The 222280-nt window shown below is 40.1% G+C and overlaps 2 protein-coding genes and 1 long non-coding RNA gene across 20 annotated transcripts in view; 2 read left to right on the forward strand and 1 right to left on the reverse strand.

Annotated features, from left to right (window-relative positions):
* Nucleotides 1–4898: 4898 nt before the first annotated feature.
* CHRNA9 (cholinergic receptor nicotinic alpha 9 subunit) lies at nucleotides 4899–20897 on the forward strand. Its single transcript, XM_019751892.2, has 5 exons — nucleotides 4899–5868; nucleotides 6129–6274; nucleotides 7182–7336; nucleotides 13420–13952; nucleotides 17807–20897. The coding sequence occupies exons 1-5, from the start codon at nucleotides 5805–5807 to the stop codon at nucleotides 18346–18348; spliced, it is 1440 nt and encodes a 479-aa protein (XP_019607451.2). The 5' UTR covers nucleotides 4899–5804; the 3' UTR covers nucleotides 18349–20897.
* A 43132-nt stretch (nucleotides 20898–64029) lies between these two features.
* RBM47 (RNA binding motif protein 47) lies at nucleotides 64030–213662 on the reverse strand. Of its 18 annotated transcripts, none has more exons than XM_019751976.2 (10): nucleotides 213524–213662; nucleotides 213206–213357; nucleotides 155238–155323; nucleotides 152271–152302; nucleotides 151583–151672; nucleotides 97236–97359; nucleotides 75135–76294; nucleotides 74057–74260; nucleotides 71267–71466; nucleotides 64030–66744 (listed from the first exon to the last, which is right to left on the reverse strand). In XM_019751976.2, the coding sequence occupies exons 7-10, from the start codon at nucleotides 76261–76263 to the stop codon at nucleotides 66505–66507; spliced, it is 1773 nt and encodes a 590-aa protein (XP_019607535.2). In that variant the 5' UTR covers nucleotides 76264–76294; nucleotides 97236–97359; nucleotides 151583–151672; nucleotides 152271–152302; nucleotides 155238–155323; nucleotides 213206–213357; nucleotides 213524–213662; the 3' UTR covers nucleotides 64030–66504. The 18 variants fall into 18 exon arrangements, with proteins under 18 accessions (XP_019607535.2, XP_019607523.2, XP_019607524.2 ...); XM_019751964.2 differs by having other exon boundaries at nucleotides 74057–74263; XM_019751965.2 differs by having other exon boundaries at nucleotides 74057–74263; nucleotides 213206–213340; nucleotides 213524–213656.
* A 7697-nt stretch (nucleotides 213663–221359) lies between these two features.
* Nucleotides 221360–222280, forward strand: part of LOC141569976 (uncharacterized) — an 8525-nt gene continuing 7604 nt past the window's right edge. Inside the window, exon 1 of the long non-coding RNA XR_012493731.1 lies at nucleotides 221360–221554. This is a non-coding gene — a long non-coding RNA (uncharacterized LOC141569976). The remainder of the gene's footprint in view (nucleotides 221555–222280) is intronic.

The following is a 222280-nucleotide window of genomic DNA, read 5'->3' on the forward strand; positions in this document are numbered from 1 at the left end:
GCATGACATACAGTCAGTGTGTCAAGTGCTGTAATGAATAAATACATTTTCAGTGTGCACTGCCTTGTTAAACAACAACTGCATCTAGCCCAAGAGATTGGAAAAATATAATTATGATGACACCGAGGAGAAACGTCTACCTGGGAACCTCTTAGGAATGTGCAGATGCCAGTATTCCCAACAATCCTTCATAGAAGGGCTCTAATTTGTTGGAGAGGTGTTGACAGATGACTTAGTGGAAGGAAACTGTTCAACAAAACAGGAAATTATCATAGAGAGTTAGTTGAGTTTTAGGTTTTGTGGGGACAGAGTCCCAGACAGCAGTTTCCAGGCTCTCGGCCTCGCGTGGAGGAAGGGTGCTGGCTCGGGTAGTAGATGGCCATCAGCTGTGACTAGGTGGCCATCTGCTGTGACTAGTTGGCCATCAGCTGTTACCAGTTAGCCATTAGCCACTGATATAACTACCGTGGCTGCGTTGGTTGGTTAGTTGGTGGGCAGGCAGAGAAGTGAACAGCGGATTACAGATCGTGTGGCTCCTGCTTCCTGTGTCTCCAATTCAGCCGCCAGCGAGAATATAGTGGTATGACTCCCCTATCTATGGCTCCGTGGGTGTTCCTTTTTGGACTCACCATATCCCACGTCCTTGTGTGGGGAGCGGGACCAGAGACCCCGCATGATACTCCACATGACAAACACACAGTTTGAATTTAACCGGCTGAGCTACACTCAGGGTCAGTCCCTTCCTCACTGCACGTCTGCCCACATCAAGCTTGTGATCATGACTCTTTTCCCTTCAGGCTGTGCTCCGTCTTCATTTGGGACACTGGCCCCTACTGCAGTTTTCTTGAGCCTAGTGAAGTGGATTTAAGGATGTGATGACCTATATCAAGGGTCAGCAAACTATGGCTGGCCACCCATTTTTATAAAGAGAGTTTTATTGAACACAGCACACTCACTCACTTACACATTGCCCATGGCTGCTTTCCCAGAACCATGGCACAGAAGAATAGCTGCTGCAGAGACCATATGGCCTGCAAAGCTGAAAATATTTACTATCTGGCCCTTTATAAAATGAGCTTGCCAACCCGTGTGCTAGACTTAGATTGGTTGGCTCTCACAAAGGGGATAAGAGGATTTAAAAACTACTATGAGGGGAGAGGGGCACCGCACTGAGGGGATGGGGCGGGGGCGGGGGCGGGGTGGGTGGATGGTAGTTCTCTGGCTCCCCCTGGGCCATGCACCTCAGTCTGCCCCTCTGGTCGCCATCCCTCTGCTGGAGCCCGGGTGTGAAGGCCCAGGACCAGGTCATTATAACTTGAAAATACTTTCAGCAAGGTCTGTTACTTCTTGTTTCCGGTCCAAAGTACCTTGATTCCTGCCTGCCTGTTTCAAAAACCCGGGGCCCAGGAGCTTGCATAGCTTCACAATTGCCAAAGCAGCCCCGGACCACCGTTCAAATTGGGAGAAAACATAGCCTTTTCTTCAATAACACAATTGGCTTTTAAAATAAAACTGTCTTGGCCTTAAGCTACTTTGAGTTTAAGCAAGTTCTTATGTTTAGAAAACTCTGTTTTGTCTCCTCTTAGGAGGGTTTGAGCACAGAGCCTAATAGATTGTCCAGGGTGAACATCCAGCCTGCTGCTCTGGAATTGTCCCAGCATAATTTCCAGTTCACTCTCAAAAATATCCTGATTTGAACAATAAATTATATGCTCAATCTGAAAAAAAAAAAAAAGAAAAAAAAACTACTACAAAACTAAGTAAATAATTAAATCTACTGTGGATTGACAATAATACTAATATTGCAATTAAAAATGACAACAAGAAAATGTCAGGACTGATATTCTCCCACCCATAGTACAAACTGCGTGTCAGATAAAATGATTATCCTCTAGTCAGGTCTTTCAAGAAGTTGGTGAAAGAGAGAAGGGAGAGGGAGAGAGAGAGATAGAAACAGAGAGAGAATGACAGTGGATGGGGTTGGAAGAGAGAGAAATGGATAGATAGATAGATAGATAGATAGATAGATAGATAGATAGATAGATGGATTTGTGGCTACAGGTTACATGCTCAATTTTTAAAAAAATACTGGGGTGCATTCCCCCCTCTAAATATCAGTTATTTAACACTTCTTTATGGCCAAGTGCTGTTCCTAGAGTTTCACATGTATTAGGTTGGTGCCCAAGTAATAAAAGGTTGAAAATAATTGCAAAGGCCACAGTTACTTTTGCACCAACCTAATATTTACTCATTTGGTTCTCAAAACAACCCTAAGAGGCATGCACTACTATAATTGTCCCCATTTTATAGATGAAGAAACCGAGGCAGAGAGAGGTTAAGTAATCGGCCCAAAGTTACACAGCTGGTAAGTGATAGGTGGTCAGTCTTGAATCCAAGCAGTTCGACTCCAGAATTTATGCTATTAAACTTGGCATTATATTGCTTTTCTTTATTATAAAAATAAAGACAGAAAGAACCCAGAAAATGTTCAGAGAGCTCTGCCTTAGTGGGTAGACTGTTGGGCATGACTTGGCACCCTGGCTACCAGAACTTACCCCAGACTCTGGTGCGTGGTGAAAGAATTGGGAGACTATTCCTTTAAAGGAATTTGAGTTTTTTAACTTCGAGGCACATGCCCAGGATGAACCCAGCAAATTTAGAAAGTAGCAGTAATATAGGTGCTCCCTCAGGCATGGAGGCCCCTGGAGCATCTCCTGAGGTTTCACTGAGTCGGGGAGCAGTGTTTAGCAGGTGTCACAGCTCTGAGCACCCAAGATGGCTCTCCTCTGCCTAGAGCTCATGCTCCTAAGAGAGGCTGCGGGCCTCTGGCTTGGCTCTCAGTGGAGAGTCAGCATCCTTTCCTGTCTACCCCCTCTCTGGGCCTCAGTTTTCCATCTGTAAAATGAGGGAGCTCGGCTAGATGGTCTCTAAGAGCTCTTCGTGGGTTAAAAATATTCTGATTGTAGATTTCATGAAATGGAGAAAATATTCATGCCACATTAATTTGTGGGGAGTAAGACCCTTTTTACGACATTATGTTTGACTTTTGCAATTTTTGTTAAGAAAAATACATGTAGCAGGTATTTGTCCTCTTTACCCCTTTGTCCTCTTCCATTCCCTCTCTTCTATCGGGAGAGGGTCTTCTAGCAAAAAAATTCACTGGGACTCTTTGTCAGGCAGGGGCTCTATTCTAAGAGACTGGAACACTGCCATCAGCCTCCAGGAATGGAGCGAGGGGTGCTCCAGGAGACCTGACCCCGGTGGGCAAAGAGTTCTCAGCAGCTTCAACCAAAAAGGGTTGAGCAGGGACCCTGAGGGAAGGAGAGAGGGGCATGAAAGGATGGTACACCATTCAAGGCAGATTGTGTGTGAACTACAATGCAACCCCAGGAGAGCAGGAAGACTATTTAGAAGCATCCTCACTTCTATGTAACTCAGGATCTGTTTGGAGCAAGACAAAGTTGTGCTAATGGCCTGTATCCTTCCAGATATCAAGGACATGAGCATTTAAGAAAGATGGCTGCTGTGGGAACCCTGTCTATCTCTGCCTGGTTGGATTCCTCTGGGTGACCTTTCTTTTCCTGATTTTCTATACTTTCTACAGTAGACATGTATTGCTTATATGATACAAATTGTGTTTAAAAAAATATGAAGATCTTGTGGAATGTCTCTAATACCCTAATATCATATTTGGCAATAGATAAATGCCTCAGCATTGGTATATAGGGGAGGATTTGGCTCCCAGAAACTCTGAAATGGCTGGAATGTTTTACTGTGGTTTGGGACTCCTGCTTCTCAAAAGGTGCAGATGTTGAAAGGATTATTGTGCTCTAGAAATATTTTGAATTGTGGGTCCCTTTTCTCTGGCCAGAGTATACTCCCTCAGGGGATGATTTTGCAAAAACTGTGGTGAGATGCTGTCAGAATTTCTACCCATGAGCCTGGGAAAGGTAGCTGCTGGCATGAGAATCATGAACTTCCAAACTGAAATAGTTTAGAGCTCTGTGAACCTTAATTAACATGCCAATAAATAGGACCAATCCTAAATTAATGGGTGCTCAGGAAATGGAGTACACTTGGAAGGTTCCAAATTTCTGTATGGCTGAAGTTTATTCAGATTATTTTCATTGTCTGAGCCCATATTTTAGAAAACCAGTCTAAAGCCTATCCAGCTGTTTTCAGCCTTACTGAACTCTAAATAGAGAATTTAATGGATTTCTTCTCCCATTGGTGTCCTGCAAGCTATAGGACCACTATATTATGGCTCCCTCTCTGTCTTTATGTCTATCTGTCGGTCTCTGTCTGTCTGTCTCTCTTTTTTGTATGGTGTTGAACTAAGGAAGAGCTAGAGACTGGGCATCGCTGGGCCTTAGTTTCCTCACATGAAAGAAGATGTCAATTCAACTTCAAAAGAACCTTCAGCCTCGGAGATTTCAGAGTGTATGATTTGTTGAAGGAGGCCTGAGTGTGGGCACTAGGAATTGTGTCATTTGATGGGTGAGTCAGACTAGGGCGTCAGGAAAATAATGTCTTCACAATCAACAGAAGGGCATAGGCAATTAAGAAACACATTTAGCTGACAGCTTGAGTGTCTGTTCCACTTGGAGGATATATTCCTGAAGAAGGACAGGGTGACTCATCAGCCAGCTGTAACCTGACCAACTAGAGCTATCCAATTTCCTTTCTCTGATTCCAGGCGACCGAAAGATCTTCATTTGGTTTTCCAAGGCAATTTCCCCAGGCGAGAGGAGGGCAGGCTATCTATGACAACTGAAAATTGACATTCTTTTATGGGAACAAAATTAGATCACATATGAGAAATTGTATGAGGTAGCAAAGGGATAGCATCCTTGGTAATACCATCTCTACTTATGAGTCATTCTCCTGCTGATTTAGTTAGTAGCCTTTGAACCTTTGAACCTGGTAAATATGGACTTGGTAAATATGGAAATTCTGGATCTGCAGAGCCAATCAGAGGTGAAAATCACTAACATTTACATAGTGCTTTACAATTTTCAAAGTGCTTTTGCATACAGTATCCCAGTAACTCTGGGAGAGAGGGCATATTATTTTCCCAGTGTCTAATCAGGAGGCTCAGTATTATAGAGCTAGGAAGGGTTTGGGCTGGCAGTCCAACCTGGGTCCAAATCACTGCTTCCACAGGGGGTGAAATGCTCTTCTCCCCTCCAACACACCCCACACACAGGCGCACACATACTACGCAGGATCTGTATCTAGTGGGACAACTGAAGGCAGAGAAGAAACCCAAAGGCCCATGTGTTCTTCTTCTCTTTCCTTCTTCAAATGCTGCTCAAAGTGCGTATAGGCTTTCCAGAGGGCTGCCCCATGGCTGGGTCTGCTCAGCTTCCTTTAGCCCCTGGACTCAGGCTGAATCTGCTTGCTGCAGATGTAAAAAAGTACCCATTCTATTAAGGTGGAATCTTAGGGGTATTGAGCACCTACCTCTCTCCCCATCAAAAGTTTGGACTGGATGTTCCTGCTGAGGGTGACTAGAGACCCTCAACTGGGACGGTCCCCCCCAAAGCAGCACTGCCTGACCTAACCCACTTGGGGCTCCTGGCATCTCAGCTGCTGGAGCTGCCAGTCTCGGATTACCAGAGGGGAGGGAGGGCAGGTCTGGATCTCAGGACCTGGGGCTCTCTGTGCGGTGCAAGCCTGAGTGCTCCATCAGCTACTGGAGTCTGCAGCAGAGCGGGATCTTTGTACCTAGACCCTTCCCACTCACAGAAGAAATTGGAAGACTGTGCTGCCTGGCTGGGAATTTATAGAGGTTCAGGAAAAAGATGAACTGGCCCCATTATTACATCTCCTTTTACTGGATTTACTTTGCTGCCTCGAGACTGAGGGGTAAGAGGCTGGTGGGTGCACTTTTCGGTGGGAGGCGGGGTGGACCAGGAAACACACCAATAATCTAACTGCAAGGAAGTGTTCCATACTTCTTACTGATTGGTGCTGATCACGGTTGGGCATGCCAGAAAAATAATTCTCATCGACCCAAAGGTTGTCCTTAGCTAATGCTGGATCCTCCCAACTCTAGTCCTCAGTCTGTTGTTATTTTCCTTGAAATACACGACACTGAATGTTGATCTAAGTCTCTTTTTGAGCAGCTGTTGAAACAGCAGATGGAAAATATGCTCAGAAGTTGTTTAATGACCTTTTTGAAGATTATTCCAATGCTCTTCGTCCAGTAGAAGATACAGATAAAGTCCTGAATGTCACGCTGCAGATTACACTTTCTCAGATTAAGGATATGGTGAGTGTCATACAGTGGTGACTCACTGGCATGTTGCTTAGAAGGAAACTAATAATGCTTTCCAAAGGGATGCTTTATCTGTGAATTTGAGAGGGGATGAGAACAGATAGCCCTGGGTGCAAGCTGGTGGAAGAAGGAGACACCAGGGAAAAGAAGCTTTCTACAAAGTTAATTTCACTAAATGTTACCTAATCTTGCCCATTAACAGTAATAGTCTTAGATCATCTAAAGAAAGGTGGTGTTACATAGTATATGACTCCAATTCTATGAAATATCCAAAATAGGCAAAACCATAGAGACAGAAAGGAGAGTAGTGGTTGCTGGGGGCAGTGAGAAAGACAAAGAAATGCTTTATGGTCATAGGGTTTCTTTTTTGGGGTAATGAAAATGTTCTGGAATTAGATAGTGGTGAGGGTTGTACAACGATGTGAATATTCTAGAAACCATTGAATCGTATACTTTACAGTGGTTAAAATGGTGAGTTTCATGTTATGTGAATTTTATATGAATTAGAAACAAAGAAAAGTGGTGTTTTAAGATGCCATACATTATTTAGTGCTTACAGGTGTTTAATTACACAAAATTATGAAACTGGAAAAACTTTTCTTCTGTCCATTGGAAATATTTCCTCACTTTTTCATTCAAGTGAATCACCAGTTGATCAATTTTGGGGGCAATTTGGGCAGTTGGTCCATGCCAAGATCTGACGACTTAAATATTTGTTCACTTTACATTCCAAACACTAAGGCAGTCAAGCAAGGGGATGGACTGAAAAAGCTCCTACTTATGTACTGAAAATAGATTAGTGCTCTTGGAAATCCTGTTGTGAAGAACACGTGTTCTAGAGATGGAGGGCATTCTGTTGAGGTGTCTGCTGGACAAAGTTGTATCTGGATTCATTGTGCAGGATGAAAGAAACCAAATTCTGACTGTCTATTTGTGGATCCGCCAAATCTGGAATGATGCATATCTCACGTGGGATCGAGACCAGTATGACGGGCTGGACTCCATCAGGATCCCCAGCGACCTGGTGTGGAGGCCAGATATTGTCCTATATAACAAGTAAGTGCAAGGCAGTAGTTTCTCAGGAAGGAACCTATTGATTTAACAGAATTTTAACATGATGAAAAAGGAATATTTAAAGCATGCATAAATTCAGTACCAATTCATGTTGTTAGGCCTTAAAATTATGGTACTAAAATCGTAGATGATAAAATAACAGCACATGAAAGCTTAGAGATAACATTCCCCTTTCAGGGAACAAACTGTTGTAGAGGCTGTATTAGTGTTCTAGGGCTGCTGTAACAAGGTACCACAAACCGGAGGCACTTAAACAACAGGAATGTGTTGGCTGGCGCACAGTTCTGGAGGCTAGAAGCGCAAGATCAAGTATTGGGCAAGGTTGGTTCCTTCTGAAGGCCGTGAGAAAGAATCTGTTCCAGGCCTCTCCTCCGGCTTCGGGTGGTTGCTGGCAATCTTTGTTGCTCCTTGACTTGTAGAAGTGTCACCCCAGGCTCTGCCTTCATTTTCACATGGTGTTCTCTCTATGTATTGCCTATGTCCACATTTTCCCTTTTATAAGGTGTTGGATTAAGTGCCCACCGCCCACCTACACTAGTGTGACTTCATCTTAACTAATTATATCTGTAATGACTCTATTCCGAGTAGATCACATTCTGAGGTGCTGGGGGCTAGGATTTCAACGTATGAATTTGGGGGAGACACAATTCAACCCATAGTAGTGGTGATCCCTTGTCCAAAATCATGTATCAATAACAGTGATACTACTAAGATTAAATCAGAATGGGTCAGCTAGAAGCTGGCCTATGGATTTTGAACTTTGTTTGGAGTGGAGGATGAACTAGATTCTAAAATCACCAGTGGCGTTTTCCTGGTTCTAGAGCAAGGAGGCTTGAGTAAACGGGTAAGTAAGGTTTATGTTTCTCAAACTATAAAGTGCACATAAATCACCTGAGGAGGTTGTTAAAATATAGATTCTGATTCAGTAGGTCTGGGTTAGAGTTTGACATTTTGCATTTCAGTAAGCTCCAGGAGTTAGTGCAGCTGGTTCATGGACCACACTTTGAGAAGGAACTAGAGGGCTTGGCCACAATTCAGGCTCGGTTGCTTCATCTGTTTTCAAAAGGGGCTTCTCTCTCTTTTTATTCTGGAACTCAAGTTTCTGTGGGTTGGGAAATGTTCCTCTGACTCAGAATGAGGTGAATGAGGGGCAGCTCACAGGGGCTCTTGTGAGAGCTCAGCCTTCTAGTGGGAATGAGTTTTCCTTCGGGAAGCAACACTGGTATCCTGGCGCCTGGATTTTAGTCTTACTTCTTACCCAAAGAGCTCCTCCAGGGATTACGACCTCTTGAATCATAAAACTGATCCTGCTAACCAATCCCCACTCTGAGTGGCCAGAAGACTCTTCCATATCTTTTCTCTAGCAAGATAACATCCAAGTGGTAGTGCTTTATTACTCCAGCTCACCACCTCTCTCTCTCTCTCTCTCTCTCTTTCTCTCGCTCTCGCGCTCTCTCTGTCTGTCTGTCTATCTCACATACACATACAACACATACACACACACACATACACACAAACACACACATGGCGAGAAGGAAACATATCCATTACCTCATCTCACCCACAGGGTGCAGGAAAGTAACCGGAGAATACAGTTTACATAGATCAGCAACAGCATTCTACTGTGTTTCCCCGAAAATAAGACCTAACCGGAAAATAAGCCCTAGCATGGTTTTTCAGGATGACATCCCCTGAATATAAGCCCTCATGCGTCTTTTGGAGCAAACCTTAATATAATATCCAGTCTTATTTTCGGGGACACACGGTATAAGTTCTAACAATTCTTTCTGGAAAACAAAAGAATGTTGGTTTTCCTCTCCTTCCCACTTGAATTGGCTGAAGCAATGACCAGCTCCTGCAGAAATGCTTCTTTGCAAGCGTGCATGGTAACCTAAGTTAAGCCTGCCCCAGGCCCCACTTATCAGAGAAGCCAGTTATGTGCTCATGAGTTCACATAAACCTTCTGTGGCTTTGATAAATTCTGTCCCCATTCTCTCTCCCTCCCCCCCAGATCATTGGCCTTGAAATGTGTGGGTTCTGTCCCCCATCCTTTCACACACAAAGCCTTTAATACACTGATTAATCAACATTTTTCTGTTCCTCTGGTTTGACTCTTGAGTCTTCCCTCCCCTCTTGTCACCGATAGTTCTGTTTCAGATCCTCTCTTCTCCTTTGCATTCTCCTACTCAGAAATGTCAGAATTTTACTATTCAGACAAAACTCTAAATGTAATTATGGTCAGACGTCATTTGCCTTTTTTTAGCCAACTGAAAACAGAACTGAAGAGAGTTAAAAGATTGGGCAAAGGAGGGACCCCAGTCCTATCCATTTCCCTGACCCTGGTCCTTCTAGCTGAATCTCTGGACCCACAGAATCTTCTGATCCCAAATATAATATAACTGCTTCTCAGAAGATGGCACAGAACATCGTAGACCACAAAATGGGCTTCCTGAGTGGTAATGGGGAGAGAAAGAGGGGTGATCCAGGCGGTGATCCAGTCAGGTGTGATAAAGATAGTTTAGGCAGGAAGATGCTTAATATTTAGGTTCATCATTGGTGCCTGAATCCAGGTGTTAGGCTTGTTAGGGAGTGATCAGGATGGTGATGGGCCTGGAAGCTGCTTCAAATGAGGAGAAGTTGTATTTGTTGATTCTTAGTTTGGAAGAGAGAAGTTCCTAGGAAGACTTGATGGCCATCCTAGGCAATCATAGAGAAAATAAGGTAGAAAAAAGAGTGAAAAATGCTCCAGAGGGCAAAACCCAAGACAATGAGTAGAAGTTCAAGAGAAGATAAGCAATTTAAAAAAATAATAATTAATAACTTAAGCAATTAATTTTCCCAAGAGGTAGTGAACTCTTCATGAATATAATGGTTTAAGCAGATACTGGCTTTATTACCAAATCCGTAAAGGAATAAATAAATTGGGACTCAAAGTTCTGGTAAGGTTGTTTAGTATAAGTATATGGCCAATACAATGGTTAGTATAAGAAGTTGCAAGGATTCCTGACATTTGTAGAAAAGGTAAAGAGTGGATTACAGAAATTCCAAATGTGCATTTATTATAAGAGAGTTCTAATGGTTAGGTTTTAATGGGAAGTTTTAATACTTGGATTTTAGACCTAGTGAAGAATTGGGTGCCCTATTGTATTCAGAAAGATTTATCTAGAATTTAGCTTTAAGTTTCATTTAAGTAGCCTAGATGATTGAGAGGACAGAGATGGGATCTTTTGATTTGCCTATTTGCAAGTTATGAATGACCTTTGAAAGAGCACACGTTGATAAGAAGTCAAATGGCAAGAATAAAACCAAGATGTAAAAATAACAGCAACAGATATTGATTACTCTTGAGAGCAGGGTGCAGAAAGAGATAAGAAGGGTGGGAAGGGAAGTTGGCAAGAGAGACTTGGGAACAGAGTTGGGCAGGGACTAGAGGAGCCAGAGAGACCAAGAGAGGTGACATCCTGAAGGAGACTTGGGAGGAAAGAAATCACAATGCAGGAAGGAAAGTTACCCTTGGAAGGAAAGAGGGTAACTTTCAACATGGGAGAGAAGGAAGGGGATACTTGAGAGATGGAGACCTTGGGGATAGAAAAAGAAATGGATTGTGGGACTAGTAAATAGACAGGCTATGCTGAGGTTCCAGGCACTCTCTGGGGACTAAAAAAAACTCGCTGACTCTCACGGTTCTCTCCACTCTCACTGTTCTCTGGTGTCAGCCCACTCCTCCAGTTTCAGGGAATGGGATTTTAATAGCCTGCACTGGAAAAGGCTGGACTCAAGTGCAAAACAACTAAAGTCAGTACAGTCTTTGATCAGATATAGAAAGGGAGGAGGGACTGCCTGAAAGTAAAACAATTTAAATATTCTCTTAGGGTCATATTATTGAATACTGCTCTCTTGACCTCCATTTTGAAATTTTGTTCTTCTAATGTTTTCATACTCTAGTTGAGAACATGGGACCGAGTTAGAAACAGAAAGAGGGGGAAGAGGAGAAAATAATATATTTCGGACAGTTGTTGTGTGTCAGGCAGAGGTGGGCTTTACATAGTGTGGTAGACGGAATAATGGCGCCCAAAGTGTCCACACCCTAATCCCTGAAACCTGTGACTATGTTACTTTACATGGCAAAAGGGACTTTGCAGATGTGATTAAATTAAGGATTTGAGATGAGATTATCCTGGATTATCCTGGTGGGCCCCATATAAACACAAGAGTTTTTATAAAAGGGGCAGAAGGGTCAGAGTAGGAGATGCCACAAAGGAAGCAGAGGTCAGAGTGAAGGAAAGAAGGAAGCCTGTTCCAAGGAAGGCAGGCAGCCTCTAAAGTCTGGAAAAGGCAAGGGAACAGATTCTCCTTTTTAGAGCCTCCGGAAGGAACACAACTTTGCCTACATCATTTTTGACGTCTAGAACTATAAAAATGTTAAATTTGTAGTTTTAAGACACTAGGTTTATGTAAATTTGTTACAATAGTAGAAAGAAATTAATATACATAGTTATTTACTTAATATAAAAATTAAAAAGAAACCTTGAAGTATGACATCTCTACTCTTACAGGTAAGTGATAAAGATATACTTTGCTTGAGGTTACAAAACCTGAATCAGGTTTTGAACCAAAATCTCTGATATTTCTATGTTATCATGTCACTTTCTAAAGGAGAATGAGCCTTATTTATTCAACCAACCCACTTACCTACCTACCTACCCTTCTTTGTTAAATCTCTCTTCTGTGCAAGGCATTCTGTAGTGTGTTGGGGGGTAAATTAGGATTTAAAAACTCAGTCTCTGACCTCAAGGAATAGTCTAATAAGAAATGGACATAAAATCATCTAATACTGCATAAAAATGTAAATCTCTTATTATATAGAAATAGAGTGCCAGGGCTCTTCAAAGACAGAAAGTTCATCTGACTGGAAAGGCAGGGAAGGCTGCTCAGAGGATGTGGGTCTTGAAGGATGTATTAGATTTGTACATGCAGAATATTTTAGCTAGAAGAAAGAGTTTGAGTAAGAGAGAAACTCACAAGATGTGTTAGGGTTTCCGCCTTGATTGGTGGAGTGTGAGTGAAGGAGACAAATGGAAGACATCAGGGTCAAAAGTTGAATGGAAGTAGATTATGGAACACCTAGAACACTAAACTAAGGAACTTTGGAAGTATTTGGCGGACAATAGGAAAGAAATCATTGCAAATTTTGGGCTGTAAAATGATGTGATCAGAGAAACCAGAGAGAGCGAATAAATAGTCATGTTTTTAAACTACTTCTGAGTAGCTGGGGTGATGTTTTCAGACAGTGGGCTCCCTTACCTCTGGATTCTGGTTGGGTTTGGCCAATGGGAAGCAACAGTGGACAATTGGAGGGAGAAAAGAAAGTGAGGTCAGGGTATACATTCCCTAACTCCCTTCCTATAGAGTCTATCTTTGGCTGTGCCGCTTGACAGAAAGTCATAACTCCTATCCTGGCTTGGTCAACAGTCCATCTGCCTTGCAATGGCAGTGGTGACAGAGTTATTCCCTAAAGGAAAATAGAAGTTCTGCACCCAAAAATGCTTGGCATAAATGTTGACAGAGCAAAAAGAAAATTTATCCAGAGTAAATGATTATCTCGTAGATTATGGTGAATAATTTTTTTTCTGTTTTCCAAATGTTCTACAATAAACATGTACAACTCTTCCAACAGAAACAAAAAGCAGTGTTAATGGTTTTGTGCCCAAAGTTAATAAAATCAGGTAAGCAGAGCCTCCCTGTCAGATTTTAGTTTTGACAGCTTTACCTTTTGTCATCATACCTGTATGGAGAGAGTGGCATTGGGAACGGAGAGGAAAGGACATAGAGCAGAGATGCTTTAAAGGAAGAATCCAAGAGAACTTGGCCCTGATTAGTGACAGGAGATGGACGAGAAGGGAAAATTAGGGTTGATACCAGATTTTCAAGCCAAGGTGATAGGGAGAATGGTGATCCATTGCCAAAGACACTAGAGTGATGGGCACAGGTTGGTGAGCTGTCTGGAGTAATAAGCTGGTGAGCTCTTCTAGCAAGCTGCTTCATTTTCCTCCTCTAACCTCCAGGGCTGATGATGAATCTTCTGGGCCTGTGAACACAAATGTGGTCCTGCGTTATGATGGGTTGATCACCTGGGATGCACCAGCTATCACCAAAAGCTCCTGTGTGGTTGATGTCACCTACTTCCCCTTTGATAACCAGCAGTGTAACTTGACCTTTGGTTCCTGGACCTACAATGGCAATCAGGTGGACATATTCAATGCCCTGGACAGTGGTGACCTCTCCGACTTCATTGAAGATGTGGAGTGGGAGGTCCATGGAATGCCTGCTGTGAAGAACGTGATCTCCTATGGCTGCTGCTCTGAGCCTTACCCAGATGTGACATTCACTCTGCTTCTGAAGAGGAGGTCCTCATTCTATATCGTCAATCTCCTTATTCCATGCGTCCTTATATCTTTTCTGGCTCCCTTGAGTTTTTATCTACCAGCAGCCTCTGGGGAAAAGGTCTCCTTGGGAGTAACCATCCTATTGGCCATGACTGTATTTCAGCTCATGGTGGCAGAGATCATGCCGGCCTCCGAAAATGTGCCTCTGATAGGTGAGTTAAAGGGTCTTATTCTTTAAGCCTAACTTTGTAGTGACTGAGGTTATGTCTATGCCTTTAAACTCATAACAATTAGGTCAGCTTCACACTCAACACAGGCTGTCACATACTTCAGTTGGTGTCTTCTGTATCTTTGAATACAGATGTGGTTTTGGGAAATAAAACTGGTCTTTTGGTCTCCAGGTTGACACAAAAGAAGAGTGAGAGGCAATATAGTTTAGAGCCAGTGGTTTTCAAAGTGTGGTTCCCAGACCCACAGCATTTTAGAAATACAAAGTCTCAGGGCCCACCCTAGACCTACTGAATTAGAAACTCTGGGTGTGAGGGCTGGCATCTGTTTTAACAAGTCTTCTGGGTGATTTTGGTGCACTTTCTGTTCAAATCTAAAAAACACTGGCTTATAGGTGAAGGCCTTGGTTTTGAAGTTGAAGCAATTTGTATTTGAACTCTTGAGTTCACCATTCATTCCTTGATCCACCTTAGACAAGTTATATAGTCTTTGAGTCTCTGCTGCATCATCTGTAAAATGTGTAACTGATACCTCATGGGTCATGGCTTAACACAGAACCTGGCATATATGGTACGTACCAAGTAAACAGTGACTATTTTTATCTTTTCACATCAAAAGGGGTCTCTTCTTGGGAAAAATAACAGACATGATAGAAATGATGAGCTGGATTTTTCGGTCTACCATCTATCTTTAATAGAATAATTCTCAACCTTTACTTGGTATAATAGGTGTGGGAGGGCTTGTTCAAATGCAGGTTCCTACACACAAAAAGTTTGATTTAGCAATCTTGGGCAAGATTTGGAAATCTGAAGTGATTATAAAGTAGAACACATTTTCAGAAATCTGCCATAATGAAATTGTCACCCCAATAAACTTTAATTAAAGAAAAAATGCAATAATGAAATGTCTCTTTAAGAGTAGGAATATAGATTGAGACTACCATTCCTACCTTCCGTTTTCTTTACCTTCCTTGTTCTGAAATCCCTCCTAACACCTTCAATACCTACTTTCTGCCACGTCTCTATCTCAGTGATGTGCTGTTGTAATAGATGCTTACCCAAATCAGAAGCTAGACCTAATTTGTAGTTTCTTAAAATAAGCAATGAGGAGAAATTTCACAACACTAAGACTTAGAGACCACTATCAAAGGGATATTGTAGTACCGTTTTACCCTCTACTGAATCCAGTATTCACTGCTGTTCAGATGTTATACATTGGTTTCTTTGTTTGGAAATTTCTTTCTTGTTATGTCTCTCCAAGGAAAACACACACACACACACACACACACACACGCACACACGCACACACCTTTTAAAGAAATAGATACAGAAAGTTCTCTACATCCCCCAACCCACCACCACCACCACTAATAAAGAGGAAGAGATGTATCAGCATTTTTATTACTTTTCCTGTGGCAGAAATGACTGACAGTGAGGACATCCAATCATAAACCTATTTGAGGCAGGATCAATTGGCAAATCCCCCTCTCTTCTTTAATAGTGACATTCAATAGCAAGCTGGATCAATTTCTGAAGAGAGATGTCTTAGGTCATGTCTCAGGAATTTTGCCAGCATTACTTGTCCTGTTTCTGTGATAATATCAAACATATTTTTTTAAGGAAGGGTACACACAGATCTTGAGAATATTTATTAACGATCACAATTTGTTATTTGTAGCACCTATGAAATGTACTTCCAGTTTTAGAGAAATGTGCTGACGTTTTCTTCATAATGTAGCATTTAATCTAGGCTTCTGGCCCATAGCTTTTACCGTATTAAAAAACGTCCCATTTATTTTTAGTTTACTTAGAGCTTTTAACAAGTAATAAGCAGATGATGAATATTATCAAATACATTGTCTTCATCTGTTAAGATAATCATGTAAGTTTTGTCTTTTACCCCATAAATATAGTCAATTAGGTTTTCTTCTTTTTTAAATTAATTAATTAATTTATTATTTTCCTTCTTAATTTTTTTTAAAATTAAAGTTTATTGGAGTGACAACTGTTAGTAGTTACATAGGTTTCAGGTGTACAATTCTGTATTACATCAGCTATATATCACATTGCATGTTCACCATCCAGAGTCAGTTCTCCTTCTATCACCATATATTTGATCCCCTTTACCCTCATCTACCACCCCCCTCCACCCTTACCCTCTGGTAACCACTAAACTATTGTCTGTGTCTATCAGTTTTTGTTTCTATGTTTGTTCGTCTTGTTCCTTTGTTGCTTTCAGTTTTATATCCCACATATCAGTGAAATCATATGGTTCTCGACTTTTTCTGTCTGACTTATTTCACTTAGCATATTAATCTCAAGATCCATCCATGTTGTTCCAAATGACTATCATCGATAAATAAAACAAATAATAAGTGTTGGAAAGGCTGTGGAGAAAAAGGAACCCTCATACACTGTTAGTGGAACTGCAGGTTGTTGCAGCAATAATGGAAGGCAGTATGGAGGTTCCTCAAAAACTTAAGACTAGAATTACCATATGACCCAACCATCCCTCTTCTGGGTATCTACCCAAAAATCTGAGAATATTTATCCGTAAAGATATATGTGCTCCGATGCTCATTGCAGCTTTATTTATGGTGGCCAAGACATAGAAATAACTGTCTGTCCTTCGATAGATGATTGGATAAAGAAGATCTGGTATATATACACAATGGAATACTAATCTGCCATAAAAAAAGATGAATTAGGTTTTCTGATGTTGAACTAAACTCTCCTTTATCATGATAGGTTATAATTTTAAAACTCCATTGGATTTAGTTGGCTTAATAATTTTTTAGAATTTTCTCAAATATGTCTGTAACTGCAATGGGCTTTCTTGTTACTTTTGGAATCAAGGATAAAATGACTTTATAAAATTAGTGAGACAGTTTTCCCTCTTTTTCTATTTCTGGAACAACTTGCATAAAATATGATTTATCTGTTCTTTAAAAGTTTGGTAAAACACACCTATAAAATCTTTTGGCCCTAGAGCATTTTTGGAGGGTATGCAGTAGAGGTATTTTATTAATTCCCATTTCTATTCAAGTGTTCTTTGTTTTCACACAAATTTGTGTTCATAAATTTGACATATATTTCTAGAAATTTTATCTAGGGTTTTTCAAGTGTATTGTCATTCAGCTATTTATATTATTGTATTGTTTTCTAAATTTTTGTTTTGTTATTTTTTTAATATCCTCTTTCTCTTTCCCCACCACCCTACTTCTGTTCCACGAGTAGCCTTATTAAAGGTTTATTAATTTTATTACTCTTTTCAAATAGCTTGCCTTTGGTTTTGTTCATCTTCTTAGTTTTTTGTTCTATATTTCATAAATTTGTGCCCTTATCTTCATTGTTTTCTTCTTCAGTTTTTCTTATTCATGGATGTTTGCTTCATGCAATCACATGTTAAAGACTGATAGTGTCACAGTGTCTCCTTTTTGAGCATTCACGTTAATGAGGTCCAAAGACAATTGTGAGAGCTGGCCCAGGTCGTTAATTGTTTGTTTTCAGAAAGTGGGAGTTTTTCACATCATGTTCTCAGCAAACCTAAATAAACCTTTTAACTCAGTGCAAGGGACAGTGCTCACAACTTCACATGTATCAATTAAGCCTCACTCTATTCCTATGAGTTAAAGAAGCTGAGGCTTCGCAGGATTTTATAACTTATTTCAGGACACAAGTCTAGTAAGTGGCAAAGTCAGGACTTGAACCCAGGAAGTTTGATTCGACAGTCTATACTAGTAACTGTTAGTGTGTACAGTTTCTTTAGAATAAGCGTTTGTTTCTTGAGCCACACATGAGGCCACTTTTAAGCTAACTTGGTTGTTCTTCTTTTCCAGGCAAATACTACATAGCCACGATGGCCTTGATCACAGCCTCCACTGCCTTGACCATTATGGTGATGAATATCCACTTCTGCGGAGCTGAGGCCCGGCCAGTGCCACACTGGGCCCGCGTGGTCATCCTGAAATACATGTCCAGGATCTTGTTTGTCTACGATGTGGGGGAGAGCTGCCTTAGCCCCCGCCACGACACGGAACGGGACCTCCTCACCAAGGTTTATGGCAAACTTCCAGAGACCAATCTGAAAACAGCCAGGAACAAAGACCGTCCCAGAAAGAAGGAAATGAACAAACTCTTAAAGAATGACTTGGGGTGCCAGGGTGAGAACTCACGGGATGCTGACAGTTACTGTGCACGCTACAAAGTGTTGACAAGGAATATCGAATACATTGCCAAATGCCTCAAAGACCATAAGGCCACCAATTCCAAGGGGAGCGAATGGAAGAAGGTTGCAAAAGTCATAGACCGATTCTTCATGTGGATTTTTTTCATTATGGTGTTTGTGATGACTATTTTGATCATAGCAAGGGCAGATTAGTGGGCATTTGTTATGTGGGGATAAATTAATAGAATTCCCTGTAATCTATTCTGATAGTCTTCCACGTCAGATATCTATATCTATATCTATATATATATAAATATAGATATATATAGATATAGATAGATAGATATAGATAGACATAGATAGATATAGGTAGGTATAGATATATGTACACTATATATATATAAAATTGATAATTTAGGTGTTTATATTGTCTTTTTATTTTTAACTTCAAAACAATATTATTAAGCGGGAGGTCCAAAATTTCATGGGTAGAAAGATGGAGGACATAGCAGGACGCTTTTATAGCCTACCTGAGCGGTAAGTGGCTAGCTTCTAGATCACACATTATTCTCCCTTGTAGCAGTGCAGATAACAAAGTACACTATATTACTCTTTAAAATGTAAAACCAATCAAATTTTCCCCTTAGTCCTTATTAAAACATGCTTTTAAAAAAGGAAAACAGTCATGTACTCCTTAATGTCATTCAAGTCTCGATGTTATCTTTCTCAGGCATGGTGCATTTCAAGCCGTATCACAAATGATGGAATAAAAAATTCTGTCCTGATGAAGAAAGTCTAAGGATGAGCAGCTTAGTGGGGAAAAGAGCTTTCTTCGTAATGATGATGTCATATGTGTTGCTGAGGTTTTATATAAACTCTAAAGATGAAGTCGTTCCTGTATTTAGTCTTTGATTTACATAAGATAATTAGCAGACGGGGCTCATTCATTCATTCATTCATTCATTCAATTATTCACTAAACATTGATGGAGTTTCTCCTACACACAATAAAGCTACACGATTCAGTTTTATGTTGGGTGTTATAGCAAATCTTACGCATAGGCTGATCCCCTTTGAGCGCCGCAACATTCTAAGCGTTGGGCAGGCAGGTATTCCTAGTCCTCTTTCTCAGAGGAAGAAGCTGTTTCTATCCAACTAGGTGGCTAAGTGGAGCTGGGATTCAAACTCTCAACACTGTGGCTGAGTTAGGGCAAGGTCTGCTGAAGCCACATTGCTTTTGACCATGAGAGATTCTGATTCAAGATAGGAGGGACTGAGGGATTCTCATTCTTAATTCTCAATTTCTGCCCTAAATTACTTACTATGCTTCTCAACATTTTCCCTACTTTCAATCAAACATGACTTCAAATTCTCCCCACTCCCATCTTGATTAAAATGATCCAAGTACTAAGACCCATACCCTAACTTCTAACTCCTCAACTATTCTTTTACCGATTAAAAACAAATGAAAGAACAGAAGTGGAGAGAAGACAGGGATTAACTTAGGAAAGAGAGGATGATATTTAGCAACATTTTCCATCAGCTCATTGCTCAAACAAACACTTGCCAACACAACCATGGGCAAGCCTGGCAAATGGACTGACGGTCAAACTAGAAACACAAATTCTAGAATGCCTTGAGCAATAGTGGTGAGGCTACTTATAATGTCATCGACTCCAGAGGCTAGCAACATATGGATATTGTTTTTCAGTCTCGTGTTTACTTATTAGAAAAACATTTATTATGCACGTACTATATACTAAGTGTCATGTCAGCTTTGAAGGAAACAAATGCAAAACATGGCTTTGACCCTCCAGTTGCTCACATGTTCCTCACAGTTCAATAGAGGAGACAGTCAAGAAAACAGACAAATACAATGTAGTGTACAAAGTGCTATCATAGAAGCATAGACAAAATGACATGGGAACTATGATGATAAATCTGTTTGAGGGAAAGCTTGGGAAAGAATTGTGAGGGTGTAATATTTGAACAGGGCTTTGAAGGATGAGTAGGAGTTTGCTAGAGAAAGAAGTAAGGAGGCATTAGGGAAAAGAGTGTGAACAGAGCTTAGAAGAACAGAGACTTTGGTGTATTTATGGAATGGACGACAAAGAGTTGGGGAACTGTAACTTAGAATCAGAAAAGTTTTCCTCTTTATTTTAATTATAGAAATGCTTTGGGGTGGCCGGTTGGCTTAGTTGGTTAGAGCACAGTGCTCTTAACAACAAGGTTGCCAGTTTGATCCCCACATGGGCCACTGTGAGCTGCACCCTCCACAACTAGATTGAAACAACTACTTGACTTGGAACTGATGGGTCCTGGAAAAACACACTTACATAAATAAAAGTTTTAAAAAAAAGTGCTTTTATCAGTTATAATTGCAGTTGTCTTCAAATTACAGAAAACCCATTGGATCATGACGTAAGCAGATAGAGGTTATTCATCTACACAAAAATAAAACCAGAGCTACAAAGTCTAGGGATCTTTCTACCTTTCCTCTGTGTTGTTTGAAGCCATAAATTTGTAATAATTTGTTACAATAGCAATAGAAACCTAATATAGTACTCACTGAGCAACTCTGTATGTAAGTTTTTCTATATTTTAGATGATCTGTGTGGGATAGATTTGTCTACAGCCACATTGAAATGATCCTATTGAGCCAAGCTAAAATAATTTGAACTTTATCCTAAAACCATTGGAGAGCCATTAAAGGACTGTAAGCAAGGGAGTGATAGTGTTAGATTTGTGTTTCAGAAATAAGACTGGTGGTGACTACCAGATTGTAGAGAAAAAAGAGAAGAGGCAGAGAGATCTGTTGGAATGTTTTTGACCAATTCAGGGAAGAGATAATAAAGGTTTGACCCAAGGAATAAGAAAAAAGAGTCACAAACTATTTATGATCTAGGATAGACAAAACTTGGTGACTACTTGGATGTGGGGTTAGGGAGAGGGTGGCATGGAGAATAATTCTTGAGCTTCCGATCTCAGACAACAGACATGCAGAATAAAGGAAGACTAGGTTTCAGAGGGAAGAATTCTATTTAGGACATTTTCAGTTGGAAATGCTCATAGGACATCTCGGTGGAAATATCTAGTAAGTAGTTGAAATGCGTTTGGCCCTTAGGAGAAAAGTGAAAGCTTACAAAAGAAAGATTTTACACTCAGGTTAATTGTTAAAGTATTTATTGATTTTTAGGAGGGGTAAGACAGAGTGCTATAAACTGTGAGAGACTCAAAAGGATGGAAACACATTCTTTGCCAGAACTACAGACGCTTATAGCCATCATGCGTCATCAAGCAGTTACCTTGTTAAACTGTCATTTCTCCATTCACATGTCTGCTTCCCTAAGTATATTTAGTTCTTCTCCAGGCCTCGGACCCAGAAGCTCTGTCATTATTCTCTTATCCTTTGTGATAAGGATATTCTCTTTTTATTCTTTGTGTGCAGTAAGGGGCCTAGTAAAAGGTCATGAGTCATTAAACAACTGTTGAATGGATGCGTGAGTGAGAGGAAGAGTTGTAGGAAGTTCCAACAAAGTGCTATAGAGGTACAGACTGTGAAATGGTGCCTATCCTCTACAATATATAAAAATAAATACCAGATGGATTAAAGACTTAGATGTGAAAACAAACAAAAAGCTTATAAGAAAATCTCGGAGACTCTCTAAATAAAATTCTCCATGTCGATAAATTTTAAGATGTGACTGCTATGAAAGAGGAGTCCAGAACTCTCTGAAGGAGAGTAACAAAGGGAGATTGGTTTGGATTGGGTAGCTGGCCTGCTGAGGAAGTGGTGGTTAAGATAAGATCTGAGGGGGGAAGAAGTTGCCAGGATAAGAGTCGGGCAAGTGCCAGGTTGCAGGCAGTGGAAAGGACAGAATTCAAGCTTAAGAGCAGAGCAGGGCTTATATTATGTGAGACAGAGAAAGGAGGCCCCAGAGACAGAGAAATGCGGTGGAATCAGTGAACTGGAGAAAGGTAATAGAGGAGATTGGCAATGTGGGTAAAGTCGGGTCAGGCAGAGCATTGCAAAATTTAATAAAATACCAACGGCTTTGTTTACTGTCTGAGTGTCTTGGTGCATTGCAGTGTGCCTGGGTTTGCTGAGATCCTGACCTTTGTTCTTTCTCCTTCTTTAGACTCTGTGTCTACTTTTCCATCAGCTCATTGCTCAAACCAACACTTGCCAACACAGCCATGGGCAAAGCTGGCAAAAGCACTGTCTTGGTCAAACTGGAAACACAGGTTCTAGAATAGCTTGAGCAACAGTGGTGAGGCTACTTGTAATGTCATCAACTCCAGTGACTAGCAAAGAGCTCTCTGCCCATTTCTTCTTTCCTCTCAGGTCACACCTTTGAAAGAGGCACTGGCTGTTAAAACTTCATGAGCTTGTCAATATATCCAAGACTCTCTAACCCTTAAAAACCAAACCCTGTGAATAAACCTCCCCTGTCCTTGCGTATTTCTATCTCTCTTCGCAGCTCACATCATTCAGGTTTCCAGCAGGTTTCACCCCAGCAGGACACGGATGGTGTACTCAAAGTAGGATAATTCAAGGAAGGCTTAATAAAGAACTCTGTATAAAGATGTGGTCAGGATGTAGAGAAACACAAACAGTGGTAGAGAAGCCTCAGACTAGTAAAGCAGAGCTATTACCATTCTGAGGCCTGAGAAGAGGCAGGAGAGAGCAGATACCTGAACCCAGCTGGAGAAAATCGTGACCTTTGGCTGAGTGAATGCAGCAGACTCTGTAAGGAGGGAATTGGGGGACTACATATCCCACCTCACTCTCCTTTTTCCCTCTAATCTCCCAGGGCTCATTGTTGACCAAACTCAATGGAGTCACAGGAATCTGTTGATGTTGCCTTATATCTGGGACAGAGAGCAGAGTAGTGAAGGGTAGAATGTGGATCTGAAGGGACAGAGGGAGACATCTGGCATAGTCCCTCACTCTTCGACTTCACTCTACATTTAAAACCTGACTTCTTTTTACCCCACTCAATTGAAATGGCTCTTGCCAACTTTACCATTTGGTAATTGCCAAATCTACTGGATACTTCTGAGGCCCCACTGTTGCCTTCAACAGAACTGACCATTTCCTTCTTCTTGAAGCACTTCTCTCTTGTCTTTTGTGTTACCACTTTCTGCTTCTTAAACGGCTTGTTCTCAGAACACCTGGCTGGCTCCAATTCCTCCTTTTCTGGTAAAGGTTGACATCCCTTAGTGTTCTATCCTCAGCTCTCTTCCCTCGTGGTTTTTACTGCCACATATACCCTGAAGGTTCTCAAAACCACTTGTCCAGGCTTGCTCTCCCCTTAGCTCCAAACCCAATATAATCTTCATGTCAACTGAGTATCAACTGAGTATCACCACATGAATATGTCACAGACCTTCAAATTCATCATGTCCCAAACAGCTCATTACTTACATTGCCACCCAAGTCTACTCCTCCTCCTGTGTGTGTGTCTGTGTCATTTAGCTGTACTACCATCGACTCTACCACCCAGGCCAGAAAGCAGATAGCTGTTCTGGATTCTTATCTAACCCAACATCAAACCCATCACTGATCCTGTCAATTCTACCTGCTAAGTGGTTTTCAAATGCTCTTCTCTCTATACCGCTGGCAATTGCCTTATTTCAGTTCCTTGTCATTTTTGCCTGGACTTGTGTACTCGTAGCTTAACTGTGCCTCCTGCCTCCAGTTTCTTCCCCTTCTATTCATCTTCTTCACTGCTGTCAAACTGATCTTGTGACTCTTCCACCTAAAGCTTTTAAATTGCTAACTAAATACCTACAAGTTGGATAATAGGATATATCAGAGATTAAAAATGCGTATATGTACATTTTCTTTTCTGCTGCTCTAGTAAGAGGTGATCCTTTGTTTACTCCAGGAGTATAAGTCAACTTTTTGGAAGAAAAAGTAACCACCCTGTCATCTCGTGCAAGAGAAGTTATCAGACCTTTTCTGTTGTAAGAGTCTGAAATCTCTGGGAGCAATTAGGATCTTCATCATGAGAGGAGGTATAGAAATAAGACGTTTGGTGGTTAAAAAAGGAGCAAAACTGGCTTCCCACTGTGGACGTGTCACTCAGGCTGAGCTAGACACATACTCTTACCCGAGACCTTGAATCTTAAAGTTTATATGGAAGAATGAATACTAAATACCAGCAGCCAGGAAAAATATGCAAAAGAAGACTGTGAGGGGTACTTGCCTAAGAAGATATTGGAGGCCATGATAAGCAAATCAAATTAGGATTGGCCTAAGAATAGACAAGAGCAAACGAACAAAATCAGTAAAATTGAGAATTCAGAAATGGATCTCAGTGTTTGTGAGAATTTAATACATGACAAAGAGGGTAGTTCAAATCAGTGAGGAAAGACTATCCATTAAAAAACAATAAATTGGACCTCTATGTTAAATAAGATACAAATATTATTCAAGAGGAATTAAAGACTTAAACATAGAAAAACAAAATTAAATGATATAGACCTTGTAAGAAAAACTAGGAGGACATGAGCAAGATGGTGGAAGGTCCCCTACTTGAGGAAGGTCCCCCGAGCAACAATAATTTGGCATCTATTCACAGACAAAAGTACCTTTGTGGGAGCGTTGAGGGGTGCAGACAGAGTGTAAAACCCTGGTGGAGCCCAAGGCTTAGGAGAGACATTTTGATAAGGCAGGCACATAGCCAGGTGGCAAACTCATGAACTGTGGTCCTAGCTACAGACCTGGAAACAGCTTCTGTGGACTTGGCTGCAGCCCCATCAGCAGCATCTACCAAGGGACCGAGCAGACTCTCCCATTCATGTCCCCAGAGATAGACCTGTCAATCTCAGTCTGACTGAAGATCATGAAATGGCTCCAGCCTCTCTCAGCCATGGGCCCAAAATACTCCTGTCTGCCTAGGGATCGACCAGGAGACTTGCCTACCCGTGTCCCTGGAGGTAGGCCCTCTTTACTCAGTCTAACTAAAATCCTGACACGGGCCTATGACTCAGTTCCAGGCCCTTTCAACTGCAGTCCAGGAGCAGTCCTGCCTGCCCAGGAACCCAGTAGGAGACACACCTCCATGTCCCCAAAGGCAGGCCTGCCAGCCTTGATCTGAATGCAGATTCTAAAGAAGCCCTGTGACTTGGTTCCAGTTTCTTCTCAGCCATGGTCTAGGGCCGCTCCTGTCTGCTCAGGGCCTTTACACCTCAAGAAACTAGAAAAAGAAGAACAAACTAAACCCAAAGTTAGCAGAAGGAAGGAAATAACAAAGATTAGAGCAAAAATAAATGAAACAGAGACTAGAAAGGCAATAGAAAAGTCAACAAAACTAAGAATTGGTATTTTGAAAAGACTGATAGAACTTTAGCTAGATTAACCAAGAAAAAAAAGGGAGAACTCAAATAAATAAAATTATAAATGAAAGAGGAGACATTACAACTGATACTACAGAAATACAAAGTCTCATAAAAGACTACTATGAACAATTATACACGAATATATTGGACAATCTATAAGAAATGGGTAAATTTCTAGAAACATACGACCTGCCAAGAATGAATCGTGAAGAAATAAATAATCTGAAATGACCAATAACAAGAAAGGGGATTGCATCACTAATCAAAACCTCTCAACATAGAAAGCCCAAAAACAGATGGCTTCACTAGTTAATTCTACTAAACATTTAAAGACGAATTAATACCAGTCTTTCTCAAACTCTTTCCAAAAATTGAAGAGGAGAGAGCAATTCCAAACTCATTTTATAAGGTCAGCATTACCTTCATACCAAAGCCAGATAAGGATAATGCAAGAAAAGAAAATTATAGGCTAATGTCCTTAATGAACACAGATACAAAAATCTTTAACAAAATACTAGCAAACTGTATTCAGCAGCACATTAAAAGAATTATACATCATGATCAAGTGGGATTTATCCCTGGGATGTAAATCAATAAACATGATAGGACACATTAACAGAATGAAGAATTAAAATCTTCATATTAAGTGTTCTCAACACACACACACACACATACACACACACACACACACACACACACAGTAGCTATGCGTGGGGATGGATGTGTTAATTAACTTGATTCTGGTAATCATTTCATTTCATAAGGTGTGCATATATTAAATCATCACCTGGTACACCTTAAAAAATCATGTTTTACTGCCTAAATCTATATAATTTTTACTTGTTAATCATACCTCAATAAAGCTGGGGAAAAAAGAAAATTTAGGAGCCTACATGTAAGTAGCAGAGGAGATTTTTTTATTTTAATTGAGGTATAATTGACATACAACATTATATTGGTTTCAGGTGTACAACATAATAATTCTATATTTTGTGAAATGATCACCACAATAAGTCTAGTTAATATCTGTCAGCATAGGTACAACATTTTTCCCTTGTGATGAGAACTTCTAAGATCTACTCTCTTAGCAACTTCCAAATATGCAATACAGTATTATTAACTATAGTCACCATGACTTATTTATTGAGGTCTTCTTAACATAACCTAGAAATCAGAAGCTATAAAAGAAAAGACAGACATATTTGATTACAAAAACTAAAAATTTTACATGACAAAAGTATAATAAATATAATAAATAAAAAGTCAAATGATAAATGATAGACTTGGATATACCATTAATACTACTAATATTCAAACACTGCTCTTATAAACTGATCAAAAAGTATAAACAACTCAATCAAATCAATGAACAAACAATATGAAAAAGCAATTCACAGAAAAACAAACTGATATGGCTAAAAAACATATAAAAAGTTGCTAAAATACAAGAATAGCCCAGGAAATTAAAGGAATGCTATGTCATTTTTTTTTTTTACCCAGCTGGCTGGCAAATATTTAAAAAAATCTTGACATCTATAGCTGGTGGGACTGGGTGTGGGAAGGGAGGGCTACTCTTATATACCACAAGTGGAAATGTGAAGTGTTATAATATTTTTGAAAAACATCCAGGCAGCATTTAAAAATATTAAAAGTATGTCCTTTGCCACAAAATCCCACTCCTGGGAATCTAGCCCACAGAAATAGATGCAACAGCAAGTAGAAATGTATGTCCAAAGATGTCAGTTACAACATGCTTATCATACTCATCAACAGGGGAATGGTTGGATAAAATATGGTATACTTACAGGATGCAATGTTATACAATCAATAAAAAGAATGATTTAGAGCCATATTGACTGAAATGGAAGGGTTTCTACAAGGTTTTGTTGAGACAAGAAAAATACATAAAATATCTACAATATGATCACATTTTTGTAAAATGAACAATGACATCACATATATGTATATGAGTATGATTGATTACCTAAGTTTGGAGAAAAATATGAAAAAATAAATACTAGAGTATTAACAAGATTAAGTAGGGTAGGAGAGTGCTCACTGATGTGGGTTGTAAAGGATGGAGAGAAGGAAGGGAGCCAAACAAAAAAGAGAGAAAAGATTCACTAAAAAAGGCCAGTGGTTCTATACACAATAGCCAAGACATGGAAACAACTGAAATGCCCATCGGTAGATGACTGTATTAAGAAACTATGGTACAATTAGAGAAATGCAAATAAAAACCACAATGAGATACCACCTCACCCCAGTCAGGATGGCTATCATCAATAAATCAACAAACAACAAGTGCTGGCGTGGATGCGGAGAAAAGGGAACGCTGGTGCACTGTTGGTGGGAATGCAGATTGGTGCAGCCACTATGGAAAACAGTTTGGAGATATCTCAAAAATCTGAAAATGGAACTACCTTATGATCCAGCAATCCCACTCCTAGGTATCTATCCGGAGAAATCCAAAACTCCAATTCAAAAATCTTTATGCACTCCTATGTTTATTGCAGCACTATATACAATAGCCAAGACCTGGAAACAACCGAAATGCCCATCAGTAGATGACTGGATTAAGAAACTGTGGTACATTTATACAATGGAGTATTACGCAGCCATAAAGAAGAAAGAAATCTTACCATTTGCAACAACATGGATGGACCTAGAGAACATTATGTTAAGTGAAATAAGTCAGAAAGAGAAAGACAAATACCATATGATCTCACTTATATGCGGAATCTAAAGAAAAGAATAAGTGAATGAACTAATCAGAGACAGTTTTGGAAACATGGAGGAAAAACAGAGGGTTGCTAGAGGGGAGGGGGGGTGGGGATAAGGGGAAGGTGAGAGGTTTGGGGAACGTACAGAGGGATAGTGGATGGGGGGAGGGGGGTTCACACAGTGTGAGGGATATAAATGATAAACGTCTAAGTTTTGCTTTGTCTTGTGCACCTGAAACTAAAAAAAAAAAAAAAAAAAGAAACTATGGTACATTTATACACTGGAGTATTACGCAGCCATAAAGAAGAATGAAACCTTACCATCTGTAACCATACGGATGGACCTAAAGAACATTATGCTAAGTGAAATAAGTCAGACAGAGAAAGACATACCATATGATCTCACTTATATGTGCAATCTAAAGAAAAGAATAAATGAACAAATTAATCAGGACCAGTCTCAGAGATATAGAGGAAAAACTGAGGGTTGCTCGATGGGATGGGAGGTAGGAAAGAGGGAGAAGGTGAGGGGATTAGAAAGCACAATTGGTAACCACAAGATTGCCACGGGGATATGAAAGTCAGTTTGGGGAATATAATCAATAATGTTGCAAAGATTTTGTAGGGTATCCGATGAACACTTGTTTTATTAGGGAGACCACCTCAGGGATGATGTAGATGCCTGATCACTGCACTGTACACCTGAAGCTGAAGCTGAACAATAATGAATGTCAACTATAATTTAATATATATATATATATATATATATGGTCACAAGAAGTGGTAGAGCATTAGGAATAGAGACAGTGGAAATATAACGGCTGTATGCGATGTCAGAGGGGTAGTAGATTGGGGGAGGAGGGTTATCACTTTGTGAGGGGTATAAATGATAAATGTCTAACTATTACATTGTTTTGTACACCTGAAATAAAAAATTTTTTTAAATAAATAAATAAGGCCAGTGCTTTTGTATATAAAGAAAAATTTTAAGAATTTTTAAATTCACTTTTTTTTGCAAAGCTTCTCCTATATTCCCAGTTTAATTTCTCCCTTTTTTGTGTTGTCTCTATGAGCATGTACCAATTTCTATATTTACATTTATGACACACTAAAAATTTGTAATTTAAAAATGTCCACATTTTTCTCTCTTAGATTGTGAGGATCTTGGTAACAAGAATTGTATCTTATGTGTCTTTATATCTCGTCATCAAATTGGGTGTTGTATTAGTGTCCAAGGGCTGCCATAACAAAGTACCACAAAATGGATGGCTTAAAACAACTGAAATTTATTGTCCTACAGTTCTGGAAGATAGAAGTAAAAAATCAAGGTGGCTGCAGGACCATGCTCTGTCTGAAGTTTCTAGGCGAGAACTTTTCCTTGCCTCTTCCAGTTTCTGGTGGTTGCCCACAATCCTTGGCGTTCCTTGATTTGGAGCTGTAACTCTCCAGTCTCTTCCTCTGTCTTTACATGGTGTTCTCTCTGCATGTCTCTGACTCTGTATACAAACTTCTCTCTTTTCATAAGGACACCAATCACTGAACCTAGGGCCTGCCCTGATCCAGTATGACTTCATCTTATCTTGACCATACCTGGAGACCCTATTTCCAAATAAGGTCACACTCACAGGTTATGGGCGTTATGACTTCACCATATCTTTTCGGGGGAACAATTTAACTGATAATAGGCATGTAGTGGATACTTGATAAAATAATTTTTAAATTTAATTGAAGTCATAGAATCTTCATATTAAAAGAAAAATTTATAGAACAAACAATAAAGTTTTAGTGATCTAAGGAAAAGTGTAATAAAAGCAAAATGTATACTGATTTGTAGCCAATAATTCATGTCAATTGGGGGGAGTAAAGTAATAATAATAAAATAGGTAACCATGAGAAAAGTAAAGATGGGGATGGGGATTGGGAGATGTACTAAAAATTCTCTTTCTTTAGGACATGTTTCCTTATCTAGGTCAGAGAAACCCAAATATAATAAAGTTTCTACCTTACACAATATGTACCTTAATCACGTTTAGAAATGAATGACTCACCATAGTTTGAAAGTACAAGGGTTAGAATTCTTTAAGGCTAAAGCTCACATTCTCACATTGGGGAAGGGATCTTACCTCCCAGAAATGCAGCAGAATGGAGAAATGTCTTTGGTTCAAAAAAGATTATTCCATATAGCTATTGTTTTCATTAACTCAGCTATAGGAAGTAAACCTGATTACACCTTGGCTGATAGGGATATTAAAAATTCAATGTGAAAAACTTTTGGAGAGGACTTGCGTGGAAAAAAAAAAGGAGAGAAACACTAGGTAAGAAGAAGAGAGAAAAAATTCAGAATCACAAATTATAAAATAACTCAGTGTTTTCATGGAGACAATGGAAGTCTGGTTCTTTAAGTTTTGGGGGAACAGCATTTTGACAAACTCTGGCTGTGAGGTCCCCTTTCTGGCTATAAGCCAAGGAATGGTTTTCTTTGCCCTGTCTCTGGGCTGAAGACTGTGGTTGGAGCCTGCTGACTTCAGTCATTTATAGACCAACAACTCCACTTGCAGGTCCCAAGTTTAGAAGATTGATATATAAACCCAAAGCAAGTGAATTGCCTTGTTTCAAGATCTTGGAGATCTGAAGCAGGGTCTCCCTCTCCACCCCACCCTTGAGAGTCTTGGGCTAGGTTGAAATAAAATCCAGCCCAAAGTTGATGCGGTATTCCTTGCTTTCTTAATTAACTCAACTAATAAGTGGTACATGCCTATGGTAGTGATTAAACTGTTGCAAGTGCCTACATGTAGCCCACAGGTGTCCTTGTAATCCAGAGAACCTATCTATAGATAGCAATTTGTCTTGTTCTGCACCAGCTACATTGAGTTCTTAATAGCTGGGTTTGTGGGAAGTTATTTAAGCTGTAAGACTCTCTGAGGCTTCATATGTAAATTAGCTGTACAGCATATAGCAATTGAGATTCCCACATAAGATACCTGGGCCAAGGTCCAGAAACCAGCTACTGAGCAGAGAAATGGCATACACCCAGGTGTTCTTTGTCCCTAAGAGTGGACTCTGAGCATTCCAATTCCTGTCCCATCTTGGGGGGATGTAGGGTGAAAGCCACAGAACTCCAGGCATCTATCTTTTTATGGGGACCTGTTCTAACATTTGGTTCAACTAAGATAATTAAGTAGTAAATTATACTATTTTAAAACGTGTTCTGCAAATAGAACAAGTGCTATCAAAAAGATGTGCAATGAGAAAGAATTAGTAGAATGCATTCCCTACTTTTATCAGGGAGCAAATTCTTTCCCAAAAGCCCCAGCAGTGTTCTTTCTCTATCTCATTGGCCAGAACTTGGTCACATGTACATCCCTAGCCCAATCACTGACAGAGGTTGGTCTATGTTATTGCATGACTGGTTTTACAACAATCAGATGTATTCCCTGGGGCTGGGGAAGGGGTGCACTTTTCCCTCAACACATTGCTGCACCCCTAATACCTGAACAACAGTAAGGCTCTGTTGGCAAGGAAGATTTTGGTTGGATAGCCAACAGTGTGGACCACAACAACACTGGAAAAAAATAGAAAATAGGGCACCAGTTAATCCAGGTATCTACTTAGTAGACAGCAACCTTGAATCAGGAGAGAAAATTCTTCCATATATGTTATGAGTAGTCCAATTGCAGACCCACCCACTCGGAGACCAAGCAGCTGATAATAATATAAAGTTGCTTCCTAGAACCAACTGAAAGTCAGACAGACATTAAACCCTTTCCTAGTCTGTCTCAGAATTTGTCTACTTTGTTAAATTGTATAAGAACACAGATGGGAGAAAAAGAACTTTAGAAACAAAGGAGATAAGAGTATTATGCCAACATGAAAAATCAAAAAAGAAAAAAGAAGCAAACTTAACAAATGTTGAAAAAGATTTTGAAACTACATTCGTTAAGTCATTCTTAATGACTGAAAGTGACCAACTACTACCCAGTTATGAGTGACAGAAATAGTATAAAATGAAAGACACTGTCACTGAGGTTAAAATGTAAAATGTTAGGCTATGTTAAGTGCAGGAGATTAATTCTCTTTTTGAACATAAAAACATTATATACATACATATATATAGTGTGTGTGTGTGTGTGTGTGTGTGTGTGTGTATAGTTAGTAATAGAAAATCCATTTCTCCTGCCTTCACTAAAATGAACAAATACTTACTGAACACTGCTTCGATGAGGTGCCCGGCTATAAGCCTGCGTAGAACACCCAGTCTGACTCTGCCAGTGAGGCAGAGGGGTGTAAAAGACAAGGGCTTTGGCATTCAGAAAGCTGGTCTTGAACATGGGCTGCAGCACTTATGCTTCTGTGAACCTGAGGAGGTCTTTGGAATCTTGGAATTAAGGAATCTTGTTGATTCTCAAATACTCAGTTGTAAAATGGGAATAAGCGCTCAATGTTCTTGTAAAGTGCCTGATTCGTAGTTGATGCTCATGACATAGACATTACCTTGACCCCTTGTTAGAGCAGGACTTTGCAATGTGTGGTCCCCAGACCAGCGGCATAGCAATCTTAGGAATGTGTCAGAAATGCAAATTCTGGGGTTCCACCTAAGAACGACTGAATCTGAAACTCTGGGGCAGCCTAGTGATGAGTGTTGTGACAGGCCCTCCTGGGCTTCTGGCGTGCATGCACGTCTGAGAACCACTGGTGAAGAGCAAGGGCCTACGTTTGAAGCCAGCTCAACTTCCTACTATCTGTGTGATCTTGAACAAGTTACTCAACTTCCCTGTGCCTCAATTTCCTCATCTGCAAGTGAGGATAATATTTATATCTGTCTCATGGAGCTGCTGTGAGGCTTGAATGAGTTAATACATTTAAAGTGTTTAAAATGGGACCTAGCCCACAGTTAGTGTTTAACAGATAACAGCTGGTATGATTAATTATGAATAGCCCTACTGTAGATCTTGTTCTGCTATGAGCATTTCCAGGTCAAGGGTCATTGAGGGTGAGGTGGCAGATACACTCTAATGATGTTTCTGCGTCCCTAAGCCTTTCTCCTGTTCTGTAGCTTCTGCTCCACTCCCACCCAATGTGGTTTGAGGAAAGTTGAGAATGGTAGTCATATACCAAAAACACCTCTTTGCCAAGGAACTGCTAAAGTCCTGTCATGTTGAGACATTTGGTGAGCTGATGAAATCATGTTTGAACTGATTATTGCTGTGAATCATGGGATTTCAGCCAAGTTGAACTGATTCTTATGAGTTCAGTTTTATTTTGTAAATGCTAATAGTCTTTTTAATTTAAGAAGTAATTCATAAAAGGACAAATACTGTGTACCACTATACGAGGTACATAGAGGTACAAATTCATAGAGACAGAAATGAGAATGGGGGTCGCCAAGGGCTGAGGGAAGGGGAAAGGGGAAGTTAGTTAGTATTTAATGGTTTCAGAGCTTCAGTGTGGGAAGATGGAAAAGGTCCTGGAGATGGATGATGGTGACGGTTGCACAATTCTACTGAATGGTGCACTTACAAATGGTAAATTTTATGGTAATAAAATATACTATAATAAAAAATGAAAAAAAGAATTGATAGAAAGAGTAATAGATGATTTTGGAGGTAATATGCAGAAAAAATGGTTTTAAAAAGAATCTCACGATTCTGGGGTGTAGGCATTATTCTATTCTTTCACCTAGTTACATAGGTGCTGATTTTGTAATTTTCCATCAAGCAGTTCATTTACGTAATTTTGTGTCTTTGTGTTGTATTTCACAATGAAAAGATGGGAATGATAAATATTTAATCACTGTCATCTCTTGTCTGGGTTGTTGTAATAAACTTCTAACTGGTCTCTTGGTTTCTGCTCTTGGAAACCAACTCTATTCTCAACCCAGCAGTGAAAGTGATGCTGTTAAAATGTAAATCAGTTGCTATGGGCTGAAATGTGTCCCCCCTCCCAAATTCATATGTTGAAGTCCTAACCCCTAGTACACGAGAGTATGACTCTATTTGGAGATAGAGCCTTGAAAGAGCTGTTAAGTTAAAATGAAGCATTAGGGTGGGCTCTAATCCAGTCTGACTGGTGTCCTTACAAGAAGAGGAAGACACACGAGGGAGGGAGGGATTCATGCTCACAGAGGAAAGATCATGTGAGGACACAGCGAGAAGGCGGCCATCTACAAGCCAAGGAGAGAGGCCTCAGCAGAAAAAAAGCCTGCTGACACTTTGGTCTCTGACTTTCAGCCTACAGAACTGTAAGAAAATAAATTTCTGTTGTGTAAGCCACTCAGTCTGTGGTATTTTGTTATGGCAGCTCCAGCAAACTAATACATCAGATTACATCCTCCTCTACCCCAAACCCTCCTGTGGCTTCCAGTTTTATCCCAACTTAAAGCTGAAGTTCTTACAGTGACCTACAGAGCCCTATATCGTCCGGATTGCATCCTCTTTTTCTAAACTTACTACTGTTGCTCTCTCTCTTGCCCGTTCTGTTCTAGATCTTCAGCCTCCTGGCTGTTCCTTGCACACAGAAGCCACATTTTGCCTCAGACTTTGCACCTTCTGGTGTCTCTACTGAGAAGCCCTTTCCCCAGATACCTGAATGGCTCACTCCCTCCTCTCTTTTGGCTACTTGCTCATCCCTGGCCACCCTATATAAAAGAGCATGTCCCACTCACCATCCTTAAGGCCTTCTCTTCCATGGCTTTACTTTTGAGCACTTATCACTATCTAATATATTATGTCTTTTACATATAAATGTTTTTTTATTGTCTGCCTCCCATACCAGGATGAAATCTCCAAGAGGGTGGGGTTTATGTCTACTTTGTTTACTGCTGAAGTTCCAGGGTCTGAAGTGTCTTGCACATACTATGTGTTCAATATTTATTTGTTGAATGAAAGAATAATTTTTATTGAGGTGTAATTGACAAATGACATTATATTGGTTTCAGGTGTACAACACAATGATTTGATATTTATGTATATTGTGAAATGATCATTACAGTAAGTTTAGTTATCATACATAGTTATAATTTTTTTCTTCTAATGAAAACTTTTAAGATCTACTCTCTTAGCAGCTTTCAAATATGCAATGCATATGGATAAATAATTTGACATGCAAGGAATCTTTTCTCAAAATTAAAATTTGTTCAGTTATCAATGATGTAAAATATTTCTTCCAAAGTTTTTTCATCATTTATATTTCCTCCTTGATGTTTTATCTATTCATGTTTTTTGGCCATTTTAAAAAATTGGAGTCCCAAAGACAGTGTTTTCTCTATATTGCTACTCTCTTCCAAACATAACTAAATGGTATGAGTTATGTAATAAGTTGGTGCAAAAGTAATTGAGATTTTTGCAATTATTTTTAACCTTTTAAACCGCAATTATTTTTGCACCAACCTAATATTAACGTGATTAGACTCTGTTTGCTGTATTTTGTAACATATTTTTAGTTTGTGGTTCATCTTTGAATGATTTTTTTAAACAAAATAATATAGATGTTTTATATACTTAAATCTATTGTGAGTTCTTCCTCTGATGCAAACTTAGTCTTAAAGCAGCAGCTCTTTATAATTCTGTCCATTTCCCAGGAAATCTTCCCTTATCTTATTCCTAGTGACCCCTCTGATACTCATTCATCTGAAGCTCATTGACCTGGGGCAGGTGACAGAAGGCTGTTTTCCTGCAAGGAGTTCTTACACGATAACCACATATGGATTTTGCCCTCATGAAATTGTAATTGTAAGCACACAATCATGTGAACTTAGGACTTTTTCATGGTGCCATCCAGGTCCCACTCTAACCAGACAGGCCTCGAGTTATATGGCTGATGGTTTATTTTAGAACCAATGTACAGAGCTGTCTCATTTCCTCTTATCTACCTTCAGACGCCAGTTACTGTAATAAGTAGCCTCCCCTACTCTAAGCGAAGGGCTTTGTGGCTTCTGGTAAAAGGATGACGAAAATGGAGCACAAAAATGCCTAAGTGACGGGCTAAAAGTTATGCACGGAGTAAGGTATTCAAAATGTTTAATGACTAGCATGATGTTGATAGCAAACATTCACAACTGACCAATCAGGACAGATGCCAGCATGAATTCTAAGGAATCAGAGCAGAGGCCGCTATAAACAACACCAGTAGCCTCATCACAGAGAACATGCATTTTTGTGGGAGGGTCGGGACTTGGGCTCCAGAGCCTGTACTCTTGAATATGCCCTACTATACTGCCTCATGCCAGACTTCACAGCAATGAATTCTGATAATCAATTTCAAACCCTCTTGTTCTGTTCTATAATCAACTCCTGTTCCTCCTAAGCCTGCAGTACAATGATCTATATATATTCAACTCTGGGTGTGGTGGTGTCAGGAAGGGAGAAGTCAGTGTGGAGTTGTGTGTACACTGGGAAAGAGGTCGTGTTTGGGGTGAACCACCGCCCGGAGAAACGTTCTCAGAAGGCATGAGCAATCCACAATGCAGCTCGGAGCTGCAGTCTGCAGTGAGGGTGACAACAATCTCCATTCCCCCAAGATCTTGAGAAACCTTTGGAAGGGAACTAGGTGTCCTGCAAATATATAAGATATGATTTCAAGACATCATTATTATTGTTATGTGATTAAAGGAATGGATGAGTGAAAATGTTGGAAAATCTTGACATAGATACATTGAAACGCAGGGGAAGTTTTAGGAATACTGTTGTTTGGAGTCAGACATTGCTCTAGGCGTGGGTCTGCCATTTACAGGTTAAGTGACCTATATCAAACCTCCTTCCCTAGATTTCCTTAATCTGTAAAATGAATGTAATACTAGTGCCCATCCCACAGGGTGAGGGTTAAGTGAGGGTTAAGACGACAAATGTGACTGTACCTGTGAGGCTTAAGCAGACACATGTATCCAGCTGCTGAGCACAATGAATGGAATGTTCAGTCATCACCCCCGAGAACAGTCGCATCATCACCTTCATTATCACCATCATCTCTGAAATATTTTGAGTCCTTAAACACACACACACACACACACACACACACGAACAATCCAGGGTAGGGATGCTCGCATATTTTCTCCTAATCTCCAAATGACAGAGGAAGAGAAAGCAATTTTGCAGGAATGGGAGAGGCCAAATTTGAGAGCTCTTGAGAAAGCTAAGTGGGCAGGACACTGCTCTCTGAACTCAGTGGATTCCTAAGGAGTTAAAGCAGGGAAATCACAAAAAAGAGAGATCCCTTAGGGAAGAAGAGAAGCCCTAGGGGCAAGGGTTTGACTGGGGAGAGCTGGAGAGGCAGTTAATGGTTATAAAAGACCGAGGTGAGTAATGAGCAGCATTGTATTTTTAGACTAAGAGGGCATCTCAATCTCTCAAATTTTATCTCTTCCCTTTTCATTGCCTCTCCAGGAAGTTTAAGGTGCTCAGAGGGTAATGACAATTGATTTCATCTTTTTACACAATGTCATGATTCAAATATTTTTAAGGTGATTTTGGTCAGCATTGGTGAGGTGAAGTGAGGTGAGGTGAGTGAGGCGAGGTGAAGCCAGGTGAAGTATGTATTCTCATGCTCTGCTAGAGGGAATGTAAATTAGTACAACTGCTTTGGAAAGCAACTAGGCAATGCATTTCAAAATGCCTTAAAAATGATCATCTATTTGGGTACAAATTTTAGAGCAGTAACCTATGGAAATGATAAGAAATTTGGCCAACAAAACGGAGGCTATCATATTGTTTTCATGACTAACAAAAAATACATAGGAAGACAACTGTAAAAAAAACTAAAAATTTGAGGAGTTGCTATACCTGGGTAGTAGGATTGTGAAAAATTGTTATTTGCTTCATTCTACTTTTAGATTTTCCTAAATGACTCCAACATGTTACTTATAAGAAAAATATATTTAAAAATAAGTGCATATAACAAAATCCATTTCCTCCTTTCCATTCCTCCTTTTCCTCCCTCCCTTTGCAAACAGAGGGTCTGGTTATTCTGGTAATGATAGGAGCAGGATGACCCATTGTGGATTCTGTCCTTGAGTCTCCTCTCTTCCTTTGTTAGTTTTGCTGTGGGTTTTAGACTGGAATTGTATGGCTTCCTCAATGTGGATGGAGCTCTGCAGGATATTCTCTCAATGGCACTAGTCCATGAACACCCTTCCCCTTTGCTTCTCACCAAAGCCAAATTAGGCAGAGCACCTCACCAGGGGGAACAGTCAGGCTTAATTCAGCATACTTTGCTTAGAGCTCATCTTGTTTCAGAGATACTGGAGTAGGGCTGGGAAAGTGGGAAGAAGAGGGAGGAGGGGCAAAATTTTTTTCTATCCACTAATATTTCTCTTTAGCAAGTTAAAAGTCACACCTGGTGCGCTCAGTTGGATATATCCTGGTTAATGATAACCTGTTTCATTTTATACATCCCCCCAAAAAATAAAAAATAGTGTGGTTGAACTGACATTTTGCAGAGGAGAAATTCTTTCATTCGTCCATCCGCAGCTATTTATTTATTAAGTTCCGCCTCTGTATCAAACACTGCTAAGCTCTGGGAATATAGCTGTGAACTAACTAGGGAAAATAGCTGCCTAGACAGAGCTTCTATTCTATTGGGGGTGAGAGTGAATAGTGCAATGAGAAAAATTAAGCAAAGTAATGGAGATAGAGAGTGATGGGGTGAAATGTGTGCAAGTGTTTCTTTAGATTGAGTACTTGAAAAAGGCCTCTTAATAAAGAGATATTTGAACAGAGGTCTAAAGGAAATAGGGGAGTGAGGCATGTGGCTATCTTGAGGAAAGGCTCTCTAGACAGAGGGAACAGCAAGCGTAAGGACCCCAAGGAAGAGCTCGTTTGGTGTGTTCAAGGACTAGTGAAGACGACAGCATGGCTGGAGATGAGGTTGGGGAGTTATGAGAGATCTGTTGTGTATTGGTTTAATATGATTCCAAATCCACATGTTTGACTTAAGTGAAATTGTTGTAATCTACTTGTTTATGACAAAGACAAAAGAAAAAAGTTGCTTTGAAGTAGGAAGTAAGCTGTGTCAGGATGTTATTATTCCTCATCTGTTGCCTTTGGTATACACCGCCTCCCAGCAGCTGGGGGCTCATTGACAAGAACACATGGAGAAGCAACTACTATGGCAAGAGGACAGTTAGACTACAAAGACTGAGTCTGTGAGGACAATTTGAGAGTTTTGGTTTGGGTGAGGCAACTCTTTGCTAACCTAAGCCCTGGGGTGTTTAGCTCCTACCATGGAGAAGGAGAATCTTTGGTGGGCAATGGCAAAAACCCAAGCAGTGGCCCCAGGAAGAAAGTGACTCTGTAATTGAGTCCAAGTTTGTACCACTCACCATATCTCAGCCGAGAAGTAGAGTGACAAAGTGTTGGGCCAAGAAAACTGACTTTATTTGGAAAACCAGTGAGCGAAAAAGATGGCAGACTAGCATCCCAAGGAACCATCTTGAGAAAGTACACAGTTCAGGTTTCTTTTATATAAAGGAAGGGGAAACAAGAGGGACAAGGGATGACTGATGCCCATAGACTTCTGGGCGCCAACAAGGGTCCATGGAAGATTGTGGAACTTCTTTGTTCTTAGTCTGTTGACTCTAGTTGATGTAAATCTCATCGTGAGGTTTCTGCAAATCTTTGATTAAACAATCATTTTTTTAAATATATACTTCCCTTATCTCCTCAGGAAAGGCACTTTCTTGTAAGGGGCTGTTTTTGTAAAACTCAAGCTGCAAGCAGAATTCTTCTAATGATGAGCATGCCTATATGCAAGATTAGGCAGAAGCTATTAACCTGAAAGCCATGGGAACAGAGCAGGTTTGAACAAGATGGAATCAGAGAGGCTGAGCATTTCACTCTGTTACAACTCTATGCAGAGACTTGGCCACTTGGGCACCTGGCTTTTACTGGTGTTACACCAGATTTCTACTTATATTCAGGAAATTTCCAATTTATTCACACTTTTGTTTCTGATATTCAAACACCAATATTATTACTACAGACACTTTAAAAAGCTGTTCAGGAGGTTTTAGAGAATGCCGAGAAATCCTTATGTATCTATTTTCAATCATCTAAAGAAGCATTCACTTCCTATACATCCCCTCTTATTTGGCTCTGGAAAAATTTTTCTTTCTTACTAAATTGATTTGTTCTTTTAAAAAAATACATAGGAGGCATTCAGCTGGGCATGGTGAAAAGAACGCCAGTTTTAGTGTGTGTGTGTGTGTGTATGTGTGTGTGTGTGTGTGTGTGTTCTCAAAAAGAAACACTAGAAGCATAAATCAGAAATTAATAGAAATTATTTATAAGGGGGAGAAGGGATGGTAAGAAGGGACAAGGATGGAAGTGAGCATTACAAAACTAAAATAAAATTTAAAAGAAGAGCATCAGATATAGAATCAGACAGACAGGTTCAAATTTCAATTCTGCAGCTAACTACCAATTGACCTTGGAAAAGTTACTTAATCTCTCCAGCTTCAGTCCCATTAATAAAATGCATAGGGTTCTTGGGAATATAATAACACCTGCTGAAACACTTAGCCCAATGCCTGGTAAAAGTCAGCCATACTTAGTATTGTCTTGTTTCAACATGCGAGAACCAGGACTATGGGGACCTTGGAAGATTCTTATGCTGTGTAAATATCCCTTTGTATTTTTGTTGTCCCATTTGTTTGTCCTGAATGCTTAGGAAGAAAATCCTTAGGCGAATAAGGGCTTATATTTGTCTTAGAGGGCACCTGGAATGAGGTGTTCTTATTCTGTAGCCATTTTGGGGTGGGATGGAGCAGTTATAAGAACTTCTGGGGATAGCGTGGGTGGGAGCAGCTTTAGAGAGGAAATGGAAAACAGAAGTGAAAGAAAGGAAATTTGAAGACCTAACTGGCTTTATTGCTAGACGAATCGGGCAGCATTCCATCTAGCAACTAGAAGGGTGCTCCCAGGGTTGTACAAAATGGGAGTTTTTTGAAGAAGAAGAGTAAGGAAGGGGAGTGATTAGCAAAAAATAAAAAAAGACAAAAATAAAAATAGAAAACAACAACAAAAAAAAACAAAGAAAGGAAAAAGAAAGGATTATTTTTAGACTGGGGCGTCTTCTTTTCTGGGGTAAAGGAAATTTAAGGGTTTTAACATGCTGATAGATTCTTCTTCTTATGGGGGATGGAGAAGGCCTACACGAGAGAGTATCTTACTGGTGCTCAACCTAAAAATTCCAGATTGGTGATTAAGATTATATTTCTGGGAAAGGTTGAAACTGCAATTAAATCAGGTATTAAATCTAGGTTTGGTATCATGGGCTTTCAGCATGAGTAATGCCATTCTGGGCCTGTGGGGTTTTTGTTTGTTTGTTTTTTTAACACGGGGTGATTTCCTGGGGCTTGTCACAAAGAACGAAAGGGGAGCACAGGGCCTGGACCTAGAAAATGGTAGCCTAACAGAAGATCAGAGGGTATTTCCTCATATCTACCACAGATACCTCCTGTCTTCCTCTCTTATGATCAGCCTGGAAAAGCAGGGAGACAGTGCAGCTATTACATAACTTCTCAGCAAAGCTTAAAAATCCTAGCGTTGTCTTCTTTGTTCCAATCAGGAAACAGCTCTCACCTCCCTCTCTCTCTCAATCAATGCTTCATTGTTTATGAAGCTGAGGAAGTCGTTGGTACAGATTGTATAATCCAGACCAGACCAGCACCTAATGCTTCTTTTTAAAAGGAACCAAAGCCTCTTTTCTTCCTTACATTTCAAAGTTCAATTGAACCCAACATCTTCCCAGCATTCTACCTCTTGGCTACCAGTGTGACTGTGGGCAATTTTCTGAACCTCCAACTTAAATGTGGGTCTGTCCCTAATGGAGAGCAGCAGTGGCAGGACTGTCTGACCTGGTCTTGCCCCCAGCATCATGTACGTGATTTTAGCAAGTACAACAGATGGTTTTACAAATTTGTTTCCTCAGTGTGTTTTTCACTGTGAAGCTTTTCATCATCTGTCATGCTCTTCCATCTTCTGCCTTTGTAAGATGCACAGGTGAGCTGACCTGTAGCCTTCTCAAACTCCTGTTGCAGGTGAGGAATGGCGCCTGTGTTAGCCAGGTATCTGTAGTTGGATGCTGGCCAACAATGGTGGAAAATGAATTAATGAAAAGCAACCAGGATGCCACCATTATTTCCAACCATGGTCACTGTCCTTTGACATTGATTTTAATGCTAGACCACCGCAGCTGCTGCCATGGATCCCACATCACTGTTTATGACTCTGCCCAGTCCAGAGTCCTTGGTGGTGATGAGCGAGAACCTGTGCTCTTCGGCAGTGGAGGACAAGAAGGGCAAGATTTCTTCCTTTTTGCTTCGGTACTATGCGGGCATTGGCTAACAATCAGAAGATACAACATAGTTACCCTGGGTTCCTATCCTCTGGTTAATTCTTGAGATACTGGTGCCAGAAGAATGCTCTGACTCACATGGGGGATTCCTTAACATTAGGAAGGGGGATTTCGATGCTGGGCAACAAGAAAAAAAAGAAAGAAGAGGAAGAATGTTCACTGACATCCCAGAATCTTGGATAGTGTTGTAAAGTAAGTTTTTCCAACCAAGCCCTTTGCTCTGCCCTCCTGCAGCTTCCCCCCGTTGGGGTTAGGCCTGCCCGGGGCCTGTCGTGCTTCAGTACCTAAACAGGTGCATTTGCTCCCTTCCGGTGCCTGGAGTCCTGCCATCCATTGCTCAACTCCAACCTCTTGTTTCTTTAACATTTGGGCCTCTATTCCAGGGCCTTCTCTTGGCTGCAGTTCTTGGAGTCAAGTTTCTTTTCATGAAGCTGAAAGTTGCCAGCTAACCAATCATAGGTCTTGAGACTTGGATAGAAATGACTTTTTTTTCTTCTTCTTAGCTATTCCCTGTGAGGGTCTTCTCTCTAATCCCTGGATATGAAAAGAGTGCTATAGGGAAGCTGGGAGACCCAGATTTGTTAACTGTGGACTTGGGCAAGTAATCTGACTTTATGAGCCTCAGTTTCCTTATCTGGAAAATCAGGGGAAGTGCTGACTGTAAAGATTTTTTGAACTGCTGAATCACAGTGATTATGGTTCTAACTCCAGTGTCTTTTTTTCCCCCTCAGCTCTAGTTCCTGAGTCCCTGACTTTCCTCATTCTCCTACCCTTAATTCTGGTTTGTATTATGTCTATCTCTCTTGTTCATTTTAAACACACAATTATGAAGCCACAATAAAAATGGGAATTTTCCATTCTTCGCTCGACCCGGAGTCCTCCCACTCAGTATCATGCATATATTGCCCCAAATCACTCAGCCTGAGGGTTCTGACTTTTTTGGGGTCACAAGAGAACGTGAGAGGGGTTGAGCTCTTGGCATGTAATCCTTACCCTACAGCACAGGGTCAAATATCCTTGTCATTTTCTTGGTAAAACCCCTGACGATCCTAGTCACGTTATGTCCTCATTGACAACATGGATTGCAACATTACAATTGTATCTTTGCTCCTTGGTTTACCCAGGAGGAGGGGATAAAAACACCATACAAAGCAATCTTTTGTTTATTTTATATACCAGAGGATCCTCTTGAAGATTTTTCCACTCTGCCTTCCCTGTATTGTTTCTTTCAGGGTTTCACTAAAAATAATGGCAGTTATAAAAACTGCTGTCATTTACTGACAACTTGCTATGTGCCAGGCCCTGTGTTGGGTGCTGGATCTATGTTATCTCATGTAACCTGCTCAATAAACATAGGAGGTAGGCACCAATACCCTCTTTTACGGATGAGGAAACTGAGGCTTGGAGAAGCCAAGGCTGTGACCTTTTTCTCTGGAGCCCTGTCTAGTAACCCCCATAGAGCCACCAAGCAGGGCCTCTGGTGGAGTTGGTTCACTCGCCTCCAAAACCAAGCTTCCCAATCTCCATGCGTGAAAGAATCTCTGCGGCTTCTCTGATTTTCTTCTTCCCAGAAGCCTCTGAGTTTCCTAAGATTTACCGAGTTTCAGTTGCCTTGCTGGGAAGGATTTCACAGACATTCTATAGAACCAAAAACTTCTTGGCCTTATAATGTTTCTGACCACACACATACACTGGACTCTAGAAAAGATGGTTCAACCTCATCTCTGGGCCTTCTCAGTGTGAGGAGAACAGGAGTGTGATCTAGAAGAGATTTGCAGAGGCCATTTAGTTCATCTCTTCGTCTTTGGCATGATTACTCTTCCTTACTCCAATTCCCAAGTATGGTTACACACTCAGTCTCTCTCCAACTGCTCAAAAGTGTTTCCATTTTGATTCAACCCAAATTTTCCTTGTTGTTTCCTATCAAATCAGGAGATAGTTATTATCTTCAAAATATTAATTTCCCTCCTACTTTCCCCTTCTCTTCCCTAAAATAACATTAAACAAGAGCTTCGGGGAAGTACTTTTGCCTTCAAGAAGTAGACACACTACTGTAATGGGAGGGGGGGATGAATGTGCTTTTCTTTTTTTCTTTCTGCAGGAAGTCTTTTTATCTGGAGAAGTAAATAGAATGATATTTGAAGGAATTCAAAGAGAAAAAAAGTTAGTATTCAGTGTCTGACATTCAAAATAGGATTTCACAGCAAGACAATAACTTGAATGTTAGGCTTGGGGTGAGAAAAGGGATTTTTCTAAATAATTTTAGCTCCCAGTTGGTCTGGAGCATAGAGTTTCTCCCATAGGATAGAGAAGATAACTCTGTTTACTATTTAGGTTTAGCCAGGAATCTGTAGGTTATATTTAGGTTAGAGTCAGGAAGCTATAAAGCGTTGGAAGTAAATGAATTCGCTGCTACTACTTGTCCCGGGGCATCGTGGGAAGAAGAGGCCATGGATGGAAGCTGTTATGAGGGCAAGTGGTGAGATATATGCTCTGATACCCCTTTGAAAGGCATGTCCAACAAGCTGAGAAGCACGTAGAAGATAAGTCTCTTCCCTACTCCCTGTTTGTTTAAGACTGTGAGGAGAAGTCTGGTAGCAGTCTCTGCTCTGGACAGGGGCCAAGGTAGAGTGGAGAGTCCAATGTGGTATGAAAGCTAAGCTGCATGTCAGGCAGAGAGCAAGGGCCTAACTCTACAGTCCCCAAGCTCTCTCCATTCCCACTGGAGAGCCAGTGAGCTAGCCCAGAATGGCAGAGGGAGGTGGGGGCAGAGCTCTGAAGTATCTACAGCTTCAGAAGGAGCTGAGGTGAGAAGAGGAGCCAGGGGACAAGTGATAAGACGCCCAGACCAGGAGCTACACAGGTTGCAGACCTTAGTAGTGTGGGCCAACTGAACACCTAGGGGCAAGGACACATTTAAGGGCCTACATAAAACGAGGTGCCTTCTTCCCTCCAACGATGCCATGGGCCAAAGGCTCAGATGTGGCTGAGCCCCTTAGATGGCTCTAACCTCTAAGAATGGGGGAGAAGCCAAGAGAAAGCGAAGACCTTGAGTGGACACACAGGGACTAATTAAGTGATTGATTTAGACTAAGGTTGAAGCTGGATTGGGCATTCAGTTATGTTTCTCCTCTTTACCCAGCAAATAACAACAAATAAGGTGACAACACAAAGAAAATGTTTACCCTGCACGTCCAAGTTGTATGGTGAGCATATTTAAGCCGTTCCCCTATATTTCATTAAAAGAAAATCAGCCTTTTCTATTTCAGGCCCAGTGATCCGAGTTCTTTTAACTTTTCTTCTTATTTTACATTCTTGGTTCTAGTTGCTAACCTCTGGATAGTTCCTGACTGTTTATATTCCTCTGAAATTCTAGAATATGTTCTCCTCTTCTTCTTCCTCAGCAGCAACAAAAAGAGAGCAGAAACTCTCACTGTTATGGGCTGAAATGTGTCCCCTCAAAATTTATATGTTGAAGCCGTAGCCCTCAGTACCTCAGAATGTGACTGTATTTGGAGACAGGGTCTTTAAAGAGGTGATTAAGTTAAAGCGAGACATTAAATTGGGCCTAGAATCCTTATAAGAAGACAAAATTTGGACACACCAAGTAACATCAGGGATGTACAGTGGAAAGGCTGTGTGAGGACACAGCAAGAAGATCACCATCCACAAGCCAAGGAGAGAGCCCTCAGGAGAAACCAAACCAGCCAACACCTTGATCGTGAACTTCTAGCCTCCAGAATTGTGAGAAATAAATTCTGTTGTTTAAGCCACTGAGTCATTGGTATTTTGTTATGGCAGCTTTAGCAAACCAATAACACTCACCTTTCTTTGTTTTTGCCCAGATAACAGAATTATGCAAGTGACAGTCCCATAGTTAAAGAGAGCTCCCCAGGTCCCTGGGAGCTCATTGTGGGCACACTTTTAAAATTAAATTTATTGGGGTAACATTGGTGAACATCATATCATTTTTCAGTTTTGCACACTTTTTTAAGTGGAAGAGCATTCTACAAGGCCGATACTCCTGTTTGAGGGTATGCTGGACATATTGCTGTTATTTAGCCTAAAAGTGTGACTATGACATGATGAATCAGTGGGCAAGCTCGTATTAAATGAGAACATATGATCTCTAAGATCCCTTGCAGCTCCCATTCTTCTGAGTCCAGGCAGGAAACAGAGTGACAGAGTGACAAAGACGGCAGCTGGGTTGTGGCTGGGTGGGGTTGGCCTTTGACCACCCAAACCATTCTTTTTTTTGGTGACATATGCTACTTTGATACTGACAGAGGCATGGAATTAGTGGCACAAAATGAGAGACAGTATAAAAAACAGAAACAGGCCCTTGAAATTTTATCACAGCATAAGATGTGTAGGAAAAAACTTCAGGAAGTTTGTCATCTAGTAGAGACGTTCCAGCTGGGAGGGTGACAGAAACCCTATGAGTTCTCAGCCAAAGGCCTGGGGTCTTGTGAATATTCTTAATGAGCAACACTTTCTGCCAGCTGGAAACCATCTCCTTAACTGACATCTGGAAATCACTAATGGAAATGAGGGGAGGCCCCAAAAGAAATGAGACTCTGGGAAAACACGGATTGTAGAAAATGTTCTGTACACATATTCATAGGTTCCTTTCCTTTTCTTTTCCCTTTCATTCCTTTCCTTTCCTTTCTTTTTTTATGGAGATGGGGTTGATCCAACGTATTTTGGGAATAAGTCAACTTGAACTCCTTAGCATCCTGCATTACGGACCTAGGTCTGTCTGAGGAAAAGATTTTCCTTCTGCTCTGTGTCCAAGGTACTCAATTCTTGTCCCATTATGTACCTGAATTAGGGACATTAGGACAACTTGAAATATTAGGCAGGGCTAAACGCTAAAAGGATTCTACCTGCCTTCAACCTAGCCCTCTGTTTCCTCCAACCCAGAGATAAAAGCTTTGCCTTAAGACACCCATCTCTTTCCTACTTTATTATATAATCATTCACAGGGCCCCATTCAGAAAAAATAAGCCTCTGCCTCATTCAACCAGAGCCCAGAGGGGAATTTTTTTCAAAAAGTGAGAGCTGTCTCATCCCTGCTCCACCACCTCTTTTGGGGGTAGTATCCCAGAAGATGGTGCTAGGTCCCTGAGCAAATGTTGCCATGTCTATCATGACCTCCGCCCAAGATCACATCTGTTCCCCCCGCTCTAGGTAGTCTTTTGAAGACCCTGTTTTCACTACACCCAGGTCTTGCTACCTAGCACCCTGGCCCCTCTTTTAATCCTGTGGTTAGAGAAACACCTTAGTTTGCTCTTTGTCCCAGAGCCTTGGAGCACTATTCAAGGGGAGGAGTGAATAAGCCTTCTTGGCTGTCAAAGGTCTTCGCTATTTGAGCATTGCAACAGACAAAGCATATGGCTTAATCTCTTGCTGTACGTAGGCAGAGCCAGAGCTGAGGCAAAGAATCTTGTTTGTTGTGGAATAATGGAATGCTAGAATCAGAGATGCCCCAGGGTCATCTAGCCCACAATACACAAATGAGGAAACTAAGACCTAGAAAGATGAAATAACCTGCCCAAGTTCACCAAGGCGGTAGTAATACACCAGTTGCTCCGATTTATTGAGCACTTACTACAATATTACTTACCATTGGGCAACGCATTTAACTTGCATCATGTCTCCCCACAGTAACCTTGCAAGGTAGGTCCTATTATCTATGATTTACAAAAAGGATATGGAAGGCTGAAGAAGCCAGGTAACTTGCCCAGGGACCCCCAGTTGAGCACAAAGCCAGGTTTCCCAACATACTGCTGGCCACCACTCTCTGAAGTAAGACATTATTTTGGTGGGATTGTGACAATGCTCGATTTCCCATACCTAAAACATGGTTGACAGGTTGCAACTGCTCTTTCCTACATGACCAGTATTCCAAAAAACAGAAACAAAAAAAAAACCACCACCCAAAGCCAAAAACACCTGGCCTCCCCAGGGGGAAAGGATTATACTTCTCAGCTCATCTCTCCACAGGCCTCTCCAAAGAGGCTGTGAAATGTTGACAAACGAGTTGAAGGTGGATCAGGTGCCAGCCACTGTGCATTTCCTTCCTGAATTAACTATATCCCTGGCACTTGCAGTTGAGGACACAGAAACGCAAAGAGGCTGTCAGCTTTCTCACAGGGCGGTGGAGGCTCCAGCAGCGCTGGGAGGCAGGGCAGAACTGGTTTTGTGTCTCTTCTTGACCCTTTCCTCTCATTGCTGCTTGGTATCTTTACCTTCCTTCACATCCTAACAGCCCCCAGCAAAGCCCCACTCCACGCCAGAATCTTTGCCCCAGTCCTCCCTCCTTTTGTCCCATGACACATACCTGCTCCATGTGACGTTTCTCTGGGGCCCTGCTCTCTGCCCTGCAAGCTGACTGATAAGCCGATCCCCGAGATGAGCTCAGGGCCAACCCCTATTCCCTGTAGGTAACACATTGGACATTTAGAGGGCAGAATTTTCAAGTTTCTGAGCCATCTGTCAGGACTATATTTGTGGAACCAGGAAGGTCTTATAGGGGGTCTTCACATAATCACAGTCTGGTTCCCAATTTTTAGGGTTGCTGTGAGCATGATACTTTGCTTCCCCTCCTCCAAAACTCCTGGAGGCAAGATTTCTAAGGCTCTGCCATGCAAAGTATATATCATGTTTCCCCGAAAATAAGCCCTAGCATGATTTTTCAGGATGACATCCCCTGAACATAAGCCCTAATGTGTCTTTTGGAGCAAAACTTAATATAAGACCCAGTCTTATTTTGGGGGAAACACGGTAATAAGTGAAACTTATTTGCATGTGTGTGTTCACATAAGTGCTATACCCAATGTTGGACTTAGTAATTCCCAATTGTATCCTTGGTGACACTCAAGTGTCTTCTGTGTACAAAGTAAAACTGAAGCTATGCTTAAAGCTATGGAAAAATAAATATTAAACTAACATTTCTGAACACCTCTTGTGGATCAGACTCTATATATTTATCTTTAAGTTTTATAACAATCTTGAGAAATAACTATTATCAGTTTCAGTGAATTGCCCAAATTCTCGTAAGAAGTCAGTCTAAGAGAGGTCTGTCCTCCTTACCCATGCTCTTCTGTTTATGCAAGGACATGTGTCCCTTAGCTCTAAGTGTGCCTCTAGCCCAGGCTGAAGCTGACTTGTGCTAGCTCCTTAGTGCTAATTGTTTAATTTTTAGGGATTTTGTGAACCAGTTATTAAACAGCCATTGTTAAAAGTAAAATTATATAAACCTATAATTAAACAAATTATATTAAAAACAAATGTAAAAATACTAAAAACTTACCATTATTATTTATGCTGTAAGGTTATTTATACTATTTTATCTGAATGGTGGGAATACTAAATAAAGCTGGACCACTGTACTCTCTTCCCCACTCTGCCTTTGGTGACAGCACCTTGGCATCTTGAAATCAGCCATGTGGGAGTACTTATGTCATGGAAATTGGCAAAGGCTACAAATCAGGCTACAAATCAGGGCTTTTTCTTTCTGGAGAGCCAGTTGTTAAACATTTAGTAGCAAACCACTGCCCTAGCCCATTATCTCCTCATCACAGCCACCAAAACTTTAAATCTTCAGACTAAAAGGACACGTCAATCTAATTTAGTGGTCTCCAGATTTATTTTATATTGGGCAAAACTATTTTGTCAAATACCAGGCAGAAATGAGAGAAAGTTGTTTTAAGCCTTTAAGGTTTGTAGTGGAATTTGACATAGCAACAAATAACGAAACACATAGTTTCCTCTCTGACTGTGGCTTCTGAGATCTTTGCATGGTAACTCTTCTTCTAACTGCCCCCATAATCAGTGTTCACTAAAGTTCCATTCTTGACCCTTCCTTTGTCCTTGTGCACACTCTTCCTCTCTGATCTTCATTCCATGTCCTCAGCTACCAAATATATGTATATCAAGTGTTGGTTTCTAAAAGGGTCCTAATAAATAGAACCTCTTTTTCCCTTCTATGTTCTGAATAAACTGAGAAATGAAACAAGGAGTTAAAAATGGATACTAAAAACATACAAAAATCAGATATATTTCTGTACACTAGCAATGAACTATCCCAAAATTAAAGACACGATTCCGTTTACAACAGCATCAAAAAGCACAAACTACTTAGAAATAAATTTAACTAATACTTGTACACTGAAAACAACAAAACATTGCTGAAATAAATTAAAGAAGACCTGAATAAATGGTAAAACAGTCTATGTTCATGAATTGGAAGGCTTGATTTTGTTAAGATGGCAATATTCCATGAAGCGATCTACAGATCCAACACAATACTTATCAAAATCCCAACAGCTTTCTTTTTTTTTTTTTTTTTTGTAGAAATGGAAAAAGCTGATCCTAAAATTCAAGCAGAATTGCAAGGGACCCCAAATAGTCAAAACAATCTTGGAAAGGAAGGACAAAGTTGAAGGACTCACTCTTCCCAATTTCTAAACTTACTACAAACCTGTAGTAATAAAGACAGTGTGGTATTGACATAAGAATACACATATATATCAATGGAATGGAATTGAGAGTTTAGAAACAAACCCATACATCTATGACCAATTGATTTTTGACAAGCGTGCCAAGACCATTCAATAGGGAAGGAAAAGTCTTTGCAAGAAGTTGTGCTTGGACAACTGAATATCCAAAAGAATAAATTTGCGCCCCTACCTCACACTACATGCAAAAATAAACTCAAAATGCATCAAAGACCTAAATGCAAGAACTAAACTAGAAAACTCTTAGGAAAAAAACATAGAAAAAATTCTTCATAAGCTTAGATTTAGCAATGTATTGTTAGATATGACACCAAAACCATAGCAACAAAAGAAAAATCAGATACATTTGACTTCATCAAAATTTAAAACATTTGTCATTAAAAGACACTATCAAAAAAGTGAAGGAGAGATCCAAGATGGCAGACTAGATAAACGCCATGCCTGCATTCTTCCGTGAACACATTAAAATTACGACTAAATTATAGAACAATCAACCTGGAGAACCATCTGAAGTCTAGCTGAACAGAAGTCCCATAACTTATAAAGAAGCCACAACAAGACTGGTAGGAGGAGCAGAGATGCAGAACAGGCCCCAAACCAACCTGTGGCAGTTGAGAATCAGGAGGGCTATCTCAGCCTCAGAGGTTGCCCTCAGAGGAGCGAGGGACCCCAGTCCCCCACAACAGGGTCCCCAGCCCAGAATACTGGTGCATGGAAGAGGAGCCCCCACAACATCTGGCTATGAAAAATAGTGGGGATTCCTACTGATCAGGTGGGACAGAAGGCTGCAGGAAAGCCAGACATCCTCTTAAACGGCCCGCACACAGACTTACTAGCTCACAGGCACTCACCTTAGGCTCCAGCGGAGGGATGGTGATTTGGGGGCCCTCGGAGACATGCGGGGGCAGACTGAAGGGCGAGGACTGGAAGACAATCAGCATTTTACTGGTGAGGAGTCTTTCTCCTGTGCAGGCAGGCGCCATCTTTCCTATGTTGAGCCTGCCCCCACAGGCCAAGTCTGAATTTGATTGGCCTGGTGAGCTCTGCTGCTTCGCCCGTCCTGCTGACTCAGCTGGGACGTAGTCCCACCTAACTCACACAATGCTGGAGGCGCTTTCTCCTTGAGCAGCCAGCCCCTCCCTCATTGCATTCTTTCTTGGAAAACTATCAGAGTCCACGGGCCCCAGGCGGATGGTGACTGGCCTTGGTGTGCTCTGAGACTTTGGCTGAGTCGCTCCAAGCTCAGCACCGGTACCAAACCAGAATCTACATTAACCTGGTGACCACAACTCTTCTCATTCTAGTGACTCCCTGAGACCTGGCCTCAGTAAATTCACATATGGCAAGAAGCTTTATCAGTGGCTGAACCTTAAGGAAGCCAACAGGTGGCAGCAGGCCTCTGAGTGTCCTGGCTTTTTGCAGTTACCCCAGGCCTGGTACCGGTGGCAGTCACCCTCGGATGGCAGTGTGGCCTCTCCCACACGCCTCCAGGGTTAGCACAGGCAGCAAACAACCACAGATCACTTTGTAGCTCCTACCAGGTAGCCCCGGCCAGTCACAGGCAGTGGGTGACCAGTGCCTGCACTGGAGCCCCTCCCAAGAGGCCCCAGAACCAACATACTTGGAGGTTGGCTTCAGACCACAGCACAGCAACGCCCAATTAGCCCCACAAGTAGCACACACAAAGGGTGGTCTCAATAGGCTCCAGAGCCCATTGGGGTAAATGCCACTCAGTGCGGTAAGCCTCCTACAGCAATCCATAAGCTGTAGACACGGCCAAACCCCACAGCCAGTCAGCCTGAGGGTCAATTCCACATGCTGACATGCCAATAGCAGTTAAAGTTCAACTATAACAGGAGAGCACACACAATCCACACAAGGGACACTCCTGGAGCACCTGGCTCAGGTGATCAGGGAGACTGTGCCACTGGACCCCACAGGGCACCTGCTACATAAGGCCACCTTGCCAAGACTGGGAGATATAGCAGATCAATTAATATATAGAAACAAACACAGCAAGGCAGCCAAAATGAGGAAACAAAGAAATGCATCCCAAATGAAAGAACAGGAGAAAAATCAAGAAAAAGAACTAAACAAAATGGAGGAAAGCAACCTACCAGAGACTGAATTCAAAACAATGGTTATAAGAATATTCAAGGAACTTAGTGAGAACTTCAAAAAAGAGATAGTAAGCATAAAAAAGGACACAGAAACCATAAAAAAGAATCAGCCAGAAATGAAGAATATAATAAATGAAATGAAGAACACACTAGAAGGAATCAGCAGCAGATTAGATGGAGCCCAGGATCGAGTAAGTGATTGGGAAGACAAGGTAGCAGAAACACCCAATCAAAATAGCATAAAGAAAAACAAATTAAAAAAACCAAGGATAGCTCAAGAGACCTCTGGGACAACATCAAGTGTAACAACATTCATATCATAGGGGTACCAGAAGGAGAGAGAAAGCAAGGGACTGAGAACCTATTTGAAGAAATAAGGACTGAAAACTACCCTAACCTGGTGAAGGAAACAGACATACAAGTCCAGGAAGTGCAGAGAGTCCCATACAGGAGGAATATAGAGGATGATATGGCAATAACTATATATAGTGCTAGGTAGGTACTAGATTAGTCAGAGGGATCACTTCTTAAATTATATAAATGTCTAACCACTATGTTGTGCACCTAAAATTAATATAAAATATACTGAATGTCAAGTGTAATTGATAAATTTTAAAATGGTGGGGGAAAGGGAAGTGAAATGAGAGGTCCAAATTTCCAGGTATAAAACAAATAAGTCATGGGGATGTAATGTACAGCATGGGGAATATAGTCAATAATATTGTGATAGTGTGGTACGGTGTCAGATGGGTGCTGGACTTATCATGGTGATCACTTCTTTAGGTATATGAATGTTGAATAACTATGGTGCATACCTGAAACTAATATAATATTTTATGTTAGCTGTATTTTAAATTAAAATCTTTAAAAAGAAAAGAAAGTGAAAAGATAACCCATAAAATGGGAGAAAATATTGGCAAGTCACATATCTGACATGGGTTTGGTATCAAGAATATGTAAAGAACTTTTGCAATTCAACAATAAAAAGACAACCCAATTAAAAATGAGCAAAGGAATTGAATAGATAGTTCTCCAAAGAAGATATAAAAATAGTCAATAAGCACATAAAAACATTCTCAACATCATTAGTCATTAGGGAAATGCAAATCAAAACCACAATGACCTACCACTTTATCCCCACTAGGATGGCTATAATAAAATAAGGGGGGAAAAGTATCGACACATGGAGAAATTGGCACCTTCATACACTGCCGGTGAGACATAAAATGGTGCAAAACAGTTTGGTGGTTCCCAAAAATTAAACATAGAATTACTCTATGACCACGCAATTGCACTCCTAGGTAGTACATATTCAAGAGAAATGAAAGCAGGTGTTCAAACAAAAACTTGTACATGAATATTCATACCAGTATTATTCATAATAGCCAAAAATTAGAAAAAATACAAATGTCCATCAACTGTTGGACAAATAAAATGAGGGTATGTCTATACAGTGAAATATTATCCAGGCATAAAAAGAAATGATGAAGTACTAATACATGCAATGGATAAACTTTGAAAACATGCTAAGAGAAAAAAGCCTGTCATACATGGCCACATGTTATCTGATTCCATTTATAGAAAGTGTGGAGAATAAGGAAGTCCGCAGAGACAGAGAGAGATCAGTGGTTGTCAAGAACTGGAGGTAGAGGGTATGGAAACGGACCGCTTAATGGGTATAGGATCAAATCATTCACCTGATGAAAATCGATTATTGACTCCCCACTGTGGTCAGGGTGGAATTTCACACCTGAATGACCGACCACCTCTGCACTTCATGCACCTTCAAAACACACACACACACACACACACACACACACACACACCTATCTCCTCAACCTCATATCACTAGCCCGACTTCCCATTTTAGACTTTAATTCTTTCGTGCTATTTACAAACCCATCACTCCCTTTATCAAAATTCCTTCTACCCCTTCTCAGCCTTCAGAATCCAGCATAGATCTTCTCTCTCCAGGAATAGCAGTCTGAACCCTGAGTCTGGGTTGAGGGCCCCTCTTCTGTCCTCCCCAAACACTGGGATTTATCTCTACCCTACAACTTCTCCCACCATTTTGTAATTCTTCTCTTCACTTTACTGTCTTCCCACTGGACCAGCATTTTCTTAAAAGCAGAACGTTAGCTCTCTATCCTGAATGCCTAGCACAGTGCTTAGCATATATAGTAAGTGCTCAACAAATGTTTGACGAATAAGTGGGAGTTTGTTGGGTGAACACTACTAGAGGGAAGCAAACTTCTTAAAGGAACTGCAGATAGTTTGGCGTAATTGGAAAAAATAGTAACCAGGTGAAAAGAACATAGTCAAAATCTGCAGTAAACAGCACAGGCTCTAGTTGGTCAGAGGACACACCAGTGGTGAATGGCTGGGATGGCTGTGCTGGTGCATACCGTCTGAATATCAGTTCTGCCTGCATGCCACTGGCAGGAGATACTTCTAGAGGGATGCACAGAGGTCCAGTTATAAAGGGCCTTGTGTGTTTTAAGCTAGTGTCTGAATTTTGTACTGTCACTGAATATTTTTGACATTCATATTTAATTTTAGGAAGATCACACTGGCTATAGTGCAGAGAGTGAATGGAAGGGGGGCAAGAATGGAGACAGGAGGGTGTCAGCACCCATGTTCTATGTTGCACCAGGGTACTAGATACTAGGTACCTAGTACTAGGTACTAGGTTCTAGATACATGGGACTAGATACTGTTGGTCCTGGCTTTTTGGTACTAGATACTGTTGGTACATCACAGAGAAAGTGGGGGTGCTGTCTCTTCTCTCTGGACCCCCAAAAAGCAAGGAGCCACACGCTCCTCATGTGATTGCCCCATGGTGGGACTAACTTTGGGGAAAAGGGAGGTACATAAACATTCAGGTTACCAGGGGAAACCTGAAAAGTGGAAGTGAAGTCTTCAATGACCAATCTTTGTTCCATCCCTGGGGTATCCCAGTTTACTGAGAGCAGAATGTTTAAATTAAGGCATCAATTTATTGTGCTTTTTTTTTTTTAATTTCAAATATCAAGGGCTTTATGTCCAGTCCTGTTTGAATGGATATATTTAACATTTGGGTGAAAAAGCTGTTCTGTAAAAGATGCACTGAAAGATCTATTTAACCCAAAAAGTAGGGCTTATGCTAAGTTAACCAAGTCATTTTACAGACTTCCACAGAATCATAGAGCTCTTACCTGCTTTTTGCATCAGAGTCAAAGCTCTAGTGAGTTCCATTTAGGTTCCAGATGAGCCAGTGATATCATCGGTTGTTGAATCTGTAAGGTAATGCTTAAGTTCTCATTTCTGGAGTCAGACCACCAAGGGTCTGAATGTTGGTTCTTCCATCTACACAGCTGGGGCTGTCATGTAATCTCTCTCTGACCCTCAGTTTCTTCATTTGTAAAATGGGAGTTAAAATAATAGTAACCACCTCATAGAATTATGAGGATTTAACAAGATACTACATTAAAGTGTTTGGCAGACGATAAACAGTCAATTTATATAATTATTTTTTCAGAATATCAATGTAACCTCGGGCAAGTTGTTTATACTCTTTGTGCCTCAATTTCTTCCTTGATAAAATGGAGATAAGGCTCATCATTGTATCTTTAGGCCCTACCACAAAGCCTGGCCCACAGTAGATGCTCAGAAGAACATTTGTTGAATAAAATGAGCAAAGAGAAGGAGGAGAAACAGAAGAGGAAAGAGAAGAACATCTTCTATAATTATCTTAAGGATTGTCATGAGGCTCAAGTGAGACAGAGCTGAAGAAAGCTTTCTGTGGACAGTGAAATACCATTCAAAGGTAAGTTGATAATATGATTAGTGTTTTACAATAAAGGAAGTTCCTTGATTGGAGTGTCTTTCCAGGATTTGATTCAATATGTCTCATGTTGGGGTCACTGGTCGTTAACATTGTGCAGTTAACTGTCCAGAGCGTCTCATTATTTGGCCCCTGGCAACTTGGAATTCCTAGGCTGAGCTCCATACACTAAGCTGCCTTTGTGGTGCAAGGTCATGGGCAGTTGGACGACCTCCCAACCCTTGAAGTGATTCTCTTTGACTGGCTATGGCCTTAAGTTCCAAAATTAGAGCTTTCTTCCTGTTTATTGAACAAGGGATTTGCCCTTAGTCAAAAATTCATAACTTACCGTCATGTGAATTAGTTCATTCTTTCCCTTCCTGAGAGCAAAGTTTGATAAAGGGGACGTTAGAGTGCAAGACATTTGGAAGCCACCAGGAAACAAAATATATAGAAAGGTAATCCAACAGGGCCAGGAGACTCTAGGCCCCAAGTTTTGTACCCCATGTTCTGCCATGCATGCTGATTTTTTTTCTTCTCCTTTCCAATGACTCTTTTAGGTCAGTATAATTTCTAGAACAAACAAATGACTTTAAATCCTCACAAAATGGGTGGATTATAATTACCCCTCACCACCATCCCCAGCTCTGGAGTTAGATAATCCAGGTTCAAATCCAGGCTCTTTCACTTACCAGCTATGTGACTTAGGGAAATTATTAAGCCTCCTTCTGCCTCCTTGCTTTTTATCTGTAAAATGGGGATAATAGTAGTAGCTCTCTCAAGTACGAAAAAAATGACTCATGAAAAACAAAGCTATGCTGTTAGAAGTCAGAATGGTGGTTCCCCTTGGTGAGGAGTGAATGGCTGGAAAGGGCCATAGGATAGCTTCTGGAATGCTGGTCCTGTTTTAATCTGGATGCTAGTTACACGGATGTGCTCAATTTGTGAAAATTCATCACGCTGTATGTGATTGGTGCATAATTCTGTATCTATATTATTTCTTAATAAAAAGTTTTTAAAAGTCCATGCAAACTACATGACATATAGTAAGTACTCAATTGCCATATAGTTAAGTTACTGTAGTCATTGCTTTTATCTCCCACCAAGTGATCACCCTCTAAGGCTTTAACATTATCCCCAAATGTAAGGAAAACGAGGAACAAAGAGAAGAAATACTAAGGGAAGGCCTTGACTGGGCGCCCAATGTTTTGGCTATTTGTACGTAAGGACCAAGAAATTGTGCTAAATAGGTTATTTTTGTTATTGTCTCCAATGTTCAGAACGCTTCCTTCTATAAATGCTAGAGCACATTTAGAATCAGTTGCACCTCCAGAATTTTTTTTGGGGGGTGAGCATCTTATTGGGAAAGGGGAGCTTAGGGGCCTCTCAGGAAGCTATTTACATAACACTTTGTATGAAGTCTGCCAATTAAGTTCCGGAACTCATCATAGAAAAAGTGCTACATACCTCGTTGCTGAATATCACTAGGGTCACATTCGAAGTCCTCCCCTTGGGAAGCTATGCACTTATGCCAGCGCCTAGTCCACCCTTCAAAGCAATTTTGCAACTCTTTTTCTGGAATGGCCATCAGAGCTGTTGTTGGATTATACTTGATGTCCTGAATGTCACCAAAATGTCTTCCTTTCAATATTTCCTTTATCTTCAGGTAAAGAAAGAAGTCATTGGGGGCCAGATCAGTGAGTAGGGAGGGTGTTCCAATAGTTATTTGTTTACTGGCTAAAAACTCTCTCACAGACAGTGCCATGTGAGCTGGTGCATTGTTGTGATGCAAGAGCCACGAATTGTTGGTGAAAAGTTCAGGACATCTAGCTTTTTCACTCAGTCATTTAAGCACTTCCAAATAGTAAACTTGGTTAAATGTTTGTCCAGTTGGTACAAATTCATAATGAATAATCCCTCTGATATCAAAAGAGGTCAGCAACATCATTGCAACAAGTTCGCGAACTTAATTGTCTGATCTCGTGTAAGATTGAGAAAGTGTCAAATGACCATATTTGAATTGGGGTGCGGGTGAGGCTACAAGACTGATAGAGACCCCATTCCCTGTTGCCACCACTGTTTGAAATTAAGGTCCTAGAAAAGGAGAGGAAAAATCCAAGCAAAACTCAATTGGCATGCCCCAGTGTTATCATAATACCATAAGCTTAAAATGTCTTGACCCAGCGCCCCCAGCAAGGTCATCTCAGGAACAATTGGACTTCAGCAACTTGTCTTACCTGCCTCAGAATGACTAAGGCCTATTTAAATCTCGTGGTTGGTTAATCATTAATGAAGATTTTTGACAAACAAAGTAAAGCAAGCCAAGAAAGAAGGGTGGCTAAAAATTAGCTCAGGAAAGGTCATATTTCTTGCAAATGCAGGGTTCGGTGTTGCTTTTGATTGTGGGTATAATTGTGTGGAATGGAGTTGGAAGGAAATATAATTCCACTGAGGAAGCCAGTGGACCGCTGAAGATTTCACTTGGGACCCTCCTCTTCCCTCAGTCACCCGCAGGACTATAGGCCTCCATCACCTTTGCTAAGAAGCCTGCCTTCATAGGGCAACCAGACAGGCGAGTGGGACACCCTGGCCCACATGCGTAGCTGCTCTATGATCTGAGAGAAAAGGGTGGACAGTCACAGAGGCTGGATCCTGGATCTGAAGGAAGGAAGGGGTGGGAAACTCTAAGTCTTGGTTGCTGCTGAAAACCTCTCCCTCACAAGATCAGGGTTGGTGGGCATCACCTGGGGTCAGGGTGGCAGAAGGGAAGGAGGTGCCCACTAGGGAGAACACTCAAATGCACCACACTGTTGATTGCTAGGCAATCCCTAAGCTTCTGCAGTTAAAATAAATGCTGGGCTCCACCATTTTCTGAAAGAAACTCGAAGTCCTAAGGAAGAATGATTTAGGATTCTTCCCACTTCCCTGTTATAGGGACCAATTCTCTTCCACAATTAACACAGGTCTATGGACCATGTTTAATGTTGAACAGAACAAAGGTTGGGCTTCTTCACTCCACACCTTTTCTCTTTCTCCTTGGAGGTGGCCATACTTCATCCAGGTACTTGAATAAACCACGAGTTTCCTTCTGGACCTGGTACTTCCTCTTCCTTCTCCCTGCTCATCATTTCTTCATCCTGTAGCTCTTTGCTCAGATGCCACTTGCTCCCCAAATCCCTCTTAACCCCCTGCCCGAGGCTGTGTGGGTGCCCCCTTGCATTTCATGGCACTTGCAACATTGTCTTATCATTCCTGGGAGTTTCTGGAGGGCAGAGAGGTCAATTTTGTTATCATGGTCTCTCCAGCGCCTCATGCTGTGCTGGCACACAATTGGCATTCAACAGATGTTTATTGAATAAATGGAAGCAAAATGAATAAAAAGCCATAAAATGAAAGGCTCAGTGGAGTTAATATAGTGGAACGAAGTCACACTAATTTATAAAGGAGAAGGGAAAGAAGTGTTTCTTGAGTGGCTACAACATACCTGGCTTTTTAGAGATTATTTAACTCATCTGATTTTCATAATAACCGTATTGAGGTCAGGATTATCTATCTCTATTTTACCAATGAAAACACTGGTACTCAGACAGGCAAGGTGTCTTTTCCAAGGTCCTATGGCTGGTAAGAAGCAAAGTTGGGGTTTCACCTCCCAGGCATCCTGACTGCAAACCCAGCCTTGTTCCACTCCGCTGCAATGCTTGCTCGCAGAGTATTTGGGAAATTACATTTTCTCCAGGTTTATTGGTGTAAGGTAGGGTGTCCAAACTGCGGCCCGCGATCCATTTTTTATTGGCCCATAGCAAATCCCAAAAATATATTTAGTTTACTGAAATAAACCAGGTGAGGAAATAGGTACTTCACCTCGAGTGAGTGGCCCGCTGTTTGTGTATTTTACCGCATATGGCCTTTGGTGAAAAACGTTGAAAAAAGTTTGGACACCCCTGGTGTAAGGAGTTAGGAAACAGAGGAATACTGGGTACCTAGACAGGTTAAACTAATGAGGGAAAAGAAGAGAGAAAAGGCTATTCCCAGTCTGACAACTTAGAACTTGAAATTAGCAAAACACTTTGTGATACCTCCTGAGTCTCATCTGTTTTTAAACCTAATCATGCCCTTGACCTTGAGTGGTCAGAGACAGGGAATGTATCAAGGCAGTGGTAGGACAAGGATAAAGCAGGTTTACCTGTATCATCCTACCCAGGGATTTTTAAAAGCTGAAGATTTTTTTTTAAAACTTTTAAATTTATTTTAAGTGTGTTTTTCTAGGACCCATCAGCTCCAAGTCAAATAGTTGTTTCAATCTAGTTGTGGAGGGCGCAGCTCACAGTGGCCCATGCAGGGATCGAACCGGCAACCTTGTTAGGAGCACCAAGCTCAAACAAACTGAGCTAACTGGTTGCCCCCCCCCCCTTTTTTTCTAAAGGGTCATGGTGTCAAATGTTTTTCATCAAAACACCCAGACCACATTTTGTTTAAAAATATATATATATTCTTTTGATATAAAGGCTGAGTACCCAAAGGACTATAATAAAGATACCACATAATACCTGAGGTAATATATTATACATTTCTTTTAAATAATCAAGTACCCTAATGCCCTTAAAATAGGGTCTGGTAAGCTGGGAAAGTCAATTATAGCTAACAAAATACACCTTGCACAGTGTATGCTAACAGCACCTGATGAATGTTGGATTGTCCATAGGATTATCTTTCACTAGAAAAGAAAAAATAGAACTCTGTTTTCTAACTGTTGTGACGTGCAACTAAGTGATTATGTATACGGTCATGACAGATATTTTTGGAATAAAAAAAAATGGGACACCTATTCTAGTTAAGAATCAGAGGGTATAGTTGACTTTCTATGTTAGTACCTTAGCCTCCTCTATTATCTTTGGACAGCCTTGTAGATAGAACTTCTTAAATCTGCGAGTGCATACATTTTTAGCAGCCACACTTAGAGCTGCTGTCTTCCACGCTGAGAGTAGGCATTTTCAGCTAGTCTACCTTCAGTTCCCATCCCCCAAAGAAAGAGGTTGCCTATGAAAACACACTTTTTAGGCAACAGAAAAGAAACTACACTTGTAGAGAAGCTTTTCTTTTTCTGCACTCTGAAGTAGGTCACTGGCATGACTGGTTTTATCCATTTCTAGGGTCAGTGTGCTGTTAGAATCTGGGACTTGGAGTCTGAGCAGAGATTTCAGTCCAGGTTTTACCAGCTGTGTGACCTTGGCTAGTCACAGTATCTGCCCTGCCTATTTCACTGAGTTATTGTGAGGTCCACCTGAGATTATGGGAGCCAAAGAGCCTAATGAATCATATAATCATAGCATTTATCCCCACCTGACATGCTATTTACCTGCTCCTTTTGTCTGTGTTCTCCTACTGGAATGTAAGCTGTACGTGCGCAGGATTTTGTTGGTTTTGTTCATGCTGTAGCCACCACAGCACCTAGAACAAAGCCTGGCACCTAATAGAGTGCAATGTACATTTTTGTATGATTGTTAATTCTTTTTCAATCGAACAGTGCAAGATTCTGCTTTTTGAAGTGCATCTGTACTTTTCTCCTAGAACAAGAAGGAAATCAGCAGATCTGTTGCCCTTTAAAATGCTGCCTAATGATCTGTCATCTTGGAAAGTTTCCCAGCCTCTTCTGCCTCTAAAAAGGACTTTGTCTTTTTAAGAGGAAGCAGGAAGTTAGTATTCCAAGAAATGTAGGTTGGGAGGCCATACCCAGCTGCTCAAGACTAAGAAGGTAAAACCATTCATTTTAATCAATGGCAAAATGGCATGTGGGGCAATTTTTAGAAGTAATTCCATTGACAACCCATCACTTTCCCTTGAATCATTTGATTGGCTTTGCTGATGGATACTGCCTGAAGTCAGTGATGATCTTTAGAGAAAAGGGAAGGAAGTGTTCTGGTTAACCTTGCGGTGTACTGTGAAAATGAGAAACAGAAGGCTTTGGTTCCAGATGAAGTGACCCATATTCAGGTCACCCCAGCACTTTCATAAAAAACACCAAACAACTAACTCAATGTTACATAACTGCCTCAATTTAGAGTTCTGAGTGTAAAGCTCTCGGAATCATACGCAAACTTCAGTACAGAGAAGAATAACAGGCTTTGCCATATCCTATTCCCATCCAGATGATTTTTCTCATTAGAAAAAGAATGAACAGGGCTGGCCCGGTGGCTCAGGCGGTTAGAGCTCCGTGCTCCGAACTCCGAAGGATGCCGGTTCGATTCCCACATGGGCCAGTGGGCTCTCAACCACAAGGTTGACAGTTCAATTCCTCGAGTCCCACAAGGGATGGTGGGCTCTGCCCCCTGCAACTAAGATTGAACACGGCACCTTGAGCTGAACTGCCTCCTGGATGGCTCAGTTGTTGGTTGGAATGCGGGCTCTCAACCACAAGGTTGCCAGTTCAATTCCTCGAGTCCCGCAAGGGATGGTGGGCTCTGCCCCCTGCAACTAAAATTGAACACGGCACCTTGAGCTGAGCTGCCACTGAGCTCCCGGATGGCTCAGTTGGTTCCGGCAAGGGATGGTGGGCTGTGCCCCCTACAACTAGCAACGGCAACTCCACCTGGAGCTGAGCTGCGCCCTCCACAACTAAGACTGAAAGGACAACAACTTGAAGCTGAACGGCACCCTCCACAACTAAGATTGAAAGGACAACAACTTGACTTGGAAAAAAAAAAAAAAAGTCCTGGAAGTACACACTGATCCCCAATAAAGTCCTGTTCCCCTTCCCCAATAAATCTTAAAAAAAAAGAACAAGAATGAACAATCCAGATTCGAGTGTTCAACCTTTAATCACCTGACCTCAAGGTGATATAGTGATAATTCACAATTTTTACTATGTACCCTGTCTTCAGTGGTAATTCCAAACCAAAAAACATGATAGCAACTTGCTGGTTTCTCCAGCTGAAAATACTGAATTAGTCGATTCCTTCTATGCTGTAAGGGTTTTTCTAGTTTTGTTAGGGGGGAAAAATCAGTATAAAAAAAGAAAACACAATTTAAGAGAACGTCTTGAAATTGCTTTAAAGAAAGCTTTATTTACTACGTACATCCTAAGAATGTATTATAAATGGAGCAGGCTCTAAATAAATTTAAAAGCTTTTCAAATACAAGGCAACTAAAGATAACTAAACTTCTAGCATGTTTGAAAACAGAGAACTCTATAGCTTTTTTTTTTGTACATTTATATAGTTTGTTCTTAACCCTAAAAAAAAAAAAAAGTTCACATTTCAAGTTATAAACTTACCTCAGTAGTGTACGTGAAATGGTTTTGAAACAGAAATAGTTAAGAGGCTCACTGATACTTAACTGGCTATGTCACCAACATTTGTCTTTAAGGTAGTTTGGTATTTGCCATGTTAAGATATCATATTTTTCTTTTTATTACCTTTTTTCCCCCCAAATAATTTACAGGCACATGTAAAATACAGTAAGACCGCTGGGTCAGAATCTTATCCAGTGAACCTCTGTGACAATCCTACACTGGACGGAGAGTACTTCTTTCACACAAAGTCAAGGGATGATCTGATCCAAACTGCATTATATTGGACTGCTCATTCCAACAGAATTGAGTTTGGATGAAGCTTGCTGGGTACATCATCGGGAACATTGCACAATTACTTTATGTCATTTAAGAATGATGGAAAGGAATGTTAGGAATATTTAAAGGCCTTTGCAGGCACGCAATAATTTTACACAATAAATAAATATTGCTTATATATAAAAAATTCATCCCACCTTAAGACGAGAAGGGGAAAAAGCCATTTGGGAATCTCTTAATTTAAAATTTAAAACAAAACTAAAATATGTGCTAAGGCATGATCCTATTTATTAATCTAGAAATAAGAATTCAGCCACCAGCAAAAATTCCGTGAGTGGGAAGATTTTATGGATCTCTAATATGACATGAAAACACAACTGTTACTTGCTACCTATTGCACACCTCGCTTCCTTGACAGAGCCTTTCAAAAAATTCCAGGTTGATGTATTTCATAAAGTAGATGACAATCTTAACATTTTACTGTATTTTACATTCACTCTGTTAAACAAAAGCCTTCAAACAGGCACAAAACACTGCAACAATACATTTACTTCCTAATAAAACAACTTTTTAATAACATTGAAATAAAAATGGTTTCATTTTTGCATTAAACAATATACTATGAACTTCAGGAACATAAAACAACTAAAAAGGAGCATTAGGAGATATTTACAAACTATCTTTTAACTCCTGCAGGTCTTCTCTCCTCCTCTTGGATGTGCACGCCCCAATTCAGTTCACCTGCCACGTGCACAGCAACAGAGGAAAGCCCTGTTCAATAAACACAGTATTTCCAACACCCTTGACTACCACAGACATTCCACATGAAACATGATAAGGCAACTAGAAGCATAACTTTCTGCAACAAGAGTCTTTGGGGACCTTGTCTACAATAACATTCATTGTCTCTACAAACTCATACTTCAAAAACAAATAAAATAAAAGCATTAGAAAAGGAATTGAAGTTTTATATGGGACAATTCAATAGCTATGCAAAGATGTCTTATGCAAACTGTTAAAATCTTGTGCTTACACATAGTCTGCTATTGAAAATTCCTCCCCAACCAAAACAAAAAACCCCAACAAAAACCCAGGAAGAAGTATAAAAGTCATCAATGGTTTCTCTATCAGTGACTCATTTGCCCTAGACTTGCCACACAGGGAGGTGGAACTGGGGATAGAAAGAGGGCAAGACTAGGGGAGGAAGGAGGGAACGTGTTTAAGAGCAAAGACACGTAGAGAGCAGGGGCCCAGGGTAATGGTGGCAGGTTTCCAGTGTTTGGACTCAGAAGTGTGACAAGTCTTTTCAATGTTGGCTTAAGGAGAGATCGAGTGTTTAATTTCTTTAAAAAAATAGAACCATCGTGGATAACACACGGTAACACCGTCAACCCTTAATGCCAGCAGAAATTTTAAAATTGCACTTTCCAGTATAATTTTTAAAATAATGTTTTATGTAGTATTTTTAAAGCACTATTGTTTGTTTCTTTAAATATTGAATATATTTTTCAAAATAGTTCCCTAGCTGCTCAAGTGTGCTTTTTAATATATAGTTGATATATTATTGAAGGTACTACAAAATAGAAATCTCTGGAGTGCAGAAGTTAAGAAAATAACCTTCATACTGAAAATATATCCTTAAAAATACAAAAACAAAAACCTCTATACAAACGTACTACAGCATACAAATTTTTAAGAGATGGTATTAAGGTACGAACCTTTGTAAGTCTCTTAGAAATGTATGAACACCGGCCTGCAAAACTGAAAATAGTCTTAAAAAACTAATGGAAACTTCATGTGTATAAAATATTTCAGTATGATATTTGATTACATTCTTCACTTTCAGGTTTCATATATGTGCTAGTCCAACACGTTGTTTCTTCATAAATAGTAAAGTGTTCCTTCAGTAGTAGTTTTGTGGTTTGTCTCCGCTCTGGTCATCAGAATCAGTATGTCTGGTAGACGTCATGAATGGGAACCTGAATAGCAGCAGCAGGGAAGGCCTGAGGTATATAGCCCGCGTATCCTCCATAAACGGCGGCCGCAGCGGCCGCGTTCTTCTGTAGTGTGGTGATCGTGGCTGTGGCTGGAGCAGCAAATGGAACGTAACTGGCCCCGTAGATCCCGGCAGTGGGAATTCTCTGAACGTTTGGAGCCATCGTGTACACTGGAGTTATTGGGCGGCCCTGAGGAAGAGGAAAAGATTCCTTACTGCTTGCTTGTAGGTACCTATCCTGTTTAGTCACCTAATTCATTCAACAACTCCATTCATTTGTTCAGCTCTCAGAGGTAAAAAGGGAGGTGTCCACTCTCAGGGTGGGGAGGTAGAAGGGTAAACAAATAACAATTATTGTTAAGTGCTGTGAGCCATTAAGCTAAGGTGCAGTTGCATCCTCAAGGCTAATTCAAATTCAACTGGTGACAGAGAACTGGAATGCTGAGGGAAAGTTTATTTACTCTAGAATCTCCTACCCACCTTCTACTCAATCAGCACAAACCCCAGAGGGAGCTAGCGAAGGGAGTTGAGAATCTACCCTTTACTCAGTTGATCTCATTGTAACTAAAAATAAGTATTTTTCCTAAAATATGGCCCTAAAATACATGGCAGCTGCCTCACTCATACTTAACTGAAGAAACAGGATGTTTCAAAAACAAAGAGAATAGACTGACAACATTATGGAACAAAGTATATACAGAGGGTGCCAAAAAAATGTATACACATTTTAAGAAAGGAAAACTGTATTGAAATTGTGATATTCAATATATGCTGGTAACAAAAGATGAATACAGGACACATTTGACTTCTGCAATTACAAGAGAGTTACGCCATATTTAGGCCAGGAGCAGAAACCTTATCTTGAAAGCCATCTTGTCCATGATCCTGTCTTGCTTATTCTCCTAGGGGCCTGGGCGACCAGGCCCAGGGTGTGGAGCTGGAGGGCTTAGTCATGCCCTGAAACCCTTTGTCATTGAAGGGGGGACAGCATCATTTACCCCCTCCTATAAAACTCCACACCCCTCTTTGCTGGAAGAGGTTATGATCTTTTCCCTCTGCCACAGCCTGACCTCCCACAGCTCAAACACGCCAAATAAATTCTAATGGACCAATCTTGGTCTCCAGACTCAGTCCTCTAGCCTCCGGCCGTGCCTAACAAAGAGGTACTCAAAGTGATTACGATCAGGGTCCAGACAGACACTTTGGATTATGGCGAACTACTGCTTGAGCAACGTTTACCAGTGTCCACTTGTATCCATTTTTTTGGCATCCCTGGTAGATCTCCAAAGGGGAAGCTTTCTTAAGCTGTGTCTTTTAAAAATTGTGATCATGCACAATTTTCACCAAATAATAATGGTTTCCACCATCTCTCACGTAAGATATAACACCACTGTATATAGAAATTGTTGTAAAAGTTTTGGGAAGGAACCAACTAACTTGAGTAGTTAGAGAAAGCATCTCGGAAGTGGAGACATTTGAGCTGGGTTTTGAAGGATAAAGAGGAGTTTTCACATTAGAAGGAAGTGGGAGACAAGCTACGTAAGGCTGACTCACTGTAGATGGCATCACTGACGATAAAAGTCCGTTACTTCCTTCTCTCTACTGGAAAGTGTAAAATACTACGTTTTCAGAGCAAATAGGCATAGAGAGAGAAGACTGTGGGTTCAGTATTTCCCAAAGTGTTTGCTATGAAAAGGGGATTTTTGGTAAAAGAAAACACATTTAACAAAGTATCTGGTGCACTTTATCTTCCACAGAATGCCCTGTAGCAAATGCTGCTATTGTCGTTATGTCTTAATGCATCTTCAAATAAGCAATTCAGGATATATGGAGAATTAGATTAAAAAAATTATTTCCCCCTGGATTTCTATAAAGGAGTATGTTGTCATTCCTTTACAAAATCTGCAGATCAGAGTCACAAAATTACGTTCAAAGGAATTTCATAATCTAAGAGTCATTTTTTCCAACTGTAACCAAAATAATAATTACACTAATGATAATAATAACTGAGAGATTAGGGTCTACCAGGTACTATTCTAAGTGCCTTATTTGTATGACATTATTGAGTCATCCACCACCGATGAAGCTGGCACTATGAGTATATGGAGGTTCAGAAGTGTTAAAGGACTTGTACAAGGTGACACAGCTTTTAAGCTGTGGGATGTGTGACTCCGGAATCTGCACTTTTAGCCTACATTATCTTGCCTCCTACCACCTATAACAATGAGTAGTATCTCAAGGGCAACACTTTACAACCAGGGAGAGAAGCTTCGGAATTGGGAAGACTGTGGATCACAGCAAGACACAATCTTTTCCAAATGTGTGGACATCTATTTAATGACAAAGGCACAAAGGGAAGAAATCGCAGAGAAGACATCTGAGAGAAACCTTTCCGTATGCTATAATTCAGCCCAACACTGGGGTCAGAGATGGGGTGGGGTTTAGTGGAGGAATTAGGGGAGGGGTAGAGAAAAAGACCTGCTTTCCCTTCTTTTAAACAGCAATGGCTAACTTTGCTCTACTTATACCACAGATTTGTTGTGAAGATTGAGAAAACTTTGAGAAATCAATGTGAAAAAATGACTGCCTCCACCAATAAATAGTTTCTGTATTACTTATAAAGGCTATTTGAAATCTTGGCTATAAAATGGCTAACCAGGAACATCCCTGAGCACCTGTGAGACAGGGGATGACTGAGGGTGTTCCACAGGAAGGTTCTGGAAGCTGTACTGGGAAATGATTTCTAGTGTGGCTCCACTCAGAAAGGTGTTATATTCACCAATCACTAGGGCATAAAATGCTCCTTCTTCTGTTGCAATTTGGCAGAGAATACAGAGGGGGCAGAGGACTGAATATGGCAGAGAACCAAGGTCAGAGAACTCAGAGGCAGGACACAGAGTACTTGGACTGGAGGGGCAGCACCCAAGCCACACACACGCAAAGAAGCCATCCCCAGGTTAAATAAGTAAGCGGCACCGGGCATTCTGTAGAATACGCCGGAGGGAAAAAATCTCCAAAGAAACCAATTGATAAGGATTGTACATTGAAAAATTCATAAACAAAGACTTTGAATAAAGACTATGATGGTGACATCCAGAGCAGAGTGACATAAAATGGAAACAGTCTGCTATTCTGAAGAGGACTGTGAGGCCTGTAATTTGGACCTAATCAGAACTGATGCTACATGCCAACGACAAAAGTTGATGAGTTTCTCAACAAGGAGGAATTAGAAATATTACCGGAATTCCAGCAAGTATTGCACGTAGGTTAACTGTAGATATTTACAGTACACAAGTAATAACTACACTTAGCTGTCATTCTACAGTGAGTTATTTACAACCCATTCCTTTTTTGGCTTCAGGAAGTCCTGAGTTAAAGAACGAACACAGTATGACATATTGATGGATGAATTAACTCTAACTTTTCTGAATAATGCAGTCAAGATTGGTAATCACATGGGCAAATGCAACTAACAGACCTACTGCGGTCGGTGCTCACAAGCCTGGCTCTGTTTCAGCATCACTGAAGAGCTTGTACAAAACACGGATTCCAGAACCCCAGTTCAGTTCTGTGAATTGGAATCTTCTGGGGTTTGAGTCTAAGAATCTGTTTTTTAAACACGTTCCCTGGATAACTTTTATCCAATTAGAAAAGAGGCCCCAGGCCTGAATATTCGTGCTTGTTGATTGATAAAGTATTTGAGATTCACTGCCTCACAAAGAATAGCTTTAACAAGACTTTTTTTCTGTTTGGATGAAGGACTTGTCACTTCTAGGTATTCCCTATGAGCCATGCACTAAAGATACAAAGAAATGTAAGATACAGCTGTTGGTCTGGAAAAGTTTCATTGTAAGTGGGGTGACAGAACGTATTGGTAGTCATGTGCCAAGTAAACATGTAGATAACGAGAAGTGCAGGAGAGACGATGTCTCAGGTTAGGTGGTTGGGAAAAACTCTACAGAAGAGATGAGACAAAAGAAACCCTAGATAAGAGAACACTTGAGCAAAGGTGGGGAAGGAGGCTGGAATAGTGAGATTAGAATGGGAGATGTGGTAATAGTTGGCTATGGTTGGAGGAGGGGATTAAGGGCAGATTTTACAGTTTCCTATATCTGCTTCTCTGCAACTATTTCTCTCCATGTACAAACTTACTTATATATAGAACTATACAAATACTATGTATATATTCACACACATACATACTAAGAGGGAGAAGAAAGAGAGAGAAAGAGAGAGAGAGAGAGAGATAACAAAAAAAATCTTCATTGAACTGCAATTTGAATGGGAAAATGGGAACTATCTCCCTAGACTTTTGTGTGTCCATGCTAAAACAATAAAAAGAAGAGTTACAATTACCCAGTCATAAAACATATAGTACGTACAATATGATGACGCTGAGAAATTACATGTCATTTTTGCACATTGCTTCCCATCTTTAATACAGTGATAATGTTAGTGTATTTATTATTTAAAAATTTTAAAATAAATTTTTAAATATTCTAAATACATTTTTAATAGATTTTAAAAATTTATCTTTATAAACCTTTCTGTCCTGTCATGATTTATATTAGTTTTTTTCTGTCACCCAATCCCAGAGTTTTAACAGAGAGCTCAGCACAGAGTAAATTCTCCTGCTGAATATTAAATGAATCCATGATAGAGAGAGGCCAAGCCTCACACACAAATTACAAGGACCGCACCATGAAGTCTACCTGGAAAGGTGGTGGCGTTGACACAGTGGGAATGACGGCGGCAGCGGCGGCGGCAGCAGCGGCAGCACTGGCCGGGTCTGTCTGCACGGCGATGGGGCTGATCATGTGCTCCATTGCGTGGATTTTGCCGTCTTCTATCATTTTAGGAGCTGGCGCTGCCTGAAACATGGAATACTGGGCCCCAATGGCAGGGATGGCCACTGAAAGAGAAAAGTAACAGGGAAACACAGGTCAGGCATTTTCAGTCACTGAGGAAGGTCCATCACTTTCCCAATGATATTTTTGAAAACCAAGTTGGGCAGTCATGGGCTTCTCCCTGCTAATGTATGCTCTCAGAGCACAGGTAGGAGGTGCTACCCAAGAGGGAGAGAGGGGAGGTGGCGGGTACTCCCTCTGCTTGTCTTTCAAATGGAACCATGTGGGTCGGGCGGAGGCTCCCAATAATCATCACAGAAGGAAAGTCTAGAGTTAGGTTTCGGCACCAACATTTCCCACTGCTTCTAGAGAAAGACCTCATTTTGAATCTTACTCTTGATGTCTTACAGAGCAAGAAAGGGCCTTCGAACAAAGAAAACAGGCTCAGAATAATAAGTGAGATCAGAGGCTTGAGGCTCAACAAGTTGAGAGTAAGCCCACCTGTTCCTTCCTTTTCGCTCACCTCACTTATTACCAGACCTACTGCCCTTTTCACTTTCACCATGTTTTAAGAAACAGGTGACGTGGAAAGTTTCATTCTGAGAACTCAGAGGTCTGTGTACATCTTCCCCACCCTGTGTTTCAGATTTCAACATTATTGATTCACGGAAAAATACAGAATAAAAAGACAGAAAATTCCCTAATTTTCTAATGTCCACTCATACTAGTGAAGCAGTAGTGACTAGTTTTTTGATGTGACCTGCCAATTCAAAGAAGGTGTTTCTGTGAGTCTAGTCCAAAGGGCTCATTTCAACCAGAGATTCAGACAGACAGCAGTTATTGAATGTCAATGTATAATAAAGAGATGTAAAAATGAAAAAAACACTAGCCCTGATTTGGGGGAGTTTGTGTTAGTGCATGGTGTGTGTATGTGTTGAAAGGATAAGCAAGAATATGAAATGCATACACAAAATATTCTTTCATTTATGGTTTTTCCTCCAACTGTAGGTATATTTATTCCAATGAAAGCTGATTTTATTTAAGGGAAAGAGACAGATTTAACTGTAGGCTCAACAATGGCATGGCCATTCAATAAAATATACCTAAAAGCTTAACCAGATCTTTCACCTTTCTTTCCAACCATATGGTCTTGTGCCCAGATACTTCACCACGGTCCTGGTAGTTTTCTTAAAAAAAAACACCTCTAATTTTCTGGATGAATCAGAAATAGAGGCCAAGGGGATGGGGCCCAGAGAAGGTTATGAGGTATAGTTACAGTGGGATTGTACTAAGTAACTGTGGATTGCTCTGGCTATAACCTCACAGGAATTTCTACGTCAGGCCCCAGGACACAACCAGTAGCTTAAAAATGGTTTAAGCTACTGCAACTTGACAATAGGAGTCCCTTTCCCAACAAGCAAAAGTGAGAACTCCTGTCTCCAGGCTCTGTTTTATGGAATTACAGATAGATATGGGATCTTGCTTATAATACCAATGGCATTTATAAGGAAATGTAATCTAAAGAGTTCCTTCCTTCTCACTCACTTAACTGCAGAAATTGCAGAATTTTTTCACAGGCAAAACAAAACAAAAACAAAAACAACTCATTATCCCTAGATTAATTCAAAAGAAAGCTCTATGGGAAAATGCTTTTAAGCCCTTTGTGGCCAACGCAAACCTATGCCTCAAATGCACCGATTCCTTGACTGCTTTAACTAGAAAGAGCATACAAATCTTCAACCAGGAGAAAATCAGAGTAACTGAGCTTCAAAGTGAGGATATTCTCGAAGAGCTCTTCAACCTACCCTCCGTTAAACCAGGAAGAGGTGTGGAGGAGGATCACTCTGATTACCCACAACTGGCTTTTTGTGTGTGTGGAAGCTTGAGTGGGTGTGCTAATCAGGCGTTTGTGCTACACTCACACTGAGGGGTTAAATGAAGTTCCCTGCAGGTTAGGATCAGAAAGAAGACCTTTTTCACCAAAGGGCACTGATAACATTAGCAAACTGGTTTGTGAGGCCTGGAGGTGAAAGTCAAGTTCAAGGTCCCTGGTATGAATTACTTGAGCACCCGTACTCCCAATCTACTGATTCAGCAAGAGGAGGAAACGAGTGCTGGGAATTAGAATCTGGACAATTTAGCAGCTGCAAAAGCTTTCACCGCTGTCTGGTTCACAGGCATTTTGGTTTGTTAAGACTATGACAAGGGACAAGTAGTGCTATTTGCTCTCAGAGGGGAATTTTCTACAACTCTCAGAATGGCAATAAGCTCCACCCTCTGGCTTCTAATGACTGGGGCAGAAATAGGCTTGAGTAAGAAAGACAGTTTTTAACTGGTAGAAGATACAGAAGAGCCTCATATTCTTCCAACTCTGCCGACTCAGTCATAGATTGAGAAAAAGCCTAACATTTGGTGACATCCATTGGAAAAACCCACTACTAGAAAATCTGAGTTGAGCATGGTCAGAACTAGATCATCCTTTTACGTTCCAGATGAGAAAGGCCAGGAGGCCCATTCTTTGCCTAATCTCTGGCTGCCTATGAGAAGAGGAACCCATGTGCAGATGAACGAGCACGAGGTAGGTTTGGGGTCACTTCAAAGAGAGGGTTGGGGTTTAGGCTGAATGGATGCATTCTCACTCTGGTTTATACTGACCTGTACCAGGTTTAATGGCAACTGGATTGACAGTAGAGATTTCCAAATTCGGTACAAGTTCATATCCTTTTTCTTGCTGCTTTCCTTTCCCTTCATGATATCGGCTATATATACCACGGCCAGCAGAATATCCCCCGAGGTAGGAACCCCTGGGACCCGGGGCTCTGTTGCCAGCTGCACCTCGACCCCGGCCTCTTATGCTGCCTGCTTATAATAACAATACAAAAAAATGATGAGCAACCAACAGTGACAGTACAGGAGGCAGACCTTAACTGAAGGCTCTCGGCATTTAGGTGTTTGCCCCAAGTCTAAGTTGCAGGGGGCTACACACCTTTGTTCTTCAATGAGCTGGTAAAGATGCTTCAAACATTCTATTCTAGCCCAGATTTGCATCATAAGCATGTCTGCTTGATGCAAGAGATGAACTTGCAGAGTGAGTTCCTAGGATAGCAATTGCAATTTCAATAAAGAAAAACGTTTACAGATTGTATAAAAGTTAGAACTGAAAGTGGATCTGGTGGTTCACCTTCCTCATTTTATGCATGAGAAAACAAGCTTAGGGAGGTTGAAGAGACTGACTGAAGTCACAGAGCCAATTATTCTCAGAGCAGGACCCAGAACCTGGGTATTTTGTTTCCTAGTATAATGCTTAGTTTCATTGTACCCTAGCCAATGATTTAAAAACAACAAAAAAACCCCAAACCAACAACACTGTGCCCCCTACTTTCCAATATGCTAAAGATATAATTTCACAAGTAGATTTTAACCTAAGTACCTAGAGACGAGCCCCCAATTGGGTAGATCCTGAAAGGGCACCATCCAAGAAGAGCTTACATAATACCCCCATGATTTTACCGTTCACCCCATACATAAGAACGATCTGAATCTCTCTCAATGCTATACAAGTGAATGCCTTCAGTGCCAGCAAATAACAGGATACAGAACTGACACCCAAACAGCGGTGGATAAGGGGTCAGCGTCTACCAGCTCAGTCAATTACAGCCACAACACCTCTGTCACTGCCTGCCTAGCAGATGTGTCTCTCGGGGGCCTACCCAGGAGAACTGCCCCCACTAACCTTTCACGAAGTAGTCCCTGTTGGGCCCGATGAGCGCGTTGTAGGGGTAGCCGTAGTAAGCCAGCGTGTAGGGGTCGCAAGAGTACACGTAGCTGGGCTGCTGCACCGCTGCCACCTCGGCCGTGCCGCCACCCTTGGCCGCCTTCTGGTAGCGGGAGTACTGCTCCTTGTCCACGGGCTTGGCCAGCGTCACCTCAAGGCATGAGCCCTCCAGCTCAGTGCCATTGAGGTTGTTCATGGCGTGCACGGCGTCCTCGCGGCTGGCAAAGTGCACAAAGGCGTAGTCGCGGATCTTCTTGACACGCTCCACGCAGCCCGGGTTGAACTGGCCGAAGATCTTCTTGATGGTGTCCTCGGTGGTCTCGATCATGAGGTTCCGCACGTACAGGATCTTCACGGTCTCCATCACGTCCTCATCCACGTCGATCTCGGGCTCGGCCCAGTCCACGGCGATCTGGTGGCCCCACAACTGGATGCGGCCAGGCATGAGCTTGCGGCGCGCCATGGCGGCGGCGCGGTGGCTCTCATACTCCACGAAGGCAAAGCCGCGGTTCTTCATCTTGTCGGCCGCGCTGGCGTAGACGATCACGTCGAGCACGCCCTCCGTGACCTTGGAGATTTCCTCCAGGATCTCCTCGCGCTTCTTCATCTTGGGGATGCCCCCGATGAAGAGGCGGCAGTTGTCCACGCTGCAGCACACGCCCAGCAGGCGTCCCGGGCGGATCTCGTAGTTGTTGAGCTCGCGCACAGCGCGCTTGGCCTCGTTCTTGTGGCAATACATGACGAAGGCATAGCCGCGGTTCTTGCCGTCGAAGTCCATCATGAGGCGCAGCTCGTAGATGCGGCCCACGGTCTCGAACACGGGCACCAGCTCGTCCTCGTACACGTCGCGCGGGATCTTGCCCACAAAGACCTCGCAGCCGCGCTGTGGGTGCGGGCCCTCCCAGCCAGGCGGCGGGCCGCCGTATTTGCGCTGCCCGTTCTCCTGCACCATGCTGTAGCCTGTGCGCTCCAGCAGTGCCAGCAGCGCCGCCTCGTTGGGCGCGCCCGCCACGCCCTCCGGCACCTTTGCAGAGGACGCAGCGCCCGAGTCGCTGCTCATGGCTGCGGTGGAATCCTCTGCGGTCATAATGTCAAAGGCATCCACGGCTTGCGGAAACCTGGAGGAGACAGAGGGAGGGTGAGTGTGGAATCTGCATGGAGTTGAGTCAGACCTTGACTCCTCCCACCCCGTTTTTGTTGCAGACATCCAAGACTCATACTTGACCGTCCGATGGTTAAATGAGAAGTCAGATGGAGACCGCTCTGGAAACGCAGCACCTCTAAAATAGTCTAAATTGGTCAAGTTGTTTTGCAGGAAAAACCAGAAGTGACGAAGGAAAAAAACTCAGAATGAGCAAGTACTTCCGCTTAATCGGTACCCCAACAGCTTTGAAGCATGGGGAACTTGCTGTAATTGTCAGTGAAAACCTCATGTTCTTGCAGCATATGGCAACATCTTTTTGCTCAATTCCTGCACTGTCCACTCAGATTGATTACTTTTTAGCTATACTAGCATTTTGCCCCATTTATTTCATTGGCAGCCAAAGCCTCTTCCTTTGCTTTCTTTTTAAAGGCAGTTTTTTTTTTTTTTTTTCCCGTTACTAATGGAAATAGAACAATGTGCTTACACTGTTAAGGAAAATTTTTAGTTGTTATTACACAAGACAGATACAGAGCTGCGTGCTGAAGCTTTTTACAAGGAAGAAATGGAACATACACACTGCCCAGGACTAGGCCTAGGAGCTGTGGTAAAGAGCAGCTAAGTCTTGTTTTTGTGGTGCCATTCAAGCAGAATTCTTGGTATGGACCATTCATGGATTTAGAATCAGTCCACAGAGACACTGAGTTCAAACAGGGAACTTGTGAAGCAGCAACTACCTGGGTAAACTGCACTGTAGTTTTCAGAGAAGTGTCACATGCATTATCTTATTTGATCTTCTTAATTGCCTTACGTGGTAAGTAATATTATCACTAGTTCCAATTTGTCTATGGGGAAGTAGGCTCAGAGGGTTTGAGTAAATTGCCCATTTCACACAGCAAGTTATCAGCTTGTAACAGAACTTGATTCCCAGTTGTCTGGCTCCAGATTCTCAGAGCTGTGCATTAGAACTTTCTGTGATGATGGAAAAGCTGTCACTAGCCACGAGTGGCTACTGAGTACTTGAAATGGGGGCTAATATGACTGATGAACTAAGTTTTTCATTTTATTTAATTTTAACTAATTTAAAATTAAGTGGCCACATATGACAGTACAGGTCTAAGCTGTGCCACCTTCACCTATACAGCTCAGGGCTCTGTGGAAATGATTTTAAATCATACAATACAGTGATCACTAGGAGCTGGTACTGGGCTTTTATAATGAAAAGCTCTGATTGGCCTTTTACAAAATGAAGTTTTATTTCTATTTTATTTCTATTTTTCTATTTTTACTTGAAAGTATTCAAGTAAATTTTATGGACAATTAAGTAAATAATAAATCATTCCTAATTCTGCTACCTAGTGATAGACAAAATGAAACTTTCCCATCTTTTTTAAAATGGATTTTTTTGAGGGCAGGAGTGGAACTTGGCTTCTAACAACCTCTCTGAGGCTACTTCCCCATAGACAAATTGGAAGTAATGATAATACTATTTATATCCTGCTACTTTACTTCATTTTATAAGCATTCCTTCGTGGTCTTAACACTCTTTGTAAAAATATGATTTTTAACGGCTGCATAAGGTTTCATCATTTAACTAGAACCTAGAGTATCATTTATTTTTAATATTTACCACTAGGAATTATATCCAAGAGTATTAAGGGAAATTTGAAGGACAGTTAAATTCATCCAAAGAAAAAACAAAACAAATTATAGTGACACAACAATCTGAGCTGCTTATCTGCCAGTTGGCCAAGTCAATACTTCTCTGGTTTACCTGCTGTGACATAAAGAGGCAGTATAATTTAGTGGGGAATTGTGGCCTCTGGAGCCAGACTCCATGGCTGTGTGTGAATCCTAGCTCTAAGACTTCCTCCTTGTATGACCTGGAGCAAGGATACTTAGCTGCTCCATGCCTCAGCTTCCCATCTATAAAATGGGAATGATGACGAGGATTAATATTAAGTTTAGAGGAGTGAGTTAATATATACAAAGCACGTTGAACTGTACCAAGAACATTGTAAATGCTCAGGAAATGTCAATTATTATCTTTCATACAAACTTCTGGGTAAAACTTCAGACGAGTTCTTTCAATTTGAGAGTAATTTTGACACTTTCTCAGTTCCTTAAAAATATCTGTTTGCTATGGCTTCAATTCTTATTTTTAAATTTTCCTTGCTATTCAAGTGCTTGAAAGGTGGTTTGACAACATTATCCAGTTATGAAGTACTTTTTTCTAGTCCAAATTTGAAAATGATATATTCCTTCCTGTAGTTTCAAGTTGAAACAAAAATTCCAATATCAGATTTGAATATGAAGATCTTTTCCTCCTTCCAAATGGAAGGTAAGGATATATTCTTAAGAATACTATTTGTACAAACACATATGTATTTATAATCTGTGCCTGGGAAGGAAATACTAGGTACATATATAAGCATGTATGAGGCAATTCAAGATCTTACATGTTGTACTACATAAAACATTGACTAAAGTTCAAAGGAATAGACTTTATTGCTCTGCTGAAATATGTGAAGTTACTTTTGTTTTCCTAATTGTACTCTGAAATTACCATTTTACACACAAAAAAAGTCTTAATCATGGTCAGGCTATGGAGTCAATTCAAACCCCATTAAATTCATGAAAAATTCTGTTTGCTTTCAGTCTGAAAGCTGCTGGTATCAGTAACATTATCTCATTTAAAATAGCTTATTTCTTGTATCTACGAGCCAAGAAAAACCTTTTTTCTTCAGTTTTAAGCATTTGGAATAAATGAATCATGTTATTGGTGCTCTTTCCCTTTTTCCTTTCATCACTGGGAAGTTCAGGATTGACTCTGTCACTTCAATTTTAGTAACATTACAAAACTCAAGTTCGTTTAATTTGGACTATAGTTTCATTTTTTTAGTCTTCTATATTTCCAATGCCATGAATTTAGCTATTTATATTATTAATCTTACTGTTTACGTATTCTTAGAAACCATCTCACATAATTTTGCAACTAGGAGATGAATAAATGTGCACATGCGTTCACACACATACACACACACACCAATCTAATTTGCACCAGACATTGATTTATGTATCTAAACTGTCTTTTACATTTAGTGTAAACATTGACAGAAAAACAAGTGAGCACCACAATGAGATGCCACTTCATACCCATTAGAATGGCTATTATTTTAAAAAAATAAGCGTTGGCAAGAATGTGGAGAAATTAGAACACTTCCACATTGCTGGTGGGAATGTAAAATCATGCAGGTGCTTTGGAAAACAGTATGGTGCACCTCAAAAACTTAAACATAGAATTATCATATGACCCACCAATTCCACTATTGGGTATATACCCAAATGAATTGAAAGCTGAGTCTCAAACAGATATTTGTATACCAATGATCGTAACAGTATTATTCACAATAGCCAAAAGGTGGAAACAAACCAAATGTCTATTGACGCATGAATGAATGAACAAAAATGTGGTATGTATACACAATGTAATATTACTAAGCATTAAAAAGGAAGGGAATTCTGACACATGCTACAACAGGGATGAACCATGAAGATATTATTGCTAAGTGAAATAAGCTAGACAGAAAAGGACAGATGTTACATGATTCCATATATATGCAGTACCTAGAATAGTCAAATTCAGAGAGAAAGTAGAATGGTGATTACCAGGAGTTCGGGAAAGGGAGAGTGGGGAATTAGTGTTTACTGAGTTTATTAGGGGATGATGAAAACAACAGTGTTAATGTATTTAATGTCACTGATCTGAAATGGTTAAAAGTGGTTAAAGTAGTTAATTGTGTTATGTGTATGTTACAACAATAAGAAAAAACTAAAAAAACAAAAGTGAGAAGGCTCAGAGATGCAAAAAGGACAAAACTAAGATTCCATAAAATTAGGATTTCATTGGAGGCCATTAAAAAATGGTACACTGACTCAGTTTAACACATTCAAGAAAATCTTATGGTCCACAAACTCTGTTCTCCTTATCGTCATAGCAAATATAACATAGTTAAATAAATTATATGTGCTGCACAATGAATTGAAGCCAAAGGCCTAGATACATAAAAGATAATTTATTTAATGCCTTCAAAGGGGGAACTCTGTAGCTGCTTCTCTTAGAGATGTAATAGAATGTGTAACTTATTACAGTTAGATATACTTTAGACCAGGCCTTGGCCAACCATCGCCATGGTCCAAATACAGCCTGCTATTTTTTTCTGTAAATAAAGTTTTATTGGAACATGGCCATACCCCTTAAATGTGCTGCTTTTGCACCACAATGGCAGAGTTGAATAGTTCTGTCTCTGTGGCCCACAAAGCCTCAAATATTTACTATCTGGCCAGGTACAGAAAAAGTTTGCCGACCTCTACACTAGGAGATGTGCGAGGACATCACTGAAGAGAAATAATGTAGATTCCTACTGCTAAGTATTACAGTCACTCTTCCCTGTTTCCTGTGCTGAGCGATGGAAACAATTTCAGGACCAATTTTTAAATTAGAATATATTTTAAAGACAGTCTTCCTGAGTTGCCTTGTCTCCCTCATTTTAAACTCTTTTCCATTTAACTGCAGGGTCCAATTTATGAGACCTGGAAGAAAAGGTATCTTGTGAAGGTTGTTAGCTCAGCCCCTAACACTTATATGTGAACAACAATTTCTTAAGGTTTCAAGAGACATGAACACGGATGGGTTTGTGTCTATTTATTCAGTCATTCAAGAAATATTTATTGAACACCTACTATGTGCCAGGCACTCGGACATCTTATCCTCATGGAACTTACGTCAGAGTTAATGGAACGAAAGAATTATGCTTCAAATACAAGAGTTAAGAATGAAGGCAATTTGTACTCATTCTTAATGACCAGGGACTGCTTCAGAAGAGACGCACCTCGATTTTACTAACAATCTGTTTCTCATAAGGCTATATAGCTCCCCAAGATAAAACCCAGCCACCATTGGAAGTGTGCTTTAAAAACTCTTTAGAAAGGTGGGAGTGTACGTGTGTGTGTGTGTGTGTGTGTGTGTGTGTGTGTGTGTGTGAGTATATTTGGGGGTGGTGACTGAGGCGTGAGAAATACTATCTTTTGAATGACAGTATTCTCCTTTGGGTAGAGGTGTGGACAGAATGAATAATAAGCAGACTCCCTAAGTTGAACGTTGTGTGTGAATAATAAAAAAGAAATCTGGATAAATAGATCAGAATTACCCAATTTCATCCAATCAACATATGACAGTTTTTAAATGGATTGGATAATTTGATTGCAGCTGCCTAGCCTATTGAATAAATGCAGTCTCTGGAGTCAGACAGACCTAGGTCCAAATATTGGCTCCTCCACTTACTGGTTTTGAACCTTGGGAAAAGCCATTCAACCACTTTAAGCCTCAATAGTCTCATCTTTAAAATGGTGACAATAGCCAATGTTTATTGAATGCCTATTGTGCCAGGCAGTACTCGTACGCTAAGCTCTTTTTATGTATTCCACTCACTTCAATCTTCACAATGTCTGTATGGGGTATTAGGATCTCTACCTCACAAAGAAAACGGCGGCACAGAGACATTCAGTAGATTTTTCAGCTCGTGAGCATCAGAGCTGGTATTTCAACCCTGACAGCCTGGTTTAGAGTCCGTACCACACCTGCCCCTAAGTGACTCTTAAAGGGCTGTGGTGAGGGGCTCCTAGTGTAGAACCTAGCACTAAGTGCTCAACTAAAAATGTTTTTTAGAAGAAAAAAAGGTTTTTGAACTTGAGGTAAGAATCTTGCCCCTGTGTAGGAGGTCTTGTGTTTCTAGGGAAACAGGCAAGAGGTTATCCTACCCAGCTTTAAACCAAACCAGTCAGTATGCAAAGCCTAGCCTGTGAGTTCTGCTGTAGACTCACGTACCAGTCTCCCAGATTCCATTCCTAGCAGCTGTACTGTCTGGCATTGTGATTCTCTAACAGTGGTGTGGCTCAGGCATCCACGTGTAAGCCTGTTTCTCACCTAACCCTTGGCCATAGCAGTTTGCCGAGGTTCTTACAGAAAGAACCTGAAGAGACTTGTTGCATTGGATGCAAAAGTTCCAATCAGTCATCCACGTGGATGCCAAATTTCTTGGGGCAGGACCCTCCCAATACACAGCCATCCTCGAACACACTAAAAATGCATTAGTGTTCTGTGAAGGCGGCTAACATTAAACAAACATGGCAATATATTTGAAACAAATCACTTACTTATTCGCAGTTTGGCATATAAAACAGAGAAAAACATCCTTTCAAATCAAGCTATTATTAATCTGAACTATTAACTAGACTTTTTATTGTCTTTGTTTGAGATCGCGTTTGAGCTTGTCAGGGTAAAATAAAATTTCAGGGTTAACTCAGACTTAAAGCAGAAATCATCCAGGATTTAAATGCTCTTCTTACTACCGGTTCAGAGTACCTTTCAGTAGGATTTTAACTTTGTGCCGGGAGTTTTATAGGGCAAGGGATACCCGCTGTACTGGGAAATATTTCCCATGTTTACCATCCAGTCATTCCTAGGATCCAAAACAGGCACGTTTTTACTCTAGAATTATCCAAATGACCAGTTAACTTTGGTTCACTGCCCTGGGTGTGTGTGTGTGTGTGTGTGTGTGTGTGTGTGTGTGTGTGTGCGCGCAATTTGGAATTCTTGGGAGAGTTTTATTTGCTGACCTATGGACATACTGCAATTTGAAGATATTTCAGTGGGGAGCAGTGTCTTCCAGCACTAGCTGGAATTTAATTCAGTGGAAAAATGCATTTATCCAAGAGGTAATTCTATCTGTTTGTGGTTAGATTTTTATTTTGATGTCCCTTTTTTATGTCATAAAATTTTTGTCTTTACTATTAGCCACTTCTTAGGCATGACCTAATGACATACACAACGTACAGATATAATAAAATACATACTGTACTGGCTAAGAGCAAACACTTTGTTGTCCAAGAAATTTAAGTTCAAATCATGACAGTGCCAGTCACTATCCATGTCATACAAGGCAAATTACCTCAGCTCCGTTTCCACATTTCTAAGATGGTTCTGTAATAGCACCCATTTCAGACTATTAGTTCCAGGATTAAAGGACATTTAATGCCACAAATCGGGGTGGCGGGTGGAATCGAAGGGCAGCTTCTGCAAAAAGTTTCCAAGATTTGGCCTCACCCTGAGCGATTATCTTATTGCCCTGGGCCAAGTTACCACCACCCATTAGAGTAAACAACAGCAGACAGGCCTCTGGCACTGGGACATTTCTGTTACCTCAGAGTTTGAAAGTGTAAAAGGAGTTCTGCTCAAAATGGAGGCAAGAGTCCTAGGAATTTACCTGGGGGCCCAATCAATAAGCTGAAGACTGAAATAAGCTGAAGCTGGCAGCCTTCTTCTATTTGAGGGCATGACCCTTGGGACACATAAAATCCTTCCATGACTCTCTTATTTAGGTAAAATCCTAAGAGGATAAAGAGGCAGTGGGATAATGACATTCTGGGCCATTCCTTCAGTCTATTCCTCACTAATCTGAGAAGAGTTAATTCATACTGGATCTTAAACTGTGTTTATGCCTGTACAGGTTTTGTTATGGCAAAGCACATCATTCGGTGAATGATTGTGTTTGATAAACAGATGCAAAGCCAAGGGGCTCGCTTTTCCCAGGCATTTCTATCAACACATCCCTGAAAAGGAGACATTTTGCGGTGGGTTCCCAGGAATAAAGTCACCCACCCGAAAGGGGTGGAGTTTGGCAGTATCACCAATACCCGTTAAGAATCTGTTATCTTGTTTCCTTTAAATAAGCATTACACATTTATACTTTTTCTCAACAGGTTGATGGGGTAATGCTGAAAATAATGAAGCCTGTAAATTCAGTACACACCTGCCTCCTGAATCAATGTTTTCCCGAACTCTGAACAAGCAGTAGGAGGGACTTCTAGTTTCACCCCTTCCCTTGGCTCTGTTGACCAAAATCTTTGAGGATCAGGTTGAGGCACAGAAAGGCTGACCAGCAGATACACCAAAAAAAGGAAGAAAGAGAAGCAGCAGAGGCTTACATAATAGTAGCTTGACTTTATACAGTGCTTTGCAATTTATAAAATTATTTCACGTCTACTATCTAATTTCATAAAATCCCAGAATTTGAGCTGCAAAGGGACTTTAGGTATCCTTTAATCCAGGGTTTCTCAACCCCATTCTCTATTGACATTTTTGGTGTGATAATTCTGTGTTGTGGAGGGCTGGCCTATGTTCATAGCGCCCCTGCCCTCTACCCTAGATGCCAGAAGACCCCACCCCACTCCTCATGTTTTGACAACCAAAAATTGCTCACTGTCGAGAATTCCTGATGAAGTCTTGGAGCTCTGAACAGATTACATACTTGCACATGGCAGGTATTAAATTAAAGAGTCAGAGAAGTTGTTATTTTATACTCTCCACCCCCACCCCCAGCATGGGCTCAGAGTCTTGTTCTGGCTCTTACTGTCAAGGTTGTCAAGACTGAGAAATGTGCAACACTTTTCAAAGGTCCAAGGTAGTGTCTCTGTGATGCCAAACTACTCATTTAATTTGGTTGAACACCTGTCAATTTAATTTTTCAAACCAAACAACTCCCACCATAAAGCCCTATCAGACTGATTCAGTCTGGTGTCAAATTGATTTGTCATCACAGACCAACTGAAAAGCCTGGGTCCCACAAACACCATTTTTGAAATCAGGCTAAGGATCTGCCAAGTCATACCCCCGCCTTATTTAAATTCAGACCCCTTTGCTTCACGGACACATGAAAACTGCTGACAATCTGGTTTTTAAGATTTGGACTTTTCTCAAATGTCACTGCTGGTTTCTTCCATAATGTAGAATGCCTCACTTAAGATTAAGAGTTTTTGTTGCTTTGTTTTGTTTTAAGATATACTATTAGAAATCACTAAAGATGTGTTCCTGAGCCACAGTCAATTCACTGGTACTAAAATCAACCCCCCTTACCCCTTAGGCAAAATCATCTCATAGGATAGATAATTAAACCATATTTGTGTATGCATTCCATTCAATCACTCATTCATTCAAACACTGATTGGACATTTGCTGTCTACTAGGCCATACTAGGTGCTTGGGGATAGAGTGGTGACTACTCGACAGTCCTTGGGGTTGCTACTCTACCCGAGTGGCTGAAGGAGGAGGGAGAGGAAGCGAGAGCAGCAGAGGGACCACCATTAGCAAAGATGGGCAGCCACACAGGATTATCCAACCCTAGGAAGTCACATACATTCTTTCAATGAACATTCTACTGAGTGCCAACGCTACAACAGCGGCTTAATAAAATGTCCAAGTGACAATGAACCATGGGTCAACGCAGAATCCAAGGAGTAACCCAGCTGTAAAAGGTGGACAACGACTGAAAATCTCCACGTTTGGTTTTTTTTTAGAGATGGAAAATCTTCAAGAGTAGCGCTCTCCTTCTCCTCCTCCACTTCAGAACTAATTATATGTCGCATTGTGGCAAATACAACACATAAGCAATAATGTTGCAGTAAAACAAATTAATTTACATCATGAAAATCAAAATCCATTTATTGAGCATTTTTATGAGCCACTCTGTTGACTGCCATCGTTGAGCACAGTGAGGTAATTTCAGAGGACACCGTTCCATGGCATGTCTAGTATTTCTGTAAAAGTGTCTGTAGAGTGCATTTTACTCATGCTAAAAAGAAAGTGGCACTAAGAGCGTACAGATGACTTAAATTCAATCCTCCCTGGTGGGAAGGAGATGGACTAGAAATAATCTCTCAGAGAGTTACATGATATCCCTATGAGTGAAAGTTTAAAATGTGGACTCTGAAGTAAACTACAGCCAATGGGCCAAATCTGACCCTCTAGCTGTTCTTATAAAGTTTTATTGGAACATAGCCATACCCTTTTGTTTATATATTGTCTATGGCTGCTTTCATGCGACAATGGCAGAGTTGAGTTGTTGCAGAAGACACAGTATGACCTACAAAACCTAAAATATTTACTGTCTGGTTTTTACAGCAAAATACCCTTCCTCTAGGGTCCAATTACCTGGGTGTGAGCCCCAGCTCTTCAACTGTGTAGCTGTAGGATGTTGGTAAGCTATTTAACGTCTTAGTTCATCCTCATCCTCATCGGCAAAATGAGAACAGTGATACTAATAATCACTATCTCAAGGTGTCATGGGGAGGAATAAATGAGATTAGAACAAAACCAAGTACAGCAGGTTCTCGAATAACATCATTTTGTTCAATGTCATTTTGGTACAATGTTGATGAGCTGGGTAGGAACTTAACTTTTGTTTCTATCAATTAGCCTGTGGTACCTTGTTTTCGTTATACGTCATTTCACTTAAAATCGCAGAACCTATGGGCAACGTTAAGTGACGTCTTACTATATATAGTAAGGGTTTGATAATGGTAGCTATCATTGCCCCCTTTTAAAGATCAGAAGGTTGAGGCTCAGACAGATCAAATAACTTGCCTAAGATCACTCAGATGGAAACTTAGCTACTGATGAAGCCCAAGCTCTTGCTACCGTGGGACCCTGTCTTCGCTATGTGCTTAGTGATAACAGGGTTCGCTATAGCCAGTGTTACCAGAATAATACCACGGTCGGTGAGAAATGGACACTGGCTGATACAGTTGAAGGAAATTCAAGCACAGATCCACAATAAAGTTGTTGGGAAATCATTCCTTTCTACCAAATACCTCACTGCACCTCCCCACCTTCACCACCCCTTCTCTGAGCTTTCAGAGAGTTCAGCAAACTGTTCCATAGCCTATCTCTGGCCCTTAATAAAGTAAGTAACATGCTTAAATTATATTTTTTAGGCTTAAAAATTTGTTGAATTCGATTCTTAAATGGAAATGTTTAAGGACTAGAATTCACGTAATCTAAATGCTTAGGTGAGAATATGGGACTAAAAGGAGGCAGTGGGGATGGTGGTGACACACCCAAGCTCTGGAGCAGGACTGTCTGCCTTCATATCCTGGCTCCCACATTTGAGAAACAAGTGCCATCACACCAGGCACTTAATCTCCTTGAGCTTCAGTTTCAACATCTATAAAATGGTAATAATACACCTCACAATGTGAGGATTAAATGAGAATATACATATAAAACACTTAGAAAAGAACTTGGCAACTGTAAATGCTCAAATCCATTTATCATCATCATCGTCACCATCAGCATTTCAGTTGGTCAAACCAGTAGATGCTTTTCATGGATCTTCTCTTTGTAGAGAACTATATAGTCACAGTTTAGAATCACAAATTTTCTGCCTGACAATGTAATTTCAAAAGTTAAAGAATCTTCGGGGATTTACTTCAAAAATTTGTGGATGAACTGGAAGGGAACTTATGTAGCTATTACTTTCGATATTTATATGGAAAAGTGCTTTAAGACACTTAAATGTGAAATGGTTACTTATAATGACGCATTTTTTAAACTAATGATTATACAAAAAATGCTATGTTTTTTTGATATTTGTCCAATTTTGTAAGTATTATATTCTTTTTATACTATTTAGTATACCTACACTATGTTTTGTGCCTACTCATTGATGTAGTAGGTCCTAAATATTGTTTATTAACTATGAGATATTAAAATTACCAACACAACTTTAAGAAATCTGGGCATAATACTCTCAGAAAAACTTTATGGGCCAGCATTTGAATGTATGATCTGTCAGTTTCATGGGTGATCATTTTTATTATAAAAATACAAAGAGGTTCATAATAGAGTTCCTGTAGATAGGAAGTCCCCCATGTCATGATTCAAGAATATGATTCAAGTTTATCTATCTATCTATCTATCTATCTATCTATCTATCTATCTATCTATCTATCATCTATTTTTCCTGTATATACTTTCCCTGTATGTACCTACAATACTATGCAAAAGTATCAGTATTATTTTCTTTTTTTTGTCCATATATGTATGTGTGTGTGTATGTGTATATATATGTATATATATATACCATAATTTTAACTATTCAACACTTAGCTTTCCTCACTTTCTTCAGTATTATTTTCTTGATGTAGAAACTGAGAACAAGGATGATTATGTGCTTAGCTCAAAATCACTAGATAATGGTAAATTTCTTCCTAATTTCAAACTGTATTAGTAGTTTGCAAGTAGTAGTTATGTAGTATTAGTAAGGTCTATTATTACTATCGCATATTAGATATGAGTACATACTCTACAGGATATGTTCTTTCATTATCTTCTAGCAGTATGGGAAATAGTAGTATACAAGAATATCTTTTTGTAAGACAAATGACAAATTGCCTGTCCTGAAACAAAGGCTCTGAAGTAGAGTGACATGGTCAAATATTAGCTTCAGTTTTTGGTGTGACCTTCTGATTGTATTTGATTATATTAGTCATTTCAGTTGTGACTATGTAACAATGTCTACTACCACAGGAAAAAACATCCTATTTAATACTGATGTCCTTGTATTTGGACTGGTCCATTGACCAGTACACCTCAGGACAATAGTTACGGTGAAATGGCATTAAGCCACGAATACTCTCAACATTGAGTAAGTCATGGGTTACTTTCTTCTATGTTTAAACTGAATGTGGGGTATTTTTGAAGTTAAAAATATTTTCAAATACCACAACAATATTTCATGATAGTATGACTATATAGGCTCTTTATGAGAAAAAATATAAAAGGAAGTGAACTTTCCGGTGGGAGTCAAAAGACAATACGCATTAAAATGCAGCTTGAAACTAATCCAGAAAATACATTTTTTTATTATTCATTAAATGTTTAAATATTGTTCTCTCTTTATCTAGCTTTCTAGCGTTGTTCCTCTGGTGAGATTTGGATTTTTTTTTTTCATATGAGTACAGTGAGAAACAAATGAACAGGTAGGTCCTTCCAGTATTGCTAAGGTTAAACCCTAATACCCAATAGCTTAATTCTTTATCATAAAAACAAGGAAAAGAAGGGAAGAGCATGAGTTCATTGGCATGAAAAGGAATCTGGGTGGGTATTTATGAATGTCGTGGCATGTTTTATCAACTTCATTTGTTTTTCAGTCTTTTCAAAGGACTCTATTAGAAATGGGGCCATCTGAGAGAGGTCCCTTAATAACAGAGAAAGTAAAATTCACCTTCTATTATGAAGCGATTTTAGATATTTTAGGCTATTTCAACTTTCTTCTACATTATTGGAAATATAATAGAAAATTAAAACAATGTGGTTTGTTTCATTAGCTCTAATTGAAACATTTCAAAGGCAGGAACCCTTATTTTGGTATCCCCAGTGCCTAGCACTGAAGGAAAGAATGTTTTAATAGGGAATTAAGGAATGGAAGAACCAATGAACGAACACGGTCATTTATAAGAAACATGGTAGGATGAAACTACAAAAAGAATTTTATCATCACATATAACTACCTGTAAATTGCTTTGGACTTATTTTTTCATTTATTTATTTTTGTGTGTGATTTAGCCTCATTCAGAACTATGTGCAAATACGACTATTGTCATCCCAAGTATTGCCCAGCAGTGTGTCTGTATGACCACAAATATCCCATTAAAGAATGGACAAGTTGGCTTTGGTATGGGAGCCAGCACTCCTCAGACACAGTTCAGGCACTAGCAGTGTCAAGGGGGAAAAGCCGCATCAGCCATTGAGGGACTATACTGAATGCAAATCTTAGCCTCCTTAGGGCCTCCTTGGTAAAGCAGGCACTGGTCAGGCAGCTGTAGAACTTTTGCCTTAAGTTGATATGCTTAGCTTCTATGACATTATCTCAGAGATTTGGCAGACATTTTATGCCACCAGGAAATAGCCACAAAGATGGTGATCGACCAAAGGCAGTTTCCAAATGCTCTTTTTATGTACAGGTATTTCGAGAAGCTGGGTATTACAGCGCTTGAGCGCATGCGCACTAGAATTGGGTAGGCTCCTTTCTTCCCTGATATTTCTCTGCTCCTAGGCAGTGCTCTCCCATGCAGTGGTGAGTCTTAATGAGTTGGAAAGCAGCTCACAAATTAATCGGATACTAACTATATAATACCGAAGTTCACAAATGTCTATATAAGGAATCCAAGGTTCTCAATTCAATAATGTCACTCACTTATCTACCTTTTCACTTTTCATGGGAGTGTGACACACAGGGAAGTTACCTCTTGTTGCAGAGGAGAAAAGGTAGGGAAGCAACACAGGGACTTCTGGTTTTAGTCGAAAAAAGCGTTACCACCTGTCATCTTTCGTCTTTATATTCACATTTCCATGGCCTTTTCCTTAATTGCTTTTTTTCCTCATCTTAAATTCTCATTTAATATCCCTGGTTTTCGAATGTAATTACCTTAGTTAATAAGTACCACAGAGTAATAAATAAGAATAGAGCAATGTATGATTAGCTGTTTGTTTTAATCGTTTAAATAAAACACACACACACACACACACACCCCAGTTTTTAACAGGTATTCACCATTTGAACCAAATATAGTAATATATGGTTTAAAACTAGAGAAGAAGAGAGACAATTGCAAATTATTTAAATGCTAAATTTATAATTTTTTTTGAGGTAGAATTTGAAGATATTTGGGAAAAAAATCGAAGTTCTATTCTGTGGAAAGATATTTATTAGAAGAAGAAAGGGAAGGAGAACCAGTTTTCCCAGTCTCTATAATTTAACTACACAGTTAAAATTAGTTGGAAATGTACATAAAAGTTACAAAGACTATAAAAGTTACATAGAAAGCAGAACTATATTAATGAAAGAAACTCATGAAATGTAGACTTTTAAGAATGTAAATGAACAGAAAATATATATCTAGAGTTCAACTGAACCTAGAGCAGTTAGAATGAAATGTTCAAGTGTCAGGACACTTATATATTCCAGATATAGTAAACTCTGGGGACTAGTGTTGGACTATAATTGCCGTTCACGTCTCACATACTCTGTACTTTCATTGTGTGTACTTGAGTTAATGTTTCAGTATGAAAAACTCACATACCAGTAAAAATGTCCCTGATTTGAGCCAGTCATTTATTCCCAGTCTCACAGAGAAATATTGGCTATTCTTTGAGTTAATAAAGTGTGAAATGACTTTAATGCTTCAAGGGAAATATAGGCTACCACCAGTCTTGCAAACTGTTTTTAGACAGCATGGCTTATCTTATCTTACCCAGCCTTAGAAAATTTAATTGGCTTAGTTATTTCCTCTTTCTCCAAATCCCCTTTTATGGCAAAGAGAAAATGAGGACCTACAGCAGCAGTTTAACCCTCATAAACCAGTCCCCATAAAAACAAAGATGGGCCTGACACCAGAGTCTTAGTGGATGTAACACTAAGTGATTTGGGATTTGGACACCCGACTACCAATCCCGTGTTCTAATGTTGAGAATCTCTACAAGTTCACATGGAGAATCCTGCAGCTATGAGCAATCTCTGTGTGGGCTGTTATCTCTATAGTCAGCCGCAGACCTTTGGTCCTGGTGCGACCAGGTGAGGCCGCTTACACAGCCTGGTAGTTTCTTCTTACTTCTCAAGACTGCAAGTGAAGGCTAGCCAGACCCTCCTGTAAGCACATCTAGCTTCTGTCTACAATAAAACAGAACTAGAAAACTACTGTGGAAAACCGTTTGGAAACGTAACTGTGGCTAATCTAGTTTTGTTTCTCTAAAGCAGTGTGGAGAGAAATTTTTGTACAAATAAATATTGGCTGTAGCCCACAACACACGGCCCCGTTCAGCATGAAGTGTCCTCTGTTTTCCTCTGCTGCCAAACATATGTACATATATAACACACACTTTTCTTTTTGGCCTAAAACACTATCTACCTCTTCGTTGCTTCTGTTGGGGATTTCATCAAGCATGTTTACATCAAAACACTTGCTGATCCCAGGCACCCTGTCATTGCTGTATCCTAGTTTTGGGAGCTGAGCCGGCTGAGCTGTTAGTTCCCCAGCTGCTTTAACTTTATGTAACCTGTCTATTGGGAAACCACCAAAGCCTCCACTAGGTAGAAAAATAAGTGAGGTTGAGCATTAGATGTCAATGCGTGCGTTATTTGCTTAACCGTCTGAAACACATATTCACTGAGATTTAGTGGGATTGAAAAGTACCTCTTTAAAAAGAATCCTGGCTCTTACCATACGCCATATACAATGATTGACTCGAACAGATCACAGACCTAACTGCAAGAGCTAAAACTTATAAAACTCTTAGAAGAAAATACAGAGGAAAAGCTTCATGATACTGGATTTGGCATTGATTTCTTGGATATGAAACCAAAAGCACAGGCAATAAAAGAAAAAAATAGATAAACTGGACTACATCGACACGAAAAATTTTTGTGAACCAAAGAACACAGCAGAGTGAAAAGGTAACCCATAGAATGGGAGAAACTAATCTCTTAAAACATTAAGGAATTAATATCTATAAAATATAAGGAATTCCTATAATAAAGCAACAAAACAAACCAACCAATTAAAAATCAGGCAAAGGGCTGAATAGGTATTTCTCCAAAGATGATACGCAAATAGCCAACAAGCATATGGAAAGATGCTCAATATCACTAACTGTTTGGGAAATGCAAATTAGAGCCACAGTGATATCCCATTTCATACCCATTAAGATGGCTATTATTAAAAACTAAAATTAAAAAAACACACGGCCCCTACAAAAACAGAAAATAACAAGTGTTGACAAGGATGTGGAGAAATTGGAACCCTTGTGCATTGCTGGTGGGATGTAAAATGGTGTAGCTTTTGTGGAAAACAGTATAGTGGTTCCTCAAGAACTTAAACACAGAATTGTCATATAATCCACCAATTCCACTCCTGGGTATATACCCCAAAGAATTAAAAGCAGGGATTCAAACAGATATTTATACATCCATGATCATAGCAGTATTACCCATATAGCTAAAGGGTAGAAATAACCCAAATGTTCAGTGCATGAATGGGTAAACAAAATACGGTATACAAAATGGAATATTTTTGAGTCAGCCTTAAAAAGGAAGGAAATTCTGTCACATGCTACAACATAGATGAGCCATGAAGACATTATGCTAAGTGAAATAAGCCAGACACAAAAGGACAAATATTCGGTAATTCCACTTATATGAGATACCTGGAATAGTCAAATTCATAGAGACAAAGTAGAATGGTGGTTGCTAGGAGCTGGGGGGAGGAAGGAATGGGAAGTTATTGTTTAATAATAACTTGTACAAACTGGTACAAAGTTTCAGTTTGGGAAGATAAGAAAGTTCTAGAGATAGATGGTGGTGATATTTACACAAAAATGTGAATATGTTCAATGCCTCTCAACTGTACACTGGTTAAAATGGTAAATTTTTATGTTATGCATATTTTACCACAATAAAAAAAAAATAGAGAGGTGTGGAAAACTAGTCGAGTCACTATATGGAATAAAAGGGAGGAAGGAATGCAGATTTTTCAGAGAAGACAGGAAAATGATTAGAAAAATGATGCACTAGGCTTTGTAACTTTTTTCTTCATGTTTGTGATTCAAATTGCAAAGAGATCAACATATTAGCAAATGAGACTTTTTAACTGTGTGAAATCTAGTCAAAAAGCAGCTGTGTTGTCCCAAGATTAGAGCCAATTTGAGGAACTACTACAGTTCCTTCATACTTTTAGATTTTGGAAGTTGTCCCAACATATATTTAAATATATATTTTCTGAAGTATAAAACAAACCAGTATTATAAAAATACTGAGTAGAGAGGAATCCAGAAAATATTTATGAAATATCTACCCTATGTTAATATGCAAGAGGCAATCTACCTCAGAGAGAAAGAGCAGTTGTCCAGTGGCAGGCTTTCTTGCCCAAGTTTGGCCCAGTCTCCCTGAAATTGCTCAGTACAGCTCAGTAGTTGAGTTATATAATTTTAACATTTTGGCAGGTGTAGGGGGGTAATGGTGAAGGAAGCTAAATATCATGAGCATATTTACCCCTTAAACCTGTCTGGTGTGTTCCAATTTGAAAATCTGATAAAAATCCATGAACAGTGCAAGTGTAGACTTTTAGTGTGCGTGTGTTTGCGGGGGCAATTGGTGCCAGGGTGGGGATGAAGATGAGACAGCACTAATCTGTAGAATGTGTCACCTTTAAAATCCTAGTCATGATTCTACAAACCTCTCTGTGAAGCTCATTGACCATCCTTTGCTTTGGGGACCCCCCCGCCTTTTGTATTTTATCCCTTACTTATGAATTATAGGTGGTAGAGCTAAAAGATAGGGGCCATCTTGAAGGATTTTCCTACTACTTCAATTTTACACTTGAAAAAATGATTCACTTGAAAACATTTCCTAATATTTAATGCAGGGAAACTTCTCTCCTAAAGAAATTGAAGTGTTTTCATTGCCAGACAATGGAAGCTATACAACGTATTATGTTGTTTACAGTTAAGTTTACATGTCTACATAATGACTTCTATTGTTGTTTTCACTACCTGTGTGTGTACTCACATCTTTTTACTAAAAACCACTTCAGATACTCTTTAGAAATCGACAAATTTGAGCCTCTCACTTTAAAGAAGAAATAGACCTTGAGAAGTTAGGTGAACCATCCAAGTTTAAGGATTTTTGAGTTTGTTGTTTGTCTGGGCTCACCAACTGAATTAAACTTCTCATAGACAATGAAAAGATCTTTTGTTCTCCTGAAGCATGTAGTACAGAAATGAAGAAAAGTGGTGATAATGAATACCAAGTGAATGAATGCAGGCTTCATATATGCTTTTCCCCGTGAAGAGATCTGAGACATTGATATTAATGCACAATGCTGATCAGATGATACTGTCTTCTAGTCTAGAAACTTAACATTGGTTGGGGTGGGGTGGGCCAGGGAGAGGGAATGGGCTTTTATCTCCTGAGCGTCTGTAGAAATATTGATAATTTTAAACCTTCTTAAAGTAGAAAGAACTCAATCTTCACATGTGTGCAGTGAAATTAACATCATCATATATCATTGGTAGGGGCACATGGGAAGGCAAGTACAATTTGGTACATTTCTGGAGGACAGTTTGACAATATCAAGAGTTTTACAGTGTTCATTAAAATTAGTTCATTCTCATTGGCCCAGTGAATCCCTTTATAGAAATTTACTCCAAGAAAATAATCAGAGACACAGGTAAAATTTATAGTCAAATATTTTCACCACAGTGGTACTTACAACATAATGTAATGAAAATAATCGTATATATTTATGTGTGATGTGACAAATATAATGTTTAAAGGTATGGAAATGGCTAAATTATGACATAGTTGTAGGCTAGAATACTTATTTCATTTCTCTACTAATGTTAACCTTGTTAAATATTTTAGAATATATATATATTTTTTAAGAATACACCGTGTTTCCTCGAAGATAAGACCTAGCCGGACAATCAGCTCTAATGCGGCTTTTGGAGAAAAAAATTAGTATAAGATCTGGTCTTATTTTCCTATAAGACCGGGTAATATAATATAATATAATATAATATAATATAATATAATACCGGATCTTATATTAATTTTTGCTCCAAAAGCCGCATTAGAGCTGATTGTCCGGCTAGGTCTTATTTTCAGGGAAATACGGTATATAGAATATATATATGAAATATTCAAAAAAAAAAAAGGAATATACCATAATGTTAATTGTGATTTCTTTGAATTGTGGGGTTATAAGTAATTTTATATTGTTTCTTTAATTTCCAGGTTTCCTTTAATGAATATGCTTTCATAAAAAGAAAAAAATTATAATTAAAAAAATAATTAGCTCTCCGTGTTCCTAAATTTAGTGGACTAAGTCCAGATCCCAGATAAGAGGATATGAAAAGAAGGGACTCTTTTCTCGGGGGGGGGGGGATGCTGTTGGGCACATCGGTGTCACCAGAAGCCCCTCCCTGACATACAAGGATCTATTACTTCTCCCTTTTGGAGCTATGGGAGGGCTGGGGCTGGGGAGGGCTGGCCGTGCAAGGTTCTGGGTGAAGGTGACAGAAGTAGCCTCTTTCTTTTATGCTTTGTGTCCATAGCACACATAAAATCATCACAGAATAGTAATACCTCTATCTGTAGAGAAGTATATAGTTTTCAAAGTGTATTTATATATGTTACAATTCACCGGACTGCCATGATTTAGAGAGCCTGACATGAGTTACTTTTACCTTATATGACAGGTAAGGAAACAAATTAGAGAAGACATGAGAATTGTTCAAAAACATACAAGTATCTTCTCTAGCCTGTACAAAGGATCCTTCCTTATGTCCAGCACTTTCAAAAGACAATGCTGATTGAAATATACCCTTGGCTTTTTTTTGCAGGGGGGAGGAGGGGGCATAAAAGACAGATAAAAGACAGATTATAGCCACTGTGCTATACACCTGAAACTAATATAAAATAATATTGAATGTCAACTATAACATATATATATATATATATATATATATATATATACACACACACATATATATGCACTTTACATATGTATATATATGCACTATATATATAGTCACGGGATGTAAAGTACAGCATAGGGAATATAGTCATAGTATTATAATAGCTGTGTATGGTGTCAGAGGGGTAGTAGACTTGGTGGGGTTATCACTTTGTGAGGGGTGTAAATGTCTAATCATTATGTTGTTTTGTACACCTGAAATTAATTTAATAAAAGAAAAAAAAGACAGATTATAAGCACTACATAATCATCATTCCTCATCTCAACTCCTAAAATGCTCACACATGCATACAGTAGCAGTTTTCCCTCAAGCCACAACAATAAGGCTTTATACTGTGGGTTCAAAATGACTTCTCATTTTGTATAACCACCATGTTGCCACATAAACACACACAAAGTACACCCTGTGTAAGCAGCAGATAGCTTGGTTGATAGGAATGAAAATTTATGGTTTTCCTTAAGGAGAAAAGGACACCAGCTGGTGTACTCACCAAAAACCACCCGTTTGATTTGTCTGGTCCTTTATAGGATGTAGAACAAGAATATGCAGGAAAATTCAGACAGCTTGCTTGGGATTCCTCAGTTCAATTTTTGGAGTGCCCTTTGAGGCAAATCCTAAGGGGTAAAAAAATTGCGAGAAATGTTTTCTAGTTCAATATAATTTTCATACACGCATTACTAATTTGGGGCCATTTTGTTTCAAGACTGGACTACCATTAGTCTATCATGTCCTCTACAAACCAAGAAATGCAACCCTTTATTCCCTTCCTATCGTTGAACACGCACTAGTAATAAGAAAATAACCAGTTTCTTCCATTTGTTGTATTTTTGCCTCTGTCTTCTTTAGAGCACCCATGACTTCAAGATGAACAACACAGTGTTTAGAAAGGAATACAGGTACAGCCTATACCTTTTGCTCATAGGGCCTTAAAAAGAGGTGGTGGTACATTGATGGGGATGGTAATATCTAGTTCATGGGCTGCCCCTGCCAAGTGGGGGTTTATGCTACACATCACTAATAGACCATCATCACACTCTTTCCTGCTGAATCCAGGGAGGGTCTCAAAATCCACTGAAACAAGAACTGCCATCCAGCTGATTAGAGTTGCTATCAAAGTGACTTGATGTTCTGCCCTAAGAGGTGTAGTTAACACTGCTGAGGATGTTCTTGGCATGGAGAGTCCCACAATTCCAAATAGAATTTGGAGTCCAAGGATAATCTTTAAAGTCATGAAATAGAAAATATGCAAATCTACGAGACTTAAGGTAAGTGTATTTCAGATGAGATATTAAAATAGATCTTAAGGACAAAACTTTTACCTTTATTTCACATCTGGTGGATATATAATCTGCCCACCTTTAAGAATATTCTCTCCTAACTATCGAGAGCCCTCAACAAGCCATGTAAGATTCAGTTTGGCACAGCGGCTCCAACACCAGACTGGTGGCTAGAAGACTAGTTTTAATTCTAGCTCTGCTGTGCCTTGTTCTGTGTTCTTAGGCAAATCATTTCACCTAGATGAGCCAAACTGTGCTCCCCTGAAGAAAATAAAGGAGTTAGATTGCCAGTGGTTTTCAAACTGATTTTTAATTTTTGTTTTGCTACTTTTTTTTTTTTTTTTTAGTGTAGAACCCATTCTCTAACAAAAATTTACCAAGATGCAGAAACAAATAAAATTGATAAAACAGGAGCTGACTGAAGTAGAGCTGGCGGGGGGGGTGATATGGGGAGGTAACTCCAGCTCACCACCCATTCTGCTCCATCGTCCACTGGGAGTGTGTGGGAACCCCACAGGATCTTTAAGACTACAGACAGCACAATTTGGAATCTGTTGATAAATGACCTCTAAAGTCAGCTGTAGCTCCAAAATTATTCTGCTGTAACTATCTTTATAATACAGTGACTGACAAAGCATCCAATGGGATCTAACCTGATGGAAATACACATAATAAAACTAAACCATGAGCTGAGTTTAATCCTTATTATCAATGAATTACTGGGGGGGGAAAAAGGTGCCACATTCTCAAATAAATCATAGAGAAACAGCTGTTAAACTGTTTACTTCTCAAAGTTTGTAATCCACACCCAAGTCTATGAGGATGGTTTCCTAAATGCTACGTCCTAGATGACACCTAATGATCAACATCATAGTTTTTGATAAATAAAACTAAATGTACAAATTATAAGGTGTGTCCATTAAGTTAATTCTACCGTCGAGGCAACAGAATAAAATTTAGACTCCTGCACTATTCATTTACTAGTTAAGTGAATCCAGACAAATTATTTCAACTTTTCTGAGCTTCAGTTTCCACATTCATACAATAGAGATAATTCCTTGCAGAATTATATGAAGAAGAGAGAAGATATTTACAAAGCACTATTACTGGAATGTATTATTTGTGCAGAATTGCAGAATTGTGAGTTTTCACTCTTCGCATAATGCCAAAATTTCCCCCTTTAAAAAATGTCATGGTAATGGACATGTAAACTCTATGAATTGAAAGCAAATTATTAATGTCAATAAAATTATAGGTTTCATGTAGTTTGTGTCATATCTTCATGGAGGAAAGAAGAATTATTGATGTTCCTCTCATTGCTATTCAAAGTAACAGAACATTTCCTTAAAATGAAATACTTAGGTTCAATTGTTTGCTTCTAGAATGACTCCACATTTCATAAACATTTTAACGTTTTGTCATAAAAAAAAATCTGCAACCAAAACCCGTATGTCACTTTTGTCCTGTGACTTCACATTGCTCCTGACACAATATTAGGTACCCCAGGTCACCCAGTTTGAGAAGCCCAGCTCTAGTCCCAATCCTTGATTTTACTGTGGAGGAAACTGTCTTACTGAAGGTCACATAAATAGGTACACTAAGACATGTGGAGAAATTTCTAGAGAAAAGAAATGGTTTCCAGACATTGGGTTAATTAATTCACTCCAATCCTCTCACCCACTCATTCTGTGAGACAGCTATGGATGTTGTCCCTATATCATGGGATCTGTATGAAGACCAAATGGGGAAATTTTCCAACATTCCAGTAGAAGGAAAATGCTACTCTAAACAGAACACTTTTTTTTTTTTTCCCCAGGGATAAGAATCTTAGGAGTCCCTCTTTAACAAATGGTGGAATCTGGGGACAGATGTTTGTTGGACTTGGGATGCCTGTGGCATCATCTTAATTTGCCTACCCTGATTTTTTTACCCTTTCTTCTTGTCATAGCAAATGTAGTTTTGAAAGCTACATTTTTGGAATGACGCAGGGTGTAAATAAATACATGAAATTAATAAATGTATTTTTCTAAAAAGACGGTCCAGTCTATTATCAAGTTCCACATCACATTCTGTTTGCTTCTCTCAACTCACAGTCACAAACGTCATCTAAAGGTGACTTTCTCAAAGTAACTTCTCACCCCCAACCCTCGACCGCCAAGGAATGAGAATTGTTTCTTAAAAGTGAAATCTTTTCTTAAGAGAAACCAACTGTCCACACCCAGGGATGCTGGTACCTGGGCCTAAAGCTACCAAGACACCAGGGGCAAGAGTCAGGTAATAAAATTCGAGTTCTCACTACTACCGGCATGTAACCATGGGCATGCCACTTAACTGATGCTGACATTAACACCTCGTGTAAGAAGAGTTGTTATAAGGATAAAATAAGATACTACATTTGAAAGCATCTTGTAAACTGCCAACCACCAGTTCCTGCCTGGACGCCTGCAGCAGCCTCCCAATGGATCATCCCATCCACTCTTGCCCACTGCAATCAATCTAGTTCTGATGGCAGACAAAGTGACCTTTTAAAAACACACAATTTGATCATATCACCTTCCTGCTTAAGCCTCTGAATGATCTTCCCACTGCCCTGGGATAACATCAATGTCCTTAGTAAGTCCTATGAGGAAGACTTTGCTTCCTTTTTCCAGCCTCATCTTGTGTCACTTTCCCCCTTACACATGCTGTTCCCAATGCTTCAAACCTTTGCCAGTCCCCCTGCATGGCCAGCTTATACTCATCCTTAAACTTCATTCCTTCTCAGAGCCGTCCCTGGAGCCCCTGGGGATATGTTCCTGCAGTGGCCTATAATCCTTCATAGCACTCAGAACACTAGGGTCAATCATATGAAACTGCCATTTTGGAGGACAAAAACTGTAGACTATTGGCAATTGTATATGGTTTCACCTAATAATTATTGGTATAAAAGTGGTCATCTCCAGTCAGTTGTAAACTTTACCAGGGCAAAATCTAGATCTGACTCACTATTATAATCCCCGTGCCCCACACCCAATCCTAGCACACAGTAGGTGCTTAATTGTTTAATTAAAGGTATTGTTACTACCTTTTTAATGCTAAGAACATAATTTTTATTGTCATTGGTTGTAAAAATTATGTTTTTATTCAAATATTACTTCTTTGTTTCATAGGAATGAAATGAAATGAAAAAAAATCACTTTTTAAGATTTTCATTTCTGGTGTTCCTGGAAAGCACAAATTCTATCTAGTAAGTATAACACATATCGTCAGGGATAGAATTTAGCCCAATGATGTTGTATCATTTAGGATTTTTTTAACTAAAATGTTTCTCACCAAAGAGCAGAATGAAAACAACTCTGAAAGGCAACCAGATGATTTGGACCAGGGGTGTCCAAACTGCGGCCCACAGGCCAACCGCGGCCCTCAATCCATTGTTAATTGGCCCGCAGCAAATTCCAAAAATACATTTAGTTTACTTAAATAAACCAGGTGAGGCAATACGTACTTCACCTCGAGTGAGTGGCCCGGCTGTTTGTGTATTTTACTGCATATGGCCCTTGGTGAAAAACGTTGAAAACAGTTTGGACACCCCTGATTTAGACTTCTCTCTTTTTACAAGCTTTGTCATGTGACAGCAAATCAGCTAGGGGGAAAAAGATAGCCTCTAAGAGTGCTAGACTTGAAATGGGAATTTTAAAATACACTTCCCAATGATATTCAAAAGGAATGCATCCTAAAATTTTCCCAAATCACCTTATCCAACTATACCCTATCTTGTGTCCCTCATGAAATGACCAGAGCAAAGACCAAGTCTAAACCAAGTTGGGATGATGTACAGGGTAGGCTAGGCTTATCAAGCTATGCAACTTAATAATACTATTAATGTTAATTATAGCTGACATTCATCGAGTGCTCATTATGCACCAGGCACTGGGGTAAGCATTTCTTGTACAATGCCTTATTTAATCATTGCCACAACCTCATGAAGCAGATTCTAAGGTTATTCCCATTCTAGAGTGAGGAAACTAAGACACAGGGAGGCTGCCCATCGGCTAAGGTCCCCTAAGCTGTAAGTGATGAAGCTGGGATTTAAACCCAGGAGGTCTGAGACCAGAATCTGTGCTCTTAATTATTCTGCTCTGTGGAAGAATCCAATTGCTTCTGCACCCCAGTCTGGAAGAGGAGAAAATTAAACTTGTGCTATAACAAAAGTGACAAATTTTATGTATTTATATTGCAGTTTCAGAGTCATTTAAAAGGAGTCAAAACTGTGAACGGCAAACGCATGGATTGTCAAGGCCCACTGTCTAAGAATTTTTTCAAGAGTCCCAATATTCAACTTTAAGCAATAAAAGGTATTCTTAATTTGGGTTAGAAATATATGAGTTCAGATTTTTGGTTAAAGAGTAGAGACTAATGTCAGAGACTCATTGATATCATGGGCTCAGAAACCCCTGGTTATCCATTTGTTGCTTAGATTCTTGAAGTTACCACATTTTGAAAAACTTTTGAGAAATCAGAGACCCCATGAAAGGAGTAAACAGAGCCTGCAATTTCACTTTCTACTGCTCAGTCAATAATCTCTAATCAGACAGTTCGTTCTTGCTAACATTAAAACAAATTATCTACCTCTTTTAGTAGCAAAGAAAATGAACATACGAACATTCACATCATAGAAATAGGGTTTTAAAAATAAATACAAATTACTAATCCTTTACACATGATTCTTAGGTGGTGGTTATTGAGATATCACTTCCCACCCCTTCCGTCTTTGTGCATTAACATTTGACCCTTTTTATAATATGCACCTTGTACCAGTGAAACCTAAGGCACCAGCTAGTTATTCATTAAACTTGGGTGCCAAAGGCTGACTTGTACAAATTACGCTGTTAACTGCCTGGCCTGGCCTGTGTGCAGAAGTGGAAAAAAGCAATCATCATAGCTGTGAAATTGTCATATCGGCAGAATTGAACTACAAATTGCAGCAATTCGTGCCTGACCTCTGATCCGTGAAGTTAGTTTAAACCTTTGAACCTCAGTGTGGAGTTGAGAAATAGCATTTACTTGTACTGGAGAAGATGGCTAGCAAGTATTCGCTGCTGTGAATAGTTAACTCTGCGACTGTTGGTCAACCACATTTACCTCCCCTAAGGAGTCAACCACAGTAAGAGACTATGAGGGAGGCTTGAGAATGACTTCTTATAAAACGGCATTTGAACAAATCTAACAAAAGCAGGAAGTTTCAGGATGAAATATTTTAAATGAGTACGTAAAAATAGTAAGAAAAGGAAGAATCTGAGATAAATTATTAGTCATTTATACTTAGTGATATGTGCACTAAAAAAATTCTCTTTACAAAACAGATAAAAGCAGTTTTAAGGAAATCCTTAAAAAAATTTACCAAATGGTACCGTCTCTCATGTTATATTTTTAAACAAATATATTGCTTAATTTCTGTTATAAAATACAAACCCATATTAAGCCAACTCTGGGAAAAAGCAATCATGGGAAACCACTTATACTTTCCTTCAAACCCCAATTTACCTTCTAATACTAAACATTAGATGTAGGCTAATGAATAAGTATAATAATATATGTTTCCTATGTACACAGTTTGTCACATTGATTTATCGTATTTTATTCATAATGAGGAAGGTTTTTCTTTTGAGGATTAGCTTCAAATGCTATTCAAATTGCTCCATTTCCAGATAGAAAGAAGCAGACTCTATTTCTCTGGTTTCTTTGAGTGAATATTAGAATAAATCTCAAATAGCACATAAAATATAACTATTCTTTATAATGAAAGTAAAACTAATTTGTAATCTTTAAAGCATATAACCTACACTTAATTCCATTTTATAAACTTTACTATTGGTTTGAAGAAATGGTTGATACAAGAGTCTTCTTATACCAGAATTTTTCTCAAAGAGAAAATGTCATTATCGCTAACCTTTATGTAGTAATTATCATACTAATTCCATTAATTGTTTAATTATCTCATACCTTAAAATCACAAATTTCTTCTTTAAAGACTGACTCTGAAATGACTTTGGAAAACAAAAGTGGACATAATTGGTAAATTTCTGCTTTTTATCCCACAGTTTAAATAGCAGCGATTTATGAAAAAATGACTTCGTGAAGATCTAGCTTTATAAACTGTGCAAAATGAAGAGCTGCTAGATTAGCTGACTTTTTTTTTTAAAGAAATGTTCGTAACTTAAGAATTTTGGTTTTGCTGCTGGTAAGGTAAATTGTGCAGCATTTGAAATTCTTACAAACTTCGCTTTTTCTTGCCTTCAATTAAAAACAAACAAAACGGATCATTTGTTTATTTGACCTGATCTAAATTACTTTAACCAAATACAACCGTCTCCTCCTACCATACAGGTAAAACAAATAAGGTGTACCCTACCTTTCCAGTCTTGAAATCTGGATGCGACAGGCTAATAGTCACAAAAGCTTTGCTTAAGCAACCTTCGCTCCCCATCCCAGGAACTACGTAACTCTGTTATGTACAGCACACGTCTCCTCATTGGTCAGTAAGCTTTGGCCACTTAAATGCCTTGGGAGTCATTTGCTAAGGGCACCTGGAAGGAGCTGTGAGGGGGTGGTACAGAAAGAAGGGAGGTGTTCAAGTTGCCAGACACAAAATGCTCAACAGCAGTCAAAACTTCATGGAAAACCCACTTAACAAAAGGATTTGGGGAAGGCCCAAGAACACAGAAGCGCTGGCGTTTCACAGAGAAGGAAACATAACAGAAATATTTTATTCAAACGCCAATACTAACCAAAAGGAAACAAATGATTTTTAAAATCTACCTTCCTAGAGTAAGATGGGTACCTACAACTGTGTACTGTTTCCACGCAGACAAGAAAAACAGTAATTCTTACTTCATTCAGGTTGTTGTTGGGGATTAAATGAATGAATACATGTAAAGTGCTTAGAAAATTTCTTGGCCTATAGAAAGTACTCAAAAAATATTACTATGATTTCTTAGAAATGTTATATTTTTAGCAAATACTGCTTTTTTTCTTACTATGTCTGGGGTAAATGATCTGGATTGAGTACCCTTTAGCTTTCCACCTAAGCACTACCAACGATCATATTTAGGATAGCTTGGTAGAAAAAAATTACACATGAACTAAACCCTCATTTTATCTTACTTTATCAGTTTGGAGCTGGAAATGGATTTACTGGTAAGAAGTGGAGGAAAATAGAAGGGACATAGAAAGAAAAAAGGGAGTATTAAAACATGATTCATTGATAATAAAAACAGTCTGTACATAACAACGGATCAGGTGGACCTGAGGCACTTAAGCAGAGTAAATACTCTCCTTTTCAAGCAGTTAGGAGATGGAACCACATCCAGAGGTTGACTGTGTCGGTTCAGGCAGTTGGGAAATCAGGGGAAGGGGAGCAGAAAGACTCCACACAGGCTCCTGAAAGCAAGTGACATCTGGGACTAGGGACCTTCTGAACCGGGATTAAAACGAGCTCCATAGCATACAAAGAGAGAAACACATCTGTAACTCTTCCTAAAATGAAAATTGTGGTCTCCAGTTTTCCCTTAGTGGTTATTCTGTAATTGTTAACCTTATTAAATTCTATAAACCTTAGCAATTTGAAGTAGCCCAGATGGGAAGTAAAAAGGCCAAAGGGAACAAGAAAGTTTTAAATCATTTATTTACCTATATATTTTTTTAAGAGAGACAGTTCTATTGCTCCCAAATAACATAATCTGAAGCTATCAATAGTGACTAGAAAATACCAGCTGGTTAGTAAAGAGTCAAAATCCAGACCAAGTCTAAGATTATAATCATGTTAAATATCATATAAAATGAAATTGCTAGGTTTTGATTGAAGAAAATTGAAGTAATCTTTCAATGACACTGAAGTAGTGCTTCCAAAAAACTACCAATTTTGGACTAAATTCCTCTTGGCTACAAATGGGATCCCAAAAATCTGCCTTTTATATAAGAGTAACTGAGTATACTACGTAAGAATTTTTTTATAAACTCTGGGGGTGTGGCATGCTGTAAGCATTAGAAAGGTTGTATTTTTGGTGTGGAAGTTTGGTGTGTGAGCAGGTGTTTGCATGCGTGCGTGTATGTACATGTGTACACAGTTTTACACCAAACATCAAGAATGCAAAATCTTAGGAAACAAACCATCTCAAGATGATAAATTTTAAGAGTAAGGTAGTAAGGACAGGGCAGCTTTTCACTGAATACTTGAAAGCAATAATTACAATCACGGCCTGCCCTAAACAAAAATAAGCAATTTTTTCCTTTGTTTTCTTTGAACAAAGTTAATTCTAAAGATACATGCACATAGGCACACAGATATCTATGGTCTTTGTAAAAACAATGTACACTAGCTATAATGAATTCAAACAATATAGAAAAGTACACAGCACAAGAGTAAGAGTCACCCTTTCTACTATTGCCATTCACATTGACTCCTACTAAATAGCCCTCGAGGAGGCAAATGTATAATACATCAGTGGCATCACAGTCCATGTGTCCCATCTGCTACATTCGCTGTGTAAACTTCTGATGAGTCTGCTTACAACTAGCTCAAGTCATCTCTTGAGGAGTGATCCTTTGTCTTAACAAATCGCCCTTGTTTTAAGAATGACAGGAAAAATATAGATAAAAGAAGAAAAAAAAAAAAAAAAAAAAACAGATGCAAAATAGAAGCTTGAGACCAGATAAGCTCTAAAGTAGATTTGAAAAAAGAACAAGAAACAAGATTCAGGCAGGTGTGGGAGGAGGAAGTGGAGCTCTGGTAAAGACATAATATGAAAGCAGGAAATTGCTAGGTGAGCTATTTTGAATATAAGTAACGCATACTAAGGTCACCTTCACATCCTAGTAAGAGCATTTTACAAGAAGTATTTTAACTTATCTAAAGGCTGAGGTATTAGCTAATGTAAAGATCAAGTGAATGTGTATTTGCTTCCTATATAATAGTAGTATATAATTTGCCAGAAGTAGATTTTACGCCATTCAGAATTTCAGCCTTTGCTGAAATTGTTTATTGTATTAATGCATGACTAAAGCATCAGAGGAAGAAATTGTACACATATACACGCTGAGGTACGAGCCTGCATCTGAAAAGGTGTTGAGTATTGGACTGAAGCCGTGTAATTATGTTTATTGGTGGTTTCAGCAATAATAGTTGGCGACGAAGCTAACTAATCAACATTGAAAAAGTGAGCTCAAAAAGATGAGGGCATGCATGCACTCACAGGAGCGTCCTCCTAAAGAATGTATGTGACACACAGAGCCTACCAGAAGAATGGTGATATTATAATAAGGATTAATGCCTCCACAGCTTTTGGTTTACACACATGCAACATACACAAGGGCGTGGCCTCAGCTGAATACAGCGGTAACATCCCTTTACCTGTCCCCTTCTGTCGTCACTTTAGACCACAAAGTCTTCCTTTGTTTTTATAGAGCAGTATCCACACAAATGTACGATTAAAACCACCATAGCATTCTCTTTCGGTTAATTTGTTAAATATCCCATTAATGGTATCAACAGGAAGAATTAAATAAGGGACACTGACATCTCTGGGATGAAGAGTTTATCTTATCTGGACATTAAGGAAGAATCTGAGGGCTTTCATTTTAAAATGTAAAGTGGTATCCTCTCAATTAGTACCATCACTTCAAAGAGTAAAATTATAACAGGAACTAACATTAGTATATTTCATTCTCAATCAATATTATCAAGTACCTTCTAAGTGTCAGGCCCTGTTCTAGGTACTGGGGCTACGGCAGAGAGCCAAACAGAAAAAAAAGTCCCTGCCCTCATGAACCCTATAGACTCATGGTGGAGAAGACATTGAACAAATAAATCAGTAAAATACATAGTATGTTAATTGATAAAGAATTAAGGAGGAAAAATAGCAGGAAAGGAGAATAGGCATATATGTGTGTATGCGGGGATCTGCATGGTGTCTGACTTACAAGGGAAAGTATATTAAAAAAAAGAAAATATATTTACTAGTTATCACTTATAAAAATTAAGCTTGTGAATCCCTTTGATTTCTAGTGGGACATGCTTTTAATCTAAGCATATATCTAAACTCATTTAAGCTGTATGTCAAGTACTTGTTTACATAGTAAGTAGTAGCTCCTTAAAGTGGACATGGGCAAGGTGGCAGACGTCTTAAATACAATAGGAGGGGCCAGGTACTTGGTACTGTGAAAGGAAATCCAAAAGAGAACATAATGCTATTGGAGGATTGTTTTGAAGTAAAACTAACTTTGCACTACTTTCTCAGGTTAGCAGGAACTTCAGAGGGTTTAAATCGGCCAGGCTGGGCTTCTCTGGGATCTATCTCCAACCACCTCCACTCTGGACTCTGGCTCCTTCCCACCCCCTGCACTTCCTTTTAATCCTAGTCTTTAGCCCCACCCTGATTGCAGATGTGAATGAGCTCCTAACCCTTAGAAATGTTCACCTTGACCAGGAACACTGACTCAGAGAGAGAGAAGACATAGGTGGGAGTGGATCAGGACTACTCACTTTTCTTCAGAATCTAAGGTTTCAGCATCCAACACTGGATGAGTTAATCCGAAAGCTTTGTAATATTATATGTTGTTATGCCTACTGGAGAGCCTGTCTGTAACTTCTTAGACAAAGTGAATGAGAGAATTACCCAATAAATCAGATGAAGTATAACCCCACCCCATCTCCAATCAACTCCCTCCCTCCCAAGCTTTACTCAAGCAAGAAACATTTCTTGTTTAACTTTAGAATTTAAATGTGTCACAAAAGCAGTCATGAAGAGCCCAGACTTCAAGCACCCATGTTTACTATATCCAGTGACAAGGGTCCATTGGGTGAGGCAGCCAATGAAGAGGCACAAGGCAGAATCTTCACCTAAGTGTCCTGTCTAACTTTCACTTAAATGTATCACTTCATAATAAAACCACTTGAGCTAACTCTTCTCTGTGGTCCTTGTCGGATACCGGACACTGTTTCTAAGTGCTTCACATACATTAACACATGTAATCCTCATAAATGCATTTCGATGTAGGTACTAGTATTGTCCCGATTTTACAGATGAGAAAACTAAGGGACAGGTAATAAAGTAAGTTGTTTAAGACCAACAAATAGCAAACAGTGGAGCAAGAATTTGAACCTAGGAACTCTGGCTCATAGAGGTCACACTTGACCACCTCTAGGTAAGTAGACTGTCTCCCTCCTGCCCTCCCTTCCTCTCTTCTTTCTTTGTTCCTAATCACCTGCCTCTCTATCTACCTACCACCCTTCACCTTGTTGCTCTGCTGCCAGTAACAGGCATTTCTGTTCTTACAGGAAAAGCTTGGGAAATTTGGAGATGGTATCTTTGCAGCCAGGTAGGGAAATTAATGTTTGGTGAGTAAGGCCGTAACTTTAAAAAGCCTTTAAATTAAATCTAATTTAAATCTAAAAATAATTCTCTTTGCATTTTCTCTCTAAACTCTTCCTCTATCCTAGGCAGCATTCTTCATTAATTTTTGTAAACCTGTTAAGACTTTATGGTGATTCCTTGCTGCCCCTCTAACACAGTAAACTGTAGGGTCTCATAAGCTTAGCAATTATGAGTCTTTATATATCCCATGGTAGTTTTAACAGACTTTTTATTTTTAAAAAAGGAAGTCCAGAATAAATATTGAATGTGGGTGGAGAGGAGATACCTATTACAAAGTCATAAATAATGTGCAAAAGTCCAACCCCGGCGTTGCACTTTGGCTAGAGAAAGCCAACTCCCACAAGTCATGATGAAAAAAGTAGATCCCCACCTCAGAATGGATAGTCAGGTTAACAAGAGCTCAGGAAGGGCATGGTTTAGCCAAGTTTTGCTCTTTAATAAATGTGTTTATACTAATTTCCTCAAAATTGCCACAGAAATCCTCTAGCATTCTGGATTTTCTGAGTACTGTGCTTTTCCACCATTCCAGTGGGTGTTTACTGAGCACTTTCAGTAATAACTCGGAGGTGTTATTCAGGCACGGGGTGGGGGTGGGGGTGGGGGGCGAGAGGTGGGAAATGCAGTCAAAGGCCTGCCCCTGATGTGGTCTCTGTTAACTCGGAGCTAATAATCTTTTTTGAGAGACAATGGAAAGTCAAAGAATTCGAACATATAAAATACAAGGTGAAACGAAGCACCGTGAGCTGTGTAAGCACGAAGAGCTATGGAGTCAGAGAGCATTGTCAAGTTGACCAGAGCCCATGTGGAAAGCTTCCCGAAATTTAGTCACGTTAGGTTACAAACATGGGCAATTGCAACGCCCCCAATTTTAAAATATGCACTTTCCTGTAGCTGTTTACTTCGATTTTTTTTTAAAAAAACTTTTTTTTCTGAAGATTTTGTTTTTATTTCAAGAATTGGATATTATCAATATTGGTATTAACCTTAAGTCTGACATTTTAGTCAATCAGGAAATTGAATCTTGTCAGAGGCTTGAATAGCTGGCAAGGTATTAAATAAGTTATGTTGTCTTTAAAAGACTGTGAACACTTGTTTTCTTAAGACTTTTGGGTTTGGTTCTTGTTTAAGCTTAATTACCTATTCAACATAATCTTTCACCACTTTCTAAAAAGAGCTTTTACATTTTTTGAGAACATAAAAGTAGATAGTCTAAAGAAATGTGAAAGAAATACGGAAATAATAGAAACCATGCCAAGAAAAATGTAACGGATTAAAACTTTGGCTACTGTGGATCTGTAAACACTGGTTAAGTCATTAATGAGAAACATGAGGGTATCTTTAAAAGATCAATTGCAAGGCTGATCAGTTTAGATAGGGTGCTAAAATTAGAAAGGAGTGTGTGTGTGTGTTCAAGAAAAAGAACAACATAAAATAGTACTGAAGTAAATAGTTTAGTTATAATGAACTAACTTATTATCAGCAAATAGTAACTTTGTAAGACGCTTGAATTTTTTCCTTTTTAAATTAAATTTATTGGGGTGGCATTGGTTAATAAGATTATGTAAGTTTCAGCTGTATAATCCTATAGTATATCATCTGTATATTGCATTGTATGCTTACCACTCAAAGTTTAGTCTCCTTGTCACCATATATTTGACCCCCTTTACCCTCTTCAACCTCGCCCCACTCCTCTTCCCCTCTGGTAACCATCATACTGTTGTCTGGAGACTTGATTTTGAATTGGTTACATAAGCTATTCAATCATTCAACAAATGGTTACTGATTATCTACTGTGCGTGGTTTTGTTCTAGGCCTTGGAGATAGAGTGAGAACCAAGAAAGACAAAGTCTTTCCCATCATGCTGGGGAAACATCATCAACAAGCAAATATGTCTGTTTTGGGGAGGGAGGAGAATGATAAACACTGTGAGGAAGAATAAAGCAGGGTTAGGAGGAAAAAATGGGGACTGTTTTGGCTGGATGGTCAGGGACGTCCTTCCTCTCTGGAACAGAGATCTGACGAAGTGAAGCAGTTTGGAAACCCAGTAAAAAAGCAACCCAGAAGAAGGAAGGAGAGGCTGTGGCAGGGAACAAGCTTGGGGTATCTGAAGAATAGCCAGAAAGGGGCAAAGTGGCAACAGAGTGAGCAAAGCAGGCAGGGGTCAGAGGAGGGCCTTATTCTAAGGACTTCGGGTTCTATTGGGCATATTGTAGGATTCTGAGGAGAGAAGCGATGTGATCTGATTTTCTTTTTCTTAAGATCTCTCCGGTGTGGAGAAGAAATCACAGGCATGCAAAAGAGGAAGCAGAGGATAGTTTGGGAGGTTCTGGTCATCCAGAGAATGGGATGGTGGATTACACTAGAGTGGTAATGCTGCGGCGGTGAGAAGTTGACTTTGAGTTATATTTTAAAGGCAGTGTTGACAGAGCTGGTTAATGGATGGCATGTCGGGCGGCAGTGTCCAAGATGACTAATATTTTCAGCCTGAGCATTGGGAAAAGGGTAGTGCGATAATACCATGTCAGTCATATGGGGTAAAACTCTTTTTATGGCACGGCTCTCAGTCATAAGCAGTGAAAACACAAATGTATAGGGTAGATGTTGCTAATCATCAGGCAGCATATTAAAATGTTATTTTTAAAAATTTAGGTTTTAGGCAATGAACTCCCTCAGTCCTTAACTTCATTGCTAAATACATTGTGCAAGAACTCTGTGGTCCTCTCCACTTCTAGTTTTCTCTTGTACTTTTAATCATTTTTTAATTCAAAAGGACGTATGGACAACTTATCAGGGCCAAGAAACAAACAAAAAGCCAAAATATAGTCACCGCGACCTACATTATTAAAAGAGATAAATCACAAATTTAAGAGACACACTGGGTGGGTAGATGGGGGAAGGGGTTATACGAAAGGTCCATATTCTGGACCCTCTGCCAAATTTGAGGGAAACAAAGACTTGCATAAATAAGAACCTGCCTGGAAAATTCTTGAGACGCTCCCAGGGCCTCGTGGAAAGTGGAGTTGGAGTACTCTAATGAGTGGGCACCCCCTCATTCTCCACTCGACAGGCCTCTTTCCCTCGTACTGCCCTCTGGCTTTTAAGTCCACCTGGCCCCCCTTAGCTTTCTGCTCTTTGTTGAGTTCATTTTCTTTCCATCTTGGCTTTATGACCCTGTTCTTATATAGTTCCCCTCATGACTGGGATCTGTTTTTGCAGATTTCCCATGACTGGCCTCCCTTCTCTCTGTCCCCCCAACACTACAGTCTAGGACCTCCTTCCCCCCACCCTTTAGGTCCACTCCTCAGTTACATCACTTGGCCCTTGCTTTCCATTCTTCCACTGAAAAAAAAATTCTATCATCTATTTAGATGTCTTATTAACTAATAACATGAAATATGCCAATGAAGTTACAATGATATGTGTATAGTATTTATATTTTAATGTCTCTCTTCTAAGAATTACAAGTGACTCTCACACACAACAAACTGTCCAACCTCACATTGGTTAGCAAATTGTATATTAAAGCAAAATATTATAAACAATATCACTTTTAACCAATGAAATTAGCAAATATTTTTAACAAATAATGCTAATATGTCATTCTTTAGTAAGACAAGTATAAATTGATCAAAACCATTCTTAAAAAAAGAAACTTTATAACATATATAAAGAGCCTGGGGAAATGTTTGTTGCCTTCACTTAGCAATTATGTCAGTAAGATTCTATCCTAAAGAAACAATAAAAAATGAAGTTTACATGCAAAGATGTTTATCTCAGAATTCTTTATAATAAATTTAGAAACTACCCAAATGCTTGACCTTAAGGGAATGGGTTTAAAAAGGTGGTTCATAAGCCACTAAAAATTATATGAATTGTATGGCCACTAAAAATTACATTTATGAAGGATTTTAATGTCATGAGTAAAGGTTTATATGTGAGACTAAGAAAACAGTACAGAAACAGTACAGTGTGATCTCAACTGATACTATAGAAATAAAAACTAGAAAAATGTACAAAATATTAGCTGATTGTCTCTGGATGGTAAGAATATTGAATATGGGTGATTTAAAATTTTTTATGTACTTCTGTATTTTAACATTAGGCACACATACATTTATGTTATATGTCTTTAGCATATATAACTTTGATGATCAGAAAAATTAAAATGATTTGATAAACAAATCTCTTTATTCTGGCCCCCATTCTTCCCTTTGCAGGCTATCGTTAAGTTCTGCCAATTTTTTTCCTCTATTTTCTCACTGACTCAGTTCAGCACTAACCATGCACAACCTTCCACCACTTCCACCCCTTTGCTTCTGTCCCTGATAACCACTTACCCTGTAACCATCCTGACAGCAGTAGGAAGAACTGCCTACGTTAAGTACAGTTGGGATCACATTACTCCCATGAAGGGAATTTGATGTGATCCTTGGTCATCCATAACATTACAAACTTTTGACCATGAACTGCAAATCTTTGGTTATATTTGACTACAATGCCCTGCATAATTTCCCTTTGTTTCTCTCAACCTCAATAGACACACATCCACACACAAAATCCCCAAGATGACCTTTCTATTTTCTCTATCTAACCAGGTCCTTGTTTTCCTTCCTAATTCTCCGCTAGAATCATCTTCTTGAAGTGTTCTTATCCAGGTATCTACTTTTCTGCAAACAACTTTTCTGCCACATTGCTTCAGCACTTTTCTTTTCTTAAACATTTGTGTTTAAGCAATTATGTGTTTGTCATTTGCAATCAGACTTGCAAAAGAGATGGAAATTCCTGTTTCATCAACAACATTGTCTAAATAGCAAAATACTTCTAGTATACATAAACTCTAAATTCACATGTGAAAATTAAAACTTATACACAGAGTTTAAGACCATCTTGTAATAAATGAGATATGCCAGTAGTCAGGTTTTTTGTTTGTTCACACAGTTGTCATTTGCTTGTCTGACAAGATGGTAATTCTTTCTGAAGTATATCCAAGGCATTTGCTTTCGATCCCTCCCCTGCCTAGTGAATACACACAGAAATTCACTAAATTGGGCCCTCAATAATTGCTCTTGACAAGAATTTCAAACTATTGGCAAAATATTTTTGTCTTATAACATGGAACCATAAATCATAGTAAGACATTTTAGCTTATTAAGAATGATGGTGAAACAAAGACCTCAAAGCTCAATCTTTCTAGCGGTTTGGTGAATAACTATGGAAATGGCTAGGAAGAATAAAGTCGCATTAACAGTTGCCATCTCTGGCTAGGAAGGATATGTATGTGTGTGCTCCATCAGTTCCACCATATTTGTTTCAGGCTTCTGATTTGAAATCCATGTGCCTCTGACACCTCAGTGCCCTGACAAGAACCTCATTTCTCCAGCTTTGTTTTACAGACAAGGAAACCAAGAAATGATGGCAGTGGAGGAGCTTATTAACAGTATGTTTTTAGAAATGCCAACACTGAAATTATCAGAGTTCCAAGTGAAACTATGAAAAGATTTATACGAAAATTACTTTGATCTGAAGTGTTAATGAAAGTAATAGTATCAGTCATGACTCCTTATAATTACTCAAATGGACAATTTTTTAAATTGGAAAACCACATTACTGTGAAAATACGCTTTTATGAAGAGGAAGTAGATACACCTCAAACTTACAAGCATGTGATTAACAGTAACTGCTTATTAAATTTCTTTTGAGTGGTTGTCACTAATGCATTTATTGGAAGTAAAACTACAAAGAAAAATCATGAATAATTGAAGAAATAGAATACCATTAATGGTACATTCAGCTTTCTTACAGAAATGAAGGAAAAATTATTACATAAAAAAACCCTCCATTTTAGACTCTTCATATGCACATCCATATATTCCAGAAGACACATCAGTTAATAATTGAACTTAGGTTGGAGAATTAAACAACTAAACATAGTAGCTAATGTTGAAACAGAATTTATCTAAGTTTCAAATTGAACTGAAAATTGGTCCTAATTATTACTTTTCTATCAAAAACTGAGCATTAAGTGGAATTTCAAAATAGTTATTAAAATAAAATCAAAGACAAACTACAAGTGGAGTGGGTTGCAACACATATAATAGTCAATTTTCTTAATATGCAAGAGCTCTTATAAATCAATAAGAAAAACATAACCCAATAAGTATGAGTATGAGTAAAGATATGAACAGGCAGTTTGCAGGAAAAGAAAATTCTGTGGCTAATAAACATAAAAATATGTTCAACTTTATTCAAACTGAACTTTGTTCAATTACATAAGTAGAAGTCTAGATAACAAACAGGGATTCAACTCATTTGGGATCCCAGAAGTCAATGCCAGTACTTCTCTCAGCACTCACTGGAGTGCAAGGGTCCTAAAATTCCAATAGCCACCAAAAATTGCTCCCTGTGCTGCCCTAGGAGAGGACTATACCATGAGTAACCTTCGAGCAGTCAAACGTCATCTATTAGCTCTTTTACAGCACAGTGGGACTTTTATTGAGGATTGACAGATGGAATTGAATGATACATAAAAGAAACTAGAATGAATCAGTTTCAGGAATTGAGGAGTCCTTTGTGGTTAGTGATTTCACCTCTACATCATCTATTTTTTTCTTATCAAAGACCAGTGTCTAGATATGATGGATAACACACACACACACACACACACACACACACAAGCACATACACCTTTACACCTGCCTCGGTGGGTGTGGCTGCTGATTCTAGGCCACTCTAATTGTCTGATTTAGAACCCACGGCCCACAGTCTCCTCAGCACCTCACGTGCCCCATCTCTCACATCCTTACGTAGTTATTTGTAAGCATGGCTACACAAAGAACAAGAATGGCATGCTCCATGTATGAAGAAATACATACAATTTAAGTGTTATTATTAATATAACTATACCTTCGACCATTTATACTAAATTCAGTCTTCCAAAAATACAAATCTACTTTTCACCCATCATTGGATAAAATTCATCTTCTCGATTTATATACCAAAGAAAGGTGATTATCAATTTGTAGACTGAGTTATTTCCTTCACTTTTCCCCTAGTATTTTCTAATTTCTCTGCATCTACAGGTCCAGAAAAAAGAAGGGGAATCTACATTACGTCTATTACTTAGTGATGCTTTTAATAAAAATGGGGAAAGAAAGAAAGGGAGAGAGGGAGAGGAAGTTAGGGAGGGAGAATAATTAGTACTGATGGTAGTTATTCTTCTAATTAGAAGACCTTGGGGAAAATCTCTTTAAAATATTTTATTTCAGGGGCTGGCCCGGTGGCTCAGGCAGTTAGAGCTCCATGCTCCTAACTCCGAAGGCCGCCGGTTCGATTCCCACATGGGCCAGTGGGCTCTCAACCACAAGGTTGCCGGTTCAGCTCCTCGAGTCCCGCAAGGGATGGTGGGCTCCGCCCCCTGCAACTAAGATTGGACACAGCACCACCTTGAGCTGAGCTGCCTCCCAGGTGGCTCAGTTGGTTGGAGCATGGGCTCTCAACCACAAGGTTGCCAGTTCGATTCCTCGACTCCCACAAGGGATGGTGGGCAGTGCCCCCTGCAACTAAAATTGAATACAGCACCTTGAGCTGAGCTGCCGCTGAGCTCCAGGATGGCTCGGTTGGAATGCGTCCTCTCAACCACAAGGTTACCGGTTCGATTCCAGCAAGGGATGGTGGGCTGTGCCCCCTGCAACTAGAAAACAGCAACTGGACATGGAGCTGAGCTGCACCCTCCACAACTAAGACTGAAAGGACAACAACTTGACTTTGACAAAAAAAAAAAAAAAAGAGAAAAGAAAAAAGGGCCTGGAAGTACACACTGTCCCCCCAATAAAGTCCTGTTCCCCCTTCCCCAACAAAATCTTAAAAAAAAAATAAAAAATTATTTCTTCTTACAGGTAAAATGGAAATAATTATTTCCCTATAAAAACCTCAGAGATGTTGCAAGGGGAACAATATACGGTATATATACATGAAAATTTTATGCATTTTCAGGAAGAGAAGCAATATATTATTAAAATGTTTGCTTATTATTTTAATATTAGATGTTAACGTTTATATTCAAGTGGTAATACCATTAAAATATTGTCTAGCTATAGTTAATAAAATATTACTTTGCTTGAAGGTTTGAGGATTATCTTAGCTAATACCATTCATAAACAACTATAGGATATATTTAAAGGAGGCTAACTGAAGATTCCAGAATAGGATTGATCCATGCTTTTTTTCTTCTTGTAAAGTAATGGCCATTCTCTGGTTGAAGGATGAGAATAACAATGTATATACTCTTTTATCCCTGAGAAATGCCCATTAGGCACATAACAGCAGCCATGTGCCCTGACGCTACAATGGGAAAACATGCTACCCTATGAAGCCTCAGGTAACAGGACTCTAATGTTAGCTCCTCCGGTGAGTTCAGAGAAGGGCATTTCTATCCCCACCTCCGGAGGAGAATCTAAGGTACTCTAAAAGTTAAATTACTATTTTTTAATGATACTATTTTCATAATTTATGGTACTCCCATCCTGAGTTTGTTTCAAATTTGTTTAGGAAAATATATTTCCTGCCTTTGTTCTCATATCATCATTATAATATGGATGGATGATCAAATAAGTAAGGTCTGTGATCTCTGAGAAAAGATCTCTTGTTTGAAAGTAACATCCAGGGCTGCCACACCCCAGTAGGAAATGTGTCTCAGCACCTGGTAGCAAACGCAGGTGAGGTTCATCCTGGTAGTATATGTAGGTGAGATCATAGATGGTCAGCAAAGAAGTGCAAACTGATGGAAATGCAACTCTGGGCTCTGGAGCTATTTTACATGGAGTTAGCTCAGCACAGGTCTACCTGACCTAACAACAACAACAACAAAATAAGTATAGCAAATCTTCACTGAGCATCTGCCATGTACCAACTCTGGGCTAAGTACCTCACAAGTTAGCTCATTTATTTCTCACAACAACACTATGAGGTAGTAACCATCTTTCTGCTTGTTTTACAAATGCGTAAACTGAAGCTTAAAGACTTTAAATAAGTTGACCAAGGTCTCACAGCTATTAAGTGGCAAAGATAGAATTCACACCCAGGCAGCCAGACTCCCCACCCTATGTTATGACCCCAGAACCAGCACCACAGGGAGTCCATCATAGTGAGAGGCCAGTACATCATCAGTTATTCTCTGTGTACCTGCCTCAGGTATTCAGCCTTGTGACTCTGTCCCCAAAGAAGAAGGTCTGAATGACTCAGATTCAGCAATGGTCATTCACATTTGCAAATTGTCTTGTGAGACAGAGAAAGAAGACAACAATTAAATTGCAGTAAACAACCTAACCACTTTAGGAAGCTAGAAAAAAAAGAGCAACCCAACCTGAAACAGCAGAAGGAAGGAATGGAGATAAATAAGTATATAAATTTGAACAGAAATAAAGGAAATGGAGAATAGAAAAACTATAAAAATCAATGAAACCAAAAGTTGGTTCTTTGAAAAAAAAAAAAAAAAAAAAACCACACTGACAAACCTTTAGCTAGTTGAAAACTCAACCTACTGAACTCAGGAATAAAAGAGGGGACATCACTACTGATGTCATAGAAACAAAAAAAAGATTTTAAGGGAATACTATGAGCAATCATATGCCAGCAAATTAGATAACCTAAATGTAAGGGACAAATTCCTAGAAAGACACACGATCAAAACAGACTCAAGAAGAAATAGAAAATCTGAATACACTTGTAACAAGTAAAGAGATTGAATTAGTAATAAAAATATTTTCCACAAAGAAAGGCCCAGAAACAGATGTCTTTGCTAGTGAATTCTACCAAATGTTTTAAGTATATTTATCACTAATCCTTCACAAACTCTTCCAAAAAATAGAAGAGGATGGAACACTTCAAGTCAATGAGGCCAGTATTACCTTACAACAAAATCCAGACAAAGACATCACAAGAAAACTATAAATCAATCTCTCTTATGAAGACATATGCAAAAGTCCTCAACAAAATACCATCAAATTGAATTCAGTAACATATAAAGGATTATAAACCATGACCAAGTGTGATTTATCCCTGGGACGCAAGATTTTAACATAAGAAAGCCAATCAATGCAATATACCATATTAATAAAGGACAAAAACTACACAGTCATTTCAATAAACATAAAATAAAAAATCAACAAAATGCAACCACCTTTCATGATTAAAACACTCAACATACTAAGAACCAAGGACTTCTTCAACCTGCTAAAGAGCATCAACGAAAACCTACAACTGACATCGTACTTCATAGTGAAAGACTGAATGCTTTTCCCCTAAGATCAGGAACAAGACAAGAATGCCCTCTTTGCCACATGTATTCAATACTGTACTGGAGATTTTAGCCAGGGCAATTAGGCAAGAAAAAAAAAAATAAAGGTCATCCCTATTAGAAAGAAATAAAACTATATATATATTCACAGGCGACATGATCTTATCTGTAGAAAATGCTAAGGAATTCACTAAGACACTATTAGAACAAATAAACAAGTTCAACGAGGCTGCAGAACACAAGACCAATATATAAAAATCAATTGAATTTATATGTACTGTCAATGAACAATCCAAAAAATGAAATTAACAAAACAATTTCATTTAAAATAGCATCAAAAACAATAAAATAATATGAAAACCACAAAACGTGTTGAAAGAAATTAAAGATCTAAATAAATGGAAAAACATCTCATGTTCATGGATCAAAGATGTAATATTATTAAGATGGCAAGAATCCTTAAACTGATCTATAGATTCAACACAGTCCCCTCAATATTCCAGCTAGCTTCTTTAAAGAAGTTGATAAGCTGATCCTAAAATTTATATGAGAATTAAAGGAGCCCAGAATAGCCAAAAGAGTCTTGAAAAAAAAGGAACAAAGTTGGAGGATTCACATTTCCCGATTTCATAACTTACTATAAAGCTAAGTAATTAAGTCAGTATAGTATTGGCATAAGGATAGACATATAGATCTATGGAATCAAAGTGAGAGTCTAGAAAAAAACAAACATACATCTATGGTCAATTGGTTTTTGACAAGGGTGTTAAGTCCCTTCAGTGGGAAAAGACATATTTTTAAGAAATGATGCTAGAACAACTGGATACCCACATGCAAGAAAATGAAGTTAGACCCCTAATTCATACCATATACAAAATTAAATCCTAATGGATAATCATCCAAATCTAAGAGCTAAAACTGTAAAACTCTTAGAAGAAAAACATAGGTGTGTAAATCTTCATGAACTTAGATCAGGAAATGGCCTTTTAGATATGATGCCAAAAACACAAGCAACAAAAGGAAAATATAATTAAATTGGTCTTCACCAAATTAAAACTTTTTGTGCCTCAAAGGACATCATTAAGAAAGTAAAAGGATAACCCACAAAATAGGAGAAAATATTTGCAAATTATATATCCAATAAGGGACTTACATCCAAAGTACTCCAACAACTCAATAATAAAAAGACAAATAACCCATTAAAAAAATGGGCAAAGGATTTGAATAGACATTTCTTCAAAGATATACAAATGGCCAAAAAACACATGAAAAATGTGCTTTTCATGACTAACATAATTAGTCATCAGAGAAAGGCAAATTAAAAACATGATGAAATACCACTTCATACCCACTAGGGTAGCTATAATCAAAAAAGACTGATAACAAGTGTTGGCAAAGATGTAAAAAAACTGGAAACCTCAAACGCTGCTGGTGGGAATGCAAAATGGTGCATCCACTTTGGGAAACTGTCTGGCAGTTGCTCAAAGGGTTGAACACAGAATTACCATATAACCCAGTAATTCCACTGCTAAATATTTACCCAAGAGAACTGATTACTTACGATCACACAAAAATTTCTACATGAATGATCATAGCAGCATTACAACAGCCTCAAAGTAGAGACAATCCAAATGTCCATCAACTAATGAATACATAAATAAATAAAATGTGGTGTGTTCACACAATGGAATACTATTCAGTAATAAAAGGAATGAATTGCTGATACATGCTATATAATATGTATGAACCCTGAAAACATTAAGCAAAGTGAAAGAAGCCAGTCACAAAAGACCATATATTGTACTGATTCTATTAGGTTGGTGCAAAAGTAATAGCGGTTTAAAAGGCTAGAAATAATTGCAAAAACCGCAATGACTCTTGCACCAACCTAATATTTATATGAAATGTTTAGAGTAGGCAAATCTATAGACAGAAAGTAGGTTAGGGGTTACATAGGGCTGGAGTAGGGGGTGGGAGGGAGAGGGGTGAAAAGAAAAGGGAAGTGATTGGTAACGGGCACAGCGGATTTTTTTTAGAGAAGTAATGAAAATGTTCTAAAATTGATTGTAATGATGGCTGCAAAACTAACTGTGAATATACTATAAAATCCATTGAATTGTACACTTTAAATAGGTGAATTGTATGGTATGTAAATTGTATCCCAAATAAAGCTTAAAAAAAAAAAAAGCCAAGCATGTGAGAGTGGAAGTATAGCAGACGCTGCCCCTCACCACCCCCACTTCCTCACAGGTAAAACTATCACCACACAGAACAACATTTCGGAGAAGGTTCAATTATGACAATGATACTTTTACGTCCTGGTGCATGGCTTAGTGTTCCAGCTCTTTGTTATTCTTACAGTGAATAGCTTTCCAAGAAATGTTTTCTCTGATCCCTGCTCACTTAGTACTTCCTCTGTGAGGAAAGTCCCCCATGGTGTCTGCATGCACACGTGCCTATGCGCTTTGCTGGGGTTGGAAGTCCCGGGGTCAGAGCATTGCTAAACCAAGCTATTTGTAATTCACCTCCCTTCCCAGCCCCAGCAAGCAACAACTCTCCATCATACTTCTCTTCCATCTCCCTTCACCAATCACCCTCTTCATCTCAGTCAATCTTGCTTTCCTAGAGTGGTTTCGCAGAAAGAAAACAAGCTTTCAAGTCTGGTAGACATGAGCTCAAAAACTAACCATATCATTTTCCACTTAGTAACTGTGGGTGAGCCTCAGATGTCAAATCTGTAACACAAAGATCGCACAATACCTAAACTGTTAAAAAATATTTCTGGAGTTCCCACTATGAAGTGGGTACTGAGAATACACACCTGAACAAGACACAAATTCTATAGTTGAAAAACTCATCGTCTAGTAGTCGACACGGAAATAAAACAAACAATGATTACAACGCAGTGTGATAAATGCCATGATAGATGGCATCAGAAGGAGGGAATAATTAATTCTCTTAACAGCTGAGAAGGAGGAAGGCTTTATGGTGTGGTTGTGACACTTCAATAAGGCAATGAGTCCATAGAACACCTGGCACATAGAAAGGGCTCAAAGAGTGTGAAGTTCTTTCCCCACAAAGGGCTCTAGGAATTTAAAAGAAAAACAGGATACGTTTTAGTGAGAGGTAAGAAACTGGAAAGGGCCCTTCACTGCTCCAGCCAGAGCATTATCAAGGCCAAATTCAACTCAAGAAAGCTGGGCATCAGTTTGTATTTCTGAAGATATTAATTATAATATATAGATATCATAATATAGCCATGTTATAGTACATAGAAAGATATTAATGATCATACATCTATATAATAACAAATATATGTGGATGTCCTGGAGTTAATATTGTGAATTTTAACCTGTAATTCTAATTTTGGCAAATTAGAACACCCAGTAAAATGATCCAAAAAAAAAAAAAATCCCTGACTCTTCCTTCAATACGTATTTATTGACCTCCTATCATGTGGTACCAGGCAACAGAGACATGAAATTGAACTTACAAGTGTACAAATGACTAGGGAAAATGTAAACCAAGTCCTTAATAATTGTAATACATGACAGAATACCATGTTGCATTTATTCCCCCTCAATAATTGCTCAAGAGGTTTTCTTGCTCTTGAAACAAAACAGGGAGATAATGTTGATTATATTGGTTCTTTCATGATCAGACCTGTACTCTAACGCTAATTTGTAGAACTAGATTGCAAATGGCTTCCTTTTGGTTAAAAAAAAAAGAAAGAAAGAAAAAAGAAATGATAAAGTTTCAAAACAGAGACAAGTCAAGTACTCCGTGTTCTCAGGGCAAAATCTTGCTGAAATGATAAAAACCTCCACCAGTTCTCAAGAGGCTTAGCTGCATAGATAAACAACCCTGAGAGTCAGTAAGTCCACACTAGTGCAAGGAACATGGTGCAATTCAACTTTGGAGTCTGTGGCCTAAGACGTGGCGATTTGTGAACCAGAGATCAATGAAGCACTTGCACTGAGGAAAGGGAGCTCAGGAGGAAAGCAGATACCTACTTTCCTGCCCACCTACCTTCCCAGGTAACACACCCCTCCATGTCCCAGAACTCAGGTGCACCACCATGCGGCTGAATCAGAGTCCTTCTAGGGGTGAGAAAGCTGCAGGGTTTTCCTTATGAACGAATTACATGAACAATATAAGCCTGAAGTTGCCAAAAAATAAAACCAACACAGAAGACAACAGACTGAGATTGACAGATATATAAAATCCCGATGACCTCTTTTGAATCCTTTGATCCAGTCACGTTCTACCTCTTGGAATTGTCAGTGGGGTAAGTATATATGTATATGTGTAATTTTACGTATAGAATTTAATTTGATGTGTTGTTTCCTTAAACTATTTGGGATTGGGTTTCTGTCACTTACAACCGACAGTCCTAATTAACAAAGGGTCTCACCGCACCCCTTCCTTGGTGTATGTTTTTATGGTGATGGAGTAACCAAGGTCACACAATAATCTCACCTGACCCATTCATTCTTCCTACGTTTTCCTAGTTCAACAAACATACTCTCCAAGTTTCACAAAAGCTGTCATTTTCCCTCCTAGCAAAATTTCACTTTATGCCTCTTTGTCCTTATTGAAAAGGGCATTTCATCATTTTTGGTATAACAAAAGAGTGGTGCTAATCTGACGTATCTTTGGAGAGAAGTGCTACCAGCATTCAAACAGAAAATTGACAAAGGACATTCCAGTGCAAGTTTCCTCCTAAAGGGTCCTTCTATTTAACTGCTTCTTTTTTTTTAAATTAAAGTTTATGGGGGACAATTGTTAGTAAAGTTACATAGGTTTCAGGTGTACAATTCTGTAATACATCATCTATAAATCCCATTGTGTGTTCACCATCCAGAGTCAGTTCTTTCCATCACCATATATTTGTATATTTAACTTCTGAAAAGCGATCAGATCTCTCTCTCTCTCTCTCTCTCTCTCTGCAGTAGAAGTTTACAGAAATCTCTCATGTTCGTGGAGAGAGCCTTTCTGCGATGATTACAGCCTAATGCCACCACAGCGCAGCCCCTAAAAGCCCTGCCGCCTGGAGCCCCCACGTCTGATGTCCTGAACGGTGGTAACTGGGATCGCACACAGGACCCAGAAACAATTGATCACCCTCATTTTTGTGCTTCCTTTTATTTTATCTGACTTCTGCTCCCCTCAGAAGAAGACAGAGAGGGCAGACAGGAATAAACAACAAAACCTAGTGGGAGACAACTTTTACAGGAAACTGGCAGATGTGTAAGAGAGTTTTTGATCAGGGTTGAACCAGATCAGTAGCTGTGTGTTTAAGCAGGAGCACAGAGCAAAGCTATGAGCAGGAATGATGGCTTCCAAACTGTCACTGGGGCTAAATTGTTATATGTCAACCTTGGTTGAACAACCTTGGCTGGAGAACTTAAAAACAAACAAACAAACAAAAACCTAGACTTTTTGTAGGATCCTGGGCCGTGGTAGTTTTTAAAAGCTTCTCCAGGTGATTCTAATAGTAGCCAGGGTCAAAAACCACTCTTCTATACAGACTTCCATCCAAACAAACTTTTTATCCAACCATCACAATTGTGGTGAGCAGTTTTGGCTATAACCAAAATGGCCACTAACAATGCCAACGTCTCATTCTGTCTTCTCTGGTAGCAGATGATTGTAGTTACCTATCACAGTATATAAAGTCTTTACTGTTCATTACATACATCATCTCTAATCTTAACCACCTTGGAAAGTAGCACCATTCCCATTTTCAGCACAAAAAAATGGAGAAATAGACAGGTAAAGAAATTTTCCCAAGATTGTACAGCAAACATGTGGCACAGTGAGATCAGAATCTAAGCTTGCCCTCTCTCCACTATAAAGATAGCCCCTCATCTCTGTGTGTCTTTACTCCTCGCTTTACTGTTTTTTGCTTTTGACATAATCCAAAGTTGGTATCCTTCTAATATTTCACGCACATGAGCAAATATACGATTATCTCTTTAAAAACTAGTGAAAACTCAGAGAAATACAAGTTCAAAACAAGTTTCTTTCATTTTATATTATGAACTGCACATGCTCATTATTTTAAAACATATTCTCTAATTCTAGAAAGCAGAGACAAATGTCAAGAGCTGTTATCAGCCTACCTTCAAAACTTTAATGTCCATTTTCAATTTGAACTTCATTAAGCAAGCTAGTTTTGCTTAGTCTGGTGAATAGCCACTTGGTTTGGGCACATAATCAGCAGCAGACCTTCTAGTAATACATATCCCAGGGCCCAGTTACTTAAAATTGATGCTTCTTTAAATTCCCTTTTCTAAACTCCTAAATTATTGGTAAATCTGAAAATTCCCCTTAGGAGTCCTTGGAAAACAAACTATATATAGTAGAGCATTCTATTAAAAACTGTGAAGTATGATAGTTGATATAATAACTCCTGATTACTAGGAAACATAAGGCCTGCACACGCACACACACTCACACACCCAGAGGTCTTCATTTCTAACAAAATTTATAAATGTGACTGACTGGTATATTTACAAATTGGAGAAGATGTTCCGGTTAGCTTTAGATAAGTCCTCTTCAGTTTATAACTCTCTATGGCATTACCATCTCACACCTTATGTTAATAGTAGGTACTCAATAAATACTTATTAAATGAATACACAAATAAGGAGGAAGGACTGCAATGCAAAAATTAGGGAGAGAGTCTACCTCAAACAGAAAAACAAACCCCATAATCATTAAAAAATAATCAAAGAGAGTGAAATTTATGATCCACAGCATACGGATCTTATACATTAACAAGAAGGCCTTTCGATTCCAAATATTCATTTATTTAAATTTTTAGGTGCATAGAAATAGCATGGAGAACTTTCCCTACATCAGAAATGCAACTGCTACCATCAACAAAATGAAAAGGCAACCAACTGAAGGGGAGAAAATGTTTGCAAATCATATATTTACTAAGGTGTTAATACCCAAAAATACAAAAAACTCTATTAAAAAACAAACAAACAACCTGATTTAGAAATGGGCAGAGGATCTAAATAGACATTTTTCCAAAGACATACAGATTGCCAACAGGTACATACGATGTTCAACATCACTAATTATCAGGGAAATGCAAATCAAAACCACAATGAGATACCACCTCACACTTGTTAGAACAGCTATTATCAAAAAGACAAGAAATAACAAATGTTAGAAATGATGTGAAGAAAAGGTAACCACTATACACTGTTGGTGTGAATGTATATTGGTGCAGCCACTATGGAAAACAGTACTGGAGGTTCCTTAAAACATTAAGAAGAGCTACCATATGGTATAGCAATTCCACTTCTGGGTATTTATCCAAAGAAAACTAAAACACTAATTCGAAAAGACATATGTACCCCTATGTTCCGTGCATCATTATTCACAATAGCCAACATACGGAAGTAACCCAGGTGTCCACTAACAGACAAATCGATAAAGATGTGGAATACTACTCAGTCATAAAAAGACGGAAATCTTGCCATTTGCGACAACATGGATGGACCTAGAGGGTATTATGCTAAGTGAGATACATCAGACAGAGAAAGACAAATACCATGATTTCACTTATATGTGGAATCTAAAAAAACAAAACAAAATACAACTCAGATACAGAGAACAGATTGGTGGTTATCAGAGGGGATTGGGGAATGGACAAAATGAGTGAAGGAAGTCAATTATATGGTGACAGATGGACAAGACTTATTGTGGTGATCACCTTGTAGTGTATACAAAGATCAAATTAGTATGTTGTATTGAAAATAATATGTTACATACCAATTTTACCTCAATTAAAAAAAAAAGAAATGAAACTTCACTTTATTTAGACTCTTCCTAAAAACTCTATGAGGAAGCAGTTACAACTTCAGAACCATATCTTATTTAATCATTTCCTGTCACTGTTCCCCAAGCACACTAAATCTTTATTATAGTAGATAGCATATTGTGTTTACTGGTTCTAGACATATCAGTGCCCATGGACACAATGTTCTTGATTTTGTTTCCATGCATTTATTCATTCATTCATCCATTGACTATATTGTGCTTTGCCCAACTGGTGGTACATAATGAATCAGCAATACTAACAGACACTTTATAGCTGGAGAAGACCACCTAGTGCTCCTACATAAGAAACACCTTGAAGACCAAAAGATATGTGTATTCCCATCTGTGTCCTCAAAGCTTAGCACAAACGTGAGAAATGGTTGATGACTGAACCACACCTTAGAGGTCATCTACCTCAGCTCCTCATTTCGTGGTGGTGACTGGATTATTTCACAAGGTAACAAAGCTACTAATTAGGGGTAGGCCTGGGACTAAAGGTCAGATTTCCTGTCTCCCAATCCAAAGTTCACATAAAATTCATTTTTTGATTGACGCCAAATCAACAAACTCAAGGGGCAGTGTGATAGTTATTTCCTTTTAGCCGACTAATGTCTTTAAGACCAAGTCGCTTTAAAGCTCCAATATATTGATGAAACACTGTGTTTTCATGGCCAATTGAGCTGTTCCACTTAGCTGAAGTTTTAAATATCATAATAATGGAGATTAATAATTAATTATGCTGTATGTTAATATTCTACTTAAAAGCTTTATTTTAAAAATGTGTCTGTATCCCTAGGTATTTATCTAAGAGAAATAAAAACATGTTCCCAAATTCTTATGCAAGAATGTTTATAGCAGTGTTATTTATAATAGACTACAACTCGAAACGTCTTAGTCATCTATCAATGTGAGGATGGATAAACTGTGATACAGTCAGACAATGGAATACCGCTCAGTAACAGAAGGAAATGAGTTACTGATACATTCAACACCATGGCTCACTAGCTCATTAGAATAAAACATTGTGAGTAAAAGGAGTCTTATACAGAAAAGTACATACTGAGTGAATTCCATTTATATGAAATTCTAAAACAGGAAAATACACGGTGGGAAAAAATTCACATTGGTGGTTGATGGAGAAGGGAGGATGTAGGGATAGGGACTGACTTGGAGGGGGCATGAAAAGAGCTTTCTGGGGGTGATAGTAATGCTTTTTATCACAATGGAGGTTTGGGTTACAAAATAGCATGCCTTTGTTAAAGCTCAGTAAATGTCCGCCTAAGATTTGTGCATTTCCTTATATGCAAATATTATCTTTAAAAAACTATAAACAAATATTGAACTTTAATAAACGAAGTGTTTCCAATGTTCAGCAATTTATTTTGAAGGGCATCAAAAAAATATGATGAATTTGTGGGTAGAAAAATGGATTGGTGGGCAGATATATGACAAAGCAAGTACAGCACAATAAATGTTAATGGCAAAATCTAGGTTTGGGGTATGTGAGTGTTCACTGCAAAATTCAAATTTGCTATGTTTGAAATTATAATAATAAAATGTGGGTGAAAATGACACGTAAGACAAGCGTTCTCTATGGGCCTTGTTTGGAGCTTTAATGAAGAAATCAACTGTAAAAAGAAATTATTAAGACAAATGGGGAAAGTGTATATGAACTGGATATTAGATGATAACAAGGCATGACTGTTCATTTTGTTAGGTATGATCCTAACAGATACATAAAAATATCTTCATGTTTTTAAGATGCATGTTAAAATACTAGAAATAAAAATAATATGTCTTTGATTTGCTTTAAAAATTATATAAACAAATGAGGGAGGAGGGAATGATGCCATAGGGCAGGAAATGTCGTACAAAATCAGCTGATGGCTTCATTTATCATGAAGAGTGAAATGAACACAGGGAAACACTCTCAGTCTTAACCTGAGCCCAATCTACCGATGAACTTGATCACTGCAACTGGAGGCCACATCTAATGTAAACACATGAAGATAAATGTTATAATGAAGGTTGTATGACAAAAAAAGATGTGGAAAGCAGAAAGAAGGATGAAACATAAAACAGATCTAGATTCTGCTGCTTTTAGTTCTATCCTCAGAGGGTTGAGGGATGCACAGCTCATATTTCATACTGTCAGATCCTGAAAACAAGTATCTAGATCAGTGTTAACAGAATTTGCTGTGATGAGGGAAACACTTTTTATCTGCACTGTCCGATACCGTTTCCACTAAGCAAGTGCAAAGGAGCATTTAAAATGTGCTTAGTGCAAACAATGAACTAAATGATTCACTTCATTTTAATTAATTAAATTGAAATAGTGTATTGCATGTGGCTAGCGGCTACCACATTGGACAGCACAGGTTTAGCTAGAGTCATAGGGTAGGTCCTGGACAGAAGAACCAGAGATGTGGGGCAGAGTTAGATCAGTAAGTCTTAGAAATGTTATATCACTCTGGTGTAGTACACGGAACTAATCTAATCAATGTGCTTTTTATTTAATGCATTATTAAAAATTCTGGTCACCATTTCCAAGATTTAATAAAGGCTCAGATGACAGTCAAATGAAACTCAGTAGCTCAAGTGATGTTTTTTTCAGTCTTTTAGTTCTTCCTTTCCAGAGGCATAATTCCCTTCCTGATGCCAACAGCAAGTACCCACAAAACCACCTCCACCACAAGCCCAGCATACACACGTACCCGTCCTCCCCTCTCCTGCTTACCTCAGTTCAAAAGTTTCCATCCATGTAGTCTTACACACTAACACGGTCTATAGCAACCCCGCCCCCCCGCCCCCGCCCCTAGATTCTGGCCATTCAGCTCATCAGAAAGAATATACACAAAGGTCAAGTTTGGGCATTTTGTAACTGTTTTTGATATAAGTTTGAAGCAGGTTTGCCTGCCTACCTTCTTGGGTGGGGATGCCACGTTGGACAAATTATTTGCTGTATTGTAACCATGTTGACATATTTCCCACAGCATATTTGTTTGATGTGTCTTTGTTGCTATGTTCAGAAAAAGGAGTAGAGAACCTCATTCGATGAATTGAGCCTGATCTGAATTGAGGGGAAGTCAAGCATGAAGGAGGAAGTGGACTGGACTCCCTGAGTGTTGTTGAGAAATGTGTTCCCCAGCTAAGATGGTATTTTCCCCATCTCTCTGGTGGGGAGGAGGAAGAGGGTCGGGGAGAGGGGTTAACGACTGCATTTGTTTAATCAGTCAGTGCTCAATGATACAGCACTTGAAAACAGTTGAATTTGTTTAGCTTGAACAGATAATACTGGTGACTAAAATCTGACATTTATACCTTCTTCTTTCCTTCCTTGTTTTTGAAACAAGAACTACAAAGACTTGAAATCAGAACCTAACGCTGAGAGGGCAGAATAAATGTAATAGAAGTATGATGAGTCTGCACTGGGCAGGGGAATTCTCCCTGCAAGGTGGTCTCAAAGTAGGAGAAGGCTAGATAGAGGTGGGGTTTGGGGAGATTTCTGTGGTGCTGACAGCCAGCAGCAGGTGACAGGAATTGGGAGAAGGATTACTCAGGACAAATGAATTGCAAGTTTGTCTTTGGGGAGGGCGGAGTGGCGGGGGAGCCACGGGCACAAGTAATGCCAGTCCTGGATATTCTGAACAAACTCAGAATCCAAGGGCTTGAAAAGTCCTACTAGCAGCATATAATGGGAAGGTCAATAAACTCCCCATGGTCACTGCTTCCTGCTGTCCTTCACCTTGGACAGTGTTTACTGTCATTATCTTGTAGATTTGCTGGCAAGAGACTTTGAATTTCAGTAATTACTTTTAGAAATAACATTTTTGTATGCTTCTTTTGATGATACAAGAAATCCACGTTCACCGTGGAAAACAAAGAAAGGCCTAAAAGGGGGAGAAGGTTCATTCTCATTCTCTCATTCTGTCTCTCTCTCTCATAGCTAGACAATTTTTTATTAAGGCCATAGGGAAGAAAGAGGAGATGAAATGGAAATTCAGATAATTCAATAGAAAATTGTACACCCTCTGATCATGGGTGGGGATTTGGGTGTCCTCATTCTCCAGAGGTATTCCTCTATGTTGCATTCTTTCTTTCCAACAGAATCCCATTAGTGTGATGACTGGGTGAAGCATTTCTAAGGTTCTTGACGTATGTTTCCAAACTGTTTCCTGCTAGGTCATAGCAATTTGTGTGGCCATCAGACACCTATGACTAAACTGGATTTCTTCATGGCAGGGAAATGGTAACCTCATTGTTGTTTTGATTTGCAGGTTATTTGTGATGTTAACTTTCTTCCTTATGTTATACATCAGTATTTCTCTTTTGTGAATTAGACTGTTTCTTTCTACTATTTTCCTGTCATTTTCCCTATGAGATTCTATGATAGGATCTTAGTTAATAGAATAATGAATTAATATAATACTGGATTACTTCTTTGAATTGAAAAACTTCTCCCCATCAAAAACTATCACCATTGGCTTAATTTGTTCACATTCCATTCAAATTCTTTACTTTCGTCACAATTTTTATGTGGCTAAGAAACAGGCCATTTACAAGATATCTGCAAATAGCAGGTTATTTACCAAAGAAGTGCTTAAGGAGGACCAAGGACTTTCAACTTCTGAAGGCAAATTATAAAAATGAAAAAAATAAAAAGGTTGTTTGTTGCTTTTTACTTTTCAGGCGGTTGTAGCTCCAAGCTCCTAACTCCGAAGGCTGCCAGTTCGATTCCCACATGGGCCAGTGGGCTCTCAACCACAAGGCTGCCAGTTCAACTCCTCGAGTCCCTCAAGGGATGGTGGGAAGCGCCCCCTGCAACTAAAGATTGAATACGGCACCTTGAGGTGAGCTGCCGCTTAGCTCCTGGGTGGCTCAGTGGTTGGAGCGCGTCCTCTCAACCACAAGGTTGCTGGTTCGACTCCTGCAAGGGATGATGGGCTACGCCCCCTGCAACTAGCAACGGCAACTGGACCTGGATCTCAGCTGCGCCCTCCACAACTAAGACTGAAAGGACAACAACTTGAAGCTGAACAGCACCCTCCACAACTAAGATTGAAAGGACAACAAGTTGACTTGGAAAAAAGTCCTGGAAATATACACTGTTCCCCAATAAAGTCCTAAAAAAAAAAAAAGAACAAGATTTCCTTAATTTTTCTTATTGCAAACATAAAGAGGGGCTGGACTACAACATGAAGAAGTTTCTCTAAGCCACAGAACTAGTTAAGAGGAAGACCCAGGAATGGATCAATTCCTTGATTACTGGTTGAGTGTTCTTTCCACAGCACGCCCACTCCCTCAGAGCCTGATAATTTTTTTCTATGGAATTCTATTTCAACTTAAAATTCCAGTTAAAATACTTACCTATCGTTTTATGCGGCAAATAAAGCCTTCATCATATTATAAATGGGGCTATATTCAATCGTGTGTGTGTGTGTGTGTGTGTGTGTAGATGCCCATACGTTTTACACCTTCATTATATGATCTTACATTTTCTGACATATCTATTATTAAACAACAGCAGGGACTGTACACATGAACTATTCTAATATTTTTAATTAAAAAAAAAGGAAAGAGTAGGCATTTCTTATGGCTTTGCAATAGGAAGCCATGCTATGAGAAAAGCAGAATGAAAGCCTTTGTTTCTACTCAGAGTCCTAGTTTGCGTTTGTGATTGACACACAGATGGCGCTTTCTTCAACAATGGCTAATTTAAATGTGGAGCTTTCACAATCTTGAAAGACAAGAAAGTCACACATGACAGTGCTCAATCTTTTGAATTCACTATTAAGGTAAGAGTCCATTTCCGTTCACGTAGGCAAACTTCCTTCCAGGAAATCCTGTTCAAAGGGAAGGTAAACTAAGCTCTATTGGATGCCCATGACAGGCCAGATACTTTCAGTACTGCACATTATCTCAATTAATCCTAACAGTAACAGCGACAGATTGGTAAATTGTGGAAAAAGCAAGTGGCATATGGAGGAAGCTTCTTTATTTCAGCCTTCTCATACACAAAACGGGTATATTTTACACCTCAGAATTTTAAAAAATAAAAAGTGGTCATAAAAATTACTTGAGAAAGTATTTTTTAAAGTATTGCAATACAAGATATTGTTCCTGGGGTTGTCTATAAAGTTAAAAAAAAGAATCAAATCACATATGTGCTGAAAGCTTTCAAGTGTCCCATATAAAAAGGGCTTTCTATTAATTGTGACAATAATAAAGCTTTGAAACCAAGAATCTGGGTATCGCTTGCTCTTTCTATAAGTGACTAAAAATGTTTGAGATGCTATCTGGGTATTTTCTTGTCTTCCACTGGGCAAAGGGTGGGCTAACCAGCTTATCTTCAGCCCCGATGAAATGATGAACAGACCATAGTGACGTGCCTTATGATATTAATGCAAAGTTAAAAACATAACTTCTTTCATTCCCAACTAGAAAAAAATCTAAAGAGTATATGCTCCCTTTTATTATTCCAAATGAAGGGCATCATGAGAAGTCTCTGGTAACTTTTGAAGAATGAATTATTTGTGAATGCATACTATTTGTAAGATGGAAAATTGAAGAAGGTAGTAATGAAAAGGAAATTTAGAAACTTTGTTCATCGATGAGATATTCAGTTGAGTCAGACTTTGATATACCCACTGGGTCAGCATGCAGAGCCTTCTCTGAGTTAGAATTTAAAGCACTTCAAACCCCACTTTGAAAGACGTGACCTTTGCCTCCCGGAAAATTTCTCAGCAATTGTGATTTGAAATTCACCTACCTGTCTTATGGCGATTGACTATTTCTTTACACATAGACATTAAAACCTGATCTTTAAAAAGAAAAACCTCAAGAGTTGCTAAATACAGATTTTACAATATACCATGTGCATCTGAAAATAAATTATTCAAAAGCAAAAAACTATGTTCATAAAGAAAGATGAGAATAAAAAAATACACAAGAGAGCCTTCTTTTCAGAACAAAACAAACTTTGAAGGGAAAGAGAGAGAAATGACCTAAGAAATGTCAGGTCAATGGCCAGCTTTCCGACAGGAGATACACATGTCTGCACTACTGTATAAAAGCCGAGGCTTCATTAATGAGGTGGCACAGCCTCAACAGCCATCTGGCATCATCTCTGCCAGGACCGGATTGCTCTCTGTGGCAACTAACAACTTGTGTGTTTAGTTCAGCCCAACTGTGAAGTCATGAATCTTTTCTTAGGCTCAGTTTCCTCATCTGCAAAAACAACACTGGCAGTTGCCTCTATGGGCAATGTTTCCAGTTAATAAACAGCCCATACAGAACACTTAGCAAATACACTCCCAGAAACAGATTCCTCTCCTTTCACCCTTTCAGGTGATAACATTTCCATCCCACCCTTGAAGAGATCATTTAACTTTAAAGAGCTGGTGCACACAGGGAATGATTTTCAGCTCATAGTCACATTTTTAATTTCCCAAGTTTATTAAATTGTGGTCTATTCTTACAAAGGAATATTATGCAGCAATGAAAAAATAAATCACAGCTACATGAAACAATGTGGATGAATGTCTGAGACACAATGTTGAGTGAAAGAAGCCAGACCAAAAGATTACATTTTTATGAAGTTCAAGAATAGACAAAACTAATCGATGTAATAGGAGTCAGAGTAGTGGTCACCTGGTGTGTGTGTGTGTGTGTGTGTGTGTGTGTGTGTGTGTGTGTGTGTAACTCGGAGTGGAGGCACAAGGGAGCCTTCTGGGACACTGAAAATGTTCTGTACCTTGACATGAGTGGTGGTTACAGGTGTGTGTGTATATATATAAAATATATGCACACATACATGAAAATTCATCAAGCTGTATATGCAAGAATTGTGCATTTTACTGCCTTTATATCTCAACAGTGTTTAAAATAGTATTTTTTCAAAGTACTTATTTGATTTAATCTTATGACATGGAAGTTTTTCTCTTACGCATTCTTCCAGTCTCTTTTACATTTACATGAGTGAGACATGTATTCATTGGTACCTCATAACTGTAGGAATAAAGAATTTCCCGGGGGATCAAATATATGGTGATGGAAGGAGAACTGACTCTGGGTGGTGAATACACAATGGGATTTATAGATGTTGTAATACAGAATTGTACAGCTGAAATCTATGTAACTTTACTGACAATTGTCACCCCAATAAATTTTAATTAAAAAAAAAAAGGATTTCTCATATATGAAATTTCCAAATAATTTAACCATTTTACTTAAAACAGACACTATTGAATGCATTCTTCTTTGCAAACCAAGGTTTCCTTAGAAACTTGCATGGTCAAGCTGGGCTGAGATGGAGTGAAGCCTTCAGGGACCGTTACTTCTATACTGGATGATACCCTGTTTCCCCAAAAATAAGACCTAGCTGGACAATCAGCTCTAATGTATCTTTTGGAGCAAAAATTAATATAAGACCCGGTATTATATCGTATCGTATCATATCATATATCATATCATATCATATCCCCAGTATATTATATTATACCCAGTCTTAAATAAGACCAGGTCATATATTAATTTTTGCTCCAAAAGACGCATTAGAGTTGATTGTCCGGCTAGGTCTTATTTTCGGGGAAACACGGTAGTAGTTTTTGCCCCTTCCCTGTTATCTGGGGCTATTTTTCACTGTTGCATGCCTGCCTCTAACCACCCGGTCCTTCTCATTTGCTTTCTTTCATTCATTTATTCACTAATTTTGGCACATATTTTTTGAATGCCTAGTATGCACTAAGCATTGGAGATATAGTGATGAATGAGACACTCATGATCCGTGACCTAAGGAAACTTACATTTTAGCAGAGGCTGTAAGTAAAAAACAATGTGATGACTATCTTAAAGGTGGAAGTACTGGACCTAATTTAGGGTGCTTGGGAAGGTCACCTTAAAGAAGTGACATTTAAGAACTGAGAGGTGAGAGAACCTAGCCCAGAGTTAGACCTAAGTATTTATGAATGAATGAATCGTACACGAATGAATGATCATTAGCCAACAAAGAAGAGTTCTGATTTACTGTGCACTGAGAAACCAGGAATTTTATAGAAAGATGTCTAAACCAAGAGTCAATAGGCACCCTGATGGACTTCATGGCGTTAATTTTGACTGCTGTGAGCACTGTTTTTTGCCTTTCTTAAGACTTTAGGTTACTAGACAAGTTAAGGATTTTTAGACATTGCTCAGCTAACCCATACATATGCGGTTTTCATTTCATCCTACCAAAACAAAGCCAGCCCAAAATAGCCCAAGTTTTTATGATTATTCCTCCATTTTGCCTGCATACTGTTTCCCCAAAAATAAGACCTAGCTGAACCATCAGCTCTAATGAATCTTTTGGAGTAAAAATTAATATAAGACCCAGTCTTATTTTACTGTAATATAAGACCAGGTATAATATAATATAACATAACATAACAACATAACATAACAAACATAAAACATCATAACACCAGGTCTTATTTTGCTATAATATTATATTATACAAGACCCGGTCTTATATTAATTTTTGCTCCAAAAGACGCATTAGAGCTGATTGTCCGGCTAGGTCTTATTTTCAGGTAAACATGGTAGTTCTTACCCCAAACTCACATGTATATGACTTTTCTGGCACAGCCACCAAAATCACCTTGAAAGGCTGTCACCCATCCATGCCTTTGTACGACAGCTCTGTCCAAGCCAAAACTGCCCTGACTCCTTGGTATTATCACATGTTGCAAACTACCACCTAATTTGGGGCCCATTATTGTATCCAGAGAATTCACCTTCGTGACATATTACAAATTGGGAACTTGCAGTCTAAAGGACAGAGGAATAGATGCCAATCACCTTTGTAGAAAGACTACATGCCTTACAAAACCAATCTGACATATAAGTATTATTACCATATCACATGTAACAGCAGCAAAGTTTTAAATGCCAGAGATACGGACCAAGGGATTCAAGGCTTAATTTGATGTATGTACGACTTCATCCATCCACAAACTATCGTGAAACTGTAAGAACCCCGAACAAGAGGTACACATGCAGCTTTTGCTCATCTCGGTTTCTTACAATTCCATGTAGATCTTTGAGACTTGAAATGTGAAAAAGCTAAACAAAGAAATGGCATTGAATAAGGATTTTCCCAGTGAAATAAAGGGAAATGAGGAATAAAAGTATCTGGAAATGGTTTATTTTTAGACTTTTTTTCCAGTCTTTCTGTTCCTCTGATAAAATTTCAAACTTAAAACGGCATCAATCTCCTTTAGAGACAGTGGAATTAAGGCATGAGCTCCTTCACTGGCCAGCGTCTAATTTTTGGATTTATGTGGTATCACAGCATGTCAAAAGTTTGACAGACTCTTGAGCAATCTAAGTGCATCTGGGGGACAGACAAGTAGAGAACAAGTCTTCTTACCTCTGTTTTGAAATCTTAGAGGTAGGAAAAAGTTAATTAACTTGTCGAAAGTGACAAAAATTTTCAGTGGGCAGGGTAGTGAAATAAACTCATTTTTCTGACATGCATATGCAAATAATCAAATCTGCTGTCTCTCAGCTACACTGGTGTCTTTTGACCTCCAGTTGGTTAGATTTAGTCCTATTTGCCTAAATACACAAAGCCACAGTGAAGTTTTTCCCATTAAGGAAGTTTCCTCTAATTTTAAAACAATCATTTCTTCCAGCCATTTTGCAATACCTGGGAACTTGTCAGAAGAAAAACTGTTGGCTTCTTACTGCCAGTGTCACTGGGCAAAAATGTACCAAAATCACATTCTTTTATAATATCAATGGGCTCTTAAACTTTAGTACTGTCTTCATACTTACGTCTCCTGCCCTGAGACACAGGATAAAAGCCAAAGATTCCATGTTTGTTATGCTGCATATATTATACTGCAGTTCCTTTCCCCAACAACTGACCATTACAGAAATCTTTCGGAGCTATTCTTTTTCTAGATTTGTGCATGTGCTGCTTGGGTTTTAGTCACTAATAACGTGGTCTAGGATATCATTACTACAATTCATTAAATGTAAACATTTGATGAAGGCTCTAGTTTTACAGTATATGCTCATGTTGTTGTTGTTTTTATACAGCAAAACAAGGTAGAATATAAATATTTAATATTCCCAAGAAGTAGTCATTAGTTTCGCCAAAACTATCTATGACCAGCGTCTAACGTCATTCCTAGTGACTATGTTCTAAAAACACAGATTTGAGGATCTAAAGCAGTCTTTCAAGCCGACCTTTAATTTATCTAGTCGAACTTTAACAGAATGGTGGGGGGCAGGGGGAGTTTAAAAGTATTTTCATGAAACCGGAACCACCATTTAGCAAAAGCTTTTAATGGAATGAGTCACGGGGCATACTGAAGTGCAAATCACAAGGTTACACGTCGCCTCCTAGAAACACCACACCTGGTTCTGAATTCTTTGCTAAAGCAAATGCTAACATCTGATTCCAAACGCTAACGTCTGATTCAGACCACTGGAAAACTTCAAGCACAGGTAGATTTTTACCTCACGCTCCATGAAATGTACGTCTCTCTAGTAAAACTGAAAACAACATTTGACTGAAACCGAAGATTATAATTATCCGGGGACTCAGAGCCACTGAAAAATACAGTTTACAAAGAAATTACTTTTGCCCCTTCCCTCCCCTCACCATCCCCACCCCTTCAGTAGAAGGGGACCCGTATGTAATGTAAAATTTTAAACATTTCTAAATACTAAAGTATGAAACAAGTACCTGGCAAACACCTGGAGCTCTCTGTTTCCACTGCTCGTTCTCTCCTCCCACACTCTGGCAACGGAATGCCCTTCAAATCCATGGCTCAGTGCTTTTGGTAAATGTTTTACAAGACACTAAACAGCCGTGTGTCCCACCCTCAGAGCAAACACCATTGAGAGAACACAATATAATGGTTGCAAAGATAGTGTGTGATGTACAATAATGCAAATGAATAGGCGGGCTCTATTTCCATACTTCCCCTTAGGGAGAAAAAAAAATCCCAAACTTTCGAGGGGTGGGGGTGGGCAACCAGGAAGAGCTTGAAAAAGTAAACCTTGACACTAGAAGCATTAGAGTTGTGTGTGTGTGTGTGTGTGTGTGTGTGTGTGTGTTTTTCCCCTTAAAGCAGCCTTATGATAAGCTCATTGTCCTAATCCCCCAGCAAGTCTTGGCTTGCTAAACTGAAAAAGTGTCAAAGGCGAGCGTTAATAAAGGGTAGATAGAGTTCACCAGTGAGTCTGTAGATACAGTAGTAACTGTACATTTACCATGTATTTCTATCTATCAGAGCAAATGCAATTCAGAAAAGCTTTACAAAAAAAGTCTTCCACAATAAACAAAATGTACTCCCCATTTTCCCTATCCCTCAAGTAAATTCACAGTTAAAAACCAACTCTGTTCCAAACCAGAAGTTTTGCATTCCATTCAAGTTAACAATTACAACTGGAGGATAACAGAAACTTGCTGGCACCGAATTATTAGCATACCCAGAATGTCAGGTGCCTCTTGGTACCACCAGGGTTAACAAAATAAAGAGAGTGGGGCGGCCGGTTGGCTCAGTTGGTTAGAATGCAGTGCTCATAACACCAAGGTCACCAGTTCGATTCCCACAGAGGCCAGTGAGCTGCGACCTCCACAACTAGACAGAAAACAACGACTTGATTTAGCTGATGGGTACTAGAAAAACACACTGTTCCTCAATGTTCCCCAATAAAAATTAAAAAAATAAAAATAAAATAAAAAAGAGAGAGGGTGCCCAGGGACTGTCGGCTTGGTTTTACAAAAACTACATATGGAGATTGATAGAGTCTAGAGCCCATGTGGGTAGCACACACCTGCTGTGTTTCACCAAAAATAAGGCCTAGCTGGACAACCAGCAACTTGAGTCTTTTGGAGCAAAAATTAATATAAGACCCAGTCTTATGTAATATAAGACCGGGTCTAATATAATATACTATAAGACTGGATCTTATATTAATTTTTGCTACAAAAGACGCATTAGAGCTGATTATCCATCTAGGTCTTATTTTCAGGGAAACACGGTACCTGCTCTTGCAACTCTGAGTAGGACAGCCTGAGAAAGGAGAAAATAGAATTATTTAGCAACAGTCAAACCTACTCGCTAAAAGGAGACCAAGGCCATCTAGAGAATAATTGACTTTGGCCTCAGAATCACACACTAGGCCAGGTTAGGCAAGTAAGAAAACCCTTTTATTGTCCCCACCCCCTACTAGGGAAGATATCCCAAAGAACTGATAACTCTCCCAATCTGGGAGCCTAGAAAATGGCACAGAGCAGTTCTTCACATTTTCAAAACATTGTAAGGGTTGTTATGAATTTTCTTTGGTCCCCCTTACCTCATGTAGATAGGTTCCATCTTATTTTCAGTTTCCTCATTTACAGATGCCTCAGGTTGTGCTGTGACTCAGGGCAATTGACTTCATCTCATGCTAGTCTCATTGACTAATCTGCCTTGGGTGGGATCCTAAATGATCCATTTATCTGCCTCTCAGGGCGTGGTGAAGGGGCCTCCCTGGCTGACAGCCCAGGCAGCCATCTCTTTGCTTTCACATTTTCCTCTTGCCTTCTAACCTGCTTTCTAAAGTCTTGTCCTGGCCTCCCTTTTTTCTCAGTTTCTTTCTTTTCCCCCTTCCTTTCCTCCTTGCTTTTTTGCCTCACTTCCCTGAGAGATGATGGGGAGGTGGTAAAGAGCAATTCTTTTCATCATCCGAGTTCTTCTATTATTTTATACAACATATCAAACAACCCGGGGAGGGAGGAGGTAAGACAGATGTTCTTATTGTATTGATTCCACCAAAGTGAGACCTGAGATCCAGAAAGATTCAACAACTGGCCCAAGGTCACTGGTGATGCTGACGAGGCTGGGACTGAAGCTCAGCTTTCCTGACAGGCCAGGATCCTGCTGCCACTCAAACACTGAGCCACTCCCTCAAATGCATGTCTCTTTCAGGGCCCTACAGTGCCCACTTGGTCTAATCGATTCTCCCCAACTGTGACATCTTTTCCTCTCGGATGGCTCTTCTCATCTTCCTTCTTCCCTCTGGGCTGGTCCACCTCTTACCTGCTTTTAGGGTCTATCTCATTTGACCCCTATAACTCACCTCCGGGCTACTGCTGTCCTTGTGTGCCTTTCTTTAGGCGAACCCAATAGGAGCACATTTCCAAAGTGACAAACCTGCATGACTGGGGACAATGATCACTTCCTAGGAGTCTTTCCTTATTAGCGCCTCCCTTGGGTCACATATTTGTGTGTCATTCAACGTCAACTGCTGTCTAGGCCACCAGAGCACCCACTTGTTACACCCCTTAGCATGGAGCCCAGTGCTGATGCTTAAGGAACATATTTGAATTTTGCCCCCCCCCAAAAAAAATGTGAAGACATAGTAGTATAATCTAAAGCAGTGCCTCAATGGAGCACACTCCAGCTATAAGTGGAGGCTTGAGACCTTACGTTTTGATGGAGTTGCTTTGCTTTGGTTTGTTTTTATTCAAGAGGATGAGAAAAGCGTGTTATAAAGACAAGACAGCAAAGAAGCCAACTTTCATGTCATACCATGAAACGAGCATCACTTATTAAATGTCAACAATGACCAGGTACTGGACATGTGGCATCTCATTTCATCTGACTGAGAAGGAAATAGGTTCAGAGAGGCTGCCCATGGCTGCCTGGCTGATAGCAGAACCGGTCCCAATCGGAGCCCTTGCCCTTTGCCTGAGCTGCACTCCCCTGCCTGCCCCAAGCACGCTGCAGCATGTTCACTCTGGGGACCAGTTGCCCAAATCAAGAGCCACCTACGTGTTCTCTGCCGCTCTGTGCTCAGAACCTGTTTGGCCCTGTTCTTCTACTCGACTCCTTTTCCTTGGCCTCCCTGCCACCTTTCCTCCACCTTTTTTTCTTGCCCCCAAAATAATCTGTCCCATTCACTTTAAAGTCTATCAACAAAATCTATTAATAGGTGGTACGGATTCCCCCATTTCAGGGAAGCCTCTATGTTCATTTCTTCTATAAATCTGAGTATAAATCTGATGTTTGGCTTTAAACACTGTAGGCGGTGTTAAAATTCCCTGTGTTACGTACAGCACTTGGTGTGCTGGTGTATTTAAATAGGATATCGCATGCTGCTCAGAGACTAAATCCTATGGCCCCGAGAAAGAACTGTGCCTCCTACACAATATAAATGTTTTGTAATAGCATTTTCCCACATCTACTCATATGATTCTAATTTGAATTTTTGCTCTATTGTTTTGCGTATGGCAGTGAACAAGTATACCCCTGGGACTTTCAGTTCCAGAGCTCTGACTGGGCACAATAACCAGCCCATGGAGAGTGCTGCTCTGTTACCCTGGGCCTATTCAGAGTTTCTGTCAGTTGTAGGGACCTACTTCTAGCATGGATAGCCTTGCGTCTAGCATAAATCTGACCTGCAGGATGGTTCCAGATTCTGAAAGGGGTTTTGCTCTCCCTTGGACACTAGGAGATAGGAGAGGAGGAAGCAGCAGGAGGTGAAGATTTTATTTGGAGCTGCTAAGTCTCCCAGAATCTGCCAAAGTCCTTGGCACTCCCCTGAATCACTCAAGCCCCTTCAGTTCTCTGGAGGGAGCTTCAGAGAGCCTCACGTGTGTGGCCTCAGAAACCGCTCATCACCCACTCCAGCCTAAACCCAGACCCTAAGCAAGGTCCCAGCAGCCCTTGCTGTTTTTCCCAATTGCCCAAGAAAGGAGAGGCTGGAGCAGGAGAGGGGAACACATGACCAATCTACACTGTCCAATCTGTCACTGGGACATCATCCACTAGACCAGCAGCTCTCGAAGTGAGGTCCAGGGACCCCGTGGGGGACCCTAAGACTCTTTCAGAGGTCTGCAAGGCCATAACTACTATATTAGAATAATAATTCTAATATTTTTGCCTTTTTCACTGCACTGACATTTGCACTAATGATGAAAAGGCAATAGTGGGTCAACCGCTGACACCTCAGCACACAACTGTACCAGTAATCATAGCAGATTTCATCACCAGACACTCAAAGGTTTTCTTTTATGTTTTTAAGAGCCAGTTTTCCTTAAGAATGTAGTTGAGGAAGCAGGAAAACATTAATTTTCGTATATCTTGACTCTTGAATATATATCTTTTTAATATTCTGTGTGGTGAAATGGGAAGTATGCATCAATCAGTCTTGCTGCATACCAAATTATGACAATAATCTCAGGGAAATTAATTGGGTGATGGTTTGAGTTATAGAGTAAACTACAGGTGCTTTTGTCACAGAACACCATTTTTACTTGAATGACAGACAAACTATGGGGATTCAGACTTGTGTGTTTGGCAGACATTTTCTAGAAAAATGAATGAAGTGTGCCGGTCACATCAAAGAACACAACTGATAGTATCTGTTTCCAATGATAAAATTCAAGCTTTCGAGCAAAAGTTAAAATAGTGGAGAATTTGCACGCACCACCATGAGCTTGACAGCCTGCTAACGATTAAAGTTTTTTCTGATGAGATTAGTTGTAATATTAACAAATGTGATGTTTTAATATTGTATAATGAAATGTGTCAGTATTTAGAAGATCAGCACAACTCGGTAAACCAATATTTTCCAAATGACCAATTCATTATGTTACAGAATCATGCATGGGTAAAGGAGCCATTCAAAGTACAGGATAAACCAGTGGATTTTAATGTAATAGAGTACGAAAAGTTCATTGCTATGGTTTCAGATTCCACAGTGTAAATAACCTTTAGGAAGCTATCTCATGTAGAGTTTGATTTTCGTATCAAAGAAGAATGTTCAAAATTATCTGAAAAGGCTACTTTAAATACTCCTCCCTTCTACAACTGTATGCCTTTGTGAAGCTAAATTTTCTTTATATATGTTGATGAAAATAGCATCTCTCAATAGATTGAAGGCAAAGCAAATATAAAAATGCTGACTTCTAGTAAGCCAGTCATCGAAGAAATTTGGAAAAAACAAATTGCAAAATATAAATGATGCACTCTTCTCACCATCTACTTTGTTTGGAAATACAACTTTTCCCCTCATAAAGATATTATTTATTTTAACGTAAGATTTTACCATTGTTATTTTTGAAGGAATTAATAAATATTTTTAATTTTTTCGTTTGAATTTCTAATGTGGTAAATAGCAACAGATACAACCTACATAAACGAGAGCACTCTGGGTTCCTCAATAATTTTTAAGAATGGGAAGACAGGGTTGCCAGATTTAGCAAAGAAAAATGCAAGGCACCCAGTTAAATTTGAATTTCAGATAGACAACAAATGATATTTTAGTGTAAGTATCCATACAATATTTGGGGCATACTTATACTAAAAAAATTACTTACTGCTTATCTGAAATTTATATCTAATTGAACATCCTTTATTTTATTTTCCTGATAAGATGTGCTGAGCCCAAAACGTCTGAGAAGCATTGCACTAGACCATACCACATGTGCTGAAATACTAATTACAATATTTATTAAGCACCCACATTGTACCAGACTCAGTACTAAATTCCTTACATATATTACCCCTTCAGTCATCTCCAAATCCTATGTGGCAAGTACTACCATCATCCCTATTTTACAAATGAGGAAGCAGAAACCTAAGGAAGTCAGGTGAAGTTAATTATGGGTAGAAGGCAAGACCGGAACATACCTGCTCAGACACCAAAATCCTTGTAACTATTAGGCTTACACTGAACTCTGAGTAATGGAGATTCCCAAAGGTGACAGGTTTTTCTGCATATTTGCATCTCAAATTTTACTAAATCAATTTCTATTGCTTGTCTTCTCTCTGTCTCACAGCTGTGTGTTCTGCTATCAAAACAATGGTGGAAACCAAGGTTGTCCGTACAGTGAGCCAAAGAATTCTAGCCAAAACTGGCCATCAGCCTTTTGACTTGGAGCCGACTTTCCTAATGGATGCTTCTCTGAGCATGACAACAGCATTGTTTTGTAAATTTGGATTTTTATTAAACTACGCACCCTGGATTATACTAAGGGCAGTTGTCTACACAGAAGCAAAGGGTGATCAAAAAAAGAGAGTTGCAAAGGCAAACTTTGAAAAATAGCCTAGAGGAGAGAATGGGACAAGGGGAGGAGAAAAAAGGGTAGATCAGAGAAGAAAAGATGTCCCCTAAAGTATTAATTATGGAAGAGGTGCATTTTAGAAACTAAGGTGAGAGACTAGAGAGGATGCCTAGGTAAAAAGGCGTTTTGGGGAAACCCAAAGGCCCAGACACATGGCCATGGAGCATCCAAAGGAAAAGGAAAAGAGTCATTCTTTACTTTTAAAACCGTCAACTTAGCAGTTCACCTTAGGCCCACCTGGCAGGGCTACCATCTCAGTTCAGACCCGGGCCCAGCCCTGCCCTAATGGATGGGGTCTGCCTCTCCAGTTCAGCCTCTTTATCTGCCCACTCAACCGAGATACCTTAAGTGCTAAACGAGTGTCTGCAGGAAGAAAAAGGAAAGGAAGAATCAAGTGAGATGCAAGCCTGGGCTCCCTCCTTAGATAAACTTAGGAGGCCAAGGATTCTCAGCTCTCGACCTTCAAGGGGCCGTCAGAATTTATTCCTGTGAATGCTTACTCATCAAATTTCCAAAGTCAAGACCAGAACACACAGACTCTGGATCCAAGGACTCATTTTCCACCATCAAAACAGAGTCAAGGGCCCTGCCTGCTTCAGATATAAGTGATGGAGCCAAGTTGCCCTCCTATTCCCCACCAGGCCGCTGCGTTTCCCTGTCTTCAGCCTTCTCTAAGGCACAGTAACATGCAGTTTTATTTCACTATGTTTGAGCCACAGGCGCTGACGACAATTCATAAAGCAATTGTCCTTGAAAAGTGGTTGGATCTGTACATGAAGGTCACTAGTCATTAGCGTAGAGCCAAATAGTATTTTAGGCTTTGCAGGCCATACAGTTTCTGCTACATATCGTTCCTTCTTTTTCTTTTTGTACAATCCTTAAGAATGTAAAAACCATTCTTAGCGACATATAGAACACAAAAACAGACAGCGGAGTGGGCCATAGTTTGCTGATCCCACACTTAGAGCAATGGCAAGAAGTGGGCAGTATCGACTGGTGAGTTCTGCATACAGTTTGGTTGAATATAGTGTCAAAACATTAAGTGTTACATCACCTTCTCACTGACAACGGCAACCTAATTTTCCATCACACTTCCCCAAGTCTGACATTCTGTACTTATGGAGTCATGCCACCTTTGCCACAATCCTCTTCAAAGAATTTAGCTGTAGATCTGGCAGAGAATGAAACCCTCAAATAATAGTCATATATTTGGGAAATTAGATAAATGAGATTTAAAATGAGCTAGAATATTTTTAACCTGCTAGTTTTTATTCTGAGTGTGTGTTTACATGTGTGCACCTTTTTGTTTAAAAGTAAACATTCCATATGTATCACAAAATTCCACGTCTGGAAAACGTCCTCTGATATAGCCTAGTTTATAACTGTTTCCACTTGAGGAAACTATGACCTACTTCGATTAAATGAGATATGCCAAGTCACACACTAATTGGCAGAAGAAGAGCTGGAGCTAGAAAGTTGGTTTCTTCATTTCCAAATTAGTTCTCTTTCTAATACTCTACTTAATAAAACATTGCCAAATTAGTAACAAAAATTCAATTGAGCAAATACTTATAAAGTATTGCCTGGGACAGCCGGTTAGCTCAGTTGGTTACAGTGTGGTGCTTTTAACAACAAGGTTGCTGATTTGATCCCCACATGGGCCACTGTGAGCTGCGCCCTCCACAACTAGCCTGAAACAACTACTTGACTTGGAGCTGATGAGTCCTGGAAAAACACACAAAATAAATAAAAAAATCTTAAAGTATTTCCAACGTGCCCAGCACTGGCTAGGTGTGCTAGGAGTACAAAAGAAGTGTCAGAAAGGATTCTTGCCCATAAAAACTTTTGGTGCCACTGAGAAAACAAGGCACAAAACAAATACATTCTACCTGGCATTGTTATGTAACTATTTGGCTAAAACAGGGCTAATAAAATTTCTGTAATGACAGAAACACTCTCTATCTTTGCTGTTCAATATGGTGGCCAGTAGCCACACGTGGTTATTGAGCTCTTGAAATGTGGGTAGTGCAACTAAGAAGTGAAATTTTAACTGTATTTAATGTTAATTAATCTAAATTCAAATAGCCACATGTGGCTGCCATATTGGACCTCATAGGTCTGAAATAACGGTTATGGGACTGAATGGAAAATATGTAACATTTTGCCATTTTTCCCTTTTGTGCCTGCAGCAGAAACCAGTACTGACCACAGAACTCTTTCCTCTGAGCACATATGGGCTCTCAGGAGTCTCCATGCAACATATTTTCAATTGCCTGGACCTGATATATAACACGAAACCTATTTGCCATCCTGGATACTGATAAAAGGTGACAAAAGTGAACTGGAGGAGGAAGTACTTGAGCTGAACCCAGAAAGATAACATTTGCACAAGTAAAGAGGAAAGGACAGAGTGTGGGGCTCTGCATGTAGAGAACAGCATGAGCAAAGGAACTGGATCGAGTTCTCCAGGTTCTGTGAAGGGAGGATGCTGGCAGGCAGGCCGGGAGGATTGTGATGGGTGTGGTGGAGATAAAGGGGCAGGCAGGAGGGTGGGTCTAGATTAAGGAGACCTTTGGATTCCAGGAGTTTGGACTTCTCTCAAGAGCAATAAAAGCCCCTGAAGATTTAAGCAGAAAAAGAACTAAAGAAAAACATGTTTTAGGAAGGCAAATCTTATAGGAGCCACAGAATGGGCTGCATAATGGATTTATACATTCAGAGACCAGGAAGAAGGCAATCCACGAATGGTTTTCGGTTTTCCTTTAGGAAAGTAATACTTTTTAAGTAATATGTATAAATCACAGAAAAGCAAATATAAAGCAAAAATGAAAACTGGACCTCTACCATTCAAACTCAACCACTCTTGGCATTTTGATGTGGTTTCTTGCAGGTATTTTTTCCCTCTTTCCTTGGCTATTGCAATAATTCAGGAACCAAGTTAGGACTAGGACAGGAAAGTGGTGGTGTGAATAAGAGGAGAGGCTGAAAAAGACATGTTTAAGTAAGGCAGCAGGGCCGAGAAGCAAGACCAAGGGACCCGAGTTCTAGCCCTGCCTACTCCTATGGGTCTCCTCTCAGCCCCAAGACTTTGTTTCCTCGTTTTAGAGTCAAGAGATCAACCTCGTAACCTCTTCCTAATGCTGTCTAATTAAGGGTCAGATGATATTTTTGAGACATTGTGCAAGCCCCCCAGACCTAAAGTGAAACGAAGACATGTGTATATGTATGTCCGTGTGTATTTTAAGTGAACAGTACATATACATACATAGCAGGGGTTGTCGTAAGACAAAAAATATGCCCTCAATCTTCAAGCTGTAGCAACAGCATACAGCCTGCTGCAATCTACAGGATTTTAGGTATAAAGTAATTCAATCATATAGTCTGAGCAGTGTTGTAGGGCGATGTGTAGATGTAGTTCCCAGGATATGTAATGGGTGGTGTAAACAGGGAATCCATTCTCAGATAGGACGCTGCACCTAGCAGTGACAGCGTCTTCCAAAGAGCCAAAGCTTTTTAAGGCCCAATCCATCCTCTCAGACCATAAAACAACAAAAACACAAATAGCTGCTAGAGAATACAAATTATGCTCTCGAAAAAAAAAGCAATACATAGCCCGTCACCAAATTAATAAGCAAAAGTGTAAAGCAGCGGTTGTCCACACGGGACATACAGGAGGTTCAGTTACAGAGTTTTCAAAAAGTACTGATGATTGGGCTATTCCACGGACCAATCAAATCAGAATCTCAGTGGATGGGGTCTGTGCATTGGTATTTTTTCTTTTTTTTTAGGTTCTCAAAATGACTGAAAGCTGAAGCATAGGCCAATGTCCCAGAGCAAGAACAGCTGGAGGAGCAGTGTGGGATCCGGATATGACCGACTGTGCTGTCAGCCACCCTTGTTAAGAGGTGCAGCCAGTTCTTTAGTGAGGGGAAACTGGAGGGCAACCCAGAATCCACACTTTATAATTGGCATATTAAACTACACATGGTTTCTACTTCAGAGGGCAGGCTCTGTTATTTTCAATACATCCCTTGGTCATTTTCACTGAACCGTGCATTAGAGAACTCCTGGGGACTTGGAGAACATAATTTGTGTTCTCTAGCAGCTAGTAGTTAAAAAGTGTAGACTCTGGCCTCAGACTGATGTAGGTGTGTGTGCCAGCTTTGCCATGCACTAACTGTGCGACCTTGTGCTAGTTACATGTTCTCTTTCATACCTCAGTTTCCTTATTTGCCTAAACACCTTCTTTATGGGATTATTGGAGGAGTTAAATAAGGCCATACAATTGAAAAAGATAATGCAAATAAAAGACTTTTTTTGGCCTGGAACATAGTAAGAACACAATAAATGTTATCATTTATTTTCATCATCACCTATAGAGTTCCTTCTAACTCCAACATTTTTATGATTTTAAGAATCACTTGGTGACTGACTGCACAAATGGAGATGAACAGAATCAGTAGGTCCTGACATACCTAGATTTAAAGGCCTGGTCTGTGTTCAGCCCCCTTTCACTGCAGTCCATGTCCTCAATAAACACTCCATTCATTCCTTAAGATGTCCCTTGTATTTTGCTAACCTTGCTCTTAGTTTCAGAAAGACCTCACTTATTTCGCAGACACAGAATGTTTGTCATTTTTGACAGAAGCAATGTTTGTCATTCTTGACGGAAGCAATGTGGTTGGTTGTTCTGCTACTGTTATGTCTTTTTTTTAAAAAACTTGTTTTTTTGGGGGGGTGGAATATTCGGGAACAGTGTTTCTCCAGGGCCCATCAGCTCCAAGTCGTCCTTCATTCTAGTTGGGAAGGGCGCAGCTCAGCTCCAAGTCTGGTTGTCATTTTCAACCTTTGCAGGGGGCGCAGCCCACCATCCCATGTGGGAATTGAACTGGCAGCTTTGTTGTTGAGAGCTCGCGCTCCAACCAACTGAGACATCCGTCTGGCCGCCCCACGTTACTGTTATTTCTTGGCAGCACAGATACCCTTGAGTACGGCTGAAGGGAATGTCAGACATTCTACTCCTGTCTGCCCTTATTGCAGCAACTGCTGACACGTGGGGCAACCTGTTTGAACCAACACACGGCCTTGGATGAGGCCCCAACTCAGCATAACTTTGATGCATATCTAATGACTAGTTGGAAGACCTTGTTCTTGGAAACCTCAGGGCTGACATTTGACTGTTGCCCATGAAATTTGCCTAAAGGTTCAATGCTGACATTAGCCACAGATTTGAGTCTCATAACCTTGAAGCATTCTCTTTGCTTTCCACAGCACCAAATACCCTTCTACAAAGAGTGATGCTATCACTGAGCTATTGTCTGCCAAAAGACACACACATTTTGTTGATGCCCATAGCTTTCTTTTTCCTTATCCACGGCGGGAACAAACCTCTTCCTTTTAGGAAGACAGTCTTCCTTTTGTAGGCAAACATCTACTTGTCAGACATAATGTTATTGGTGGAGTCACGGCTCACATCCACGGCTCTCCTTTTTCAGTTTGGAAAATGGATTAGCTTGTTTTGCAAATAGCAAGTCATCGAGGAGCAGGTTGCCAAAGGAACCACTAGCTCTATGAAACTTTTGACCATGTGAGTGAAATAATTTTAAAAAGGAAACAAAGGGATAAGCCACAAACTCCCTGCGAAAACCTGTTATTCCCTATGAAAACCAGTTTTCCCAAACGCATGTTCACGTGGGTCCGGAAAACCACCTCGGGATCATCTTAGTCACAGGAACGACTTGTTACAAAGTCACTGGTTGACTGTATCCACAACGGGCTAAGAATTACTCTGACACCAAGTGTTTTTGGAAAGTTCTTCAGCTTATGTCACTGTGGTGATTACCCATGGAACATTATAAACTACAAAGGACTTCAGGGTTACTAAGTTCTCAACACCACCAGGCCCCATACCTGAAGTAGCACTTTTGTCGAACTGGATCAGAGATCAGGGAAAAGCAAGAGCTCCAGACAAGAGGGTGATGAGTTTGCTCTCCGGTAAATCTGGATACAGATGACAAAAAAGATCCATTAACTTCTGCATTTTTTAAAGTCCCATGGAATATTTGAGTTATGATGTTACTTTTCTCTAACTCACTCCTGTTTTCTTGTTAGCATTTCTTCTGAACTAAATGCTTAAACTTTCATTGTTAAATTCTTCTGGGGCAAAGAGCATGTCTGAATCATTGTTGTATCCCTATGTACCTGCCCCAGTTATCTTTCATGTGAGGGTTCTTTGTAGGTTTATTCGAGTCAAATGAAAATATGGGCCTTTAGTAATAAGTTATGTGGTACCAAATAAATAGTAAGAAGTAATATGTAATGGAAAAACACCTCTTCTACATTCAGGTGAAAAAGCAGAAAAGCCATATTTAAAACCTGCCTTTGTATGAAAAAAAACAAACAAAAACAAAAACAAAATAACCCTGCCTTTGGGGATTGCCTTCAGCCTTCTGGTGCCATTTTGTGACAGGTCTCTATTAGTGGCTGACTAAACAAAAGAGAATCTATTTCATCTCACTTGCTTGACCTTTGTGTGTTTGTTCCTCAGGAAGTTTCCTTCATGTGGACCATAGGAGTTATGCAACTGTAAAAATCTTACCTTAAGACCGATTTGAATTACAGTCTGCCTTCCTGGAAAGAAAAAAAGACGGGAAGGTCATTTTCTAAAAGGTGTACCTTCGGGTAAATTTTAGGGATTTGGGGGAAATTTGTTTCTAAGAGATCTGTGACTTCACTAAATGGCAACTACAATTCAGAAACGTGAAGAGCCATTTTACCATAGAAAACAAGGTTTTAAGTAGCCCATCTCTTTCCCCTTTTCAAAAGCAACTTGCATTTTCAAGTGGTAGGTAAAACGATACCCACTTCTTAATTAACTTACTTGGAATGGACATGTAGGCTATGAGGAGTAGGAAACGGTCAGCACTCAAAATGTTTTACTATTTTATTTCAAGTTTCCATCAGGAACTCCATGGTTTTCTTATCCCCTTCGCCTTTCCTACGCATCTCCACCACCTGACTTCTGATGTTTTTATCTTGATGGAGGAGCACAGACGTCATGTGGCATGAGAAAAATCACATAATGATCTAGACGTTAACTTTTTAAAAAGGACTGGCCAAAGAGGTCACCAAAAGTTCATACTTAAAGTTCAGATTTCTTTCTATCAATCACAGCCAGTGCTTCCCTTTCCTTCCATATGGGGAAAACAGACCAATCTTATCTCAGACTGAGGGCAATAGCTCCAAAAAAAAAATTTTTTTTAGGCCTGTTAAAAAGATCTATCTAGCTCTGATAGCCCCTACACTCAAGAGACCTCTCAAAAAATAACCACATCAAATTCACTCATGATTGAGAAACCAGCAAGCTGGAGATGGCCAATTCAACGGAATTGGGGTTCCGTGTGTATGTGTGTTTGTGTGAATTTCTGAATCTGTCAGTTTAGTTACAATCAGAGTGCCTTAGCTCAGCAATACTCTTGATAGAAAATCTCAACAGAGAACACTAAATTGTGAAGCCAGAGACTCTCATAATGATCCAAAAGTGGAAGCCGGGTTACATAGCTGGCTTCTGTCTGGTTTATTTAAACTGTTTTTTTAAAATCTGGCCTTTGGGTGGGGGGGAATCAGGCCAATGGTGACCCTTCCCTGATGCCACTAAGAAAGCAGAGAAAAAGAAAAGAACGTATTTGCTGATGAAAACAATCTCTCACTAGAAGCTGATCACCTCTGTGGGAAGTAGGTGAGGGAAATTAAGAACATAGATTTGGAGAGAATTCAAAGGACTGGCAGGAAAACAGGACTTGGGATCCAGCCCTGGGATATAACACTGCAAGAGAAGGAAGAATTTATGTCTGAACCACAAAAATAAAAACTCTGATCATCAGTTTGAAATCAATCACTAAGATTGTTCCAGAAACTTGACTAAGTCCTTACAAAAGACATTTGTTCATAAGAAGACACTCTCCTCCTACCCCTTCCTCCATTAGGTTCATACTTATTCTTTGAACCTGACACTCTCACCTGTTGAGATCCTTACAAAGGCAGTTTCTCAATTGGTACAGTCACTACCACCTGCCCCCAATTTCTCTCTGCCTAGAAAACCATTTCTTCTTTAAATCTCAGTTAAAACGCCATTTAAATTCCAAGAAACCTTCCCTGATAGTCTCCCCTCCCTCTAATGATGAGGTTAGTGCCTCCAATTTTAAACTCCCTTAACTTCTTACACTTGTTTAATCCACTCATTCCTCTTTTATTATATAATGTCTGCCTACTCTACCAGCTTTCTAGGGGCAGAAATTCAATCCTTTCTGACTTCATATCTTAATTACTCAGTACCTAGCACAGAGCCTAGCACATAGTAGATGCTCAGAAAATGTTTATTAACTATATCCCCACTGATTTCAGGATTAGTGTACTATCCCATGGGGCCCAAGAACACGTAAGTTCTGCCTATCTTCAAGCCTATAAAAACCAGGCCCGTGTGGCTTGAGGAATCCGGCCCATTCGGTGGCATTAATTCTATAAAGATGGTCTTTTCCCACACATGGAACATGAATGTGGGTTTGAACTCATTCAGAGATAAATGGATGCTGACGAATCATTCTGAGGGCATAGCACAGATTATTCTAGTTGCAAATCTTACAGTGTTAACTGCTGAGGGGGAACCGGCTTTGGATAAGTGTCTGATCCTGCGATCAGTTGCCCAGAGGCTGCTTCGTGATCTGAGTGCCAGGACCCCTGCTTAGGAGGCCCGAGAGCTACTAATCTCAGAATCATCATTTGAAGTCACCAAAAAAATTAGTTTTTCTTTCAGTATTAGAATCCTAAATTCTTTCTTTGGTAAGTACAGAATTCTTATTGATTTGTTCTTTAACAGAAAAATATTCATTCCCTACCTTAACAACAAACAAACAAACAAACAAAAAAAAAAACCCACTTCTACTCTTGAAAAATAGGAGATAGAAAACACTTAATGTTGGTCATTTGGGGATTATCAGAGGAATGGTATATTTCACAAAATCTAAGTCTCCACAGATGCATTCTAATTTCAGACATGTTAAATGGGGGGGTCAGGTGGAGGAGCAGGGGGAATGCATTCTAGAGTTGAGGAAATGCAGTAAACACCATAGGAAAAACTCAGTATTAAAAAGAGTTTTAGCAAAGTCATTAAAATATAGCTCTGTCAAGTAGACTGGGAGGGGGGGTTATCACTGTGAAGGGTATATAAATGTCTAATCATTATGTTGTTTTGTACATCTGAAACTCATGTTAAAAAAAAGATCTAAACCCAGAAAAAAAACCATGTATTTCCCCATTATATATATATATATATAATTCTTTGTGACTATGGGAGTCCTTTGGGGACATTTGTGCTTAGAAACACATAGAACAGGGTGGTCTAGTAAATTAAGCAAACACCCAGAAGCAAAACAATATGTGTTGGTTAAAAAAAAAAAAAAAGTGGGGATTAGCATTTGGGCATCACTATGTAATGTCCACCTACTTTTCTCCACTCCTACATTATGTTCATTTGAGCCATGGTGAAGATGGAGCCAGCCTGACTTACCAAACCTCCTTGGTGAGCCCAGGAACAGATGCTCTCTGCTGGGTGACCTGATGCAAGGTGTCCTTCTAATGCCTCTGTTACATGAACTGTGAAATGGAAAACATAACACTATTGAACCAGAGACTGCTAGTGAGGAGTATGCAGTTAATGACTGCTAAATGTAATAAAGGAGGGTGGGTTGGAAGAAGAAATAATGGTGTTTGATTAAAATCACACACCTCCGCATGTGTGTAGATTACAAGGAAAGCTACATAACCGGACAGTATAGGAAATTTCCACTGGCCCACATACATGCAGAAAATAGGTCGCATACTTGCCAATTCCGCAAGGCGATTCAGGTTCATAGTAGCTAAAGGACATTCGAGGAAGAAAACCTTACTCTGACAAGGAGAGAAGAGGGAAATATATACAGAGGTGGTGTTAGCAGGGAAGGGAAGCTCATAGGTTTGCCCAGGTGCTCAAAATTCAGCTCTACTGTTTACCAGCTGGGTGATCTTGGGCATTTTACTCAACCTCTCTGAGTTTTTTACTCATTACTATGGGCATAATGTAATCTACCTGTTAAGGACATTGGGCTAATAAATAAGAGAAAAGATAAGAAGCCCTTAGGGCCCCATATGAAAGAATACACTCAATGAAAGGCAGCTATAATGATTATATTTATTTAAATTTCTTTCTGCAGAGGCACAATAAAGTGTGGTCTTTTAGGGTAAATCACCAAACATTCAAAATTGTTTAAAGCATTGTGAGCTGTTAGTATTTTAAATGTTCCTTTGCCTTTGGAAGCCCTTTACAGCTGGCTTTTCTGCCCATCTATAACTAATATTCCATAACTACTCAGCTTGTCTTTAAGTAAATACACTTGTTTAGGTAGGCTCTGAACAGTAGATTTTATTATGCCCCATAATTTATTATGCTACCCCAGCATAAATGACTAAAACCCCACAAGAGTCTCATCCCTGCCCCCTCCAAGAAAGACCATGAGTCCACAACCTATGCCTGGGAAACAAAATACTGAGTTCTGCTAACTCCTGTGGTCCACCTCAATAATCATTTGTTCCAAAGTTCTTCCCAACTCAATGGCCTAATTAACTAAGGTTGAGCTTTTGATTAACATACTGTGCTTGAAGAAACTTTGACCCACAGAAACTTGGCATTTGACTTGCTTCTCTGAGGCCAACCTGTGTCACGAGTGTCAGTTTCAAGGGTAATAAAGGACCTGGCTGTTTGCTTACAGCAAACGGAGGTGGTGCCATGTCATTATCCGGCTTTTACCTCTGCTATCCACTGAACCCTGGACAAAGAAAGTTTGCAATGTCAGTTTTTACAGAATGAAAGGATATATATTTCATAACTGAAAAGTACCTAAGTTCTACCTGGCATTTTAACTAAATGACAGTTGTTTTAAAAACATGAATATGGTCCCAAGATCAAAGTGATCAGAGTGCAGATCAGGTGTTAGATCAGGTGTTTGAGCAGGTGCGTGTTATATCTGCCCAGATTCTGCCTTGGTAAGCAAACTGCTCCGATGGTTCCTGAGTTCCCCTTTATAGAAACATGTGTGTTATAGAAACATGCATCAGACACAAGGCAGAGACCACAGTACTTGAGAGCTCATGTTCCTGTACGTTATGCGATTAATAGTGTCCCCCCGAAAGTCATTGAAACCCTGACTCCCAGTATGTCAGAAAGTGACTGTATTTAGAAATAGGGCCTATAAAGGAGTAATTAATGTGAGGTCATATGATTGGTGTCTTATAAGAGGAGATTAGGACACATTCACACACAGACCAAGGGATAACCATGAAAGGACACAGTGTGAAGGTAGCCATCTTCGAGCCAGGGAGAGAGACCTCAAAAGAAACCAAATCCACTGACACCTTGATCTTGAACTTCCAGCCTCCAGAATTCCAGAACTGTGAGAAAATGAATTTCTCTTGTGTAGGCCATCCAATCTGTGGTATTTTGTTATAGCAGCCCTAGCAAAGTAATACACTGCTCCACTCTCTGCACCTCTCAACCTTATGTCCCAGGACCAGGCAGGCAACAAATGAGTGACGTAGATGAGGAATAGGAGTGGTGTAAACAGTGGTAATAGGGCGTGCTCTATTTACAAGTATATCAAATTAAAATTTAAAATACCGCGAGGCCATACAAAATATGTCCATGGCTTGATTATGTCAGTGACCCTTCAGTTTGCAATCCCTGGGCTAAACCATTGCAATTGGACCTTTCAAAACACCCACTATTCACGCTTTCAACGAATATTAATTGAACTCCTACTACACACCAGGCTCTGTGCCAGACACCGGGCACAGCAGTGGTGTCTTCTCTGCCTTCAGGATATGTAATGGTCTCGACAGGCAGTCCAGGTATTGAGCTAGGCTAGAAATACCAAGCTGAAAAGACAGTTGCTGCCCTCCAGGAGGTATAGAGGTAGAATGAGACCATTCTAAAACAATGTGACACCAGCTGTAATATGCAAGGGGCAAATGGAAAGTGGGAAAAAGACAACCCCAAGTCTGTCAAGATTAATCCAGGAAGAGGTGAGCCAAGTCCTGAAGGATGAACAGCAGTTTGCCCGGCAGACAGGGCTGCTGGATGAGGAGAGGTCATTTTCCAGATGGAAGGAACGGCCAGTTCCTCGATGCAGGAACATGAGAAAGCATAGCTTCTTTGGAGAATGACAGAGGGTGGGACAGAGGGTGAGCAGTGGAGAGCAGCAGGGCACGCAGCTGAACAAGGGAAGGAACCAGGAGCTCACATTTTATTGCACAGTGAACCACTGGAGAATTTTAATCAGGAAGGTGACATTGCCAGTGCCACATGTTAGAAAGAGCACTCGGACCACAATTCAGAAGGGGCTAAAGGCAGGGCGACCCCATCAGAAGATGAAGGCAGGAACCAGGTAAATAGACATAGGGATGCTTGGTGGTCAAGGTCAGGAATGCAGAACTGGAATTGTCATGGCATTCAACCATGGCCCTGGGTGACACTGACCAAGGACATTACGTGCATAAAGAGAAGCACTAGTTTTCCTTGCTGGATACTTTGATCAATGAGAACATGCATTTCTTAAGAGCCTTTTAATTTATCTTACATTTCACATCAGGAAACTAACTCTACTCATTCTTTTTGTCCATTAAAGCCACATGTGACTGTACCTCTGTTTCTTTATCTGTAAATATGGATAATATGGATAATCCTTCCATCACAGGGAGGATTTCTTGAGTTCATTAATACAAGTAAGTACTTAAGTGCAATAAATGTTAGCCATTACTAAAGCAGAAATAAACTTTAAAGAACAGGTGCACAATTAATCACTGTGCAATTAACAACTGTCCTCCCTCTCAGTGAATAGCAGCCAGATTAAACCAACAACCACAATGATGGGGTAAAACCTTACCTACAGTAATTGTCCTGGAAAGGCGCTGCCTCTGATTTCCTTGATCTCTCCAGAACTCTCAAACAGACTCTTAGAAAAGGCCCTAATACTTGTACATCATCATGATTTTAAATTTATAAAATGCTTTCTCTAAGGTAAAAATTTTTCAGAGATTAAAGACTCAAGAGGATGTGAGCCTTACAAGGGAAGACTGACTGCAGAGAGGCACAGGAGAATTTTCTAGAGAGATGGAAATGTCTATGTCTTGATTGGGGCAGTGGTTTCACGGCTATATGTGTTCCAAATATCACTTAAAATGTGTGAATTTTATTATATATAAATTATACTTCAATAAAGATTGAATAAAGGTAGAAGAGATGGAAGAAGAGGAAAGGGGAATTTACACAAAAATGGATATTTTTATTCCAAAGAGAAGGAAAAATAGACTTGTGTGAAAAAACTTGCCTTAAAACTTTTAATTTTCAAAAAAGTCATCACTTTGAACGGACGAAGCTGGCAAGGAATGTAAAAGAGCTCCCTTATGCAAGAAACATTTTGAAAATTCACCCTCATTCCTATGTCTAAAGAACAGCACTTTTTACCCCTAGTTTCACTGGACAAGCTGCCCTCTTGTGGTTTGATATATATTTCCTTAGCATAAAAGTGGGCACACATTAAGCTATTCCCATAGCAGTTCCAACCTGCACACAAGTGTTTCTCAAGATAACTGAGAGTGGGTTAGACAGCGCTTCCACACAAGACAGAGATGGGCCATTATGGGCTTGCGTCATAGCCAGACTTTAAATAAATAAGAAAATAGGTTGCCACAAAATACATATGGTTTGAGGCTGACAAATTCAAGACATTTTATCTCAGTTTAAACTGCTGCTTAATTTTAACACATGCTAGTACATACTTTCACTTTTGCAACACAGAATCTGCATATCACAAGTAAGTATAAATCTCAAATAAGGTGAGTGCAAAGAAAACAACTGAAAGTTTGAATTCTACCATCTGTGAGTGAATATTATTCAATATTCCCAAAATAACCTTGCACAAAGAAAAACACCACCACCACCAAGCAAAAGACTGCGTTTCATGAACATTGGCATGCAGGGAAGCTAGGTGTCTTAGGAAACATTAAGTATTTGTTTAAAAAAGGGAAAGAAGGAAGGGAAGAAGGAAGAAGACAAAAAGGAAAGGAAGGAAGGGAGGGAGGATCAACTAGCCTATCTTTCAAAAGTTGTACTAAAAAAGAAGGTAAAAGATATATTAACTCAAAAATGGCAACATTTTCTCTCTAGAAAGCAATTCATCTTCATATGAGACCTTTTGTAAAAGAAATAATTTGGGAAAAGATAAGGATATAGATGAAAATAGATGCTGTATTTTAACTGTTGAGATGTTAAATTTCATCTAGTCCAGGTCCAGTAACATGAGGCTGGACTAAACTAACTTATACCAGGGTTACACTCATTCCTGATAAGTGAGTATTGAGTCCCCAGTGTAGTAGAGTCATCTTTCTTTTTAAATCAAATCATGTCACTTCCCTTCTCAAAACCCTCCAATATCTTCTCCTCACACTTGGGTAAAATCCAAAATCCTTCCCAGGACTCCCTCTAGGAGCCTGCATGGTTCTCTCTACTTCCTACCCTGCCGCTCTCCTGTTCCCTCACTTCCTCTGAGCACACCACCAGCCTCCCGCTGTTCCTCCAACGTGCCAGCTCCTTCTCACCTCCCTGCCTTAGCGCTGGTGGTCCACCTGGAATTTTCTTTCTCAGCCTTTCCGCCTGGCAATCTCCCTGATTGGATTCAGCTCTCTACTCTAAAATCACCTCCTCCAAGAAGTTTTCCTTGACCACTCTGAAAACCTCCAGTCACCAACTCTGCACTCTCATCTTTCCTGTCTTTTCTTCTTTGCACTTATCATCTGAAATTATATTATGCATTCATTTTTTATCACTTTTTATTATCTCTCTGCCACACTGAACTGTGAGCTCCTTGAGGGAAGGGCTTTATCTTCTAAAACAGAGCCTGACACTAGTTAGTACTTATTTGAAAAATGAAATAACTCTGCTTGGGAAGATAGTAAACCCAAATAAGATATGTTCTAACACTGTATCACTATCAATAAGTCCTTTCTCAGTTCTACCCCAAGTTTCTTTCCTTGCAACAAAAGGCCATATCCTTTACTTGAATCCCCGAGTGATGGACAGTGGCTGACCAATACATGCTCTGTTAAGTAATTATTTAGGATCACACACTTCTGAAGGTAAAATGAGGCCTTAGCTATAACCTACTCCAGCCCTTTGGTTTGAAGGTTAAGTACACAGGCTCAGAGAGGTTGGCTCATTTCTCCAGGTTCACACAGAAACAGCGACCATCAGCAAACCCCAGATCACTTAAAGGGTGCACAGTGCCTGCCTTATTCATCTCTACAATCCCAGGGCCCAGTATGGTGCCTGGTACAAAGAATGAGCTCAGCAGAAGTGTACCCAGTACCAACTACCCTCAATCCCGCTCGAAGTGCTCATTCAACTTTACTGGGCTTCCTCTCTTTACTATCACAACTATAACTTTCTATCGGACAAACATTTCCAGTTACCTGGGTCATTATTTCCTGTCCTCTCTCCTTGGAACGTGCAGGTGACAACATAACAAGACACAACAGTATATCTGGGGACTGGTTTGATTCTAACCTAACTCAAATAATCCAGAATGGAAACACCAAGGAAAAAGTGGGAAATGCAAAGCAAACTACAACAAAAAGAAAGACAAAAAGCTGGCAGTGTACCCGGCCACAGGTGTTGTGACTGTAACGCAAGGCAGGAACCCTGTCGGGCTCCTGTTTGTTTTCTTACAGCACCTACCAGTGTGCCTGGCTCACAGTCATGGCCCATTTATTGGGAGAAAATTTTTCTCAGTTTATACTCAGCCTACAGTGGTTTGATAATAACAAAACAAGTTTACTTTATAATAACAGCTCACACTTGCATGGTGCCTTCCGTTCTTAGCACTTCACACATATCTCACTGAATCCTCCCAAAACATACACCACACCTGTAAGGGAGATATGACAACTCTGAAAAACCAAGTCGTGTTTAGAAGTCAGCTAGCAGCCGAATCTAGACTCCAGTCTCCTATGAGACTCTGCAGAATTCCTTGCTTCCAGTATGTCTGCATTACCTGTGTGCTTTGCTGAAGAAATAGTGATGTGTTTGATTAGGGGACGTTGCCCCAGACCCAGCTAGTGGAGTGCATGCAACGTATTATCTTTCTAAAATCTGAAATATTCCAGATTCCAAAGTACATCTGACCCAAAGGATTTCAGGCAAGGATGTCTCAGATTTACCTTAATGCAAAGAAGTAACCTGTCCCCAGTCACACACATAGGCAGTGGCAAAGCTGGGATGCCATCCAGGCAGTCGAATTCCGTAGGTGGCCCCAGTATCCTGCCTCTCTAAGCAATGATGTCTGTGTGACCTGATAAATGACGGCCTCAACAATTTTCCTGATGTGGCTCCAGGAAATAAGATTCAGCAAGGTGAATAGCTGCGGCAGACTTGTGTTGTCACCCACAAAGACTGATTTGGACTATTGATGACCCTAGCTAAATGAGGGCTCCAGGATAGTAGCCCGAGCACGGTGGGCTTCTAGGAGGTCGTGGCCACTTTGGGGAAGAGGGTGTACAAAGCTTTTGGTGATCAAAACATTCACCTCCCTGAATGCCTCCCCAGGAGCTTCTGGGAAACGCAGGCAAACCTGCTAGGGCTCCGGGATGATCTTTCCACATTCTTTTATACACCCTGTGAAGTGAGAAGGGAAAGCTGTGGTGGAATGTGTAAGCAGAAAAGGTGCGTGTGTTTAGGCATGCATGGAAGACTTCCCTAATACACAGACTTCCCTAATGTTCAGAATGCAGAACAATGACAAATTGCGTTTCTGCTTTTATTCCTATCCTTTCAAAGAATTATCTGTGGAAAGAAAAGATGCTGCTTCATTTGGGCAGAGTTCTTACTTCACCAAGTACTTGGGGGTGAACTCCATTTTTCAGATCTCAGTTCAAATGCTATTTCCTCAGGGAAGCCTTCCCAACACCCCAAATCAAGTGGTCCCCCCCTTTCAGTGTCTCTCACATCTTGGTGTAAGCCTTCCCTTGTAGCACTCATCACAATCTGTAACTAAATACTCGTGAGTTCACTTGTCCGCTGCCTGACTTTCCCCACCAGACTGGAATCTCCACGACGGCAGGACCCTTCCTGGTCTGTTTGCTCACCTCCATATCCTCGGCAGGCTGTAGCGCACCTGACACATCCTAGTAGTTCCATCAATAGTTGTTGAATGAATGAATGAGTTTCGAATTTCATAGCAGAACACCAGGCATTGGCAGCACTTCACCAGTAGACACACAGGGTCTTCGCCCACCTCAGAATTGTGAAAGCCTTGTTGCCTGGGCAGTGAGGTGCTATCTGTACAGTTCTGAGTGGTTACTTCACTTTATGTTTCTTAGTGTTTAACGTCTGACCTGTTTAGATCTTGTCTTCCCAATTACATCAACAGTGCACTGAGTGTAAGTTATGCTGCCTTGAATTTCGCAAAGCTCCCTGGCCAGGGTTTGGCATCTACCCTTTTCATATAGTTTAGTGCTCAAAATAGGTATTATTGCAGGTGGGGAAACTGAAGCCCCAAAGGACTGGAGAGGGTCAAATAAGAAAATTTGAAGCAAACATTGGAGATTTTATCTAAAAGAGTCTTTTTTAATGAGTTGAGTGCCCAGGAAGAAAGACTGAGTGCTATTTGAATATAAAATACAGGTTCTGATGATGTTTATGCAAGTGACCAAGACAAGGATAGAGAAAAATCTTAATTCAGCAAAAACTCATTTTTAGCTTTATGAAATATCCCCTATGCCGTTCTTCAGGTCCCACCCAAATCGGGAAGATTCTTGGTAGTGCAAAAGTAGGATTTTTATTGTTTTGCTAAGTCAGGCCCTTTATTATAGGGCAGAAAGAACACTTGTTCCTGATTTCTCAATTCCTCATTCCTGCTGGCAGCACAAAATATGACCCAGCCCTGACTCTCAAGCCCAACAAACCACAAATGAAATAGATAACTCAGTGTTTTCTCAAATCTGTATATTTAAAGCAATTTTTAATGTTTATTCTTTTTTTTTCTTTCATCTTTTGGTCAAATTACTTATGATAGATGTTAATGATTATCAAGTAGGTCTACAGAATCATTCACCCACAGCCGGGCACTCACATTCGGGTAGTACCCTATTCTCATTTTCTGCCCCAACCCTCACAGAAGCCCAACAGTCAAAGACCAGACCAGTCAGCTGAAAATGCTGTTGTCAAAACACAGCCAAACCACTCAGAATTATCACAATTGTTAGGAATTTCCTAACATGGCCAGGGTCACTGACAGTTACAGGTCTTACCAACATCACCTGCAGAATCTGAATCTACACCACGAAAAGTGCAGAAAACCCCTAAAATGCTTTAAGGGCTAAAGGCAGCCTTTAAAATACAAGGGTATGGAAATTCTGAGTAGTGTTCATCTCCACGGTCCCAAGTCATGAACAACAGGACTCAAAGCATTCTTGCCAGGCTCAACTTTTTAAAAAGTCTAATCAGAGCTCACAACATAACCAACTCCTTGGGTGGAATGACAGGTGCCCTGAGTCTCCCTGTTCCTCCCCATGTCACCCCCATCTCACCTGCAAGTACGAGCAGCTCAGAGCTGGTGGCCCCACCTGCTCCTCCCCGACCTCCTTATGCGTCTCAAGGTTTACTATGTTCTGTACACTGTACTGCTCTGTGTCGTCTTTGACTACTAACCACCAGAACAAATGAAAAGTCGATGCTGTTCCCTTTTCTTTCACTGTTTCAGTGTTTGTTCACACTGGCTATGTGCCAGACACTGCATAAAAACAGACCGACCATGTGTCTGATTTTAATCCTCCCAACAAACAAACAAGGTGGCAACTGTTAAGCCCGTTTTCAGTGAAGGAAACTGAGGCTTGGGGAGGTTGTCTTGCAAAAAAAAAAAAAACTTCTAAGAGGTAGGCTGAGACTTAAAGTTGATCTTTCTGGCATTATTCCATTGTCTCGAAATAAGAGATCCTTCCACTAGGAGATCAGAAATCTCATCATTCATTCATTCATTCATTCATCCAGTCAGTAACATTTATTAGAGGTCCACAATGAATGGTCCTCTCAATAACTAGAAACCTGTTTCTTCCATTCCATAATACATCAAATTTTACATTTCAACATCTCTCAAATAATCAATGTGTATATTTACTCATTTTAAAAGCTAGTATTAAATCAATTGCATATTTTACATCTGTAGTCAGATGACAATCCAGGGAACAAGTCCCTTGAGAGAAAATCCTCAAGATTCCCTTGATTTAAAGATATTCAAATTCAAAAGAAGGAGATCACCTGGTCTGTGTGGCTCCAAGAGGGTAAGAGTAATGTGATTAAAGAAAAAATGTGGGGCTGGCCCGGTGGCTCAGGCAGTTAGAGCTCCATGCTCCTAACTCCAAAGGCTGCCGGTTCGATTCCCACATGGGCCAGTGGGCTCTCAACCACAAGGTTGCCGGTTCGATTCCTCGAGTCCCACAAGGGATGGTGGGCTCTGCCCCCTGCAACTAAGATTGAACATGGCACCTTGAGCTAAGCTGCCGCTGAGCTCCCGGATGGCTCAGTTGGTTGGAGCACAGCCTCTCAACCACAAGATTGCCAGTTCGACTCCCACAAAGGATGGTGGGCTGTGCCCCCTGCAACTAGAAAAAATGGCAACTGGACCTGGAGCTGAGCTGCACCCTCCACAACTAAGGTTGAAAGGACAACGACTTGACTTGGAAAAAAGGCCTGGAAGTACACACTGTTCCCCAATAAAGTCCTGTTCCCCTTCCCCAATAAAAATCTTTAAAAAAGAAAAAAAAAATGTAACTATCAGAAGGAGCGGTGGTCCTCCTTCGGAAGGCTAGGAAAAGCTGGACAGGTGAGAGCTGGTAGTGCCACGGGGGCACAGATGAGAACAAGAACTTTTAAAGTCACTGGACTTCAGAAGCAAGGCAAGATCAGCCTACGGAGAAACCTGGGGTTCGCAGGCCAAGAAGGTACATGCGATTATACTTTAGATCCCTTTCTTCCTCAACTCTAATTCCAGTTGCACCCAGCGCCCTTCTGAATGTGATGTGCTATTCCCTGTCCACCCACGGTTGAGAGAGAATGTGCTCGTTTCCCAAAAGTAACCTTATTTTCAACAGCCAACAAATACCCGTGGAGGGCCTGCTCCAAGCCATCGTTGTGCTAGAATGTTCACCCAGATCTTCTGCCCCTGGGCCTCACAATAGAAGCCCTTAGCCCACAGTGCCCCTCAGGGAGCCCCTCTCTGAAAGGGTGGGGACCACTGTACAGCAGCCGTGCTTCTCAAGCTTGCCGAATCACCTGGAAAGCTTGTTAAAAATCAGATTCCTGGGCCTTCCCTTGGACCTTCTGCATCAGCACCACCAAAGGAAGGTTCTGAAAATCTCTCATTTTAAACAGTATCCCAGTAATTCTACTCATTGGACAAGCTTGTCAATACAGTTCTCTGGCAACTTAGCCTATTGTGGGGGTGGGCGCTGTAAGAGGAAATATATTCAATGCAATGTGATATACTGGGGATTCCCTTTTTAAAAGATATTTTTAGAAATTATAATACAACTGCTTTTATTATCAAACCAAGACCCCCTTTTCCTCATTCCTTTGCCCCATATCCTACTAAGTGAAATCCCAGAGACTTAGATCCTATTCCATTGAAAGCCACATGACATAATAGTCAGAAGATCAGTTAATGTTAGGAGGTCATGTTAGTGTTAATATTCTTAGTGCCAACAAAATGCTTTGAGCACATGAGCTCTCAATACTTTTTTTCAACAGCCTGGCCCGGCCCTTTCCAGGCCAAAGCTGACAGGAGTTTTAGGTGTAGTGGCTATCCTTACAGTGGATGACATACACTCATGCACATAACTGGCCCACAACATGCTTCCTTTCTATTTATAACTACTCCCTGGAAACTAAAACTTATTGCACTGATAATATATTTTTTCATGATGCATAGTATTGGTTCAATATATCAGGCTGCTCAGAAGCAATATTATTCTTAGAAGAGAGAGCATCAATGAAGAATTCACTCCAAGGGATGAGAGTTGTATTTGCTGGACGTGGAGCTCTAAATGTCATCTCCCAAATTGAGGCAAGTCCAATGATAAGGCAACATAAACAGGCAGGTTAAAATTATCCAAAATGCATGAATCCATGTATTATTAGGTTGGTGCAAAAGTAATTGTGGGTTTTGCAATTATTTTTAACCTTTTAAACTGCAATTCCTTTTGCACTAACCTAATATATTAGATTGGCATTCTTTTGCCCTTGCTAAAATCAGAAGTACATTTTAGTGCGGTTGCTGACCTCTGAGCTACTCACCACACAACGAGGCTGGTTCCAAATAAATCCATTTTGTTCATAAACAGCATTTAAACAATGAACATGTGATGCTCTACGGTGTTTTTCATTTCTTTCTTTCTTTTTGTTAATGATTAAATGACTGTAAAAGCTATAAAATGCTCTCCAAACTGTGTGGCTATGTTGTAATGATCCTGCAGGATCCCCAGAGGCCAAATTCTTGAAACAGTAAAATACCTTAGCGATCTACTAATTGATGAAGATAAGTTAACAGATTCAGACCGGTGACTTGCCCAAGGTCACAGAGCCCGTCAGTATGCACCTCAGACCTGCGGCCTCTCCCACCGTCTGTGTGATGGAACTCAGAGACAGTGGTGTCCGACAGGCAGAACCTGGTGTATTCGCCCCTGCAACCTCCCACCTGGCCCAGTCTTTGGGCTTGCCTACTCCAGAGAGTAATAAACAGTCCTCCCAGAGTGGTCACGTAACCAAGGCTACCTCTTAAAATTAAAAGAGTGACACACTGCTGTGGCATATCTAAGTACATCCTTCAGGAGGGCACGGTGACACGTGTAACTGCCTGATGTATTTGAAAGTTATGAAAAATACAAGTGACAGAGGTCAGTCCCTTCTCTGGACCATCATGCCCACATGACAGTTAGGTCTGCCCATCTGACGTAGCTCCAGCCAAAGGATGGAGAGGAAATGATGGGGGCCATGATGATCCGATGTGGGCCTGGCCCTAAAAACCTACCATGCGTGCTCTTCTGGCTCTCTCCTTCTCTGGCTGACTGGGAGAGCAAGGCCCAGGCAACGCTGGACATCACGGGCTAGAAGTGTCTGCGTCTCCCATCTAGATCCCCAAATGAGTTCATGGAGGTAAACGGCCCCACCAACCTGCAGGCGCACCAGGATGGCAAGAAACACATTTCTATTCAGTGAGCCACTGACATATTGGGGTCTATATGTTACTGCTATTTAGCCTAGCCTAACGAAAACACAAGGAATCCCTGAAGATTGGGGAAAGTACGGTTTTAAAGTAAGAGGAAATAAGCAGCACAGGTAACACATCTATTGTTTGTCAACCACAAAAACACCAGGAAGGAATCAGCAGGATTTGGAGAAGAGTAAAACACAGACTAACTTAATTTTCTTCTAGAATACAAAAGAAAAATCCCTGTCTTGCTCCCAGAACAGTTCAATTATAAGTTGCTTTTTGAACCAACGTACAGAATGGCTTTTCCAAAGAAAGAATGTTAGAAATTATGTTCAAAAAGATTTTCAAAAAAATAAAAAATATTTTTGCCCAAGTACAATAGAAATGATTCTAAGAGTAACATCAGTCTTGTGGGTCTCTGACACCTGAGGACCCTTGGTGGGTGGCGGGGGCACAGAAAGGGGCAGTGAGCTTCTAGGGAAGGGCCCCCAAGGCTGAAGGCCTACAAGGAGGGCCCCGGCATGGGTGGCTTGGGTAGGTTGGGTAGTGGGTGTGGGGACTGGGCAGGGGCTGAGGAAACGTTCCGTCCAGCAACCTCTGTCTTGGTGAAAACACAAAATCCATTTGTCCACAGATGCAACATGCTTCATCCTGTACTTGATCAAGGGAGGTAATGAATTCAGCTAAGCTTCCCCAGTGTTTCTGATTTGATCCCAAATGGCAGTTTCATTGACGAGCTGTGAAGTTATTTTCTCATTCACCCTGAGCAGCCCCAGTGCTGTTAAGCGGTGCTCAGCACGCGACATGCTACTACCTGGCAGTGTGATTCAGGGCCGGAGACCCCCAAGTGGGCTGACACACATCTGCCAGCCCCGGCCTTGGAGCTGGAGCAGGGTCCTTGGTGCCTTCGCTAGACTGGACATTAACCTTTTACTTGCTGGCTTATGGGCAAGTCCAGGGGTTCCTGGGGAAGGAGCCAGGGAGGTCAGGCTGGTGGTGGGAGCATACTGGAAGCTTGGGGCAGCAGCTGCTCACCAAGAGTACAGAAAGGTTTCACTCTTTTAAAAACCAGCATGGCTGTACCAGTGCATACAACTATCAGATCTGGTAAAAAGTTCAAGCTTTGGAAACAGGCCTGGGTTCAAACCTTAATTTGGTTACAATCCAACTGTGTGAACATGCGTAATTTATTCCTTATATTCTCTGAGCTTTATATTCTGAGTCTTATATTCTGAGTTTTCTCAACCACAAAATGAGGATGAGAACATGGATACGAAGGCATCTGATACAATGTCTGATGTTTAGTAGGTGTTTAATGAAAGCTGGTCTCTCCCTAATCCCGCCCGCCCCCCCCACCCCCCGCTTTCCCTTTCCCCTCTACCTGCAGCTCACATCATCTTCACAGCAAACCCAAGTACACAAGGATTAGTTAGGATAAAGGAAAAATAGAGGATAAATGATAAGGTCACAGAATGAAAAGGATAGGAAGACTTGGGGAGAGACAGGAGGAATAAAAAAGCAAAGAGGAACCTGGAGGAGGTTGCTACATGTTGTTGAGAATTGCTTCAGACATAGATCAGTGCCCCCAGTGGGAGGGATTACCAGTCAAAACTAGAGCTTTCCGTCAGCCGGGTACTCATTCTTGGAATAGCATCAACTCGGACCTCTATATCATGTTAGAAACTGGACTATAGAGCCAGTTCTGAGGGCAACATCATTAAGAATCCAACGATCTTGGTTCAAATCCTGGCTCGGTCATTTACTTGCTGTATGTAAATCACTTAATCTCTCTGTACCTCAGTTTCTTCATTTGTATGATGAGGGTAATCATAGTACCCACCTCTGGCTCATAAGGATAAACTGAGTTAACATAGGTCAAGTGTTAAGAGTGCTGCCTACCTGTGTTCAGAATAGCTATACACCTATCTGTTCTTTATTCTTATTATTCATTGATGGCACTCAGAGGCAAAAAGCTTTGCCACTTCCCAACAATGCAGGGATTTTAGGAAAGTTACTTATGTGTCTGAACCTCAAAACTTTCCTGTAAACTAAAGGGATTGCATTATAGTTAACATTTATTGAGCAGTATTGTGCCTATTACCGTACATACTGTAAGGTTTTGCGTTTAATGCTCACAATGATACTTTGATGAAGATTCATTATGAGGTTCATTTTCCAGAAGAGAAAGCTGTGTCTTCAAAAGGTTAAGTATCTAGCCCAAGGGTAAAACGTTGGGAAGAGGCCCAGCCAAGACTTCAAGCCAGTTCAGAGAGACAACAGATCCTGCTTACTGAAATATTGTGCTCTATTATCTCTGACCACAGGATGCTGTAACGGCATTGCAAGCATGCTTGTTGAGTATCACATACTTTGGTGAAAGGAATGTAATCAGTGTCCATAAAAACCAAAGAAATGTAGCACTAGACCAACAGAATCAAGATAAAGGTCAGAATTTTTGGTTGTCCACATGACTCGCTTGGGTTGGGGCAAGACAAAGTAGGTACGAAAATAAAAGCTCATGCTGGAGAATCAAGAGGCCAGAAGTCTAATATCACAATATAATTTCTAAAGTTATCATGCTTTATAAATGAGACAATCTCAAACGATTATATATATATTAAGTCATACCTTTACACTAACTTCCATAATAAAAGACTCATAAATTCAACCACATAAAATATTTCTTAAAAACCACAAACAAAACCAAAAGATAAATGATCAACAGAAAATATCCACAAGTCACAACACAAAGAGCTTGTTTCAACACAAAGAGCTAATATATCAAATGCTTATAAAAATCAGTAGGAAAATGTTTGACAAACCAATAGAAAAATGGGCCGAGGATATGAACAGATAGTTGACAAAATACAAGTGACCTTTAACTTTATGAAAATATGCAAATTGAAAATACACTGAAATATCATTTCTCATCTATCTGATTGGCAAAAATCCAAATGTTGATATTAACATATTATCATATTATGTTGCCAAGGCTGTGGAGAAAGTAATACTCTCATACGTTTCTGATGGGAGATATGCATATTAGTACAACCCTTAGTGAGGACACTTACCTATTATATTATATATCTATTATATATCCATTATATCCATTGCAACTACTATTGGATATAGTCTTTAACATAGCAATTCTACTTTGGGGAATTTATCCTATAGATATACTTTATACTTGCAGAATGGTATGTGTACAAGATAATTTATTTTAGCATTGTTTTTAATAGCAAAAGCCTGGAAACAAACCAAATATCCATCAATAGGGAACTAGTTAAATAAATTATGGTAAATCCATACAATGGAATACTTTTTTTTAAAAGTCAATGTGGAAGCTCTCAATGCACTGAGATTGAGAGATCTCCAGAACGTATTGCCAAGTGAAGAAAAACAAGTTGCAAAACTATTCACCTCATAGTCTACCTTTTGTGGAAAAGGGGGGAAGGGAATAGAAGCTACGGGTATATTTGCCTGTGTAGCATAAAGAAATTTCCAAAGAATAGATAAGAAACTAAGAACAGTTGATACCTATGCCCAGTTTCCCTGAATAAAACAACTTAATAATAAAAAAGTGCTGTGTCTGCATCATTATACATTCTTTGTTAATTTAATCCTCCTATGAAATTCCTTGTTTATCCATTTAAAAGCACTATGTGTTAATATTCACCACAAACCTATGGAAGTGTTTTCTATCCAAAGCGAGAACTGAATAGGAGAAAAGTTAATCTGATAAGCATATATTATATGTATTTTTAAAAGATGTATAATTCCAACACAATTATCTCTGAGTTGTGTGATCACAGGTTACTTTTATTTTCCCCTTTGTGTTCTTTTCTGTTTCTCTAGTGGCCTGCATTATTCTTAGAATTGAATTAAAATTTGTTCTAATAAAATAAACATTATAAAGAGGAAATCAACTTCAGTGGTTAAGAAAAGGAAGAAATTTTGACTTTGAGGGTAATTAAAAACTGGAACAGTTTACTAATAAACATAATTTGAATTTCTATTTCTGCAAGTCTTTATAAAAATAGCATTAGACAGCTTTGGTTTAAATATTCATTTATTAAAGGCTAAAAGGTCAATCAGATGATGTTTTGCCACAAAGCTGCCATAGCAACTGAAGAGCAGTACTTAGAATATTTTTTTCATTAAAAAAATTAGAAAGAATGGGGCTGATTGAACAGGTAGAAGAATCTAGATTGTGCAAACGGTCTTCAATTTTGCAGCCTATCTGTAGGTGTTATGGATTATTAGACTTCTGAGATTTAAAATCTTCTCTAACAATGCAAGAAGCTCCTCCTACAGTGTTCACATAGAACATAATTTTATTATTTCAGGAATAGCCTGAGCAAAGCTAGTACCATTAGAGCAAAAAATCTTTCTAGGAAAAAAAAAATCAATTTTAATTATGGTTTTTCTAAGAAACTCTGAAGACTAGGACTTGGTTGATTACAGTGAACCTCAGGGGAAATCCTACTGTGACAAATGAAATTAAGGCAAGAAAGAATTTCTAGATTCTAAAAAAGTCAAAGAAACTAAAAAAAAAAAACCACTAAAAAATAACTAAAAGAACTCCTTCCAGACTGTTAGACAAACTTCGGTTCTATAGCTGTGTTTGAGAATTTCATAAGTAATCACAATATAATAGATGGTAGGAGGGGAGAAGAAAAGAGTAAGATAGCTATCAAAATATTGGAAGACGCATAATTGGAGGGAAAGAACAAAAAATTAAGAGTAAGTCAGATAAGTTACAAACATGACCAGGTGGTCATTTTTGTAAAATGTGGGGGCTATTATGGATCTCAAAGCAAAGGTTCTCAATTGGGGTCATTTTGTTTCCCCACCTAGAAGTTATCTGGCAATGCCTAAAGATATTTTTGGTGGTGGGTACTACTGGTATCTACCGTGTTTCCCCGAAAATAAGACCTGGCCAGACCATCAGCACTAATGAGTCTTTTGGATCAAAAATTAATATAAGACCCGGTCCTAGATTATATATTATATCATATCATATCATATCATATCATATCATATTATATTATTATATTATACCCGGTCTTATATTATCATAAAATAGGACCGGGCCTTACGTTAATTTTTGCTCCAAAAGACACATTAGAGCTGATGGTCTGGCTAGGTCTTATTTTTGGGGAAACATGGTAGTGGGTAGAGGGCCAGGGATGATGCTAAACATCTTATAATGCACAGGACAACATTCCACAACAATCCAAAATACCCACTGTGCTAGGGTTGAAAACCCTGACCTGGAATTGGTGGGAGGTAAGGGTGGGGAGGCTCTTGGCCCTACAGAAACACTATAATTCACAAAGGGAATATTATCACTATAGCTACCTATAAGCAGTCTCACCAAATCATCCGGCCTTGGAATTGGAGCGATGGCTTTGTCTTTAATCCCCCTTTGATCAGGGTCACTTTGATCAGGGCCTACTGTTTGCCAGAGTGACCAAAGCCTGCAGGTTTTCCCAGGACTGTCCTGGTTTCAGCACTGAGAGGACAAGTGAAGCCACTCTGTTGGCCAAGCACACAGTGCCATTTGGTCATTCGGTAGTTTTCTCTTTTGAAGAGAAAAACCTGGTTCCTTCATGGTTTTCTCAGTGCCTTTTCTCACACATAACAAGCTCCCAAGGCCTGGCTCCAGGAGGGACAATAAAAAAGGGTTGATCCGTTCTGTGCCTGGTGGCTGCCGCTTGGCAAACAGACTCCGTGGGAAGGGTGGAGCCTCCCGGGGGTCTCTGGTTCGTCAGTAGTTCATCTCGGTCTGCCCCCACCAAGGGAGGGGTCCAGGTTCTCCTTTGAATAGGAGCCTTGGGGAAACACTCCTGTCCTGGAGGCCCACATAACTTGCTAAGAGGCAGAGTATGTAATCAGCATTGGTGGGGCCACTTTTCCTAAACTCCTCCTGGGGCAGCACTCCAGGGAATGAACTGCATTCCTTGAGAATGGAGGCCTTTCCCCTTATCTTTCCTAGATTATACTCTCTATTAGCCTATTTCTTATAAATGTGAAACATATTCCAACTATCTATCCTCTGATCACTGGACATAATATATATTGAAAGCATTTCACAAACTGTAAAACACAAAATAAATGTAATGTATTAACGTCATAATGAGAAATCATTTGTATTTGAGGTTAATGTTTGGTGGTGGTTTCTCTTCCTTGCTAAACATTTATAATGACCATGTGGCAGGCACTGTTATAAGAACTGTGCACGTGTTAGCTCATATAATAGTCACAAAACTTCTACAAAGTATTATTCTGATGCCCATTTCATTGATGAAGAAACTGAGGTAGAATGATGTTCAGTAACTCCCAGGATCCCGAGGCTGGTGGACCTAGGAGATCAGATTCAGGCAGGCTGGCTCCAAAGTTCACACTGGATGCTACCTGTCACACAAGTCACTCTTGGAGAAAGAAGGAAGTTGCTCAGATTAAGTGCCCCCTCGCTGTAATGAATCATGAACTTGCAGCCCATTCTATGCATTTGGTGGCCTACGGGTCATGTGCTGCAGTAGGAACCCTGAGTGAGTCACTCATGAACACATGACTGTAGTCTTAGTTCTTTCTGGGTCTGCTTCCCGAACCAGCCTTCCTCGAGTGCTGAGCCAACAAATGGGACCAGTTTCAGTTCTGGGAAAGAGGCTAACCTCCAATCACTGCGTCCACACTGTAGCTCTCTGCATGCTAGTGACCCCAGTCTAACATGGCCAGCCACGGGGACTTCCTCAAACTGGGAAACAGCGTGCTCACAAATGAGGGTCCTTGATTAACAACCTGTTTGCAGACTAAACACCTCCCAAGCAGCCTCAGAAAGATCCAGGAGCTAATAGTTCTATGAAGACATTTCTGGAAACAGTTCAAGTGACAGTCCAAACAAATGCAGATAGTACAATAGGCACCAGGCCAGACTCCATGAAAAAATATAGATGTTCCTCTCTGCCATTTATTCTCTCCTCCTGTGTCCCAATTTTTTAAAAAAAATCCTGTGTTCCCTTCCCTGATCCTCTCTTACAGTGTTCCATGGTTTAAAAAAAGGTCTTGGATAACCTTATAGTTACAAAGAGACAGGAATGCAGCCAAACAAGAAACCAAAAGCCCCAAATCTCTGCCTTATCACAAGACACTTTCAAACTCTGAGGTTTTCTCCTACTTCAGCACAAATCTTATGATTAGATACCAGTAAGATGTAGTAACCATCATGTTACTCCCTGGTAAAGAAACCAACAAACACCCATTCAGGATTCCCCACCGTCCCCCAGCACTTAACAGATATTTGTTGAATAAATGGTCTCCCTCCGACTCTATTTTCTACTTTCATTCATTTTCAGTTTTCTTAGCTTTTTTTTTCTGTAGCCTTACCTAGTGTCAGAGCCTACTTAAATTGCATTGTTGTTACGTCTAAAAGCTTATATTTGTTGGCCTTTTCTGTAATTTTATCTTTCACCTTAACTTCTAGAGTTATCATGTTATAATAGTTAAGGTAGCAAGAGGACAAGAGACTTAACTTCCCTGTTACTCACTTCCTCCATCTGGAAATGGTACTAGAACAGCACTTGCTGTGAGGATCGACAGACATAAACGCTCATAAAATGCTTGTCACAAGGGCTGGTGCATAGGGCATAGCTCAAAACATAATAGCTACAATCACTAAACAAAACCCCTAAATTGAACAGAATTCCTACTTCAGATTGTCTGTGTAGGTAAAATTCTGTAACTTTTAAAAATACATATGAAAAATAAGATCTGACTTCAGGAAGAACTAGATAGTTTCCCAGGGCCATTTTGTGGAGGTTGTTCAGATCAGAGCACTTCACCACACACGTGGATAAATTTATATTAACCAGAAGCTCTGGGGAAACCCTGCAGGTGTTTCTTTGCTGCCATTTGTCTCCAAAAATCTTGGAGTTCCTACAGGTATGTTGGTAAATTGGACTTTAGGGTAATTACTGATCACAGCAGGAACACAAAGCATTTTCTATCGCCTTGACCATTACAGTACAGAAATTCTTATGCAAAAATCTAATAACCTTTTTTAACCCATAAATGTTTAGAACGCTCCCAAATTCTAATTCTAAACACCAATATGCCGAATACCACAGGCCTCTCTGTACTAGGAAATCTTTCTCACACTAGATTTTGTTTAGTTAAGCAAAGTCAAATGATTCCATCTCATGGATAGTTTCTAAATTTGTTTACTTCCACTTATTAAAAAAAAAAAAAATCTTAGAATCCAAGGGACTTACCTGTCTGCTTGAATCCTTTCTTCTTTCTCATTTTGCTCCTCTAAGTCTTTAATAACTGCTCTTGATTGTGAAAGATAATCAAACTGTACAACAAATGAGCTTACGGTTCCTCATTTGGAACCTAAATTCTATAGCATCTTCTTGGTCTCAGGGCTCCCAGAATTCCCATAACCTTTTGGTACCAAACAAGGAAACTTAGACGCACGACAGAGGTTCTGTGACCAAGAGCACAGTGACAGTTGATGTGTAAGTTGGAGAAACAAGGGGCTTGAAATTGTGGTTGCCAGCACCCCTGCACAAGTCAGCCAACTGGGGCTGCACTTACTGCCATTCACGGGTAGTGTCAGCTGCCCTCCTCTTGGCTGTCCCACGCCTCTCACCTCCGTATGGCTTACTTCCCAAGACACAGCAGAGCAAGAGAGTGATTCGTGACCACTCTCAGTCCTGGTCTTCTGGTTGACCAGCTCTACACCTTCCCTCCCGTCAGACTTCCAATAAGGATCCCAGCAATCCTGTCTGAGGGCATCTGTGCATGCAGCAAACACCTGGCTCGTGGCTTCCAACGGATGCAAATTTAAATCCTAAATCAATCTTTCTCGCGGATGACTTAAGTCCATCCAAATCTAAAACTTCACTAATAATACCAACTTCATGAGATTATTGGATGGCATGTCAGGGCCTGGTATACAGTAGGAGCGCAAAAGAGGTAACTATTATTTTTTGTTACATTTTGGAATTCATGGTCTGCATCATGAGGTCTCAAAATATTGTAAAGAATAGATTATGTTAGAACTTAACTTTGTCCTTTAACATCAAATTACAATCACTATTTTTTTTTTTGGGGGGGGCTCCTAAAATATATTACTTGACAAGACAATGCTGCATCACTAACCCTTTAGTAATATTATTAGCCTCAGAGGAGAATAAGCTGAGACAGAGAAAGTGCCGTGGAACATTCATCAGTCATCCACTTCCCTACGGAGAATTTTGTCTGACCTGGGAAGCAGATAGAGTTTTATGACAGTGGCCGTAAGTGTAGCACTAGAAGAAGCAAAACATCATCCCAAAATAACCATATGTCATTCTTGCGTAGCAGGCATTGGGGTGCAATGGAAAAGCTGCTATGGAGGGTTAAATTGTTGCTGTCATTCCTAAGATTTAGCCAAAAGATTCTGGTTTCAGAACATACTCATTTAGCAAGTTTTCACGTATTATTCACTTAGGCTCAAAGTTTACACATATGGAGGAATAATCCCCTATCACATCATTCTAAATTCTTAAAAGGAGTTGTAAGCAGGTTCCCTGTTCTTAAATACCTGCCCCTCACTGGCACCACATAAGCATATAAAATGAATAAATAACAACACAAAACAGTGTTTGTTTAAGGAACAAAATAAATGTCACGGATGTTATGATTTCCTCTCCTGTGCTCTGCACCCTTTTCCACTGCCACCTCATGTCCCTGGAAGCTGATCCATGTGGACGTGTCTCCCTTGCCATCTGGTACGCCATTGAATTAAGCCAAGGGAGGCACAGGCAGAAGATGAGAGACCGGGAGTAGAGAAAGGTCAGGGTATTTATTCCCTAGGTTCCCACCTTTCTAGGTGACAGCAGGACGCTGCAGCTCTTGACCAAAGTCTCCTGCCACAGCCTTCTCCATAGAAGTACTTTCTCTGGGTGTTTGGCCGTACTTCACAACCCCTTCTTGCTTCCCTAAACCCTGAGAATCCCTTTATTAATCTCCCCTCAATTATCCTGCTGAGTCTACATCTGTTTCCTACTGGGAATCTGACTGACGGAGTTGCCTCCCCTTCCCCCCACAAAACATAAAGTCACGCCAGAAACTGGAGTTTGTTTCAAAATAACGTAGCTAAAGGGAAAACACACCTTAATTTAGGGATGTTTCACCAAGATTTCAAGCTCTTAGAACCAATATCTAATGAGTGCCTACTGTATGTCGGCACTGCTGCGTGCCGGGGATATGACGGAACCAAGAGCTCCAGCGCTAAAGGGGAAAGATGGACTAACTATACATAACTAAACAAATAAGATAATTTCAGACAGCGGTAAGTGCTGGATGGCACATAAAGCAGGACAATGGGATGGAGACCGACAGGGATCAGATATTTGTGCTGAGAACTGAATGAAGAAGTAGCTTTGTAGGGGGACACTTGGGAAGAGGAAGAATTAGAAAGTCACAGAGGGATGGTTTGTTTGGTGTCTTGGAGGAAGACTTCCTCCTGGTTGGTATAATCTGCTTGTGAGAGGGAGGAGGAGGTGTGGGAGGGGGCACTGAGCTGAAATTATCCCTTCTTCAGAAGAGAGCTCAACAATCCACTAAGAGAAAGTGCTTAAACAGATAACCCTGAGAGCATTTAGAGTGTGTGTGCGCGGTGGAGAGGTGGGGGATGGTGTGTGTGGCATCAATCCTGCCAGAGGGAAAGAAGGAGCAAAAGGAAGCAGCAGCAGATACAGCATTCGCAGAGCCCGTGACCCAGCGCTCTCCTGAACTCCAGCCTGCAGAGCAACCGCCTCTGGACCTCCCTCCTTGCATTGCCTCAGACTCACCATATAGAACACCGACCTCATCCTCTTTCCCCCAAAGCCGCTCCTCCTTCTTCTGTGGCCATCTAGGCAAGACCATACCCCAAGTCCCCATGCCAGAGTACTGGGTGGTGTCTGACTCTCCTGCTCCCTCGCTGCCTTCACCCAATTTATCACCAAGGCTTATGGAGTCCAATCCTGGACCCTATCTTTTTTCTGAAAAAAAAAACTGATTAATTTTTAATCGAGATATAATTGACATATAACGTTGTACTAGTTTAAGGTGTACAACATAATGATTTGCTACATGTATATAATGCGAAATGATCACCACAAGAAGTTTGGTTAACATCCATCACCACACACGGTTATCGTGAATCTCTGTGTCTCATCCCCCTTCTTTCTATCCCTGCAGCCAATGAGTTCAGCTTCTTTCCTCAGACTCTCACAATGGCTTCCTTACAAGGTTCCATCCCTTACAACCCTTGTTGCCAAAGTGATCTTTCCAAAACTGGGATGTGATTGTGTCACTCACTCCCAACTAGTTAGCAAAGTATACCAAGTCCTCAGGGATCGGTTCCCTGGCCCCTCTCCAGTCTGATGTCTGCCCCAACTCCATCTTTCCGTACTCTGATCCAACTATCCCTTACAAACTATTGACGGTGCCTCAATGCATTATTCTGGCTCCAGGCTGTTTCTTGTGTCTACACCAGGCCCTCTACCCATTTCTTCTCCAACCGTATACCTTACTCTCAACACCTACTCATTCACCAAAACCATTCAATTGTCACTTCCTCAAAGAAGTCATTTCTAACCACCACCCTGGTAGAATCCATTGTCTCAATACTGCCCCTCACACTGGACTCTCTTCCAACTTCTGTCAGGACAGCTATGACATTTATTGTCCTTATTTATAAACTCTCCCTGGACTAGTAGTAAGTACCCTACAGTAGGAGGTTTCTTAGTCATCGTTGTATTCCTAGCACCTATCCGAGAGTCTGGCACATAGTAAATGCTCAATACATAGTCATAAATAAAACTTTAGTAGAGGTATGGCGTGTGCCAACTACAGAAAAGACAACGTAAGAGAAGAAACTTTGGGATCAAAGGCTAATTGCAGAATGGGGCAAAGAACAAGAAGAGAAATGGAAGCCTAAGCAAGGTCAAGGACAGGCACAAGGAGAGCATGTCATTTTAACACTGAACACAACATACAAACAAAGGGCGTCTCTGACAGAGTGTTCCAGATACCACAGCAAGATAGCAGATAGGGTCTTTGAGGACAATGTTGGATATTTTATAAGAGCAATAATAACAATAGCTTCATAATCAACAATAATCAGTAACAACTGAGTGAATCTCATGTGCCAAGCACTTTACATGGGTTATAGCTTTTAATCCTCATAACAATGCTATAAGGTAGGGACTATTATTGTCCCATTTTATAGATGAAGAAACCAAGGCTTGGCCAGTTTAGAATACTAGCCCAGGATCATACAACTAGAAAATGACATATCTGGAATTCAGGCCGAGCTCTGCCTGGCTCCAAAACCTGAGCTTTTAACCACAATTACTGTGGGGCTTATAGCATAAAATAGCATTTCAATGCTTTAACGTTATCTATAATTAGATTCATTAAACCATACTGTTGAATGGCTTTCTTCACCAGTTGAAGTGTTTAAAATGTCAAAGTTTAGATTATGAGAGTTCCCCCGTGATAAAGGAAATTAAATATATGGTGCGTTTTCGCAACCAAAAAGTATCCAAGACCATATGGGTTTGATAAGCTTAACAAAACAGAATTAGTAAATATATTTTGTGATTTAGTAGGACACAGAATTTGTTGTTCATGTTTTTAGCTCAGCTCATGATGATGTCCTCACAAGGTAAACTGGTGAGAATCTTGAGGGCTACAGCATGGAACTTTTTGTTCCAATCCAACACAGGAGTGCTGTTCTGTGTTAATATCGTGGGAGGCACATACGGGATTTAAAATTTTATGGTAGCCACACTTTAAAAATACAAAAAAACAAGTGACATTAATTTTAATATATTTTCTTTAACCCAGCATATCCAAAACTATCATTTTAACATATAATCAATATAAACAAATTATTAACATTATTAATTACTAAATGAGATATTTCACATTCATTTTTTTAAATAAAGCCTTCAAAATGTGGTGTGTATTTTATGCTTATGGCACATCTCAATTTGAGTGCTAAATTTTCATCAGAAACCATCTGTATTATATATTATAGTTGAAAAAGTAGATTCACACATCCAAGTTGCTTTAAACATACATCCTACAAGCGTCCCAATAAAGTTGTGTTTACCAAAAAAATACTTTACACTGCTTCAGTTTTTAAGTTGAATTAAAATTAAACAGCTTAGTCTCACTAGCTACATTTCAGTAGCTAGTGGCTATTGGATTGGATAGCACAGCTGTCGATCATGTTGTTTTTTTGTTTGTTTGTTTGTTTGTTTGTTTTCACATTCTCAAAATGAAACGGTCAGAAAGCTGAATGGAGTGCTAGCTAATAACATGAACCGACTGCTGCCTACTTACAGGAGTGAATTAACTTTGCATTCACCACTTTCATTAAAATTGTACAACCTGTAGTTGAGAAATAAGACAGAGAAAATGACTATGAGGAGCATTATTAATTCATTACTTTTCTTTTCTAACCGGCTGTACTTAGGGTCATTAAATGAATACCTAGTCCATGTGACTGGACTACTTAAAGGTTTTATCTCAACAAATCCTTGTTTGCAAAATCAAGGAAACTAAGAGGATTAGGTGTTTCCATGTTAGTTAAACTAGGAAAACAGTTTACTGTTTATTTTAAAACTTTACTGTGCACAGGAAAAAAATATTGCTCTGCAATGGAATGCAGGTGCCAAATAAAAATGAAAAGAGGAAAATAAGATCAGATTCCTCTGAGCCTAATTCTTCTGTATCCTTTTCACTTCAGAGCACCAGAACAAGTTTGCAATCATCAAGAACGATGCCTTTTATTGCAGAAGTAAAGAAGCAACGCAATTACTCCATATATACCTAATTGTTTCATTAGGCTCTAATAAACTGACCTTTAAAGGTCTTGTGTAAAGAAAAAAGTGCATACATTACACAACCGCCTATTATTTTCTTGCCTCATACTGGCAGTCTTGGTTAACCGAGTAACCACACTGGTGGGGCTTCTCGGAGCGAAACCTGTCTGGGCATCCATACTTCACAACAGAATCAAAGGAAATCCAGGAATCTCCACAAGACAGAGGTGTTTCAGCACATGATCAAGCATGGCTTATTAACCACGCTCCTACTGTTACTAATGAGATCATGACAGGTCGTCGCCCATCAAAGCTCTTCAGGGCAGACACAGAGGCTATTTTTATTCATTGCTGATGCCCAGCATTCAATGCAATGCCTGGCAAATAATAGGCACTCTAGAAGTATTTGTTGAATGAGTGAGTAAACGAATGAATGAATGCATTCTGGGGAACCAAAGTAGACTAGGCATTCTTCGGCAGTCTGGAAGGTGGTAAGCAGGATGGCATCCTTTACCTCTTCCCACACCAACCTCTTCCCCCAACTCCAAGTTCCTTCCCTAAAACACACTTGATGTATCAAATCCACTTAGTTTAACTGTTCACTAAATACCCAGCACAGTGCTAAACACTAACGGGGCAGAAATTCCTAAGAAAGAAGGTACACGTCTTAGAGAATTCATGTGTTGGGGAGATACCGTAAAGGCCACCCCCACCTTCCACTCCTCTGCAGAGCATGCTGAATGTGGGGATAACGGTGCTGTAATCTGAGATAGGTTCGTCCTATTGAGATTTGGGGTAAAGAACGGCCTATGAGGAGTGGCGGTGATGGGGGTGGTCCCTAAAGAATGTGAAAAGAAGAGGCTTCTCAAACCAGAAAGAGAATCCAGAAGATGAGCCTTTGACCACCAGGAACAGAAATTCCTGCGATTTAGGGTGTTCTCTTGGGGGGCGGAGTCAGACTTTTGGAGGGTGCTCCCGGAGGTGAATGGCCACCTCCATTTCATGGAAATGGGAGGGAGGGAGGGAGAATGAGAGCAGAAGCCCTGCTAACCAGCAAAGATGGAAAAGCCTTCTCTGTTAACAAGAGTATCTAGGTAGTTTGCAAGTAACTTTCTGTGTTTAATCCACCCCCTCAGGTATCCTATGTACAGCGTGGACTCAAGTTTTAAAGTGGGAGTGGAGCTCCAAAGGACAGCCACGTGGGGGTAATGGTAATTGGTGACAGCTGTCCAAGGATAAAGAGGATCTTGGAAACAAAAGTCACAGGTAGGAGGACTCGCACCCCTGCCCACTGATGACTCTCTCCATTGCCCATTTGGAAGATCTGAGTTCCTTGTTAAGGGTGTTTCCTGGGTTTACTTATAGAAAACAGTGTAAATACAAGATGGCAGCGTGGAGGTAAATACAAGATGGCAGCATGCAGGAAATGAACAAATATTTTAGATAAAAGTGTGACCCTGGGCATATCGCATGACTTCCTTGGGCCTCAGTATCCTCATCCATAAAATGGGGTGTTTGGATTGAATATTACCAAAGGCAACTTCCTGCTCTGACATGAGCTGCGAACATAAGTACTGAAATGTGTGATACCCACTAAGTGCTCAAAGAGTTCAGAACAGGGGATTCTAGTGTGCTGGGGTGGTGGGAAAGGCTTTGTGGAGGAGGCAGGACTGGAATTTTGACTGAAGATGAGGAAGATTTGGATATCTAGCAAGAAAAGCAGAGGGAAGGGACAGAGGGAAGAACCGTTCAAACAAAGAACAGCAGCCTTACATTTGCGAATGCTTGTGGTATGTTTGGGGAAATCCTCACTGCTGAGCTGACAGGAGGGTCCTGAGGGGCTGGAGCTGAGACCCCGAGACCACAGGCTGTGCTCAAGCAGGAGCTGTGGGGGCAGGGCTGGGGAGTAAGAGTAAGGAAGAGACAGAGGTCCTGACTCCCTCATCTTCCTCATGGTTCCAAACATTTACCCATTCAATAAACGTGAATTAAGACGATGTGCCAGGCATTAAATGCTACAAAGAGGAAGGAAGGTGTGGGCGAGAGACATGGGCACTGTAAATATGAAGACAAAACACGTAGCATTGCTCTTTCCTTCCACTTCTATGAATTCCTTCCCCCTCCAGGCATGTTTTAGAGTTTAACTTGATTTCACTAAATAAAGTACTGGAGGGATGGGGTGGAGCATTCTCAGCACCTTAACTCACAACTGAAAGATCTTCCCTAGCACTTTCCTGAACCCTTTAGAGCCTTGGTTTCTTTGTCTATATAATGGGCATAAAGACATCCTTCAAAGGGAACCGAAAGCTCCATGCGATGCCCAGGGCAAAGGGTGAGGGGGGTGCCCCACTAATTAGGATTATTAATTAAATTAAACATTAGTGCCCTAAGCAAATGCTGCTTCCTGGTATTTTCACTGTTTTCTTTTCAGGGAAGTAAAAAGAATGAACTGCAGTTCTAAGGAATTATATAGACACTGGCCCAGGGTCAAGGTGATAAAGCCAGGCCCTAATACTGGGCCTTTGTGAGACAGCACCATGAGTGGCACTGCAGTCCATGTTTTTTGACTTGTCAGCACCTTGCCAGAATCTGTCTTTTGCCTGGCCAGCCAAGAGACCTGGCTGTGTCAGCTGGAAGGGGACCCCAGCCCAGTGTCCCCGCACTGAGTCCCACTCCTTTGGGAGATGTGCAAAGCTCTCCCAGACCTGCACTTCAAAGGACCAGTGAGTGGCACACAGCAAACACAAAGCTGTGAGATGTACTGGAATGTGGCCAAAGAGGGCTGGCAGAGAAATTTGAATTTCAGATAAACAACCAATAATTTTCATTTGTTAAATATGGCAACCGTAGGTCAAAACAAAAGACTGCCTGCAAGGTGAGTCCCTAAGGTTTTGTGGGAGAACATTCCAGCTTCCCTGAGGCTTTATTATTTAAAATTCCAAGCTTCCTTACCAAGGTCATTATTGCTGGGGTGGTTTCCCTTTCAGGATTCAAAGTGTCACAACTGAATATGCAGTGAGAATAACAACAAGACCTGGGGGTCCTCACATATATCTAATTCCAACTGAACCTTTCCTCAAAGGATGACCAACCATAGCAAGAAATGTTAGGGTAGGAGAGGAAGCTATGACACTCCCTTAAAAACACTAGAGCAAAGAGAACACAAATGAGTTTGTTTGTGAAATGCACATAGAAAGTCACTGGCTTGGGATGAAAGCCTAGAAGCTTCCCAGGTGTGGCGGTAGCCAGACTTCGAGCAAAGAGACAAATTTATTTTTGCTCCAACTACGCCCATTGTCTCAGATGCCCCTCAGCTTAGCTGCCTGGGTTGGTCTTGGAATGTCGTGATGAGCAGCTTGTTCATGACTATACATTATTTTGCTAAAATTAAGACTCCAAAGAAAGATCCTGTATTCACTGGCCCAAGGGAAGATTGCATCACAAATTAATGAGAGAGTGGGTAGGGCAGAAAGCAGGGCTAGCAGGTGACAGGAAGAGCAATGATGAAGCACTAGTCCCTCTCCCTGCCCCACGCCCTCTCTCGTTGGCAGTGGGAGACATTCATACTCCAACCGCGGCTGTGCTGGAATTTTTGCTGACACATGTTGTGTTTTCTTTCCATCTCTTCCAATGCCCTCTGGTGTGCCATCAAAAATTCTGATATTGATTAGTGGTTGCTTAGGTCTGAAGGGGAAGGGGGATAGAGGGGTAATAGCCAAAGGGTTTCTTTTGGAGGTGATGAAAATATTCTAAATCGACTGGTGATTGCTGCACATATCTGTGACTATCTGAAAATCCATTCATTGAAGGGTCTACTTTAATTGGGTGAATTGTATGAAATGTGAATTCTCTCTCAATGAAATGGTGTTTTAAAAGTTTAGCTACTTAGGAAGGTGAGGGACATTTGGTAAGATGGGGGACTTTGATCCTAATTCCCTCAGGGGCCAGGAAGGCAGTGAGAGAAGCAGCCAGTTTCATTTCTCTTTTCCATTTTTGATAGACTATCTTTCACTTTCCTCTAACTTCACGATCAGAAAGAACAGCCACTCAAATGGCCCAAGCTTTGTCCTCACTAAGAAGGGCTGGGGGCTATGACAAACTGGAGAGGACGTTCCCCAACTACAAGGGGCAGAAGGGGGCAGCCCACACCCAACTCTGGCTGGCAGTCACCACGTGTATATAGGTCAGGTACTGACAAAGCCTTTTTTTTTTTTTTTTTTTTAGTAACAAGAGAGAAATTCAGATGTGTGTGTGTGTGGGTGGGGGGGATCTCTTAAATTTTAAATGTGGGCAACTGATTCAATTGTTAAAGACTGAGCAAGACAACAATGCAAGGGAGAGCAAACGCAACACATCTTGGGGGGCCTCTTTTTGCCTCTGAACTGCCCATGTACAACCTCTTATCTGGGGTCACTATGCCATCCTGGTAGAGGTCTCCCTTTCCTGGGCAAGGGCCCTGGTTTCCAAGCTGAAGACACTCCACCTCACTTGGTAATCAGCACTGAGTTAGTTGTGGTTACCTAAAAAACAACAGCCCGAAGGATGGAAACAACCCAAATGTCCATCAGCAGATAAATGGGTAAACAAAATGTGATACAGCTATACAGTGGAATGGTACTGTCTTAAAAAGGAATGAAATATTGATACATGCATGAATATAACATGCATGGGCCTCAACTACATCACACTAAGTAAAAAAAAAAAAAGCCAGACACAAAAGGCCACATATTGAATGATTCCATTTATATGAAACATCCAGAATAGGTAAATCCATAGATACAGAAAGCAGGTTAGTGTTTGCAGGGGCTAGGGGAAGGTGGGATGGGCGGTGATTTCTTAAATAAATACAGGGTTTCCTTTGGGGGCAATGAAGCCATTTTGGACCTAGACAGAAGTGATGGCTGTATAATATTGCAGATTCGCAGGCTCATGCAGGACTCAGACAGCACACGCTTAAGAATCCCTGCCCCGCTCACATCGATGCTGAAATGGCATTCAGAACGTTGGTTCCATTTACTAACCTCCCAATCCAATTCAGTATCAATGAAAACAATTTGGGACAAATTTCATTATTAAAAACAAAATACTTTTTTTATTCAACGAACCATATTTATAAATGGAAGCCTTATATAAAGTCTGACTAAAGGAAAACGACCCACGGAAGGCTACTTCAGATGTACCTCTAAAACTCTGACACATGTATATCCCTACTCATCCAAGGCAATGGTTGAGAAAAGCATTTTTTCTCTCCTTCTCTCCACCCCCCACTTCATATATGAAAATTTCTACTCTGGCCTCTTTTTTTCCTGCTAGAATTGTGCAAGTATAAGGAACACAAGAGACAGCATATTCCACTACAGTCAGGGCTATTTCTCTTGATTTGAAAGTGATAATGGAGAGATGAGGGTCATTGTGCAATGCTTCTCAGATTGGCTCTTTCAGAGATATTTTGGAAAACAGCATGTTCCAGTGTCTTTCACAACTTTTGTACCGAGATAACAAATCTGCATGGAGGGACATTGGACCAAGGTAACAAAAGTCAAAGCCTTGTAGTGTGGCAGCTGTCTGGAACTGAGGACAGAGCTCAGACTCAAAAGCTGTCACTGTACGGGTACATATATTGCTGGTAGGAGCATATAAACCGTCTCAGCAGCCAAACTCCTCCGCCTGGCATCACGCCTTGCCTCCCCAGACTTCAATCCTCATCTCCATTCTCATGTCTCCCTCTGTGTCCCTTCATATATGGTCAAACTGAACCATTCCCTGGTTTTCTACTTGTAACCTGGTTACCTCTGCCTCAGAACCTTTGCTCATGCTGTCCCCAGGCCTAGAATTTTCTTGCTCTAAATTCCACTGATCCAAATCCTTGCTGTTTTTCCCTGACACCTCCTTCAAGAAGCCCTTCAGATTGTCCCCAGAAGGAAATCATCTCTCCCTCCTTTCCACTCCAATACCTTTTCTGTGCCTCTCTTATAACCTTTATCACACTCTACTTTGATTGTTTTACCTTGTAGTAGTTATCATTTTCCTTTGTTCATTGTTTTATTTCACTTACTCACTTAAAAGCACCTTGAGGGGCCGGCCCAGTGGCTCAGGCGGTTAGAGCTCCATGCTCCTAACTCCGAAGGCTGCCGGTTTGATTCCCACATGGGCCAGTGGGCTCTCAACCACAAGGTTGCCAGTTCAATTCCTCGAGTCCCACAAGGGATGGTGGGCAGCGCCCCCTGCAACTAAAATTGAACATGGCACCTTGAGCTGAGCTGCCGCTGAGCTCCCGGATGGCTCAGTTGGTTGGAGTGCGTCCTCTCAACCACAAGGTTGCCGGTTTGACTCCTGCAAGGGATGGTGGGCTGCCCCCCTGCAACTAGCAACGGCAACTGGACCTGGAGCTGAGCTGCGCCCTCCACAACTAAGACTGAAAGGACAACTTGAAGCTGAAATTAATTTGGGGAATGTAATGAATAATCTTGTAAAGATATTGTAGGGTATCCGATGGACACGTGTCTCATTAGGGAGACCACCTCAGGGATGATGTAGATGCCTGATCACTGCACTGTACACCTGAAGCTGAAGCTGAATAATAATGAATGACAACTATAATTTTATATATATACATATATATATATGTATGTATATACTTACAAGAAGTGGAGTACAGCATTAGGAATAGAGACAGTGGAAATGTAATGGTGTGCGATGTCGGAGGGATAGTAGATAGGGGGCGGGGGGTTCACACAGTGTGAGGGGTATAAATGATAAACGTCTAAGTATTACTTGGTCTTGTGTACCTGAAACTAATTTTAAAAAAAGAAAAACTGAAAAGAAAAAAAAAGCACCTTGAGGTTGAAGACTGAGTGTGACTACTCTTTCTATTGTATCTTTTTTGGCAGACAGCAGAGATGACCACTCCTCTCTTCCTTGCTAAGAGAACCCCACTGTCTCACAGCTAACAGATGACTGCCTGCTCCAAAGCCCATGAGGCTCACCGCACTCTCAAGCATCCTTTGAGTGCTCAGCCGTGTCCCTTACTCAGCTATTACCATGTTTCCCTGAAAATAAGACCGGGTCTTATATTCATTTTTGCTCCAAAAGATGCATTAGGACTTATGTTCAGGGGATGTCATCCTAGAAAATCAATATTTATTTTTTGCTAAAGAAATGGAAACATCCTTGATGCTTCATATAGTTTTTGTTTAAAAGATCACTGGCTCAGTTACTCATCGTTGAGGTTGCCTATCTATCTGTAGTCAGTGTGAATGTGACCTCCTGCTGTGTAAGAAGCCAGAATTTTAGGAGACAGAAGACAAGGGAAGTACAAGGGAACTCAGTATGGCAAATACACAGGCAAAGTACATTGCTAAGCCAAGAACCTTCAGAAGCGGGAGGTGACTGTCCTTGGAGCAGTTCTTTCTGTCACAGGACAAATGGAAATTTGCTGCTTTTGTACACATGAGGATGGGAAAGTGAGAGGAAGAAGGAAATAAGCTTAAAGCAGAGGGATAAGATATAATCTTTTAGGGGATGGTAGTTGGGAGGGGAAAGGTCAATCATTGCCGGTCTCCTGAGACAAGAGAAAAGGAAAGGAAAATTTCTGGGAATATATATATGATATATGATATATGTGTACACACACACACACACTCATGCCTATTGTCCATTTCAGCCTGCTCTTGGCCAAGGCACATATACCTACATATCAATCTTTCCCTAACCAGACTATTTACTTTGTGTATGTGTGTGTGCAAATGTCAGACAAGGGGTTCGCAAACATTCCTTTGTAAAGAGTCAAATAGTAAATATTTTAGGCATTGCAGGCCTTCAAGTTTCAGTTCTAACTACTCAAATCTGCCACGTTACACAAAAGCAACCGTAGACAATATGTCTTTATACTGTATGCCAAAAAATTTTTATTTAGGAACACTGAAATTTGACTTTCAGATAATTTTCAAGTCTCACAAAAGATTATTCCTCTTTTGATTTTTGTCCCCAACCGTTAAGAATGTCAAAGTCTACGTGTCATTTATGGGGATGTACCGTCTGTAGTAAAGGCCAGAAAACATGACAGGGAAGGATAACTCCTCATTGAGGTTTACCCTAGGCCGCTCCTGTGAAGGGAGGACGAGGGTGGGCTGAAGGTCACCAGGGGCTTCAATGATCTCTCTAATGTTTTATTCTTTATGTTGCATCACGGACACGGAAGCAGTTAGTATACCCTTCCCTGTACTTGTCAGTAGGTCTGAAAAACGTTGGTGAAACAAAGTAAAGGCACAAAGAATGAGATTGCTCAAGTTCAGTTCTGTTTTTGCAGTAATGACTATGTCAGCAAAAAATAAGTGAAACAAACAAACAAACAAACATTTGTCTATGAAAACCCTATTGTTTCAGCTTTTGAATTCCCATACAAGATTTTCCTCAGGAGCTTGAGCAGTAAACAAGGCACCTGGCAATGATGAATTCACATCTCTTATCCAAAGGATCTTGATTTTACTTCTGCATAAAGCATTTTCTGTTTTCTAAAACAGCACCTTTTGGTCAATTTAGTGTGCCAGCTGCTAGCATAACGCCACAAAATGGCAAGTTTTTACAGCAGAGAGCTACATTAGGTCCCCAACAATTGCTCTCTGGAAATTCTTTAGTGTATTATTGCATAGCAGAGTAGTGTGACAAGGATCAAAAGATTAGAAGTAATTTCAATGAACTCTTTCTGCTAATATAGGTACAGGAATCACCATTTAATTTTGCCTCAATTTCCAGTGGAAAACAAAGTACACATACCATTGACCAAAATTACAGAACTTGAACATGCTGTTTTAAAGAATCAAAATATCACAAATGCTCTGCGGGACCGACAAACTGAAACTATGTAGTAGGATAAGCATATACATCAAGCTATTTATAAAAACCCTTTGATTTAGGGTTTCTACATTCTTTTTCTCCAGCAACCTTCTGTGTTTAAACTGCAAATTAATTATTTCAAGAAGTCTTTTGTCCGTCCGTCCGAAGGCAGATCTATCCTTATAGGACTATAATACTAATAGACTCATCATCCTTAACTTGAGCGAATAATTAGTACTGATAAAGATTGTGCTATCGAACTAAAGTCATTATTAGAAAACGAAGTCTCTGGAGTTCAAATGCCCCAAAATAGAGAAAATAAAAAAGGCAGCAGGAGGACTTTCCAACCCAAATAGGGAGTAGTACTTCCAACCCAGGAAAATGGGGATTAAGTTAGGCTGATCCTTAGTATGGCACATAAATAAATGGCGCACCTACCACTGAGGTGGGGTCTATGTCCCTCCACTTGAACTGGATGGGCTCTGTGTCTGCTTTGACATGAAAGTGATACTGTTCAAGCTTCCAAGCCCAGGCCTAATGAGACTAGCAGCTTTGACGTCCTATCTCTTAGAACACTCACTGTTGGAGTGCTTAGCTGACATATACAAAGTTCAACTATCCTGCAGGAGAGACTTTGTGGAGAGGCTTGAGACTGTGTCCCTGCCAAGGATCCTTGGGCCAGATGAGCCACAAGTTGAATATCACCAACTGATCCCTGTTGATGCAGGTATAACAGAAGAATCTCCCAGCTGAGACTGCCCAAATCATGAGCGATGACAGATACTCATTGGTGGGCGTCTGGCCTAGCATGGGGTAATTTATTGTACACCAAGTGATAATTGGAGCCCATGCATTTTTCTGTAAACTACAGATTAATGTAATCCCTCACTTTACATTTCTGGAGGGGTGGCTTTCACCCCAAAGGAGGGATCTTAAGTGGCATTACTTTTGAGAGCAAAACTAGGCCCCATGGATGAAAGTTACAAGAAAGAAGATTCTAGCTAAATGTAAGAAAGAGCTTCCCAGTAGGGTTTTCCATTCCTAGCCTGGAGTGTCTCATGGAAAAAATGATGCTCCCATCTCTGCAGGAATTCAAGGCCAAGATGGAAGCAGTGAAGTAGCACAGCAATGAAACCCTTCAAATTTGGAGTCAGAAAGACCTGTGTCTGTATCTGTTTTGCTATAATTACCTGTGTGCTTTAGGGCAAATTGCTTAACCGAAGTCTATTTGGTCATCTGCAAAACAGGAACATGAGTAACAAACAGCAACCTTAGCGAACTGTTAAGGAGTGTCTGGCCCACGGGAAGCTTCAGTGCACATATTTGATTGTCACTAATGCTGCAGAGGCATTTCTCCATCAGATGGAATGTTCAACTAGAAAGCCCCTGTGGCCCGGTCCAACTGAAAACATGCTAGAAGATTCCATGAGCACTCATGGAAAGTTTATGTCAGCTGAAAGCAGCCGAAAAAATTTTCAATTACAACTCAATCAAGTCTGTGACATTCTCTTTTTGTTAACTTGGGGTCATTTAATTTGTACTTAAGACCCCTAATTATTTAAGCAGAAAAGCTGCAGAGGAACAATGAATTTAATTCATGTGCCAAAAATGCTTTGCTTGCTTGCTTGCTTGTTGGCTTGACATAACTAGTTACAAAGCTTGCAGTATGGATTTATTATAAAAATGGTTCACTACTCCTTTTGCACTTAGTGCCAGCCTCCTCTCTGTTCCTGGAGACTTAAAGTCCAACTACAACTGGACAGGTGGGCCAGGTGGCCCTGAGTCGTGGACAGGACTTAGAGGAAATGGTTTCAGTTCAGTCCTTATTAGCCCTGTGACTTAGGGCAAATTAAGAAATCTCTGTGAGCCTCAGTTTCCTCATCTGGAGAACAGGGAGAGCAATGAACCCTCAGAGATGTTCTAATCTGGATTAGAACATCTAAGGATGAAACAGAATAATGGCTCTATATGGTTTCAATGTTATAAAACAAAGTGCAATTACTAGTACCATAGCTATTACTTTTATAGCTAAAACATGGCAGATAAGAAATCCAAAGACAAAAAAAAAAAAAAAAAAATCATACTGGAAAAAATAAAAATAAATCCCAAGGCAAATGAGCCAAATGAAAACAGAGAAGCAGCTCAGGATCTGAGATTCATCATTAGTTTCTCTGCCTATTTTTCATTAAGTCTTGCTGTTCATTTCTTTCTGGAACAAGGCTTTTAAATTAAAAAATTCTTTTTGCTAATCCCTTTTACTTCTTCCCATTTTTAAAAAATATAAACTTTTCACCGACGTATAGCATATGTACAGAAAATGCACAGGTTAAGTAGAGCACCTCTCAATGAATTTTAACAAACCAGACGTGTTACTAGCACCAGGGAAGCCTCCCTCACGGCCCCTGCGTCACCACTTGTCCAAGGTTGATGACTAGCCTGACTTCTAACACCAGATTCATTTGTCTGTTTTTGAACTCGTTGTAAATGGGGTTCTTACAATAGATACTCCATTGGGTCTGGCTTCTTTCACTTAACATAAAATGAGCTCGGAGCACACTTTCATGTGTAGTAATAGTTGTTCATTCTCATTATATAGAAATTATCCCACTGAAGGAACAGACCACAGGTTTTTTTTTTTAAATTCATTCTATTATTGATGAATGTCTATGTCGCTTCCAGTTCAGGAATATTTTTGATCATGTTGCAAAGAGCATTGTTAAGCTTGTCTTTTGGTGAACATATGTCCATACCGGGGGTGCCACAAAAAGGTATACACATTTTAAGAGATGTTATCTATGTATTACTTTTCAAAGTTGAATTGAATTACGGTAGCAATGTGTAGTATGCCGTTCGCTCAAAAGATGGTGTTAATCAAATGAATGATGGTGTCACCATGCGACTGGCAGGACAGTCAAAGAAAATGGCGGAAGCAACGTTTGTTGTTCGAGGAGCACAGACCATTTTGAAGTGGTATTTGCAATTCAGGAATGTTGTGGAAGTACTACGACAATGGAGGCATGAGTATGTGACAGAACCGTCAACACGCCTAACAATTGCAGGCATTCGTGTGAGTCTGAGACGCATGGTGCTGTGTGTGTGATGTGCACAAGGGAAGAGCCGGGAGGCCTCACACAGCAACTAGTCCTGCTGCGGTGTTGGAAGAGTTTAAGCTGATGGCAACCACTTTGAGCACCTATTGTAATTGCAGAAGTCAAACGTGACTTGTCTTCATCTTTTGTTATCAGTATATATTGAGTGTTACAATTTTAGTACGGTTTTTTTCCCTTTCTTACAATGTGTACACGTTTTTTTGGCACCCTCTGTATTTCTGTCGGGAATCGAGTCACTGGCTCAAAAGTTACGTATACATTCAACTTTAGTGGGTCCTTTTTCTGGCTCCAGGCATTTTAATCAGTGCTTATTTTATATTTGCCTCTCTGCCTCCAGGAATCTCATTCCTCCTTTGAATTCCATTCAACCAGTCCCACTTGCTTTGTTAAAAATAGCACTGATAATATTGTTTGTTTCAAAACATTCTATGATCTGAGAAGGCTGCATTCAAGATCACATTCAAGGTCTTCAGCCTTTGGCCCTAACCAATCGTTTATTCATTCAACAAATTATGTCCCCAGCCTTGAGGCACTTCACAATCTGATATGGACACACTAAATAAGAACAGTAACGTCAGAGAAGACAACTCAGAGCCAAGTTCAGGAGGAACCCAGAGGATCTAAGAAGACGTAGGAGAGGAGCAATTATTTGAGCTGGTCCTAAGAAAGGATGGAGGGGGAGGAGGTAGGCCAGTCAAAGGAACAATATTGCAATGAAAAAGCATGAGGAGTCCAGGGAGGAGGGACATACACTTGATGTGACAGCCACATGGGGTGCCGATGTGTGAGAGCCACATATGGGGTTGGGGTAGAGAAGCAAGGTTTCGAAGGGCCCAGTACAGAGTACTCAAACCTTATCCTTGTAAGCCCCCGTTTCTCAATATGTATCACATGTTCTGCTGGTGTGCAAGCTGCTTTTAGGTGCTAATGAAGGAAGGTGGTTCATTTTAATGCTTTGGTTTATTTAAATGAGCATTAGAAAAATACTGGTTTTCCGTTTAAGGTAGTGAGATAAAATTCTACTTTAAATAAATGTATTTAAGCAAAACAAAAGTGAGTTGATATAAAGAAAAATATTAATTAAACAATGATACAGGTGAAATATAGGTATGGGAAAAATCACAAAAGTAGTAGGAAATGGTTGGTATTGGGAAACTAAATAGAAAGACGGAGAAGTAGGAACAGTTTTTTATAGGAGAATGACACGGTCAGGTGTGTCTTTTACAAAAACAACTGCTGAATGGAGGATACCTGGTTTTTGCCCTCATCTGTCACTCTCTCCTGCACCACCCCTACCTTGCCCTTTAACCCCTGACTGGGTTTGCCTTGCCCCATGACCCTTTGCAGCAGAGCTGGGTTTTGAGGGATGAACTTCAGAGCCAGACTGCCTCGAATTGGACCCCAGGTTTTCACTTGCTGGTTGGTAACCTGGGCAAATTGTTTTGCCTCTTTGTGCCTTGTATGTCACTTCGTAGAGTTGTAATAAGGACTCAGAAAGTTGGTATTTGTAAAGGGCTAGAAATGTGCCTGGCATTCATGAAGTACTGTGCTACATATCATATGTGCTCATTAAAATGATAGGTTTTATGTGCACTAAAATGCACCCTTCCTTCCATGCCTTGCAGAAAACTTTCTATTCAAAATCCAGCCGAAATAAAATGTCCATCAACTCAAGAATGGATAAACTTAACTATTACTTTGTTTTGTGCACCTGAAACTAAAACAAAACAAAACAAAACAAAAAACAATGGCTAAACAAATGTGGTATATATCCATCCAATGGAATATTATTCAGCCATAAAAAGGAATGAAGTGCTGATACATAATACAACATGGATGAACCTTGAAAACACGTACGCTAAGTCAAAGAAGCCAGACACAAAAGATCACACACCGTATCATTCTGTTTATATGAAATATCCAGAAGAGGCAAACCCATAGAGACAGAAAGTAGATTGGTGGTTGCCTGGGGGCGGAGGAGAGGGAACTAGGGATGAATGTTTAACAGGCACGGGGTTCTTTTTGGAGTAATGAAAACGTTCTGGAATTAGATAGTGGTGACGGTTGCACAACATTGTGAATATACTAAAAGCTACTGAACTTTAAATGATGAAATTTATAAGTATGTAAATTATATCTCCCACCCCCCCAAAAAAAATCCAGCTAAAAGATCTCTCTCCCCTGACTGCCCCTCCCTTGAGCTCTCTGTTCAGATCGCTTGCCTTGTTCTGTTACAGGAAGTGTGCACCGGAGTGTGAGCAGCGTGAGGGCAGGAAGAGTGTCCTGTTCGTCTACAGCTCCCCAGAATTTAGCAGAATGACCAGTATCCAATCGTTGCTCCAGTAAATGCTTGTCGATATAATTAGCAGAACATTCTCATTTGAGGGAAAAGCAGACTTACAGAGTAATTTATTTCAAGTGTGAAGGCTCTAAAGTACCAACCCAGTAGCAAAAGATCTCATATGCCCCGCACAGGGGCCCAGCCTCTGTTGAGTATTAAGATTGTGTACAAAACAGCATAAAAAGCCCTTTCTTTTGCCACTGAGATTGAAACAAGCTTAGACTTGGATTTCTCTCTCTCTCCTGTCAGCTAGGCTTATTTGTGCTGGGCAAACATGCAAATCCTGAATTTAGAGATTGTTGGAGCAATAACCACCTCTGCTCTGATAATCCCTGTCCTGCCAAAGCCATTGTTAGGATAGCAGGTACAACACTAAGATCCTGGTATGGAAGACACACTCCGAATGAGCACCTATTATGAGGTAAATACAAACAGCAGACATCCCACCAAACGGCACCAGGGAAGGAAGCTGAGTGTCTTACGTGCACATTCCTTCGAGTCAGTCTCCTAAGCCTGCTGTCATCGCTGATTTGGAAAACAAGATGACACAAAACACGTGAGCTATCTGTGACATTTGGATACATTTCCATACGTCTTCTTTTCATATCCGCCTTTGCTGGGAAGCAGACGTGACTCAGAAAGAGTCCAGAACTTGCGTGGAGAACACCCGAGTTCCACGTGGACTAAGCAGTTTCCTCACAGAGCCTCAGTGTCTGCCTGTGACGGGGGGACTCTCTGACTATCACAGGGAGAGTGCGAGAATTGAGTGAGAGAAAGTGAGGGGCAGTAGTATGCACAACTGCGTGAAAAAAGGCAAACACATCACAAAAGAGCTTAAAGGAAAGGTACAAAAAAGGTAATGCAGTTCTTTAAGAAGTAGGAACCTAGGTGATTTTTCCTTCTTTTTTAGTTTCCATTTTTTCCTAGACTTTTCATACTTTGCCCATGAGATAAAAGTCCTTGTGATCTAGTTTCTTCCCGCCTCTTCAGCCTCATCTCTCTCTGGGCTCAGGGATTCCCTGCTAAATGGCAACTACTTTTTTTCGTATCTCTGAGTCTCTTCCAGGCTCATTCAAGAATCACCTCTAACTCTGGAGCCAAGTTGCCTGGGTTCAAACCCTGACTCTCCCCTTACTAGCTATGTCACCTTAGGGAAATTATTTAACCTCTCTGTACCTCAGTCTTCGGGTCTGTAAAATGGGGATAATAATTGCATGTATCTCATAGTGGTTTTATGCAGATTAAATGAGTTAATCTTTGTAAAGTGCTTAGCATAGGACCAGGCACTTAACACATGCTATGTAAATGTTGATTAAGTACATTAAAGGGTCTCATCTTTATGAGGCATTCCGTAAATATCTCCCTCTTCTGCTGCTACGCTTCCTCGGGTTAAATTGATACTACTGATTCCTAATAACATCTAGAATATTTCATGGCACTCATTTTTAATGTGTCAATCTGCCTGTACCAGACCATAAGCTCCTTTAAAACAGATCTTTTCTTATTTCTAGAAGGTAAATGTAGGCACAATATAAATTGTTTTCAGTGAATCCGGGGAGGAATAAATAAATATTTCCATTATAGAAAGCACAAGAGAGCATTTTTCTTTCTTTTTTTGCTTACATGTCTCACCTTGTCTGTGAGGGCCATAAGAACCCAGAGTACTTATTATCCATTTTGTACCTCCAGTGCCTAATACAGAACCCGTGTCCACTCAATGAATAAATGGCTAGAGTTATTAGTACCAAAAAGGCCAACAAAACACATGGAATCTTCAAGAAGAGTGCTTGGAAGCAAACTTCAAAACATTATTCAAGACTTGGGTAAACCACTTGGGTAAACCATAGAGCACCTCAGATCAATTGGGACAATTTGTCCATCACGTCAAAGATGTTATGGATGAGCTATCCATACCCTATATCATGAGGAGTAACTAAAAGCATCAAGCATCGGAGGCTGGACTTTCACACATCTGAAGTATGCCTCTTCAGATCAGCAAGACGAAGGCTGAGATGCAACAGGACTCAAATGTCAAAAGCATGAAGGGGCAAGAGAGCCAGGATGCAGTCAAATTAGCTTCCTCTAAAAGCCTGGAAGCTAGCTTCAGAGGAAAGAAAAGTAAGCACTTCTTTAACAAGAGGCGGAACCAGTTGTTCTTGAAGGTAGACAGGAGACAAATGGAGACAGGTTCCCCAGAATTTGAATGAATTCACAGATCATGGACCCAAAATGCGTGGGTGAGGAGAGGTAATGGTATCTAGAGTCCATACCTAACTGACATTCCAGGAGCATAACTAGAAATTTCACAAATTACCCTGTCCAAAATACAGCTGTTCCCCCCTTAGCCACAGTTTCACTTTCTGTGGTTTCAGTTACCCATAGTCAATCGCAGTCCAAAACGATTAAATGGAAAATCCAGAAAAAAACAACTAATAAGTTTTAAATTACGTGCTGTTCTAAGTAATGAAATCTCACTTGGTCCACTCTGTCCTGCCCGGGACTCCCACCCTGAACATGAATCATCCCTTTGTCGCAGGTACTGATGCTGTTTGCACGCACTGCCCACCTGTTAGTCACTTAGTAGCATCTGGGTTATCAGATTGAATGTTGTGGTGTCACAGTGCTTTTGTTCAAATAACCCTTATTTTACTTAATAACAGCCCCAAAGCACAAGAGTAGTGATGCTGGCAATTCAGATGTACCAAAGACAGCCATCAAGTGCTTCTTTTAAGTGAAAGGTGAGTATGTACAGGAAAAAACACTAGATACAGGGTTCAGCACCATCCACGGCATCAAGCATCCACGGTGGGTCTTGGAATGTACCCCCCAAGGATAAAGTGGAGACTACTGTGGAGCCTGCTACTATCCCATGAAGCCTACGGGAAGCAGAAATAAATGTCCTGACAGGGCATTTGTAGAGCTTTTATGACCTTAAATGACCTGAGCTGGCATAACACGAAAGGTTTTCTTTCGTTGTAATTGATTTCTTAAAGGAAACTAGGTAAACTCAGCTTCCCTCAGCCAGGGACAACTGCAAACTTAAAAGCATTTATCTTTCTTCCCCAAATCTACAGGACATCAAATATTGACCAAAATGTTTATTCAGAAGAAAATGTCAGCCTAGTACATGGAGTTCATTTCTAGGCATCCTTTAATGTTTGTTGTCTTCCCAAAGCTGTTGACAATGTGTAGATATACCAGCATATATTCATTTACTATAGCTCTGCTCTCTCCGTGGAGTTTAAAGCACGGTATAAAGATTTTTTTCATTTTACATGAATTTAAGATACACACTTGATAAAGCATAGGGCAACTTCATTCTAATTTAAACTGAAGCCATCTCTAGGTCTGAAAAGATTTTACCAACAAACTTTCAGAAAGCCCAGCTCTGTTAGAAATTTATAAATACCAAGACACTTCTCAAAAAAAAAAAGAAGAAAAAAAAAGTAACAAACTCTGGGAGTATTTTAGTGACATCAGTAGAACCTAAGAAGAAACGAGTGAAGTGACTGATGTGAAGCGCTGAATCCATGACACAGGGAAAAATACACTATTAACTGAGGACTTTTCTAGCAGGGCTGTTGGTGAACACTCGCAACCTAAGAATAGAGATCAATTCAACTTTGTCACTGACTTTCTTCCCCAAATTCCTTCTCAGTCTCTGAATCTTCAGAAAGAAATGCGTGTTAAAAACTAAAGAAGGGAATACTATTTGTTCAAGATTTGTAGGGCTGCAGTGGATGAGAGAAGCAAAGACTCACCTAGAACGGGGTTTCCCAACCTCAGCACTATTGATTGACATGTTGGGCCAGATAATTCTTTGTCGTGAGGGGCTGTCCTGTGCACTGCGGGATGTTTAGCAGCATCCTTGGCCTCTGCTCATGGATGCCAGTACCACACCACCCCTCCCAGAGTGTGACAACCAATAATGTCTCCAGACATTGCCAAATGTCCCCTGGAAGACAATCTCCCCCAGTGGAGAACCACGGGTCTAGAACCACTAGTTTAGAAGCAGCCCCATGTGCCAGCTCTATGGAGTTCCCATTTGAGACAGTGAATATAGCTGGCGTAGTGAGAACTTTGTAAGATTTGGACAAGTCATCTAATCTAGCAGTTTCCTTCCCGTGACTTCATGCCAGGATGACTGCCCTTCTAATCCCATCTCCTTCTCCTATCCCCCAATTTACTCCCACCACCCTGATCTTGCCTTTAGACATCTTATGAATAGCAACCTTTTATAAATTTGAACCATGAAAATAAAAAGACTTAGAATTAGAAAACTTTTGAGCTGTGCAAAACATGTCTAGCCCAAAACCTCCCTTCTCTTCGATCCAATCTTAAAGGCAAGGAAATTTCAAGCCACTGAGGCGAAGTGCCGTGTCTAAGGCCGATTGTCTCCTAAGCCAGCAGCAGATCTTGGTAAGAAGACTGGGTCCTGGTCCAGGGATTTCCCAGACCTCACTTGGGAAGCCTTACAACAGTCTGAAATCCTGACCACTATTTGCCCTGGGCAAGTTGCTTGACCTGTCCGTGCCTCGTTTCCATATATACTAACTGAGGATAATAGTAGAACCTACTTTGTAAGGGTGGTTTTATTGATTAAATAAGGTCATGCCTGGTGTACAGTAAGCATTCGACACAACACAATTATTATTAGTCGTTACTATTTTCTGTTTTTAACTTTCAGTTTCAAACATTTAATTACAGATAGCAAGTTACAATTCAGCAAGTACTCAGACACAAACCTCCCCTCACCTTTCTCTGTGTGATTGTTGCAGGTACACATTGTAACAGCTCCTCACCAAAGTATCTTTCTTATTAAAAACATAATTTGAATACATGTGAAACCTTCAGGCGCTATGTATCTTTTAGGAAACTGACCCATCTTATGCAAAACCCAGAACTACACCACTTGGCTCAATTAAACAATAATACATTTGATCACACCTCAAAGTCTCCATTGGCATTGATATACCAGAAAGAAAAACTGCAGCCATTGACAGTTTCTATAACCATAATTGCAAAACATTATCCATCAATACCTCTTCTATGTCTACCTATCCCAAATGGCTTATGACTTTTTAAACATATGTTTAGGGGACTGAAGTTTTCTATTGCTTCAGACCAAAATATAGCATTTTATTCCAATAAATTTGGAAATACATGCTCAATCTTTTTTTTTTTTTTTTTTAAGAATAACCACTGGCGGGGGAGGAGGGCTTGCAGTGGTGGTACTAAAAATGAGCAGATAAAGCTTCCCCTCTTCTAAGCTCCAAAACCCAGGAGACTTATTGGCCACCATAGTCCCAGTACTTGCTCTTAAAGCTCAAAAAATGAGTTTGATAGAGATACAAATCAGCCTTTCACAATGCAGCTTACAATGCGTCCTACTGACTTCCAGTTTCCACTCACAAATCAGAAGTGCAGCAGACCCTCTGTAAAGCTGTGTCAGGAAAAGACAAGGAATATATATTTGCATGTTCCACATGGATCCATTTTTACTGTCGATATTTACATCACGAATCTGCGTGCCTCTGAGTGTTTGTACCTCACAAGGAAATCCACCGTGTTTCATCCTGTAATGTTTCCTTTTTATCTTTTGTAATGTGGGATGAATTTTTGTTCACGCAAGATTTACACTTAGTTTTTAATATTAAATATGTTGTTTAATATATATTAAATATTCTACATTAAATATATTAAATATAATATTTAATTATAAACCTATTTTATAATTAAATATATTTATATTAGTACATAAATTAATGTGTTAAACATGTAATGCAAATATCAAATATATATTTAATGTGTCAATATTACATATAGGATTAACGTGCATTTGAAGATAGTCGGTGGTTGAAACTATACTTAAGATGTTTTTAACGTTTGATCCCCTAACCCATCCCCATCAGTTTCCTACACACAGAAGATGCTCAATTGGTCTTAGAATATTATTTTGTCATTTGTGATCTATAAAGGTCACACACCTTATCTATATGTGCACTTCTGGACAAAGCGAGAAAGAGAGAAATACTGAAATACAAAATAGTTGCCTAGAAGAGGTGCCTCCTGCTCTTGTCAGAGGTGCCGCATACAAAAGGGAAAGTTCCAGCATCTCTTTGGGATGTTTAACAGGCCCCTCATAAACACATCCAAAACGCAGCTCCTGATGTGCTCTGCCCTCCTCAAACCTGTTCTTCAGTCTCCCCCTTCGTACCCAGTGACTCAAAGCCAGAATCCTCATCCCTCTCCCTCACCCCTACATCCAGGCTATCACCAAATCTTGCTACTTCTGCCAGCCACTGGTGAAACCTCTGCCAGGGCTGAACTGAGGCTGTAAAAAAGGCTGCTGGATGCACAGAAGAAATTGCACCCAGTTGAAAAACTCCTCTCCACCTCCATCACCATCCTCAAAAAGGAACCAGAATTTTCACGCCTTGTCTGCTGCAACTGCCTCCCTCCAACCCAGTGTTCACCCAGTAGTCAGTTATCTTTTCACAAGTAAATCCTCTTTCATGATTTTCCATTGAACTCGGAATAAAAACAGGCAAATTCTTTTCCATGGTCTTGAAAGGCCTACATAGTCTGGGTCTCAGTAACTCCACACCCCTACCTCATGCTTCTCTGCTCCCCACTCTACAAATACCTGCCTTCTTTATGCCTCTCAATACATCAAACGTTTTCCAGCCTTAGGACCTTCATAAATGCTACTCCGTCTGGCAAGGACCTTCCTATCCATCATGTGGCTTCAGTATCACCCTCCAGAGGAGCGTTCTTGGACCACTTCAGTTAAGAGAGTCCCACCTACTATTGTACTCTACTATTACCTACTAGTACCTACTATTAAATACTCTAGTACCAACAGGTACTAGAGTACTTAATCCCATCTCCACCCCCAAAGAAAGCCTCATGAGAGCAGAGAGCTTTCATTCTCCACCGCACATCTAGTACCGAGTGTTTGGCACATAGCAACTGCTCAATAAGTAACAGTCGAGTCTATCTACATAAGGAAAGTAGGTCCTTTCAATGTCTGGTTTAATTCATATTCACCTTTTTTTTTTCAAGTTCACCTATTCACTTGTTCTATATTTTGACAAATTTTTCTAACTCGTAAGTCATTATTACCAGCTCCTTCTACACAGAATATTGTTAAAGACAGATCTAATAAAATATTTACATGCTTTTCATTTTGAATGTCCCATTCAGTACACATGGTAATGAAATGATTTGCAGAAAGTACTATAAATATTGGCTGTTTATTAGGTATATTTAGTTTTTTAAATTTCTCAATAAATTGTTCAGTTACTATGAATTGTAATGACAGCTTCCAATTCAACTTAGAAGTGAAAAAAATCCAATAATTCTAAATCAGCCACAAGCCATGATCAACAATAATCAGAAATAACTATAATGAGGCTCTTCTTGTACCTTCGGCAGAATTTATATACTATTATCTTTTTTTCTTGGACTTCCTGGAGTATATACTCACCTTTAAGACTAGTTCTAGGGTCCCCAAGCCTGGTACTCACAGGATTCTACCAGTCATTGGGGAAGCTCTTTCCAGTGCCGAGTTATGAATCTAAATAAGGCAGGTGGATACACAGAAGGAGCTGTACCTCCAAAGATCAAGAAATGCAATTGTGCCAAACCAAGATAATTGTGCAAAGGGAGAGGACCAGGCTGGCGGGGCTAGCAAACAAGTTTTGACAGATCAGAGTTGTTTTACCACCTAGGAAAAGGCAAGACCAAGGTTTTATACAAAGGTCTGGGGAAATAGTAAAGATTCAAACAATGACACTAGCACTCTTGTTTCATGCCAGGTCAGGGCAAGATATCTGAATTATGTAGATGGAGTCCTGTAGCAGCAGTTAGCATTTGGCAAAATCTCAAAAGTCAAATGAGATAGTTAAAAAAAACTTGTCTTGACAATTAACACTCAGAACAATCATTAATTATAATTAAATAACAATAGAAAAAGTGATAAACAATATAGTAACATGAGTTTATCACGTGTAATTATCTGCAGGGCATGCAATTCACAAGACTGGTTCAAAACAGAGGGCTGTAAGCATTAGATGGAAATCGCAAAAAGATTGACAAAGACCAGACTTTGATTTAGAAACAGAGAAGTGCTTAAATGATTGCACCATTCCCACACTCAGACCTGCCTTGCTCGTTACTTACTCATCGTCCTCCATCCACAGCTCACAGTGGCACAGAAAATAATGAAACCAGAGAAACCAGAGAAAACATGGCAGCTTAATAGAGAGGTCCAGCAGAAAATCCATGCTTATTTCGAAAGATGTGTTCATGGTGGTGTTTTGAGTAGAATACACAAGTTATACTACACTTTCAGTTATACTTGTACTATGTAAAAAGCCTGTGTGTTTTATTCATTTATTCTACAAATATTTATTGAGTGCCTACTCTGACAGACTCTGTGCTAAGGTGCTTGGAACACATCAATAAATGAAGCAGACATTCAAGTAGGGAAGAGACAGTGAGCCATACAATTAGAGAGCATGCTAAAAAGTAATAAGTATATTTAAAAAATAGAGCAGGGGAGAGAGAGAGAGTGTGCCAGCAGGAAGGAGGAATTACTATTTAGATGGGAGGAGGAGAGCAAAGACCTGAAGGAAGTGAAAGAGTGAGCCATACAGATATTTGGAGAAGCTGGTTCAGGGAGAGGGAGCAGCCAGTGCAAAGGCCCTGAGGCATGAAACTGGCTAAAGGAGTGGTGGTAGGAGTTCAGATTAAAGAGGTAATGGGACTAGAAGTATAGCGCCTCATTGGCTTTTGAGTGAGATGGAAAGTTTCAGCAGAGGACTGACATTATCTGACTTCTGTTTTGAAAGAGTTGCTCTAGATTCTTTGTCAAGAACAGAGTGTGTAGTGTGAGGGCAAAGGTGGAAGCAGGGAGAACAGATAAGCAGATTCTGCAGTTTCACTGACTGGTTCATCCACAAGCTCTAGCCAATGGGGAAAGGTCAAGACCCTTAACACATTACTAGGCTATGTGACAACATGGGTGTTACCATTTTCATTTCAGGGTCTGTGTGCCTCCTACGGTTCTCACTGCGGGAGTGACGCCTAGGTTCCACACTGGGAAGGGTGCTGGGAGAATATTCCAAGATCCCTGCCTTCCCAGGCTTGGTCTCAGCTGCTCAATTGTCTATGAACATGGAGCAACTGCAGATGAAAGGCACAAATGCCACTCTGTACCACCTGAGCTGGTAGTTTCTGTTTACTCATTGGCAAATTTACGTCTATCTTGAAGTGGATCCTGGAACCCACAAGGTAGGGCAAAGAGCAAAGAAGACGGTTCCTGAGCCAAACTATTGTTTGCACCATGTGGGAGTCCCTTTGCTCTGCAAATAGGATTTCACTAGAGGCAATTCTCTCCATACCTCTTCACCACCTGTCCTTCCTCACCTCTCTTCCTTGGCCCAGAGTGCACCACCGGCCCACCAAGTCAATTACACCCCTGTGGCTCACAGAGCTGTATATTTACTTGATACTGTTCTTTTCCTCTTGGATTTTATTGTTGTTCATTTTCTCTAATTTTGAGAATTTGTACTTTTTTTCTATTTAATTTAAGGAATTAAATTACGGTATTTTCTAAAATTAAATTAAGAAATTAAATTGAGGGATTTTCTAAATTCCTTCTGATTTTGAGGAAATGTATTTTCCCCCCTTCTCATAGTTGCCTAGTGACAAATCTGAGCCTTTTCACGGATGGTAAAGATCAGAAAAGAGGTACAAATGTTTGAACAATGTGATGGGCAGCCAAGTACCGACCGTAATAGATCGGCCCTCGCCACCCCGGGCCTCCCCCACCCTGCTGTGCTTTCAGAGGCTTGGCTGTGTAGAGGGTTTTTGTTCTGATTCGTTCCTGCCTGAGTTCACACAGTTGCACTGGATTTCCTCTATCCAACAATTTTTTGTAAAATACTTCTGGAAAAAATAAAGTCATTCAAATAACTATGATGTATAATACATACCCACAGAATGCAAAACTGCCATTACATGTGTATACTGGTAATGTACTTGGGCAAGAAATTCTTATATTATTTACTGAACACTCAACAATAATCTAGGGACATAGACAGATGCAAACATTATTCGACACAAATCCTGCCTCTAAGGAACTTCATTTCTGTCTGGTAGGGAAAACAGTATATATACTTAAGTAAAAAGTGATATAAAATGTCATGAGAAGTACACAGATAAGGCTCTGTGGCAGTTCTGAGAAAGTCTCATATATTATCATCATGACCAGTTACGTAATAAAAGTCATAACCAATGAAAGTCATTAATAAGTTGGATGTATTCAATTCTTAATTGTAGTCCATGTACTAAATGCTTAAGGTGCATGTATTAAATTCTTTCACATAGAAAATTTATACTTTGCATCAGCCATCTCCAGAATCTATGCTCCATTTTCAGCCACACACTTAGCAGGTCTTTCATGCAACAGATATGTATAATAGCATCATTCCTTTTGTTTCTAATCAACATTTCATAGTTTACCGAGAAAAAAAATGCACCTTGGTGATTCTAAGTAACATCTTCTCTATACTACTAAGATACAACAACCAAAGGAAACTTAGCAAAATAGTGCCTGCCCACAATGGTAACGGCCGTTTAGTCAAAGCCAAGATGTTAGGAAGAGAATCCTGCATTGTAACCAGCAGAAGAGGTCACAAAAGAAAACTCTTGTATCGCGTAGTGATGAGATAAGAACTCAAACACAGAAATGCATTCAAACATGAATTACATATGCATATCATACTGCCTACATGCCAGGCACTGTTCTAACCTCTGTTCCTATACTCGATTAATTTATACTAATCCAATATCATATGCCCACTGTATTTTAATAAAATGCTTTTTCCAAAGATTCATCAATTTAATCCTTGCAACATCCCTTGGAGGTGGGCATTTTATGGTTGAGAAAACTGAGTCACAGACAGATTAGGTAACCTGCCTAAAGTCCCACAGTTCATAAGGGGCAGAGCCAGGATTTGAACGAAGGCCGTCTCTCTTCTTAGCCACTCTGCCACGGAGTTTAAATTTAGTTCCAACAGTCATCCCTTTCTCCCAACTTATCATTTTCACTCTGGCTAACTCCCTTTTCTTTTTCTCCATGTGTGACCAAGTTTTGCTGATTACTCTGAGAACAAACCAGCCCACCAAGCTGAGCTTTCCTCTGCACCAATATGCAGCAGCTCTAGTCTTCTACAATCTCACTAAACTCCAAGGTAAGTCTGCAGCCACCACATTCTTCCCTGGGCAAGTCTAAAATAGTAAGATCACCAGCATGGAGAAACAAAGCACAGATATTAGCTGGGAGAGTATTAAAAAAAAAATAAAACAACAAATACATGAGGCCATTGAATTTTCTGTTAATAATAAGCTGCAGTGCCCCATTGAGTTTTCTGTGTCACCAAATCCTCCCCGTTGTAGTTACACAAAGGCAACTTTGTGTTGAGAAAGCTGCTGAGAAGATGGGCCTAATCTTGGCAAGGGCTTGGTGTACCAAGAACCATGTTGTTATTTTTAAAAATAAATGACAACAAACAAAAAGAAATACTACTTAAGCCGTCTTTTCAAAAGTCACAGTGCTATTACCATCACCAACATGGATCCCTACTCTTACAAACAGGAATATTTCACCTGAGCTCGAAAGACCTAAATATACATTTTCCAGAATGGCAATCAAATTGATCTAAGAGAAAGAACACCTGGGAAAAAAAATCTTATTAATTAAACACTTCTTTATTCCTTTTGGCATAATGTGAAATGCTTTACAAAAATGACCAAGCCAGGTCTCAGCACTCTGAAAGCTAAATGCTTTTTATTATTTTTACAGGTTGGCATTTCCTTGGTCAGGTAGAGGCACCCTGTTCCTGTTTCAGCTGCACAATGGCCCACATTCATTGTACACCCACCCTCTGCCCACTGGTACCTATAGTTAACTCTTGCTCGCCCATGTGTGGGTTATCCATGGCTTCTGGGACCAGTTTGTCTTTCTCCTTAGCTTGTGGAAACTTCAGTATGAGCAGCATTGACTACTATCCAAAGGAAAGCACAATCAGGAGGCTAAAACTGTCAGCAACTCCCCTTTCACTCAACATACACCCACCACCGGGCACCTATTGTGGTCTTTGCACTGGGCCGCCATGTTCCTAAGAACCACAAATACACAATATCCCCAAAGACAAATATCATGATTTGAAGAGACCAGAGATTGTTTTCTTGATTAGTGTGAATAGCTGTAATTTATAAATCAGGTACATATTTTGCACTACCAGGAATCTGCTAAGACCAAAGGATTGACAATTTTTCAAAGTCACAAAGCGTTTTCAGAGTTACACTAACACTCTGTCCTCTCCCGATGTCATCTCTCTTAAACGGCCTTCGGAAAGGTAGGGATTGTACTGTTGATTTCTAAAACGATAACCCTTCTTAGAACCTGATACGAGAAGAAAAAAACAAACAAACCCTGATATGGTCTACCAAAAGGGCAACCATAAGCTATAGTCAATCATTTCTATTATAGCATCCGTTTACTTATACTTTGTATTTTTCAAACACATAAATTGCATACGTCTAAACACACTCACAAAACATTTTTGAAGGAACTAAGTTCCTGTGATGATGAAAACTGAAAATCCACAACAACAAAAAATGCTCTCCTCAGCTACATAAGTTACAGCAACTGAACTGTGACTTTTTTCCCCAGGTGTCCTTAAATCGCTGCAGAAAGTAGAGGAAAGGCAGAGTGGGAGTGGGAGTGTGATTGAGTCTTTTGTAATCAGTTTACTTTTAGTTGTACCAAGAGATGGTTATCTTGAACTCATTTAAATTAGCCATCTATTGCAGTGTACTAGGAGCATTTGAATTACAAAAGGGGGGGATGAGCCTCAAATCCCTACAGTTGCCAGTTCACCTGCAATAGTTTGAGGGCACTGATAATCTCCATGTGAGCTTTCTGGTAAATTCCACATTACTAACAATGTTTGGAACTCACCTTTTTCTTGACCATTTATTCCTCCAGACACTCTCTTTCTTTCTACTTTCACTGGAAAATTCCTCCCTCATCCCTTTTTCAAAGCATAATATAAGAGTTTCTGAAAAGAGGGGGTACACTGACTTCAAAGGGAAGATATCTTTCCCTGTCTCTTTTTCCCCATATGGATACTGACAGACTAGAAGGGGAAGCAACTATGAGAGAAGTAGAAACAACCAGAAATCAAGCTCAGATGATCTCCGGAGTGTTTTACTGACAAGATGATTCACGACCACACACAAAAAGTGGCAGGGTGCCATTTCCCCCTAAATCCCTCCAGCATGAGATGTTTCCAACAACTTGAGGTGGCAACTGAACAATTACTTATTATCATTTCTACCAGTTCTCTAGAGATTCTAAAGGCCTCCTATCTTATGAACCAAGTCATCTGTATTGTCATTACGGAAAATCTTTTTCCAGTTGCTCTTTGAAGCAATTACTCTGAGCAGGTGGTTGTTTAGACTAACACACACCTCTTAACAATATTAAACCAGAAAATCAACATCATCATAAGACACAGAGACTGCTCCCAAGAGGAAAAGTTTATCTCTTCATCAGGCCAGCAGTTGAGACGTTCCAATATAACCTTTAACTTGGCATTATTCTGACAACCCGTTTTTAAACTGTATTACATCTTCATTGTAACTTCATAAATGTTTGGTGCATAAATTCTACAGTCATGAAAACTGTATTGTTTTTCTTAGTCATATGAATCCCAAACTCAAGCCCTCTTAGAGTAAGGTTTTTGTGGGTCTTTTTCCCTAGGATTATATATTCTCTGCGAAAACCTAATCACAGTTTCACCTGAACCTGGATCCATTTTTGAAGAGATCTCACTTCCCCGCACCAGCACCCCTGCATTCATTCCCCTGCCTGGTCCTGAAAACTCAGAAGGGACTTGAAATGTAGAGGTGGAAACCTGTCTGAAATAGTCAAATATGTTCTTATAGCAGTCAAAGCTCAATCACTGGAGACATGATTTACTTTTAATCTTCAGTCAAGAGTAGAATTTGGAAAGCAAACTCTTTTTGTAAGAGAATAACTTCATCTACTTTAACCTTCTAATCTTTGTTTAAACTACCCAGAACAGGTTCTGTTACTAGTAAACCAAAGACAACAGTCAAATCTGAATGTTCTTATCATGTGAGGGGGGATAAAATGTGAGTAGTCTTCAATGCTAGTTAGACCAAGTGTATATATATATGGCCAGAAGCACTGTTTCCTTGCTTTGTATCTTTATTTCAGCCTCAGTGTCACCAACTTGTTTCAAAATTTAGTCTAGAACAGCACACTGGGGAATCAAAAATAAATACACTGACTATTAAAACTAGAGACTGAAGTAAAATGATGCCAAATTTTCAATCCTACAAGCTTCTGAAAACTCAACAACAAAGAGGAAGATAAAAAAAATCTTCAAAATTTGATTCTTTTTCAGCATAGTATGTTCAAAAAAACTCTTGATCAGATGAATTTAAGTGTAGCCTAGACAGATAAAGAAGCACGGCAGAATTAGGCTGGCAGCTTTGTTTCTCTAGCTTATTTCTTCATTTAACAAATACTGAAAGTTAATAATGAAGCTAGGCTCTTGTGAAAGTTCTCATTCCTCATTCTCCCAGGGTGCAGTAATTAAGTCAAAGAGGCCAGCGGGATATGTATCAGAACAAGGTGAAGGGTAAGGTAGACAAGAGAGAATACAAAACCCCAAACTTCTTTTTTTCCCTCCTCCTGTGTCCCTTTCAGACTGGTTTGGTTTTGTTTCCCTCCAATATTTCTGATCATCAATCTGACAAAGAGTATTGTTTAAATTAATAGCCACATAATCTCCCAAAGTGTTATCTCATTGCCTTGGTTGGGTACGCGGGTTTGTCTACAGGTTGCGTTTTATGCCGCTGACAACCTTTCACCTTTTTTGAATCGGTACCTGCAGTTCTCAAGCACTCCTGGTCTAGCTGTAATTGTGCTTCCAACTGCAGCAACCTCTTCATGTCTGTGTTGTCACCTCTTTGCTTTCTCTCCCCTGAAAACTTCATGCGACTCAAGCATTAAACATTTTAAAGAATACCATTTCTCATGTACATTCCTGATAAAGAAAACTGAGTGAGTCATTAAAATGCCACTAGCAAAAAAAAAACGACTTGATTTTCCCTTCAAAGCAGTATGGCCTATAAGTAAGTAGCTTGAGGACACTATGTTTCTATCGCTTTGATAAGCCGAAAGAAAGAAGCCTTGGGACAATACCCAAGAGTAGATGAACTTTATCTAAGTAAAAAAGGAATCGGTTATTTGAAAAAAATTCCATTTCATTTATTGTGACTGATTTCTTAAATATCTGGTGACTGGTAATTTGTCAGCTGTCATAATCATCAGTCCTATACTTTTATGCAGATTGAATTTTTAACTTGAAACAAGTAAGTCTCCACTCACTGTTACATTTGGAGGTAAATTACTACAGGAAGACATCCCCCACCGTCCTTAACACTTCAATGAGATAGATGCCTGTCATGAATGTTTCCTCAATCTCACTTTAATAATCTGAGTATAAAAAGTCATCTACGTCTCTGGAGAGCCCAATTATGTGTTTTCAAGGGTGAAAAAAAAAAATCTGCTTTTTTTTTTTTATACAGAAAATGTTTTGATCACCACAGGAAACATGGTGGGGCCGACTGTGTATGATTTTCCGGCTTTTCCAGAAGCTGACACTTTAAAAATCTTTTTATAAACCATTTCTTACCCACTAAATATGCCAGTCTGAAGGAAGGTGGCAGAATGAAGCAGATGAGGGCTAAAGAAAGCAAAGGGAAAAAAAAATTGCAAAACAGGGACCCAAAAGTAAGATGAAGGGACAGTAGTTAGGATTGCGGAAAACCACCTTACCTTTGTAGTCGCCCACTTCAGAAATTAACACCATTCATTCACAGCCCGGCAGCAATTTACACGGCTAGCAAGTAACCTACAACATCTTCTCGGCCTCCCTCTTTTTAATGTAAAACCAAAATAAGGAGTGTCCAGCTACTCCCCACCGCGCTGCTTAAAGCAACAGGTCGTTTTAGGCTTAACTCCCAGGCTCTGGGAATTCCAGTTTGTCAGAATTTCTTAACCTTGGAAACCTGCAGAGAGAAACTCTCAACGAGGACAACTCCCCGAGCCTCTGCTTCTCACTGTCCCAAGCTGCACATTCCAACGTGGGAAGCAGGAGCGAGAACCAGAAGGCAGCTCTCTGGGGCTCAATTCCCGGAGGGAACCAGAACTTGAAAGTGCGGCGATCCCACTGGCAGAACGGCGCCGGGTCCGCACCCCGGGGAGACCGGCGGCCCGGGAGCCCTGCTACTCCGGCGCTGCGCACAGGGAGCGCTCAGCCACTGGTCTCCGAGCTCTTCCCTGTTCCCTCCTCCCTCCTCCGGCTGCCCTCCCCCGCCGAGGCCATTCGCCTCACAGTAGCAAGGTTGTCTCCCGTCTACTCCCTTCCCTAAACTCACCAAACCAGATTTTTACTCCCCAACTTCCCGTAAATCTGCACTGAAATTTTATCCTGCTCGCTGAGCCTCCGCTGGCTAAAGGCCAGTGCAACATTCCTGTTGTTTTAGGAGCCCAGATACCTTTGCTGAAGGTTAAAAAATAAATCTGCCTCGTTGGGACAGATTTGGAGACTTCGCCAGACAGATTTCTCTCCCAGCTCAAAAAGTCACATCCATTTCAGACATCCAGAGATGACCCCAGAAGTGGCACCTGCGCCACCTGAGGACATCTGTCCGAATCAGACGCCTGGTCCCTTTTCGGCTGTTCAGAGAAACCAAGCAGAACCATGTTTGAGGAATAAGGAACCTGCGGTTGAATCACGAGCCGATCAGCACCACCCCACCCCCGTCCTGCCCCCTAGTAAAGATGTCGTTTAACCAGGTAGGGTCAGAGCGAGCACCGCGGAGAGGCTGACGGAAGGGGGGACCTCCCAGAGTGTCCTTACCTGAAGCAGAGCAGCGCTCGGACGAACGCAGGAAGGAACGTCACGCGGACGAAGTCCTGACCTTTGCCGGGGCCTTCGCAGCAGGGCCTGGGGCCTGGGCACTGCTTGTTCAGAAGTGGCTCATTTTAATGCGCTCTGCCGTAAAGTTACAGCTAGTTGTAGAAAGGGAACAACAACAACAAAAAAACCCCACTACATTTAAAAACAGCAGCTAAGCCCTCCCTTAACCTTTCCTGATCTCTGCGGAGATGGTTCTAACCCCCTCCCCATCCTCATCCCAAAGAAGCCCGCAATCTGTGCCCCACCCCTTCGCGTTACCTGTTTACACAAGAGTTAAGGAGCTTCACGCATTTCAATAGAGCAGAGCGCTAAGCCTGTTTGTAGGCGCGTAATCGGCCAACAGGATCGAATTCTGTGACTAAACAAACTAGAAGAGGAAGCAGGCACCACCAGGAACCTAAAACGGAGTTGTGATTTCGGGTTGCAATGTCATTCAACTGAGAAAAAAAAAAACTACTGTTTCTCATTGGGCTATTTTAGTGAAGCACTAGTACAAAAAAATGTTTTTTGCTGGTTAAATGAGTTAATACATACAAAGAGCTTAGAACAGTGCCTGGCACAGGAGTTAGCTACTATTACTATTATTTATATTTGTACTGTGGCTTTTCTTCTGAAGAGGAGAGAGGGAGTGGTCAGAGTTAGAAGTGGGCTCTAGACTCCGGCAGTAGTAAGGCCATGAGCATGTGTTTTTTTTTAAACCTCTCCCAGCCTCAGTTTCTGGAAGATTCCAATGATGAGAATTTTGCTAACAGTTTACACTGTGGACAGTCTTGAATACAATGGTAAGAAAGTTCCTGTAAAGGAGCATCCAACTGATTTTCATCTCACTTAAAAATTGCAAAATTCACAAATTATGTGGAAATAACTTGGCCTGTACATTCCATGAAGCTCACTAATACAAAGGAAACTCAGGACCCAGCAATCAACCCTAGATGTGTGCTTCATTTTAATTAGGATTTAAGCACTTGATTTTCTGTCTGTCCCTGGGATAGTTCCTTATCCTATTCAGTTAGAAGCCCATGCTACACAAATAATGGTCATTGACATTTGAAAAACAGTGTGAAATACGGGGAAATGATTTTTAAACTCCTCATGAATATTGAAAAGTGATTATTGATAGTTAAAATGTGATCAGTGCTGACAGGACACCCTTTTTCCTCCAATTAGCTTCACTTTTAAAGAAGAAATTCCTTTACATCAATGAGGTCCTTTGTAGTTTACCAAGCACTTTCACCCACCTCATCTTATCTGACCTTACAAATCAATTCTAAGCACTACTTTACACCCATTTTGCAGGTTAAGACACTGAGGTCAATTAGTTCAAGGTTTCATTTCATGATGAGGCTAGGACTAGTTTGCAGTTCTAGTTAAATCTAAAAGCTGCATTTGCCACCCTTAGGGAAAATGATTCCTTAAAACTAGCCAAGAATTCTGAAATATTTTAGATCCCTTTGATTTTTTTTATCTTCCCAATGGCAAGATTTAATTCAGATCAAATAAACATTTTCTGAGTTTTAGATTCATTCCTTGTCAATACTAACCAGAGTGAACTATCAACAACAGGCAGGCAGAATACTCCAAGGTCCTCTCACCATATCTAAGGATTGACAGTACCAGGCATCAACAAGGACTCCACAATTTTAAGACAACTTACAAAAACTCCAGTTCTACATGAGCCTTTCTCTTCTTTTCCAGAAGTATCTGGATTGTGGCCTTACAGGCCTCTCACTGTCAGGGACAGTCTCTGAGTTAAAGAATTCAAGAGGGGACATTCTTAGGCTCACAGATTTTTCTACCTCTGAACAGGTTTTTCCATAGGAAGCACTGGGGAATAATGACCAAGAATAATAAAATAAGTTTGAAAAGTGTAAAGGTTAGTAACTCCAGGTGAACTGGAGCTGGAGTCAAGAAAAGATGGCCCTTGAGGAGGCCTAGCTCCTTGGAAACAAGTCCTTATGGCCGTTCTGAGTTGGTTACTTTCTCTCAAATGTTGCCTGTAACTTCTGCTGCTTCTTTCTCAGTTTTGCTCACTGCCACTTATTAAATAAATGGGTATAGTTTTTGTTGCAAACTGCTACCCACTGCCCTCCCCAGGAACATGGCATAAACGAAACAGATTTTTTTTTTTTTTTTTTTTTAAGTGGAAGGCTATGGCAAAAGTAATGTGAGCTTTCATTATTTCTTTTTTCTGGTTTATTATTAGTAGTAGGAGTAGTAGTATCGGGCAAACCCTATGCTCGTGGGGCATTTCAGGTGTGCAATCCCTTCCTTTTGCTTTCTGCTTCCTTCTTCCCCTTCTCCCAAGAGGCAATGTGCTAGAATAAATACAAACAGCATGGAGAGCGGCTTCTCACAGATTTGAGTTTGAATCTCAACTTTACGTCTTATCTATGGGAAGCTGGGCAAGTTGCTTACCTGCTCTTAGCTTCAGTTTCTTCATCTACAAAACAATAACAATGAACTCTCTGGATTTCTATAAGAGTTAAATGAGAGGTGAAATCTTAGCACAATTCCTAACACAGAGAAGGTACTCAAATAATAGCATTTCCTTTTGTACCGGGGAAAACACCTACTCCATGGTTCACAAAGAATTGTCTTTCCCATATATAAATCTTAGATCAAATAACACTATTCTAAGACACCCTTATCAACAGAAGTAACCCTCAGACCGTTGTAAAGACCCAAAGTATACTAATAATAACCAATCATCTACATAGCATCTTCAGTGAGATTTATTACCTTTGATCATCACATGTGGGTGAGGTAAATATGGGTAAAGCACAAATCATATGCGTTGCCCTGTGGCTCAGAATAGGATTGCTAGTAGGAAGCAGAGTCAGGTTTTGTACTGCTTGTTACTATGCCCTGCTACTAGAACTGTGATTACTATACCCCGTGAAGGTACAGAATCCAGGAGTTCCAAAAGATTATTTTAGCTCATATGTAGCCAGGAGATTCTGGCCCGTTTCTGGACATTTCTCATTTGGGAGTCATGGAAACCCACAAAGAACACCATCAAAGATCTGTGCCCCAGAAGAGAGTGATGTGCTGACCCCACAGAGTACACTTCCAGTTCTATGACAAACAGAAGGGCAGCAACGGAAAGAGTTTGGGTTTGATGTCAGCAAGACTGACGTTTATATCCTGGCAGTTGGGGGGTCATGGGCAAGTGACGTAACTTTTTCTAAGACTCAGCGTGCTGCCAATGGCAAGGCCTAACTGTAAGGTCAGCATGATGATCAAATATGATACACATAAAAGCACAGCGATCAACACACTACGTTTTCAATACATGTTAGTTATTTTTCTTAAAGACCAAAAAGAACATGTACTATTGTATATGTGAGGCCTAAACGAGGCAGGTAATAAATACATGCAGAGAGCTTAGAACAATGCCTGGCACATAGGAATACTGTTTAACTGTTTGCTATTATTACTCTGCATAACAATTTCTTGTGATTGTGGTGAGGTCATGGTAAGCAATTGACTATTTGGGGGAAGGGAGGTTTTGTTATTTATTTCTTATGAGAGCCGACATTTTAGGCATTGTCTTACAGTTGGATAAAGAATAATATCTTCTCAATGATTTTATTTTGTACTTGTTTCCCTTATCTCCCCTAATTTTACCTGAAACAGAAAAATTATTGTTAGGTGGAATAAAATCACTGACCCAAACCCAAACTTTCTATTGAATCTGCTGATATTTTTCCCAACAGAAATTATTCAGAAAATAAACCTATTGGAATCTAGATCATGGAACTTGACCCAGAGAGCCCGCTCAACCTCATTGTTTCTACAGCCTCTTCTTCCCTAACCTGGTGGCCACTCGCTACGCATAGAAGCCTTTTAAAAAAATATTTTGTTTTTAATTTTCATGTTACGTCCACATTGGATCTACTGTGTGCAAATTTAAGACAAGTTATTCCTAGGTACACTTTAATCCAAGGGATTTAGCCCAGCACCTAACCCTAGAATGCAGTCATCAACCCACAGTCAAAGGCTGAGGGAGGGCCGTTCAGAAGTCCGGTGGAAGGGCGTCTGGGTTTGCGGTTTCCATGCCGCACCATAGGAGGGCCCCTGAGTGAATTTTAAAAATGTACTGAGTTCACAGAAAAGGGAATTAAGTATAGCAGGGGTTCACTCCAGACATTAATCTCGGATGCCAAATCCTTCCTTTGGAGAAAGACCTTCGATACAAGGAGTCCCTTGACCTTGTTCTTCCTGCGCAAATAGCTCTGCCAAAGCCCGCCTGCTAAGTAAGGCTGAAGGCTTTCCCCCCTCTACCTGCCCACTAGGATGGAAGGAGCACTAATGTAAATTACAGGCCCTCCAAGGCCCACTCAAGAAATTCTTCTGTTATGGCAACAAATGCTGTTAATTCCTTTATATCCCTTTAAGACTTATTCCTCCACCGGAGGAGATTTCCAGATTTCTTTTGATTTTATAATGGAAAACAGCCTCACATAAGGAGCTCAATCATTCAACAATAACTTATCTGAAAAGATTGTCAACGTGAAATTACTAACATTTATTAAGTGCCTACTAGAGTATGTAACACAGACACTTGTGCTAAATACTTTACATGTATTTTAATTCTCACAACAACCCCGGGAGATAGAGACTGTTGTTACACCCATTCTGTAGATGAAGAGACCAACACATGGTGTAGTTAAGTGACACTGCTGAAGTCTCACAACTAGAAAGTGGCAGAGCTGGGGTTTAACCCAGGCAGTCTGGCTCCAAAGCCTGTGATACTAACCACAACAGCCTATGGCCTACCAAAGATTCTATGCATGTCTGTGATTATATTATATATGGGTGCATGTATTCTAGTAACAGTAGTGTCAGCAGAAAGACAGTGCCTGGCACAAGATAAACACTCAATAAGTATTTGTTGAATGAATGAGAGAATGTGGATATACATTTAAATGTTATGATCTCAATATTTAGAAGTGAGTGTCAAAGGAAGTAGGGTTTAATTCATCTAGAACCTGAGGTTTAGAGTCACATTGAGAATGAATACAAGTGTGTTTTCAAAAATATTGTTAAGGTTTTAATCTGATATGTACTATTGGAGATTAGTATTTTATAGGACAGAGTGAATTGCGGTGTGGCCAAATAGATTGACCATAAAATGCACATAAAAATAATGTGAATATTCTCACCTTTGCTTCTCTTATTTCTCTGCTTGGAATACCCTTGTATATACCACCCATCCATCCATCACCAGTTATAAACAGAGTAGTTAAGAACACAGTCTGGAGGGGGCGGCCCGATGGCTCAGTTGGTTAGAGTGTGAGCTCTCAACAACAAGGCTGCCGGTTCAATTCCTGCGTGGGATGGTGGGCTGTGCCCCCTGAAACTAAAGATTGAAAATGGCGACTGGACTTGGAGCTGAGCTGTGCCCTCCACAACTAGATTGAAGGACAACGACTTGGAGCTGATGGGCCCTGGAGAAACACACTATTCCCCAATATTCCCCAATAAAAAAGAAAAGTTCTATTAAAAAAAACAATGGAGCCAGATACTTGAGTTTGAATCCCTTGAGTTTGAATCCTGTCTCTGCCACTTACTGTGTGACTACAGGCAAACAACTTGACCACCAGGGTCTTTAGACTGTTCATTATTAGTACCCAACTCATTAGGTGTGTTAGGAAGATTCCGTGTGCCATTGTAAGTGGGATCTGAGAATAACACCAGACTGTTCTAAAGTTTCATGTAAGTATTTACTGTTATAACTATTCATCCAACTGCTCATCCATTGTTTTATCGAACAAATATTTGTCAAGGATCTATTATGTGTCAGGTTCTGTGCATCATGCTGAATATAGAAAAATAAATTAGATATGGTCCCTGTCTCCAAGAAACTCACATTCTATGGCAATAGGTGAGCAACCAGCCAATGGCCTTGCAGTGTATAAGCCCAGGAAGTAAGTGGCAGTCTAGCATAGACTTAAGGGGTCAATCTAGGGGAGATGATGTCACAACTGAGAGGGTTAAAGGCTGCCTAGGAGTTAGCCAGATAAAGAAGATGAGAAGTATATTTCAGGAGAGTGAAAAATCACCAAGGAACAAAAGAAAGGAATTCAGGGGTGTGAAGGCAAGGAGTTCTCTCTATGGCTAGAGGGTTGGATGGCAGTGGCAGAGATGAAACTGAGAGCTAGAGAGGGCCGATTCATGATGACAATTGTTTGTTATGCCAGGGAGTTCAGAAGGATTTTAAATAGGGAGTGCTGAGATCAGGTTGGCATATCTATTAGAGTCTAAGGTAGTGTCCAAATAGGTGGTGAAGAGAAGATTCAGGATGCATAGAGGGGGTAGGAGTCTGGGGCTTCGTGACGCATCAGATGATGGGGGTGAGACAGGAGACATGAGCAGATCTGGAGTAGAGATAATTCATTCCATAAACATTTATTGAATACCTACTATGTGCCAAGCACTGTTCTAGACCTTGGAAAAACAACAATGAACAAAACAAGCACAAACCCTGTCCTCATGTAGCTTATATTCCAGTTGGGGATACAGAAGATACTAAACAAAACAAGTAAGTAAAATATACAGCATTTCTGATGATGGCAAATACTAATAAGAAAAATAAAGCAGGGAAGGAAGGGAACAGAAAAATAAAATAGAGAAGACAAAGCTTAGGCAGAGTGCTGTATTTCAAAGGTGGTCAGGGAAGACCTCTCTGAGAAGGTGACAATGAGAGGGGATGAAGGTGACGAGAAACAGAGCACTTTGGACACCCAGTGTACTCCAGAGAGAGCAAGGGTGTTGTTGGCATATTCAAGAACAGCCAAGCAGGCCGGTGTAGCTGGAGTGGACGGATGGAAGGAGCGAGTGATAGGAAATGAGTTAGTAAGATAATGGAACCCGGTTGTGTACAGCCCCATAGGCCATTGTAAGGACTATGGCTTTTGCTCCGATGGCATATAAAACCTTTGAATAGAGGAGTAAGCAGATCTGACTCCAGTTTTAACGAGGTCGCTCTGAGGGCTGTTAACACACTGCAGGGGATCAGAACAGCAGCAGAGAGACCAGTGAGGAGGTCCTGGTAATAAGGTATGAGTCCAGCTTTGAACTCCTTGAATCTGAGGTGCCTGTGGGGACACCCATGCAGACAGGCCAGATGAGCAGTTAGTTAATTCATTGGGTGCACCTGGCAGGCATGAGAATGTCCTGTACACAGAAACAGTTTTGGTGTCTTGACAACAAGTTGGTGTTGCTTGAAACCCTGAGTCACCCAGAGTGTGGGAGAACAAGAACAGAAGAGGACTGGAGAGAGAGGCTGAGATGGAACTGTTAGTCTAGGAATGAATTAGATTCTAGAAGGAAGGCATGTTCACAAAGTCAAGTGAGGCACAGTGTTAAGTAAGTAAGTCAGCAACTGAAAACTATCATTTTTCTTTAGCAACTAGGAGATAACTGGTGATGTTGACATGGGTGATTTCAGTGGATTGGGAAAGCAGAGCAGTGAATGGGTGGTGAAGGAGTGAAGATAATAGGTGTAGACAACCTTCTCAAATAACTGGGCTTCAAATGAAGACTAGTGATAAGATAATGGGTAAAGGAGCAAAGGAAAGCTTACTTTTTGAGAAGAGAAAGACCTCGGGATGTCTACAAGCGGATGAGAAAAGCTAGTCAGGTGGGACTTGGGGTCCTAGACACACGGGAGAATTCATTCGTTAATTTATTCACTTGTTCAACAAATGTTTATTGAGTATCTACCAAGAGTCACTCCCCAGAGATACACAGATGAATAGAAACATGGTCCATTCCCTGATGCTGGAAAGACAGACACATATATAACTATACGTAATACAAAGTGAGGCATGCAATAGAGATGGGTGCAAAATGCCAAAAAGAACCCATTAATTCTGCTTCTGTGGAAGAGGGCGAAAGTGAAGGAAACTTCCTAGAGATTCAAACATTTGAAGGGAATTAAAAATGAGAAAATGAAGGGGAGTAGAGCATTTTAGTCAGGGGAACTTCATGAACAATGGCGGCAGGATGTGGGGGAGGGGATGGGGGAAGCATTTAGCATCTGGCGTGACTGAAGCCTAGGGGTGTGGTGAAGTGGCAGGATTTGCAGCTGGTCAAGTGGGGTTTCGGCCAGATGGTTAAAAGACGTGAAAGGAGAATGGTCCCTCTTCTCACGAGTGATCCGATTTGGGGCAGAAAGTGACATTGCCACGGGGTGTTTTAGAAAGAAAACTCAAGCTCAGAACGAGAGACTGATGAGAGAACTGGGGAGCAGAGACTAGTTACGAGGAAACTGCAGTGGTTCAGGTAAGGTATGACAAGGTCCATAGGGCAGTGGCTGTTCAAGAGATGTTGAATGTGGTAGCTACTGTGGATGATTGCATTCCTCTCCTTCCCATGTGTCTTCGTGTACTGACAGGCTGGAAAGTTAAAGACGACATTTCCTAGACTCCTAGGCATTTCGAGTTCCACATGTATGTGTAGTGTGACTTCTGACAAACAGATCCATTTATGCAAGATTTAGAAGGCAAACGTGAGGAAGAGGCCAGGTTTCTGGCTTTTTCTGCTGCTTCTTCCAGTGAGCACAGCCAGCAACAACTGGAATGTCCCAGTGGCACCCCAGCATGCTGCTCTAAGCTCTGTGGGTAAAGCACAGACAGAGTCCAGGGCACCGATAATTTTGCTGGTGTGGACCTAGCAGCCAGAGCTTGGCTCTGTTGCAAATGTGGTTGTGGTGGCTTTCTGATCCCAGACTGCAAAAAAAGTGTGTATCCTCGAACTCAGTAGTACCAGGCGTGCTTTCCTGCTTCTCCATCTTCCTGATGGTGGCTAGCAGGCCAGTTCTGCACTGTTTACTATAGAAGTCATTCCTCGCGGTCCAGCCAAGGGCCGACTCTTCCAACAATTAATTAATAAGTATCTGATTGTATATATTCAAACACTTGCCGTGTAAAACAGCTAGAGTGATTTCTATATACTGCATTTGAACTCTGCTTGATATGTCGAATAAATAGAACTGAGAGAATCTGATGC

This window comes from Rhinolophus sinicus, linkage group LG02 (assembly GCF_036562045.2).
Source record: "Rhinolophus sinicus isolate RSC01 linkage group LG02, ASM3656204v1, whole genome shotgun sequence".
Lineage (NCBI taxonomy): Eukaryota > Metazoa > Chordata > Mammalia > Chiroptera > Rhinolophidae > Rhinolophus > Rhinolophus sinicus.

Coding starts and splice junctions, on each gene's coding strand:
- RBM47 (XM_074324587.1), bottom strand. CDS start 76,263: ATGACCGCAGAGGATTCCACCGCAGCCATGAGCAGCGACTCGGGCGCT. Junction 74,264..75,134: donor CAGGGACTACTTCGTGAAAG/GTTAGTGGGGGC, acceptor TGTTATTATAAG/CAGGCAGCATAAGAGGCCGG. Junction 71,467..74,056: donor TGCCATTAAACCTGGTACAG/GTCAGTATAAAC, acceptor TTTCTCTTTCAG/TGGCCATCCCTGCCATTGGG.
- CHRNA9 (XM_019751892.2), top strand. CDS start 5,805: ATGAACTGGCCCCATTATTACATCTCCTTTTACTGGATTTACTTTGCT. Junction 5,869..6,128: donor TGCTGCCTCGAGACTGAGGG/GTAAGAGGCTGG, acceptor CTTTTTGAGCAG/CTGTTGAAACAGCAGATGGA. Junction 13,953..17,806: donor CGAAAATGTGCCTCTGATAG/GTGAGTTAAAGG, acceptor CTTCTTTTCCAG/GCAAATACTACATAGCCACG.